Source organism: Martes martes, assembly GCF_963455335.1.
Source record: "Martes martes genome assembly, chromosome: 5".
In the NCBI taxonomy this organism is placed as follows: domain Eukaryota; kingdom Metazoa; phylum Chordata; class Mammalia; order Carnivora; family Mustelidae; genus Martes; species Martes martes.
The window spans coordinates 78,833,918-79,122,275 of NC_137892.1; the positions used below are offsets into that span (position 1 = coordinate 78,833,918).

Sequence of the window (288,358 nt, forward strand, 5' to 3'; positions counted from 1 at the left end):
CTCTGCTCGGCGGGGAGCCTGCTTCCCCCCCCCCCCGCCCCCCTCGGCCTGCCTCTCTGCCTACTTGTAATCTCTCTCTCTGTCAAATAAATAAATAAAATCTTTAAAAACAAAACAAATCTTTCCCTACCCTATACTCAGAAAGTTGATTGCTTATACTTGCTACTATTATTTGGTTTTGTTCTTGATTTAAGTCTACTCTGATGAAGTAGACTTTTTGTATACAGTGTGTGTTATGGGCTGAGCTATGTCCTCCCAAAATTCATATATTGAAGCCCTAACCCTCAGTCTCTCAGACTGTGACTGTACTTGGAGACACGGTCATGAAAGAGGTTAACTAAGGTTAAAGGGGGCATGTGGGTGAAACCCTAATTGGTCTAATTTCCATCCTTATTACAGGAAATTTGGACATACGAGGGGACCCCAGGGATGCCTGAGGAGTGCTCAGGGGAACGACCATGTGAAGACACAGCCAGAAGGCAGCCATCTGCAACCCATGAGGGAGGTCTCAAGAGAATCTAGGCCTACCCACACCTTGACCTTGGACTTCCAGACTCCAGAACTGTGAGAAAAATTTCTGTCCTTTAAACCACCCCGTCCATGGTAATTTGCTATAGCAGCAAATGGAAAACTCGTCCAATGGGAGATGGGGATTTTAGTTTGTTTTGACAAGGAAAAATCATTGGTTGCAATTCTGTTTACTGAACAGTCCCTCCTTTCCTCACTGATCTGTCATGACTCTTTGGTCCTATATCAAAGTGCCATATCATATGGGCCTATTTGTAGACACTTTATTCTATTTCTCCCACTGATCAGTCTATCCCTGTGAGAGGGCTGTGTTTTCTTAACTTGCTACAGCCTCATTGTAAGTCCTGACAGCTGGTAGGGAAAGGCCTCCCACCTTTTTCTTTAAAGGGACTTTGCTATTTTTGACCACTTACACTTTCCTATGAAGTTTAGAATCAGCTTGCCAGGTGTCACTAGAAATCACACTGGGATTTTAACTGTATCTGCATTAAAGCCAAAGAACTACAGCGTAATAATATTTTGTAATTAAAGAATGATCTCCAAGGGAAAGTACTTCCTTTTCGGATCCACGGATGGCATGGACTGCAATCCTGGTTCTGTCCACGTGATGGCACCACAAACCGAAAAATCTGATTTTCGCAGTGGGCCAGAGGCTCTCAAGACTATACATTCCATGTTCACCTTATTTAGTAAATACCAGAACGGTTTGGAGGGTAGACCTGATTTTCATATGGAACGTCCCACAGTCCATCGAGTGCTGAAGTACATTTGGCAAAAATACAGACAAGGGTATATGGTAAATAAAGACGTGAAACAGTAATGAAAAATACCCTGACAATCTGTGCTTCACAGTCCTTTTCTCTCAGAAGGCCATAAACAAATGAAAAAGTTCACTACCACCAATAAAGGAAAGGTGTGGTGTAAAATGTGCTTGGAAGGTCAGGTGGTCTTTTCTAACCAGCAAGCCTGAAGCAGGGTAGTGAACAGGTCTGCATCCATCTGGGGAGCAAAGGTCACCCCCAGGGTTATTAAAGGGGAGGATTATGTAAATCTTCATTTCTACCCCCACCCCCACCCTCCTATCAGCCCTGATCATCTTGGGAGTGAAGTCTACTTTCACTTAGGAGAAACATGCTTGTGCTTGCCCTCAGCTGTTCAAAGAATCAAAAAGCCTTTCCCTTTCCACTGAGTAATGCCAGTGAAGCCTCCTTCCTCCCTTAGGCTGGAAGCGTTTGACACAGAATGTCTCTGAAAATGCTTGTTTCATCCATACCGTGGATACCTCAACTTGGTAGTGGGCTGGAGGAAACCCTTTTCGTAAGTACCCTGGAAGAAGTACCTTTCGTAAGAACCCCTGGAAGGGGTTCATCTAACCCGGTAATGTCACTAGCATTGGCATTTAGTATCAAAAAATAGTTCAGCACATCTTGTTAACTGTGACGAAAAGATGTGTCTACTGCTCAGAAACATACCTTGGATGGTCTCCTAACATACACAAGGAACAGTTCACTAAACCCCAGTTTCCTCGTCTGTAAAGTGGGAACAGCAGTATTTCCCAGTCAGAATTGTTGCAGGATGACAGAGGCATTTCAGAAACCTATACACCTTGCCTTGCACCTTAGCGCTCAAGAAATGTTAACACTGTTGGCACTAGAGCAGGCTGAAAAGGTGTTGCTGGGTCAGCCAAGATGAAGAATAGAATCTGGGATCGGGAACTGAGCCATGTTGTAGCTCATTGGCCTCTCATCCTCCCTTCATGCTACCAATGCCCCTGCAGGGGAGGAGGCCTTGCGTTCCCTCCCCCAGCACCAGGGCAGCCAGGTGACTTCCTGAGCCTTTAAAGGACGCATTGTGGATAACCCCTTCCAAATAAGAAGTGAGAGATGACTTCGACTGTAAACCATAATTAGCGCCAGGAGCACTTTTAACACAACTAACTGTCAAAGAAGGCCGGTGTCTTTATTAACCCCTGCCCACTCAGACCAGTGCCTGCACTTCTGGAACAGCCCAGGAGATGACGGCCTTGCTCCCCAGTCCTAGTGCAACGTGAAGGGGGAAGACTTCGCCAGGGCGCGGGCTCCCTCTCCAAAGTTAAGGGCCTGACCTCCTACAAAGACCCGCTCTAGATCGATGGGCAGAGGTGAAACAGCCCTAAGCGGGACTCGGTAACAGTCACACCACGGTCTGGGACCACCTCATTTAGAAGCGGCGGGGAGCCCGAAACCGCTTAGCTCTGCAGGGCTACCTCACAGCCCCAATCAGAAGCGAGCTGGTGGGGTACAAACGCCGGGAAGCAGTGCTGGTTTGCGGCGAGGCCGACGGGAGGCAGCACCGAGGCCTCCGGACGGCAGGGTGAGGCCTCACGTTCCTGGGCAGGGGACTCCGGACACAGTCACGCCTGACTGGAGGCGTGAGGTTGCGGGGCGGTCAGGAAGGACCATGCGGGGGAGGGGCCCCGCGTTAGCAGAGCGCCCGGCTGGTCTCCCACACCTCACCGCGGGGACACCGGGCGAGCGGGGCGGGGCGAGGGCGGACTTGAGGGAGGGGCTAGGGCGGACTTGAGGGAGGGACTAGGGCCGGGCGCCAGCCTTCGGGTTTCCATCTCAAACCCAGAACCTCGGAGCATTCGAGGAGTGAATGGGGTGGCGGTCCCGGGACCGCCGCACCCCTTTGCCGGCCTGCCCGCGGCGGCGAGCCCTCCCCGAGGTCGGCCCGTCCCGGCGCCACGCCGCTCGCCAGCGGGACGCGGCCGGCCAGCTCCGACCTGGAGACGGGCGTCGCGCGCTCCGGCAGCCGGAGGGCGGGGCGTCGCCCGTGACGTCGCATCCCGTTTGTATTCTCCGCCCCTCTTTTGGCCGTATATAAGACTTGGCCGAGCGTTCGCACTCTCACAAGTGTACGCGGACGTAGGGCGCGGGTTGTTGTTGGAGGCGGGGGTTCGAGGGCAGGGGCCAGCTCGGACGTGTGTCCGCGCCTCGGAGGTGCCTGGCCGTGAGGCGACGATGGAGCTCTTGCGGACTATCACTTACCAGCCGGCCGCCAGCACCAAGATGTGCGAGCAGGCGCTGGGCAAGGCTTGTGGCGGGGACTCGAAGAAGAAGCGGCCGCAGCAGCCCCCCGAGGAGCCGCAGCCGCCGCAGCCCCAGGCGCAGGGGCAGCCGGCGGCCCCGCACCACCATCATCACCACTCGCACTCGGGGGCCGAGATCTCGCGGATTATCGTGGACCCCACGACGGGGAAGCGCTACTGCCGGGGCAAAGTGCTGGGAAAGGTGACGAGCGGCGGGCGCCCGGCTTCCTGACGGGAGGGAGGTCTGCCGGGTAGCCCCCGAGCCGGCTGGACTCTGAGTCCTAGCTTCTTGGCTTCTCAGGGTCCTCCGATCTCGGCGGGACGTGGGTGTTCACCTGCCCTGCTCTGGCTTTTGTACGCTGACAGCGCCGGATCGGCTTTACATCCTTAGCCACGGCTCCAAGTGCCTCCCGCGGCCCAAAGAAATTGATCGTGAGGCCAGAAGCGAGGGCTGTCTGCTCCAGCCCCTAGCTTCCTCCACCTGCTCCGCAGGGAATTTTCCTGACCGGTCTCTTCAGACATTATTTTTCATCTCCCTGCTCCCAGCCCCCTCCATAAAGCTCCTCTTTGTAAAGGGAGAAGGGAAACTGTTTCACTGTTTTCAGGAATGCTTTTCCTTTCTTAAAGGAGCTTTAAAAAAGTACAGAGCACATGTCTGTCCACCCTTACTTCCCCGTAATTTTGCTTCCCTAATTTTTAAAATATTTTTAAAAATATCTGCTGTCCATTTTTCTGCCACACTCAATGCTGTTTCGGCTTTGTTTCAGGGTGGCTTTGCCAAATGTTACGAGATGACAGATTTGACAAACAACAAAGTCTATGCTGCAAAAATTATTCCTCATAGCAGAGTAGCTAAACCTCATCAAAGGGAAAAGGTGTGTATGACTGTTGACTAAAGTATTTTCTTTGTGTGCAGGGATGGCCCTTCCCTGTTAAGAAAATGTCTTCTGCATGTGTAAGCAACTGGCTTACGGAAGGTGACAGGAGGCTCATCAGCCTTATCTTGCTTTTTCTTTCAGATTGACAAAGAAATAGAGCTTCACAGAATCCTCCATCATAAGCATGTAGTGCAGTTTTACCACTACTTTGAGGACAAAGAAAACATTTACATTCTCTTGGAATACTGCAGTAGAAGGGTAAGCTTTAACTCCTGTTTAAGTCCATTTATTTCCCCCAAACTGAAATGGGATTCAGATTGTGTTTTATCTGGGATTTTAGCTGTGGTGGCAATTATTATATTGCAGTGTTAACTTTCATCACTCAACCTGCAAAAGGAAAACTACTGATTTTGATAACTTTGTTTGACAGATTCTCTTTTTCCCTTCTCCTCTTCCTAGTCCATGGCTCATATCTTGAAAGCAAGGAAGGTGTTGACAGAGCCAGAAGTCCGATACTACCTCAGGCAGATTGTGTCTGGACTAAAGTACCTTCATGAACAAGAAATCTTACACAGAGATCTCAAACTAGGTAAGCCCTTTATTCCAAACACTGACTTTTGCCTTAAAGAGAGGTGTTTTCTTCTGTCTCCCTTGTTATGTATTAATGTTCTTAATTGGGATCTAGCCTATGCAATCTCCTTTTTGAATTGGTGACTTTCATAGTAAACACCTGATTGCCTGCTTCCAAAGAATGTGTGTGTATTTGGTTAGAACATATATTCAAGGGGATTCAGGTTTTGTTTTGTTTATCATCCAGGGAACTTCTTTATTAATGAAGCCATGGAATTAAAAGTCGGGGACTTCGGTTTGGCAGCCAGGCTGGAACCCTTGGAACACAGAAGGAGGTAAGAGTCAGAAAGATACATCCTGACAGGATTTTACAAAGATCAAATATGCCCTTATTTTTTTTTCCAATGTTTTGGAGAAGGTCCATTGATACTAACATCCACAAACCATGATGATGTTAATCCATGGAAAGAGTAAGTGCCCACTATGAACTAGGCAGAGTACCTTACGCCTATGAGTTGATTATGAAAGAAATCTGTCTCATATTTGCCTGACATGTTACACAAATGCTATGCTGTATTTGGTCTCAGTTGGTTAAAAACACTTTGTAGTGTAGCTGAAGAAAACTGCGAATGTATTAAAAAAATTATTAAGTCACTCGGTCAGATGTTAATTGTTGAGATGCCAAAAATTAAAAAGTCAAATTTTTCTAAATAGGAATTAAATAGGAATACAATACTTCAGAGGTTTTTATCCAGAAAACTAAGTGTAGACAGTAGGATCATTCTTAATGAGACCTTCCTGTTTTGTTTTTCCAGAACAATATGTGGTACTCCAAATTACCTCTCTCCTGAAGTCCTCAACAAGCAAGGACATGGCTGTGAATCAGACATTTGGGCCTTAGGTTGTGTAATGTAAGTAAAGGCACCAAAATTACAAAAAAACAAATTTATATTTAGAATTTAACAGTCGAAGAGAGTTGCGTTGTTACCATTCCTAAAGAAGTGTTCGTCTGCACACAGGTACACAATGTTACTAGGAAGACCCCCCTTTGAAACGACAAATTTGAAAGAAACTTACAGGTGCATAAGAGAAGCAAGGTATACAATGCCATCTTCATTGCTGGCTCCTGCTAAGCACCTAATAGCTAGCATGTTGTCCAAGAATCCAGAGGATCGTCCCAGTTTGGATGACATCATTCGACATGAATTTTTTTTGCAGGTTGGCACGTTTCTTGTGTCTTTTTATTCTGTGCAATTGATCACAGTTATTCAACCAACTGGTTACTAAAAATTTTTTCTGGTACTCCGCAGGGCTTCACTCCAGACAGACTCTCTTCTAGCTGTTGTCATACAGTTCCAGATTTCCACTTGTCAAGCCCGGCTAAGAATTTCTTTAAGAAAGCAGCTGCTGCTCTTTTTGGAGGCAAAAAAGACAAAGCAAGATATATTGACACACATAGTAAGTTATAAGACTTCTGCTTTTCTGTATCCAGTATTCTATTTAAATTTGATAACTTAGTTAAAAGAATGTTTTTATGTTAGCATAACAGTTGGTATGTTTGAATAATGTTAAGCTTTTTATAGCATGATAAATCTGCACTGCAAAATGTGATGGATAGTTTTTTTTTTTCATACACAAAGTGTGCTTCTTGCATAATTGCAGCTGATGGTAATGATAAAATGCCGGTTTTGCCTTGAATGCTCATAAGCTGGTTATTAATGCAAAAGGAGGAAATGTGGCTAGCTCTGTTCCTACCTTGTTAGCATAGACTAATGCTCTTAATTCTTGTATTTGATTTACAGATAGAGTATCTAAAGAGGATGAAGAAATTTACAAGCTTAGGCATGATTTGAAAAAGACTTCAATAACTCAGCAACCCAGCAAACACAGGACAGATGAGGTATGCTGGAAAAGAATAAAATAGATAAAAACACTTTGTATCATTTCTGCTCTTTACTAATCATCACATGGGTTATGATTATCACGATTCAAAAATGTTTAAGTTTAAAACTTAAAGCTTTTCTTCCATCCATTTAAAAGGAAAGATTTTGTTTTTCATTTCAACAATGTATGCCCTTGAATCCCTGAAACACCTTTTGTGCCCATTGCTTTTTGATCAGCTTTCCCAGCAATTGCCATAATCTCACCTTAACCTAGAATTCTCAATCTTAAATGAATCGTAGATGCTTGACTCACTGTCTTTTTTAGGAGCTCCAGCCACCTACCACTACAGTCGCCAGATCTGGAACACCTGCAGTAGAAAATAAGCAGCAGATTGGAGATGCTATTCGCATGATAGTCCGAGGGACTCTTGGCAGCTGCAGCAGTAGCAGTGAATGTAAGTAGCTGTCAATGGCATTTTACATGAAACTATAAATGCCAGTGCTTAATACTAAGTAAGTGGAGTCCATTTGTTTTGTGGCCCAATTTAACATAGAAGCAGCAAAATCAGAGGATTTGGGAAAAGGCAAGGAACAGTTTTGAGACTTCTGTCCTTTGAAGTCGTGGAGGGAAAGTTAGCAGCCACCAAAGCCTAAGGTCTTATTGTTAATTATTTTATATTTTTCCCCTGACTTTGCAGGCCTTGAGGACAGTACCATGGGCAGTGTTGCAGACACAGTAGCAAGAGTCCTTCGAGGATGTCTAGAAAACATGCCAGAAGCTGACTGCATTCCCAAAGAGCAGCTGAGCACTTCCTTTCAGTGGGTCACCAAATGGGTCGATTACTCTAACAAATACGGCTTTGGGTACCAGCTCTCAGACCACACTGTAGGTGTCCTTTTCAACAATGGTGCTCACATGAGCTTGCTTCCAGATAAAAAGTAAGTATATCCAGTTAATGAAGTCCTGTCACTTCTTTAGTCTTGCGCTAAAGAAACCTAAAAACAGTGACTAACTGCTTCTGTTTTGTTTCTTTTCTCTCCCTATGGTTCCTGTTCTTCAGAACAGTTCACTATTATGCAGAACTTGGCCAGTGCTCTGTTTTCCCTGCAACAGATGCCCCTGAACAATTCATTAGTCAAGTGACGGTGCTCAAATACTTCTCTCATTACATGGAGGAGAACCTCATGGATGTAAGTACCTCCTGGATGTGGCTTTTGGGCAGTGATATCTTAAGTGTAGTCCACAGATGAGTAGCATCTGCACAGCTCCAAAGCTTGTTAGAAGTGCAGATGCTCATGTCCTGCCCTAGCTCTACTGAGTCAGAATCTCTGGGAGGCGGGACCAGGAACCACAAGGCCATTCTGATGCCTACCCAAGTTGGATAGGCATATGGCTAGAAGAACTGGAAACTGCAAAATTTTTATGGGCACTTATTCTCCCAATTTCTTCTAGGGTGGAGATCTGCCTAGTGTTACCGATATTCGAAGACCTCGGCTCTACCTCCTTCAGTGGCTAAAATCTGATAAGGCCTTAATGATGCTCTTCAATGACGGCACCTTTCAGGTAAGTGAACCTTTCAGCAATGTGTGTATTTAGGTCACAAAAAGTGATTTTTATCCAGCCATTTAATTGTTGGGCACAGTTGTCTAATTCTTGAATATTTAGAGATGTCTAATGTCTATGTCTCCTTTTGAAAGGTGAATTTCTACCATGATCATACGAAAATAATCATCTGTAGCCAAAATGAAGAATATCTTCTCACTTACATCAACGAGGACAGGATATCTACAACGTTCAGACTGACAACTCTGCTGATGTCTGGCTGTTCGTTAGAATTAAAACATCGAATGGAATATGCTCTGAACATGCTCTTACAGAGATGTAATTGAAAGACTTCTTGAATGGACCCTATGGGACGCCTCTTTTCCACTGTGAGATCTACAGGGAAGCCAGTCAGATGGTCTACAGCATGTTGAAAAAGATGGACAGGTGGTGGTACGAAAACAATTCCTCTAGGGCCTGAAGGACTAGATGGAACCAGACCAGGCTGAGGCATACAGTTCTGAACTTTGGACGATCTGAGAGTGAACCAGAATGCAGTTTTCCTTGACGTACCTGTTTTAAAAGGTGTTTCAGACAATTTCGCAGAAAGGTGCATTGACTCTTCTCTCTGTTGAGAGCATTTCAGACAGAGGACTTGGAACTGTGAATATACTTCCCAAAGGGGAGGGAAAGGGAGGAAGCTCCCATGTTGTTTAAAGGCTGTAATTGGAGCAGCTTTTGGCTACTCAACTGTGAACTATGGCCATACGTAATTTTTTTTTTGTTAATTTTTGAAGACATTTGTGGCTGGAAAAGTGCATTCCTTGTTAATAAACTTTTTATTTATTACAGCCAAAAGAGCAGTATTTATTATCAAAATGTCTTTTTTTTTATGTTGACCATTTTAAACCGTTGGCAATAAAGAGTATGAAAAAGCAAAAACAGCAGTCTCCCGTCTTTGGTATGGTGCATCACTGAATTGCAACATTCTTTGATCACGGATTCTTGGCACTCTTTGGCATGACATTGAGTATAGAAGCATGCTAGAAAGTTAGATTTTTTAGTTGTTGTTTTGTTTCCTTTTTTTTTTTTAAATTTAGGAAGTAAATCCTTAACACCTGAAGTACAATCTTAACATTTTCGGGTAGATCTAGCTTAAGAAGAGAAGATTGTAACAAAAATACTACTCTTGTTAACAACCAAAATCTAGCACTCCTACGAAGTCCACAGCCAATTTCTCTGAAGTATTTCCTTAAAGCTCATTTAGCTTGGAGCTGAAAGCCAGAGTCATCCTGTGTAAACAGACCTCTGTTATGTGTCAGTAGGTACAGGAAGCTTATCTTAATATGAGCAAAACTCTATGCTTTATAGTACTTGCACCACCTAAATATATTACTCAGCTTAAACCTGCCTAAACACTTCCGGCGCCGCTGGCACTACTAAGAACATCATTCAGTAGTGGGAAGTACTTTGTAAATAAGTCATTTTATTTTCCTTCTGGTGGGTGCATGGTGGATGAGGAATGGTAAAGGAATCAACCTACGGTTTAAGCCCATCATTTACACCGTCAAACTCTCCAAGAGGCCAATCTGAGAATGTTTTTCAGGGGGATCTACTCTTGGGCAGGTATACAAAGCTGCTCCTTCTGTTACTCTGAACTTCCAGTGACCTGTATGAGATGCAAATACATATTTGTTCAACTGTAATCCCAGTAAGGAAAATACTGTCCTGCAAAAAGCAGCACTCTAATGAATTAGGCTCTGTGGACACTGGAATCCTGTACTAATATAGAAATGTGGGTGGTACTTTCACATTTTTCTGAAATTCTTACGAACACTGTACCTGTTCTACCTTGTTAATAATTCAGTCACATCTGGGGAATTTGTTAGGGATAGTTAACAGGTCCCAGAACAACTTGACTGGCTGGAGTTCTCTGGCTACGTACACAACTTCACCATGGTTAAAGGGCTTATACTAATAGTGAAAGAATACTAGATAACTACACTGACAGGCAGGTGTGCAAAAATAGGATCTGTTTCTATTCTTACGAGCAGAGAAAAAAAATAGGAGTTTGCAAAGAGCAAGAAATGGTCTTTCCTTGTGAGTTTCACAGTGTACATTACTTCACATTTTCATAAAGTATTTACTTATTCACTCTTGACCATCTACTGTGTGCAGATCCGGGCCTGACACTGGAGATGCAGGATGAACCCGAGCCTCTCCCTGCCCTCAAGGAAGTCCCAACACAGTGGAGGAGACAGTGCATTTACCTACTAATCTGATAAGTGTGCCATGATATTATGATAAAGGTATGTATGCACTGGGTGTTGTGGGAACCAAGAACAGGTATCCTAGGGAAGAAGCTCCAGGCATGGGGTGGACTTGGAGAATAGATCCAGAGAAGAAGATTGTCTCTTACTGAGTTTAGAAAAATGGATGGGGGGTCAAACAGAAATATGAGATAGGGAAGGGCATTCTAAGCAGTGGATATAACAGATGCAGATGTCAGAGAGTTTGCGGGAGTGTGTTTGTGGCTCTGAAGCATCACAGGTAAAGGCTGAAGAAACAGATGTGATGTGTCCCACCGTGTCATGCCAAGGCATTTAGGCTGCACTGAAGGCTATGTGTAGTTACTGAAAGATCTTAAGGAAGATAGTGACCTTCTATTTTAGTTTTACAAAATGCGTTCTAGGGGCATAGGCAAAATGGGTTGGGAAGAAGTTGGAGAAAGACAACCCAAACAGTAGAGAGATTAATGGTGGGACCCGGGTGAGAAAGGACAAACTGAAAAAGAGCATACAGAATTATGCAGGAAGTATCTCCTTTAGTCTATCTGGTTTATTTCAGTATTCCCACACCTGAATCCCAGGCCTGCCATATAGTAGTGAAATAATGAATGAATGAATGAATGAATGAAGACAGATTTGGGAGTGACTTAGCTGATCTTAACAGGATTTGGCACCTGCCTGAGTGTGCAGTCTGAGGGAGTGGGTGGGGGTTGGGATAACTGGCTGAGCAGTTAAGGGGAGGTATCATGTTGTACTATGGGGCCAGTAACTGAAATAAATTAGGAACATAAAAGGGAGAACCACATATTCAGGAAAATACAGTGAGTATAGGACATGTTCAATCAGACTTGTGTGAGGACATCAGAGGACCAGAAAACAGGGGACAGAAGCAAGATTTGAAAGTAACCAGGCTTGAAATAATATCATAGGAGTAGATGTGAGCACATAGGATGGTGAGTCTCTTTCATCCCCTCTACCTAGATTTTTTCTTTTTTCTCTTTTTCTTTTCTTTTTTTTTTTTTTAACTAAGTCCAGCTATATAAAATCTAACAGTGTTGATGAACCTTTGCAGTGAGGAAAGGAGAAGAAATTCCCAGATAAATTATACTCTCCTATACAAAAGGCCCCTGAATTCCATAAAAACGATTCCAAAATAGCAGATGTGCTTAATGAACACCGTCAAACCTCAAGAATGTTTCTCAGTTAGCCAGCCCAAATCCTGGCAGAGTATAGGCTGACACAAAAGACAATTTTTAAAGATGAACTTGTTTTGGTGCATAGTAACAGCTACCTTTAGCTAACTTCAGTGTGGCCATGACAGGAACCCAGATCCCAGGTTATCTGACATTTACTGCTTTTATATCTTAGTCCCCTCAGCCCTTCAAGAGCAATTTTTGAAAGTAACCCTACGTTTGCTAGGGAAGAAGCACACTCCAGTGGAAAAGCTTCAGAATCAGTTCTGAGTTCAAATTCCTGTTCAGCCATGTATTAACAATGCGATCCCATAAATACCTGACGTCTCTCAGCTTCTGCTTCCTCATCTGTGAGATGATCATAAAGCACTTGCATACCAAGGGTGCTCAGCAAATATTTGCTCCCTTTCTTCTTCTGTTTCCCCTGCCTCCTTCCACACCCATAACAGCAGTAACCCTGGTTACCTAGGGAAGAAACACCTGACTCATTTTCCCCCTTCCGGTCTCTCTGTGTCAGTCATGTCCAGTCAGGAATACAAAAATCATTTTAGCACTTCCAAAGAGAAGGAATTTAATGGCAGTCACTGGTTATAAAGAGGAAGGAAGAGCCTAGCGGGGGTGGGGGTGGGGGAGGGTGAGGCAGTCCAGGAAACCACTACTATTCCTGTGGCTGGGAGAACCCCAGAGGGAGAGTGGTAATAATGCACTTCAGAACTGGGGCTCTCTGGCAGAAAGCAGAGTTCCGGTTACTGCCTACCAGGGGTCTGAAATCGTGAAACAGAGGTAGTCACGACTTGAGATGACTCCCGCACAAATCTGGCTGAGAAAGAATGGGGACAAAATATCCTGGATTCTTCCTTCTTTTTGCCCTTCAGTCTCCTACTGACCAAATGAACTGGAAGCCGAGGGAAAAGGAGCCCAAGAAATGTAGTTGCAGGGGTCATTCTTATATTGTAAAACAAAGCAGGGAAAGGGCAGGGATGCATCTGAGCTTTAACAGCCCAAGAATGACCTACCTTTCTTCTTCGTTTTGCCTTCCATTAATTTCATGCCCATCTGTACCTTCTCTTTTCGTCAGTCAGTCCCAAAGTGACCAAAGTGCTAAGAGCTATGGTTCTCTAGGCAGGAGGTTGACAGGCAGTAGAAGCTTGGAGGAGGAAAAGAACAGGGTGAGGGGCGGGAATCATTTTGCTTTAGGTCTCTGTGATATGAATCATCATCAGTCCTTTTTTACATTACAGGGATTTTAATTTAATGAAGATTGGGTGACTAAAAATGAGTAAGATATATTTTTTCATAAGGTACACAAATCAATGTTGGTATTTTATAGCAATTCCATGTATGACAGAGTCAGTATATTTCTAAGTTTTGAAATAAATTCTTTCTATAAACAGAAACCTGTAGATTTGATTTTCTTTCTTCTCGACTTGCAAGGGATCTAGGCTGTATAAGCTTAGATTCATGGTCTGTTCTAGCACTTCTTTATGCCTTATTAACTTTAGTAATGGAAAGCATCTCTGTTTGAATTACCACAATTTAGTTATGTTAGAGAATTCAAATTAAAAAGTTTAACTCCCATATGCAGTGTTGAAATCTAATATCATGGTTCATCAATGTTTGGAATTCAACTGAAAAGGATATATGGATTTTGCCCCTGGGATTAGCTTTATAATACAGTTATATATAAAATGAAATTGATTTTAATGATTGAGGTACAATAACTTCACTTCCAAATTAAGATAAAAATAACAAATTAACTGAGATACCTCTGCTACAAAATACTGAATTATTAGATATTTTAACCTGACCATGTGGGTTACAACAGATTTTATCTTTTAGGCCTATAACAAATTAGTACTAGAGGAAACCAGGCAGCAGGCCTAAATGAAATAAAGTCAACAATGCCTGTCTTTTGTACTGCTTTGGAATCAATGGTAACAGAATAACCTTTTAAAGCCAGGATCATACCAAACATACCAAAATAATTTAACTGGAATATCGATTTATTACCTGATTTGTGTAGTCCTACTAAACAGAAAGAATGTTAAATTCAGGATTATGTGAAATTTCAAAGAACCTTAGAATGACATGGAAGATGTTTAAATATTTCAAGAGCTAAGGAAATGCAAAATCATAACATGGGATACAGCTGTCTGGGAGAGCCAGGGCAGACAGAGAATTAGATAACGACTTAACTAGCAGTTACTGAGAACTGGTTAACAACCAGTTCTTTGGGAGGTTGGGAGAGCCCTGATGTGTTGTGGCTGCCAGTTTCTGTGCTATAGGTATTTTCACCTTGGCTGATTTCAAGCTACCAGTGTGATGTCACTGAATGTGGAGTTGGGAGATGCGCAGTAGCACCTCATTAGAAAGTATTTCCACCATACAGAGAGAGTAGATGTACGTAACTTCAAGAAATAGATAATATTTTTAAGTAATATAGTAAAATAATTAGTGATGCATTCTGAGTATTCATTGCTTTTGTTTTTAATATAATTTAGAAGCGAGTTTATATAATTTAATTTTAATAATGGCTCTGTTTAATAACTGGTTGGCTTGGACAATTCCTAATTCCTGAAATTTTAACCATCAGTTCATGAGCTGGCATAGGCTAGCTCCAGCACAGCAGTGGTAATGACTCAAACATAGGGATATAGACTATATGGGCTCTGAGCGATGTTCTGAGTAATTTATAGGATTTGAAAAGTTCCCTCAACATCTCCAGTAGTAGTGTAGTATCCTGCTGTATATGTACAGCTGTATGTTGTAAATAATAGTTTAGCTAGCTTAGCTTACATTGTTTAGATGACATAATAGTTTCTTTAGTTGTGAAATATCTCTTAATTATAACATTTACTATTAACCCCATAGGTATTTAAGATAATAAAAATAATGGAATTAATATTTTTTGTTAAAGAATCTCTACATAGGGACGCCTGGGTGGCTCAGTTGGTTAAGCGGCTGCCTTCGGCTCAGGTCATGATCCCAGCGTCCTGGGATCGAGTCCCACTTCGGGCCCCTTGCTCGGCAGGGAGCCTGCTTCGCCCTCTGCCTCTGCCTGACACTCTGTCTGCCTGTGCTCTCTCTCTCTCTCTAATAAAATCTTTAAAAAAAAAAAAAAGAATCTCTACATAGTAGGCCTAACATAAGAACTATATGTTAGTACTACAAATATGTTAGTGTTATAATCCAAATTAAAAAGTGAAATTTTAGTAACATATGGATTTAGAATTTTAAGATGAAATCTTAGGACATTTATATTTACTAGCATAACGTGTGAGAACTTAAATATCTCAAACCTGTAAGTTTACTTTGTTCAATTTATTTTTATTTATTTGACAGAGAGAGATCACAAGTAGGCAGAGAGGCAGGCAGAGAGAGATGGGGAAGCAGGCTCCCCGCCAAGCAGAGAGCCTGATGCGGGGCTTGATTGCAGAACACCGGGATCATGACCTGAGCCGAAGGCAGAGGCTTTAACCCACTGAGCCACCCAGGTGCCCCCACTTTGTTCAATTTATAAGAATGTTTACATACTTGGGAATTCTTGATGATACATCAGACAACTGCAATATAATATTTTAAAAGGAACTCATATATATTATAATTGTAACATAAAAGACTTAAGGGAATTTAATTTTTAAATTGGATCATTTATTAATGTCTCTTTAAAATATTTTATTGAAGCATAAAAATAAGATCAAATTTTTTTTAATTTTTTGTTTACTTCACAGAGAGATCATAAGTAGACAGAGAGGCAGGCAGAGAGGGGTGGGGGAAGCAGGCTCCCTGCTGAGCAGAGAGCCTGATGTGGGGTTCGATCCCAGGACCAGGCACCCCTGGTTCGATCCAGGCACCCCTGGAATCAATTTTTAAAGCTAAACTTAAAAATGCAAAGAAATAGAAGTTTAAATACATACAATTTCAGTGTTTTTAAAACCACATACATTGGGGCACCTGGGTGGCTCAGTGGGTTAAGCCTCTGCCTTCGGCCCAGGTCATGATCCCAGGGTCCTGGGATCGAGTCCTGCATTGGGCTCTCTGCTTGGCGGGGAGCCTTCTTCCTCCTCTCCCTCTCTGCCTGCCTCTCTGCCTACTTGTGATCTCTGTCAAATAAATAAATAAAATCCTTAAAAAAAAAAACAAACACATACACTTCTGAATATAAAAGTCAACCTCAAGAAAAAAATCTCATTAGCAAACTGTTTTCCTGGGAATTTGTATTTGAGGATGAAGATCAATACTTCTAATACAAACATAGAATTCCATTCTAGAATTATGCTTTTGAGGACATGATTTGAGCCAAGAGCTAGTAGAAATGAAAAGGGAAGGTACAATCTATATAAAGGCTAAAGAAAAACTTAAGAGCCCAGATTGGAAATTGATAGAGAGGAGACCTTTGTTTGGAGTATAGAGGGTTTCAAAACATTTTCAAGGAGTTATCACATAATCATTGGGAGCTATAAAAACAAAGTTTTCCAACTTCTTTTGAAAAACTTCAAGATTAGGCAATACAGGATTTGCATTTCTGCATATCAATAAATAGCTGGAGCTGACTGGAGGCAACTAGTGGAGGCAAGCCTTCTCTATGGTCCTCACCCACCTCCTTCACCTCTTTGTTCTTGTAGACATTTGAATATGAGCCCTATTCATTGTCAGGTGAAAGTTAAAGGGGACTTACCTATTTTCAAATTCTGATTACAAAAGTTGGCTTCATTTCTACAAAGTATATTTTGGATGATGTGGGCAAAAGTATGTGTTTCACCAAAACCTGCCTTCTGAGATATTTAAGTGTTACTGGTTTTGGTGGCTGTTAAGGGTTCAAGAGAGCTAAAGCGAAGTGAAGGACTAAGTTCTGACACAGCCAAAGGAAGACCTACCACAGTCTTTATAAGCTAAGGGCTTCACCATAATATGGGACTTCTTTCCTTCATGGATTCCTCCTTGATCAACATAAGGAGATCAAAGTCATCTCACACGTAATTCATGATGAAATTTGAGATTAAGGGGAATTTGGAAAGTTTAGTAGACTAGGAATAAGAGATCATGCCTCACTTAATTGGACTGTTGGTTCAAATGCAAATTTTAGTTGCAGTGACCATAATCTAGTCCCACTGTCCTTTGTAGGTTTACTGATAGACATTACTAATTCTGAAATATCTGAACTTTGTGGGTCAGTAGGGGTAATCTGTCCATTACTTTCAGCATATTGTTAGTGAACAGTCATTAGAGGTGAAGCAACATATATGGTGAAGCTGCAGCAAGTTCTCCCTGCCACACATGGACTTGACCTCACGTATTCTCTGATGACCTATCTCCATGTTTCTACTCATTACCCTGTGGGTATGCCTGACAATTTTGCTGCAGAGAAACTAAGGATTAAACTTCAAAGGATGTTCTCAATACAGATTAGTCACAGGGAAGGGCAAGTGATGAAAGAGGCCCAAGAAAAGCACCAGGCTTTTTGGTTTTATCTAAATAATATACTTTGAGTTGCAGCAGTTACATTTTCTTCAAATTTCACTTTCCTGCCCAGACTATTAAAGAAACAGAATAACTTGTGAATTTTGTGGAATCTGATATGTTCCTCTCAGGCTTTCCCTTCCCCAGGACTACACACACACACACATGCCTTACAACTGCTCAAGTTAAAGCAATGTAGTCAACAGTAATCTTTTTTACTTTAATACAGTAATTCAGAAACACATGCATTCCTAAAAACAATGAAAACCAAGATGACCTGAACATAAATATGTGAATTAATATATTTTCAAAGTCTTCATATATGAAAAATTATTTAACACCAAAAAAAATATACAAGTTACACTTTCTGTTTAAAATATAAAACTTATGGAGCACCTGGGTGGCTCAGTTGGTTGAGAGTCTGCCTTTGGCTTAGGTCATCATCCTAGGGTCTTGGGATCAAGCCCCACATCTGGCTCCCTGCTTAGTGGGGAGTCTGCTTTTCCCTCTGCCCCTCCCCTGGTCTCATGCTCTAACATGATATGACATGACATGACAGGATATAACATAACATAAAATAAAATAAAATAAAACTTAGGACAAAAATCAGTCCTCCAAATAAGAAACATTTATGGCTAAAATGAAAACAAAAATAAACAAATTATAAAAATATATGATAAAGCAGGCACCACTTAGGATTTTAATGAGATATACCAAGCTTGACACAACTGGGCCAAATGCTTGCTGAATTATCATGAATAACATGGTGATTATTTTTATCTGCCATACAATAAAAAAATTATATTAGAATCTATTATGTTGAATATGATATTAAAAATATTTGACCATTTTTGATCTACAAAAGGCAGTTCTCTTTTTTTTTTTTTTTTTAAGATTTTATTTATTTGACAGAGAGAGACACAGGGAGAGAGGGAACACAAGCAGGGGGAGTGGAAGAGGAAGAAGTAGGCCTCCTGCCAAGCAGGAAGCCCAATATGGGGGTTGATCCCAGGATCCAGGGATCATGACCTGAGCCGAAGGCAGACTCTTAATGACTGAGCCACCCAGGTACCCTACAAAAGCTATTTCTTAACACTCAGAATAACAGAGGAAAAATGAAAATATAAGTTTTCTCCCATATTTTAGTATTATCTTTATTAATATTTCCCTGTGCATATTATTTCTCTGGTTATCTGATTTCAAGGATAATACCCAAATGTAAGAGCAATTTATTTTCTTATGACTGACAAAGGTGAAGGCAAGTCACGTAATGTTTCCCACATTTCAAGTCCTCTGTTGATTTTTTTTTGTTACAGTCCCTTCTCAACTATCTTCAAAAAAATTTCCCAATTTAAAAAAAAATTATTTATTTATTTGACAGAGATAAGACACAGCAAGAGAGGGAACAGAAGCAGGGGGAATGGGAGAGGGAGAAGCAGGCTTTCCGCCCAGCAGGGAGCCCAATGCGGGGCTGGATCTCAGAATCCTGGGATCATGACCTGAGCCGAAGGCAGATGCTTAACAACTGAGCCACCCAGGTGTCCCCAAATTTCCCAATTTTGTTCTAGGGAATGCCACTTCTTTGCTATCACACAGTTCTTTTGGTATCATAAAATATTCCCTGAAAAAAATCTTCGCTGGCAAATTGTTTTGGGAAATACTAGGTTAAATAAATTAAATAGTTTTTTTAAAGTCAAGACTTCTCTGGAACTAATATGCTATATCGACATTGTCAATCTCCAAAAGAGTAATAGCATATAAAAATTTTTCCAGGAGCACCTGGGTGACTCAGTCTGTTAAAATTTGCCTTCAGCTCAGGTCATGGCCCCAGGACCCTGTGACAGAGTACTGCACTGTGCTCTCTGCTCAGTGGGGAATCTGTTTCTCCTTCTCCCCCTCCCCCAGCTCTTGCATGCAGGCACTCTGTTGCTCTCTCTCTCTCAAATAAATAAAATATTAAAAAAATAAAAAAATAATAAAAGTATTTAAATTTTCCCCCCAAACTTACTTGCCCTGGTACACTGTTTTTTGAATTAACTTTAAGATCACAAGGAATATCCTCTGGAACATAGTTTGTCAATGTATGTAGTAATTGTCCTTGATCACCCAAATTTACTTTTAAAAGATCTTGAGTCTGTTGGGACAATCTGTAAGGAAACAAGGAATTTAACACCACTCTGACATCCTAGTTCCAGAGCCCTTAGCTACCTTTTTTATGTGTTTATTCAGTAAGAAATTCTTCCTTTTAAAAAGAGAAATTTATGGCCCTGGGATCAAGTGGATAGATAGCCAGATAGCTAGTTTAACCTTGCAAGGCAGATAGTCCATCTCCAGATAATAAAGAGGGGCATAGGATTGGCTTTTACATATTTCTATCTTTATGATGATAGAATTGAAATGCTTTGAAATAAATTTTAGTCCACTTCCACTGTGGTTTGCAAAAGACATTCTAGATTTAGACAAGAGCATGCTGGTGGTTGCTGATACTGAAGAGCAGAGCTGGAGGAGCTGTAAGGCCTCCTGTTCCCTCTGCCGCCTCCTGTGGAGAACATTCCCAACAAAGCATGTCGATGGTTCATACAGAAGGAGCAAGGTTTTTAATTAAACTCTACATTTTGAGACCATTATATAAAGGCAAGCTTTAGTGAATTTACCTTAAAGGCATCATCAGGAAAAAGGTTATATATTCACAAGTGACACAAAAACAGTTCAGTCAAAAAAAAATCAGGAAACCTGAATTGAATAACTCTTACACTTCTCCTGAAATATAATTACATATTACATAGTTCCAACTCAACTGAAGAGGGCCCTTCGGTGTTCACTACATCGTTTGGAACATGTTGTGTGAACTATTGATGAAATAGTCCAATTTGTTTCTTAATTACTGAATAGTAGTACACTGCCAAAGATATGATGTGTGTGTGTGTGAAGGGTGACCGCACAAGTCAGTTTACCTGGCGAAGTCTTGGCCATGCCTTATCCAAGTCAAAAGCATCTGGATTCAGAAGATGAAGTATATGGTTACCCTATAAAATATCCTTTAGGATCCCACAAGAATGAAGCTAAGACACATCCAGCATGACCCACTCCCATGTTACTGCACCTTTGGTTTCCATTCTTTCTTCTATGAAAGTTTAGGATTTTCCAATATCGTCACCTTATTGTTATGCCTCAGTCAACAGAGCAGCAGAAAAATGAATTTAAGCTACACAAATTTATTCGGCCCCTTTTACACATTATATATTTTCTTTTTTTTTCTTTATCTGCTCTTTAAGATCACTCTAACAATGGTGATAAAAAACATTAATGACACAGGTACCATCTGGTAAATGAAAATGAAATAAACTTATTTGGGCAGGATATGGTTTCTCTAATCACCAATCTTATACAGACTCTGAGTCATAATCGATTACTTGTCATTTCAACTTGGAGGATTATGGTTATATTAAACACTGACATGATTTCATCTTGGTTTCAAAGAGGCAGGGCCAAAAGAGAAATACAGAGTAGTCATTTCAAATAAAAGTGATTTCCCTCAATTCAGTTGGGTAAAACTGGAAAAATAATTTGACAGAAAAAAAAATAATTTGAATTGTGCTCTAAGAAGAACAGATCTCAGTCATTTAAAAATACCTAAAATATTCTGTGGAGTGTGATGAAACTCTTCTGAAGATAAGAGTTTAAATATAGCCACACTAGTTTCTTCGGTCAATATTAGCTGAAGGGCCAAGAGTAACTAAACATACCAAGATGTTATACTAATCTAGGAAAGGAAGTTATAAAATAATGTTCTTCTCAGTTCCTAAATACATTAAAAGAATGTCACCTTGAACTTAGTAACACTGTCAATTTATTGATGCATTTAGAACTGCAGTTTTATTGGTACATTTTATGGGCTCACCTATGAATTACAAATGAGAATGCACTTTCTATCAGGTATGTAACAACTGGTTTGCTTTAGTGACGTAGACATTACACTGAAATGTACTGCACAGCAATTTAAAATTATTATTAGGGCTTCCCAGATCCTAAGTGGCTTTTCTCTTTAGCGTTCATGGTGTGAAGAGTGACAGGTCACGGTTTCCTGAAGTTATCTTCTTATTTTAATGGAGAGAAGAACAAAAACAGGAAAACTGGGAGTCATAATAACAAATCATAATAACAAAAATAATATTTAAAGATTTCAAAGAATTAATAGTCAAAAGAAACATTTTTTTTAAAATATTTGAGTTTATCAGTCTTTAAAAAGAAGTTTGGTGGGGGCACCTGGATGGCTCAGTTTAATCTTCTGACTCTTGGCTTCAGCTCTGGTTCAGGTCATGATCTCAGGGTCTTGAGACCCCAGGTCCAGCTCCACATGCCTTAGCAGGGAGTCTGCTTGGGATTCTCTCTCCATCTCTCTCTGCCCCTTGGTACACTCTCTCTCAAATAAAATAAAATCTTTAAAAAAAAAATTAGAGCTATATCAACATCTACTGAAAACTTAAAAGTCTGTGACTTTTTTATACAGATATTGCCTGTCACATCACACTACTCCAAATTCTTACAAATAAGGTGTAGACTCTGGTTCTCGCTCTTCTGCTCTCTTAGTTTAGTATCCAAATGACCAAAGTAACTTATTTAAAAAATATGTATAATTTATTGCAGTTACACAGAGATAGCCTTAATTTCTCTGTGGGTTCCAGTGACTTTTTTTCAGGGAAGCATTATCAGCTCTTCAGAGACGGTATTAGGCGTATTTTTAGTATTTCTCTAGCACTGTAGCCACAGAATCAGTCTGATGGTAAAACATACCTAGTGTCCGTAGGGGAAAGTTTCTGGTCAACATGAAAGCATTTTAAGTCAATAAAGTAGGCAGATTCTCAATCTTTGGTTATATTCCAATCTCCTGGCCTAGTGAAGTTATTGTGGGTTGTTTTCTAAAGGAAGAATGAATATTTTTGAGTACTTTTGAGTTCGGATTCTCTATCTTTAAGAAAACAAATAAACAGAAGCTTTTGAGAAATGAACTGTTTCATTGACTTGTTTCTGTTTGTTCTCTTGGAGGTGGACCCTATTTATTAGGACTAAGTGAAGCACTTAAAAAGATAAGTTTTTATTCCTTAGAGGACATTTAGCAGTATATTAATTCATTGTCTTTCTGAAAACAAGAGAAAGATAGGAAAGCTAAGTGACACTACCTAATTTAGAAAAAAAAATTCTTCCTGTGAAATAGTTGATAACGTATATTATCAATCATGAAAATCCTAATTTGCGAATTTCAGGTTCTTGGAGAAAAATGCTTTTGTGTCATTTCAAGGTCGACACTGACAGACAATAGCACCTTTGTGGAAAACATTCTGCTGGTGCAGGTTCTTTCTCAGACAATCCAATCCAGTGTGAAGGTCAGTCCTTCTTATAGAAAAATGGCTTCAGAGGAATAAGCACACAATATCCAATGTGCAAGCCAGAGATGTCTCCCTGTCTTAATAGTTTCATCCCTTGTAACTGTGGCCTGTTGAAGTAGAGTCATTAATTAAGAAGACTTCAGCTGTCTGGTTGCTATACCTCAGGCTCTCTTCGGAGAGATTACACATCCTCTAGTTCCCCTGAGTGGGAGGCAAGTCAACCTGACTAATGAGGACTGTCACTGTGGGGCACCAGGCATTGGGGCCAGCCACACTGCTGTGTCACTGCTGGGTTATGGAGCAAAGTGGCACCTTCAGGGTTGAGGCAAAGCCTGCTTCATCATCTTAGGCTCTTTTTCTGAGCCCATGGTACCTATGGACAGCAAAGTAGGCAAGGTTTACATCCTCAGCTTCTACAAACCAACTGGCATGAAGTCTCAGGTGGAGAGTACAAGATAATGGTATTGTAGGCAGCAGCAGGTAGCTGGGAAATGGCAGAATCTGTAACACGGGAAACTCCATTTATTGCCTAGGCACGTCGAGGGGAAAAGAAATCATCATCATCATCATCATCATCATCATAATGAAGAGTTCAGTGTAGTAAGAATCAGCGGTGAAATCATTTCAGTTCAAAAACAACATTTCAGTGTATTCAGTATATTTCTATTTCCAGAACGTCTTTTTGAAATCATCTTTTTCACAGTAGCTTAGGGGTATTAATTCCTTAATTCTAGCTATGTCAGTGGGTGGTAAATATTACCTCTGTGGTTTTAACGATAGAGAAATTGATTGTCAGGGAAGCTAACAATGTGTTCGTCACTGCACAGTCGGTGGTAAACAGAACCTTAAGATGAAGGATGCAAATAAAATAAAGTTCAACTCTGTTCACTTCACCCCACATTTTAAAGAGGCCAGGCTACCCCAGGGTCCCCTGTGATAAGAAAAACTGAAAGATGCATCTTCCCAGCAGTTTGAGGGTTCATTTTTTTAGAGGTGTGGCCACAGCTAGAGGAGCAGCGTGGGGGTTTGGCATAAGTCACCTGAAGTCAGCAGGGCTGGCTCTGCCACTCACCAGCTGCTGGACAGAAACCAGGCCTTTCCCTGAGTCTGTGTCCTAACCTGCAAATCAAGGCTAATGTCACCCTAACTCTACCTCATGGGTATTGTGAGGATAACCCTGGATATAGGTTTGAAATGTTTTTGGAGGATGCAAAGTGCTCTACCCAAATGAAGTATTCTTACTAAGCATATGGATATTGTAAGCAAAACCACGATAAGCAGAAGCTTCCCTTATTGAGGTACTCCAGGAGGATACACTTAGCCTATCTATATGAAGCCATGAGGAACTCAGAGTTCATGCCTCCATTAGGGAAAAGGCGGCCGGGGTCTTCATTGCCTAATCCTCATTCAAGGGAAACACAAGGGTGAGCTCTGTGTTTCCAGGGTGAATCCCGGGTCCTGACTGCCGTACCTGTGGGAGGCCTCCTGACCTTGGCAGGATTCCTGGAAACTCAGAAGACTCTCTCCTTTTTGATTCTTGTGTTTCAGCTTCCAGCCATGACCAGCATGTCACTCTGATAACTGCTGAAATTGAGCAAATAAAGTTGCCTGTCCCTCTTCCAAGAGACACAACCATGCACCCGTGTGTGTGTGTGTGTGTGTGTGTGTGTGTGTGTGTGAGTGCGCATGTACATACTGTAACCATTCTCCTTGATAGCCCCTGTCACAATTTGCTTGCTTTTTGGCCTTAAATATAAAATCCTTCAAAACATACTTGTACTTTCCTCTATTACAAATCAGTGGCAATAGTCCTAGCTGTGAAAAAGAAATAATAAAGATTTCTCATGCCAGCCCCTAAAAATGTCAGAAGTATAGAACAAAACAAACAAAAAAACAATGATGAGGTTTGGGTAACAATGTCTGTTCAGTTCTGTCCTGGCACCTATGTGGCTGCTATTGTGTTGATATGTTTCCTTTGGATTACTTCCTAAACCTATGTATTAACTTTGAATATAATTACAATGTCAATTTACTCTTCTGGCCAGAGACAATTATATACTGTATTAAAGAGATAAACTCAGGTCTTGATAATCACAGTGTGACATACTACTGATAATGCACTGTGAACCCACACAGAGTAAAATCGTGAAAATCAAAAACATCAATAGGGGAGTAAGAAAGTTTTGAAAACTATTTGTCAGATGGCTCGGGTACAAAGGATACCGTCAGGGGACTAAATTCATAGTTTGTGCTTTCTTGGACTTCCCCAGCCTTGGAGGGGAGGCGGGTGAAAATGGAGTGAGATGAACAATGATGCGGGTGTTCTGGGCTCTTGCTCTTACTTGTTATTGTAGAACCTTCAATTTCCATGGATATTATTCCCTCTCCACCTGATTATGGAGTCTTGGGGGAATCTCTCACTGGTATTCTCCTAGTTTCTTCTAGCTGCTTTAGTCGCTCCAAGGTGGCCGTGCTCTTCTTTCTCTTGCACCAGGCCCACCTAACATGGGCTCCTTGGTCCCATCAGAAGCAACATCCCACTCTTGGCCTGAAACCCTCCAGAGTTGTCAGCTTGGAGCTTGAAACTTCAGTGGTGGAAGCCACTTTTATAAAGCACATGGTATACTGCTTGTGGAAGGAGGAAGAAGGCCCACCCACCCCCATTTTGTGAGTATCAAATTACTGCTGTCTTGTGAGTTTTCAGTGAAAACAACTATTTTAGGTTTTGCTCACAGTGCCTTCTCTACCTGGGACCAAGTTGTGTGTCTCTGGGTCAAGAGTGAGGACAAATCTGAGTGATGAATATCATGCTGGGACTTTTCTTTCCCATCTGATAATACGGTAAAGAATGCAGGTTCTAAAGTCAGATCACTGAGCTCTATGAAACCTAGTGAGAATTTAGGCAAGTTTCTTACTTCTCTCTGTGAGCCTTCATTTTTTTATTTTATTTTAAAAAATATTTTATTTATTTTTGAGAAAGAAAGAATGAGAGCAGGAGCGGTGGGGAGGGACAGAGGGAGAAGCAGACTCCCCACTGAGCAGGGAGCCCGATGTAGGACTCAATCCTAGGACTCTGGGATCATGACCTAAGTGGAAGGCAGCTACCCAACGACTGAGCCATCCAGGTGTCCCTCTCTGAGCCTTTATCACAGTCCCTCTAAAGTAGGCATAAAATCTGAGTCACAGGCCCATGAACCTTCTAAAGATCAGGCAAAAATAATCCATGATAGTGACTGGCATACAGCCAAGACGATAAATATCAGCTATCATTTCTCTTCAAAATATTCACACTGTGGGGCAATCTAGTTCTTAATGTGAAAAAGAAAAATGAGATAAACTAATTTCAAGTGAACACGGGAATACCTCTTTTATGGAAGTATTCTGGTATGCACGTGATGGAAATTGCTTATATCTTCACGGGGTGGGACTGGGGGGTAGTCTTCCCATCCTCTCATCTCCATGAATTAATTCACATGTTGGGCAGGTGCTGGGTCTAAGTTTTGTAACAAATTTCTATCTGAGATGACCACAGTCAATTTATTTAAGATATCTCTATAAAAGTATGTATTTATTTTTATTTTCTTAATTGTTCCAATAGTGCCAAATGTCATGATCGAGCTGCTATTTTTTCTTCCATGACTGGATTAGCTGCACTAGTGGAATGAAATGGCTATTTTTGGCACAATGTTAACCATAACCTTAGTATCTCTGTTCATGATTTTCTTTATCAAACAACAGTAATTATACAGCTGCAAGGGAAACAATGAGAAATGACTACTAAAATTCACTGAAATACTCTGAAATTCAAAGGGCTCAATAAGTAATAATGAGGCATAGTCAGTACAACACAGAGGACCCTATTTTATTTCTAAAAACAAACATTTCTGATAAACTAATTTGCATCACAGGAGACGAGAGACTACCTCATACTCCAGTCAGGTTTGATACCTGATTCTTTTCCATACAGAGGAGGAACTATGAATTGTAGTCAGAATGAGAATCTAGACACTTCCATCATCATAAAACAGGGAGCTATTTTTTATATTCTGAATTGCATCGGCTGCATCTTCTCAAGGGGAAATCTATGAAATTAAAAAAATCCCAACCTTCAAAAATTAAATTTCATCCTTTTTTCACATAGGCACTTTGAAGCATTAAGTTCAATTTCTAAAAAGTGCCTTAGTCGTGGAAGGTTTTGGTTGAAAAAATAAACGCTTGTGTTATGAAAATTGCCTCAGAGGATTTCATGGCCCTGACGTTCTTTTATTCATGAGTAATGAGTGCCAAAACTTATTTCAAAGTATAATGATGAATATGCTAATATAAATTTTGTTCTATCCACAAGCAATTGAATATCTTACAGACGAGGACTAGTTCATTATCACAATATGAATGCTGAACTGAGTGGGTTGTTAGGGCTCTTCTTGACCTCCTTTGCACAAACAAGACCACATGGAATCAAGCTGTTACAAATACATTTGTACAATGTCTATTTTCCCTCCATTTGGGTCAGCTGAAACCACTGGGTGGTTTTTGCAAATACCAAAACTCAGTATATTTTATATTTTCTCCAACTTTTGCTACAGTGAGGGTTTAGCTGCAAAACAACTACTGATATTCACTAGCTGGCAAGTACAGTTCCATGAAGAAGGAATGAAATAAAATTTTATTTATACTTAATCTTGTTAAGATTGAGACTATGTTTCTGAAAATAATTAAGAGGATAGCATAATGGACATAATACTACCAAATCAAGAACTGTACAATGAACAGGTAACATTTATTAGAAAATAAAAAAATAGGTAACATTTATTAGAATAAATAACAATGGAAATATTGTTTATATGCTACTGACAAAAATTAGACTGTTGTCAAAATAACACCACACTATTAATAAAACAACAAAGGTTTACATTATTTCATTTTTTACTGTGGATATTAGGTGCAATCCATGCTTTTAAACTATGAAGGCTTAATTTTGGGGGGCACCTGGGTGGCTCAGTCGTTAAGCGTCTGCCTTTGGCTCAGGGTTATGATCCCAGGGTCCTGGGATCAAGCCCCACATCGAGCCCTGCATCGAGCCCCACATTGGGCTTCTTGCTCAACTGGAAGCCTGCTTCGCCCTCTCCCACTCCCCCTGCTTGTGTTCCCTCTCTCACTGTGTCTCTCTGTCAAATAAATAAATAAAATCTTAAAAAAAAAAAAGACTTAATTTTTCAAATTGGCTTTTAAACACCGAGATTCAGAAATCAGCATCAATTAAATAATCAAATTGAGTGTTTAAATATCAAGCCATGGGAAATTATGCTGATTGTATTTTATTAGAGTCAACTGGCAGTTTTACAAATTTAAGGAGATCTGGGAAGTTATTATGATGTGAGCAAAGAAGATCTGTCTCTTATTTGTGGGTGGTTTTAACCAGTGATAAGGAAATGTATTTAGATTAGCTGAGTCAGGCTGTGTCTTTTGTTCTAAAACAGGTATTTATCATCTCTAAGATTAAAGACCGAAAATACCTTTCTTACACATCAAACATTTTGTTCAGATTTTATTACCACACTATTATATATCCTAATGCACGGCCTATGAGGCTCATTGTGAAGAAGTGGCCATCCTGTTTTCCACTGACTTAAAAAACAATGCCACTCTTTTCAGAAGGGAATTTTAAAGTATTAAACATAAGACAGGGATTCGAGTTTATAGCATTCATATTAGCATTTTAAAATAACTTCTTTACAATCACTAATCTTATCCACAGATGGGCTTATTTTTAGACATGATCCTCTTTGGAAGACTTAATGCTCAGTTACCTTTCTCTTTGCTGGTTGGTTTCTTGGTTAAAATACATTAGGATATATGTCTTTGTTAGGGGAAAAAAAAATCTGTTAATTAGCTCTTCTTTCTAATTGGGACAGCATTTTTGTAAATGAGACATTTTATTTAAAAAATATACTTTATATTTAGACTTCTTTTTATAAAACCTATGTTGGGGAACTTGACAGTCACCTTTGTTCTGAATTATTTTTGAAATAACTTTCATTTTACAAAATGGACTATGCTTTTAAAATTAGTGAGCACTTTCAAAGCCATGTGCTCTAGTCCACTTATGTATATAGAAGAGATTTTGTTCAGAAGTTTTGATCTGGTCTAGAAAGAAATCAGGTCTGTGTAATAATGCACATTTTAAGGTGCTACTTGATATATCTGACATGAAGAAAACTTTATTAAAAATTTTGTCTAAACGTAGAGTTGAATTTACTATGAAATTAATAAAGCCTCACTTGCAAGGGCCCCTTCCATGGCCTTGGAAGAAGCACCATATCTTTACAAGAACATACACTGATCAAGTTTGCAAAATATTTTAGCCACAAGCAATGAAAACCACTCTCTTTACACTTCTACCTCCCACACTTTCCCTCTTCTCAGGAAGCCACACTTTGGGGATGGGACACAAAGTGATGTTGAGTTGGGAATACATTTATTATAAAATGGTTTTGGGGAGTGATATTCCCCTAGCTAATATAAGCTTCAGATCAGACTTTGATTTTTTTTTTCTCTATACTGTTTGTAGATCAGTATACTAGATTTTAGTACATAATGTATCAAAATATTTGAAAGGTATTTAACAAAGTGCTTTACCTTATTCTCTGGTAATAGATAAAATGGATGAGTTAGGTTAGAACATAAAAAGGAGAATACGAAGCTGGCCAAGAAACTGATAAACTGATAAATATTAATCATCTGTGGATTTTGTCTTTATATATAACTTTGGTATTTGTTTACCCTGGAATTTTGCATTAATTTTGATTTTTAAAAGGACTGCATCAAAATATTGTTCATCTTGATTACTGAATTTTTGGGCACAACTTTAAATTTTGTGCCTGAGGTGGGTCTCTCACGTGCCCCGGCCTCGCCTCTCTGTAGCTATTGATCTCAAGACTCAGCCTTGCCTTATCCAAAATATTTAATAATAAATTGAACATAGATATATAAAACATTTTTTAAATTTCTATATTACACAAGGCTAGGTAGACAAGAGAGGTTTATAGCATCTAAATGGCTGACCAAATGTCAAAAGACAAAATGAAGCAAGATGAAAGCAAAGACATTATTAAGTAATTACATTCAAAAAGCCATTTGCCAAATTAAAGCTAGACAAAACAAAACAAACTAGTCTATTACGTACATGTAAAAAATGACCTGGGACTGCCCTGTCCATGAGCTCAATGTGAATGAGAAGGGTGATGTGTGCCTCCCATAGCTAGGCTGCTCTCAGAACCCTTCCTCACTCTTCCCCACCTCAGTTCTGGAATTCAGGAACAGCATTTCCGTGGCTGCCCTGGACCCTGGCTTCTGGTTATGTTCATCTGATGCCAGGCTCTGACTAGGAACTGGAGGCAGGAAGAGAAGAGGAGCAGGAGTATTTCTCCCCCTTCTTCCCCCCTTCCTGTATCTTGTGACTCTCCTTCCCACAGACAGCCCATGCTGGGTCTCAATTCCCAGCTTCCACTGTGTGGACATGGCTCCTGGATGTCATTTCAGTGTCTGAGGGGTGGTAACAGCTTCCTGTTTCCTGCTATCCCTTTGGTGGTCTCTGCACCCCCTGTTTGACTTCTCAACTTTTCTTTCACATGTTTAACTGATTCCTTCTATTATAGTTCCCTGTGGTTGGAAGTTGTAGACTTTCAAGCTCAAGTTACAGTAATAAAAGGATGCAGATGAAGATACCGGAGAGTCCTTCAGTGTGCAACTGCAGTGTTGCACTTAAATATGGTGTTTTAAAATGGGCATGGTATGGAGGAAAGGAGCTCGGACATCTGGGTTTGAGAGGCAGCCTGTGTATAATTCCCAGTCCTAGTACCTACTAGCTGTGATCATGCACAAGCCAATGATTTTTCCAAGCCTGAACTGACTGGCCCTTAAAATGATGATGGGGGTCATATTACGCTGTGTACTGAGAGACTCACATAAGGTATGTGATAGAGCTTTATAAAGTGCAAGGCACATGGAGCTGCCCTTGTTATGTCATCTGAGGAACCATCTACCAAACACAAGAGAAGCTTGAGAGAAGGAATGGCAGCAATCCGCATACATGGAGGGATTCTGGGTAGAAGAGAAGGCATCATTTTCTATAGTGCTCTAATAGAAAGAAGAGTGTCCAATGGATGGAAATTCCAGAGAAGCATATTTTGGCTCACCATGGAGCCGAGCTTTTCAGTAAGTAGAGCTGTTCAATAATCTAAGAGGCCGTCTTAGGAAGCAATGAGCTCCTGATCTCTGATCGTATTCCAGCAGAGTCTAGTGACTCACAAATGGGGAAAAGATAATAATTCCTTATATAATAACAGTAACAACAGTAATTGCTAACATTTATTGAGGGCTTGCTGAGTGCCAAGTTCTGTTCTAAGCATTTAACATGCATTATTCATTTAATTATCACAAAAACCAAATGGATGCAAATGAACTCCTTTACAGAATACACTGAGGGACAGACATCTATAATTTGTCCAACATTACACAACTAACAAGTGGAAGATCTATAGGTTGTGGTTCTAGGAATTTTAGTATAAACATAAGAGATGCTTAATAAATGTATTTTGGCTCAATGTATTTTCCAAAATTACATTATATGAGTGCTTTTCATTATTACTGTAGAGGCTGCCTTAGTTTGTTTCTAATAATATTTTTATTACAAAAGTAATAGCAGTTTATTATATAGACGATTTGGAAAATGCAGACAAACGCAAAGACAAAATAGAAATCACCAGCAATCACAAAATCCAAATATCAAAACTTTGTTTCAGCATGCATTTCCAGCTATTTTTCTATTCACAGTTTTTACTCTTTAACAAATATAAGTTTACATGCACATTTTAAAAAGGTTTTATGTTTTATAAAATTAAAGTATTTTATTTAGCCAATTGATGGAAAAGAACATATATTATTTCAGCCGCTATTTCCAAAAGATGAAACCAACAGTGATGTGATTTTCTTTCTTTTTTTTTTTTTTAAAGATTTTATTTATTTATTTGACAGACAGAGATCACAAGTAGGCAGAGAGGCAGGCAGAGAGAGAGGAGGAAGCAGGCTCCCTGCCGAGCAGAGAGCCCGATGCGGGGCTCGATCCCAGAACCCTGGGATCATGACCCGAGCCGAAGGCAGAGGCCTTAACCCACTGAGCCACCCAGGTGCCCCAGTGATGTGATTTTCTGCATAGCGCCAAACGACCCTCACTCAGGGTGAAATCTTTATTTAAGTGCCCTTAAGTGTCAGCCTTTCCTAATCCCTGGCTCCTCAACTCTGGCTACTAGGTTAGTTCTACTCTATGTTTCTTCAGATCACTGTATTCCGTAATACTCATCTCCTTGATGTTGGTATGCTTAATATGGGTCTTTCTCTGAATAGTGGAACTATTACTCTTGTTTCCCAAGATACTCTCCTGTATCCCAAGAGCCTAGTACAGGACCTTGCACAATATCATTTGTCAAAGGAACAAATAATATGTGAATTATGTATATTTACTCATTTATTTATTTTTAAAGGTTTATTTATTCATTCTAGAAAGAGAGAGAGCTTGAGCCAGCAGAGGGGCAGAGGGAGAGAGAGAGGAATCCTCAAGCAGACTCAACATGGGGCTCTATCCAAGGACCCTGAGACTGTGACCTGAGCCGAGATCAAGAGTCAGACGCTTAACTAACTGAGCCACCCAGGTGCTCTGATACATAAATACATATGTATTTATACAAATATATATATATGTGATATACATATATATATATATGTGTACACACACACACACACACACACACATACACACACACACACACGCAGCACATGCATTACCACTGATAGAGTTCTGAAAAATGGGAGGAGGAAGAGAACAGACCTCTGCTTCACTGGGGTCTCAGGCTATGCCAAATACCCTAAGGGAGACTTTTCTGGTCATCTGTTTAGGTGTGTTCCACAGACCTTCCAAATTAGTCTCTATGAGTTCTTGTTAAAAAGTTAGATTTCCCAGCTTTACTTCAGATACACTAAATCAGAATTTTTAAAGAGAGACCCAGGTACACTTAAATGTGTTCCCAAATACACAGAAGGTTGAGACTCTCAACCAGGTGATTCTCAAATACACAAAATTGCTGAGAACCACTATCCTTGCCCCTTTAGCCAGTAAAAAAAAAGTCCAGGAGTTCCCTCAGGAAACTTGGAATCACACTCAGAATCACCTATCCTGGGTACCTGACCCTCACTGCTCATTAGTCAGTGGATTCAGGGGAGAGATGGAAGGCAGAAGAATTTTCTCTTGAACAAATCTCAGAAGCACTCTGATATCCCTAAAATAATCTTTTAATAGCTGGGTCCATGTTTATTTAATGCATACTTCTTGATTATGTGATACCTCCTTGGCAATAACCAATGCCTTCTGATGGAAGCATTTAGCTCCGATATTTTTCCTGGGATGAAAGGGTCCAATCCATACCCTCTGCCCAGAGCTTTGATATGGAAGCCAGATAACAGAGATGCATGGTAAAGAGATATTAGCTTTCTTTTAGCCATGGCCTTAGCTCAGCTATTCAGCAGAGGGTATGTGCTGATGCTGAGTCTATGTGATAGGATACCACTAAGGGAAAGTCAAAGTCTGTGCTCTTATTTTGGCACTAAAAAAATGTATCCACAACACTGACAGTTGTTGATGGATATCATAATTTTAATAATATTGGCTTTGATAGTGAACTACATCAAATCCTAGAAAATCAAAGAAAGCTCTCATTCTAGAATAGATGCCAACTCCAGATATACATCATAACAGACCCAATTCTACAAACAAAATAGACTAAATCCCCTAGATCAATCTTAGTCTGCTTAGTTTTGTTCTGGTCACAACTGGGGAGATACAGAAGAAGACCTAGAACCTTCCCTCACAGAGCAGTAGTTGGGCAGAGTAGATATTCGCATTCAGTACAATAAGACCCCAGGTATTAAGGGTAACACTATAGATCTGGAGCCTTAGCTTACCCAATGGATGGCTTGTTACAGTAAGGTTTCTGGGTCCTACCCTCAGAGTTCCTGACACAGTGAATCTGAGATGGGGCTCAAGAATTTGTACTTCAACCAAATTTCCAGCAATTTCTGAGGCTGCTGATTCTGGATCACACTTTGATAACCACTAGGCTAAATTATGTGGGTCAATTGGTAAATGCTCTGTATATTCAAGAAAGGATTAATAAAAATCAGGGAAGTCTTTCTGACAAGAGATCTTCCCAAATGAGAAAGCTATGAATGTTCCTGCTTCAGTGTGTACTTGGCTTAACTGAGTGTCATGTGTATAAGTGAGACACGGGCTTCGATGAGCAACTTGACACCACATTCACCTAGATCAGTTACGCTCATGGATAAATAGTGCCTATTCTCTCCGTCCTCCTCTGTATGGCAGCGACTTCAGACCCTTCTTCATCACTCTGAAATATCCATTTGCCTCTCTCTGGAGGCCAAGTTTGTCTTCTCTCTTCTAGGGTGGGCGAGCACAACCACCAGGTGCCCAGATGGGGTCTAAGCAACTTATAGCACAACAGAACTCTTACCACTGAGGGTCTGGGCACTGCATTTCTATGTAAACAGCCTAAGGCCATTCTCAGGGATCACGTTATATTATTCACTCACACTAAGTTTATATCAAGCAAAGCTCTTTCTTCTTGAAAATATGTTAGGGTCTATTAAAATTATGAAGTTCTTAAGCTCAAACACTGTAGTTTATTTGATCACACACACAAAAGCACATATAAAAACTGGTGATATCAGAATATGATCTGTAGCCTAGTTTATAGTATCATACTCATGTTAATTTCCTGCTTGATATTGTACTATAGTTATGTAAGATGTTATCATTCGGGGACAATGGGGAAAAGGTACATAAGACCTCTCTGTTGCCTTTTTCCAACCTCCTGTGAGTTGATAAATATTTTTAAATAAGAAGTTTTAGCAAAATTAGTAACTTACACTATTCAAGACCATCCATCAATGCTTTGGCTTAATTTCTTTAGCCATATCTTTAATTTTTTTTTTTTTTTTTTACTATGTTCCCTTTACTCTCCAAACACGATGAATTCTGGTTTCACCACTTTGTAGTTCCATGACCGTAGGCAAGTTTAATTAACCCCTCCTGACATTAATATCTTCATTTTTACAATGATATCAGCTAGATTAGTCATTTTAAGGATTGAGTTAATACATACTTAGAAGAGTACCTGGTCCACAGCAAGTACCCTGTAAATACTGGCAATGATGACGGTGATACCAATGACGGTGAAATGGTGAACTGGTGCTCACACCGACCTCGAGACAATCCTGGTTACCTCCCACTCGGCCTCCCATACTCAATCCTCCTCACTGCCACGAAGTCAGCTTGGGGACCATCTGTAGGAAGTGCATGTAGGAAAGGATTTAACACAAGGATACAGGTGCTTGAAAGGACTGCGGAAAACAAAGGTCAGGGAAGCCTCTGCTAGTTCTTAGGTTTGCCGCTGACATTCACAGAATCAAAATGTTCAAACAACTATGGGAAATTGCCATCGATGTTCACAGCTACCTCGAGCATGCAAGTAGGAAAATGCCAAAAGTCACAAAAAGCCCTCAACTATGCTGTAGCTCACACATCGGATTACTGCTGTCAAAGGAACAATAATATGGTTTTGTGCCTCTTTTGCCTCCAAGTTCTGTGTAAGACTCTCAATGACAGAATCTTTCCCAAAATGTAACTAACAAGGATTTCATGGAAATGTTGCTCCTAGCCTTTTAGCCCCTATGATGCAGAGGAACTACAGAAGAGAACAGAGAAAGTGTTCCAATTTGACAAGAGACAAAATACATTACGTTTTTCTTGACTGCTTTCATTATTGTGCCAGCCACTTCTCTAAACCCTCCTTATATTCCTATTTTTTGAAGCTTCTTACATAAAATTTTACATTGTAGCCACTTATGAATATGGATTAACTCTCTTACCAGACATAAAACTCTAGAAGTTTAAAACAGCATCGGCCACATAAGAGATTCTCGCCACATATTTATTAAAAGAGTGCATTAATGTATCCCATTCCTATTTTTTCATCATTTATTATTTGATATGAACAGCAATTTACAATGGAGCAAACCCTAAACTCTGAGGCGCACAGAGAGAAAGAAGAATCATTCGCACAAACAAAAACTGAGTGGTCTATTTAACCTCTTCTAAAAAGCACTTAAAATATTTCAGTAAAAAGACAAGTTTTCAATAAAACTGAAACATTTAAATATTGAATTCTCTACAGAGAATGAATAGCAACCTTGTGGTGATGGCTTTCCCACAGTTTATGCCACTAAAAGAAAGGCAGCCTCTTGCCCAGACACCTGCAATGGCTTAGGAAGTATTTAGGTCCTGTGTGCCATCTCCACTTCCATGGGTGGGCAAAACTGCAGGAAAGAAAAGGAAAGTGCCGAGTGTGGATTCACTAATAGAAGAAATCTAGCACTACTACTCTGAGAGCACTGAAGACAAGTCACTGCAGCAGGGAGCTGGCCTTGTAGTTCTACTGACTTACATAATGAGACTGTATCTTAAAACAACACTGCAATCACCTTAAGGATGTAATGTTCTCCTTTTGGAATGGCCATGTTGTATACAAGAAAGAACAGTCTCTTATGGTTCAGAAGCAAGTCTGACATTTGGGAAATGCAGTAGTGCAATTAACAGCTTCTTCTCTAATAAACTTTTTTTTCCTGTGGGGCTAAAATTCTTCACTGAGGCAGCTGTTAATTTCCAAATCAAATCTGCTGGGTAGAGGGTGACTATTTATAGAGGTACTATTTGGGAAATTCTGAGAAAGACACTAGCTAGAACTGACATTCTCTGGTCATGAACTTATTCTGTTCTTTTTATTTATTTATTTTTGTCATGACCTTGGAAAAGGTCAACATAGTTAAGAGTTAATGGATGGAGTACTGGATCGCTCTATCTGTGCAACTGGATCTCTTTCAGAGGCAACTTATGCAGTGGTCCTCATTTTTCCTGATTAAAACTATAACTACAGAAATGTAGAAAAACTACTTCCGGGAGTATGTGAGGGGACAAATACATTACTAATAACTCACTATGCTGGGTGGAAGGAATGCTCCTTCAAAAGCACGATGATCCTGCTTCAACTGTGTTGGTTGAAGGTGATTATGAAGACATCACTGGTACCCCTGGGTCTTTCTTAATGCTCCCTTCTTCCTTTATTCCATATCCCTTTCCTCTCAGATGGTCAATGAAGCTTTATCCCTCTTTTATGATACTCTCACAGAAAAAGTCCGATGTCACATATTTTTACCCAAATGCATTACTTACTTAAGTCTGTCTTAGAATAGACACATATCTCTCATGTAAAAGAACTTCAGGCTTACATAGCCAACTGCTCTACTCAAACAAGCCACAATCTCAAAACCATAAATAAGAAAGAAAAAATATTTCTTTGACTTCTTCTACAATACTAAGACTAGGGTCTCTGTCACATTTATTTACACATTCTCCTCCTAAAAAAGCACAGGCTTTCCCTCTAGTCTGTGGTATCTGGGATTTTCCAAAGTTGAAATTTGAAGTCACGGGACAGAATACTGGATAGCTCTAAAGATCTTTCTGGTTTCTTCTCTACAGTTCGGAAAGGGGTCTGAGAACATACATGTCTGTGTTTTGATTTGTTTATATAATCAAAAGGCTATTGAGAGAGAAGCCATTTGGGCTTGCTCGTCTAACTAGACTGCATGACATTTCACAGAAAGTTACCGTACAAGTCTACAATGCCTTTTCTTCAATTCTGAAATTCAAAAATCCTGAAAAAGTGAAAAGATTTTTGTGACTCATTTGGTGACAAAACCTCACTTGGTCTGAATTATTTAGTAGCAACAGTTAACTTCAATTGATGTGAGTCTTTTTATAGCACTTATTCTTCTTAGGGTGAATATTAATACATCTTACTGTAGTAATATGGTAATTATAAGGCAATGCCTCAGATCTCTGATGAGTTATATGCAATATATAGTGTATGCAATGTATATCACTCAAAAATTCCACAAATTTATAAATTATAAAAATATCTGGTCTCAAAATCGTCAGACTCTCAGAATGTCAGCTGTCAGATTGCCAACCTCTGTTGATAGAAGAGTCATCTACTGAATTCTGGTTTCTTTCTCACAGAAGAATGAAAATGCTTCTAGGTTTTTTTTTTTTTCCCTTAGCTCCTTTAAAACTTTGCTGAACATAATAGATGATCAATGAATATTGTTGACTAAATAATTTATTGTTGAGTAATATAGCTAAAGGTAAAGATGAGGTAGAAATGGATACATGGAAATATGGGAACATCAAGATTTATTTTTAAGGTGAGAAAGGCACAATCAATTTTCCAGGTGAATAAAGTTTGGAGGAGGCAGAATTTTAAAAGATGGAGCTTCCAAATATAAAGTATTAAAAATACTCTTTCATAGAAAACCAAAATAGATTTTTTTCATTCTGTGCTTAATATCAGGATACCTGTTTTTCCTTAAAAACTGTGTGTCTTACAGAATAGAGAACTGGGATAACTATTAAAATTTGTTTATAAATCAGCTATCAATAATTTAAATCAGCACACCAGCTGAGTGTGATACATTCATAATTTCATTTAAGGCTCATAAAAACCATGTAAGGTAGAAGTACTGTGTTTCCCATTTTATAGATGAGGAAGTTTCTAGATAAGTCAAAAAACTTGTCCAAAGTCATTTAATAGTAAGGGTAACAGCCAGTGTTCAACCCCCAAGCAGAGTCCAGGTTAAAAAGAAAAAGTGGACAGTCCTTGAAATAACTACATGATATTGCATAATCTTTGCTAGACTCTGCTCTCTCAGGAGGGCTTAGTTGAGAATTCTCAGAAAGGCCCTTTTGGACATCAACTACGTCATCAGAGAAGCATGTAGCAGCAATGCAGAACAGAAAGTCCAGTAATCCTTAACCAATAAGGATTTATATTTCTCTATGTGGGAAAGCTCTTGAAGGTGGCAGCTTCCTTTGGCATGGACTCTTGCCCTTCTCCCGTCTCCCTTTGCCCTTTCTGCTTGGATAAAGCCATCTTGCAACCACTGAGCAAGAAGAACAAGGGTGAGAGCCATCCGCTAAAATGACTGAACCGGAAGGGAAGAAGGATCCCAGGTACTTGAGACCATGGAGCTACAAGACCCACCATGGGCTGTTGGACATGTTCTGCAAAGAAAATAAAACCTTTGCACTGCTTAAGCCATTACATGCTTGAAGCTTCTGTGGCTTGAAGCAGATGTATTCGTGGCAGATGTACAGGGGAGTTCTGTTGTGCTCAAATGAGGAAAAAGAAACGGCTCTCCTTTTCACCTAGAGGTCAAGAAGAACATGGTTCCTCATTTTCTGCTTCTGACTCTGTAGTGAGACATTCAAATCTTTTTAGTCAGGGTTAGCCTCCCACAGTTTTTAATGTTTTTTGGTTGAGGATGGCTTCATGTGTCCCATTAGAGAGGACATGCTGTAAGGTTGTGTCTAGGACCCTGATTTTCCACTTTGGTTCCCGCCATACCTTATTTGTTTATTAGGTCACCAATGTTTCTTCAAACCCATTCAAGTGGTTTAGAGCTACAGTGACTGCATTTCCTCAGCTCAAGCAGTTGATATAGTCACAAGTGTCAAGCAAATACATTCGCTGCCAAATTAGGAACATTTCATACTATTTCAATGGACATACAGGATGGTTGCATGTTTTCTCCATTAAAAAATAATTTTAATTCCACCCTGCAGAGCTAATCACTGTTAACTCTTAACATTACCTCCGAGGTACATATGGAGACAGACACAAGCATTATATCCCTACTCACCTGCTTGAAATCTTAATATACATTCAGCTTTAAAAAAAATTTTTTTTTATTTAGTTATTTCACAGACCGAGATCACAAATAAGCAGAGAGACAGGCAGAGACAGAGGGGGAAGCAGGCTCCCTGCTGAGCAGAAAGCCCAGTGTGGCCCTTGATCCCAGGATGCTGAAATCATGACCTAGGCCAAAGGCAGACACTTAACCCACTGAGCCACCCAGGTGCCCCTACATTCAGCTTTGTATCCTGCCAAGGATTCACATTATGAAGTGAACAAGTCTCTCTTCTTCCCATAGCACACAGTCTTTAAACCATGATTTGTTTTAGTGGCTGCATTATATTGTATTATATTATAAACTATATTTTATTTTTTAACATTCACTGTAGATGGATATTTTACTTAATTTGATATTTGGTCATTATAAACAACACAGTAAGGAACAACAGTTATGTGTACATTTCACGCTTTTGTTAGTTCTGAATATTTTCTTAGGACCAATTACTAGAAATGAACCTTCTGGACTAGAGTTACAGCTATGTTTACATACTACGAAATGCCCTTCAGAGAGACAGAGTGGAATTTTAATCCTGCCAGTGGTGTGTATGCAGCTTGCTGGGCTTGCAATAGCTTCAGCACTTTCATCCAACTTTGACAGGTTTAAGAAGTCTGAAGCCTATTTCATAGAAAAAAAAAGTCCTTAAATATTACATCTTTTTAGTGAGTAAGATGGAACATCTAATTCATATGTTAATTTGTGGCTATGCTTTATTGCTCTGTGAATTACATGGATATATTTTACTGGTGGATATTTTAATTACTAACATATCATTGGTATAATCTTTTTCTTCTCTGTATTTATGAAAAATTCATTCCTGGTACAGGTGCTGATATTTCCCAAAGGTGACCTACCTGTGGCCTTTCTGTGATGCTCCTATGGATACAATAAATAGAAAACCTTGTGGAATTTGCAGAAAGTATTGGCATCTGTTGTTCAATAACTTGGAGGAACTTATACTCTTGATATTAGTGTTTCTTTCCTGAGTTTTCTTCACAAATGGCCTGCGCATAGAATGGGGGTCCATATTCTTTCTTAAGTCGCGTACATACTGTGGACAGTAAACCTGAAGTCTCTATCCCTTGATGCATGCTTCATCTGTACCTGACTTGCAGCTTTGCAGTCAGTCCCTCAACGTTTCCCCAAAACCTTGACTCTGAAAGTGTATGTTACCCTGAATGTCTTATGGCACTTTTTGAAATCAAATATTTGTATCTCTTTTCTTTAGCTACTCTGAAAGTGATACCATTTACCTAAAAATGTTCACAAACAATTAGTTTTAGGTATTTCTTTAAATCTGTTTGATACCTTAATTTCTTTGAAGCTAAAGCAAAGCCTCGTGTGGGAATACAGTATTCCATATTTTTATTATAATCATCTATTATAAGTTAGAGCACACTGAATACCTTACTTTTTTTTAAACCTACCACTTGAAGCACCCCTTTATTCTCACAAAAAGATTCTACAGTTCCTAGAGAGCTTATTACAACTGGATACTTTTAAAAAAAGTAATAGCTCTCTAGAGTTTAAAAATTTTAAATGCTAAACTCACCTTTCCTGCTACTGGTTGCATATGCTCCTCATTCTCCCCAGATCAGCTCTATAGACTAAGATTCCTCATTGTGAAACCAGAAACTGATGATGTCATGTCTGAGAATTTCATTGTATAGCAATGACAATGAGGAGGAAAGGACTCCCCCCTCCCCTTGTTTGTCTCTGAATAAAACACCATACTACCTCTCAAACTTGCCTAAAATAAATACGTACTATGTCTGATTGTTACTCTACAAAGAGCACTATAAGAATACTATGTAACGTGGTGGATAACTAAGTCAGACATATTAAGTTTAGAAGTGAAAATAAAGGAAGATTTCTGCTTTTAAGCTTTGCCCAAGGTCAACTATACCAAGGAATTATTTCTGATGAATTTATGAACAATACAAATAAGATCAACGAGAGAATGTTTAATGATATTACAATGGCTTCCTTTGGTTGCATGCTCAATGTTTCCATTAACTTACAGCCCTTCATACTTAGTATCTCATTAATTTGTTCTGAGATATTCTCTTAGGACGGTCAATATTTGGAGTCAGTAATAGTTATAGTAACTAAGATTTACTGAGCTTGTGTTAAGTCCACCCATGGCCTGCACTGGCCTATACAGAATCTTAAAATAACTTAGAAAAAGCCTCTCAGGTGGTGGGCACAGGGCTTATCAAGCAATGGTACTCTTGTACAGATTTAAAAAGATACTTCCCCCAAAATAAATGCAAATAGATTAAAGACCTAATGTGAGACTTGGAACCATGAAACTCCTAAAAGAAAACATAGGCAGTAATCTCTTAGACCTTGTCCCTGGAAACATATTTATGGATATGTCTCCTGAGGCAAGGGAAACAAAATAAAAAATAAACTACTGGGACTATATAAAAATAAAAGCTTTTGCACAGTAAAGGAAACCACCAATGAAACAAAAAGGCAACCTACTAAATGGAAGAAGATATTTGCAAATGATATATCTTATAAGATGTTAAAATTAAAAAAAATATAAAGAACTTATATAATTCAACATAAAAAAAACTGCCTAAAACAATGGGCATAGGACCTGAATAGACACTTCTTCAAAGATGATCTGTATATGGTCAGCAGACACATGAAAAGATATTCAACATCACTCATCACCAGGGGAATGCAAATCAAAACTACAATGAGATATGACCTCACACCTGTCAGAATGACTAGTATCAAAAACAGAAGAAATGACAGCTGTTGGTGAGGGTGTGGAGAAAAGGGAACCCTACTGCACTGCGTGTAGGAATGTAAATTGATGCAACCACTGTGGAAAACAGTATGGAGGTTGCTCAAATAAATTGAAAATAGAAATGTCTATGACTCAGTAATTCCCTACTGGGTATTTTCCAAAGAAAATGAAAACACTAACTTGAAAAGATAATATGTACTCTTATGTTCATTGAACCATCACTTAGAGTCGCTAAGATATGGAAGTAATCCAAGTATTCATTGATAGTTGAACAGACATAGATATGCTGTGTACAGACACACAGACCTAGACACCCACACTGGAATATTACTTAGCCATCAAAAAGAATGAGATCTTGCCATTTGCAACAACATGGATGATGTAGAGAATATTGTGCTAAGTGAAATCAGTCAGTCACAGAAAGACAAAGACCACATGATTTCACTCATATGTAGAATCTAAAAACCAAAACACATACAAATAAACAAAAAATGGAAAGAGACTCATAAATATATTATGAAAACAAGCTGGTAACTGCCAGAGGGGTGGGGGGATGGGTAAGATAGGGGAGGAGGATTAAGCAGTAAGAACTTTCAGTTACAGAATAAATAAATCATGGAGATGAACAGAAAAGCACAGGGAAAACAGTAATATTGTAATGACATTGTATGTGTGTAAGTACATTTATAGTGATGAGCACGGCATCACTGGAGCCACCATGTTGTGCACCTGAAACTAATACGAAATTGTATGGCAATTATACTTTAAAATATTTTTTAAGCTTATAAACACATACATACATACATACATACATACATAAGGTCCTGTCTCATCCTCTAGGAAGACACAGTCCCATATCCAGGCTCAGGCTTAGGGAATGGCATTTGGCTAGATTTTAGTCCCTTCTTGCTTCCTCAGGAAGAAATCTTTGTTCATGGTACAACGTACACATCCATGCGTAGTGTGAAGTACTTTATGTAGATGAACTAGATTGTGGGGGCAAGAACTCCACAATTTGGGAGTTACTATTGAAAGCATAGCGAGCTTAAGTAACTCACAAGGGGAGAACGGGTGGCCAGGGACGTCCTAGCTTCCTGACACATCCCAGGTGGGCTGAGAAGTGGCCTGCAGGAGGAGAAAACTGCCTTCCATGAATTCAGAAACCCTGGGTATTTGTATGAGACGGTTAACAGAGCCCCTGAAAGTGCTTCCCAGCCTCCCAGCTCAGCCCTAGAGTTTACAACCACGGGAGGGAAGGAGAAGGGTTTGTGACAAACTAGGAAAGCAAGCCTAATAAAAGTGGTGTAACAACAGTTACCAAAAGCCTCAGCAAGAGAATGATGAGACATTTACAGATTACTCAGGGTTGTGTCACCTGGAGCCATCTTTTTCTTTAGATACATACATTGATGTACCTAGACTTGATAGCATGAAGATCTGAGGAGCATATGTTGTATTCTTGAGTCATCCACAGAGGCCAAAGTCACCCAGGATTATTTAGTGTCATCAGATAGGACTGTGAGCAAGGGACACAATGGGGAAGCAGTGCTGAGGACCATGTCGGGGATCAAAGGATGTCACCTGGGCAACCACAGTGCCCTAAGTGCTACACAGCACCAGTGGCTAGGATGCGAGTCTGTCGTAGCATGGCACAAGCATGGGGGCACCACTGGAGGGGGTGACCTGGAACACTCCAGGTGATCATGGGTTCAAAGGTCCCTGCCACAAGAGAGGCCTGTTTGGGAGTTCAGAGCTGAAGACTTTAGACGGTTTCCTACACCTCTGTTTGAACACAACACCCCATACCCCCCACCTTTTTTTTCTGGAAAGCAGAAGTGAGAGCCAAGGAGACAGGCTATCATGAAGCAGAAGGATTTGTACAAACAATAAAAAAGGAGATGAACATCTTCAGGAAGTGGGGATAACTCCAGCAAACAAGACTGTGCTCAGGAACCACACCTACTGGCTAAGGCAAAAAGCTTGTCCTGTGGGACAGTAGAAGTCAAGACTGAAGGTAGGCAGGAGTCACATTGCAGACAGGTGTGAATTCTAGGATGGGAATTCACATTTTTGAATATCTTTTATTTGTAATATACATGAGGTCATTCCATTCTTATAATAACCACTATTTTTCATGGTTTTTATTTAAACCTATAATTCCTATTTTACTGATGAGGAAAATGAATTTCAGGGAAGTTAAATAACTCACCTAAATTTAAGGGTAGATCAGCGATTTGAACCCAAATTTATCTGATCCCAAAATCTAATCACTTTTTATTATCCCATGTCGTCAGATTTTAACAAGTGGGTTCTTGAGAAACATGTTGGAATTAATGTCTGAGGAAGATTAAAATAATTCTGGTGAGTACAATGGACTGGAGCAGAGAGACCAGAGACAGGGAGCATTTTTAGGAAGTAACTGTAAGCAGAGCCTAGACTAGGTTGATGGCAAAGGAAAGATACAGAGATAAGAGAAGTTCCAAAAGAAGAGTCGGTAGGATTTGGTATCTGGCTGAAGAACAGATGAAGGAAAGGGAAGAGCCAGGTAGAGGAGTAGAAGAAACATTCAGTAGGGATTTGGGAAACTAAGCATTAAGGCTGGCTTTGTTGCTTGTAAAGTGAGTTTGGAAAAACTGAATCCCTTTGAACTGTGTGTTCTTGCCTGGATTATATATCTTTTAAGACTTTATCCAGCTCTACAATTCCATGCACCTTTGACTCAAAGATGACTCAAAGGTCACAAGACTGGCTGGCTGGAAGAACATTCTTTCATCAATAGAAAGAACATCATTTGACTGATGGATATACATTAACACGAAAGAGGATGGTTACGATTTTGGATGGAAAATACATGTTTCCAGTTTTGCTGTGACCTTCAGCCCAGATGCACCCTTGCTCTTCACTGGATTCCCCATGACAAAGATCCTTCCAACCCTCCTCCTTTACCAACCTTTCATCCTTCAGCCACAGCCCCACATTCCAATCCCTAATTGCGAGAGCCCCCCCTCCCGCCTTGTGCTGATACTGCACTGAGTCATCTCTCTTAGTTTTGCAAAGTTTCTGTAGTTACACTATAGTCTATAGCTGCCAATATATCTACTATTTCTTCCTAAAAGGAAAGACTGGGGCGCCTGGGTGGCTCAGTAGGTTAAAGCCTCTGCCTTTGGCTCAGGTCATGACCCCAGGGACCTGAGATCAAGCCCTGCATGAGGCTCTCCGCTCAGCGGGAAGTCTGCTTTCCACCTCTCTCTCTCTGCCTGCCTCTTTGCCTACTTGTGATCTCTGCCTGTCAAATAAATAAATAAATAAAATCCTAAGAGGAAAGACCAAGAAAATCTTTCACATAAATTATTTGCTGAAGAAATGCTTCCAGTCTGATATAAGAAACTGTGTATCTTGGAGTCATCCTCAGAGTAAAATTCAGAGTAGGTGTAGAGTCTACGCAGTGTTTATAATTCCCTTTAACCAAAACACAACACAAGGAAATCTAAAATAGTAAAACTGATGAATTAGGGAATCCTGTACTTTCTTGAGAAAAGTTTTTCAGAAGAGATTCTCTTAAACAGTGAGATTCTCTAAAGCATTTAAAATATGACTCCAACTGTATAAAATGTTAATAGTATGATTGTTTTTAGGTCTTCACACAGGGTGCAACATGGTGTATATATGGGAATAGAAAGGTAACCACTATAATCACATTAGCAATCTCCCTGAAACAATGCTTAGAGAAAGGAGGCTGCACCTAATGTTCCCAGATTTTTGCTGACTCAAAAGAAGAACATGAAATATGGTAATAAGCTCTTCCCCAACCTTCTAGTTTGAACAGGATTTGCAAAACAGATGAGTGTTGGTCACCAAGATGAGTCCTTAGACACCTCTTGACAAAGACATTTTCTCCAGTGATTCAGATTTCACTACAGACAAAAGAGCTTCGATTTCCACCATAATCTTGTAAAGCAGGACTGCAAGGCAGGGTTGCACCCTTCAGTGAGACGGAGTAGGCAACTGGCTTTTTGTAGGTCTTCCGGCATTCCAGGTAAGACCTCTTCCAGTCACACCTGTCAGACCTGACATTCCACCATGAGAAACTTGGATGTTAAGGAACTTTGATTCCAAGAATACTGGGTAATATGTGATCTGGATAACAAAACACAGATCTGGCATCAATTCCTGCCTCATGGAGTACCTTTGGAGTTCTAGGCCATTTGCATGATCCTTTGTGTCCCCCTTAGTTTCACAAATTTGCCTCTGATAGGACTTTCCCATAATAAAGCCCCGTAGAATTATTTAATTTTCAAAGAGAGGAATCAGTATTACTTAATTTTCATGGAATCAAAGAGTTGGCGATGAATGTCTTAAAAACTCTTTTACGCTACATAAGCAACTGATCACATAGAGACAAAAGAAATGTACTCCAGGTCACATAATGGCAAAACGAAGTCAGGTCTTCAAACTGTGATCCAACAAACGTATGAGCTCATCAGATGGGGAAGGACAGAGGTGCTCTGCAGAGAGCTCAGTCCACTGTCAACACTTAGGATGTCTTAAGTAAACACAATCAAAATAACACAAGATATGTTGAAAGGGCGGTGGGTGGAGGTGGGGGGGAGGAGAATGAAGACCAGAACTTCTGATATTGAGACACAGGGTCCCATCCCCTAAACTAAGCTCAGAAGAAGAGTTAACAGATGCAAACTTACATGCTGACATCTCACAAGATTGCTCTTCTTGGGACCCATTGTGGAAGGGGTCCTCTTGGTGGGTTTGGGTACTTTGCATATTACAGCAATTACCTTCTTTATTTAGGGATTAAAACAGATGCTTTATTCTGAATCTTTCTGGTTGAAGGGGAAATAGCAAGGTTCTAGGACACTAGTATTGTACAACTTCTTTCTCCCTAACATATCCACACTCACAATGGTCACTCTCACTCCGGTCACAGAGTTACTTTATTCTTGCCTCATGCACATGCTTTTCTTGGCAACAGAGAAAGTAGAGAAAGGAGAAGAGACTGGAAACAGAGGAAGAAGGGAGAAAGAAAGAAGAGCTGGTTCTTTCCCTGCTGTAGGCATTATCTTATTTCCTCACTGAAGTCAGCGACTGCCTGCACAGGCAGGCAATGCTGAAGGTCCCTGGCAAGTGAGGGCCCCTGAGCTCGCCAAAGTCAATCCATGAGGATACTAACCAGTTTCCCTTTCCTTGCTTTAAAGAAACCATCCCCAGGAAATCTCATTATTTCTAAGAGATTTGAAAAGCTGTTCTCCCAGATTCTGTGTTTTGTAGTGTGGCTGGGGGGAACTATATCCATAACAATCTCCCCCATTATAAATTGATTACAAGTTTCCATCCCAAATGGAATAGCCAAGTCTTTGCAAAGCTAGAAATGCCCACTTCTCTTCTCTCCCTGTTTGCCAAATGCTAGCTAGTGCCTTTGGTAGTTGCACTTGATTTAAGAACCTTACTTGAGTTCTTTTAAATCACAGGCTGTTGAAATGGTTGGACTTCTGTTCATGAGGCCATATACAATCCACACTTTAAAAAGGCTGTTCCCTGAAGTAGATAATCATCTTTCCAGTAAAACACTGTGTCAACTGCAAAGTGATGATTACCCTTGGGTGGGGCTTAGGTATTTCTAGTTGGCAGACAGTCTGTTCTCAGTCAAAATGACACTACACAAGAAACCTTATTTTCACAAGCAAATTATTTGTTCAAACCCCTTCAAGTAATTACAAACTAAAAGAAAGTAAAATGTGGCATTTTCTAATGTGGTAATCATACTGCATTTGTATTTGTTGGGCCAAACCCAGAGAGGGACATTTTTGCAATCTGACGATAATTGCAGATACTTTCATGCAAATGGCGGCTGTCTTTGAGATGTCATTAGATAAAAGACACAAAAAAGAATATATTCTGTTAAAAACAAAACAGAACAAAAAGACCTCATATGCTACCTAGTTCTGCAGATTTGAAATTCATAACTGAACTCTTAGGTTTCATGAAATAAGCACCTTCCCTTTCTTAGGTTCACACTACTTTTAATTTTTGGTATTGAATATCAAGTGCAATTAATGGCTTATATCAGACCAATGAAAAATTTAAAGAATGAGTACGTGTTAGATAAGAAACGTTTTGTTGGAATTAAAGCATAAGCCCATACAGGCTTTTTTTTTTTTTTTTTTTTGAGGGTTGTCAGGTAGAGAATAAGACATACTTGTTACTATTATGCACCTACAAGGTTTCAGTCTGGGCATATGTAATTTTTTTTTTTTTAACCAAACATATTGTTAAGGGCTCTAGACCTTATATTTATACAATAGAGTTGTATCCATGTCACATCTTTCCACCTGAAATTTCAGCACTAAGATATTTGTATCATTTTCACTGATTCATGTCCTGACCTATCTCATTACTCAGGTACAGTTTTGCAGTGACTTCCTACTCATAACTTAACAAGGCTTTGTGATTTGTAAATGTTTAAATTTCATTTGGATAGGCAAAAGCAGACTGTATCTATCTTGCTCTCTGAAGGCACAGTAATTATAATGGACTGTATTTCCTCTTAGTGCCTAAAAGATGTATGAGAAACAGCCCTCAGGTCTTTGAATGGCTGCCTGGGTCACTGACCCAGCTGTCATCCTTCTGGCTGAGTGGGCAAGATGAACTCATCCACAATGGTGTCCTCCAGAAGAAACAAATGCATAAATACACACAAAAGAATGCCCAATTTGGGGACTACTTGTCAAAGTCTTCCTCCCAGGAATTATTCCTATAAGAGTAGAAATGTTTCTATAGTTCTTAGAGAATATATTTTCTCCTCTACTGATGGCCAATGCTCATCATATAAGTCAGACTTTTAGGAAACCAAGAGGAACCTCTAATACTAATTATCTCCTCTATCTGTACACAAGGAAAAAATAGTGTTAAGAATTTCTAGTACTAGATAATCATGTTGATGGTTTAAATGGATCATATTCCAAATGAGGAATTTTGGGAAAGGGATCTTATAAACAATCTGGGCTCCCTTCATAGGAAGTTGTACAAAACTATAAAGAAATTTATTGAATACATTTTTTAGAGACCTGGAGTCTTCCAAGGACATGGCACTCTCTGCAGCTGTGCAATTTAGTGCCCTTAAATCCATCATGTTCTCTTACCCTGCATGAACAGGTCTCAAAAAAGAGTCTAATGAGGTTAGCTAAGTCATACTGATCACCTACAGGCAAACACTACTATATTATGGAAAGAGGACCTCTAAAAGTAATCATTCTGTTGTATGTCATATGTTCTTTAAAGGAAATTAAGTGTTAGGAGTAGCCAGCAGGGTTTGTATACATTTCAAACTGCCACTTGCTTAATGACAAAGAAACATAAAATCACTTAACTTTCTATGATTTTTCTCTAAGACTCGAGCGCAGGAACTGGCAAAGGAGCGGTATTTGAAAATAAAACTGAAACACAACTTCGTAAGACTCTTGATCCTGGGTTGGATTCAGGTTAGTGGTCTAATTAGAGTCAGGATGTTTATTTCTAACTTATAATTCCTTCCTTTTCATTCAGGGGAGCTCTGGGTCACTTCTACCACTCTGGCTAGCACAAAAGTAAAGAACCAAGAAATACTTTTAATTACCCATCACGAGTAAGGAATTTATTTTCTATGACTACACTACAGATAAAGTAAAACAAACAGCTTTAATAAAGAGAGCTGGCAAAATGAACTAACAAGTGATGAACAACAAAAGACAAGAGTTCGCCTTCTTTCTGCAGGTTCTTTTTCTTTTTTCCTGCAATTTCTACATCTGTATAAGTCACTCTCCTTTTGCCCTACCTCTTCACCTCTATGCCAGATTCATACATGTAACCACATCCCCAGCAGCAATGCCATTCTGGGATCTTGCTCTCTACCAGAAACACAGTGACACCAGTTCTGGGACCACTGAGTATAAGCCCAGAGGGAGTGAAAGAAGAGGACTTTGCAAGGGAAAAAGGGGAAATGGGACAAAACAAAATCATCATCTGCTTTCTGTTCTCTTTTACATAGATAGTCCATATAAGTTATCTGTCATAAAATTCTACAACTTGAGCACATTAATGTAAGTATTTATTTGTTGATGTAGTTCAAAACTTTTTCATAGTCATCATGTTGCATGAATGGAAACACAAAGACAAAGCACCATGCTGGCCTAGAAACTCATGGGCATTTTGATGATCAATCCTCTCGATCCCTATTCATAAGCCCTACGCCCATGAAATTCAAAATTTGAGGGGAGTCCAGTTCTAGGGAAGGAACCTCATAATGGAGAAGAAAGTCATTTTTTCCCTCTCATACTTCTTCTAAGTCAGGGCTTGGGCCCAACCACTTGTTCTCTTCAGACTGTTTTCAGTGGCCTGGTAAAGGGAAAGGGACTCACTGAGAAGTGCTTGAGGAGGGATCTGTAGTCAGAGCAGGGGAAAAACAAAGCCAGCAGAGCCAGAGAAAAGGGGTGGTTCTGGTCCCTGAGAGTCATGCAAGCATGAGAGCCCCGTGGAGGCTCCAGAACTTCCAGGAGGAAGTTCTTTCCCTTCTTCAGTGAGAGACACCTAAGAGTCCTCCTTTTTGCCTGGGCTCCCATTCCCTGATCGTCACCTCTGTCATCAATCCTCTCAGTCCTCTGAGCCAATCCCTAAGAATGCCACCTGCTCTAAGGATCTGTGAGAGTCAGACAGCAGAGGTTCACACTCAGGGTAGACGATCATACCATCCAGGGTAGTCATGGTTTGGCAAAGTCCAAGGTCTGGGTGCCAATCCTGGCTCTCTCTCTCTGAAACCCTCTGTGATCTGGGACCTATCACTTAGGCCCATTTCTGAGATAGAACCAACTTACAAAATTTGGGATTGTTCAGGGGATCATATCAATACAACCTGTGAGAGTACCTGGCACATAAAACCTATTCAATCAGTATCTCTTTGGAACTAAGGGATGACTGGCCAGAATCCACACTCAGCCTGCAACTAACTGGAGGGAAGAAGCCAGCTCTGGGCTTTGAGACAAGGTCAGGTGATGCGTGTCATTTTATTACATGAACTGGCTGCCGGGCAACGACTAAGGCCACCTACCAAAGGGTTAGGGAGGTAAGGGGCCACTCCAAAACTAATGGGCAGACTCTCCTTTGTGTTACATCCTCTGAATCAATGTTCCTCCTCACTACCACAAACAGTTAGATAGGGTATAGTTTATTCCATTCTGTGCTTCTTTGCAGTTCCCACTCCACATCAAGGAAAATGTGAGAATTCTGACATGCATGTCTTATTCATAGTACAACAGCATGTTTTCTAAGGGAACTGTGGCATGACATGTCTCAGAGAAATTTATAAATTCACAAAACCTGTAGTTGAAACACTGGCACGTCAACAGCCCAAATGGAAAAAGTAGGGGCCATGACCTGGATGATGGCTTGTTTGTTCTCCACCATCCGGTCTAAGCACATATCAGAGAATCCATGCTCCTCTTCAGAACAAACAGTTCTGTTGGAATGATCAATTCCTGGCAGGAGTCAGAGGGCATGCAGAGCCTTAACACTCTGGAAATAGTTCATTTAATTTAATGATTGGCACAGGTACATTTTTCCTGAAGTGGCTGAAAGTGTGTTGGTCCCTTGAATAAAACTGTGCAGTTAACATGGGATTTCAACAGTTCCTCAGTGGGTAATTATTTACATTCTTGATTTTTATGACACCTGACATCCTACTGCATTACTAGCCCACAATAAGTGTTGACCACTCTTCTTAAAAAATAAGACTCCCTTGATGTTTTCAATGACTATAGTAGATACCATTCACCTGTCTGTTCTCAAATTAGTATAAATTGCAAATATACCTATAACTGAATCAAGCAAATCAGAAAATATTTATTTAGCACTATGCATTATCTTAAGGGCTGAAAACAGGTCAGTGAACAAGACCAAATAGTCCCTTGCCTCTTGGAGCCTAAAGTCTAGTGTGGAAGACAAACAGTGAGCAAGTCATAATCACTGTGCTAAAAGCCACCAGTGCAGAAGGCAGCCTGCTCTGGGAATGTGTAGCAGAGATTTAACTGCTAGAATAAAGGAAAGGTTTCCCATAGGAAATCTGAGATCTGAAAGTGTTAGCCAGACAATGAGGAGGGGGTTACAGAGCTTGTTTGTTCCTTTTTCCTTTTCTTTCTCTTCTTTTTTTTTTTTTTTAAGATTTTATTTATTTGACAGACAAAGATCACAAGTAGGCAGAAAGGCAGGCAGAGTGAGAGGAGGAAGCAGGCTCCCCGCCAAGCAGAGAGCCTGACGCGGGGCTCGATCCCAGGACCCTGGGACCACGACCTGAGCCAAAGGCAGAGGCCTTAACCCACTGAGCCACCCAGGCACCCCTGTTTGTTTTTTCTTAAGGACTTTAATATATGTTAAGCATGAGGATGATATAATCATGTTTTCCTTTATAAATATTATCCTTCTATAATATTGAAGATGAATTATAGAGAAAGCAAGAGTGATTATAGGAAGAAAAATTGGGAGAATATTACTACAGCCAAAAAGAGAGAAGACAGTGAATGTGAATATAGATGTACACATACAGAATTTAAAGGATGTGACTTGGTGCTCAACCAGATGTAAGAAATGAAATGATCCCATGCAGGCCCTATGAGGCCAATCAGGGATGATGGCACGTGGTCTGAGCCTCCAAAATGAAGTAGCAAGTTCATGGTTATTTAGTTCTTTTATCAATGTGGTAGACAATAAAGTTCCCTAAGACAGAATTCAGAAATTCCCTTGCAATTTGGGGCAATAATGGCCTCTTTGGCTGTCTGCTTTGATATAACTGAGTTCTAAATCTGCCCCTTACTTGAAGATGAATGCAAGTTTTGATGAGTGAATAGTGTTAAGCATTAGATGTGTCAAATAGCCCATTTTAAAATTTCAATGCAGGTACAAACCATATAATTTCCAAGTTGAAGGATGTTTAAGTCAAATTTATATACATATATACATATAGCAGGGCATAGGAATGATTTATCTCTTTGACTTTTCTCAATTGCCACTTTGAGCAAATCCAAGAAGCAGGAGATTATAATGCAACGTGCCAGGCTTTGCTGTCAAACTTGGATTGAAATCCCAGTGCCACCACTCACCTTGTCAACCTGGACAAGTTAACCTCTCTATGCTTCATGTTCCTTCATCGATCCAGGTCTATCAGTATTTTGAAAGTGATACTCCACAGTCACAGTAGCCCTCCCTCCCTTCTCCCAATTCACTTCCCTTCTAGCATTGTCTATGGGTAGAAGAGAGTGCCAGGGTTAGTGTTCTCCAGTTACCCGCTTCCTGTGACTCAGAGTGAATTATCTCTTGCTTCTGATCTCTGCTTAGGGTTGCTTGTTAGCAAAAGTTTTTCCCTAAAGGTTAATACCTAAAGCAATAGGACCAGCTGCTATGGAACAGATGCTCCCGGACATATTCGTAAGGCTAATTGTTAAAGCTTGGTTTCAGGCTAAGTGTGCTTGGGGAAGTATGGAGGAGTGAAACCTGGTTTGGAGTGGGCATCACCTCATGAACTGCTGTGAGGCCCTGTACTGGGCCTGTTGGCTGACCCTGACATGCCAGAGTCCAAAGACCAAAAGCTGGGAATGCCAGTAGCTTATCCCTCTTATTTTACATCAACCTTCTCTAAATGCCATAACTAGACAGGAAAAGTGGGAAGGTTTTATCTGAGATTCTGAAAAACATGGTAGATCAGGATTAAAGGCAAGTTTCTATTAAGGGCATACACATAATTTATATCTTCAGTAATCCCACTTTCACTGCCTTCTTCCTACCTCCTGGTTGTCTAGATTAACATCAATCTCTTTCCAGTAAATTACATGAGGAATAATTAGAGAACTTCAAAAATACTTAGATTTTTCATACCTTGCAAATTAATGGTAATGATAACAAAGTTTGTCTTTTCAAAGTAATCAGACATTATGTTTTATTCACGTTTTTCAAGAAGCTGATTTCAAGTTTCAGGGCGGAAATTTTATTCTTTGTCTAGAACCTGCTACATTCTAGAAGACAAATGCAAAAGTTAATCACTTTATCATCCTTACCAAAGAAAGAGAACACAAGTACAAAAGAAAACAGTTCCATCATCTACTCATCTGAATGATTGAATTTATCAATGCCAGGAAAGAAATGCTCTCTGCAAAGGCCTCATCTCTTCCTCACATGCTTGCCTCCCAGTTTTGGGCTTTTATTAACTCTAGAATGTTTGTTCCAATTCATTATTGCTACACTGTTATAAGTTTTACATTTTCACTCTGTTTATAAAAAAAATATGTGAGTACTTTCTCTTTGCAGCTATATTTTTTAAGGTAAAGTACACAGTTCTCACATAGTGCTCACCACTAGCTCTTCATCAACTATGTCATGTGGGAGCGAGCTCTCAATTTTATTCACTTTTTAGGCTGGATTTTGGATTAGTCTTCTGGAGTCTTTAAAAGTAAAGTCCTTCCATTGCTTTTATACAGGAGGTATACCTTTAGTGGGTATAAGATTTTTAGATTTTAATCTTTTCTTTTCAAAACTCTGAGTATTCATCTATTGTTTGTATTGCGTGGGGTATTTGTTGTATCTGATGTTCGGTATGAGATGTCTCTATTTCATTTCCCCACTGATGATAGGGAGAGTCCCTTCAACACAACAATTCTTTCTTCAGATTGCGAGGTATGATTATCTCATAGTTTGTTTTTCTAAGATTTCACTTATTTGTTTGACAGAGAGAGAGTGTGCACGCGCAAACAGGGGGAATGGCAGGTGCAGAGAGAGCAAGAAGCAGAGGAAGAGCGAGAAGCCCCTCCTCAGCTGGGAGCCGGATGCAGGGTTCGATTCCAGGACCCTGGGATCATGACCAGGTCAGAAGGCATACACTTAACCAACTGAGCCACGTAGGCACCCCTCTCTCACACTTTTAAGTATTACCTTCATGCCATTTACTCTAAAATCTTTTTAGAAAAATTATTTCTATATTGTACTTTTTTGTTATCTCTATCATATTCTGATGGTCTCTTTATCTTCTTCTGAAATATGACTATTTTCAAAACAGTATTTACCAACAATTCAATTTTATGCAAATAAACTGTTGTTTTTAATATTAATTTAATTCTTCAGTAGCTGTACCCTTTAAACCTTTGCCTTAGCTCTGTCAGCCCTCAGTTTACCTAAAGTCCTTCCTTTATCATATTCCTTTTCATTGTACCATATTTTCTTAAAGATTTTTCAAAAAAAACAAGTATTTTCTATCTAAACAAATTTCTTCTGTTTCCTGGAGTGAATCTTCAGAAGTAGGCTCTTTACCTGGTCCTTCCATGCCACATTTGTATTCTTTCATGTTGCAGAAGCTCTTCAGACCTCAATGGTGGTATTTATTTATTCTTCTGCTTATCCACTCTTGAATAAGGACTAGCCTCTCTGGTCTATTTGGAAGGTGCAACAAAACAAACTCTGCCAGTGGTCCTTGGGTTTCTTCCTGGTTTTACTGAGCTTCCTCAGGGTGCTCCTTCTAGAAATTAACCTCTAATCCTGAACAAAGATTAAGGAAAAAAATTATTTTACTATTTCAAAGCTTGGTGTTGGTAGTTGGAAGGCACATGTCAGCAGGGATGAGGGCTAGAGCTGGAGGAGGACAATTTTTCTTCATCCGGTTTTCTTTCTTTGTTGGTACTGCTGCACTGTGGACCACTTTCTGTCTCTTTCAATTTGGCCTCATCTCTACTTCAGATACAAAGTGTGGTTATGTCCTTGGGCACTTCCTTCACGATGCTGTAGACTTCCAGCTGAAGTCTGTTTCACTCTGTTTCATATCAGGGATGCCTCTAGCTTTAAAAGTGTTCCTTTTAAATCAGGTCAGGGGTAACTGGCCGCAGTGACAGGATGTTCAGCCACAGGCAAGCACTGGCCTCGCTCTCCCTCCAGCAGAAGCTGTTTCTGGTTGCTCTTCACCTATACCAGTTCTGAGTAAAATGAAACTCCTCTTTCAACAGTACAGAATCACCTCTAGCCCTTTCCTCTTTAGATCAGGGGATTCCTCTTCATTTCAAAAAGTGCAGTCTCACACTGGAGTCAGCTCCTGACTCCATCGAGAAGCTGGATTTTTTGAAAACTCATACTTCCCTCAAGGTGTCTGTTAGGTAGAACTGCTGCTTTCTCTCGAAGCCCTGCTCCTGGACACTCAGCTTGCTCCTAAATCCATGGTGGGCAGAGACTCCTACTACAGTAGTGCCTGATTTTCCAGTGTATTCCAGGACTCAGCCAAGTTCTCCAAGTAAGGTTTTCTGGAATATTCTTTCAGAGCTCCCATTCCCAGGACTTCCTTTACTTACTCTCTACAATGTTTTCCCATTCCCATGGGAAAAGGACTTGTGAATCAGTCATCTTTGATACTGTTTTAAATCCACTATATCGAACCAAAATTCTGTGGTAAGGCATTGTCCTAGTTCCTTAGTTCAAATTCTGATGAAACGTTTCACTTTTAAAATTTTTCTTTGGCAGGGCACCTGGGTGGCTCAGTGGGTTAAAGCCTCTGCCTTCAGCTCAGGTCATGATCTCAGGGTCCTAGGATCAAGCCCCGCATTGGGCTCTCTGCTCGGCAGGGAGCCTGCTTCCCGCCACCCCCGCCGCCTGCCTCTCTGCCTACTTGTGATCTCTCTCTGTCAAATAAATAAATTTTTAAAAAATCTTTAAAATTTTTCTTTGGCCTCTTTCGGCTGGAAGTTTCCTTGTAGTATAATCTCAACAGGAATTATAAACATCCTTATAAATTCACACATTCTTCCAGTAAAATGTTTTAAGAAGTTTACTAGTCCAAAGAATTCAATGCTATAGTTATTAACTTTCTGTAATTTTAGAGTTGAGAAGCCATTACATAAGTAATACAAGCTTGAAGCAACTACTACGATTGTCTTGTTCTCTTTCATAGATGAGATATCTGTAATTTAGGGAGTAAGATCAGGCCATAGCACTCTTTGGTGACCTGGCCACTACTTAAGCCCAAGTGTCCTGACATATTCTCTGTTTGTTTTTCCACTATGATCTGGCCTTGATTAAGACCAAATATGCATATATTCCCTCTAGATCAAAAGGAAATTACCTATTTTGGCAATGTCTTAAATTACAAACTTACTAAATTTTTAAAAAAATTATAGTAAATTCAAAACCATCATTAAGTTACTATATCTGAAACATGATGGACTAATAAAAGGAAAAGACTAATAAGACCTAAATGGCCTTATTATGTTTATGCCTTGCTCTCTACAATGATGAACATGGATCTTCTTTACCAAAGGTGGATTTTCTGGGCAGCATTAAGGTACAGCAAATGAACCCATGCCTGAATTCTACATCTGGTGCTACTTAGCTGCCTCCCCCAAGGTTTCTTTACCAGGTGTTTCAGCATTAGAGCTGGAATCTATGGCCATGCCAAAGGCATGCTGTGCTTGCAGCCACAATATCCCATCTGCCAGTTGTCTAAATGGAGTTTTCTTTCTGCAGACATCTGCTTATCTGTCACCTGTTCTTGTGTGAAACTTCTGTGCCTGCTGTTTGTCTGTGGCTTGGCTGAGGTACCACATTGTAATCAAACCTATTTGTGGAGACAATACTCTGAAATGCTATGTTTTATAATTATCTTATTCAACCTTGCAGCATTTGGCCATCATGGATACTCTTTCTTTCTTGAAATGCAACTCCTCTGATACCCCTGACATCATTCAGGTCAGACAGGAGCACAGGATTCTGGAATCATACTTCCTGGGTTCATTTCTACATCAGTTAGCTTTTCCCACAAAAACGCTGGGTAATGAACAACCATCACTCTTGATGGATTAAAATAAGCATTTGTTTCTCATTCATCAGCTGGGATGGCTCTGCTGATCTCAGATGATTTAGTTGTATGTCCGTGCCTCTGCTGGGGGGGGGGTGGTCTGTGGATCTAGACTAGGTATGCTAGGCGAGTGTATCTCAAGCTGCTGGTCCAGCCAGCTGCAATCAGAACTCAGGTATACTCCCTGCCTAATCATACCAGGATGCAAGCTAAGTAGGCCTGCAGGCTGGGAGTGATGCCAGAAACACAAGAGAGCAAGTGGGAGCATGGTGAGCCTCCTAAGTCCTGGGTTGGGACAGGTACACTGTTATTTCTGCCCACATTCCTTTGACTATAAAGTTCAAATAGCTGAGCCCAAAGTTGAAAGGTGGGGAGGTACATTCTGCCTCCGCAGGAAGGGCTACAGAGTCAAATAGTAATGGGCATGGATACAGGGAGTCACATACAATGGGGGGCCAAGAGCTTAATCTGCCATAGAATTCCCACAGGACTGTTCTCACCTCTGTGGATGGGGCACATTACTTAACTCTAAATTTTGTCTATGTTTTAGAGATAATAATAATAATCTCTATCTTATAGCACTATTGTAATGATAGGGTAAAAAAATGCATGCAAATGGGTTAAGTTCTAGCATATAGAAAGTGCCAGTAAATATAGGAGACAGAGGTAGTGACATGATTCCTGTTTCTTTCCCACCTCCTCTGCAGCAGACTCTTGCCTGACCTGATCCTCACCTATGAATATTTCCCAAGCTCCCAGCCCTGAGGCCATTTCCCTGCTCTCCCTAAACATGTTGCCCGGGTGACCTTTTTTTTTTTTTAAGATTTTATTTATTTATTTGACATGGAGAGAGAGATCACAAGTAGACGGAGAGGCAGGCAGAGAGAGAGAGAGAGAGAGAGAGGAGGAAGCAGGCTCCCCACTGAGCAGAGAGCTAGATGCGGGGCTTGATCCCAGGACCCTGGGATCATGACCTGAGCCGAAGGCAGAGGCTTTAACCTACTGAGCCTCCCAGGTGCCCCCTGGGTGACCTCTTTTATATCTTTAGTAATCTATAGTATAAAACCATGCGGAGGGGCGACTGGGTGGCTCAGGCGCTTAAGCATCTGCCTTCGGCTTGGGTCATGATCCCAGGGTCCTAGATGGAGGCCTGCATCAGGCTCCCTGCTCAGGGGGAGTCTGCTTGTCCCTCTCCCTCTGCCCCTCTCCCCTACTCATGCTCTCTTTCTCTCTCAAATGAATAAAATCTTTTTCTTTTTCTTTTTAACTGCCGATTTTCTCAAATCTCCTACCCAAACTTTTGTATAAGGCCTCTCAGCATAGATCTCATGTCCTATCTTCCTTCTTGGTTTTACTTTTCTTATTGCTGCATTTTTCCTGGAACCCAAGTAGCACCTTGCATTCCTAGCTGTGCTTAAAGTAGATAGCACCTAATGGATGTGCCTTAAGGGGCGTAAAAGAAGTCTGAATAAAGAGCCCCCTCATTTGCCTGCCAGTGACAGAGAGAAAAACAATCCATCTTTCAATCCACCTAGGGCTTTGTTCTTTTCCACAAACTTGTCACATAACCTGATCCAATGTTAGCCTCCCAAAAATTCCTCTGAAGGAGATATTCTATCCTCACCATACACATTAAGGTTATTTGGATTAGGACTAATTAAAATTCCTCTTAAAATGCAAACATATTGAGGAGGAGGAGGAGGATCAGGGCTTCTGACAGAAGTCCATTCTACCCAGCGCCCCTCATCAATGCAGACTGGCATATCAGGTGGAGCCCGGTGGCCAGACGGGGGGACTGGAGAGCTGGACCAGGGCATGGTGACAAGAGGTGGGTGCTGAGAGCTGCACGTTGGGAGGTCTGAGGCGGTGGAAGCAGAGTGTGGAATAGGTTCTGGGGAACATGGTGGGGGAAAATGAAAAAACCATTTTCATCAAACTTGCTGAGACCTAGTTCTGCCCCTCAGTGTTTCCCAAAGAGGAGCTTGGAGGCTTCTGAATAGCTTTTAGTAATAGCCTCTGTAGCTGTTGTTTCCATAATTGGCACCAGAAGTCAAGATGGGAAGAGATAAGGGAGCTCTGTATCTCTGAGACCCAGGAAAGGAAGTTATTTAAGAAGAAGGCTAAAATTTGGGGCACCTGGGTGGCTCAGTTGGTTGAGCATCTGACTCCTGATTTCAGCTCAGTTCATGATTTCAGGGTCGTGAGATCCAACTCCATATCAGGCTCTGTGCTGAGCATAGAACCTGCTTAAGATTCTCTCTCATCGACTCTCTCTCTGCCCCTCCCCCAGCTCACACACTCTCTCTCTAAAATAAATAAAATCTTAAAAAAAAACAAATTTGAGTCTTAGATAAATATTAAGGGATTATTTAAAAAAATCACTGTTTGTGGAAACTAAGGTGAAAGCAAGTACTTGTTAAAAACTAAAATGGGAACTGGTAGAGTAAGTCCCAATTCAGGAATACTTTATGACAAAGAAAGTTCCCAGGGAGAGTTGGAGGGGTATGGAAGAGCTTCTTCCAAAGCACATCTTTGTGAATCCAAGTTTCCTTGAAACTACCCAGACATATGTTGGGGTACTCCTGCTCTTCTGGCACGGACTGATGTTGGTGGCCTCAACCAAGCACATGAACCTCACTCTGAACAGCTGCATTTTATTCTACTCACAAGTTCTTAAGGGGCATTTAGCAGACAGGTCCTGTCTACATGCTCTGTAGACTTCCATCTTATAATCTAGAACGTGTGCACTAACTGCCATGAAATCACAGTTCAGACTAAAAGCAAAGAAATTCTTCTGAAAAGTTACGTAGATACTATCTTTATGGCCTCAGGGTGGCAGAGAATGTATTTAAAATTATAGAAATCACAAACCATTAAGTGAAAAGAATGACAGATTTGACTGCATTAAAATCAGTAACATTTGTAAAATGAAAAACATAAAACAATTCCTTGGGGATTTGATGATCAGCTTTGACAGTTTTCTGTCCATATAAACCAGAGCTCTACAAAACCATCTCATTGTTTTGAATTTACAGACTAACTTGGAGTGAATTACTATATCAATAATATGGAATCTTTATAAAATGATATATGATATAGCTCTCCATTTATTTAGGTATTTATGTTTTAAAATTTTTTACATATTTCTCCATAAGCTCTGCTTCTTTTATTAGATTTACAAATCAAGGTATAAAATAGGTATAAATATACTTAGGTATAAAATAAATTTTGTTGCTACTGTAAATATTTTGTAAATATATTTTAAAATTGTTGCTGGTATATAGAAATTCAGGTATATACCCACACACACGCATACATACATACATACCTATATATATATATATTTATTTATTAAGGATTTTTAGTTCTAGCAGTTTCTCTATAGGTTCTTTTGGATTTTGATCGCATGAACCTGTTGTCTGTGAAGATAACTTTATGAATGTCCTTTCATGGGAAATAATGAAGCTTGTTTCCATTATATCCATTTTTACTATCTTCCTGAATGACAGCCCCTAACGTTGTTCACTGAAGCCACATACCAACTAAATCTTCTAAATTCCTAAGTAGAAGTGGCAAGGTACATATTTCTGACCAACATATCATCAGTAGAAATCTTACAGGGATTTTTGAGTATTTTGAAAGGGACAGATGCATTTGGTCTCCTTTCTTTTGCCCTTTGTCCTTCCCCCTTCTTCCTGCCACGAATGTGTACATGATGCCTAGCAATACAGCAGCCATCTTGAGCACATGAAGACAAAAGTCTCACACTGAGAATAACTTCCTACCACTTATGACATTTCACACCTCTGTAAAAGCCTGAGTCTGCCTACTTCTAGAAGGATTTTTTTTTTTTTTAAGATTTTATTTATTTATTTGTTAGAGAGAGAGAGAGAGAGAGCACGCACAGGCAGACAGAGTGGCAGGCAGAGGCAGACAGAGAAGCAGGCTCCCCGCCGAGCAAGGAGCCAAATGTGGGACTCAATCCCATGACGCTGGGATCATGACCTGAGCCGAAGGCAGCCGCTTAACCAACTGAGCCACCCAGGCGTCCCCTGAGTCTGCCTACTTCCAGACCACGTCTTATATAAGAAAAAGAAACCCACCTTTGGTTATGTCTCTATACAAAGCTTAAAATAAGCAGCTGAACAAATGAATTTCTTGGCTTTCATTTATCTTTCATTTATCTTATTCTATTCTGGAGTTTTGTTTTATTTCATTTCCCTCTTCCTAAACTGGCTCAATCTCAATTACTTTTTAAGATAAATAATAAATATCACATTTTGAATGTAAGTTTTTTGTCAACTTTTGAAGGCAAATAGTGTGCATAATCTCTACAATCAAGTAAATGCAGAATCTATGTATGAGTTAGTTTACTGATTAAGAATTTAAGATGGCGGAATATTTATTCAAATATTATTAAAGAGAATCCAGCGGGATTCATTTATTTTTAAGCATGAAATCAGTAAGAAAAGAGTTACAACTCTTTATTTTCTGTAACATTTATAAACAAGTCATGGGGTGCCTGGGTGGCTCCGGTCATGATTCTGAGAATGAGCCCTGCATTAGGCTCCCTGCTCAGCAGAAAGCCTCCTTTTCCCTCTCCCACTGCCCCTGTTGGTGTTCCCCCTCTCGCTGTCTCTCTCTGTCAAATAAACAAATAAAAGCTTTAAAAATCCTTGGAAGATTTTCATAAACAAATCACGTTTGCATTTGCTTGATTATTGATTTGCATTAAAAAGATAGTACAGTGTAGTGGTTACGAGCATGGGTTTTGTATTCTGTCAGCTCTGCTTCAAATCCCTGTACTGTCAGGTTCAACTGTGTGTCCTTTGACAAGTCACTTAGCCACCACTTCCATGATGATCTCAGAATCTGGCAGGGGAGAATACCAGGGACATACCAGTTATGGTCAAATATAATGAGTGATATGAATAAGGTAAAGTAGGACTGAAGATTATGATCCTAGGTTTGATCAGAGTGCTATAGAGGAAATGATGTAGGTTTTGGAGCCAAGCCAGAACTGGAACCACTACATTAAAATTATTTTACTTCTAACAATATTTGGCCTTGTTCTTTTTCTTATTCCTCTATTTCCTGTGTCCCAGTTTTATTATTTTTTAATTTAGATTCAACTGGCCAACATATAGTAGTACATCATTAGTTTCAGATGCAGTGTTCAATAATTTATCAGTTGCTTTAATACCCAGGGGTCACCACATCACGAGCCTTCCTTGATGCCCATCACTCAATTACCCCCATCCTCCCAAACTGCTGCTCCCCTCAAGCTCCCCTTGGTTTGTTTCCTAGTGTTAAGAATCTCTCATGGTTTTTCTCACTCTCTGATGACTTCCCATTCAGTTTTCCCTCCCTTCCCCTATGATCATTTGCACTATTTCTTGTATGCCACATATGAGTGAAACCAGACGATAATGGTCTCTCTCTGATTGGCTTATTCTGCTCAGCATAATACCCTCCAGTTCCACCCATGTCGATGTAAATGGTAGGTATTCATTCTTTCTGATGGCTGAGTAATATTCCATTGTATATATGGACCACATCTTTATCCATTCATCCATCCAAGGACATTTCATTTCTTCCATAGTTTGGCTATTGTGGGCATTGATGCTATGAATATTGGGGTGCAAATGCCCCTTTGTATCAAAACATTTGTATCTTTGGGGTAAATACCGAATAGTGCAATTGCTGGGTCGTAGGGTAGCTCTATTTTTCATGTCTGGAGGAAACTCCATACTATTTTCCAGAGTTGTGTCTCAATTTTAAATGCTAAATTAACATTTGAACTTTTTTGTTAAGGGTTAATCTTGGCTTGCTTGGGATAGAGTAGGTTCTTCAGGGAAAAGCAAAGAATATCCAATTGGAAGGCCTTATGTCACCACTTACTGACTTACTGACTTTGGAGTTCTGGGCAAGTTATAGGACTCTTTGAACTTCTTTTATTCATTTATGATTGGGATTCTCTAATATTTGCTGGGATTTTCTAATATTTGCTTTAACTACTTTGTAGGAGAGTCATGAGGTCCAAATAAAATAATTCACATCAAAGGTTTTTAGAGCATCATTCAAATGTTCACATTTCACATAGCACTTGGCCCTATGATAGTTTATAGGATATTCTCAATAAAAATAAGATTATTGAGTTCTGGATCCTTTCTTGTTATGTTAGAGCTAGATGTCAAAATAATAACTCACCTTAAAAGTGTGAAGTAGTATCCTAAAATGTCCATTAGGTTTGACCCCTCTGATTTATCTGTTGCTACATTATTTTTATTCTACACTGTACTTTCATGTTGCAAGGCATGGAGCATGTAATGTTAGAATAATCCCAAATTCCAGCTCTTCAAAGAAGTGAAAATGTCTTTTCCAACTCATCTCAGCTACATTTTAGTTCCTTGGGAATTAATCCTATTTCTAATGCAGGGTCAACCAACAATTAAAATATCCAGTTGGTACCTGTCTTGTCAACACCAATTAACAACCAAGCTCCACTCTGTTATTCTTAGCTTGTAAAATATTCTCAGCTCTTAGTTTTGTTGTATACCGCTTTGAGGACTCCTTTAGTAAATATAATGCATCTATTAGGGATCATCATTATTACCCCACCCAAAGTTAACCAATGCTATTTGTTCACAGTAATTATGTAGTTTCATGAAAGCTATAGTTTAAATACATGACAGAATTTCCTACCCATGAGAATTATTTGCATATGAAATTATCTTCAAAGTGAAGTATTAGTATCACTGAAGCTTCTATCCCATAAACTAGCCTGGGACTCTCTCCAGTCACTCCCTGAAGAAAATAACCTGGTATAAATCCTCAGAAAACAAGAGCAAAACACTACTCATGCATTCTTACATCTCCCATCCCTGGGAGAATTAGGAGCAGAGCATGAAAAGTTGTTGACTACGAATGACAGTTCTTCACAGAAGAAAACATGCTAAGTAGCTAATGATAAGATTTCAAGTAGATGATTCTGCACCCTGTTTTTAAACAAGTCAGATTTAATTTAAATCACTGTATTATATAATACATTAATTGTCCTACAGCTTCTTTCTTTATAATGTGTTATCTGTCTCTTTCTGCTTTTATTTTTCCAATCTCTTGTTCAAACACTCTTCCATTCACCTATTACTGCCTACAAAAGCTGCTTTCTTGCTCCGCTTTCCTTATGTTAATTCCATCAATTTCTAATCTATTTGAAATACTACTACAGATGAATTTTTCTTTTAAAAAATTCATTTTATTATGTCACTTAAGTTTAAAAATCCTCAGTGGCTGTTTCTTTCCTGGGAGGAGAGGGAATAAGGAGTCAAAGACGACTCTTTGGTTTGAGCACATAGGTGGGTCAGGGTGTCATTAACACAGAGGACCCAGAAGAAAGAAGATAGTTTTGGGACCAGAGGGAGATGCTGAAGATCACAGAATCTGAGGAACTTGTGAGACACAGAGATCAAGTAAGTGAACACTCAGACTTGATGTTCAAGAGAGAGAACTGAGCTGGAGAGAAACATTTGCGAGTCGCCATGATATTGAGAATTATAAAACCACACACAGGTAAGATTGCTTAGGGAAGTGGACAGAGTGAGAAGAAAGTCTAGGACATACCTCTGGTATTAAAAGAAAACTTCTAATATTTGAGGAGCTCACATATGGAAGAAAAATCAGTTTAGCAAAACTAGGGCCAGTGGGAAAAAGTGTGAGAATCCAATTTCATCCCATGATTCAAGAGAAATGTGCATTAACTAGATCAATGGCAGTCACTTCCCCAGCCTAGGAACCCCAGGAGCCTGGGTTGAGTCACAGTTTATCACTAGTGGTAGCGAGTGTACCTCCACGGAGTAAGAAAGATGATCACATAGCTTCTCAGCTTCTTTCAATTCTCAGAGTTTGTGATTCAAATATGTTTCATTTTTCTCTGCAGTCTGTAAACACCTTGAGCCTAAGGATTATTCCTTAGAGAAGTGCCGGGCCTGATGTGGATCTAAATAAGCATTATTTATCATTTAGACTTTGGAAAGCTCTATAAAATGACATTAGCAAATACTTCTTAACCATCCCTGTTCAAAGAATGTTGAAAACAGGGCGTAGAAATAAGAGGGAGGAATTTGCGCGGCTGGTGGATGAGAGAAGAGGAGGGGACACAGAGCTGAAGGAGAGAGAAGAGCCCTAATAGAGGGGAAAACCGTAGTCACATGCTTTAGAATAAGAACTTAGTTATCATTAAAACAGCAGTCTAATATAAGTGCTGGGAGGTAGTTTAATTGTATATAATGCCTTTGTTGTGATAGTCTGTGGGAGTGCCTAACATATGCTGCACAGACAATATACATACATACACACACACACACACACACACATTTGAGTTTTCCCTTTTCTGCCCTGCAATAGTCCCCCTATCTAAAAGATAACAGTCATATTAAAAGAAGGTATTCTATGTGATACTCTTTAAACCAAATACAAATCAAAGCACACATGCACACACACCCTAAAGCTTCAGTGAAATGCAGAAGGATGTGACATCTTACAGTTAACTGGAACTCACTGGCTGTTAGGAGTTAAAGGCATCACAGTTGGCAAGTACTTGGGAGAAGGTGGGAGCACAGTCAACAGGCAAAAATGACATCTTCGATCAACGCCTTTACTTACATGTGTGCCAAAACAAGCAGTTGGTTCTTTGTGAAAACCTCATTATTGGAAGGTGTTCTTCTAGTTGTATTAATCGAGGCATGCGTCAGCTAAGGTAATTTGCTGTTGGAAAGGTGTATTCTCCTGTTTTTCCTATGTTTAAAAGGGAGCATTAGATGGAAAGCACAATTTCCCTTGTGTTGTGGATTGTAAATGCTGCAAAATGGCTGCTTTCCTTCCCCATCATTGCTTCCTTTAAGACAATTATACTCAGTAAAGCAAACACTTATGTCCTCAATCTTTCAGTACAAAAATATTCCCTTTGAATTGGGTCATTTTGCATGTGTCTGGCAGCCATTTCCAGGACTCAGCCAGTAGCTCATTTCAAAAGCAAATGATAATTTGCAGATTCCATGCCATGGAATTGAAATTAGTCTTGTATGTCCTAATATTTTGTACTCTGTCTGCAGCTGCCAAAAATGATCTCCTTTTCTTGATACTGAGCTAAATTGGGCTAAGTCCAATTCAACAAATATATGGTAATTGTATTCTGAATGACTGTTTAGAGGAATATCACACCGTCTTTTTGGAAACCTGAGGCACTTATAGACAATGCGTCCCAACCCTTCCTTGTCCTGCAGTTGCCAAATGACTGGAAAGGAAGTAGATTTCCTACAGAAGAACAGGCAGCCTCCGTTGCATCATGAACCCTACTGTGAGCAAGCTACATTCTTGGTGGATTGCCTGTCACTTCAAAATATCTGTACTTTGTGACTGGAGGTCATGGGCAAGACTGTCAGCTGACTTTGCTTATAAATCAATTCCTTATTATGATAAGAACCTCAAAACCACTGGTGTGGTCTCAAAGAACTGGAATCTGCACCTCCCCGGACTCCCAAAAAATAAAAAAAATTAGAAGTACCTCCATATTCAACTAATTTCAGCTCTAAGAATATTATTAATAAAACAGTCCATATTAAATAGATCTTGCTTTGTGCCAGCTGCTGTTCTAAGCACATTATATGTGCAAACACTTCATCCTCACGAAGCCTAATAATACAGGTACTCTTCCAACTGTCCCCCTATTTTATATACGGGGACACTGAGCCTCTGAGAAGGTAAGGGAGTTGCTCAAGTTCATAGAGCTATTAACTTGTAGACTCAGGATTCCAACAAAGGCAGTAGAACTCTAGGATCTCAGCTCTTGACCACTTCACTGAGGTTACTGTGATTTTTCAGGGTCTGATCATCATCATTTGAGAAGTGTTTCTTTAAATCTTTCTTCAAGCATTCCTGTTATTACTGAGGCTGTTTCCCTGTGGGCATAATATCATCTCGTTACTCTGCTCTCCTTTGCCCACTCTCCTTCCTTCCATTAGGTCTACAATAAATGGTCATGTATCAAGCACTACCATGCCCACAGTTCTTCAGCAGTCATGAGACTATTTCACTTAAAGAAGGAGCAAACTTTACACACATGCTCTATGCTTCTTTCTTTGGCAATTCTAGTAAAAATCATATTTATAGCACCAGTAGGAAGTTACTTTAAGTTCGCCTTCTACTCCTATTTTTATGCTTTCTTATCCTTTCTTTCTCAACTTTGCCCACCTTCCCCATCCCCCATTTCAAGTTACTTTAACTCCTAGTTATTTGACTGAGTGTTCATCAAAAATCATGGATGGTTATTTGCAGGTGGAACAATTATAATAACTTCAATGTGTTAAGATACACACTTTCCATCTTTCCTCTTAATAATAGTTTCTAAGATCTTAAAGCTCATTTAGTCACCAAGCCAACCTGCCTATGTGTTTCTCAAAGCTATTCCGTCTAACCCCACTGCCACTTTATAAGTACAGACTTACCTGACCTCAGCAACTATGACAAACCATTAACTAGTTTCCTTACGTGTGGTTATATCACTTTCAAACCTATTTTCCACCTAGCTACTAGTGATTTCTCTAAAATACCCATCTGGGGCGCCTGGCTGGCTCAGCTGGAAGAGCACGTGACTCTTGATCTTGGAGTTGTGAGTTCAGGCCCCACGTTGGGTATAGAAATCGCTTAAGAATAAAATCTTAAAAAAAAAAAAAAACAAAAAACTCTGATTTTATCATATTATGATCCAGCACATATGGGATACAGTCCACATTCGTTTTGAGGGGGCTGCCAGCCTCATTCCCAGCCCCTCATGCCTTCCTCACTTCTCGCTTCCATCCTCTGCACTCACTGCTATCTGCTAGTTCTTGCTCTTCTCTCTGCAGGAACAACTGCCCCTCTTCTTTACCTGGCAGCTACCTGTCAACTTTGCACAGGAAGCTCTCAGAGTATTTCTTCTAGGATGCTTTGCCTCTCCCTCCTACAGATTCTCTACTGCAAACCACTCCCACTAGATTAGTTATTTCTTTCTGTTTTTCCCTCAGACATGCATTTACTACACTGACTCAAAATGATCTGTTTCTTCCTTCAGTATACCAGGTCTTCATTCACCTTACGTTCATTAGGCTGTATTCATGATCCAATGGTTAGCTCAGAGGGGATGCCATAAGTGTATGTGGAAGTGAACTGGAATTTTCCCATATGCTTCAACAAAGAAGGAGACACCACATTCCCAGCAGACATTTGATTTTTGTGGAAAGAAAAGGAAGATTGTTTCAGAATCTCATTAGACTCTAATCTATTGTGGGTTTTAAAACTTCATTTACTTTAACAAAACTTTCACAGGACTAACTCACCCAAGAGAAGGTAACAAAATGATGATGCTAGAGTCCCATTCTATTTAAATTTAAATCTCCTTTTGCCAGGAAATGTCAGTGCTGATGCTATTAGAATCAGAGGCCCCACTTTTGCAGCTCTCCTGCTGGGCTTAAGTGAGCCACAAGTAGGTCAAGTGTCTCACTTCCTGAGTCAATGGCTCTGCCTGAAATAGAATGCAGATGGATAAATCTCTTCTCTCAGACTTGCTCAGACAAAGCCAGCATTTTGATGTAAGACCAAGCACAGCTAGAAATCAACATGGATGCCAATGCACCTGTTGAGAAAAAAAATATCTGGAGCAAGGATTTATGATAGAGTGAGGATATGAACATATTCCAAGTAGTTTTCAAAGAATGCACTACAAATATTAGGAAAAAATAATTCAACTATATGTATTTGGCCCTAACAGAATAAACTTGATCCATAAATATGACTTAATTCATCTTCTACAAAAATGCTGCTACGATTCTACTGCCAAGATTTAAAATAATCTTTTATGTGAGGTTTTTTAAATGGCATGACTAAGGTGTGGGTATGAGCTAAATTTAGTTTGCAAGGAGCAAACAGAAAAAGCTGGCCTTCCATGGTCTCGTGCCTGCCTCTCTTTCACCTTTCTCCCTCACCACAGGTAGCCCTGACTTATAGATGCCAGCCACACCAACCCTTTTCTCATACCACACTTTCTTGCCTCTATGGCCCAGGTCATCCTGTTCCCCCTAGTTTGTCCTCATGTGTCTTCTGTGCTCTCACCATGCTCTATACAGCCCTATACAATTACTATACGTGCCCTGGTGGTATTTGGAGTCATTTCTGATAAGTCGCAGCTGGATGGGGAGGCCACTGGCATGGGTAGCGGTGGGGTGTGTGTGTTACTGAACAGTCTACAAGGTGCAAGTCCAATAATCATAATAATAATAATAACCTTGATAGTGCTGATGTTGAGAAACCCTAACTTGGAATGTCTGTTACATCAAACTAGATGAGTTAATGTTTGAGGAAAGAAGCAAGTCTTTCGCTAAGGAATGTGGCACATCTGGAATAATGACCCTCTGAGGAAGAATTCCTCTGCCATTCTCTCTCTCTGTTCTTGTCTCCTCTCTCTTGGAAAATAGCCCTCCAGTCTCCTGTTTAGCAGCAATACAGTGCAGAGCCTACTAGCAGATAACCACAGCTCAAAACCTACTGAGTTACTTGTTAACATGTGCAGAGAACATACTCTGCATGGACTACAGCTAACCAGACACAAGGAGTTTGTTTAGTTCTGCATATGCTGACTCTGGTTTGCAAGTCTGAAATTACTTTTTAAAAAATGGATCCCAGGTTTATATGGAAAGCACAGCATTATCAAAACTATCTAGCATAATCAGATGCTCAACTGAATGAAAAGTCACCAAGTAGAAAATTTATGAGTGTCAATACATCTTCAAATTGAAATGATCTTAAGGGATTATACAGGCCTCCCTATCTTGCATGCTTATTTGAGGATCAAAGAGGAAAATGGAAAATTTACAACAATCTTGCCAACCAATTCTGGGTTTTAAAAAGTCCTTTGAGGGTATCTAATTTTATTCTGCTGTAAAATGGCTTCTCAGTACATAAGAGAGAGGAACTGTCTCTCTAGTCCCTTCCTGGATTTCATTCTTAAGTCCTTTCAGGTCATGAGGACACCAGTGGATACCTCATAGCTCCGCATCAGCCACGCAGGAAATGGAAAATCCCACAGACATTAAAAATGCCAACGTGGGGTGGATGTGGAGGGTGGGGTTATCTGGGATTGGGAGGGGAGGGAGAGACCCAAAAACCTGAGGTGTCTTAGACTGACAAAACTGCCCATCTTGTCCTGTCTGTTTCTTTCCAGTTCTCCTTATAAAGACACATATCTCGATCTGGGCAATTCATAAAAATCATGATCTAAGGGTATATGGGAGGTTGGGACGCTCAGCCCCATTCGCAATCCAGATTTTTCTCCAGAGGGAAGAGGGGGCAGTCAATCTTTTTGCCTTCTTCAAACATCAGCTACCCAGTTAAACAAAATTGGTACATCTAAAATTTGCCAGGAGCATAAAAATTTCAAGTTCCAATTATCATAACTGGTAACAGGATAAAGGTGAAAGAAAAACTCGAAAACAATTGTGCAATCTAATTAATGTTACAACAAAGCTCTAGAAAAGAAAGTAAATGTATACAAATGAAATTACCTTAGGAACAAAAAACCAGAAATGTGGTACCTAAATTTACTTTTGCATTAAAATAAAGGACAACGGGGTCAAGTGACGTGATCCCTAAGGGAAGTGAAACTCCTGAAGCAATGTGAAGGTTCTGCACTCTTCTTTTCCTTTCTTTCCATCAGAGAAGCCGGGATTAGTTTTCCGTACTTGAGTTTTCTAGCTACTCTAGGTAAGAGTTTCCATTTAGAAATGAACTATTGTACAAGATACCTCGCTGATATTACTGTTAACAGCAGAGTGTTTTAATACTTCTAAGTAGAACAAAGCATGTCATCTTTTCCAAGAATACCTGTTAGAGGTATGTGGGCCTTGCATTTCTGCACACTTAGTGTCCTTAGGCAGGAATATGCCAGATTTGCACTCTGTTGCTGCCTTTTTTCAACATGTGTCATCTGAAGGAGGGAGTGAGTTGTGATTACACCACGTTCAGCCTCCTGGATGGCTGTGTGTTCTCAGGCCTATACGCACACAGTCAGGCTGAGGTTGCACCTTTGAGCTTTGTGAGGAAGGAGTACCCGCATAATGACACATGGTAATTTTCCTTGTCCACTAACCTGAATTCCACATAGCATACAACAAGGTACATGTTCTGTTACCAAATGTTTGATCAGGATATACTAAAGCCATCTCCTATCCGGGGATACTGCCGGGTTTTATATTGATGCTCTTTGCTTTGACAGAACGATGTGCAAGACTGGTATTGATTTTTCTCTGGGTAGTTGGTAGACTCCACACATGTGAGGAGTTTGAGTGGACTGACATCTGTTTTCTTGAGAATGTTTTTTTTTTTTCTTTAGTCTCCTTAGCATGTCATACATGAGTAGAGTGATTGTACTATTTAGTATCCAATAAGGGATGCTTTTGTCCGGAAAAAGGTTCAAGTAGAAGGGACACTTGGACCACAGACACACACTGAGACTGCCCCAGGCAAATCGAAACTGTAGGTCATCCTACATAAGGGCAAATGGGCTGGGAGCCGTGGCACAGTACTCCAGACATGTATTTTAAATGAGAGGTGTGGCCAAAGATTGCATCTTCCCCTCAACAATGGCACAGAGTTTTTTTGTTTTTGTTTTTGTTTTTTAATGAAATCTATGCCTATGAATTGTTCTGGCTGCTTGGCCTAAGCAAGAGTGAGGCCAACAAATAAATGGAACCTGTAGTATTTGTGCTTACTTACCAAAGCATGGGACATCACTGCAAGAGTAAGAAAGGTCTTTAGAGGTATTCAAGTTCAATTAGCTCCACTGAGATGAATGTAAAGACACAACAAAAGAAATATATTCTCAGTCATAGCCCAAAGAAAACATTGCCAACTCATGTTCAGTGCCAAAGTAAAAGTGAGATTATAATCTTGTCATTTTTCCCACCATCAACCATGGTATTATCAATGAATTCTCTCATTCAATTCTGTTCCTTTCCACAGGACTTGAAGATGTATCATTGATCTAAAATACCTATAAAACTTATTCTAGATCTATTATAACCTGCAATCGTAAGGCTGAAATTCTTAGCATCATGTGGACTTACTCAGAGTACCTGAAAATCCATGTGTTTTCACCTGCTTCCCCTATCTTGTTAAACTTGCTAGGTGGTTAGTTGGTATTGTTTAACTGACTTCAACATTTTAGGAATCCAGCAATTTCATTCTAACTTTAGTCAGAAGCTGTTGGCCTCAATCAATCCCCTGATGATAATCCTAACTAGCACCTGAATGCGTCATGTCATTCCAAACCAAGCTTTGGAAAGTCCGTGCTCTATTTTGAGCGATTGGTGGTTCCCACTGCCTGTTTCTAAACCGTCTGGCAGATGACAACCTTCTACATTTAATAACTTCTCATTTCCCTGCTAGATCATAGTAATTTTTAAGGTATTTCATATGGCAATTAATGAATGACAATTCTGAATGAAATTCAACCACAGGTGGCACAATAATTGTAAACATCTTATTGGAGGCGGCAATACCCCGACAGCTACCTTTATACATGCTTACACTGATACATGTTCAGGCAATTACCACAAAGGACAACTTATATTTCTGGGAGCTGGCAGTTTGCTTTTCATTTAATTATGCAATGTATACCTGATTTCAAAAATATGAAAGTGTTGACAAAATACATCCATAAATCAAGAGACTATATGTATGGGGCTGGTTAGTTTTGCAAATGGAACAAAAGCCACCGAAATGGTGAAATGGCAAGAATTTTCACTGTGACAGTGTACATAAGGTAATAGAACAACCCTTCACTCCTCATATTTTTTTGTACTTTTCATCCTGCTTTTTAGAAACTCAGAATAATTTCACATAGTTGCATGCGCTTATTTTTAGAAAGCTGAGCTGTGAAATGGTTCATGGTGTTTGTCTCTCCAAGGTGGCCAAGTGAGTCTTAAAACAGTATGTTTAAAAAAAAAAAAAGCTAACAGCATATGAACTGCAAAAAGGGATGGTGCATGGGTCAACAGATATTGTAAAGAATGTGGTCGGGCCTTGTGACCTGATGAATCAAGAGGATAAATCTGCTCAAGATCATCACCCTTCCCTCTCCCAAATGATTAGATCCATCTGGTTCTCATTATTTTTCAGGGACTTCCTGCACAGTCCATTTTCATGAGTTCTGCCTGGGGCTTCCTCCCTGTTTTCAGAGCACGTGTGCTGAGTTCTGCAGACTCACCCCTGTCTTATGTATCCTTGCATGTTTTACAAACTTAGAATGGCATTTGGGCTGCCTGGCTCCAAACCTCACTTGGTGATAATGACAACAGAGTTGCTGCTGGAGAACTATTGTGAGCTTCTTGTTTGCAATCGAGTAGGAGGTGGCACCTGCTAGGCAGGACAGCTCAGGGACAGTGAGGACAAGGAGGCACTCCCCCACATTTCTATTTCTAATGAGTCTTTCTCATGCAACAGAGTCTACCAGAGCAGAGTTCTCTGCCCCTTGTCATGCTCACCAAGTATGACATGGATGTTTGAAGAGGAGCCAACTCAGTACTGATAAATGAGAGAGAGAGAGAGAAAGAGGATAGGACAGGATAGGATAGGATACAAAGGGAAAGGAAAGGAAAAGAAAGGGGAGGGAAGGGAAGGGAAGGGAAGGAAAAGAAAGAAAAATGTATTAATTTATTTAAAAATCAATGATCTCTTTATGTAATCATATGACATCGATCACTCTGGAACTTAAAGGCTCCCACATACCAAGAATACACTGAAATATATCAGGTCCAAATAGCCAAGAGCAGACACCTTTGAGTACAGATGCCCTGTGACAACTGTAGTGTTCTGAGCTGCCTCCTAATATCATGCCCATGTCAGCGGAAGGCAGCCTGGAGACAGCGTGCAGTCTGCAGATGAGGGGGAGGCTGAAGTTGAAGACTGGGCAAACCTAAACAGGATTAAGTGAATGCAACTCTATCTTTAACTAAAAATGAAATAAAAATTAAATGAAAACGTGGAATGAAGGGGCCTCACACTGTGAGATGAGGGTGCACTAGACAGAGAGAGAGTGTCACGCCGCGTGACAGACTGGATGGGGACAAGGCAAACACCAGCCTCACGAGGGAATGAAGGAGATTTAAGGTCAAGGTGAAGAGAGACCATAATGGTATAATTTAAACTCCCTGTCTGAACAAAACCTTATGAGGCTCTCAGAATTACATGGAGTAATAAAAACATGCATGCACATATCCCAGCAGCAGTCTAGTTTATCACCCCTTTTAAATTTTATACACTGAAAGTCTTCACAGTAAGAAAATCAACCACCACATTTTCACAGGACTCACCAGAGCGATCCTTCATGGTCCGGATATGCACCCAATGGAATGTATTCTTCACACAACTCTAGTTTATGCCCCCACACGCTCTCTCCCTACCTATGGAATGCACTTGCCATGTCCATTCTTATAGATAAAGAGAACTACCCCTGTACAGTGATCTGCCAATTAAAAATTAAGGAGAGAATGATAATTAGAAACCAAGACCTGACTTGCTTTCTTTTGGCCCTGTCAACTGTGTTGGGCTGTGCCATTCGCAGTACTAATGTTTCCAGGATTCAGCAAACTGTGATATTTTTTAAGTCTATAGGACCCTGAGGAAAGAAGAACTTTCTAGTTTATTTGTTGAGATTTATGGCAGACTGAGAACAACCAAGGCCGGGTATGTTCTATGAGGTCACAGAACCACGGCTTTCTTGCTGCTACCTGTGCGAGGTTGCATCTGGAGTTTAGGTCCTGTCCCTATTTTTCTGTTTCCGCCCTTCCTTGCTTTGTTCTTTTCTTATACTTAGACACTTAGGAGAACAAGAAGATGAGGAAGAGGAAACACCTTTGATGTTTTTCCTTTGAAAATTCACATTGGTGTTAAACTCTTTACTCCACTGGGATTTGCCGGTCTATGAAACAGTGAGTTTGGAAAGGGTGATCTGCAGGGAAGCATCTGCGGGATTCTCTGGTCGTCCCTTGACAGGCCACATAATTGTGCTGCAAATCAATATGTCATGCCCCAAACGTAGGCAAGCTCACAGCATGTGATAGAAGTTACTGAAAGGAGATGCTCTCTCCAGGAAATGGAGCTGAACAAGCCCACTGAGAATGAAGAGTGGGCCTGGCAGGGAAGCTGCCTGTCTGCTGTGAGCGGTGATAACTGCAGACCGGACCCCGGCTTCCCCAGGGGGAGGGGCAGGACATTCGGACACTCGCCCCCCTGCTCCAGGCTCCTGCACTCAGAGCCTGCCTTTGGAGGGAAGGGCTGTGTGCTGGGTTCTACCATGAAGGACTTCTATTCCCTCTGTTGCTTTCAATGACTGTCATCTTTCATTTCCCCCAGGGTAGCTTCTATTGCTCTCTTAGTGTGAGCGTCTTAATTTCACACTGATTCTACACTGAAAATAGGAGATGCTCTGGTCTTTATTTGTTGGAAGAAAAAGTGTCTTTTTAATTCTCAACATTTGTTTTCCCATGGGTGGCCACAGCACTTAGAGAAAAAAGAAAGCTATAGTTGGATGGGCTAGTGGGTAGCATTGAATTAGGGGGCCAAATCATTTTAAGACACATATTCCATTACTATATTTTCTATTTTGATTTACTTATTAATATGTGGTAAATTTATTGCCTTTCCTAACTCCTGACACATGCATGACTAAAATTAGTGTGAGAAAATTAAATGCAAATGCTCTTGCAAAGGATAATCCAATTCAAGGTTATAAAATGGCTAAGAGATTAAAAAGAAGGGGCACCTGGGTGGCTCAGTTGGTTAGGTATCTGCCTTTGGCTCATGTCATGACCTGAGGTCCTGGGATTGAGCCCCACTTCGGGCTCCCTGCTCGGTGGGGAACCTGCTTCTCCCTCTCCCTCTGCTCCTGCCCCCAACTTGTGCGTGTGCTCTCTCTCTCTGCTGTCTCTCTCAAGCAAATAAATATTTAAGAAAAAGATTAAAAAGAAGAACTAAAAAATTGTGTAATTGAAGAAACTGAGGGAAGCGGCATATTTAAAGGGCTCAGTACACTTTTCAAATTATAGCCTTTGAAATGTCAAACGGAGTTGAACAGACTTGTCTCAGACATGCGTGTAATACACTTGTGCAGGGCTGGTTAGGTTTCCAGCTGGAAAAGAGCTGGTTTATGTTGCAGCTCTGAGATGAAGTCGTTGGAAGCCAATCCCATGAGCAGCAGATGCAGACAAGTTCTACCGGTATGGGCATTGTTGTGATAGCCTACATAAGGTGTATCATAACAGAGGAAGGAGCAAGTCACTGACAGCAACAAAACAAAGCCAGACCAATGCAAAAGATCATGTCGGTCCACAAGAACTTTTCACAGGGCTCATATGCCTGGATGTTCTGCATTGCCCAGTGGGGAGGGGAACTGGCAGTCTTCTTGATGTTAGTGCTGTTTGTATAAAACATGTGGTGTTACATGGAGGTAAAATATCGCAAAATGACCATCCTAAAGAGAAAGCATTCCTATAGTGGGAACCTGCTTCAGGATGGATTATAAGGGATCAAGTGTTAAAATAAGGAGTGTCCAATCCTTATTTTCTTCTTGCCAAGGAGTGGTATCAGACAGAATTGGCGTTTACATTCTGTTTCTGCCACTTACAGTGTAACCTTGAACAAAGCCCTTACCCTTCCTGAGCCTTAGTTATTCTCATCTATTAAATGAAAATAATGATGTTTCACACAGTCATTATGAATTTAGCAGTTTTGAAGCCATGATACATGCTCAATAAATAACAGTAGTTTTAAAAGAAGCTTATATTCTCAGAGTATCTGGGTGGTGCAGTCGGTTAAGTGTCAGACTCTTGGTTTCGGCTCAGGTCATGATCTCAGAGCCAGGGTTCTGTGCTCAGCACAGAGTCTGCTGGAGATTCTCTCCCTCTCCTTCTATCCCCCCAACTCGTGCTCTAATAAATAAATAAATCTTTAAAAAAATAAAAGAAGCTTATATGCTCACTTATTTCTAAGTTCTAAGAATTTGGTTCAATAGATACAACTGCATACTTGTAAGCACTGTGAGGTAGTCTCGATTCTGGAAACAAAGATGGATATGGCACAGAGTCTGCTTTTGCGAGCCTACACTTTAGTGCAATGGAAGAACAAGGCACAGGGAAAACTGATGAGTCCCAGAAGTGAAGTATAAACACAGATGGCCTGGAACCCTGACCAGGGAGCAATTCGTTCTGATGGTGGGATTTGGAGAGGATTTCACTGAGGAGGTGGCATTTTGAGTGATTCATGAATAATGGATCTGTGTTTTTCCCTAGTTCGGTTTGTCAGCTCAACTTATTCCAAATCACCTTGTCATGATAATTACGATGGCAGTGAATGGCACACCCTGGACTCAATGTCTACTTTGTGAGAGGAGACAGAGAACATATTCTTTCTCCCATGCATTTTGTCTATTTAATCATGACAACTTTTATTGATTATCTAAGAAGTAATCTAGGCTTGGATAAAGAACATGCTCTACAAAATCATTTTTGGGAATAGGAAAGAAAAGAAACAAAAAATTCTCTGATTTCCACCCAAGATATGCTGTCATCACTGATTCTATATTTCCAGTAGCTAAACACTCAAAAGCATTAATTTCAAACACTGTTTTTCATAGTAAACTAATAGAAAGGCAAGGTGGTAAGCAATATAGCTAATATTTATAGAGGGCCTATCGTGTATTAGACGCTCTTCTCTGAACTTTATATACGTTACTTAATTCTCAAAAGAGTTCTATGAACTATGTATCATCATGATGCCCATTTCATCGTTGAGGAAACTGAAGCATGAAAAGATTCATTAACTATTTCCAAGACCAGAGAACTAAGTAGAAAGAATATTAGCTCAAAAATTGGGAGATCCCTCACTTCCGATCTGTTCTAACTAACTAAATAAGAGACCTTGGACCAGTTACCTACATCTATGTGGGAAATTAATTAGGGGAATTCTCTGAGTTCTAATTGTGCTAAAACTATGTATAATCTTGGTTTCAAACCATTAGGTGTTTTAAATATTCTCAGACTCATTCATAATATTTTAATTTAAAGTAATTTAGCTTAAAGTAGTTCTTCAACTTTCTTTGCCTTCCTGTTTTGTGTAATTAAGGACATCAACTCAAAATAGTTTTATGTTAGGAAAAATTTATAAGAACTCTAGATGGGAAATGCAAGAAGGAGGAAGTGGAGAATGCACTTATTGCAAAGAATATGAGTTACACCTATTAATTTTTTTCTTGCATTTCTAATTTTTTTTTTTTTTAAGAGAGAGAGAGTGAGTGTGTGTGTGATTAGGGTGGGGAGGGACAGAGGGACAGAGAGAATCCTAAGCAGGCTCCACACTCAGAGCCTCACACAGGGCTCAATCTCACAACCCTGAGATCAGGACCTAAGCTGTAATCAAGAGCCAGATGCTTAACTGACTAAGGCACCCAGTTGCCCCTCTCTGCTCCATATTAGTTTGCCTACAGGTTCTCCTACTTCAGAGTGGCCCCTTGGATGAATTTTTATACTCCAATCTATTATCATTTAGATAAAGAATCTTAGTTAACATATAACACTACAGTCATTTTATGTATGTAGATGTACATATATGCGCACACACCATTTTTTAAATTAGGTCCGCATTTTCACTGGTTCTAAATAGACAAGTTAAAGAACTGTATTTTATACTCTGTAAGAATGAGCAATTCAGACAAAACTCTGAAGTGGACAGCTAAAAGATATATGTGTGATTAGGAAACATTAAACAAATGCCCAAATCAAAACGGTGTACCCTCTCTTCGAGCCCTTCGTGGAAGGCTTCACTTCAGCAAGCTGCAGGAAGAGCACAGGGTCACCTGAGTCTGGCTGCAGCTTTGCTAGAAGCCAGCCATCCTGCACGCTGGGCTGAGCTACACAGCCTCTGGCTTCCTTTACAAGCTGTGCTAAAAAAAAAAAAAAGGAGCCCAGAAAATTGATAGTTCAGATTCTCACTCTGTGTGACTCCTTGGAAGTCTTTTTGACTCGCTTTGTGAGATGTCAGGCCCGTCCAGGAGGCAGGATTCTCCTCAAAAGAACTTTAGAATACAGCATTGTTTGAGAACAAAGGTTGGATCTGGCCCTAAGCAAATATGTGAGATTTGGAGAGGAAATCTAAACTTGCCGAGGGGCAGGATTTCTGGCCAGCCTGCTCTGATAAGCCCTAACTTTCCTTAGGTTTACAAAGTCATCCGTCCTTCACCAAGATAATAAAGTCGATGCAAATTCTTGATATTATATGTTTGGACAAAGAGTCCCTTCCGTGGCCTACTCTTAAAATGTACTTCTCCCTTAAACAATCCAAAGTTAAGGGATGGAATCATAATCCTCACTTCTAATCACATTGCTTTCTCTCTGGTTTCCTTAAGACCATTCTCCCAATTGGTATCATTCATATTTTATATTCTCTCCTACTTTCCAGCCCATTTTGAATAGGCAGGTCAACTGTCCCTTCTCTTTGGGATTCACTCTTGTTATCCTCCCTAGCCTTTCCATTCCTGGTACATGTTAAACTTCTGTGCTTCCCAATCCAGGTTATATTCCATTCCTCATCACAATGCTGGGGAGGGATTCTGTGTTGTGCACCTACTTCTAATTGGTAGCTGCTCATAAATTTGGAGTGATGATGAATGTCATCTGTGAGACACCCATAGTCAGTCACTCCATGAACTCACAAGGCACCTGGGCCCCTCTGTGGCAGGGTGTAATTTTCCACTTCAGGTGGCAGTATATTGCATGCGCGATACCCGTGGGTTGTGGTCCATCTGTAATGGTCATGGAAGTGGGACCAACCCAACTGCAAGGCTATAGCAATTCGAGAGCCCTAGTCCCAATTAAATTTATCATGCTTTGATGAGGGAAGAGGGGTAGCCAAGTCCTTAAATCCCACTTAGTCTGACAACCCAGCTCTACGTTGTACCTCATGAGATGCTCTGAAACATTGGGCTGCTGCCATTACATCTGTTTCTCTTCTATTTCTGACACCAATGCCTGAGACCTCCTACAATCACCAGCAGCAGAAATGGCAGTCAAACTACCTAATTAGTTGTCCTCTTTCTTCCTTCCTTCCTACCTTTCTTTCTTCCCTTCCTTCCTTCCTTTTCTTTCCTTCTTTTTTCTCCTTTCCTTCTTCTCTCCTTTCCTTTCTTCCGATTAATGGAATGTGGAATACTTTTTCTTACTAATAACTCAAAGATTTATTTTAATTGATTTCAGATCAACTCATCGTAAGCTATTTTTATATTCAAAGTTGTAACATACTCTGCCTGTTTCCTATTGCTTTTTTTTTTTTAATTTATTTATTTTCAGCGTAACAGTATTCATTGTTTTTTCACCACACCCAGTACTCCATGCAATCTGTGCCCTCCCTAATACCCACCACCTGGTTCCCCCACCCTCCCACCCCGCCCCTTCAAAACCCTCAGGTTGTTTTTCAGAGTCCATAGTCTCTCATGGTTCACCTCCCCTTCCAATTTCCCTCAACTCCCTTCTCCTCTCCATCTACCCTTGTCCTCTATATTATTTGTTATGCTCCACCAATAAGTGAAACCATATGATACTTGACTTTCTCTGTTTGACTTATTTCACTCAGCATAATCTCTTCCAGTCCTGTCCATGTTGCTACAAAAGTTGGGTATTCGTCCTTTCTGATGGAGGCATAATACTCCATAGTGTATATGGACCACATCTTCCTTATCCATTCATCCGTTGAAGGGCATCTTGGTTCTTTCCACAGTTTGGCGACTGTGGCCATTGCTGTTTCCTATTGCTTTTTAAATGAACGTGACTGTTGCTTTCATGACTATCCCTAGCATTGCCTATTTCTGATACAAGGTCAGTTACGTGAAAATCTGTAGATTCCAGGATGAGTTGGTACACAAAAGCTTTGTAAGTACACTAAAGCTTTGTAAAATCCTAAGAAGTGTTAAAATAGCAGTCTGTGAGTACTCATATCTTCCCACATTTCAGGAACGCCTTTCACATTTAAAGACCTCTTAAGAGTTCTAAATTATTTAAAATTGCAATAGTAATACCTTCCTATTGCATCTGTCAAACAATGTAGGAATCCACAAAAAAGTTAACACACTCCAGTCACAAGTCCTAACTATCCATGGCCCTGAATAATCAACAGGAAAAATTTTATGTTTTTTTTATAATTTTCCCTAAAGATATATTATATTACTAATTATATTAAGTGTATAATCACAAATATAGGGAGTTTGTTTTTGTTTGAATTTTGGTTTTGTCTTTATAAACGTGGAATTATACTATGTGTGTGTGCATGTGTGTAATTTAACCAACCATTTCCCTCTTCATGGACATTAGATGGATTTAATGTGGAGGGGAGGTTATCTGCTTTTTTAACTACAGGTCATTCTGCAGTAAGCATCCACCTATACGTGGTCAGTTTTAAAAATCTTTTCTTGCCTGGTTTCCAGATTTGGGTGATAGACTTAAGAAACTGGCCTTTAAAAAACCCTTTTATTTGTTCCTTACATAAAAAATTAAAGAATGCCAAATCTCTGTGACTTTCTTAGGAGAAAACTGTAGCAAAGAAGAGCATGACTTCAAATCTTAGAGTTTTATTTGGATATACAACTTTTGTGTTAGGAAAAATTACTAGAGACTCCTATTTTCCACACCCCATCTTCAAAAAAATGTTAAATCTCCTGAAAATAAAAGGAATAGATTTTGGAGATGATAATAAATTATATGTCCAAACCTTGAACACAAAGACAGATGTTAACTAGAGAGGAATAAACACATTAATGCAAGAGGCCTAAAACTGTCTAAAAGCAGGTATCAAAGATTTACTCAACCTGAAAATATATGCCTAATTAAATTTTGCTGTATTCAGTCTTGCTTATTGTATCCCGCATGAGAGACTGCTGTGTTTGAGAACCCTTAAGAGTCCAGGGGACCCAATAGCAGAGACAGTAACTATTTCAGTCCTCTAAATTTAACTTGCCCAAATCAACCAAATGTCTACTTCCCCCAGCTCTCCTGCAGTCAATGATTAGGTGAACAACCTGTCATTTAATCATTAATACCTAATTAATACCTAATGGACGATCAGACTTACTCCTTAGGTACTGAATAGCTCAGCCTAGAAAGAAGAGTGCCTTTGACCTAAATAGCAGCATAATTATCCCTAATTATCTGTTTAGACACAGACTGGCCTAATGTGAAGTCCTTGCATACTCTAACTTAAAATCTTAGATCCGTGCTAGGGCTGAACACATAAGAGTTCTAATCCTAAGCATACATCAGAGTGGTACTGAACTAATTCTCACAACATACTGATTGAGGCAGTTGCTTAATCACGTACATTTTACAGGTGATGAAGTTGAGACTCAGAGAAATTAAATAACTTGCCTTAAATCACATAGTTTGGTCATTGTGGCAGAGCTAAGTATTAAGCCCCAGTTCCAGCTCTTTCTACTAAAATTACTAGGTGCAGGAGAACGACTGGTAGCCGCTGTAAGAAATAAACCCACAAACATGACAGCTCACACACAACCACAGTTCATTTCACGGGCACCAAGAGTCCAAGGCAGATGTTTCTGGTCTGTGGGCAGCTTCCTCAACAAGATCACTACAGGACCTAAGCTCCTTCCATCTGGTGGTTTTGCCAATCCCTAATAACTCATTTTTTTACCAGAAGAAGGAAAAAAGTAGCACAGGGAAGGGAAACATAAATTCTAGGAATAAGCCTAGAAGTGGCACAGACTGCCACAGTGCTCAGCTTCCCTGGAGAGGAGGCTGGGAAATGCAGTCTAGCTGTGCATCTAGATAGAAGCAAAAGCAAATTTTGATGAACAACCAAGTATTCTCTGCCACAACCTCATTTTTCGTCCAGAAGGAACTGGCAAAATATCTATGCCATGGGGTGCCTGGAAACAAAGACAGAGAAAATAGAGCCATGCCCTTCAGGAATTCATAATTTAAGTTGGCAACAAGGAAATTAATCTATAATGAAAAATAACAGGACAAGTTGGCATAAGAGTGGCCAACTGTGTTACAGGAATTTAGAGACAGGCAATGTGATTACGGGCAGTATTATAAAGGATCTGAGTTATGTCTTGAAGAGAAAGAGCAAGGAACTTTTGGTTCCTGAGGAGAAAAACCAAAAAATTCTTAAAGTGAAAAAACAGTCTATATTTGGACTGGAGGCCTCAACTCTAAACTTCAACTACTTCCCAGTTTGGCCTTGGGCAGGTATCTATGTCCTGCAAGTAGATGTCATATTCTCCTGACTGACCTTAGCCATATCATATTGTATTACTCATATTCTCATGGCAGTTGAACAGATTGAGAAGGGCAACTGAACAAAATTAGGAATATGGAGGGAATTTTGTATGGATATTTTTGCTTAATGGCTTGTTTTAGATCATCTATAGGATAGTGTATCACAGATACACTCTGAATCATACTCCACTCTCCCTGATCTAGAGTCATCATGACGACTTAAACAAAACCATGCAATTTTACTGTGGACAGAAATAGTTTTACCATTTTCTAAAATTGTCTATTTTTGCTCCAACATATAAAGCTCTTCTAAGACAACATCTATTTGCCTCTTTTTGTCCTATGAAATGAGAATGATGCAAAGGCCATCAAATGCACAAATCTCCTAAAGGCTTTTTCACTGGTGACTCAGAATCCCTACATGTGTTAGCAAATGGTGGGGGGAGGAATATCCTCTTCACCAAGAAAAGCCATAAAGCCTTTATTCCACATAGGAGGAAGTCCACTGATACAGCACACATTGCCGTCCGATATCCCATACACAGAATAAGGAAGCTAAGGGTGGTTATCTATTAGATATGCCATTGGATCAGAAGAGAAGAAAAAGATTTAAAAGATGGACAGTAGAGAATGGATGAAGTTCTGAGCAATTTGGAAGATGCTTCCGTGATTCCTGATGAGATGTAGATAAGAGAGCCCACTTCAGTTACTGAGGTTCTACATCTGAGCTTTTGATTTGATCATGTCCTACTTCAGGGCCTGCTAAAAAAGGAGGGCCATCTCCCTAACATCGGTTCTTGAGTTCTCTCTACTCTGCTTGGCAGTTAATTACTACCAAAGCAGCAATTCCAACCAATACCCTTTATTCTAGTGGGAGCTGACCTGTGTCAGACATCAGAGGGAAGACTGAGGGCCGTATATGTGAATAAAAACGGTTGTTGAAGGAACCCACATCGTGGCTCTTTTAATTTCTGTCAGCAAGCTCTCCATGGTTTTCTCTAAAAGCAATGATTCAACCATGTATTTGCCCTGAGTCTCTGCTTGCGCCAAAACGCCAAAACAATGACTTCAAACTGAGTGAGACTTTGAATAGAGAAGCTAGCTTCAGGGCAAAGCAAAAAGGCTACGTAAAAATGGATACCAAGCTGGGTCCTTGTGTCTCAAATCACAGCCATCTCTGATGACATTCACTCATTTAACGAATATTAACAGAGCTCCTGCTATGGGTCTGTCATGGCAGTTTTAACTTGTGGCAAACAATGTGGTACAAATGGAAGTCTCAGCACTCATGGAACACAAGGTTTTGTGGGAATGAAAGGCAAAAATCAGTTAACAAACAGAACACATAGTTAACTTGTGGTAAGTGCAGCGAAGAGAAACAATAGAGTACAGGTCCTTCTGGGGTTGGGCAGGTACCTACACAGAGGATAATAAGGAGGTGAGAAGATGGTTGGTGAGGAGATGGTATTTAAAGTGGGATCCTGAAGGAGGGAAAGGAGAAAAGGTATTCACCATCTAAAGAGCTAGGGTGGAGAGGAAGGGACAATTTAGGGACAGATGAGATTAAATATATTGAACTACCAGTAAGGGAGACAAGCTGCTGGAACAATATCTTTGATGGCCAGTTTTATGTGTCACTAGCTAGGGCTACAATCCCTAGTCATTCAAACACTAACATCAGTAATTCTGTGAAGGTATTTTGTAGATGCAATTACTGTTCACAATTACTTGACTTTAGGTAAAGGAGATTATCCTACATCATCTTGGTGGGCCTGATTCAGTCAAGTGGAAGGCCTTAAGAACAGAACTGAGGCTTCCCAGAAGAAAAATTCTCTTATGGAGTGCTGTGGCAGCTGGTACCTGAAACTTCCAGTCTGCCCTTCCTCCCCACATTTCTGACTTGCCTTGCCATCCCCCACCACTACCTAATCCAATTCTTGGCAATAAATCCCTTAACATCTATCTCCTCTTGGCTTTGTTTCTCCAGCTGAGTCCTAACTCACACGGGGTCTTGCAGACCTCATAGAGGGCCAGCCAGGCATGACTCCTTTAGTTTCTGGGCAGCCTGGAAGTCCAGGGGATTCCAGGAAAAGGACAAGGTGGACAGATGTATGCAAGGGTGTCATGGGACATGGTAGCAGTGCTTAGCAATGAGGTGGAGACGTTATTTCACTGTTTTCACAAATTGTGTAACTGAATGGGAGCATGCTGGCTGAATATTAGCTGAAGTTCCAGAAAGGGGGCAGAGCATAGGTGAAAACCCTGAGGCCAGAAAGTATTTGGAATCTTCAAGTAAAAGGAGAACAGAGAAGCCGGAAATAGCCAGCAAGAGGGAGAGCAGGATAAAGGGTCAGGTAGTGCAGGTACGGTTAAGTACAGGTTTTATTTAAAAGCTCACTGAAGCATTTCAAATAGGTGAGAAACTGCTCAGTGGAGAACGGATTAGCCTGGGGGTACGGTGAAGCCAAACACAAGGGTGTACAGTTTACCCCTGAGCAGCATGGGAGTTTGGTGCAGTCAAAAATCTGTCTGTAAATTCTGACTCCCCCAAAACTTATACTAACAGCCTAGTGTTCATTGGAAGCTTTACCAATAACATAAACACTTGATTAAAACATTTTGTATGATATATGTATTATACACTATACTGTCATGACAGAGTAAACAAAATGTTATTAGGAAAATCTAAGAGAAGAGAAAATACGTTTACAGTATTATACTGTAAGAAATCTGGGTATAGTCAGCGCACCAGGCGGCAGTGGTGCAGGTCTGTCTCTTGCTTCGATACTGTTTGGAAGGAATAGACGCCCGGGCGCCCCTTCCTCTGGCCTCCCACACCCCGCAACCTCTTTTCCGGTCGCAGCCTTCCGAACCACGGTCTGCCTCCCGGGGCAGCCAATACCGCGGGGTGAACGTAGCCCCTGCAGTGCCCCCGGCGCCCCAGCAGGAGCTCCCACGGTCGCCTGATCCCACCTGAGGGGAGGCCGCGTGGACGCCTGGCCCTGTGCGCCCCCCGCACTGACCTCTCTCCAGGCAGCGGCTCGGCGGGAAGCACGTGGCGCCGTCCATGCCACTCCCGCCAGCGGGTGGAGGAGAAGATCCCAGGCCTCGGCGTCGCCTGAAGACGCCAACCAGGCGGCCGGCGGCGCCCCTTCCGGGACGTGAGTGCAGGGGCCGCTCCGACGCAAGCGGTTGAACACTGGACGTCGACGCAGCGCGCAGGTGCCGCCGGTTGAGAAGATGGCCGCCGCCTGCCCGACCCCGGGGGCGGCCCCCAGGCTGGGCCGGCAGGCGTCTCTTCACGCGGCTCCCCCTCGGGCGTCACTAGGAGTCTTGCTCTGAGGGGCCCCGTGGCGCTGGCCTGAAGTCAGGGTTTCTGTCCGAGCCTCTTCCTGCGGCCACGGGCCCTCTGTTCAGCCACCCTGAACACTATAGACCAAGCCGTAGGCCAAATGTAATCCATAAAGCGTTTGCAGAGAAAAACATCCGTGTTTAATTGGGCCCAGAGTTCAGAGCCCTGTTGTTCAAGGCTCAAGCATATGTTTTGGCCGAGGCAAGAGATAATGATGTCTTGGACAAACGTGACAACAGTAGGGAGGCAGAGAAATGGGCGGTAAATTTTGAAAATGATAATGTGAATGCCTGCTGATCAAATAAAAGGAGGGGGACTAAGGGATGAGGCTGATGGCCCCCAATTTACAGTAGGTGATAAAGAGATGAATATCTGAGCCCATCACGGGAGGCTTTTTCCACCACTGTTGATAATCCACCAGGCAGGGTGAGGAGTTGGGATGTTTAGTTTTGGGGGTGTGGCAAAGCTGGCTCTAGGACAGTGACACCACACATCTGGGGATTATGGGGCAGAGATTTCACCCTCATTTCGTATTTCCACTGATTCTTGTCCACACCCAATCTTTGTTTCCCTAACCCATTTCCTCCTGCCTTGCATGTAAGTTGCTTGTTTCCCATTGAGATTTCCATGTTGTTGTGAAGGAGTGTGTTGTATATTTGATTGCTTGCGTGTTTCATGCTATGGAATTTGTGAAACACTAAGGTGGTTCTTATACAACTGTAGAAATATTGGGCCAGGCCCAAGAAATGTGTTCTGTTCATCTCCATAGGGTTTGTCTTTGTGCAAAATGAGCAAGGGACTCTTTGATGTCATCCAAAAGAATGTGCTGGGGTTTTAAAGATACCTTAACTAATCCTCCAAAAGGATTAGATATACATGGTTAACTGACTGGGACCTGCTTTAAAAAGTATCACGGAGGCCAACCCTGCAGCTTCTGAAAGGGTCTTGTGGCTACTATGTCTTACACTCAAATATTAAGTATTATGAGGTGACTCCTGTCCCTCCAAAAAGAAATGTTGGAGTTATAACCCTCAGTCAGTACCTCAGAATGTGACCTTATTTGGAGGTAAGGTCTTTATGGGGGGGGGTGACTAAGTTAAAAGACTGTCATTAAGGAGGACCCTAATATAATGTAACTAAAGTCCTTATAAAAGGTGGAAATTTGAACACAGCCACACATAGAGAGATGATGTGGAACAGCAGAGAAAAGACTGCCATCTACAAGCCAAGGAGAGAGGCCTAGAACACATCCTTCCATCGTAGCCCTCACAAGGAAACGACCCTGGGGGCACCTGGATTTTGAGCTTCTGGTCTAGAGCTGTTAATACAATAAACTTCTGTTGATTAAGCCACTCAGTTTGTAGTATTTTATTACAGCAGCCCTAGCAAGCTGATACCTTATCTATATACTGAAACTTCTAAATTATAGACCAACCCTTGTGTAAACTAAATTCAGCCTCTTTAAGCTAGGATATCTAGATCATGACTAGTTTGGGAAATAAGTGAATTGGCGAAGTGCCATTTTGCTGAATGCAATGAACCTAGATAAATAACTCACTGATTCTGATAAAACATTCACGTGTTCATGGCTATTTGACATTTATTTGAGAACCGTGTTAAATATAGATAATGGCTATCAATCAGATCAGTATAAGCCTTTCCTATTGTTTTGAGGATCTTGCTTTATTTAACGTGAAATTATTATATAATCATTCTATAGGACTAAGTATATTTCTAGATTTTCTGTATTGTCATACAGATCAAATATGGTAGCAATGCTATACTGTTTTGCTGTTACCTTGCAATGTATGATATTTGGCAAGATGAGTTTTTTCTCATTATTTGATACAGCATAGTGTAGTAGCTAAGAGCTCAGTCTCTGTGTATCATGATTCCTTTACTGATAAACTGTGTTATGTAGGCAAGTTCCTTAATGTCTTGGTGTCTTGGCCTACTTTCAGTGTTGCTATGAAGAAAAGGAAAGAAATGTGAAGTACTTAGAACAATGCCTCGTGCATATTAAACACCCAGTAAATGTTGTCTATCGTTGTTGCTATGAGGCAGGCATTATTCTAAGGTCTTTGCAACTCTAATGGATGGTACAAATCAAAGACCCATTTACGGTGAGGTAGCTGAAGCCACAGAGACCCAGCAACAAGTAGAGGATCCAGGATTCAAACCTCGGCAGTTCCAAAGGCCACTCTCCTCACTGAAATATAATAAGTTCTCTGGGTGGGAAGTCTCACAAAATCCAGCTTTTTTTTTTAAAATCATATTCGTGCATGTTTACTTTCCCATATTAATTGAAGATTATTTTCTAGAGTGCTAAAATGTGCTGGTTGAATTGGGATATAATTTCACATTAGATAGTAATTTTACATTTGCCTTATTATAAGTGAGGTTGAGCATATGTTTTGTGTTTTGTATGTTTTGTGTTTTGTTGGATACATGTTTTTCTTTTTCTGTGAGCTCTCTAATGTTCAATTTTGCTCATTTTGCTATTCATTTGTTAATTTTTTTTTTTTTTTTGTCCCAAGATTACCATTAGCTTTGGACACACTCCATTTAGGCTTCCATCATTCCACCCATCATCTTCATTTAGCTAGAATCAATGGTTATTTCCTAGGCCTTGTCTTATTTGACCCATCAGTGACACCAGACACACTCTCTCCTACTAGAAAGGTATTCTTCTCTTGATTTCTGACTTAGTATACTCTCCTGTTCAACCTGCCATCTCTCTGCTCCCTACTAGTCAGCTTCCTTTCTCCTGTCTTACACATCTCCCCAACCTCTAAATGTTGTATCCTGGGACTCAGTCCAGTTATTACACAACCATGCACCCCACCTCCCCCCACAAAGCGTTCTGCCAGTCTCATGGCCTTAAATAGGCTGATCACTCTCCAATGTAGACCTTCTGCCCTGAACTCCACCTCCAGGTGTCTCGGTGCCCACTGTCTCCTTATAGATGGCCAGTAGCCATCTCAAAATTAACTTGTCTAGAATCCATCCTCCCCCTACACCTGTGTCTCCCACGTTCTGTTACATCCTTGTAATAGTGGGGTCAAAGCGTTTTAGATTCATGTGTGACTCACCTCTTTCTCTCACAGTCTAATCTGTTGAGTCTTTCTTCAAATTCTATCCAAAATCTGTTTTTTTAAAAAAGATTTTATTTATTTATTTGACAGAGAAAGATCACAAGTAGGCAGAGAGGCAGGCAGAGAGAGAGAGAGAGAAGCAGGCTCCCCGCTGAGCAAAGAGCCTGATGCAAGGCTCGATCCCAGGACCTGAGATCATGACCTGAGCCAAAGGCAGAGGCTTAACCCACTGAGCCACCCAGGTGCCCCTAAAATCTTATCTTTTTTGTTTATCATCTCTTTCTGGGGGTATTATCTTATCTGGTCCCCTGGCTTCCACCATTGCTGCCTTTACAGTTTATTCCAACACAGGAACCAGGGGCGTCCTTCTAAAGTAGAAGTCCACTTCTGTCACTCCTCTGCTCAGAGCACTGTGGTTGCTTCCTATCTTATTTAAAATGGAAGCCAAACTGCTTACAGTGGCTACAGCCTATAGAGGATGTCTTCCCCAGGCCGTTACCCAGGCCCCATCTCACCCGCTTGCATTACGTTCCCTTCTCTCTGGCCACAGAACCTCTGCATGGTCACTCCAATAGCCTGAGTTCAGTTTGTCTCAAGGGCATTTGGTTTGCTGTTTTTCTTCAATGTCATTATCCCTCCCCTTTTTCACACATCTCCTGGACTGTCCTTCTATCAGTAAAGCCTTCCAGACTACCTTATTTATAATACCACATACTCACATGCCTCTATCCCCTCTGATCTGGTAATCTCTATTCCCTTTCTCTATTTCTTTCCAGAGCTCCTATCACTATCTGATGTGCTATATACTTGACATGTTGATTCATTTATTGTCCCCATGTACCCACTGAAATACAAAGTCCACGATAGTGCGAGGGAGTTCTCATCTTGTTCATTGCCGCATTTCCAGTGCTTTCGAACAGTGATTGGCTCCAAGTAGCTACTCGTGTGTTTGTTGAGTAAGCCACTGTGGGCACTAAGTTACATCTTCATTTTCAGGGAAGGAGACTGGGACTCAGAGAGCTTACATAACTTTCCTTTGTAGCTACTAACGAAGTTCAGAATCTACACTCAGACGCAGCAGACTCCCAAGTGTTCCTTCTTTGTTTGGCACAGCGTTGCCTCCCAGAAAGAGAGCTTTTTATTTACATTTTAATTTTGAGGAGATAGCTGAAGTACAGGATAAATCTTCAGAGAATCTGGGTTCTGGTCCTCACTCAGCCATTAAATAATGGTGCGAACATGGGGAAGCAACTTGTTTTTTGGTTCTCAGTGATCACTTTAGTAATCTGAAGAGAAGTCGCTACAGTCTTTAAAGCTTCTTCCAGTGAGCGATCTACAACCCATTAGTTTACACAGTCTGCCCAACGCTATTTTGGTTCTTATGGAAAGAGCTACAGAGAGATCATAGGTTAATTTTCTTTTCTTTTGCTTTAAGCCCTTTTGCTATGGGAGATGTTAGCATACCATAAATGTTTGATTGTTTTTCTCTGAAGCAAGAGGAACAACTGAGATAGAACTTAAAATAAATAACTTGCTCCGTATCCTTGCCAATGTCTGATGGATCCCCCGCCCTACCGCCTCTCTCTTTAAGTGAAACAAGACATAATTTCGTATCACTGGTCTGAACAAAATTGCCATATGTTTTAGAAAATCTGAAAACAACGTATTCTGCCTTGTCAAAAGGAAGCTTTTTTTAAACTGGTTTAAAATGGAGGCATAAGCACGGTGCAAGAATTATAACTCGAAGAGCTTCCCTAAAGAACGCGGTGAAAGGTCAGAGAAAAACCTGGAAGGTGGACGCGTGCAGCAGCAGGTTAGCTGATCTCTTAGCAGCTATTTTCCTTGCTCTGTCCCTAGGTCTCCACTGCTGGTCAGAAACAAAGAGATGTTCACAGAAAAATCTCAGGACTGACAAGCCGGTTCCTGCCACAGTTGGATAGTGGCATTTGGAATTGGAATACATTATGTGAGTTATAAAGGAAATAAATCTCATTTGTGGTCTCTCTAAGTCCTTTAATTAGGAAAAGACAAAGAAAAAAAGCACAACAAACTGTCTGAGGCCCCAAGAACTGTAGTTGGCAGGAAATAATTATTGTTCTTGGAGCCAGTGTAAAAGCCCAGGGCCAGGTTCAGAGCCAGTTTTAAGATTTGACATACATAGCCTTACGTGGCATCAAAAGATCCTGCTGCAATTTTCACATTTTATCTCAGAAGAGTGGTTTATTGTTTATTCTTTTCTGTTGTCAAGGGGACCAGATTGGCAGACCCATTCCTTGCCATGGTTTTTGTCATGTCTTTTGTGAGATTTATTCAGGATGGGACTTCAGTTCCAGAAAAATCTCTGGATGAACCTGCAGAGAAAATCATCTCACTTGTCCACTACCATAACCAAGTGTGTTACGGAGATCCCTACCACTTCAAATTAGGCTATCATTCCTATGCACACACTGAAGTCGTGAGTGCTATCAATGCCAAAGGCTGAGTACCAGTGAAGTAGTTTCATGGATAACCGGTTAATTACTTTTATTTGTTCTCTAGGACCTGGATGCAAACTTCGGTATGCATTAGAATCATTAGTGGACTTATTTATTTATCCCCCCCCTCCCGGCTTTATTGAGATGTAATTGACATAGACCATTGTGTAAGGGTAAGGTATATACTGTGATGATTTGATATACATATGTATTATGAAATGATAACCACAGTAAGCATGGTTAACACATCCATCACCTCACATAGCTACCTTGTGTGTGTGTATGGTGAAAACATTGAAGCTTTACTCTCTTAGCAACTTTCAGGTACACAATATTGTTAAGCATAGCAACTATGCTATACCTTAGATCCCTGGAACGTATTTATCTTATAATTAAGGCTGTAGCCTTCTAACAACATCTCCCCAAAGGAAAATTTGCATTCCTACACATGCCTCCAGGGTGTGATTTATTGTGTTTGGTGTAGGCCAGGGGATCTGCATTTAGGCCAACAACTGAGTCACCAGTGATCAAACTAGATGCCTTATTCTCCCCCACTCTAGGTTAAGGGTAGTGGTGGGAATGACTGCAAGAAAGTAGTCCCTCTTGGGTCTTCCCAAAGTTCAGTCCAAACAGCCTCCAGAGTGGTTCTCCCTGACCTCTCTTTTTCTCTTGGGAGGTATGTCTACCCTTTGGGTCCTTCAAGTTTTCATCTCTGTCTCTTTCCCTATGCCTAACACTCCATGCAGAGTAAGGCAGACTCTCCCGATCCTCCTTCCTTGCACCATCAAAACAAGCCAACATATTCTTTCCATTATGCAACTTTTATTGAAAATCCTTATGAATAACAAACCGGACATAAATGTAGGGAAATAAAAAACATCCTGAATTTTATCAAAGTCTTTCTAGTCGTGGCTTGAAGTCTGCTTCTCATATGAAGGAATGGAAGAAACTTAGGGTTTTAAACTTTAATTCTTATTCCTGAGACTAGAAATCCCCAAGTTTCCCTTTCTTCCTGCCCCTACTTCTTGCTCCAACTTTGGTAAAGCCCCAAGATCTCCAGTGTTTCATGGATCTCTGCCAATGGATTCCAGCTTCACTTTGTTTCAACGGTTTTTGTAGTAAAACAAATACAAGCTAACTTTCGTGTACCGAAGACACCAATTTCCTCAGTCTGAAGGGACTTTAAATATTGGAAAAATGAGAACTATTAGGAAGAGGTAACTCCTCGCAGAAATTGGCCATCACTGGTCATTGGCACTTTTTATGGTCCTGAGCAGAGAGCCTATGGGACCAGTCCCTCACCTCCCTCACAAATTCCTATAAGTACCTCATTTTTAAAATTTAACTTTTTGGGATGCCTGGGTGGCTCAGTTGGTTAAGCAGCTGCCTTCGGCTCAGGTCATGATCCCAGCGTCCTGGGATCGAGTCCCACATCGGGCTCCTTGCTCGGCGGGGAGCCTGCTTCTCCCTCTGCCTGCCACTCTGTCTGCTTGTGCTCACTCTCACTCCTCTCTCTCTCTCTCTGACAAATAAATAAATAAATAAATCTTTAAAAAAAAAAAAAAAAAAGTTTAAAATTTAACTTTTTATTTCAAAATTCAAACACACCCAGGGGGTTTAAACTGCCAGTAGCTTATTATGCCATATTGCAAGCACCTTCCTTCTTTTCTTCCCTTCACCCACAATTTTATTTTATTTCATTTTTTATATTCACATTGTTTAAGTTCCAGAGAAACAGTCGAACAGAACAGAAAGGGCTCCTCACTTAAGGGAAAATTAAAAAAAAAACATGACTTAAATAAAAAATTTTAAAATGTTTAAATAAAATATAAAATAATGACTTGTGATTGAAAAAACAAAACATGAAGAGTGGAGGGTGGTTGATTTAAAATATGTGAAAAACTCCGTGTTAATCAGGGCACTACTAGAGAAGGGGGACCTGGGAAAAGTTAGAAAATAAAACAGGTCACCTGTGAGGTAAAATCATGGACTGAGGACTCGTGGGAGTGGGAGGGGAGGGTCGGCAGACAGGAGAAAAGGTATGCAATGGAGCTCACCTTTGGTGGGGCTTGGTTGGTAATGTTGCTTAGATTCCTGGTAATAATCTTATTTCCTCTGTTTGTGCCTCTGATAATGACCTCATTCGCTTTGTAGATAAGCATGAAGCCTATAAAATGATCAGCTCTTGAGTGTAGATTCCCAGTTCCATGGCCCCACCTGAGGGCAACCACCGGGCTCTGCCTGGGGTCCACTCTCCCTCAGCTGTTTTACTCTCTCCAGAGGGTTAAATGTGTCAGTTGTAGGGTTCGCCTCTATCAGGATTCACTGTCCTTTACCCACAGATGGTTAGTGTCTAAAAAATGTTATTTCATATATTGTGCTTATTTAAAAAAATTTTTTTTCAGGTGGGAGAGTAAATCTGGTCCAACTCGGCCATACCTGAAAATGAGTCCTCATACTCTGTATTATGAGCCATAGACATGCTTCATCAGGGCCACACACAACTGATTCCATGTGAGGTTGTCCCCGAGCCTAAGGTAGCCACCTATGGGCTGGCCAGGGAACAGTGATTAACGTTTCCAAATTCTTTGTCCCCAGGAGAGGACAGTGATGATGAAACATCCCAAATGACAGAGCTAGCAGAGGGATCGGTAGACACAGGTGCTGCAAGAACCTAAAAGCCAAGAGGCACAAAGAAAGTGGCAGCCAGAAACCCTGTTTACTAGAAGCCTCGGGGAAGATGGGAGGAAAGAGTTGGCGGGGGGAGCCTAAGTAGAAAGAGGGACAGAAAACAAATGAGAGAAGAGTCATGGGGAAGGCAGACTAGAGTACTGAGTTCTAAATGATTTTCCCATTTACTATAAAACGTGGCTATACTGATTATGAGAGTGTCCAATACTTCCTTACTTTCTTCTGAATCTTTCTAGTAACGTTCATCACTTGAGGTAAGCTGACCCCAGTTCTTTTTCCAAAAGGGCTTAAGACTCATCTGTTGGATCTTTGGTAATGGCAGTTGGCTGAAACATGAGGCAGGGTACCAAGTATGTATACATACTGGTTACCTATTGTGAAATTGTGCAATGAGACCCATGTAATAGTAGATATAAATAAGTACCTATTTCATAATATTGTCTATATCACCTCTCCATTATTACAAATCAGAAATAACTCTCCCCCAAAAAGAAAGAATGCAATTTCAGAACAAATAAAAGGATAAAATACTTAAAGCTCATTTATACTTCAGATGACAGATCAGGTGTCCCCTCCTTCGAAACGTGTCATTGGCCCCCACCCCTAGGTCAGATATCCTGTTATACACTCTCAGAGCACTCTGTAGTTTACCTTCATGTGCTTGTCTCAGTTTATAATCATATCTTGTGACTATGCAATTAATACATTTCTCCCCAACTAGATTATAAGCAATAAAGGGTAGGGACTCTTTAACATTTATTGAATTAATGAATGGTTCCTCAATGACATGAGAAAACAGAATTCATGCGACAAAAACTTAGTTTTTACCAAAATCCATTTTGATTTTATCCTGGAGATGCCCAACTTTATTTCTCAGGCTCCCATATAGATGTGGCCATGTGAAAGAATGCAAGTGATATGGGTTGTTTCCAGGCGTAATCTATTGAAGCCTCCCACTTGCACTCTCTTCCAAGTATTTTCTCCTTTTGAATGATTTGGGTGGTGTCCCCTGACTTACTCCACTACTCTCCTTCCCACATGATGAAGATGATGGGACCACAATATAGAAATGAGCCTGGGTATCCAAGTCACCACATGGAACGGAGTCACTGCATTGTAAGAAACACCAGCTTCAGACTATTTCATAAATGAGAAACAAATTTTATTGTGTTTGAACCAATATACATGTGTGGATCTATTCATTATTACAACCTAATCTACCTTATTAGAATCCATGTGTATGAAGGTATTAGGAGCTATGAGGATGGAAAACGCATCAAACATGGAGAACAGGAATGCCCTTGCATTAAAAAAACATTTGGAATTAGAAATTAGAGATGCCAAGTTTCAAACAATGGCCAGAAAGCAAGTTGTAGACTCTCCATTTTCCAAGGGCTCTACATCATTTGGCAGGCTGCTGGTGACTGACTCTAATGATTTCTTGATCTCCTGTACAGCTCCATTATTCTATCTCTATCTACCAGTGTTACTTACAGGAAAATAATTCATCTTTGTTTGTAAAGTGATGCATTGTCATAGCATCTGAGAAATATGGCATCAGACTCTCTGGAATAATTGAGCATTTATTATCCTATTAAATGAAGTTCTAGACTCCATGCCAGCAGAGCTCTGGTAAGGCTGACTTCATAAAAATAAAAGACAAGAGATAAAAACACCCACATATATCCCTCAAATATGTTTTCAACCTAGCTTTGATAAAATTTCTATGGTTGAACAACATAGGAAAGATATGTTCAATCTATCTGTACCCAAAGGATACTTCATCTTTATTTGATGTAACTATAGAGAAAAATAAATTAGCATGCTCTGTGGTGGGAAGCAGAAGGCAGGTTCAGCCATTATTTATTCTTAGCATGTAAATGATGAAATTCCCATGTATATGGTCTTTCAAAAAAATACACAACAGCAAAAAGAGCTTTCTAACTCAAAACTCTTGGAATATCTATCCTTCACATTTGTTACCTTACATAAATGTAATTTAATTTGCCTATCCATTTTTCAGACCATAAAAACTTTTGATAGGGGAAATAATTTTTTTTTAAGTGTGTGTTTTATATCCACAAATATCTGTAGTACAGTCAACAAATATCTCTAAGCACATCATACTATCAACCCCACCTGTAAATATAGGACATTGTTCCTGCCTTCACATAGTTTACAATCCTGTTTCAGAAATGAGTTAAGAGTCTAAGAAGGAACAAACAATGTTAAAGTTGCAAATCAGAATTAAGTATCAAGGGGCACCTGGGTGGCTCAGTGGGTTAAAGCCTCTGCCTTCAGCTCAGGTCATGATCCCAGGGTCCTGGAATCGAGCCCCGCATCGGGCTCTCTGCTCAGCAGAGAGCCTGTTTCCCCCCCCTCTCTGCCTGCTTCTCTGCCTACTTGTGATCTCTGTCTGTCAAATAAATAAATAAAATCTAAAAAAATAAAAATAAAAAAAAAGAATTAAGTATCAAAAGAGTTATATAAGAATTCAAAGGAAGGAGAGATCATTTCTGGCCCAACTGAAAAATTAGTTGGAAAGAGAACTTCATAAAGGAGTTGGGATTTGAGATGGACTTTGACTTTGGATAGACTATTTTATTGGTTAATGAAGTTTCACTGCACGTAACAGAAAATCTAAATAAAGCAGCTTAAACAGGATAGTTTTTTTCCCCCCTCCCCACATGGAACATTATGGAGATAGGTAATCCAGGGCTGGCCCAGTAGTCCAAGAATGTCAGGACCAAGATTGATACTCTTGACCTGCCCTTCATAGTCACACTACTGCAACTCTAGCCATCTCTTCTACAGAAATGGATGGAGGGGGTCAATGGGTACAAACTTCCAATTATAAAAAAGGAATTGAGATGTAATGTATAGCATGGTGACTATGGTTAACAATACCATATTGTGTATCTGAGAGTTGCTAAGAGAGTAGGTCTTAAGAGTTCTCGTCACAGGAAAAAAATATCTGTAAATACATATGGTGATAAATGTTAACTAGACCTATTGTGATCATTTCACAGTATATACAAATAATGAATCGTTGTTTCACACCTGAAACTAATATAATGCTGCGTGTCAATTACACCTCAATTTTTTTAAGACAATTTGGCTTTTCTATTATTTGCTATTTTCTAGATGTCTAATTATTGCCCCACTTAACTTGTTAAAGAAAGATAGGACATTTAGTTAAACAACAACAACAACAAAAAACAAAAAAACCCCCTCTGCTATCTGAAATAATTTGCAGTTTCTCCAGTTAGGGTACCTTCTGATCTCAGCAGAAAGCAAATATGTGTGGCTGGGATATTGAGGGAGATGAATGACTACTTAATATATTTTAATGGCTCTCTGGTTGGCAACATCACATAGATGCTTTCAAAACTAGAGCATTGGCAGGCATGGAGAATAGGAGCTCTAGGTCATGGCAAATCAAAGTCAGAGCTGAATTTCTTTGATTCGTAGTCTTTTGACACGTTTGGAGAAGTTACTGCAGCAACCGATTACATCACTTGAAGTTCAGAAGAGCATTGGAAGATGTCAGAGGAAATGAGTAATTCTTACCTAGGGATGTCAAGCAGGTAGCCAACGCCTTTTACCAGAAAGTGACAGTGGTAACTACGTCACCTATTATTTCTGTCTTTTATTAAGAAAACATATATGGTTATAGCATTTGCTTTCAATGAACATGCATAAGGCAACCCATAAGAATAATATTTTAAGTTCTCCTATGAACTCTTTGAAAGCATACTTTAACTCAAATCTGGACATTCTTCCTATTTAAAAAAAAATGGCAACCAATCTTTTTTGTTTTTGGATCTGTAGTGATTTACCTTTTCTTTTTAATTTTAAAGATTTTATTTAGAGATTTAAAGATTTAAAGATTTTATTTATTTATTTGAGAAAGAGAGAACATGGGTGAGAGGGAGAGGGGGAGAGAATCTGAAGCAGACTCCACACTGAGCAGAGAGCCTGTCGTGGGGCTCGATCCCACAACCACGAGATTGCAACCTGAGCTGAAACCAAGTCTTTCATTAAATCAACTGAGCCACCCAGGTGCCCCGTGATTTACCTTTCAGAAACCAGTTTGACTACCAATCCATATGCTATAAGTTTAATGTGTCAGACAGTTATTTAAGGGATGGAAATAATTATGCAAACATTCTTAGAAAGACAAGGTGAATTAGGATAACTTTCATAAAATTATAGTCATCGATTTTCACCAAAATATATTTAAGGTAACTAAAGATGTAATATTTATAAGGCTGTCCTAAAAGTCTTAAATACAGAGTTACTCAAGGTGATACATATGTATGTGTAACCATTATACATACATACACATTTATATACTTAACACATTTAGAAAAGAAAATTTGTTTTAAAAATAGATTGCCTTTATCTCTGTGACTATGTTTTTCTTAAATTCACATAGGTTCAAAGCCAATGAGGCTTTTTTTAATCTCTCATTTTGTTATGCAATTGTACTTTGTTTTTAAAATTTTAAAATCCATCACTCACAGGTTGATCTCAAATGGAAAATAGAAATTCAGCTTCCTTGGAAAAGTTGGAACGCTGCAGAGAGCAGGATATTTCTGGAGGCCACTAAGCAATTGCTTCATTAGCACCTCAAGCAGAACATCAGTAACTCTGGTCACTAATTGCATGTTTTGTCATGCCCAATTTTCGTCCCAGGGAGGAAAATTTTAAACTCCTGTATATTTTTTAAGAAATTAAGTCCCGGCTTGTCCTAGTTTCCAGGACCAGGACCATGATTTGTTATGTCTAGAGCTATTTGTAGCCCTCTGCAGTATGTCAGCATTGCCTCTGTGGAAAAATAAGGACACCTGTTGAAAAATACCCTTCCAGATCTTCATTTAGGCCAACTAGTAAATACAGAAAGGGGGAAAAATAGTCTCCAGGTTCTAAGTCTATGAACAATGTGTATTATGTTTTTTCCTCCAGCAAAGCCATTTTTCTCCACCTCCTGCTGCCAACCTGCCACCTCAAAGATGGGGTTAGGTCTCCCTTCCACATGTGTTCCACCTAACCTGTGCTGGTCTGACGTGGTCTTCTTAATCCGGGCTGGAATTGTCTGCTAACCTGCCTCCGCATATGCCTGGCACTTAGTACAATTCAGTGATTGATCTTTCAGTTACTGTATTTCATTTGTTCTGATATGTACATTTTTACACCATTGATATGTCTTATAATCAATGTTGTCCTATCATAATTGTTGATCTGAGGACATGACTGTCATTGAAACAGTTATTTATGCTGAGCAGTGGAATATAACCTGATTTTAGGGAAGCATTTATTCATTATTTGAGGAAAATCCACAATTCTCTATGTTCTTGCAAAGCCCTCCTTTTATGGTTTCACTCCTCCCATGGTTGGTCCACCCATAGCAGCATGGTCATCACCTGGGCCCTTGTTAGAAATGCACCCTCTTGGGCTCCACGCCTGACCTACTAAATCAGAATATTCATTTGAAAGAGATCTGACTGCATAGGCTCCTTAAAGTTTGAAAAGCATCCCTTTATGGGACCTAAGAAAGGATGATGCTTGCAAGCAATTGGAGCTTTGTGACATTTTTGTCACGGTCATATGCAAAAGAGAATTCTCTCTTTCACAAGCCAAGAGCTGTGGCTGAAGGCACGGATAGGACCTGAGGCCCCAGCATACCAAAAAGAAAAAGAACAAACTAGGGCTGTATGAGAGATTCATGTGGGCAACACGTCTGCTCTTAATGCAACGCCAGCACGTTAGCTGGAAGTCGTTTTTCTTTTTCAGTGATATTTAAATTAATGTTGTGTCTTCCAACCCCCATGACTGCATGCATTCAGGGACACATGGCATTTCTTTCCTCTGTAAGGTCAGCAGGGAACAGGGACAGGGGCCTGACCTAGCACCTGGATTTATCCTTAGAATCCAGGGCAGCATCAGCAAACACACAAGCATATTTCTAGGAGGGAGAGGGATTTACACTTCTTCTTCTTCTTCTTCTTCTTCTTCTTCTTCTTCTTCTTCTTCTTCTTCTTCTTCTTTTTAAGATTTTATTTATTTATTTGACAGGCAGAGATCACAAGTAGGCAGAGAGGCAGGCAGAGAGAGGGGGGAAGTAGGCTCACTGCTGAGCAGAGAGCCCGATGTGGGGCTCGACCCAGAACCCTGGGATCATGACCTGAGCTGAAGGCAGAGGCTTTAACCCACTGAGCCACCCAGGCGCCCCGGGATTTACACTTCTTGACACTTTTTCTTCCTTTGAAACAAAGATGGTAAACATTCTTGAGATTTATTGTTCTGAATCATGAAGTCCTGTGAACCAAGTGAGGATGATAATTTGTAGGTGTGAAATATAAACTGGAATCAGGAGAAACAATAAATAAAATAAGATTTATACAGGGGTGCCAGGGCTGCTCAATCGGTTAAGCATCTGCCTTCTTCTGCTCAGGTCATGATCCCAGGGTCCTGGGATCAAGACCTGCAATCAGGCTCTTATCTCAGCATGGAGTCTCCTTGTCGTCTCCTTTGTCCTCCCTACCACTCATGCTTTCTTTCTCTCTCTCTCATATAAATAAATAAAAAATGTTTAAAGATATGATTTTTATAGGCTCAGCATATAACTTAAACAGAATATCAGATGGGGAGTGCAGAAACCGTTTCAATTCCAGGCCCAGGATCGTTATGCAAATGCCTCTATCTGTCTGCGCTCAGCTTCCTTGTCCATCCAAGAGCCTGGACCACATGAACTCCTTTCAGGTTAAGACCCCAGGATATTTCTTTTTTCTGGCCTTCTAAAGACCCTATGGTCCATTCTCCTCTTTTTTTTTTTTTTTTTTTAATGTTTGCTTGTATACTAAATGTGAATTTTAAGTAAGTTAAAAAGATAACACATGCAAGAGTAAGGATCATGTTTTTGTCTACAGTATGTTCATTAACACGGACAAGCATGCCAGGCATCTAACTGAACATTATATATATAATTGAGTTGAAAAACTTGAAGACCTACATAGAAAATATGGCCATCTTTTGCTGTTCCTAATAGTTTTAATCCTAGCATATTATTTAGACTTAAGAATTTCTTTTTTTTTTTTTTAAGATTTTATTTACTTATTTGACAGACAGATCACAAGTAGGCAGAGAGGCAGGCAGAGAGAGAGGAGGAAGCAGGCTCCCTGCTGAGAAGAGAGCCCGATGTGGGGCTCCATCCCAGGACCCTGGGATCACAATCCGAGCTGAAGACAGAGGCTTAACCCACTGAGCCACCCAGTTGCCCCTAGATTTAAGAATTTCTGATTCTGACACTGAAGATGTTCTCCATCTTTACACTTTTAAGATACCTTCTTTTCCCCCTCTCTTTTAACTCTTTACAGACTGTGGCAAATAATGACAACTTTATCTCAAGACTTTTCAAAAGATAACATAGTCCACTTATGCTCATAAAGATGAAGGATAGCTGGGAAAAGGATTGAAAAAATTAACAGACTTGAGCTTAAGTTTCAATCAAATGAACACGGTGATACTCCACAAAAGAACAGCTGTACAGGTACTGGTCAGAACTTGAATTCATAGCTCTGCTTTACTCGCTACTTAATAATGTTTTCTGATCATTTAAAGAAATGACTTAAGTTTCATCTGTTCTGCGAATAAAATGTTTTTTGGTACCTTGGCTGGGCTAGAACTGATATGAACGGGAGTGAAAAACATCCAGCTGAAATGAAACAGACAGCAGGAAGAATCTCTTTTGACGCCCAAATTTGGCTTTGGTTCCATGCTCCCATTTCTGGTTTTGATTAGAGTCCAAAGGTGCCACTTTATTCTTTTCCAGATGTGATTGCCATACATGTGTTTGGAGTGCTCAAATGAAGTCTAAAGTAAAGGGTGTTCCAGGATTGGGTTAAAAGCCCCCATCTTAGCTGATTTTTGTCCTCACCTTCTTAGAAATTGGTTATTGAAACTCTGGTTTGACATTACCTATTATTCATAATTTAATATATGTAGAATACCATCTGTTTCCAAACAAATACAAATTAATATTCATTTTGGTCTTCATAAAAAGAGTAAGATTTTTGGAATAGGTGAATCCTCAGAAAACACTGAAGGGGTACATAGTAATTAGAGTATTTCATCTTTTTTTTTTTTTCTTCATGCTACTTGTTCATCTGGATTTTTTTTTCTCACCTTACTGTTTTATATGAAAAAAATTTTTATTGGCTTCTTACTTTAGTTTTTTCCTTTACTGGGTTTATATTTCTTATTTCTTTCTTGACTGGATTATCCAAATTTCTGTTGCATGGACCTGAATGCAAAGAATCATTGTTACATTAGCTATCTTCTTTCGGAAAAGTCCCTTCTTGAAGCATACTTCAGATACAAACTCTGCTAAAATTTTCAAAGACATCTGCAGAGGGGTTAGAAAGGCCAGAGTAGCAACACGAGAAAGAATCTTAAAGATCAAATCATCCAGAAGTTGCAAAATGGGACCCTTAGGCCTACACGTTAGTTTGCTTACCAGTTTTACTGAAATATAATTCACATATCTTAAAATCCACTTGACACATTATTTTTTTCAATGGATTTAGTTTTGACATGTATAAAAATCAAAATTTTTGCTTTATCTAGGAAAACTAAAGCACTTAGGGACACAGGATCCAAATATGCATAAGGACAAAATTGGTTGGAGTGGAGCGTGTTGTTTTCTTCAGATGGGTCATGAATTCTGCACTTTGACAGTTTCCCCTCTACCTTACTGTCTTATACTTAGCAGATTTCATTTGTTGAGACACCATCAGGATCCTGTAGGCATTATGTCTGTGATATCTGGTTTAATCCAATTACCGTTCAGTAAATCAATACACTTAAGCCCAGAGGAGTGAAAAGAGTTGCCCATGTAAATTAAAACAATTTATCCACCAGGCACCGACCATATGTTACCTTAGAAATATTTCGTAAAGCAGACTTCAGTTGTAATTCTTAGTGACACAAACAGAATTCATATAACAATGTTTCTATGTCACTAAACTGCTTCATGAATGACTAATATATTTCGATCTGCAGTTTCTTAAAAAACACTGCCCCTAATGATGTCTTGCATTTGAATTCATTGTAAGGGATCCTAAAACATTCTGATAAACTTCAGTTTTAACGATGAATTCAGGGTCAAAGGTAGGTGGTAAATGAGTAATAATAAGAACAATAATAAGAACAATAAAGGCCAATATTTATTTAGTATCTACTCTGTGTAAAACAGCACTATGAGGTGCATGCAAGAGAAAGGACTTGAAAAGAGTGACAAGATGGAACAAAAAGTCACCCTACCATCACTGAGTAATTTTATTTTAGGGTGTTGACCAAAAAGAGATATTCATTTGTTTTGAATTAACATGAAAATTAAAGACCCTAGAACTGTGCTGTCCACTATCTTAGCCCCTTGACAGATGGAGCTATTCAAATTTCTAGTTAAAGTAATCGAAATAAAAAAATTAAAAAAATTCATTTTCTTTGTCGCAATGGCCACATCTCAAATACAAGGCATGTGCTGCTAGTGGCTACCATATGGACAATCAAGATGTAGAACTTTTCCATTATCACAGAGAGTTCTTTTGGGCAGCACTACTTTTGAATAATATAGTATCTTTTGAGGCATTTGAGTTCATGTTTGAACAAAAACTGAAACTGCCACGTGCCAAACGCATACAAATCAACCCACGTATATTTTATAGCTCTTTATAAAATGCAAGAAGGAGTAGTGGTTATCAGCCAGCCAACATTCACTTCCTTTAGAGAAGTTTAGAAGTTAGCTAATGTGCACTAAATGAGTTGGGTGTGGAGTTACCTTAAATTGGTTTTCGTTAAGCTGATATTTCAAACTTCAATTGTTTGAAATGATTGGCTAGCATTAATGTCAAGTGATTCTCATTTCATGAATAAATGAGGAGTAATTAGGGCAAAGGCAAGTGTAGATAACATTTAAAGGATTTACCGGAAAGCTTAAGTAAATATATAAGCTGCAAGACAATGCAAGCCTCTGTATCCACCCAAACAATGAATTTCTTGCAGCAGTTTCGAAAGCAAAGGAAAATGTGGCGGGTAGACAGACTCCAGTCTTAATGTGATTTTCAAATCCCCCTTGGCCTGTTAGAGAACACACTAGCTGGTGCTAAAGACAGAAATTGAATAAAGGATTTTATAAGTACTAGAATTGATCTACCCAAGGCAAATGACACGAGATAACTGACCCAATCGCCTTCTTGTCCCTACTCTGTTATCCTGATTTGGAGAGGATGGGCTAGAAACAATTTAGTTCTGCAGAGTTTCTCTGGTTCAGACTTCAGATGCAAAGCCCTCTGTCTCTTCATCTTTATCCAAACCCCGCTGGAACCAAGCCCCCAGACCAATGCTTTTCTGCTTTTCTGACTATAACTCACAGTAAAAAGGACATTTTATACTGAGATCCTGCAAACACACCTGAAGTAGAAGTTTCCCAAATAATACTTCTTCTTGCTACTGGATGCCCTCTAATATTTTCTGTTTATTCTAGTCTATGTCATTGTTTTGAAATGCTGATAGGACCCACTAAATTGCTTTTATGACCTACTAATGGGTTGTAAGCTGCAGTTTGAAAAATATTGCTCTGGGCAATACTAGAATCATCTTTATCCATTCCTGAATATGAAACCTCCTTGAAAATTGGCTAAAATATGCATAAACATGATAGCTCATGCAGATACGTTGATCTTTCTGAAACATGGATGGAAATACTTTCCGGCTTCTGCACTTTTGACCTGAGCTGCTCTGATGATTTGTTGGGACTGATGTTTCCACTTGCCAGAAGTTCAAAAGCGCTTCTCAAATCGGGCTAGTTAATGTTTCCACTTGCCAGAAGCAAGTTCAAAGGCCTTTCTCAAACTAGCTCATTATGACTTGGAAGATAAATGGGTTCACCTTTTGTAGAGAGCTTTTACCATGAATTATTTTTCCTGCTTTTTATAATCTCTTTCAGCACAAATGTGGTAAACTTGTAAAAACAAAAGCTGACTCCCTAGAGGCAAGAAAAACATATCCGTTGGAAAGATTCTATAGAATCTGATGCAAGGAAAGGGTCCTATCTGAATGATTCAAGAGCTTAAAAACCTTTTTGTAACAATTTATATTCAGATCTCAGTTAAGAAAATGAGAAGCCAATAATACTCTACATTAGGGAGAAGGCAATATTGAAAAGATTATTTCATTAACCTCCACTGAATAGGGTGATGTGGTTTTCTAGTTAACTGAATTTGTATTGTTTCAAAAGGTTGTCTTGGTTTGCACTCTATTGGGAATATATGGCCAAGAGAGCCAGATATAAGGATCATGGAGATTATTTCATTGGAGGGCAAACTAATATGTCTATGGCTCCCCCAAATATCTAATCAATTCAGGACAAAGAATAAGAAAGGTATATCTCACTTAAAAAAATTCAAATGTAAGAATTGCCTGAGTTTTTCAGCAAATACGCAATGCATACCTACTTCATTCCAAGCGCATTGCTGAGTGCTTTTTATATTGATGGTGGTGACCATGCAAGTGAAGATAGATACAACTAACAGGTATTAAACTTCCCTAGGTCCTAGGCCATAAACACATGCAAATATTAAATAAGTTAAATCTTAGGAAGGGCTGCAATTATTATCCCATCTTACTGATGAGGAAATTGAAGCACAGTAAGGTTCTGTAACTTGTCAAAGTTACACAGTAGTAATAAAAAAACTGGAATTAGACCCAAATTTCTGACTTTAGAGACCAACCTTCTCACTAGCACACTACATATTATCTACTTAATCCTTATAATAGTCCTCTAAGATAAAGGCAAAAGGCTAAAAGGCTATGCTTATCATTCTACGTGGAAGGAAACTGAGGCTTAGAGAGGAAATGGGCCTGGAATGTTGTTATAAAACTCCTAAGTATGGGGAGCCTGTGTACCTCAGTCTGTTAGGTCTCTGACTTTGGCTCAGGTCATGATCTCGGGGTCCCGAGATTGGGCCCAAAGTAGGGCTCCATGGTCAGCAGGAAGTCTGCTTGTCCCTCTGCCACTGCCCCTCCCCCTGCTCATGCTCTCTCTGTCTCTCAAATAAATTCATAAAATCTTAAAAGACAAACAAACAAACAAACAAATAAAAAAACAAAACAAAGCTCCTAAGTAGGTTAGCTGGAATTTAAACCAAGGTCTTCTGACATTAATCCTCCTCATTGTCACATAAATACACCCCGGTGTGTATGTGTATACATATGTGTGCATATATATATTTATAGTATATATATGTAGTGTGTATATATGTATTTATTCAGTGGCAGAACACAAAATAAACCTAAAGACACCCAAATAATTGGACAAATGTAATGTTTCCCTCTATAACTGACAAACTTGGTAATTCTGTTTTTGTATCTTTTGCCTAGGGTTTCGTTTCATTCTTTTATTACTGAGGTAGGGCTTTTTAGAGTCACAAAAACTAACACTTCTCTGCTTTTTATCTTAATATCTTATAACCAAAATTCTGACACACTGTTTATCATACCTAGGCTATGGAAATCAAATACATTTTTAAATATTTTTGAGGAACAAAATAAAGAACAGAGTTGTCTTTATGACGGTTCTTTCGAAATTCAGTTCTCAGTGAGGCTACTCTGATTTAAATGATCCTCTATCTACAATTCAGAATAATAAAAGCAAACATTTGTTTTTCATCTTTTATACCCTGCATGTACCTGACACCCATGACATTGAATATACTGCTCTTCACTTAGAACTATTTGTCCTAAGGGAGCAGCTGTGGCCAAATCCAACATACAGATCTGAATGCACTCCAGTCAAGTAATAAGGAATATTTTGTTTCTAGAAGTTTACTGTGAAATGGAATGAACTTGTATAAAAGGACTAAGAACACAAAGGTAAAGATAACCCCCTTTCTCACCCTTAAATATTTTCTGAAGGAAAAGGTTATCTCTAGTCAAGGCAATTTTCCTCCTTTCACTTTATCGCCAATTTTTAAAAAAATTTTTTATTAACATATAATGTATTATTAGCCCCAGGGATACAGGTCTGTGAATTGCCAGGTTTACACACTTCACAGCACTCACCATAGTACATACCTTCCCCAGTGTCCATAACCCAACCACCCTCTCCCTACTCCCTCCACCAACCCTCAGTTTGTTTTGTGAGATTAAGAGTCTCTTATGGTTTGTCTCCCTCCTGATCCCATCTTGTTTCATTTTTTCTGTATCGCCAAATTTTTGTCTTCAGTCTTTGTCTTAGATTTTTCTTAAACTCCCTTGCTTCACATTGCCTTAAACTTGAACTGCAATAGCAATTGGGCTTGCAGAAATGACTGGTATACTGAAAAGAAGCCCACGAAAGTTCACACTGCTTGTCTGAGGGCCAAATGCAAACATTTTTGCTGAGAAGTTCTTTCTACATTTGGTGAGGATAAAGGGAAAAATGATGTGCCATGATTCGTGATTTGTTTTTCTGCTTAGGAATGTTCGGCAAATGAAAGTTCTACTAACTCCCTGCTTACCACCTCCCCTTACGGTCAGTGTCCTTTAGGGAGAGGCCAGAGGAAAGTCTGATCTCTTGGTCATCTTTTATCTGCCTGCAACACCACTTTTCCTTTGCTGAAAGTTCAACTCTGTAAAGTAACCACGGGTCCTTCCTCAGTTCAAAAAGGTTTGAAGCAGGTCCAATTCTCCTTGTGGTGGAGCTGTGTCCAGAGCAGGAACACAGGGAAGATTGCTAACTCAGTAGCTGGCAAGTCTAGATTGCTCCCCACTATGAATTAGACTGACTCTCTAGTTGGGAACACAGGGGTAGTTTGGATATCCCATTCAAAAAAGGAGCTGAACTCACAAGGAAGTCAAGCCATTTGTAAAACTAGATTGATTAATCTGGTATTGGTCAAAAAAACCACCTTTCACCCTCTCGCCCTTCCTTCCTTCAAGTCAATATCAGAAGCAGGGCAGAATATAACTAAGGAGAGAAACTGGTCAATATAAAGTCAAGAAGACAAGATCAATAGAATATTAGACACTCATTTTATAATAGAGCTTTGACATTATCTTTTAGGAGTTTTGGTTAACCTTTTAGCATTTTAACTTCATAAGCACAATCATAGCAATGCTCTTCTGAGTTGAAATAACTAGGTTGTTTTCTTTCCCCAGAAATACAGCAAATAAAATACTGGCAAATCAGAAACATATGTCAATACAGCTGGTCATCTTTTAAATAATTAAATGCAAACCTGTTGAATAAATATTAAAAGTTCAGTGATGTGACACCAAGCTACCCTAGACTTAAATGAAGTTAGAGACTAGTGTACATAATAAAATGTGTCAGTATTTGTCAAAACAAACAAGGGGAAAGTTAAAATACCATATAACCCCCCAAATGTATTATCCTCTAAAATAAAATAACTTCTCTTTTTACTCTGTAGCCTGTAGAGGAATGAAATGTGCAAAAAAGGGCTATCTAATATCAATAGTAAGTGAAAAAATTTGCACAACAGTATGCATAGTGTTAGTTTATGTCTTTAAGGCAGTATATATGCTTGAAAAACTATCAACTGTGCCTAGGATTCTTCACTACACATGTCTCCCTTCACATCCTCTTGGCTTCACCCCATCTCTTGCTCTAGGAACTGCTGGAGGGATGTCCTCAGAAGCAGTTTATAAGGCTCCTTATAGGGTGATCCTGAGAGATCCAGCAATCAGCAGCATGTAGCTGCCCTCAGCTAGATAATACCCTTGTGTTAGAAATCCCTCCTTTCCAGCTTCGCTCCCTTATCCTCATTCCTGTCCCATGGATTGCAGTCTTCAATAAAATAGAATGCATGAGCCTCTAAGACACACACACACACACACACACACAGCTTTAACAGTGGCCCTCTAGGCATGCTGAATCAGGCTTGCATACCTGGAATAAACCCCACGTGGTTGTGGCACATAATTCTTTTTATACATTGTTAGATTTGACTTCCTAGTATGCATTGTTGAGGATTTTTGCACTTATGTTCATGAAAAATATTGGCCTGTGGTTTCCCTTTTTTGATGTCTTTGTCTGGTTTAGGTTATTAGGATAATTGGCCTTAGAATGAAAAATATTCCTTCTACTTCTATCTTTTGGAAACATTGTAAAGAACTGGTATAATTTCTTCCTTGAATGTTTGATATAATTCACCAGTGAACCAATTTGGGCTGGTACTTTCTATTCTTTGAAGGTCATTAATTATTGATTCAGTTTCTTTAATGGATATGGGCCTATTCAAATTGTCTATTTCTTCTTCTGTGAGTTTGCGTAGATTGTGTCTTTTAAGGAATCGGTCCATCTTGTCTAGCTTATTAGATTTGTGGGCATAGAGTTATTCATAATGTTCCTTTTAATCCTTTTCCTGTCCATGGGATCCATAGCAATGGCCCCTCTTTCATTTCTTTTGTTAGCAATTTGTGTCATCTTTTTTTTTTTTTAAGCTTGACTAGCAGCTTACCAGTTGTACTGGTCTTCTCAAAGAACCAGTTTCTGGTTTTGATTTTTCTCAATTGATTTCCTGTTTTAAATTTAATTAGAGATGTCTGCTCTAATTTTTCTTATTCTTTTCTTTTGCTACTTTGGGATTAATTTGCTCTTCCCTTTCTAGTTTCCAAGGATGGAAACCTGGTTTATTGGTTTTAGATCTTTCTTCTTTTGTAATATGCATTCTATACATTGCTATGAATTTCCCTCCATGCACTGTTTTTGCTGTCACACAAATTTTGATAAGTGTTATGTTCATTTTAATTTAGCAAAAAATATTTTAAAATTTCTCTTGCAATTTCTCCTTTGACCTGTGTGTTATTTAAAAGCGTGTTGTTTAATTTCCAAATATTTTATATTCTTCCAGCTGTCTTTCTGTTATTGATCTAGTTTAATTCTAATAGAGTCTGAAAGCAGACATTATATAATTTCCAATATTTCAGATTTGTTAAGGTATGTTTTATGACCCAAATTGTGGTCTATCTTGGCCAAAGTTTCCTGTGAGTATGAGAAGAATGTGTGTTCTGCTGTTGTTATATGAAATAATCAATAGATGTCAATTATATCTAGTCTACAGTTGGTGGTGTTGAGTTCAACTGTGTCTTCATTGATAATTCTGTCTCCTAGATCTGTCCATTGTTAATAGAGAGGTCTTAATGTATCCAATTATGGTAGTAGATTCGTTTATTTTATTTTCTACTTCTATTAGTTTTTGCCCAACATATTTTGAGCCTGCTGATAAGTCTGTTTTTAGGTATAGACACATCAAGAATCATTATGTCTTCTTAGGGAATTAAGATAATCATCATGTATGCTCTCTTTATCCCTGATAATTTCATGCAGAGCAGACTTCAGAGAAAAGGACGTTAACATAGCTACTCCTGGTTTATTCTGATTAGTGTTACCGTGTTATATCTATCTCCATCCATTTACCTTTAATCTAATGTATCCTTATATTTAAAGTGGGCTTCTTGCAGTCAACATATAGGTGGGTATGGTGTTTTGATCCATTCGTACAATATCTATCTTTTAATCAGTGTACTTAGATGTTTAAAGTGATTATTGATATAGTTGGATAAACAGCATATTTATTACTCTTTTCTATTTGTTGCTCTTATTCTTTTTTCCTATTTTTGTTTTCTACTCTTCTGCCTTTTGTGATTTTGACTGAGTATTTTATGATTCCATTTCTTGTCTCAGTGAAACAATTATATTTCTTTCTTTTACTTTTGCTTAGTGACCTAGAATTTCAGTACATATTCACATCTAATTCAAGTCCACTTTCAAACAACACTGTACCACTTCATGGATAGTGCAACTATGTTACAATAACAAAATAATCCTATTTCCTCCTTTCCCTCCCTTGTAACATGGCTGTCATTCATTTCACTTATACATAAACAAACAAATATATATACAAGTAAGCATACTTAACTGAATACAGTGGTGCTCTTATTATTAAAAAAATGAGGGGCACCTGGGTGGCTCAGTGGGTTAAATCCTCTGCCTTCGGCTCATGATCCCAGGGTCCTGGGATCGAGCCCCACATCTGGCTTTCTGCTCAGAGGGGAGCCTGCTTCCTCCTCTCTCTACCTGCTTCTCTGCCTACTTGTGATCTCTGTCTGTCAAATGAATAAATAAAATCTTTAAAAAAATGATTAAATCAATTAAGAATAAGAAAAATTAAAAAATATAAATATTAAAAAAATTAAATTAAAAATTAAAATTAAATTAAAAAATTAAATTAAAAATATAATAAAGAGTAAGAAAAATAAAACTTCTGTTTCAGTTTCACTTATTCTTTCTCTGATGCTCTTCCTTCCTTCATGTAGTTCTGAGTTTCTGACCCAGCTCATTTTCCTTTTCTCTGAAGAACTTCTTTTATTATTTCTTGCAAGACAGGTCTACTAGCAACTAATTATCTCACCTTCTTAATAAGGTTTTCTTTATTTATTATAGAGAGAGTGTGCATGTGAGTGGGGGGGTTGGGGAGAGACAGAGGGAGAGGGAGAGAGAGAATCTCACGCAGACTCCCCACTGAGCACAGAGACCAGTACTGGGCTCAATCTCATGACCCAGAGATCACAGTCTGTTTGGAAAACTTAAAAATAATAAAAGAAATCATTGTTTTCCATTCTGGAATGTAAAGAACATGGAAGTCATCATTCTTTTCAAACAAATAAAAATCTGAATGAACTGAAAAACCAACTACTCTTTTTACACCTGTCAGAGAAGTAAGGTTACAGGAGAAACAGCTGCCCACAAAATTGTAAAGTCAGATGAGTACAGATAATTACAACTTATTGGAGCAGAAACCTATGAGCAGAAGCCTCCACTGGAAACCAATACCAGGATAGAAAAAACCAAACTGTAGTTGATCTATAGATGAAAGCTCCGTGTGGACAATTCTGAGAGTTAAGAACTCCAGTAGAACCCCATTACATACTTATAGTGAAGCAAAGATAAAAATTAAATCTGACTTCTCCTCAGAAACCCTGCAAGCAAGAAAGGAGTAGAATGAAAAATTGAAGGTATTGAGAAGCAAAAAGGAACACCAGTGTGGGATTCTGTACACTGTGAAATTATCGTTCAGAAGTGAAGGAGAAATACAGACTCTCTGAGCTAACTTGTGGCACATGGGTGGTGCAGTTGGTTAAGTAACCAACTATTGATTTCTGATCAGGTCATGATCTCAGGGTCCTGAGATCGAGCCCCTCCTTTGGCCCAGAGCTCAGCGGGGAGTCTGCTTGGGATTTTCTTTCTCCCTCTGTCCCTTCCCCCATTTGTGTACTCTCTGTCTCTGTCTCTCTCTCTAAAATAAAATAAATTTAAAAAAAAGATTGTTTCCCCCTGTTCATCTCACATACCTCTAGAAAAAAGTCTTCTGGCTGCCTGGACTATATCCATACAAGTGTACTGGGGCCATCTCTCAGGTCAAAATGAGTCACTAAGTATCTGATAAAAGTTTCCTTCTAAGTTAAGCATCAGTAACACATGGAAAAATCCTCCCTGCTATCAGCTCAGGGGAGGGAAAGCACCCACCACCCTATGTGCTAATAAAAGAAAATAAAGGTGTTTATTGTTTTGAAAGTCTCTTACAGTCCAGTCAATGACCTACACTGATTTTCCACCCAGGGGTAATCTGTTCCTTGAGTCTAGATAGCTAAATAAGTGAAAAGGCTCCATACATTCCAGAAATTGTCATCATCATCTTTGACTTGGTAAACTGCTAAATGCCATTTTTAAAACCTGAAATGTGCTAACCATTAAGTGACACTCAGGTGTTAGTTCCATTTTATAAACAATACTTCTTTTTAACATAATTACTCAAGTTTCAAGTTGTCAGATTAAACAAACAAAAATACAGGATTACCCAGTTAAATCCGAATTCCAGTGAAACAATAAATACTTTTTTAGTATATGTTCCAATGTAGTATTCAGGACAAACTTATACTTAAAAAAAATATCTCTCTCTCTCTCTATATATATATATATATATATTTTTTTTTGTTTGTTTGTTTGTTTCTCTGAAATTCTAATTTAACCGGATGTCCTGTATTTAATCTTGCAACCCTACTCAAATTACACATATGATAGGTAAACGTTTGGGGAATTGATGCTTTTTGTTTTGTTTAGATGAAGAGTTTGATTCTATTTGTGTTAAGATTTTTGATGAAAGCGTCAGCTAAATTACGTGGAGGCCACAGAAATGAGTCAGAATTCTAGCAGGAAGAATTTTGCTTTGGTTTAAGGAAAGCCATTTTGACTCAGCACATACTCAGTTTTGGATACCTTAAAATAGACATTTTTTCTCAATATAACTTTTTCAAGCTCCAAGATCCTCTGAGATATAACTGAGTATAAACTCTAAGCTACCTTAGGTATAAAGACCAAGATGTTTTGAACAATGAAGAAAAGTAGACTGAACCTTTCTGAAAACTTAGACTGTTGGCGCAGATAATTTACTTGTTACATCTCAGAGGAGCAAATCGTTGAAGGAACAGAAAGCACCGTCTAGCAGAAATTTTTGTTTGTAGATGTAGACTCTAAGAGAAGCGTTCGAGAGAGACGTTCTTAGTATTTAAAAAAATACTTTTGAATTTAGGTTTTCATCTGAAAGTTTTCCATTTCAGAGTAGATCTGCTGCCAGATGGCAGGATTTTATCTTTGGTACCTCTGAATTGTCCCCAGCACCTTGCAAAGCAGGGGCTCAGTACATACTTTTCAACCCAGAGATTAAAAACCAAAGTTTGTATGGAAGGAAGCATTTGCTCTTGACCACAATGTCCCGCTGTGGGCCATCATAGCAGATCTTCCAACAAAAAAGACGGAGAGTTTGCTTTCCTGTTCCTAGCGACTAAGGAACTGTCAGATCATCTCTGTGCTGCTTCTGCTGGTGTGTCCCAAGTTTTATTTTCTTCTCAGTGATGTCACCTCAACGGTCTTGTTTTTCTGGTTCTTCTCTGAACACTTTGATATCCTCCTGTCTTCCTCTAGCTGCTGCCAGCACCCATTATGTTCCCTTTGCCTTACTGATTTATCACACCCATTTCCTGCATGTGTTCCCAGAGTACATTCGCTCCATGAGAGGGATTTCCTTGTAGACGGTTCTGCCCAGAATATGTGATGCAATGCAGACAACAGAGAGAGAATCTGTTCAACTGGACACATATCTTTTTCCCCCTGAACCTTCAACTAAACATTTATCACCAAGCTGTGTTTCTTAACATGCTCGACACACTTTGTCAGTAACTGCACTGTCAAAGTAAGACAGGCTTTCTTGAATCTTATGCTTACAAAAGAGTACTTTGTCAGTTCATTTTTAAAAAGATTTTATTTATTTATTTATTTATTTGAGGAGGGGGGAGTACAAGCAGGGGGAGGGGCAGAGAGGCAGGGGGAAGCAGGCTCTCTGCTGAGCAGGGAGCCCCATGCAGGGCTTGATCCAGGACCCTGAGATCATGACCTGAGCCAAGTGGAAAGCAGATACCTAACCAAATGAGCCACCCAGGTGCCCCTGTCAGTTCATTTTTTAAGAGACACTTCCTTTGTTTCTTTCTCCTACCATCTCTCTACTTAAAGCACCAGATGTAATCCCACCTCCCAATTAAAAAAATTATTTACATTTTGGAATATGTAAGGCAAATGCACATTATAAAATGCAAAAGGTGCAGATGATTTGGACAGAAAGTAAGTATCCCACCCTCCTTTCTAGCCACTATGCAACTCACCTGGCAAACACTGTTAGTATGAGAATTTCTCTGTGGATGACGTACACTTACACAAGTATATATATTAATTGGAAAAGGTTGTGGACTTTATTATTCTTTTTTTAAGAGAGAGAGTGTGTGTGCACGTGTGCAAGTAGAGGTAGGGGCAGAGGGAGAGGGAGAGAAAGAACCTTAAGCAGTCTTCACATCCAGCAGCAGCCCACATTGGTGCTTGATGTCATGACCCGGAGATTACAACCTGAGCTGAAATTAAGAGTCAGACGCTTAAGCAACTGAGCTACCCAGGTGCCCCCAAAGGTGGTGGACTTTAAACACTGTTCTGTTATTTGCTTTATTTAAAAAATAATATTTATTAGGTATATAATCTCCTTTTGTACATATGGAGCTTTCTCTTTTTTAATGTGATTGTATAATATCCTATTTTATAGTTATATAATGATTTATTTTTATCAGGCATTTATGATAGAGATTTAGAATATTTCCCCAACTTTTGCTACTATATACATTATTGCAGTAAATATCCTTAAACATACAGTATTTCACACATACCCAATATCTATAGGATGCATTTCCAGATATTACATTTTTGGGTCACAATCACAAGATGGACTAGACTGCTTTCGTTACTACCATGAAAGAATATTCTTGAATACATTTGTTGTTATTGTTAATACCCAGAATACATGTTCTTTATAGTTTTCCTTCCCATCAGGTTCACCTTACTTTGGCTATTATTTATACTCCAAATGCCTGTAGAATTAAGTTTTAAATATTCTGAGAAAGCTTGCCATTCAAAAGAAACCTAAGGTGAATCTATATGGAAATGTCAAGAGTGACACATACTTTCCTTTAAATTTTGATAGGCTGGAGTTTAAGAATTGAGAATTTTATGTAAAGGATTTCCTTTAAATGGAGCATGCTATGTAAACTATTCATCTTCAAATGGACCCTTCTAGAGATCACTTGGAAGACATTTTGGACTCTGAATACAGAGCACCTGAAATCTATAGATCACATTTTGTACAAATCAATTCTAACGCTGCCTCAGATAACCTAGTCACATAAATTTTTGAAGTAATCTTAAATCTGTCCTCCTTATCCACTGAAGCCATTAGCAGGAGAAATTTTCATTCCTTGGTTTTCTTTTTGCCTAAGATGAACGAATGGCCCCATCCATTGAGGCTTTTGAAAGTGCTGCAGAAAATCTTCCCCATTGTTTCCAGAAGACAGCCCAGACCCTTAAGGTACAGCTTGGACTTCCGTTACTCAGATAAATTTACCCAGTGCTGACTATCAGCAATACCACAGTACTGGCAACATTTCACATGAATGATCTTATTTAACTGGTATTGTATTAATCCAGACTAAATATTATTTCTCTCTTTTCATGCACAGGGAATGGAAATAGGCCACGTTTTTGTACCAACCATGCTTAAGTCTTTTTTTCCCCCCTAATCTTTGATTTATAATCCTTCAATTGAGGTAGATACTGGGAGTTCAGACCTTCTTAACATTTCCTGAAGTATGGGTATCACATAATTAAAACAGCAGCAGGCTGAAAGTGTGAGTGGCTTCACATCAAAGCTCTGTTAGTTGCAGTTATGGGCGTTTCGTGATCTTTGCTTATCACCTGGAGATAGAATTATGGTGAACTTATAATAAGACTTCTCTTTCATGGGCAATCCAAATTGGCTTGAGTTTGGTGTCTTCCAGAAAGTGAAAGCCTGAAAAGCACCCTGTTTGTTCTCATCCATAATGAAAGAGAATATTGAGCCACGCTCAATCATGCTGTCTTCCTATAAGAAGTTTTGGGGAAATAGGAATGCAGTCTTCAAGAGACTCCGATGGAAGTGGCAATACATGCACATGAGAAGATACAGCTGGGCTTCTCAAGTGACACCCAGACACATCCCTTTACTCTTCCACTTAGAAATCCTCATCTCAATTTGCAAAATGACTGTGATTAGAACGGACACCTTCATGTGCATGCATGGTTTTAGCTGAGGGAAGATACTTCACTGATGTTACCTAGTACCTGAGTCATCATCACCATCCATCACACAGCCTTCCTCAGTTTACCCACAAGCATTGGCTGTAGAGTGTCCCCTTACTCACTGGCATAATTCCAGCTTATTTAAAATATGCTTGTGCCCAAATACAGTACTGACTTGTTAGGATGGTTTGGAAAATTAAATGGCATAGGAAGTGCTAAAACTCTTGGATTTGGAGTGCTGGCCAAGAAAAATGTAATGCTTGTCACTAGTGTAGGCTGCATAAATAATTCTGAAGTTTCTTATAGTCCAATTTAAGAAGTATGAAGAGGGGTGCCTGGGTGGCTCAGTGGGTTAAAGCCTCTGCCTTCAGCTCAGGTCATGATCCCAGGGTCCAGGGATCAAGCCCTGCATCGGGCTCTCTGCTCAGCAGGGAGCCTGCTTCCTTCCCTCTCTCTGCCTGCCTCTCTGCCTACTTGTGATCTCTCTGTCAAATAAATAAATAAAATCTTAAAAAAACTAAAAATAGGAGTCAAGATGGTGGAGAAGTAGCAGGCTGAGACGACATCAGGTAGCAGGAGATCAGCTAGATAGCTTATCAAACCATTGCAAACACCTACAAATCCAACAGGAGATCGAAGAGAAGAAGAACAGCAATTCTAGAATCAGAAAATCAACCACTTTCTGAAAGGTAGGACTGGCGGAGAAGTGAATCCAAAGCGACGGGAAGATAGACTGTGGGGGGAGGGGCCGGCTCCCTGCAAGTGGTGGAGCAACGGAGCACAAAATCAGGACTTTTAAAAGTCTGCTCCACTGAGGGACATCGCTCCAGAGGCTAAACCGGAGTGAAGCCCACGCGGGGTCAGCGTGGCCCCAGGTCCCACAGGGTCACAGAAGGATCAGGGGTGTCTGAGTGATGCAGAGCTCCCAGGTATTAGAGCGGGGAAGCCGGCTAGAGACAGAGCCAAGGAGTGAGCTCTCAGCTCGGGGTTACCTTGAACCAGTCGCAGGCTGGGTGAGCTCAGAGCACGGCCAGAGGCCAGGGAGACGGGAGTGATTGGGCTCTTTTCTCTGAGGGCACACTGGGGAGTGGGGCCCCGAGCTCTCGGCTCCCCTGGGCCAGAGACTGGGAGGCCACCATTTTCATTCCTGTCCTCTGGAACTCTACGGAAAGCGTTCAGGGGACAAAAGCTCCCGAAAGCGAACCTGAGCAGATTATTTAGCCCGGCCCCTGGTAAGGGTGGTGCAATTCTGCCTTGGGCAAAGACACTTGAGAATCACTACAACAGGCCCCTCCCCCAGAAGATCAACAAGAAATCCAGCCAAGACCAAGTTCGCCTACCAAGGAGAGCAGCAGAATTCCAAAGGAAGAGAAAGCAAATCACGGAACTCATGGCTTTCTCCCCATGATTCTTTAGTCTTGCAGTTAACTTAATTTTGTTTTCTTCTGCTAAATTTTTTTTAACTTTTACCCTTTTCTTTTTTAATGTTTTTTAACTAGTTTATCTAATATATATATATATATTTTTTTCTTTTTAATATTTTTTCTTTGTTTTCTTTTTTTAATGGTTTTTTTTTTCTTTTTTCTGAACTTCTTTTTATCCCCTTTCTCCCCTCCATGATTTGGGGTCTCTTCTGATTTGGTTAAAGTGCATTTTCCTGGGCTCTTTGCCACCCTTTTACTATTTTATTTGCTACTTCACATACTCTTATCTGGAAAAAATGACAAGGTGGAAAACTCACCACTAAAAAAAGAACAAGAGGCAGTACTAAAGGCTAGGGACCTAATCAATACAGACATTGGTAATATGTCAGATCTAGAGTTCAGAATGACGATTCTCAAGGTTCTAGCTGGGCTCAAAAAAGGCATGGAAGATATTAGAGAAACCCTCTCTGGAGAGATAAAAGCCCTTTCTGGAGAAATAAAAGAACTAAAATCTAACCAAGTTGAAATAAAAAAAGCTATTAATGAGGTGCAATCAAAAATGGAGGCTCTTACTGCTAGGATAAATGAGGCAGAAGAAAGAATTAGTGATATAGAAGACCAAATGACAGAAAATAAAGCTGAGTAAAAGAGGGACAAACAGCTACTGGACCATGAGGGGAGAATTCGAGAGAAAAGTGACACCATAAGACGAAACAACATTAGAATAATTGGGATTCCAGAAGAAGAAGAAAGAGAGAGGGGAGCAGAAGGTATATTGGAGAGAATTATTGGGGAGAATTTCCCTAATATGGCAAAGGGAACAAGCATCAAAATCCAGGAGGTGCAGAGAACCCCCCTCAAAATCAACAAGAACAGGTGCACACCACATCACCTAATATTAAAATTTACAAATCTTAGTGACAAAGAGAAAATCCTGAAAGCAGCCCAGGAAAAGAAGTCTGTAACATACAATGGTAAAAATATTAGATTGGCAGCAGACTTATCCACAGAAACCTGGCAGGCCAGAAAGAACTGGCATGATATATTCAGAGTACTAAACGAGAAAAACATGCAGCCAGGAATACTATATTCGGCTAGGCCATCATTGAAAATAGAAGGAGAGATAAAAAGCTTCCAGGACAAACAAAAACGGAAAGAATATGCAAACACCAAACCAGCTCTACAGGAAATATTGAAAGGGGTCCTCTAAGCAAAGAGAAACCCTAAAAGTAGTAGATCAGAAAATAAACAGAGACAATATACAGTAACAGTCACCTTACAGGCAATACAATGGCACTAAATTCATATCTCTCAATAGTTACCCTGAATGTTAATGGGCTAAATGCCCCAATCAAAAGACACAGGTTATCAGAATGGATAAAAAAACAAAACCCATCAATATGTTGCCTACAAGAAACTCATTCTAGACCCAAAGACACCTCCAGATTTAAAGTGAGGGGGTGGAAAACAATTTACCGTGCTAATGGACATCAGAAGAAAGCTGGGGTGGCAATCCTTAGATCAGATCAATTAGATTTTAAGCCAAAGACTATAATAAGAGATGAGGAAGGACACTATATCATACTCAAAGGGTCTATCCAACAAGAAGATCTAACAATTTTAAATATCTATGCCCCTAACATGGGAGCAGTCAATTATATAAACCAATTAATAACAAAATCAAAGAAACACATCAACAATAATACAATAATAGCATGGGACTTTAACACTCCCCTCACTGAAATGCACAGATCATCTAAGCAAAAGATCAACAAGGAAATAAAGGCCTTAAATGACACACTGGACCAGATGGACATCACAGATATATTCAGAACATTCCACCCCAAAGCAACAGAATACACATTCTTCTCTAGTGCACATGGAACATTCTCCGGAATAGATCACACCTGGGTCATAAATCAGATCTCAACCAGTATCAAAAGATTGGGATCATTCCCTGCATATTTTCAGACCACAATGCTCTGAAGCTAGAACTCAATCACAAGAGGAAATTTGGAAAGAGCCCAAATACATGGAGACTAAACAGCATCCTTCTAAAGAATGAATGGGTCAACCAGGAAATTAAAGAAGAATTGGAAAAAATTCATGGAAACAAATGATAATAAAAACACAACGATTCAAAATCTGTGGGACACAGCAAAGGCAGTCCTGAGAGGAAAATATATAGGGGTACAAGCCTTTCTCAAGAAACAAGAAATGTCTCAAATACACAACCTAACCCTACATGAACAGACATTTCTGCAAAGAAGACATCCAGATGGCCAACAGACACATGAAAAGGTGCTCCACATCACTCGGCATCAGGGAAATACAAATCAAAACCACAGTGAGATACCACCTCACACCAGTCAGAATGGCTAAAATTAACAAGTCAGGAAATGACAGATGCTGGTGAGGATGTGGAGAAAGGGGAACCCTCCTACACTGTTGGTGGGAATGCAAGCTGGTGCAACCACTCTGGAAAACAGCATGGAGGTTCCTCAAAAAGTTGAAAATAGAGCTACCCTATGACCCAGCAATTGCACTACTGGGTATTTACCCTAAGGATACAAACGTAGTGATCTGAAGGGGCACATGCACCTGAATGTTTATAGCAGCAATGTCCACAATAGCCAAACTATGGAAAGAACCTAGATGTCCATCAACAGATGAATGGATAAAGAAGAAGTGGTATATATATACAATGGAATACTATGCAGCCATCAAAAGAAATGAAATCTTGCCATTTGCGACGACGTGGATGGAACTAGAGGGCATGATGCTTAGTGAAATAAGTCAATCGAAGAAAGACAACTATCATATGATCTCCCTGATATGAGGAAGTGGAGATGCAACATGGGGGGTTAGGGGGGTAGGAGAAGAATAAATGAAACAAGATGGGATCGGGAGGGAGACAAACCATAAGTGACTCTGAATCTCACAAAACAAACTGAGGGTTGCTGGGGGGAGGGGGATCGGGAGAGGGGGGTGGGGTTATGGACATTGGGGAGGGTATGTGCTATGGTGATTGCTGTGAAGTGTGTAAACCTGGCAATTCACAGACCTGTACCGCTGGGGATAAAAATACATTATATGTTTATAAAATGAAATAATAATAAATAAAAAAATTTTTTTAAAATGAACAAAAAAAAACCTGAAAAAAAAAAGTCAAAAGTATGAAGAAACAGGTGAAAATAACTGTCATAATATATTATTTAATCTGATATACCTAAAACATTGTCAACTTAACATTTGACCAATATACAATTTATTAATGAAATATTTTACATTCTTTTTTTTTCATACTCGGCCTTTGGAATCTGGTGGGTATTTTACATTTACAGTATTACAACATTTACAGATTAGTTTGAATGGATGACATTTCTAGTGGTCAGTAGTCACCTGTTGTTAGGATGGTGAACAGTGTAGTCTTAGAACAATGACAAACATTCCATAAACATTAGCCATGTTAGCTCTTACTAATATCATTTTTCTCTGTGATACTTTTTGACTCCACTCTGCATCTATTTACTTTTTCTTAGTATTATAGCTACTGTTTGTCTTATCCTTCTAGAAAGAATGTTCATTGAATGGGATTTCTGTTTTCTGCAGACATTCATCTAAAGACATCCATTGAGAATCCATGTTCCAGGCATTATGAGGTCTATTTTCCAGGTTTGTATTTCCCAGAATACGTGACAATGTCTTCCTAATCGTAGGCACCCAATATGTATCTGGCACATGAACTGCCTAGTTTTGTGTATGCACACACATTCCTGACTAGTGTTTCTCAAAAAAGAGTATGGTTTTCATAGATTTAGACTTATGTTTTCATATATAAGCAATGGTATTGAACAGTGATGGTATTTGCTTTGATTATGAGGATTTACTTTATTATGCAATCATAGAGTGATTACTCCACTGATGGATTCTTCTAGGATCTGCATTGCCAGGGAGAGACACAAACTTGGTACTAGTTTATAACTCTGTGTTGGAAGTAAACAAAACCAGACATCTTTATGTAGTGTTTTAAGTGAGTAACCAAAGTAACTTAATATAAAAGTTCTATACAAACCATAAAGGCTACAAAATATTAGTTGCTGCTAATGTAGTTATTAATGATTTTTAGTAGCTTTTGTCCTCTGTTACATACACTATTGGCCCAAGACAAGCTCTTTGTGAGAAAATAAAACAAATCTGTGATCAAACAAGTATAAAAAATTCTATGTACCATACACCACAGTTGGATAGTAATAATGCACATTAGGATATTTTAAACCCTTTTAAATTCAGTAATAGAGAAATCTACTTGACTTTGCTATATAACCAATGAAAATAATTTTTCAAGGTGACATCCATAACTTCTACAGAACTGAGATACCGGCACACCTTGGTGGTATAACTTGGTGGCGTAAAGCATCTGATTCTTGGTTTGGGCTGAGGTCATTATCTCAGGGTCCTGGGATCAAGCCCCAAGTTGGGCTCCGTGTTCAGTGCAGAATCTGCTAGGGATTCTCTCTCTCCCTCTGGTCCTTCCCCCCAACCCAAATAAGTTAATCTTTAAACACACACACACACACACACACACACACCTGGTACACCATGGAATACAAAACTGGCAAATTCTGGACTAATATAACAGCTGTATGCAGTCAAAAGATCTGGATTTTAAGTTTGGCTCCCCACTACCTACAGCTGAATTCTACTCAAGTCTTATCTCTCTGAAACTCAGTTCCTTCCTTTGAAAAAAAAAAAAAATATATATATATGTATATATATATATATATACATATATATATATGTGATTTTCAACCTGATTATAAATCCTCATCACCTGCGAAATATTTCAGCTAGACGTGGCTGAGCCCCATCCCCAAAGACTCTGACTCTGTAGGTTTGGGATGTGACCTCAGTGTCTGTTGTGTGTATGTGTATAAACAAATGCGTATGTATGCACTGGGTTCTAAAACAAAATGTATTGCTTATAATGGACTGCTTGGAAGATGTTAAGGTGAAAATAGTCTGTACATTTGGGGCAGACATAGGAGGGAAAATAAAGTCATGAAAGTGGGGAAGCTAAGTTTTGTATAAAAAAGAGGTGTTTGCACAGTGAATATCAGAAGGTGTTGTGGAGTCAGCTGAAATTCTGTGGTAAAGGATTCAAAGTATGTCAAACTGACCCACTGATCAATTATTATGTAGTTGGGAATGTTCTATCAATCTTAGTTTCAGGCTGTCTCTGTCTCAATGGGAAATAATTCTCTATAAACTGGTTAGTTTCTGATAAGACTCTACCTTATTCATGTTCTCTTAGAAATAAAGGAGAAAAATCAACCCACCATCCCTAATAAGAAATGTTTGCAACTTCCTCTATTAATCATATAGCAGTTAATTTGTTAGAGCTGTTAACAGAGAATCTTAAATTCCATATAAAATCAATCATTATTACAGGGTTTTAGTTTTGGCATAAAGAAATAAATGGAATTTGGAAATGTGATCCATTTTTACTTTATTCTATTAACTTACCAAAATAGGTTTACTCACTTTTCCCTTACCTCGTCAGACCCATCTCAATACATCTTAACTGAACCAATGAGTAAGTATACTCTTCCTGCATCATGGGACTTTTTGTTATTTTGACAAAAGTCAGGTTGAAACAATGGGTCCTGAACTACACCCATAAAGCCAATGGTTTAAACAAAGATACTATCATGAAGTGTTTTCCAAATTGTTACACCACAACCCCGCAACCCAGCTGAACCTTCTACAGAAATCCCCTAGGATTGGACTTGGCTCCCTCCACCTGCATTTTCTGCGTTGGACACATGGAGGAAGAAAAACATTTGAGCAAAAATCTGAGGAAGATTTCAGGGTGCTTAACAAGAGGTGTTGAACAGGATTGCAGAAATCACACCTCAGAAACAACATGCTAAATGTGTTTTCAACATCAATGACAAATAGCAATTTGGTTATTGTGCTTGTTATTTAGATTGCTTCTGACTCACCTTTTGGATAGTCCAAGTCTTCATTGGTAGGATTTTAAGGTTTAAATTATTGAATGCTGGTTTTAACTGTTTGCTTCTATTCACACATCAAAGTCTCAAGGAGAAAGAAAACAAAGTTTGTTTTTTTTTTTTTTTAACTCAAATATACTGACTTCTTTGTGATTTTACAACTGTGCAAAAGAACCAAAATGCTTTATACATCTTTCTTTTCTATACCTTTTTCATGGATTTTCACAATGCTCAATATCTCAAAAATAGTAGGTATTTTTCAATAAGGCACAATCACTATCTAGAATTTCTTTATGTGATACCATTTTTGCATATAGGCATATGCAAGATAAAAAAGAATTTGTATGGATCATCTTCCAATCATAAAAAGAAGACAAGAAAGAAAAGAAGTACTATATCTCCTTATGATTAAGATATTTCTCATCATAATAAAAATGCTCAAGGAATTTGAAAATTCTTTCCACTTACTGTGGGGACCTTTAATATGCCTTTTTCTTCTAAAAAGCAATTTATTCAAGAGACAAGACCTATAACTAAAAACTAAGATTGAAAAACAGATAGCAGAAACAGTGTGCAGAAAATGTGGCTATTGGGTTTTATCAGATGTCAATATTAAAATAACTATGATTCTTAAGTTCAAAAACTAAATATAAGCCCAAAGAAATCATGCAGAGAACTGGAGTATGAGAAAGGAATCAAAAGAAAATTATAGAGGGGTGCCTGGGTGGCTCAGTGGGTTAAACCGCTGCCTTCGGCTCAGGTCATGATCTCAGGTCCTGGGATTGAGCCCCACATCGGGCTCTTTGCTCAGCAGCGAGTCTGCTTCTCTCTCTCTCTGCCTGCCTCTCTGCCTACTTGTGATCTTTCTCTGTCAAATAAATAAATAAAATCTTTAAAAAAAAAAAAAGAAAATTATAGAGCTATAAATAATAATCGATATTAAGAACTCATTAGATAATTGTGGTGAGTTGAATGGTGGTCCCCAAAAAGATAGGTCCATATTCTAACCTCCAGAAACTGTGAATGTTACCTTACTTGGGAAGATGGTGTTTGCAGACATAAGAAAGTTATGGATGTCTAGAGGAGATCATCCTGAATTATTTGGGTGGGCTCTAAATCCAATGACCAGTGTCCCTTAGGACACATAGACGAGAGACGTACAAGAGAGGAGAAGGCCATGTGAAGGGGAGGCAGATATTGGACTGAAGCAGCCTAACACCAAGGAACAGCTGGGACCATGAAAAAATGGGAGAGGCAAGGGAGAACTTTTTCATAGAGTCTTCTGAGGGAGGAACAGTTCTGCTAATACCTTAATTTCATACTGCTTCCAGAAAAAATGTTGTTGTTTTAAGCCATCAGGTTGTGGTATCTTGTTATGATATCACCCAGAAATTAATGAGTGGTTTAGCATTGATTAGGCACAGGTGAAGGGAAGATTTTTTAGCTAGAATATTGGTCAGTAGAAAATATCAACAGATATTTTAATATATAAAATATAAAAAAGAGCTTAAAAGACATAGGGAACACTGTAAATATTACCTATATGTATATATAGGAAGAGAAAAGAAAAAGAGAAAAAAATTAAGGCAGAAACAATATTTAAAGAGATAATGGCTGAGAGTTTTTATTTTTATTTTTTTTAAAGATTTTATTTTATTTATTTGACAGAGAGAGAGATTACAAGTAGCAGAGAGGCAGGCAGAGAGAGAGGGGGAAGGAGGGTCCCTGCTGAGCAGAGAGCCTGATGTGGGGCTCGATCCCAGGACCCTGGGATCATGACCTGAGCCAAAGGCAGAGGCTTAACCTACTGAGCCACCCAGGTGCCCCAAGACTGAGAGTTTTTAAAAACTAGTAAAAGACAAATCCAGGATTCAAGAAGTTTTATAAGACCCAAACAGGGAAAAAATAAAATAAAATATAATACCTACACACATTTTGACCACAGTGATGAAAAACAAAAATAAAAAGAACTCTTAAAAGGAACCACAGATAAATGATATATCACTTTCACAGGAATTATCAAGTATGTAAATATAGGTATTTCATTTTCTTCTATTAATAAATTAGTTAAACATTCTTTTAGTGATTCATTGATAAAGGATGGGAATAAAAATATTTACTTTATAATCTAAAATGATTGATGATATAGTATAATATATAAATATATTAATTTAATACATCTTAATATGTATTATATACTACATATACTTGATAATCCAATATACTTGACAGTACAAAAGAAGACAAAACTACAAATACCAAACAAGTAATAAGATCTAAATATATCATTAATTACATTGAATATAATAGACAAATACACTGATTAAAATTATCATCACTTTTTTAAAAAAGACTATTTATTTATTTGGCAGAGAGAGACACAGCGGGAGAGGGAACACAAGCAAGGGAAGTGGGAGAGGGAGAAGCAGGCTTCCCACCAAGCAGGGAGCCTGATATGGGACTCAACTGCGGGACCCTGGGATCATGACCTGAGCCAAAGGCAGACGCTTAACAACTGAGCCACCCAAGCGCCCCAGTTTAAATTTCCAAAAAAAAATCACATACATTTTTAAAGAGAAACACTTTAAACATAAAGATATAAGAAAGGTAATAGAAAAAGCAGCATAAAAGATACGTAATGAAAACAGAAACCAAAAAAGAGATGGTATAGTTACATTAATATTAGACAAAATAAAAGCAGTGATAGATGTAAAGGAGAGTTCATGAAGGATCAATCCACCAGGATGATACAATATATAATTTAAACTGTATATGTTTCTAATAAAATAGTCTCAAGATATATAAAGCAGAAAATGATGGAACTAAGTGCAAAAGTAAGCAAGGCTACAAATACAGTCAGATTTTTAAAAAATGCCTCTCAGTGAGTGACAGAGCAAGCTGTGGGAACATCAGTGAGCACCTAGAATATGTGAAAAATATTACAGCAGGTGAGTCAGTGGACTTACCCAGAACTCAGCATGCAGCATCTGCAGGACACACATTCTATTCAAGAATACATGAAGCATCTACAAAAATTGAAAACATGCTGGGCTAGAAATCAAGTCTCAGTAAATTACAAAGGATTGAAGTCATACAGAGTAGGCTCTAAGGTATAATAAAGCTAGAAATAAGTCACACAATAGCTAGACTGTCTCCCAGTTTGGAGGAAAGTAAGCAGTGTTTTACTAAATAAGTCCTTGGTCAAAGAACAAAATCTACAGGGAAAAGGGGTAAATATTTTGAGCTGAATGACAGTGAAAATGGAACATCAAAAATTGTAAGATAATGCTAAATAGTGCTCCTAGAGGAAAATACATAGCCTTAAATGTATATATTGAAAAATAAAAGTTAAAACACTCAAAATGATCTAAATCTACAACTCAATTGGATGGGAAAAACACCATCAACTGAAACCCAGAGAAAGTAGAAGGAAGTAAATAATAAGCATAAAAACAGAAATGAACAGAAAACAATAAAAAATAGTGAAAACCAATTAAAAACAAAAGTTGGTTCTTTGAAAAGATAAAATCTTAAACTGGCAAGATTGTTAAGTAAATAAGAAAGAAAGACAGAAAAATACCACAGGGAATGTAGCACAGATATAAAATGTTAATAAAGGATGCTATGAATAGCTTTAACAAAAACTTGAAAATTAGGTGAAATTGACATATTCCTTAATAAACAGATTACAGAGCTGAAAAAAGGAAGATTGAAATAGTCTTATATTTATTAAATATATTAATCTATACTTTAAAAGCTCTCCAAAAGAAAACTCCAGACTTGAATGGCTTTGCCAATGAATTCTTTTCAACATTTAAGGAAGAAGGAATATCTCATACAAACTCTTTCTGGGAAAGTAAAGAAGGAAACTCTTAAACTTGTTTTATAACATTTTATAACAGAAATGAAGAATTCCTAACAAAATAATAGTGACTCAAATACAATAATGTATGTGTGACCAAGTTGGATTCTTCTTGATATAAGAAAATTTATTTTAAAGTTCAAAAACCAATTAATATAATTTACCATGTCAAGAAAACAAGGACAAAAGTGACATGGTCATCTGAATATATACCAAAAAAAAAAAAAAAGGTGATAAAATCCAACAGCCATCTATGTTAAAAACAAAAGAAAACAAAACTCTTAACCACACGCGAAATAAAACAAAACTTCCTTAGCCTGGTTAAAAAAAAAAAAATCAGAAATCTTGCAGCAAAGAGCATCCTTGGTGTTGAATTATTAAAGTACTAAAGACTTTTACCTTATGACAGGGGACAAGACAAGGTACAGATTATTATCACTTCTATTCAGCACTGTGTTAGCAATCCTAGCTCGTATAATAAAGTTAGAAAAATAAATAAAAAAGTAGACACATGAAGAAGGACAAAAATAAAAACTGCTGCTAGTCATTCTCCATAATTCTTTTAGACACTCTATTAAACAATTAAAATATGTGAATTAAGCAATTTTTTATAAAGATTTTATTTATTTATTTGACAGACAGAGATCACAAGCAGGCAGAGAGAGAGGAGAAAGCAGGCTCCCCACAGAGCAGAGAGCCCAATGTGGGGCTTGATCCCAGAACCCTGGGATTATGACCTGAGCTGAAGGCAGAGGCTTTAACCCACTGAGCCACCCAGGCGCCCCAAGCTGTTTTTGGATACAAAATTAGTGTACAAGTATCAACTAAGTTTCAATACTCCAGTAAGAAGTAGAAAATTAAAAACAAAATTTGATTATAACTTCAAAAATACCTAATACCTAGGAATGAATGAAAATCATGTAAGAACTTAACACGTACACATAAAACTATAAAACCTTATTAAGAGAAATTAAAGAAGAACTAAATAAAGGAAAGGATTGTCATGTTTATGGATTAGAAAAGTTTTTATTGTTAGCATGTTGATTTTTCCCAAATTGATCTATTGAATAAATGCACTCACAAAACAAATTTAAAAATAAAAAAAATGCATGCACTCATAAATACAAGGCCAGCAGACTTTTTGGGGGCATAAAATTTGGTAGTTGATTCTAAAACTTATATAGAAAAGCAAAAGACCAAAAAAGCCAAGACTATCTTGAAGGAAAAGAACAAAGTTGTATGACTTACACTACCAGATGTCAAAACTTATTATAAAGCTACAGTAACTGTTACAATATGGAATTGGAAGAAGATTGACAAATAAACCAATGGGATAAAACAGAGTCCCAAAACAGACCAACATCTAAAGGGAGACTTGATTCATGGCAAAGGTAGAATTGCAAAGTGAGAATGTAGTAGTGAGATGCATACTGGACCAATTGATTTACTGTGTGAAATACATATCCCTTGACCCCTACCTTACACCATACAAAAAATTAACTCTAGGTTGGTTGTAGATCTAAATGTGAAAGATGAAACAAGAAAGTCTCTAAATAGTCAAATATAGACTACCCACCCTTATGGCCTTATACTAGGCAAAGATGTTTTAAAAAGAGAATTGTAAACCCTATATAGATAGGGTCTGAAAATTGGTGTAAGAACTTACATTTGTCAAAATACAGCACTAAGAAAGTAAAAACACAAGTTATTGAGTGTGGGCAGATATCTGCAATCTACAATACAAAAACAATAGGTTGAATAAAAAAGATTCAACAACATTAGTTATTTGGGAATGTATATTAGAGCCTCACTGAGATACATCTACCTAATACCAGAAATTGCTACCAGTTGACAACCACTGGTTTTGATGACATGGAATTTGGGTTTTAAAATTTACCAGCTGTTTGACTTTGGACAAAGATTTCTTCATCTGGAAATAAAGGATAACAATATATGCTCAAACTGTTTCATCTCTATACTTCAGAAGTTAAGTCCTATTTTTTCAGATGTTTCTAAATGAAACAAACAAACAAACAAACAAAAAAAACTCCACCCTAAATTTTAGGCAATTGACAAAGGGATGTCACATTTGGAAAATATATTTTAGACCTTGTGATCAGGTTGTGACTTTAACTGAATCAATACACACCCAAACAATATACATTACATTCATGGGCTAATGTAAAAATATATTTAAAAAATTATCATTTTAGTGTTTGACTAGCTAATCTTAGCTTTGGTATATTCTCTCTCTTTTTTTAAAAGATTTTTCTTTATTTATTCGACAGACAGAGATCACAAGTAGGCAGAGAGGCTGGCAGAGAGAGAGGGGGTGGGAAGCAGGCTCCCTGCTGTGCAGAGAGCCTGATGCAGGGCTCGATCCCAGGACCCTGAGATCATGACCAGAGCTGAAGGCAGAGGCTTAACCCACTGAGCCACCCTGACACCCTTGGTATGTTATTCTTAAAAAAAAAAAAACACTTGAACCAGAGGTCTTCCTATGTTGCTTTTGTTCCTTTTTTGGGATATTTTGGTTAATATCTACTATTTCTCCAGTGTTTATTTATAAATGTATACATGCAAATATCTAGTGGAATACTGAACTTATAGATATTCTTGTGTTTGATTACACAGAAATTGTATTTCTGACTTTGAAAGCCCTAACTCTACTATTATTAAAGCTTTCGCAAATTTGAAAACAATTTTTATTTTAAAATTACAAAGTCTCAAAAATCTCATTCTTCTTTCATTTTTATCATTTCATAAAACTCTGCAACTCTTGGTTTTGATTTTGATTTCTCACCTCCTGAATGCCTAGGGGCAAAATGTAATTTTCCACTATTTTCCTAAGATTGTAGAGGTCTGGGAGTAGGAGCATATGGTTATGAGGAAAAATAGCACCGATTACTGGAAAATCCTTGGAAACTGCCAAGATTCCTAATGTCCTGAGACTTCATTTTTCCTTTTCAGTGAAAGTTGTCTGGTGATGTAAACAACTGGATTCCCATTTGGAGCTGGTTTTGTAACAGAGAGAAAACAGGCTTTGACATTAGTTAGGTAGGCGACCTTAGTTTTGAACACAAACTTTCTATTTAGCACTTGTGTGATGTTAGGAAAGTACTTAATTTCTCTAAACATCCATTTGCCCATCAGGTGAATCGGGAAATTATATACTGTTTATCTTTTTTGGAGTTAGAATAACTCATGGGAAATACACAGAGCTGTACCTGATACATGTAAACAGGGAGTAAGTAGAGACTCTCCTTTACCCCTTCCTTTTCTCTTGGATAATCCTTGCAGTTCTAGAAGGTGTTTTGCACCCTCACTCTACTCTGCCTCCTGGATGGTCACTCCTGAGACTCTTTCTTTTCATTAGCTGCCTTGGGAGTTGCTTTCCCTATAGATTTATTTATTATTTCATTTTTGAGTGAGAGAAAGATGGAGAGAGAGAGAGAGAGAGAGAGAGAGAGAGAGAGCATCCGAAGTGGGGGCGGGGAGGGGGAGAGGAGCAGAGGGAGACAGAGAATCCCAAGTAGGTTCCATGCCCCGTGAAGAGCCAAGTGGAGCCAATCCCATGACCCTAGGACCATGACCTGAGCCAAAATCAAGAGTCGGGTATTTTACTGACTGAGCCTCCTAGGCGCCCCTTCCTTGTAGCTTTTAAAAATTATTAACTAAGATTAAAAGAATCAATCATCTGGTTTTTTCATCCTGCATGTACTTATGTCATGTTCCTTTAAGAAATACCTTTATATCCCTTTAATGTGTATATTCCTTTAATCCCACTTCAGTTTCCCTACTTTCTCTAATGGTTAACATGCTCTTCCCTAGGATTTGTCTGCTCAGACACTGAGGAGTTATTTTCACCAGGATGAGTTCTGCTGTTTCCTATGTTTCCTTCTACACGAAGCACAGTGGAAAGAAATGCAAAGCCCCCAGGGGACTTTGTGAGACACTCTGGCCCCTAGGACAACACAGCCACTTGAAAAAAGCCTTGATGCCTGCTGAAGGGACTGAAATCCTTAGACTCGTGGTTCTAAGTTATATTTCTCCCATATCATCCTTTTTAGCCACACAAGTTGGGGGACAGAGAAGAATGTATTGGTTGTACAATGAGACATCCAACCAAAAACATTCCAGGTGATTCAATAAATAGTATATGACAAAAAGTCTTAAGATAACTCTGCATTTTACAGCTGCTCTCCATGGTGTTTTCAAGAGAAGAATATAGAAGAGAACATTCTTTGCCTAATTACAATTTGCCTGGAGCTTGATGTTATCGCTGTGGGTGTCTGCAACAACGGGTCCACCCCTCGTTTGCTGCCAGCCCCTGGCACACTCTGCCGTGTAAGCCCAAGCTCCTTCTGAGGACACACAAGTAAAGCAGGGCCTTGAGGAGCATGTGCACTGATTTACGAAATCCATGGAAATATATAGTTTCAAGTCAAAATGTATTTTGCTTAAATACTTGAGGTTAGTTATTTTCAAATAAGCAAAATGGAAAAGACAATGGCTATACTTCTTTATGTCAGAAAAGAAAAACAAAAGAGCTAAAAATATAAGTTTTAGGAATTGGGATTCATTTTTCCAAAGTATCTGACTCTGTTTAATTGTCAAAGAAAAATTTCACTTAAGTCAAGTTGCCCAAGTCTGACAGAAATCTTTAAAAGCTGTTTTTTTTTAAGTTTTTTTTTAAAGATTTTATTTATTTATTTGACAGATAGAGATCACAAGCAGGCAGAGAGGCAGGCAGAGAGAAAGAGGGGGAAGCAGGCTCCCTGCTAAGCAGAGAGCCCGATGCGGGGCTCAATCCCGGGACCCTGGGATCATGACCTGAGCCGAAGGCAGAGGCTTAACCCACTGAGCCATCCAGGCACCCCTAAAAGCTGTTTTGAGATAAACTTTAAATTGAAGAAATTTCAGAATCAATCTTATTAAACGTATTCAAGGAAGTATGGAACGAGGGTTTTTTCCTTTTGGTATAAAACAGTGTTTTGCTGACTAAAGACGTATGGTACTTCCTGAAATACTTCAAAGTTATCTTGCTTTTCTCTTCGCACTCAATCATGCTTCCTCCATATTATACACATTATTGATATGATAATATATCTCCGTATTATCTATATTATTCTCAAATTCTTTTAGATAAATGTCTTTCTCAGCCGCCTCTGTGACTTGTAGAACTGGACTGAGCCCAAGAGCTTCTTCAAATGAGGTGGCCATGACTGAAGGAAAAAACTGGTCCTCCAATCTCAGAGGGAAGCATAGAAGGAGGCAGTGCGTAATCAGAAGGTAGAGCTCTACCTGGTTTGGCTGACCACTCCTCCTCCAGCTTCTGTTTAGAAAGGAACGGAGAAATGGGAGGATTACGTTCGGAAAGACAGCCAGGCACCAGGACAGGCTTTTGAGTCAGCACAAAGCCCTGAATGGCCACATCTATATGCACTCAGCCCCTCAGGAAGTTCTGCTCTGCTCACTAACACATCTGTTGTGTGTGGGCACTTGTATTGCCCAAGTTATAGTTTCTACTTGAGGTAGTATTCCACCTGAGTCACTGTCTATCCTACCAAGAAGTAATTTTTGAATTAATGCCAATAATCTTCCAGAAGGCTGCCACCCAACCATTACAAGGAAAATTTGATTATTGTTGGTTTTCTTTTTTTTTTTCTTTAACTTGAGTACCAATGGCATACTGACTCTTACATGCAACCCAAAGTACACTCTGCATTAGTGATGACTAATTTTTCATAAGAGTAAGCAGATTTCAGATCTTATTCTATTGTGCAGAGAGGTTACCAAGAATCCAGTGGAAAATGTTGGCTAGTTTGAAGATCAATACAAAGGAGGATTAATTGTTTTTAAAAACTCCCTCCCTTAAATGTATTATATTATCAGCAAACCATTCCAACAAGTTGTTAGAAAGAGATAAAGGACAGAAAAAGAAGAATATTAATATAGGATTCGTCTGAGTCCAAAAATCAAGGTGCAGAAGACCTTCTAATCTTCAAGGGGTGCCGTGACACATCATTGTGTCATGGAGTAATGTGAGGAATAGGGCAGCTTCCCTGTTATTTACCTTGCATCAAACTTAAAAATTTCCCAGTTTGTCAGATCCTACTGTGCATTATATGTTCTTCTGATTATTTTGGTTATACCTTCCTTCCTTTCAAGAAGCCTTCATTTGAAGCAAATGAATTTGCTTATTTTGGTGGAGTGGGGAATGGTAACCCATGGTGGCTGGATTTTGTCTTCCTCTTCAAGTATTTATTTGTGAATTTATGTTTGACTTTACTTGCAGCTGTATTCCTAGGATAACCCCAGTGTCAGAAGGAGAATGAGTGGTGCTCAGTTGCTATTTCCAGAACTTGAAGTAAGTGTTTTTCTTTTAGCTATGTGCCTATTCTCCATGCAAACTGTAATGCACAAAAGGTGAAGGAGGGAGGCTTTTAAACTTTCACATCAGGTCTTAGAAAAAGCACTTTGTTAAACTGCATTTCATGACCTGACAATAATAGGACAAATAGCATGACTCCAAATATAGCTTCCATCAAAATTCTGACCTGACAAGAAGATTCCTGTCTGTAACTGATGACCCACTTGGAGACAGAGAATCAATCAAGAACTGAATGGAGTTGCTCTTTAGAATCTGCTGTTCAGCATTTGGCCAGTTTATATCTTTAGCAATTATGAACCTGTCAGTATATCAGCCTTGGTGTGGCGCCTTTAAAAGTACAGAGAATAATTGCTATGTCACCACAAGTCATTCCCAATCCAATCCTGATGCTACTTCAGTAGATACAGGATGGGACTCAGGAGCTTCAATTTTAAAGACATCCATAAGTGATTCCGGTGGTTATCAACCAGTTTTAATTTTGGTTCCATTACTTGGATGCGTGATTCCTGGCACATCTTTTAATTTCTATGTACTCTAATTTTTTTATCTGGTTTACATAGACTAATAAAGATTAAACGAGAATTTTTTATATTAAAATATGCACATATAATTTAAAGGTGGTTTTAAACAATCATTTGGTTCTTGATTTTATTTCTATCCTTCATAGTGACAGTTATACTCAGGTTTACAGAAGGAGTGTGGTTAGTTATCTTCAGAACTAGGAAAGTAATGAACTATTTCCCATCCACAATGCAGTGGAGTGGAAAGCTTCCCCAGGGATTTCCATCTTATTCTAACTTTTGGTGTTTCATGATGCATAAGTCTGAACAGTTCACTAGAGTACTGTGCTTAAGCACACAGACTAAACTCATGGTGTCTGGGGATTTGTTCATAACCCACCACTCCATGTATTGACTTTCTCAAAATTATTTAGCCACTGCAAGTGCTGAACAGGTATTCTATATGTATCATTGTATCCATAGAAATCTCTAGGCAGCCAGGTCTACTGGTTTTGTTATAAGTCAGTGTATTATAATATCAGTTACATTTATTAATTCCCAATAAGACTTACTATTTATTGGTTGCTATGACAGATAAGCTCCTTCTTAGTATTTTCGATCATTTAATATGGTTACTGAGGTCCTGATAGAATTTGAGAGTACTAGTTTTTTTCTCTTTGGTCCCTGCCTAAGCCCCATCTATCCATTCTTCAGTTCTCTGCCCTGCTCTGGAGGCTAACCACTATGGACTGGATCTCCCTGGTTCCCGTGCTCTCTGCTGCTCTTTGGGTTTGGCCAGTGGGAAGTGTCAGCGGGAAATCAGAGTGTTTTCTAGAGCCAGAGCTCTTACCATGCAGCTCCACCATCTTCCCCTCTCCCGTCCCATCTCCCACAGCATTTGTTAACCTTTCCCTCCTCTTCTTGCTTTAGATCTAGGGCTTCCTGTTGGAGCTAGTTACTGGGATATTCATCATGTGTCACTAGCTCCCCAACCATACTGACAACTCTGTATATGTTCCCTTCACTGATTTGTTTGGCTAAATCTTTTAGAGTGTGCTGTCAGTTTCCTTCTGAGACTGATGAACAACAAACATTGCCCTTTATTCCAAGTTCTAGCTTTGCATTCTCGTGGGCACAAGGAGGAGGAGATGCTGAGCACATTTCCCCTTCCTAACATTGTCTAAGCGAGTGAGTGGTAGCAACGACAATAGCTTGGAGCACTTTGCCTTAAGAGCCCCTGGAAATGCTTCTTTTAAACTGGAAGCACACAAAGAATTTGGAAGTGCCTTGGAGGGTGTTTGGGTGGGATAAGTGGAGAAAGATGGTTAAATGGATGCTTTAGCTCACTTATATTTTCCATGACACTTGTTTCTTGTGACTTGGCCATCACCAAACATGAAAAAAACTGCAAAGATCCGTTTAATGCCATTATGCAGGCATATGTTAACTAGGTCTTGGTTCAGGGAAATATCTGGTCTGTTCCTCTCCTAAATAGCTTTTGTGTCATCTTCTAGATATGCCTATGCTTATAATGTTATGTCAGTGTATTGTTTTAGCATCTTTAAACAATTATTTTTATATACTAATAAAGAACTTTTTTTCTGCTATGGAATTTAGGAGTGAGCTCTTTGTCATGTATATTCTAAAATACTTCAGGCCAATAATTATGGTTAGTCTATTTAATATGCACTTAAACACATAGAATAACATAATCTTTATGGATGTTTGATTCCTTTCTAAGTATAAATGAGATCTTGAGCTACGTTAGTTAATCCATATGCAAATGTATGCTTCAGCTCCAAGTGTGGATTTGGGGGCATATTCTATTCCAAACCCAGGGTGAACATCTGCCCAGGAAATTTGCAAGTATGAGCATTTCAGCTACAAAGAGGAACAGGAACAACCCAAATAGACAGTTGAGGGGAAAAAATGTTTTTAAGGAACTATAATATAAACAAAGAGGACATAAGATATTTGAGGGAAAAGAGGTGAATTTAACGTTAATGAGATTAACTAGGAATGCTTATGGACAGACTTGACTGTTGTTCTCTACAGTTTGCAAATGCAGAAGCAGCCAGCTCTAACAGAGACATGAGTAATGGGTGTGTAACAGTTACTACTTCTTTCTTTAGAGTACACACATAGGTGCCTCAAAGAGACAGCAACCAGCAACTCCAAAAAAATCGATACTGTATTCTTCAGTCAACAGAAAGCCATAAACTGTCTTGGAGCAAGGGAGCAATATGACCTATGCTGTATTTTATTAAAAATTACTTGGCATGGTGAGGAGCATTTGCGGAATTGTAGGCGTTCTGGATGTGGAGATGGAGTAGGGAACAGCTGCAGGGATCCAGGCATGAGGTCATGAGTGCTGGGATGAGGCAGTGTGGACAGAACCAGCAGCACAGACGCGAAGGGAGGATCATGTAGGAGGAGAATTAACCAAATCTGAAGCCACATGTGGGGACTTGGGGCTGTGGAGAGAAAGAAGCCAAAATATTTCTAGGATCTTTTAGTTTCTAATGTTAGGATGATGGACACTGAAGAAAGGGGGAATTCTGATGAGGAGGTGGGGAGATTGGGAGCTGGTAAAGATGTTTCAATTAGCTGAATAGGAGAGGGGGCAGCACATGTTGAATATAAAACAGCTGGAAATCCAGCTGAGGAATTTGAAAGGGGTTTGGAGGTAGAGATGTCAACCTGAGAATCATATGCCTCGAGGTGACACTTTAAGCTCTAAGTGCTATTGAAATCACCACAGAACAGGGCATGATGTAGGAAAAGAAACAAGGTAAGGGTAGGGGTAAAAAAAAAAAAAAGCTTTTGGAGAAATCTTATCATTTGAGGACTTGAGAAGGAGGTGGTGCAAAGAGCTTTCCATTTTAAGATTTAGAAGTGTTTCCTCATGCATTTCCTAATTTGATGAACAAGATAACCTTGAGAGAGCAAATGCTATTAACCCTGAGGAAAGAATGCCAGGCGCTGGAAGTGGTAGGCCTAGGGTTGTTCAGTAAATAGTAGGCAGAATCCAAACAAAAACCCAAGTCTCTCATCTCTTCAACCCAGCAATGACCACACTGCCTTCATCTTCAAAAGCCAGCTTTTCAAATGTCATGGCCTAGAGCCCTGGAAGGGGGCTGGGGAAATGTCCTAGAGCCCTCTGGGGAACCTGCAAAGCTCCCTCAAGAAGCCCTCTCTGATTGGAGGAGGACAATGGAGGGAGGGGAAGAGGAGACAGAGCTTAGTGTTATTTATGGAGACTAACTCTGATGACACACCAAACTTTATCCTAATATTTCACTAGTACCAGAAGTTCAACCAAAATCAAGATCAAATAGTCCTTGATGTCATTGATCTTTTTTTAAGACTTATTTCGCCTTCTCAGTAAAACTGACATTCTGTGAAAACTTCTCTCCTGTTACCTAAGGAACGGTATTCACTGGCCAATAAGAAACAGGGCTGGGTGGTGGTGGTGGATCTTCTGGACCATTTGTGCCTCTTACAGTACTGTCCCATTCTGAAATAATATATGTGAGGTAGCTTTAAGTCTGAGTGACAGGATATATCATTCTAGGAGGGCACAGCAGAACCTCCTAAAAGCTGGAAAGAGTTTCTTTGTCTTTTCAGCAACTAACTTACCAAATAGCCGCTTCAATTTGAAGCAGAAAGAATTTTTGAATATAAACATCATGCATCCCCAAAAGATTTTCAGTAGAATAACTAAACACAAACACACATAGAATCCTTTAGGTCCCGTCCCTGGAAAGCATAAAATGCATTTTGAGTTTTGCCTAGTTTGTCGCATTTTCTTTATTTTGTATCTTACGTAGTCTTAGAATTTAGCTTATTCATATTTCTGTGAATAAAAGGAAACTTCTTGAACTTCTACCTTAATTTAGAAATCATCATGGAGAGCAAGTTTGATGTCCATGGAGTTGGAGACCTGAAATATATTCTAATATGTTTAAAAATCAACAAGTCTCTTCCCTGTAGTCATTGAAAACTATACAAGACTCACTCCTAGGTTGAAACAGCCAGTTAATTATGTAGGAGACCCCATGAAGCAACTGCTGTGTGAATTCAGGCCTGAATTCAGTTTTCTAAGGCCTGCAAAGCCCTGGATAGAAACAAAGGGCAGGAACATTTACCAAGAGTCACGTCCTGGCTTTGGGGCTTGAAATATAGGATTAAATTGATGATCCCATGAACATTAGAAAGCAGACTATCACCGGAATTTTACACACAGAGATACCGATAATCAGGGAAATGAAGGGACAAGTCCAGCTCTAAGAAGGGGGCCTGGAACTGGATCCTTGATCAAATTTACTGGAGAGCCTGTTGCACCAGATTGCCTCCAAACAAAACCTGAGACTGGTGAACTCATGGGGAAAGCATTTTGTTCTTGATTATCCTCTGGATGTGATTCTATCCCGGGTGTGTCCAAAGAAGCAGAAGAACTAGGAGGTATGTATCACAAGGGGCTTATTATGGGATTTGGGGTTGTGCAGTTGAAGGAGTTGATTTCCCAGTCTATGTGAAGCTGTGTCTGCTGCTAAAGCCTGAAGACCAGAGCCGAAGCAGCAGAGGAAGGCAGATGGACTTGGAGCTGGGGAAGCAAGGTCAAGATGGAACCTGGAAGGCTGAGCGCCAGCGCACAAGGATGGTCTGGAACCTTTGTTAGACCAGCTTCACTTCCAAATGTGATGATGGGGGTGTGCTGCCAAAGCTGGCTGCCCTTTATCACAGAGCTATGTGTACCTGACTTGAAAGCAGGAAATTTGGCAGGAGCTGTAGGAGCTGTGAACCCAGCTGTTGTGTCTCCAAACCAGAAAAGCCAGCAAGAAGCAACACTAGAATGTTGTTCACAGACTTCTTAAGGATAAACCCACCTTGCTGCTCCTTCACCTGACCTTCCAAATCTCCCTCCAAAGGCTTTCTATGGCCCATGCTGACATGTAGCATATGGGCTTCTGGGAAATGAAGATAAACCAGGCTGGGTCTTTTGTGGCATGTCTTGCCCCTTCTCTGGAATGCCATTTGCTTGTTATTCACAAACTCATTTTAAAATGCAAGAAAGAGTAGAATTATTGCATGTGAAGTAAATAATTTGCAACTATTTGGTAATTCAGCTATTTTATTATTTTTATTGTTAAAATATGGTGTTTCATAGCTGATCTAGCCTTCACACCTCTCTGAATCTGCCCACTGTCATCAACACTCTGAATAGGCCTGTCTTATTATTCAGGTCACCCTGCCTAACAAAGGCATCTTTCCCCTCTCAATACCAGTGTTATGCATTTAGTTTTATAGCACAATGCAAAACAATCATAGAAAAAAAAACCTGGAAGTGCATAAAATATCTCAGAAATTCCAGTGGCAAAGATTTTATTCAGTTAATCTTCTTTGGATTCAGTTAACTATTATAATTATAGCACTAGCCGAATTACTGCCTTCTGTTTATGTCTTCTGCTACATCTTTATTCTTTTATCTACTTGTTTTTGGTGTGTGTGACCGCATCTTTGACTTTTTAAAAGGAAGATGTACCAAATTAGGTTAATCAGAGGCCTTTGTTCATAAAGTGCTATCATCATTTGTCCAGACTGACTTTCTTTGATTTTACTCATTTAGTTTGTTAATTATCTAATAAAATAATTAATAGCCACCAATCCACCACTTAAACCAGAAATGAAAATATTGTCAATAATGTACTTTACCTATGTTCTTCTCTATTTCATCCTCTTGTGTTTCCATTACACATAGCGACTGCTCTGAATTTTGTATGTGATGTTGCCTTACAAAAGGTATGTGTGTATGTATGTATTCTTGCATTTAACATTAATTTCATTTTTTTAATGAAGAATTTTTAACTTAAATAAAATTACACCTATCAACCTTTCTTTCTATGGTTATTATTTTTTATTTATTTAAAAAAAGTCATTTCCTACTCCACAGATATCAATTTTCACCCCCAAAATTAATGTTCTGCATTTGAAATTCATAATGCATCAGGAAATCACTTTTATGGATTACGTTATAAAAATAAAGATAACACGAGAGACACTAAGTTCTGGCAAGGATGAGTTGTAAAGAGTTGATAGGAATGTAATCAACACACTGCTGATGGCAATGTAAATTGGTTTAACTACTATGGGAAACAGTATAGAAGTTCATCAAAGAATTAAAAATAGATCTACCATATGATCCAGCAATTCGACTTCTGTGTATAAACTCAAAGGAAATGAAAACAGGATTTCAATGAGTTGTATACACTTCCGTGTTCCTCGAAGCATTATTCACAATAGCTAAGATATGGAAACAACCCAAGTGTCCACCAGTGGATGAATGGATAAAAAGATGGGGTATATATGCAGAAAGGAATATTCAGCCCAAAGAAAGGAAGATAGCCTCCTTTTTGAGAAAACATGGATGAAGCATGAGCACATTATGCTAAGTGAGATAAACTGTCAGACAGAGAAAAGACAAGTACTATATGATATTACTTACATGTGGAATCTAAAAAAGTTAAACCAATAAAAAAAAAAGAGAGAGATAAAATGGTGGCTACTGAGGGATGGGGATGAGGGCATGAGTGATGATTTCTAAGCATACAAACTTGAAACAAGTAGTAAACAAGTCATGGAGAACTAATGCAGGGTAAAATGAATATAGACAATAATATTGTAGCAAAATTATGCAATGTGATGAACACTGCTACATCAGCAATTATACTACAATGTATAAATGTATCAAAGTAAAAAAGTATTTTTCAGCTTCATTTGTTTTTTACTTTACTTTTTTAAAGATTTATTTATCCATTTGAGAGAGAAAAGCAGACTCCCCGCTGAGCAGGGAGCATTTTGCAGGGCTTGATCACATGACCCTGAGATCATAACCTAAGCTGAAACCAAGAGTCCAAAACTCAACTGACTGAGCCACCCAGCTGCCCCTCAGCTTCACTGATTACATAGTTTCTCCTTTCCCTACTAATATATTAAGTCATATTTTTCATTTCTGAGTTATATATATGCACGGATCTTTGGGTATCTGTCCCATTGCACTGCTCAGTTTGTCTACACCGGTACGAGTCACAAAGTCTAATCACTCAGTTTCATAAGTTTTGAAAAACTGAAATAGAATTTGTTCCTCCTCCTCCATTTTCTCCTTTAAGAGTGTCTAAGCTAATTTGAGCCTTTTGTATTTCAGTACAGATGAATCAGTTTTTCAAGTTCCACTCCCCCCCAAAAAGTGATTTTTTTTTTCTAGATCACATTGATTCTCATGTCAATTTGGAGATCTTTAAAATCTTGATGCACTTGAGTTTTTTTTAATCCATGAATGGGAGCTACTACTTCACTTGCTTAGGTCTTTTTAATAATGTTCAGGAAAAGAATTATAATTTTCTGCATATAGGTATTTCATATCTTCTGTTCAACATTAAGTATTTATAATTTTAGATAGTGATATTTGTTTTATGAATCATGCTTTTAAAATTACATGTTCAGGTTGTTTGTTACTGGTACCCAGGAATGCAACTGACCTGAAGTTTCAAAAACTCGTTCTATGTCTTCTTTTCTTACTAAATTCTCATTATTTATAGTATTCATATTGTTCTATTAATTTACCTATGGATTTACACACAGAAAATTATAGCATTTACTTCTCTGGCCTTATTGGATTGGTTAGAACTTCCTGTGAGATGTTGACTGTAACTGGTAATAGTTGCCATTCTCTTTTTTATTACTGATTATAAAGGAAGTGCCTCTGATGTTTCCTTATATAGAGTGAGGTTTATTCTAAGTTTTCTGCAGATACATACTATCAGTTTAACAAAATTCTCTTAGCTTACTAACTTCTTTTTGAATTAAGAATAGGTATTGAATTTTTTAAAGTTCCTTTTTGCTCCATTTATTTAAAGGAACATATTTTTTCCTTTACTTTTTCAATAGCTTGAATAATATTTATAGATTTTCTAAAAACCACCTTTTTTACGCATAACATAGTTTTAACCTATATATCAAGTATTTTCCTTTTATGTGCTGTTGAATTCCATTTGTAAATATTTTGTTTAGGATTTTTGCTCCTCTATGAATGAGAAACTAGGTACTGTAATTTTCTTTCTCAAGAAACCTTAACTTTTTGTACCAAGATTAAACTGACCTTGTGCAATCAGCCAGGGATTCTTTTCTCATTCTTTGTTCTCCAGAAAATTTACTCAAACATAGAGTATGTTCTTTAAACATTTGGTGGAACTTACCTATAAAACTTTTGGAGCCTTATTTTTCTATCTGTAAGTATGTTTCATTACTGGTTCAACTTTTTAATAGTTGTAGGAATATTTACATTTTTATTTCTTCTTTTTTCCCCTTTTTTCAGTTTTTTTCATTATTTAAAAATTTAAATTCAATTAATTAACATATATTGTATTATTGGTTTCAGAGGTAGAGGTCAGTGACTTATCAGTCTCATATAACATATAGTGTTTGGTACATCACGTGCCCGCCTTAATGTCCATCACCCAGTTACCCCATCCTCCCACCCCTCTTGCCTCCAACAACCTTCAGTATGTTTCCTATGATTAAGAGTCTCTTATAGTTTGTCTCCCTCTCTGGTTTCGTCTTACTTTTTCCTCTCTTTCCCTATAGCCCTCAGTTTTTTTTTTCTTTTTTCTTTTCTTAAATTCCACAGATCAGGGAGATCATATGATAATTGTCTTTCTCTGACTGACTTATTTTGTTTAGCATAATCCCTTTAGTTCCTTCCACATTGTTGCAAATGGCAAAATTTCATTTTTTGATAGCTGCATAGTATTCCGTTGTATATATATGTGTGTATATATACATATATATGTATATATGTATATATACCATATCTCTTTATCCATTCATCTGTTGATGGACATCTGGGTTCTTTCCATAGTTTGGCTATTGTAGGCACTGCTGCTATAAATATTGGGGTGCAGGTGTCCCTTTGGGTCATAACATTTTATCTTTGGGGAAAACACCCAGTAGTGCAATTGCTGGGTTGAAGAGTAACTCCATTTTCAACTTTTTCAGGAACCTCCATGCTGTTTTCCAGAGTGTCTGTGCCAGCTTGTATTCCCACCAACAGTGTAGGAGGGTTCCCCTTTCTCTTCATCCTTGCCAACATCTGTTGTTTCCTGACTTGTTAATTTTAGCCATTTGGATGTCTTCTTTGAAGAAATGTCTATACGTTTCTTTTGCCCATTTCTTGATTGGATTTTTGTTCTTTGGTTGCTGAGTTTGGTAAGTTCTTTATAGATTTTGGATACTAGCCCCTTACCTGATATGTCATTTGAGAATATCTTCTCCCATTCTGTCAGTTGTCTTTTGGTTTTGTTGATGGTTTCCTTTGCTGTGCAAAAGCTTTTGATCTTGATGAAGTCCCAAGAGTTCATTTTTGCCCTTGTTTCCCTTGCCTTTGACAACATTTCTAGGAAGAAGTTGCTGCAGCTGAGGTTGAAGAGGTTGCTGCCTATGTTCTCCTCAAGGATTTTGATGGATTGCTGTCTCAATTGAGGTCTTTTATCTGTTTCGAGTCTATTTTTGTGTGTGGTGTAAGGAAATGGTCCAGTTATTTCTTCTTGAAATTCTCTTGACAAGTTGTAATTTTTCTAGATTTTTTTGTCTTGGTTAAATTTTATAACTTACTGGCATGAAATTGTTGATGATCTCATATATTTAAAATCTTGCCCCATCTTTTGTCATATCTCCTTTACTATCCAGTATGTTATTTATTTATGACTTTTTTTTCTCCCTTTCTCCTTTCTGGTCAATCTCACAGAAAGTTTACTTAGAATAGAACTTAGCTTTCTTGTTGCTTCATATTGTACCTTATATTCTATTTCAATGATAACTGCTCATATCTATATTATATCTTCTTGCTGTTCTTGGGTATATGTTCTTGGAAAAAACTCATGACTTTTCACTCTTTTTTCTTTTGTATTATAATCATTCAAAGCTAAAGAGATCTCAAAATGCTGCTTTTTTGGTTTCCTACAAGTCTTAACAAGTAGACTTTGGTTGCCCTTCAGATTTAGACTTTCTGTGTTTTTGTTAACACCCACTAACATTCCTTCTTTGACCTGTGCATTAAATAGAAATGTGTTTTCCAATTTCTCAATATTCTTCATTTGCCTTTCTGTTATTACTTCTTAATTGCCCTTCATCAGAGAGCTGTTCTGTGGGATACCTATTCTTTGAAATGTGTTAAGACTTGCTTTATGGCCTTGTTCACAGTAAAAAAAAATATTCTGCATGTCCTTGAGCAGGACAAGTATTTTCTAACTCTTGGATGCTGTTCTGTACAGTTATTAGATCAAGCTTGTCAGATGTGTTCTATTTTTTATTTTTATTGATTTTTTTCCCTGCTTGCTACCAATAATAATTGAGAGAGCTGTTTTGCAATTTCTCATTATGTTGATTGAGTTGTCGAAATTTAAGTGGTTTGAACAGTTTTTACTGTCTACAATTTAAGGCTATTTTGTGACAGCTGTCTTGTTTAGACTGGTCATAGTTTCCCAGTGAATTAAGCCTTTTATCATGTATAGTCATTCTCTAGATCCCAAAGATTCTCTTCATTCTTAAAAGATATTTGGTCTATGAATAATATACCTACTCGAGCTTACTTTTGTTTATTATTGGCTTAATGTATCTTTCTTTCTTTTTTTATTTGACAGAGAGAGAGATCACAAGTAGGCAGAGAGGCAGGGGGGGCTGGGGGGTGGGGTGGATGCAAGCTCTCTGCTGAGCAGAGAGCCCTATGTGGGGCTCCATCCCAGGACCCCAGTATCATGACCTGAGCTGAAGGCAGAGGCTTTAATCCACTGAGCCACCCAGGCATCCCTTAATGTATCTTTCTTATCTTTACACTTTGTCCTGGTAGTTTTCTTACTCTTTAGGAACATTTCCTATAAATAACACCTAACTGGATTAAAAATAACCCTATTTAATAATCTTTTACTTGGTGAGTTTATGTTTTTATATATGCTATGTTTATATATGTTGTATTTATAGAGATGGTTATATCATTGGTCATTTTTTATTTATAATTATTGCAATTATTGGAAAACCCGAATTTTTTAATGCCATCTTACATTTCAATTTTTGTTTGTTTTGCTTTTCCTAGGTTCCTATCTCCTTTGAAGCATTCATTTTTAAAATTAGATACTTCAGAGGGGCACCTGGGTGGCTCAGTGGATTGGGCTGCTGCCTTCGGCTCGGGTCATGGTCTCAGGGTCCTGGGATGGAGCTCCACATCGGGCTCTCTGCTCAGTGGGGAGCCCGCTTCCCCCTCTCTCTCTGCCTGACTCTCTGCCTGCTTGTGATCTCTCTTTCTGTCAAATAAATAAATAAAATCTTTAAAAAAAATTAGATACTTCAGTTTCATATTTTACTCTAAAAACTTTCTTCAAATGTTGATAATTCTCATTTTACCTCTCCATTTTTAAAATTCCAACCTTTCTATTTTCATTTCTAAAAGTCCATATGAGTGTTTTGTGTGTGTTCATTTGGAAGGTTTCCTGTTATTTACTCATTTTTGTAACTGTATCTTTTATTTCTTCTACTGTAGGATATACAGCCATTCTATATGCTGTGTCTGACAATTGTAGTATTTGCAGTCCTTGCAGGCTGGACATAGAAGCTGTATCTTCCTTTTGCTGACTCTCCCTCCTTGGGGCTTGCCTTCCTGTGTTTCTGATAATCTTGGTCAACCTCTGGATCTTATTCTGAGGTAGTTCTTAAGAATACTTAAGGGGGGTTTGTTTCCTTCTTTGCAGGTAGCTAGTATGTATCCCTCTAGTAAATTCCAGTTTAGATCAGGAGTGCTAGATTCTAATTCTCCAACTCCTAGCTCTTGCAAGGTTCATTATCAGATAGTAGTGTTGTGATAGTGGTCCACCCCAGGGCAACACCAATCTCTGAGATTCCTGGTGCTCCCGTTACCATGGCTCCCAGCTGTTCCAACTTCCCCTTGCTGTGACTTCAGCATCCTATGCTCGCTACTTAGCTTTGGGTCTCCTATCTTTGGTTTTTAGATGCTCTACTTCAGGTTAACTTCCTCCAAAGTCTTGGTTCCTCGCATCCAGGAGCAGGCATTGAGTACTCTGGACCCCACTCACAGTAGTTTGTTCATTCCAGGCAGAGGAGGGTTTTCTGGAGACATCTCTTATATTGTGAGACAGCAATGATTGCCGAAAGTCTATCCTACTCACAATCTAGTTGTTGCAAAAGCAGCATCCCTTGGAACACCTACTCACTCATGATACTGAAAGCAGAAGTGTCTGGGGAAGTCTCCATTTCTGTGAGTCCTTACCCTTCAGAAGAGAAGCCATTGAACACAATGCCCCCCTTTTCTTGAGACGAGGAATCAGGCAAACACTAGAGTCCCATAAGCAAACAAATCCAAGCCAATCTCTGAAGAGGAAGTTAGAGGCACAAGGAATCAGAAGCCATATGGAATGGATAGCATACATGGCATCAGAAATCTCTAGGACTCAGAGATGACAGTGCCAGGGACATAGAGAATATATCCAACAACTGAGGGCAATTATATCAGGGGAATAAACTGAGAGCCTCTGCTGGGATGGTTCTGTAATGTATTTTGGTCATGGTTTCTGAGTGTGTAGCTTCTAACTGGGTTCTCCTCTAGACTCTCTAAGAAATCCTTATGCAACCTAACACTCTTTCATAAATGTCATTCTTAGGGCTGGTTTCTGTTTTTTACAACTAAGGCCCTTTCAGATACAATAATGTAATACCTGTTTAGACCCTCTGCTCCAGCAATGATACAACAAAGTAATGGCTAAGTTCACACCGGGCATTTCCTTCACCTTGAAGCCATCTGGACCTTTTTCTTAAAGATAAAGAATGAGGGCAGGCCTGGCCAAAGGAAATAGAAAGTGCCATTCAGAGGGAGGAAAATCCATCAATAATGACCTTCTCTTTTCCTCCTTTATCTCAAGAATACACTATGATAATTATGATATTTAAAAGTCTTCTGTGAGGGCACCTGTGTGGGCCAGTCAGTTAAGGGTCCAACTCTTGGTTTCTGCTCAGGTCATGATCTAGCCTCTCACTGGCTCCATGCTCAGTGGGGTGTCTGCTTGAAGATTCTCTCCCTCTGCCCCTCCCCGCCACTTACTCTCTCTCTCCCTCAAATAAATAAATATACTTTTAAAAATTAAAAAAAATAAGAGTTTTCTATGATAATTATCTTAATGGAGTGAAAGAGTAATTGTACAGAATAGCAGTAGGCCCTGTACCTAGTTGACACCAGGAAGCTGAAAATTAATTTCAATAATATGGTATAAATTTCCACCTTAATGCCTAATGACAAAACATTAACCCCTTGTAACAATAAACATTTGGGATCAGTCAAATATTCAGTTTTTAAATAACTATTTGAGAATCAGAAAACATTCAACTAGTTATTTTCAAAATTGTTTTGATTATATTATATGTGCTTTTTCCTTTGTTTTATATTATTATATATAATATTTTATATTGTTTGTATTATTATATTATTATTTTTCTTTACAAACTTGAAAGGGTCCTAGAAAGTATTTGATCAACCCCATCCCTACTGTGGACTCAGAAAGGTCAAATGACTGGCTCCAATGTCAACATTCGGAGCCTCAAAGTATTATGAGCAATCCCACCTAATTTATTGCCTTCTAACTAAAAAAACCAGCATGTTTATATTTATTTTGTTTCCATTTCTCAAATGAACTGTTCCCATTTAAAAACAAATAATATAAATTAGTAATTTAAAAAATCATCCTGATATTGTTTCAGGAAACATGAGAACAAGGGAAGAGTTGTACAGAGGCTGATCAGTTCTCTTATACTTTCATTCATCTTGCCTAATAATCTTCTTAATTGTGGAAAATACTTTAAATGATTTTAATTTATATTGTTCCTCAGAGTACCACCTTATTGCTTCTGCAGTCTCTCCTTTCTCAGAAGCCATTGAACATCAGGCTTGTTGGGTCACACACACAGTTAGAAAAGTGATGTTCATTTGCTCATAATACCTGTGTTCCAGCCAATCTCACAGAATTGAGACAAAGCTAAAAAAAAAAATTGTTCTCTAAAATTTCAAAAAATCCAGTGGTACATAGTTCAGTAAACATTTCATTTGATAGTCTAAAGCACTGAAAGTTTTACTGAGGAGCTTTACAAAATTTTATAAAAGACAAGAGTTATGGGGGCGCCTGGGTGGCTCAGTGGATTAAAGCCTCTGCCTTCAGCTCAGGTCATGATCCCAGAGTCCTGGGATCGAGCCCTACATCGGGCTCTCTGCTCAGCAGGGAGCCTGCTTTCTCCTCTCTTTCTGCCTGTTTCTCTGTCTACTTGTGATCTCCGTCTGTCAAATAAATAAATAAAATCTTAAAAAAAAAAAAAGACAAGAGTTATGGATTATTGAGTGACCTCTATCTGTTTTGGGTACAGTGAATACAAGTGTAATATAACAAGATATTGTAATTCTGAACATTTTCTATTTTACCTGAAAGAATTAGTTAAGTAAAATAATACTGCACATGAAACTATAGCAAGACATGTTTAATTCTGTGAAGAAAATTATGTTTTAAGGCTATTTTGCTTATTAGTTGCTTAAGGGTGACACTTCCAATTTTAATTGCATTTTAAATATATTTTAAAACTTCAACAAAATGACTTAATAAATTCTAATTCTTGTTGTATACCTGGAAATAAAATTATTTTATAAATTATTTTTTAAAATACGGACCACTTTCTCTTAGAGTTATCTATTATGCAGATAACTAAGTAATATATTCTGAAAATTTAATTTCGAACAGAATTATGTGAATCAGGTTTTATTCTCTCCTTTATAGTTCTCTCCCTTTAAAAATTTTTTTATTTTATTTTATTTTTTTAGTTCTCCCCCTTTTTTGAGCCTCTTACTAAATTTGGACAAAAGTTTTGATCGGCTGTTAAGCTCTCTTTAAAAGCTATTTCTTAAAAGATTTATTTGAGAGAGACAGAACAAGTGCATGAGGATGGGAAGTGGTGTGGGTGGTGGGGGTGATGGGGGAGGTGAGAGAGATAGGGGTAGGTGGGGGAGATGGGAGAGGTGGGGGAGGTGAGGGACCTGAGCAGAAAGAGAAGACTCCCTGATGAGGGGCTCGATCACAGGACCCTGAGATCATGACCTCTGCCAAAGGCAGTTGCTTAACTGATTGAGCCACCCAGGCATCCCACCTTTAACAACTATTTTTCAGTAAGGTTACTATACTGAGAGTAAGCAGGAATTATCCAAACCCGCAAATACAATATACATAACTAAACTTCCAAATTTTCAAATGTCATAAGATTTCTTGTTTTCCACTCTTGGGTTTTTCATCAATATAGAATTAAATGTCTATACTGCCTAGAGTAATTTGTACTTTCAATGCCATTCTGATCAAAATTCCACAGGCATTTTTCAAAGAGCTGGAGCAAACAATCCTAAAATTTGTATGGAATCAAAAGAGAACCCGAGTTGCTAAGGAAATGTTGAAAAAGAAAAACAAAACTGGGGGCATCATGTTGCCCAATTTGAAGCTTTACTACAAAGTTGTGATCACCAAGACAGCATGGTACTGGCATAAAAACAGACACATAGACCAATGGAACAGAGTAGAGAGCCCAGATATGGACCCTCAACTCTATGGTCAAATAATCTTCAACAAAGCAGGAAAAAATATACAGTGGAAAAAAGACAGTGTCTTCAATAAATGGTGCTGGGAAAATTGGACAGCTATGTGTAGAAGAATGAAACTTGACCATTCTCTTACACCATACACAAAGATAAACTCAAAATGGATAAAAGACTGCAACGTGAGGCAGGAATCCATCAGAATCCTAGAGGAGAACAGGCAGTAGTCTCTTCGACATCGGCCACAGCAACTTCTTTTGAGATATGTCTCCAAAGGCAAAGGAAACAAAAGCAAAAATGAATTTTGCGGACTTCATCAAGATCAAAAGCTTCTGCACAGCAAAGGAAACAGTCAACAAAACAAAGAGGCATGTAATGGAAGAAGATATTTGCAAATGACACTACAGACAAAGGGCTGATATCCAGGATCTATAAAGAACTCCTCAAACTCAACACACACAAAACAGATAATCATGTCAAAAAATGGGCAGAAGACATGAACAGACACAATGAAGACATACATATTGGTTAACAGACACATGAAAAAATGTTCATCATTACTAGCCATCAGGGAGATTCAAATCAAAACCACATTGAGATACCACTTTATGCCAGTTAGAATGGCCAAAATTAGCAAGACAGGAAACAACATGTGTTGGAGAGGATGTGGAGAAAGGGGAACCCTCTTACACTGTTGGTGGGAATGCAAGTTGGTGCAGCCACTTTGGAGAACAGTGTGGAGATTCCTTAAGAAATTAAAAATAGAGCTTCCCTATGACCCTGCAATTGCACTACTGGGTATTTACCCCAAAGATACAGATGTAGTGAAAAGAGGGGCCATCTGTACCCCAATGTTCATAGCACCAATGGCCACAGTCACCAAACTGTGGAAAGAACCAAGATGCCCTTCAACGGAGGAATGAATAAGAAAGATGTGGTCCATATATACAATGGAGTATTATGCCTCCATCAGAAAGGATGAATACCCAACTTTTGTATCAACATGGATGGGACTGGAAGAGATTATGCTGAGTGAAATAAGTCAAGCAGAGAGAGTCAATTATCATATGGTTTGGCTTTTTTGTGGAGCATAAGAAATAACATGGAGGACAAGGGGAAATGGAGAGGAGAAGGGAGTTGGGGGAAATTGGAGGGGAAGACGAACCATGAGAGACTGTGGACTCTGAAGAACAATCTGAGGGTTTTGGAGGGGCAGGGGGTGGGAAGTTGGGTGAGCCTGGTGGTAGGTATTATGGAGGGCACGTATTGCATGAAGCCTGGGTATGGTGCATAAACAATGAATTCTGGAACACTGAAAAGAAATTAGAAAGATAAATAAAAATTAAAAAAAAATTAGAATTATTTTCTTATGTTACAGTATCAGTTTTCTTGGACTTCTTTCACAGAAATAATATTGTTTTTAGGTTTTGAGGCTTCCATTATTTTCCAGCAATTTGATAAGGAACAATGCTTCACATGAGATCAGTGGAGTTTGTTTTTTAAAAAATGAAAATATCTTTATATATAATTATAAAAAAATTTATTGTGGGAAGTTTTGGAAGCAGAAGGCAGGTTTAAAGAATAATATAAAATCTCTAGTTTTGCCACTCAAAAATTAAAATAACCATAGTTCATGCTTGTTTTCTTTCTAATATTTATGTTATATATGAAAAGAATATATGTATGTTCCTATATATCCTTTAATACTATTATGGTCATATGAGTATATGTAAATATACATATATACCTTTCCATCTATGCTACTAGGATTGCATATATGTTTCTGAAATTTTTGCACTTAACCTATACTTTTGGCATTCATATTATTAAATATTTTATTAAAGCAGGATTTCAGGGGTTGCAATGAATTCTGGACTATCGTTATTTCACAATTTATTTGGTCATTTTCTTATTGCTGGACATTTATGTCTTCAATTTGTGACTCTTTGAAGTCATACTGTGATGGATAACTTTGCCTACTCTTAAAATTTCCCGAACAAGGAATCAGTGAAGCAAAGCGTATGAATCATTTAAAGACTATTGATATATTGCTAAATTGCTATTGAGAAAGGTTTACCTTGTAACGTAGCATGTTGTTATTAGGGTAGCTCCCATGACACGCTAGGCAGGTGAGACGCTGGACCGAAACATCACAAACATGCCTCCTTACTGTTGATGAATTATTCTTTTTGGTCTTGATATGTCCCATGAATGGGCTGGTTCATCCCCAAGTAGAGGCAAGAGCTTTCAATACCTAGCTTGCAGAAAGAATAAAAACACTTATTTAGGGAGAAAAAGATTCCATTTCAACCACAATAAATGTTATATGAATATGTGGCATTGTAAGTCTTCCTACTTTTCTTGTTGGTATTTCAGTGTGTGCTTCTCAGCAGAGTAAAGACTTCACAAAACTTAATTTTCTCTATTTAGTTGTGGGAGTGACAGTAACACACAATGCTGAAGATCAACTAAAAGCATGAAATTATGTCCAGATTCCAAGTTGTGGCTTCTGAAATCTTATTTTGCTAGGCCCACAGAGAGGGTTAATTACTAATAAGTAAATATGTTGGCAATAAATAATGAGAAACACATGCAACATAGCAACAAAGGGAACATAGATTTTTTTAGTGGGCTGTTTTCAATAAAATCTTACAATCTTGTTCTGTATGTTTTCGATAAGTTTTGCCTAAGATGAAAACATGTATTCAGCACTACTGACATCAGACTTTTGAAACACAGCTGCAGGCATGGTATTGTTTATAATTTCAATGAAACCTAAAATACATTTCCTTTCTGTTAAGGAAGATGGTGAGTGACAAGGGTAGGTTGGGATTTCACTCTCCGGTTGCCCAGATTTCTCTGGGTTCTCTCAAGATTGCCAGATAAACTGCGAGTGTGTGTGAGTGTATGTGTGTGAGGAAGGGAAACAGGAATTCCTTTCGGAAGAGTGACAATCAGTCTTGGCCTAACACTAGTTCAGAGCAGATGTTCCTAGCAGAAACCGGTGGAAGAAGATTATCAACACTGTCTGGTTGCCAGAAATCAGGCTCGCATTTCTTTCTGCCTTATTTTCAAAACGCAGATCCTGTTTAAGAAGAAAAGGAACAATACCCCGACTCCCAACTTCTCTCAACTCCTCTTCCTCCCACCCTATCACTTAGTGAAGAGAAACATAAGCCACCTTATTTTTATTATGCCTGAAATTTTCATTTAGGTGAACTGAGTCTACTTTAAATCTACTATAATATCTTCACAACCACAGTGAATTTTGGAAATCTAATCAAAACTCTGAAAGGTAAGGGATGCCACAAAATTCCTTCAGATTTCCATACTACGACTAGATATTTAGTCCCAATCTAACTGACATGAAAATTCCTTATAATAACAGTTCTTTATGGTTGGCCTCCTCATGGTTAATTTTGGTTTTATATTATACACATGTAGATCTTAAAATTAACAATATGCTGGTGTGGGCATGGGTTTCACTCTGTGATGAGTCCTTCCTTTTGAAAGATGTATTTTTTTAAAAATTTTTAATTTTTTTTTTATAAACATATAATGTATTTTTATCCCCAGGGGTACAGGTCTGTGAATCGCCAGGTTTACACACTTCACAGCACTCACCATAGCACATACCCTCCCCAATGTCCATAACCCCCCCCCATCCCCCCTCCCCCCAGCAACCCTCAGTTTGTTTTGTGAGATTGAGTCACTTATGGTTTATCTCCCTCCCGATCCCATCTTGTTTCATTTATTCTTCTCCTACCCCCCAACCCCCCATGTTGCATCTCCACTTCCTCATATCAGGGAGATCATGTGATAGTTGTCTGAAAGATGTATTTTTCTAATAAACCATCTCCTTACCTCCACAATCCTGGAATTGAAGTTACTTTGCTGTAAGAATGGATAACTTTATGCAGACTACATACTTTGGTTTTTATGACTTTATGGAAAAAAAATCATTAAAATTCATTTTCTGTTGCATGTATTTTTGATCTATGGAAGGATTTAATCTACATATCTACAGCTCCAGTAATCACATACCTCCTTTTCTACACAGGGGAGGAGCAAGGACCTTGAAATTACAGTGCAGTTTACTAAAACAAATATGCATTTTGTTTTTCTATTGTTAAATCACCTCATTGTTTGAAAATTTAGACTGTCATTTTATATCCTACTATAAAAAGTTGCAAGAAAATGTTTTGCTTCCCTTTTTAGCCACGAGGAAAATGATGGTATTCTCGGTAGAATAACAGTAGTTTTACAGAAGAGCTCAGCACAGAATTCTAATGCTCACTAACTTCTTTTTCATAGCCTTTTTTTTTTTTTTGCAACTCTCACTATATTGTGAACACATTTATACTCATTTTGGCAAATATGCTTCAGCTGTATTTCTGTCCATCCTGAGGAATTAAGTTAAAGTTTTAGGATTCTCAAAGAAGGAAAAGTAGGAGTTGTCTTTAGGATAATATGTGAAAAGGATTATTTATTAAAAAAGCAAAAACAAAAACAAAAAAATCCACCCAACTTGACAGCATTCTGGCCTTAACATTATGTAGCATTTTGAGGCATTGGACTTCATCAAAGTTAGAAGCATGTTGTTTTCTGATGTTCTTAAGAGAGATGTGAGAGTATGACAGTTTCAGAAATGGAAATGGGCTGTCTCTTTCTCAGATTTTCCATGTGTTGCTCCCACCGATGAGCCAACAACAATGTCTGCTGATTTCCCAATGGAGGAATAATGAGAGGTAGCACAACATGTGTGTAAGATAGTGGTGAATATTCTATGGCTTATAAACCTTGACACCACAGTCATATGCTTCAGAGCAAAGAAGACTTTCTCTTCTGTGCATTTGGATTATTGTGCACCATATACTGTCAATCTAAATAAAACACCTTTCAAACCTTAGTGAGAAATAAAGCCAGACTTTCAGTAAGAAATGGTCTCTATCTGTGTTTTCCCCAGGTCTTGACTCTAGGTTGATCTTGATCTTTACTTGAATATGAATCAATGAAAGAATCAACCAATCAAATAACAATCAACCATGGCTACACTAATCACTTTCTTTTTGTTTCTTTGGCTAGTTGACTAAAAAGGAGAAAATGCAGTGTTTAGATGATGAGAAATTAGTTTAAGAAAGGATAGAAAATGTATGAAATATGTTTTAAGGTGATAATTACATACAGTTAAGCTACCTTTGGAAATTGCCATAAATTAATCATAGAGAAGTTATAAGTATTAAAATCACATTAAATGAAGAAAGGTGCTTAAAAGTATGAAGCAAGAGGGAACAAGAGGGGAAGATTGCTATTCTTCATGTGTTCAGGGGTTAGAATGGCTAACTGAATGCCTCACAATATTAACGTTATTTATTTCAAAAATGATTTTCTTGGGGCGCCTGGGTGGCTCAGTGGGTTAGGGCCTCTGCTTTCGGCTCAGGTCATGATCCCAGGGTCCTTGGATCGAGTCCCACATCAGGCTCTCTGCTCAGCAGCGAGCCTGCTTCCCTTCCTCTCTCTCTGCCTGCCTCTCTGCCTACCTGTGATCTCTGTCTGTCAAATTAAATAAAATCTTAAAAAAAAAATGATTTTTTCACAGCATGTACACTTGAGTTTGTGTAAATGAAATGTGTGCATAGTTTCTTTTTAATTATATCAGCATATCTTTCAGCACTGTTTCTCAACTCCTCCAGCTCTGAATTCAGAACCATGCATTCTGGATTGTAGCTTACCTCTAATTATTTCATTTGGTTAATTTTCTTTTTTCATCTAGATTATAAATTTCTTTTAAGAAAAGTCTGTGTCCTATGTTTCTGTATCACCCAATGTTGGGCCCTCAGTAGGTAGTTTCTGCCCCCAAAATGCTGTTTTATGGGCAGATTAACCCTCAAATATTTGGTGGCATTCAAAAGATCTACTATTAAAGAAGGAAACAGGGGCACCTGGGTGGCTAAGTTGGTTAGGCAACTGCCTTTGGCTCGGGTCATGATCCCAGGGTCCTGGGATTGAGTTCTACATTGGTCTCCCTACTCACTGGGGAGCCTGCTTCTCCCTCTGACCTCTCCACTCTTATGCTCGTGCTCTCTCTCTCTCTCTCTCAAATAAATAAATAAATAAAATCTTTAAAAAAAAATAAGGAAATACATTTTATTTGTCTTTTAGATAACTTCTGCTTTATCGGGATTCCATATTCTATTATTCCCTTTTCTCTCTCTTTCCTGTCGTCCCGCACTCTTCAAATCCCATAATCCCAGTTTTAGAGATTCATTCACTCAACAGATAAGTGGCTTCCAAGTGTTTGGAACTGTACAAAGCAATGGATGGAGAGACACAGTTAATTGCTTTTTATTCTTTCCAATGCATGTAATTGTTAAACAAAGGTCAGAGAAGTGTCTTTTTGCTTCTTATTTTAGACCTGCAGTATTCACGGAAAATGAATTAAAGCTTCTGTGAGATTCCATCGATATGCACCTAAATGCCTATGGGAAAATCAGAGGTCGTCATTGCACCTTTGATCACTGTGTGGGTGGGTAGAGACGGGAGGGTGGAAGTTGTTATGAGACATCCGGATCCACAAGGATGGAGAGTTGCCAAAAGCTTAACTGGGTTCCCGCAGAGGCCAAGGTGAGCAGGAAACAGGTTGCAGGAGTGACGCAGGGGAAGCCTGGTGGAGCTGCTAAACTCCCTCACTTGACACAGAGCTGCAGAATTAATGGCCAACACCATCAAGAGAGAGTTTTAATGACCTTGAGAGGCCCTCATAAGGTTAATGGGCTTCTCCTTTCCAGATTGGAACTGCCCTTAGTGGATAGAGTTGCCACCCACCCTAACAGGCTAAGGGTAGTAGAGTGTTGGTCCAGGAGAGTTTGAAGTTAAGCCAACAAAACTTCTGTTTTTTCTAATGACTGGCATTTTCTGCTATGAGGTGTGATTTTGGACATGCAAATACTTTGCAAATGAACAGATTTCACTATCAGGCTGCCCCATAAACAGATATTTTTCAATTCCATTGCTTAGAATTTTAAGGGGACATGCAATATTTATCTGTGTGTGACTCACCAGATTTGCTTTCTTTGGACTGGGAGAACCTAGAATTGAGAGGAAATGGAGAGAAAGGAGAAGGGAGGGGAGGGCAGGGGGTGGGGTGGGAGTAAAAAATGGACAGGAAGGGTAGCTGGAGAGATGTAAAGAAGACCAAGTGTGACAGTACAAGTTTAGTAAGAAAATCCATGTCAAGAACAATTTAATGGGATGCTGCCTGAGATAGAAGTGGCATTTTGACTTCCCTGGGCATCTATAAAATGTGAAATAGATGATTTTGTTATTAAGAATACTGTGATTTCAAGATTCCTTTAAAGTTAAAAGTCTTGGAGGGCGCCTTGGTGACTCAGGTGGTTAAGCATCTGCCTTTGGCTCTGGTCATGATCTCAGGGCCCTGGGATCTGTGTGGATTTCAAACTCTCATGGAAAGCCAGAGACATTGCCAAGGGAAAACATCTTCCCTGAACACAGCACCGACCAATATGCTCAAGCAAACACTGTGGTTAGCATGGTTTAATTCAAACGACACACATCTTTGCCAAATCTTGGCCAGAAACCAATATCCATGCTTTAATCTTTGCATTTAAAAAACATGTAACGCTAATTGACATTGATGTCTACTGAGGGTTTATTTCACTTGAGAATCTCAGATCATGGGATTTTTTTTATTACGTTACATTTACTTTAGTGACTTCAATAAATAAAATGAAGGATGAGAGAACTTATGGGATTGCTAAGCTTTCATTTACCTTCATTCATTCATTCACTCATTTAGTCATTCATTGAGTATCTTAATTCACTGTATGAGATGTTGAAAACTCAGTAAGGGGCCAATCTAGGCAGACTGCATAAAGTCTGAAGTGTGTAGGATACACTGCATTTAATCAAATCATCACTAACTTGGGAAGCATCTACTGAAGAATCTTGGCCTCTATTTGGAGCATGGGTGATTCTTACATTTCTATGCCTGCACTTTTTCAGAAGATGGCAAGTTTTGCTTAAGAACTATTTCATTTCTATTTTTCAGAAATTGACTTATTTGTAAATAGGCAGAAGAACCTCTCTTGGTACTTAAAATAGTACCATTTACTGATATGTTTTGAATAGGAGACAGTAGCCTGCCTATATCAATAACTCTGATACTGTAAAACAACTTGAATAAAACTACCCAAATCAGTTCAACTTGGGGCATGAATTTTCCCCCCCTCGGGACAGTCAAAGTCTACAATTCTGTGAATATGTCAGAATATTCTGAATGCCCTAATTACCACACAGCAACCCATACATTGATTGGGTCGTGTCATCATACGACTCTCCCCAATTTCAGTTTTGAAAACTTGGGCTACTTATAAAAAATTTCCAGACCTGAATAGAAACATCTCTTGCTGAAGTAGGTGGACTCTAAAGCAAAGAGTTCTAGATATGAGAAATTATGTTCCTTTAAAAAAAAACTCTGTGATCACTTCTCCCTTTATATGACTTTCTAATGTCATTTATTCTTCCATTCCCTTTTGTTCTTTCTTGGTGCTGTGTGACTAATGCAATTCAGATGGGCTTGTAGCCATGGAAACTATAGAAGCCAGAAATATAAGTCTATTCACTTGGGGGCATCTTTCCCATCAGCCATACCTGTCAGTTTCTTGGTTACTGATATGCTGAAATATACTTTATTAGAAATTTAAAATGGAAATCGTGATTATTTTTATTTTTATCAACTTCCTGCTTCATTTTTTAAAATGGAAAATAGTGGTGTTTTATGAATTATTAATGTCCCATGTTGCCTTGGGGTTCCTAAGGAGAAGGTGTCATATTCAGAGATAAATTCAGGTGGTGATATTCATGAAAATATTGAAAAACTGCACAAACCATATCCAATCAGAAAGCATTTGTTGAAACATTTGCTCCTGGGATACAGAGCTGACTTGAGAATATTTCATTCAATAAACACTCTATGTAAATTAAAGCACTTTGAAAAACATTCATGTGCAGGTGATCATTATCTTTAATGGCATTTGATAAAAAGAAATTCGCTACCAATCACTTTAAGAAAATGTTTTATCCTTCATGGAAACAAAAGGTGTACATATCAGATAGGAACTATTCTGTTCTTACTCCATTTTAATTAGTTTCTCCTCCCATCTTGGCCAATGACTTGGCTGCCTTTCTAAATGAACGTCGTTGTTCATTTCCGTGAAAATTTTGTTTGGTTTTCTGGTCCTTTTTTTTTTTTTTCTTTTTACTTTAATCTACAATTCCTTTCATTTGCTTTGATTTCTAGTTCACAGACTTACAGAATATTGGAACTGGAAGGTTCTCATAAAGGATCCAATTCAACACATGCATTTTACAGAGGAGACAAAGAGCTCCAGCCTCAAATGTAACAGCCTCCTCCGCATTTCCTCTTTGATCACAGGCAAGTCAAACGTCTTATGTCCCAGAATGAACTCTTATATTCCCCCAAACCTGCTCCTCCCACACTGTTTCCAATCAAATAAATGTCATGAACATATACTCAATTGCTCAGGCCAAAAATCCTGAGGCTGTTCATGACTCTTGTTTTTCCCTCTAAGTCTGACATCAAATCCATCAGCTGGGCTAAATTCCTGTCTCAGCTCCAAACATGGATGCCATCTTTAAAGACACCATCCCTGATTCCCAACCCCCAAGCCAATCTATGTCTTCATTAGCTCCTGCTTTTCTCTGTGGAGCTCTTCACCATCTGGAATTAGCACTGGGTATTGATTGGCTGAATCAGGATCACCACACTGTAATGTAAACTCCTTGAGGGCAGTGACTTTGCATGCCCTGTTGATCGCTGTATCCCTAACTGCAGAAGAGTGCTGATGCCCAGAATATGCTCAATAAATTATACATGAAAGATCAAACAACTGCATTAGTTGAATCACTGAGCAGCTATGTTGTATGACTATTTCACAGCAAATCTGGAAAGAGGACCTGAAGATTCTTTTCATTCTAATGCTTTCCTCACTATAATAAGCTGCCCCTCATTGTTTTGTTTTGTTCCTGCTTCTTTAATATTTTGCTCACAGTACATTTTGCTGTCAAATATAAACAGTAACCATGCATTTACAGAGTTAATGACTTTATGGAATGTTGCGGATTGTTCTTTTTGAATGCCACCTTAACTTCATAAGATCAAATGATACATTTTCCTCTTCATTGCAACCCTACATGACATCCCCTTTCCCTACAATATAAAACCTTTACAGTAGAAATAGTTCTGATACTGCAAACCAGTGTTATTTGTTCTGTATCCAGTCCACTGATGGATTTTTGGATGGAACTATAAGACGTTGCAAAAGAAAGGCTGTGTACTATCTGAGGCTTGGAGTTCTCTTCCATGTTTCTTCAAATTACTAGCAGAATTCAGTTCCTCATGTCACGGAACTGAGGTCCTTGTTGTCTTGCTAGCTGTTTCCTAGGGACCGCTTCCAGCTCTCAGGGACCACTTCTCTCTCCTCAGGCAGCTTACGGCATAGCTGTTTGGGAACTTGAAGCCACCAGAAGCACATCCTTTGACTTCTGCATCCAGCCAGAGAAATGCTCTTTTTGTAAGAGTTCGAGTGATTAGGTCAGGCCCACCTTAGATATTTTCCCTTTTGTCATATAACATAACAACCATGGGAGTGATGTCTCATTATATTTGTAAGTCATGCCCACATTCAAGATAATTATACAAAGCATGTACACCAGGGGTGGGACTCTTGGGCACCATCTTAGAATTCTACCTCAGACTGTATAATTTCCAGTAAGAGTCAGAATTGCTAGGGCTATAGACCGAAATAATAAATAAACACAATCAAACCTTTCCAAACTGGGTTGTTTCTCTTTCCCTCAGCATCTTTACTGAGATGCCATGTGAGAGGCTACTTGACATTAACAAGAATATTCCATGCACCCATTCGTTTGGAAAATTTGTAAGCTGGTAGTTTGTCTTTAGTTACATGATCTCTCAGAGCCCTTAATAATCATGTGGAATCTCTAACAAGAAACATTTCCTAAACGTATCTGACCAAGGGAAAGAGTTTCTTGCCAAAGCGTGGCTGATAGTTGTGATGGTTGTTTACTGTCAGGATTCTTCCTGACTAACCAAGTCTCCTTTCAGATTGGTGGGTGCCTGCTATCCCACTGTCCCAGAGTTGTCGTTCTCAACACCGTGTTCATACTGGAATCACCTAGGAGCTTTTAGAAATGACTAATGCCTACATCCCAACTCTAGATATTGGATGTATACATAAACTGAGGCACACACTTTAGTAATGTTTAGTAATGTTTTAATGCTTCCGGTGTTTAAGAATAATGGCCACATCGACACTTATCTAGGATTTTCTGTATATTAGCCATTACGCCTCATGGATTAATGGCTTTTTATTTAATCTTCCCTCAAATCCTATGAGTTCAGGATCGTCAGATCTATTTTACAGAAGAGAAGACCGAAGATCTGGGGAGTTAAGTAACTTGTCTCAGGTCTCAACAGGGTCAAAATGGGTGTGAACCTAGTTTAGCCTCCCTCCCAAACTCCTGCATTTATTTAATAATTCTGCTACACTACTTAGTAAATTGAGCTTTTGTCAAAAGAAGGTAATATAAAATCTGCAACAATCTTACAAGAGCTCCTCTCTCTCTGGACCTGTCGTTACATAATGACAGAGGAAGAAAAGCACCCTGACAGAATTTTGGCAATATGGTTCAGTGCAGCAAGAAATCCCAGCCTCAGTGAATGGAGAGCGTATAGCTAAGGCAGGATAAAGAGCCAAGAATGGGCAGGAACTGAACTTGCCCAGGATACATTTCCAGCTGGTTAAAGCCCGTTTCCTTTGACCACCCTGCTGAGCCAGAAAGCAGTCACTTTCTAAGCAAATTATATTAGTGCCTGCCAGGGAAAGCCAGCTAGTCCAGCAACTGTAAAAGGCACATCTGATCATTTCTGCCCATTCTGATGGAGATGTGGTTTAACTACTGGGCTCCAAGATACAGTAATATCAAGGGATCAAGGACAATTTCATTCATATTTATTGTGTTTTTTTTCACATGCCTTTTAGGAGACTTAGAACCTGCCCACATCACCAGCTTCAGGAAGCCAAGGCTGAGAGATTAATATTCATGCTTTGAAAGCACCTTTCTTTCAGACATCCTTTCGTGGACTTGCACACATCTCACCTCATTAACACATGCTATTTCTAGAAGATGGAGAGCCCTCAGACCTCCTAATAGGCAATGATAATAAAATCACAGAAGGTATTTGAGGATGATGGACCATCATGATGAGCAGAGAAAAAGCAGTCCTAATTCCATTTTCATTGTTTGCAATAGTTCACTGTGTTCCCTTGAGCAAATATGTAGAACTTAATTGCAGTTGTCTTCTACTTTGAAGAAATGTGGTGGAAAAGGTGGTCTCAATCTTAATCTTGGCTAAATTGAAAAAAGAAAAAAAATGGTGTTTGTGACCCAATTCAGATTCATAGACATTAGGGGTTTTTGAGGTTAAAGATTGTATCGGAACTGAGCTCCTATTCTCACAAAACTCAAAATCTAGGTAAAAACCAGGTAAATAAGTAGAGTTATCTGGGAGAATTTAATAAACTCTTATAAAAAAGGCAGATACAGAGTCCTCTGGGGAGTTGGTGGAGTTGATATTAAGGCTTTAAATTCTAAGCTCCACATCCACTTGAATGAGTAATTAACTTAATCTCAGATCAGCCCTCAAGTTTTATCAAATCAATAGGCTGTATTAAAATAAACATTTAGGAATGTAGTGAAGATAAACTAAAAGTAAGCTAATGAATGTGATAAGTGCTTTGGGAAGTAAGAAGCTCTTAAGTGCTGTGTGTTGCTGCAATTATTGATTCTTGGACCACAAGGGGAGGGATTCTGGGATGCTTCTGAAAAGAAGGGATAACACCCCACCGATTATTCTTCCAGTTTGTCTGAAAGTCAAATGCAATTGGGTGTTCTGTGTTTTATTTGGCAACACCACTTAGAGTTTACTTGGAATCCAGGATTGGGCAAGTCACCCAGCAAGAGTGAGCCAGGCTGGGTGCACTGGGGATTAGCTTGCTGTTCTTACCTTCCTACTTCTTCATACTTCTCACCCCCCAATCAGGTTAGTTTCTTTTTGAACAGCCAATATTGCTGACTCACGCTGGGCTTGCACTCCATTATTCTGAGCCAATCACAGGGCCAAAGTAGGCAAGAATGTATTTCATCAGTCTCAGAGAGGAGAGCTCAAAATGCCCTTGGAAAGTAGCCAGCACAGCTACCTGGGTCACCAAAACGTGTTACATTCCTAAGGAATTACTACAGCTCACTATGATTTCCATGTGAACTTGGGAAAGTCCCTCTGAAGGAATCCGACACTTTTAAACCAAACACAGGCTGGGTAAACTAGCTGTTACCCTATCTGTTACCTTATCTGAATTATTTACAAGCACATTTTGTTTCCGCCTGAAGCCTGTGATCCTGTTTGCTGTGTATTTTCCCTCCCTGAATGAAAGTACCAGTCACATCAGAAGGTTGGTCTTTTTGAGTGTGTGAGTTTTGTTTTAGTTGTGTTCGATTTGACTCTCCAAAGGAGAGCATGGTGTCAGTAACTGTTGGTTTTGTGGGAAGACCATGAGAAACAGAGAGGTTACCTCCTGTCTCTGTTGGAGTGGAGGGACTTCTGCTCAGGGAGCCATCTGTGGGACTCGTGCGCCTGGGAGGCCAGATTTGGGGGCTGATTATGAATGGCTAGGATACTGTTTTTATTTAGTTCAATTGATACAGAGCAATAAAAATAGCACTCCTAAAAATTCTTTTATGCATACTGTCAGTGTAAGAAAATGACAATTAACCCCATGAAAAATTTTATTATGTTTTTAACCTTGAGGCAACACTGAGAGAGGTCCGGACAGAGCATAAGGATGAAAGGCTTCCACCCTTTCCCCAGAGCCAACCCTGGATGCCCCCAGAGGGAGGAAATCAAGTGACAACAATACGTTCGCAGCCCTCCCTCACCAATGGCATTCCAGATCTCCTAACTCTGCCTCACAACACCACTTCCCCAAATATTTGCTGCAATCAAAAGGGAGGACCTTGCCTGGAAGAGACTTTATACGACACAGCCATAAAAATCACTTGTGTCAGAACTCTGGGAAGTTTCTAAGGGAATTTTATTTGCTGAACACTGTAACAATGCCCTCAGAACTAAGTGCTTTCTGCCAGACATCTGCCATGGCAGGAAAAACATATTTCAAAAGTAAGCAGGGTATGTGCCTCCCCTATCAAGAACAGAAGTCTGAGTGGTGTACGCTGGTTGCAACCTTGATGGTGAGAGCAGTTATAGGAAGAACAACTTTGTCTATAAAATGGCTCAGATCAAAACCTTGTAGGTCAAGAACATTGTTAATGTTTAAGTTCTGCAGTTTTCCTTTTCAGGTCACCCAGACTTAGGATTTTAAGGGCAGAGCCATGGGGTGACTTAAATAGTGAAAATCCAGGTTTCACTAACGTGCACAACATAGTGGGCTTATGACCACATATAGCTGTGGATTTATGTATTTTAGGTGGTAGCTTGGTTTTAAATCGCTTAATCTAATGTACTAGATCAAAGTAAAGGAAAGCCTTATTTTCCAAATTCCTTTCAGATTGTTTTTGTACATGTGTGAGCACATACACGTGCATGAATGCACGCGTGCGCGCGCGCACACACACACACACACAAACACACACCCTTTTCTAAAAACAAAGTGCTAATCAACAAAGGAAGCTTTGAAAATGGAAACAAGTCTCCAGGGTTCTCCATTACTAGTTTGTTTTAACTTTGTTCCCTTAATACTTCATTAAAAATAGGAACATTAAGGTCTAACAATAATAATGTAGCTTTATCACTGGAAAAAAGTAAGAATCATAATTAGTCACACCAAAGGGGGGTAGCCACCCTGTCTCAGTAAATACAGGACTGAATAGATTCCTAAGTATTCTTTGTCCAAAGACCCTAGAAAACTCAGTGTTTTCAGATACCTGCTGTAAAGGGGTTCTCAAGCTTCCCATCTCAAGCTTCTTCCCTGGGACGGAAGATAGCATAGACAAAAATAATCAAACATAAGTCAAAGTGGCAAGGATGGGCCCAAGCGACCCATTACTCACAGGAGGTATGGGGACACAATATATTTAGAGACTGGAGAAAATGTTTATTTTAATTAAAAAAAATCAGATCTAAAATTAAATATCATTATTATAGTTGATATAGAACAATGAGTCCAGCCTGGATTACACTTTTCTTTATAACAAACCAGTTATAACATAAAATTTTGAAAATTTTATTATGGAGAAAGAGGCTCACAAGGCAAAATCCTGAGAGCCCACGGAAGTCATTCAGCAGATCCCAGAAGGCACCTCTGATTAGGAATCAGTGAAGGCCTACTGAGGCTGAGAGGAAGAAGACCATTTAGGGGAGAGAATCAGGAAAGACTCAAAAAAGTAAGTGATGTGTGAATCAGTCTGTGAAGGAGGGGAGACTCTTTCTTGTGAGGAGGGGGAAAAAGATATTCCTGGTAGAAGAATGCCATAGGCAAAGACTCTGAAGTATTGCATGGATTAACAGTTTCTTAGAAAAGAGAGTACGTTTGTTTTAATTCACTTTGAGTACAATCATAAAGGACACTACAAAATGGTGTGTATGTGTAGGTTTGTTTGCTTACGATGATGCTTAAAATTTTTATATCTTTCTTGAGGCCCATGGGAGGCTCAATTGGTTAAGCTTCTGACTCATGATTTCAGCTCTTGTGATCTCAGGGTCCTGGGATTGAGCCCCACCTAGGGCTTTGGGCTCCTTTCTGAGTGCAGGGTCTATTTGAGATTCTTTCTCTCTCTCCCTCTGCCCCTCCTCATATTTTTTTTCTCTCTCTAAATAAACAAAATCTTAAAATTTTGTTCTCGCTCATACACGTTTTGTACACATTCTCGCTCGTGTTCTTTTTCTCTCTCTAAAGAAACAAAATCTTGGGGCACCTGGGTGGCTCAGTGGGTTAAGACTCTGCCTTTGGCTCAGGTCATGATCTCAGGGTCCTGGCATCGAGCCCCGCGTCAGGCTCTCTGCTCAGCAGGGAGCCTGCTTCCTCCTCCATCTCTCTCTGCCTGCCTCTCTGCCTACTTGTAACCTCTGTCTGTCAAATAAATAAATAAAATCTTAAAAAAAAATAAAGAAACAAAATCTTAAAACTTTTTCCTATATCTTTCTCAGTTCTATCCTACATAATATATCATGCTTAGTGCAAAATTATTGTATCAGGGTCACTGAAAAAAATTCAAACATATTAAACAAGTATCTCCTTTAAAATAGCTGACTAAAAATATAAAACAAATCAATGTGTTAATAAAAGGATTATCCCCCCCCATCTTTTGTCTTTTCTTTCTATTTACCTCATTTCCACAGAACTCAAGTAGTTGATAGGACTTTGAAAGTTTTCTTTTCATAGAAGTGAAACCTCAAAATTTAAGGATAATTTTTAAAAGGTGAGTGGCAGGAAATGAATTGTGGGACTTTCCAACATAAGTTGATGCTCTTCTGGAACTTGCTTAAACATTTCATTATATTTTACAAAAATCTTGAACTGGGCATTTAGCCAAAAATGTATTCCCCTTTAACTTTTTTTTATTTTTTAAGATTTTATTTATTTATTTGACAGATGGAGATCACAAGTAGGCAGAGAGGCAGGCAGAGAGAGAGGGGGAAGCAGGCTCCCTGCTGAGCAGAGAGCCCGATGTGGGGCTCGATCCCAGGACCCTGAGACCATGACCTGAGCCAAAGGCAGAGGCTTAACCCACTGAGCCTCCCAGGCGCCCCCCCCCCTTTATCTTTTGAATGAAGTACATCTCAATAGAAATTTAATGTGCATGTTTTAGGCTCATTAGCACCTTTTCCTCAGCCATATCTATTGGCTCTCTTGGATGCTGGATGATCAACAAATGGTATATCCCGCCCTATGTTTTTTTCTGATAGCTGAGATACCTCCATGCCTCAACAGAGAAGTCTTCGTAAGCTGGACTTCAAAGAACTTTATCCCTCCTTGTCCACGCCCTACTCAATTTGTCAGTTCAGCTAGATACCCATATTGCGGATGAACTGCTGTGGGTCAGGAGCGGAAAAGAAGAGAAATAAAGGACAGTGGCTAATAATTCTCCTAGAGGCAAACAGATCCAAATTAGTACTCCAGTTTCTGGTCTACTCTTGAGAAGGAACAAAGGAGCAGGAGGGAGAGACACAGAATGTCTTCCAAACACCAAATAACATAAGAGTTACTTATCATGAACCTTCTCTGAGTCAATCACTGTGCTTAGTTTTACATGAATCTCATTTAAATTCTCACAACAAACCTGCAGAATAGATATTATCTCTCTTTTTTTGTATATATGTATTTTGTATGTATGTATTTTGAGAGAGAAAGAGAGAGAGAGAGAGAACAAAAGAACATGCACGAATGGCGGGGAGGGGCGGAGAGAGAGGGGGAGAGGGACTCTCACATGAGCTGTATGCTCAGTATGGAACCTGATGGGGGACTCCATCTCATGACCCTGAGATCATGACCTGAGCAGAAATCAAGAGTTGGACGGACATTTAACGGATTGAGCACCCAGGCAGTCCCCTCCTTTTTTGATAGAAGAATCTAAGTATTTAAATTATTGCCATATAAATGTCACAGGAAAAAAAAAAAAAACATATTACAGAAGTTCAGAAGGAAGGAAAAATCACTGGAGCAGAGTTGCCCAGGATAGTCTTATGGCAGAGCTTGAAATATGTGTATGATTTGGACTAGCAGAAGGCAAGGAAAGGAAGTTTCATAAAAGAGGAGTTAAAGAGATCAAAAAGAACTTTCCAGCCCTGGTGACCAGGCATTTGCCTTTATACAGAAGAAATAAAAGATAAATGTGATAAGAAAATTTGGGGACACATTAAGAGGAGGACATAGGTCAGGTTTTTGCAAGTCAAGTCTGAAGCAGGGATTTGGGTCCATGTGTTTATTATGACAGGCGTGCTGTCTGGAGAAAGGGAGCAAGGTCAGTAGGACTCAGCAAGGAAAGGCACTTAGCATGAAAGTGGCTTTGGCTGGAATCTGGCTAAGGCTGGATGCCACACTGAGCACAGTGAGAACACGTCCTGAGTAGAACCACAAATCTGGTCCTGCCTTGAAGCAAATGGCAGCAGCCTTTGTCCCCCTGCACCTTTGTTTGTGGGATGTCTTGAGAAGTGGGGCACTCACTTCTGGGGCTCTCACTTATCTGAAAGCAATCTTCCAGAGAAGGTAATAGTGGGCAATGGTCAGTAGGTGACACTCTCCACAGCCAAGGAAGTGTAGGCAGCCTCAGACAGGGGATCGGGGTGTGGGGTGCTCCTCAGCGATGTCCATGCTGGAGGGACTCCACTGCCCTTCTGAGGAGTTAGGAGTTTTCCTCATTGAGCACTTGTGGGCTATTAAAGGGGACTAAGGAAAGGATTTCAAGGTCATAACTTCTCTGGGGTGAATAATATGGAATGTTGGGAAAAATGGACTCAAAGGGTGAGGGACTAAAAGGACAAAGACCCTTTGATAGACAATAATAATGACATACACACTGATCATTTCATGTGACACACACTGCAGTAAGTGCGTTGTGTGGATTATCTCGGTTCCCAGTATAGTCTCTCAAATCTCGTGTTGTTATATATGGGGAACTGAAGTTCTAAAAGGTTTATTAACCTGCTCAAGTCCATGGCTGATAAGTGGTAGAGCCAGAGTGACTAGCCATCACCTCACATGGCTTCCTGGTAGGTAAAATTTGATAACTGTGTGTGAGGAGGGAGGCTGTGAGGAGGGAGTCTGTTTGTACGAGTTTCCGATTGTCACTGCGGCAAATTGCCACAGGCATGGTGTCTTCAAACAACAGAAATGTGTTCTCTCATAGTTCTGGAGGCCAGAGATTGGAAGTCAGTATGAGTAAGCTAAAGTCAGAGTGGAGCTGGGAGCCATTGTGCAGCCTACCATACTATGGAGAAACATCAAAGTTTTTGAAGCCTTGTGATTAGGAGAATTGTGGTGTTAATGGGAGGGAAAAAAAATGAGGCCAGACCAGTGAGTGGATTAGAGACAGAGATGGGGGCGTCTGGTTTAGCGAGTACTGAGTCTGAAGTGTTAGCAGAATACGCACATGGACAAAGCCACAGGTCGCTAGAAGGCTGGGACTGGAGCTCAGAGGAAGTCAGAGATCCAGGCTTAGCACGGTGAGAAGGAAGGATGGGTAAGGCAGCACTAGAGCTGGGCCTCCCTCTCCTTGCATACCCTGCCGGCCGGCCTGCTTTTCCTCACATCCAGGTGCAGGCTGGTACTGAGTCAGAGTTACATTCCAGGGGTCTCTATACTTTCCGGCAATCTCTTACTTATTCCATCTTGATTCTCAGCTTCTGCTATTCTCCCCACAAACCTATGGCTCCTCTGGCATTTAGATTTCAATCTAATTCCGACTTTTCCTCTCTCCATCCACTGGGTGCCCTACTCTGTCATGTCCAATCTTTTGTTGTTCTATTCTTCTTTACATAATGACTGTCTAATTATGGGCTTTATTTTTTTTAGCTGGATGTCTTAATAGGATCCTTTTTTTTTTTTTTTAAAGATTTTATTTATTTATTTGACAGACAGAGATCACAAGCAGGCAGAGAGGCAGGCAGAGAGAGGGGGGAAGCAGGCTCCCCGCTGAGCAGAGAGCCCGATGCGGGGCTCGATCCCAGGACCCTGGGATCATGACCTGGGCCGAAGGCAGAGGCTTTAACCCACTGAGCCACCCAGGCACCCTGTCTTAACAGCATCTTATCATTTATGTTCTATAGTTCTTTTCACTTTCTGTAACAAAGTTAGAACATGGGTTCATCTACTTCTCACCCCTCATTGTTCTTTCAGACAAGTGAAGTACAAGTATCACCTAAAAGCTCTTCATTTGAGATCCATAAGCCCTATTTATAGCTTTATTTCCAATAGCCTCATTTCCAAAAGCCTCCTCAGTTGTATATATGTCTCCAGGATTTGCCTCCAACTTCCTCTAGGACTTCAGTTGAGAAATCCCGCTTATCTGTTCTATCCAAGCCACATGGTGACTTCTTCTGATTTTTTGATTAACTTCACGGCTTTCCCTCTTTATTCCTTTCAAAACATTTCTCATCCATTACCTCTCTACTCCCCATTCTTGCCAGCACAGATTCTAGTCTTTTAGGTATTTCCTCTTGCCTATTCAAAACCTCTGATCATACTTGGATCTCTAGTCAGCTGGAAAAACACGGTATGAATTATATTCATTCCTTCAGTGGTTCAGCTCTGTGGTCAGTACCATGGGATACAATATGAACCTCATAAAGTCCTTGAATTTAGCAAGTTCATGTCAAGTAAAGAAGATAAGTACACATGGAACTATCCTGTTCACAGAGTTATGTTGAGTGCCAGAAGGTAGGAGTAAGTGGTAAGGAATATCAAAGGGTAAAGAAATTACTTTCAAGGAGACATCAAGGAAGGCTCAAGTGAGAAGAAGGTTTTTGAGTTAGGTAGGATATCATCATGGAAAGAGAGGGACAATGATAACCCAAACTGAGAAAGTATCATGGGGAAAATTAGAAAGGCAAGAAATGTGCAGGAAACCATTATTTTAGTTTTGCTGGAATCCATGTGTATTAATCAGCTTGGGTTACCACAACTAATTATCAAAAAAATGGGTGGCTTAAAAGCCAGAAATTTATTTTCCCATAGTTCTGGAGGCTGGGAAGTTCAAGATCAAGGTACCAGTTGATTCAGTTCCTGATGAGGTTTCTCTTTCTGACTTGTGGAGGGATGCCTTCTCATGTCTTCACAGTGCCGGGAGAGGGAGTGCTCTCTTTCTTTCTTTTTAGGAAGTCACTGGTCCCATCAAAAGGGCCTCACCTTCATGAACTCCTCTAACCCTAATGACCTCCCAAAGGCTTCTTCTCCAAATACCACCACACTAGTAGTTACAGCTTCAACACACACATTTTGGGTGGGGTTGGGGGGACACAATTGAGGCCATAGCACCATGGAACAAAAAGAAAATAAATTGGGAAAGTATGAGAGGTAGTTTGGGGTTAAACTATGAAAAGTATTAAAGCTAAGGCTAAAAAATCTTTATTTCACTTGATAAGAAATGTGGAAACATGGACGATTTTTGAGCAGGAGAATGTCATTATGCAGTACAAAACTAATTCAGTAAGCATTTACTATGTACCTGCTATGTTGAAAACAATGTCCCTAATGTGTGTGGCTGTAACTCTATGACATGGTATTTGACTTTAATAAGTTCAGTTTAGTGGAAAGACAAGATTGTATGTGTGTGTGTGTGTGTGTGTGTGTGTGTGTGTGGTCTATCTATCTGTATGTATTATATATATATAATCATTACGTCAGTGTATACTATTGATGAAAAAGTTACTAATGAAGTACAGCTTCACCCTACAGAAGTCAACAATGCTGGAGAAGAGCTGTATTTGGGAGAGTAATGTGGCAACAACTGTTAGAAAGTTATGGAAGGGCCGAAGAACAGAGGTAGAAAGCACACTTTGGCTTTTAGCAAACAGTAGTTTAGGCAAGGAGGTAACAAGTCTTGAAATAGAGGGGTAACTCTTGCACACAGCTGTGAGAGACAATGAAGTGGCACAGCTCGTATGATTTGGGAATTGCCTAAATTGGAGCGAAGGGGCAAAGCTGATGGAGTTTATGAGATTACTCTGAGGTCTTTCCTTTGGCTGTCTAGTTAAAGAACAGTGTCACTAATAGCAATGAGAAAGGTGAAAGCTTGTGTTTAGATAACAAATTGGATTTGGATTTGAACTTGTTGAGTCCATAGTGACACAAGAGATCTAGATGGGAGTGTTGAAATGCAGTACTGAAACTGAGGTTATGAAACGAGACTAGAGGTGCAGATTTTGGAGGTATCAGCTAGAAAGGATTGCATCAGCCTTGGGAGAAGAGGTGATTGTGGAGAAATAAGAGGAGCCAAGGGCCAAGGAAAACACCTACACTTACTGACCTGAAAGAAAGCCAGAAAGAAGTTGGGCAAAAGGCAGCCAGGGAGATCCATAGTAGATCCTACAGAGTAATCAAGGAGAGGGGAGTTCTAACAGAAGGAGCTTAACAGAGAAAGAGAGTCATCGAAGAGGCTGTGGGTGGAACAGAGGTCACTGCCTCTGCTTACTTTGTGCTTACTGATTACCTTTGAAACAATAATTCCAGTCAGTTTTGAGATTAAGCTGCATTTTGACAAATGCCAATAGGGGGAGGAATTAAATAAGACAATTTTCAAGATTTCGACAGTGGGAAGGGATGGGTGACAAGAGACTGAAGCATGGTTTACCTGAGAACAATAACAGTAACAGTGATGATAAACTTAGGACATAGCAGACATTCTTGTAAGGGTGTTATGTGCATTTACTCACTTAAGTCTCATAATTCTATGAGGTAGATTATTTTTGTTGCCTCCACATTACTTATCATGCAATTGAGGATCAGCAAAGTCAAGTCATTTGTCCAAGATTAACATACCTAGTGACTGACAGAGCTGCGACTCACATCCAGATAAAAGTGACTCTACAATTCTTGCTCCTAACCCCTGGGTGAACTGTCCAGCATGTCAGTAGATTTAGGAAAAGAGAGATAAGAACTAAAAGAGAGAAGACAGAGAGGTGATCAATTGAAATTGCTTTTCAATTTCCACTTCCAGTTTTATCGAGAAACATGCAAAACATGCAGACCTAGTCCACTGCTTATTTAGTAATTAGCTCTTTCCCCCTCTACTACCTAGAAATCTTTCTTGTCACCTGTGGGTTAGCTCACTGACTCTCCAGAAAAAAAAAAAAAATCTTTATTTTCTAAATAAAGCCACTGAAAAGCTTTATTTTCTAAAAAGCAACAAATCCAAGGCGCCTGCATGGCTCAGTGGGTTAAAGCCTCTGCCTTCGGCCCAGGTCATGATCCCAGGGTCCTGGGATCAAGCCCTGCATGGGGCTCTCTGCTCAGCAGGGAGCCTGCTTTCTCCTCTCTCTCTGCCTGCCTCTCTGCCTACTTGTGATCTCTGTCAAATAAATAAATAAAATCTTTAAAAAAAATAAAAAAGCAACAAATCCACACTTTTTACCCCATGTAATAAATACTACATACTATTTTTTTTTTTTTTTTGAGAGACAGAGAGAGAGTGCATACATGGGGGGTGTGGGGAGACAGGTAGAGAGAGGGAGAGAAAGAATCTCAAGCAGGTTTCGTCACCAGCAGAGCCTGACATGACTCCATCTCATGACACTGAGATCATAACCTGGGCCGAAATGAAGACTGAGATACTTAACTGTGAGCCAACCAGGCACCCCAGTACCACATAATACTAACATATCAATATACCTAAAAAGTAATATAAACACCCTCTTTAAAAACCTGAAACGTTTCCTCATTGCTGTGAGATTTCTGCTTATATTCCTCAGCATGTTATTCCAAGCTCTCTAAAGTTTGATTCAAATCTTTTATTCCTTCTATTTACTACTTCCCCACATTCTAAACCATCCAGAATATAAATTGTTTCTGAAAGATAGGCTGTTTTTTTTTTTTTTTCTTTCTTCTTTGGGTCTCTGATCTTCTCATTCCCTTAGTTTTGGAAGCCAATTCCATCACGTTCATTCATTGAAATATTAACTACCCTTCTGTTCCAAAGACAAATGTAACCTCTTTCAGAAGCTTGACTATCCTGGTAAGAAAACCACCATTTTCCTGAACTCAAAATATCATGGGCAAAATGAAGATCTTATCCCCAGAGAACTTTCATGCATCTGCCTTTACATTTACTGAATAAGCTTGCGTCAAGGAGTCACAAAGAAAGTGACATGGAGTAACTTATTCAAATGCTCTTACCTTTATATATTCCAAAGTATTTTGAGGGTATATTGTAGGCCTAATTCATTATTGAATTCCCAATAGAACTTGCCACAGTGATTTGTCCTTAGCCTATTCCGTAAGGATTCATTGAATGAACCAGTGAATGATGCTTGTAGATGTAGAGTCACGATGATAAAAATGACATGATCAATAGACAGTTGATTCTCTTTTGGTGTGCAGAGAAATCCCCCACCCCAAATTTTATCAGTGTAATATTTACCTCTGCAACACCTAGTAGATTTTCCTGAGCTTTGGCACTTGTTTGCAGATAAGAAGTAATGAGTTATATCACCATTTATATGATACTAAAGACATAAGTCTTTTGGCTTAAGATTCTGATAAGAAGAAGAAAAAAAAAAACTAGAGAAAATTTGAACCCTTAACTCATAAAAGGACATAATGTCTTTTTTTGTCAAGGCTAGTACATTTTGTAAATTCAGAAATAGTTATTTTTTACTTATAATTTTATGAACTGTAACATATTGAAAATGAATCCGAAAGAAAATACGATAGTTACAATTGAATTTTTATCTCCCAAGGCCTTTTATTTCCAAAAGTGAGTAATGTTGATACCTAACACAAATTAAATTGGACTTTGCTAATTTCATCCCACAAAAGTATGCCAAATGATTTAATTTTGAGTCAAAATTATTATGTAATTATATTCACTGTTCAAAATGCATATGGGTAAGTTATATAAATTCCATGATGGTTAATTTGTTTCCATTAAATTATTTTTTCCATGGTCTCCTTAGAGGAAATGAATTCAAACTGTTAAACTAATTACAATCAAACATCAACTAACTGGAACCTAAAATTGAATAATATTTGCTGCAATCAGCTTTTATGAGAAAGAAGCAAATACTAAGACCATAGGTTAGAAATAATTTATCCTCCCTGCCCATGCAAATTCCATGGTGTGTCTTGGGCCCCATACCAACTCATTCTTTATTGCTGTAATTCCTTCATCTTCAATTTTGTTTATTCAATAACAAATATTTATTGAAGGCACTCCAGGCCATGTACTATAAATCCATGTTGAAAAATTAATATTTGTAATAAACACTCACGGACCCTGCAAGGACTTCAAATAAACATTGAATTATATTCAGTGTACTGTATTTAGAAAGGCAAGGATATGAATTGTAGCAACTATTAGAATGCACCACTCAGGTCTCCTGCTGCATGAAGTGTAATTTTCTAACGGGCCTAGCTGCTGCCACTCTGGATCCCCCACCTTGTCTGTGTGAAAGCCATGCTTTCCATGAGCTGCTCCCAGCCAATGACTAAGCATGGCAAGAGTATCAGTGCAGGCTCATTCCTATGGACTGTAGGACTCTGACGGGCATCTTTGGCTCAGATTTCCCTACTGGTCTTTCTATAGAATGATACCCTTCTAACGTACTCTTCCTTCCTTTCCTTTCTCCTATCCAGGTAAGCCATCATGGCAGTCTGCAGGCCGTCCCTTTTTCTTGCTCTCTCCTTTCTATTTTCCACAGCCTTTTCCAAAAATCTCGTGCATATCTCTACCAACTTGGTGTTCATATCACTGGAAATCTAAACTAACACATGCATTGACATGTACTGAGGCTCCAAAAGCTTTGCCACCCAAAGTACAACAGAACTTTGACTTCACCTGAGCCCCACTGATGGTGTCAGGTAATCCCTAGGCATTATTAAGTTTCAGAAGCACTGGTCTAAGGTAATGGGCCATGTAAATGAATCTGGTTATAATACCAACATTACACAGGAGTAAATAAAATCAGAACATGCATATCATCTGCTTCATTGGTGTTTGTAACAGTAGACTTAAATAATGGCAGAGAGACCACGGTGCATTTTCTTTTTTTTTTTTTTTTTAAGATTTTATTTATTTATTTGACAGACAGAGATTACAAGTAGGCAGAGAGGCAGGCAGAGAGAGAGGAGGAAGCAGGCTCCATGCTGAGCAGAGAGCCCGATGCGGGGCTCGATCCCAGGACCCTGGGATCATGACCTGAGCCGAAGGCAGAGGCTTTAACCCACTGAGCCACCCAGGCGCCCCCCCCCCTTTTTTTTTTTTTTTTGCATTTTCTTGATTCAGTGAGGGGAATCCATAACCCTCGATCTTCAGTTCTCTGAGGCCATATGCACAGCTTCACTCTATCTTGGTTCTATTTGTAGGCTCATCAGATAGGTAATAATCACCTCCAGGTCCACTTTCAGCTGATCTTAGGCTGCTCTCCAGTATAGTATTTCTGAGATTACTGAATTTTCTTTATATTCAGACTAAACTGTAGTAGAGACTACTGAATGTCTACAGCAACATTTTACTCCTCCTTCTCCCTAAGAACAAAATCTCAATTTTTGTGGCTCACACCACCACCAGCTAAGAAAATGCCACAAACAAACAAACAACATCTATAATCTGCCATTGTCCTGACCGCTAGTGTTGAATGTAAGTGGACAAGTCCTATGGGATTGCCAAGAAGCATTTCTAAAAGGGAGGAGCAAACACATTTTCTTGTCTTCCTTCTTCCTGCCATCTGAAATGAGGATAAGATAGCTAAATTTCCAAAAGCCATCTTGGATTATGAGACAATGCATCAAGAAGCAACAAAATAGGAGGAACCTGACTTCCACATGACCTTGGAACTTCCTGTCAGCCCTGGACTACCTCCCTAGGAGTTCTTGAATGTGAGATTTAAATTAAAAAATTCTATTGTTCTTAAACCCCTATTATTTTGGGTTTCTCTATAACATGCAGCTAATCCTAACATAAATCATACCACTACTAATGCGCATGTATAGTGACGGAATAGGCATTTTACATTTTGCATTAGGAAAATATAAATGGAAATTTTGTTAAGGGAAGACAGGAAAACAAGAGGCAGTGCTTATGGAATTTAGTAGTGTTTTTCTATAATGTTTGTCTTGCTTTAAGGAAAATAAGCATGTGGTAATTAGTAGTTAGGGCTATAAAACATCCAGCATTATAAACGGGAATATTCTCTTATTTAAGTGTGTGTGTGTGTGTGTGTGTGTATGTGTGTGTGCTATATTGAAAAATAACTCATGGTAAAAGGAAAACAGTGATTTATATTCATTCGTTAATTTGTTCATTAATTTATTCATTAAAAACACTTATAAAGTGCCTATTTTGTATTGGTCACTATATAAGGCATTGTAAATCCAAAGAAAAGATGAAGTCTTTATGTTTAGGAGCTAATAACCTAGTGAAGACAAACACACCCAGATTACTAATATTTTGTAAAAAATGCAAAGACATTAAATGCAAGGACAGGATGCATAGCCTTAGATGGTATGTGAAGGAACACGGGAGTTATCCTGGTAGACAGAATAGGCCAAGGGGACAGTATCAGTAAGGGACAGAAGTCCTATGTGAAGGGAACTACAGTAATTTTATGTCACAGATGAAGCTGAAGGGGTCAGCGGAACTAAGTGCTTTAGATGTCATCTACAGAAGGTGGACTTCTAATTGCAGGGAATCAGGAGCTACTGAGAGGTTTTAAAGGAGGGAACTGACACTCTCAGATATATGTTTTATTTAAAACATTCTGTGGCCACATGGAAGTTATGGGTTTGAGGAAGACAGCACTGGAAGCAAAGAGATCAGTTAAGAGGCCATTTGAGTAGTCTAGTCAAATACGACGATGGCCTACATCCAGACAGTGGTGAAAAGGGAGCACAGGTCAAAGACATACAGACCAAATGAAATCATCAGGAGTCAGTAACTGATGTGCTGCGAGAGGGGAGGCATGAGGAAGAGTTAAGAATGATTCCATGAACTCTAGGTGGAGGGATGGCTGGAGGATGGGGCCATTGACTACTGTCCTAGAAAAATGAAGCCCCAAATATTTGTATGCAACCCAGAATTTGCACCTGAGCCCAGGCTCTGGGGCCAGATTTTTGCAGATTAAAATCCTGAGTCTACTCATTTTGACTATAGGCAAGGTATTTAAGCTTTTGGGTTTTTTTTTTCCCATTTATAAAATGTCTGTTGTAAAATACACTGTGTATGAGGATTGAATTAATATATGTACAAGTACTTAGAATAATACCTGGTGTAAAGTGCTCTGTAAATACTGGTCATGCTTATTATTACCACAGTTACAATCTCACGCATCCAGAGTGAACAGGTTACCCAGGAACCAAAGAGAAGCTGTTTGAGAATAAAATTCCAGGAAAAGTCAACATTTAAGTTGTTTCAAGGAAGAACAGCCCAGGAAAGATTTGATGCTGAGAAATATTAGAGAAATAGAAGAAAAGCCAAAGGGGTTTCACTAAAAAGAACCTAAATAAGTAGAAAGCTCTAAGAAGAAAGCAATCGACAATATCCAAGATAGCACAGAGGCCAGTAAGGTAGCAAGACAAAAAAGCTGATTGTATTGTACAAATAGGAGATACTCAATAGACTTAATGCAAGTTTGATGGAGTGGCAGAGCTGAAACTAGGTGGCAGAGAGAATAAACGGATTAAAAAATGAAAGTAGCAAAACAGATTAATCTTCTGAGAAGCTAAAAAGGGTGGGAAGTAGAGTAACTGAATAAGCAGGATTTGAGGTCAAGGGAGGACAGTTTTAGAGATTGAAGAGAAATAGGAATCATGGGGAGCAAATGATCAGTGGCAGGAGGGTGGGAGAAACAGAATTAGTAAAACGTGGAGAGGGATCGGCTTTGCATAAGAGATTCTTCATAGTCTTACGATTAAGGACAGAAAAAAAGAAGGGAGTGGTCATTGATGTTTATAGGTATGAGAGAAGGGAAACAAAGTTGAAGGAGGTCATGTCTAATGGCTACAATTCTTTTGAACTGATTTAGAATATAACTTTACTGGCTGGCCATGGATATTCCCATTGCTGTAGCATTTAAGAAACCCTAACAGAGAAGTTAACATGTGTTAGATGCCATTGGAAATGCCAGCTGTTGCTGAGGTAATTGCTTACTCTTAAGGAAACTTCCAGTCTAGTTGGTGCCAAGATCTGCCAATGGAAGATCTGGCAATGGAAGGCGGAACATGACCGCTGTCAAGTAAGTCTAGCAGGCAATAAGGACTCCTGGGATTCTGCGGTAAGGAAAATCAGTGTGGACTTCCTTCTGAAGACTTCTGTTGGGACTTTAAAAAAAAAAAAAAACTGGTAGTCTTCAGGTGAGCAGAAAAGAGGTGAGCTTGGGACAGACAATAAAAACCAAGGTAAGAGGGAGATGAAGCATATTGAGTAGGATGTTACTGGATTAAGTGAAAACAGTAGTGAAGGCATGAAACCAGAGAATTCTGCAAGAAGACAACACCTCAGAGCGATTCAGAGGAGATGGATGTTGGGATGAATATTTCTGAATATTTCAGTCTGATCAGAAAGGGGCCCTCAAAAATGGTGTTATCTGAAGGTTTTGATCTAGTACTCAGTCACTTTAAAGGAAGTGACCAATCCCTGGAGAGTGACTGATGAAACAGGATATGGTCACTTGGGCTTGAGGTCCCTTTGTGTCAGAAAGTCTGGAAAAGGATTGCATTCCTGCTTCTCATCAACCCAGCCATATTGACTGAGCAAATTCCTGAATGGAGCTGGGTTCTGTACCACCAAACAATCTAGCTCCATGTACACAGTCCTTTGTATGCCACACTGTGCCCTCCTGCCACAATCATCCACACAGATATGAATGCAAGACAAATTAGGGTGCTCATGAACCATCAGGGCTCCTCAAATCAGCGGTCAGGTTTTTTGCCCATGGATATGTGGGGTTTTGTTATTTTTCTATCAAAGGAATTTCAAATGACTATTTCCATTCTTAAAGCCACAGTTACAAATAATGACCAAGAGAAGAAAATCCATCTGAGCAAACAGTACAACCTCTATCCCTGTGTCAAGCCTCAGGCCAAGTGTAAAGCTGTCATAAGCTCTCAGAGTGTCTGAGGCAATGTGATAGTCTGGAAGGACAGGCAGTTGGGTGAGGAGCTGAGCACTTGTGGTTTCTCTGTAGAATGATGGCTTCTGAGACAGATGCTTCGGATGGGAGTGAACAAGTAGGTGGGAGAGGGGACTTATATCCTACAAAAATTATTAATATTGCAGCAGTGAGACATCTGGGCAGGGGAGGCAGGCAGTCCCCTTATTTTCCATTATTATGTGGGTTTCAGACTTTACTCTGTGCAAACTAAATGGGCAGTATCAGGGAAAAGCTGCCAGGACATGAGGTCTTTTAAAAGCTCTTTCTTTTGAGACAATTATTGACATTGGTTTTAAATGCAAAATGCCTGATTGGAATTCTAGTCAGAGGCAGTGTTCATAACATTAGGGCGTATGGCCCCTTGTGCACATGTGGAGAGTGAGGTTACTCTGAAAAGAGATACGATTTTCCCATCCAAGATGGCTCATTTATTTTGATAGCTGCAAATGCACAAAGGAGAACGGGCCTAGCCTTCGGTTGCAGGTGTTGCTCAGCGAGTGCAGATTGGCGGGGGCTGGATGGTGGAAAACCTGTAGACTTCCTCTCCAAATAGAAGCTGGGAAATCATCCAACACGTCCCACTTTCCTGAGAGGAAGCAAGATGTGGGGACAGGAAGGCTGTGTCAATAAAGCGGTCCAGCAAAGCCCGCTGTGATTGTTTTTGCATCATAAATATTCTACAGCCAAGCTTATGAAATTTTGATTCTGAACAATTGTAATTTGCTGACATTCTTCAACAAAATTGAGAGGAACAGAGTTTGTGGTCCTTTGCCGTGAAATCTTCTGTAAAACAACACAGAAAGGAAACTTCAGAACGGGAGCCACCCTTGTCCAACCAAGAGCGCTAATTAGGGCATGGAAGATGGGGCTTCCGATTCACAACCTGCCCAGAAAGGGGAGGATGTACGCTTCTCAGGAGGGGTTTCCTGCGGGGACCTGGAGCCTCGGCTTCCGGGATCTTACTGACCTTGACTTCAGACACAATCCCATCTACGGTTCCAGAACAGCTTCCCCAAATTCCTCCACGATGCTTCCAAAAGATTCTAAGATAGTGTTCCTTCACCCTCATCATCACCTGTCCCCCAAGCGCACAATCTCTCTTTTCTGACGTTCAATTCTTTCGGGTGATGACTCAGAGAATTCAGCGTGGTCCTTCCTAGCTGCATCAGCCCCCTTGCTTCCTCTGATTGTAATGGCCTCAAACATCCTTCACCTCGTCATTCCTCCCTAGCAGCAGCTGCTTCTGGTGACAGCAGTCAAAGTGGGATGGGGAGAAGCATTCGGCCTCCCACTCCTCTTGCTACTTAACCATGCCTAAGTCTAGGACAGTTTCAAGAAGGCTCTTGGGCGGAGGACTCAGATCTACCACAATGTTTATGAATCACTGGAAAAACCCCTGAATCAAAATAGTTCGGTCTCTGCAGCAGGTTAGTTTCCCATTTTAAGGATCATGGATTTGTGTCATGTTGCACCACGAAGGAAACTTCAGGTCCCAGCAGAATTATGGAAAGATGCTCTAGGAGGTCCGCCATGTTACACCAAGCCGTTGAAGGAACATATTAGATGGAAAAGTGAGCACACAACAGGTCTAAGGGCTCTAGGCCAGGCTCTCTCCTTGAGCAAGACCAGCAGCTTATAGAATTGCCACAGATTTTGTCCTTTCCCAGTCCTTCAACTATTCAATAAACCCTTATCACACATGGATGACCCACCAGGCATGGCTCTAAGTCACGGAGATGAAAGATACAACATTGCAAGACAAAAAAGTCAGAGAAGAGGTTATATCCTCAATCGACACTTACTTATAGAACTTTGATGGTCCCTGTTTTCCAAGGACAGCCTGCTTTTACGCCTGCCATCTCACATAATTATTACTATTTCGTCCTTCTACTCAGAAATTTTTCTGTGGTTCGTAATGCATATGGTCAAATTAACTTATAAGCCTGGAGCTCTGTGAGGCACTGTGCGTGCAAGGAGAGCTGGTCTTCAGGAAACTCACAGTTCAGCAAGGTAAACGAGCAAAAACAATTGTCATTCAGTAAGGGCTAGAGCAGAAATAAGTACAAGTTGCTTAGATATTTAAAAAATAGTAGCAGCTGACTGAAAGAGAAGGGGAAGAAGCTGGAGAGGTGGGTGACAACAGGTGAGAATTAATCACTACTTTTTCTGACTAGAAGAGACAGAAGAAATAGTGTGTGTCTGAAACTAAAAGGCTATGAAAGAAAAGGCCTTGTATGGGAAGTGTTTACAGTACAAGGTCCAAATAACTTGATTATAACAAGAAATGAGGGTTTGCTTAAAGTATACAGCTGATGTAAGTGTATTTTAGTAAATACTTTTCACTATTTCCTGTCGTTTTTCACACTCTGGACCCTAATGATGCTGTACGTGGTGTACCCACACAACACACCACACACACTCCCACACACATGTGAAACAGAACACCTTTATCTATATGCTCCGTATTTATCTGGATTCCACTCTTCAGCTGGGTGATCGTCTAAGGTAAAGGATGCTTTGTGTAAGAGAGACCCAGAGAGGGCAAACTTCTCCCTGAGTGCTTTGCCAACTTTGGCATTTATTTTGATTTTCGATTTTTCCCTTCCCTTCTTCTCCCTGACTTTGTACTTGTCTCTGTGAGAGAATTCTAGGTTCTCCTCTTTTTAGAAATAGCTAAACCACCTCCCATTGCTGATCGAGGGGGGCCCTGTATTGCTTTCTGGGCAAAAGAATGTGATGAAACCCACAGGCAACACTTCCAGGCCCATCGTCTAAAATCTTTCCCCTCATAAGTCATGTGCTACTAGCTGGACATTCACTTGGAGTCGATCTCCCCACGTCTCCCTCCTTGATATGAGAGGAAACAGCAATCTGTGTTATGCTGTTGAGGTTTAGGGGGTGCGTGCTACAGCAAACAGTATTCATTACTTTAAAAAATATACCTTTGCTTCCTCCTCACTTTTTCCACTGAAGTTCTGCCAAGTCTGAAAAGGTACCTGGGGATCATTAGACAGGAATTATTCTAATTGTTCTCCCATGCACTCTTGTCTGACTCTGGAACTGGACTAAGTCAATGAAGAAGACCTAGGTTTTTGTTTTGCTTTCTGTTTTAATCTATAACATCAGTTGTGACTTCTTGGAAGATTAAAAGCCTGGGCCTGGGAGACCCCTCAACTTACCTGATATTTCCACCACCCCAATTCTTCCTCAACATGTATCAGAGAAATGAAACACATGGTGTGAAAATATTACCTTCCACTCCTATATTGTTTAATTTTTATGAGCACCATTAATGGAAAGAGCAATGAAGTGGGATCTGCTTCTTGGCATCTCTCACTGATTGGATGCAGGTGGGGGCTCCCTAAAGCTCTCCAGTTGGGCTCGAAGGGACTGCTCCAGCTCACTACCCACCCTCCTTCATGAAATTATGCACACTCCTTCTGAAGATGTCTCTGTTTGAGGGCATGACTAACATTTTCCAGGGTTATCAGAAAAAGCTTCATGGCACATGCGGCATTTCAGCTGGTTTCACTTGAGAAGGCTTTGTCGGGTGGAGGGGGAGATGAAGAGGGCGTGCTAGGTACGTGATAGGATAATTTGAAAGGAAAAAGTTGGAAACAAGCTTGTGGCATGCAGAGAACTATAAGGAAGGCAGAATTGTTGGAGCAAGGCATTTGTGCAGATGGAAGAAGTGGGTGGGTCTAGATTGAGAAGGCTTTAGGAAGCAGCCTAAGGAATCCCAGCTTTATTTGGAGGGTAGGTAGCTGTCCTACAGGACAGCTGTCATGAGGAATGCATGATCTTGTTTATAGTCTCGTGGCTCACCTCATTTTATCATTTAAACTGTGTGTGTCTAGGGCTTTCCAGGGTCCCTTTGAAGCTTCCTTAGCTATGATTTCATGTTTGGTGAGTCAGAGGGAGCAAGTAGGATCAGGAAGTGTGGAACAATGGGACTGGGAATAACCATTCTCCCAGGTTGCAGGCAGCTGATAAGGTCAGAGGGTGGGGTCTCCCTCACCATCCTGCACCGGCAGGGCTGGGGGTGAGCCTGGCTCTTCTAAGAAAGAGCAGCAGTGGTGGAAGGGCTCAGACACAGGCACGCCTTTGCCAACCTCCTTAATACGGTAATCTGAACCTGCGGCTATTCAAATGCCACAGACGTGGTGGGGGCTCCACGTATGTTTGTTGTTGACAACTGCCCTGACTTACCTCAGCATCCTATGACATAAGAATTCCTATGACCTCGGAATAAGAACAAGATGTACTCTTCCAACTAGGAGTCCCCTGACTAAAATATATCACCACAATATGTATGCATGTGTAATTTTAGAGGAATAACAGGCATTTTCTAGTCAAATAATCCACTTCAGCCTACAAATTTTAGAAACACATATTAATGGCTTGAGAGAAACAGACCTAGAAGGAAGCTCAGAGTTTATCTATTTTTAGATGAGTGATACTAAGGCTCAGAGATATTTTCCAGGTACTAAAGCTCTAATAGGATTTTAATATAAATGAAGATCATTTCAGTAACTTTATATCTACTTCCGATAAAATAAAAGATTCCTATAACGAAGCAGCAATGATTGCACTTTTTAGAATATTCTCAGCCAGGACCTTAGGGTCCTTCTTGGTCCATTATCATTTTCCTCAGTTAAGAAGTTCTCCACTGTGCTGAAGCTCGAAGGAAGCAAGACATTTTCTCTTCTGAGCAAAACATAGCACATGGTACGTGTTCAAAAATTCTTGTTAAAAAAAAAAAATTCTTGGGGCGCCTGGGTGGCTCAGTGGGTTAAAGCCACTGCCTTCAGCTCAGGTCATGATCCCAGGGTCCTGGGATCGAGCCCCATATCGGGCTCTCTGCTCAGCAGGGAGCCTGTTTCCTCCTCTCTCTCTCTGCCTGCTTCTCTGCCTACTTGTGATCTGTCTGTCAAATAAATAAATAAAATCTTTAAAAAAAAAAAAAAAAAAAAAAATTCTTGTTAAATGAGATTTAGCCACAACTTCTCCAATTCTTGCTCAATTCTAATATGTCTATTATCTAAACATTAGAGATATTTTTGAGGCACAAAACTGAAGGAAATAAAAAATCATGTCTACATTATTAAATACTACTTGAAAACAATCTTTTAACATTTTCTGGAAGCTAATACCCTAGTGGATTTTTCAGATAGAAACTTCTGGTCTATGCTGACTCTTGGGTGCTTGGTCAGGCATATGGGATGACTGGTAGTCCTCTGCATTGACAGGAAATATTAGGATGACCAGAAAAAAAAAATACTGCACCTGGCTTTGCTCTTTATCCTGAATATTCAGATCCTTTTATGCTGAAACTGAGTTGGGAACTATTCTCTTAAACAAACTTGGCCTCTTGACCTTCTAGAGAATGAAAGAATCATATCCCTGAAGCCAGTCTAAAGCCGCTGAGCCAGTGAATCCCTAACAGGTAGGGCCAGTCGATGAAGAATAGACACTACTTCAGGGCTGTGTTGAGTAAGGTTGAGTATAATTTGAAAAACTGTGTTAAATAAAATAGAAAACCTATTCCATCTATTGTTTTCTGCAATACAAACTACAGAAAAGTCAGGCTTAAAAGAATCTTGGCTGGTTGAGGAAGCAAAGGATAGTCTAGAGATGGGGGTGAGGGAGTTCGAGATAGTATTTAAACCTGCTCATGTCCAAGATTGGAACCAGTTTTAGACAGAGCCCATGGGGCAGATCCAAACTGTCAATCTTATGCTAAGTCTGAAATGTCTTCTTAGTACTATCAGCTCCTGCTAACTGCTATTTATAACAAGTTCAGCTAGAGAATGTGATCCATCTTCTAGGATAAGATCAGAATGGCTCGGAAACGGCTGTCACATTGTTGACTTTCTCATGACCTTCTCTCCCATGTCACCCAGCAGGTGCTTTCAAAAGAGTTCACCCTGGGGAGGGGGAGGGCAATCCCTCCAAACAAGAGCAACAACGGTTGGAGATGATTTTCTCGGTTGATAACCCTGGAACAGAACCTCACGGAAGGAATCGGAATAAACACCTTCTCATTCAGGAAATAATGCACGTCACATGCAGAGCACAACCTTTTTCTCCATTCCTCTTCAAGAACAAAGCTAACCTTTTGCAAATTTTCCAGATCCTCAGGGTTTTACTCCTATAACTGAAGCAGAGTAGGAGCAAAGCTTTAGCTCAGCCACATCTGTCACAATAACCTTTACAATTACATGTACTATAGGAAATAATTGGAAAGGTGTGCTCAGCCCTTATAGGACAGCAGAAGAGAAAGCAGAGAGCAAGGCATTTTTCTGTAACCAAACTTGAAGACCAATGTTAGGCAGAGATGGTTAGAGGTGGGGGAAGAATGACTTTTTGTTTTTGTTTTTTGTAATTCCGATGTTTAAGTAAAGGAGATTCAAAGTGTTTCCCTTCTGATTAGTGCTCCTGCAACCCCACTGAGTCACTTCTGATAATCGTGTCACTTTTTTTTTCAGGAAATAAAGTAATATCTTGACAAATTACAAAGCTGGTTGTAAACAAACACTCACTAAATAGCATAATGCTATCAGGCTCCACCTGTAGTTTACAGAATGTTCTGAATTTTACTTAGGGGTAGGGCCTACATTTCCTTTTTGGTGGAAACGGTAGTATAAGAATAACGTCAGTTATTGTTTATGAAGTTCACACTTTGAGCCAGCCACGATGTTAAGCACTTTATATTACCTCATTAATGTCTCATAACAAATCTATGAGGAAGGAAATATCATTCCTTCCTCGCCAAGAAGGAAAGAAGCTTAGAGAAGTGATAGAACTTGCTCAGTTATCACATAGCTGTCAAGTGTCTTGGGCTGATGGTGTGGAAGGTGGATTGTGGGAGAGGCAGGACTCAAAGACAAGCATACTGCACTTGATTTTCAACTGCTGACCTTCCTCCTCCTTCTTTTCTTTTCTTTTTTTTTTTAAGACTTTATTTATTTATTTGACAGAGAGAGATCTGGAGAGCCCAAGCTGGGGGAGTGGCAGAAGGAGAGAGAGAAGCAGGCTCCCGACTGAGCAGGGAGCCGGATATGGGGCTTGATCCCAGGACCCTGAGATCATGACCTGAGCTGAAGGCAGATGCTTAACTGACTGGGACACCCAGGAGCCCTGACTTTTCTCCTTCTTGAATCCCAGGGAGATACAAACCTTTAAGCTTTTATCAGCTTAGTGTGAATGAGTTTTAAATTCTTTCCCAAAGACTATGAAAAGCAAAAAGGATCCCTAGGAGATCAAGAGAGCAGGTAGGACATGTGTATAGGGAAAATATGGCCCGAGTTGAGAATTAGAGTGATGACAAAAAACAGGTGCATGGTGTGGGGGGTTCACAAAGACAAGTTGCTAGCTTTATAACCTAACTCAAGGCCAATTCTTAGTGGATGCCTTTCTGGATTTATCTTTTGATTTATTTACAAGAACTCTAAATAAACCAAATAAATAAAATTTCTATAACATGTGTAAAGTTATATCCAATTTATATGTTCTGAGAAATAATCTGTTTTATAGTCTAAAAACAAATACCTATTTGAAGAGTATATAGTAAGCATAAGCTGCTGAGGCTCTGTGCTAAGAACTAGTTTGATTACCTGTGTTGAGAGGAACTTGTTTCCAGAATTCTAGCCTGCAAATGTTGCAGTCAGTGGAATCTGATACAGCTTTAGGTAGCACAGGAACAGATACTAAAATCAATCAATCAATCAATCAGTCATTAAGTGATATATTTTACTGCTGCTTTTAGTTTGTTACTATGGCAAGGAATCCATATGTATCAAATTTTCTTTAAAAAAAATTATGTTCAACTCCAAGTCAGCATTAACTGAAAATGTTAAATGAATTACAGGATAGGCTCTTTGTCCCTATGGACTCATGGCAGGTAATGGGAGGATCACATGCACAGAGCTCATAAAAAGTGCTCAGTAAATCCTGTTGAAGTAAACATGACTTATAAGGACATATGCAGAAAATTAGCTTCTGAATCCTTAAAAATTATTGTTAATGAAGTTTTCATCTTAGGAGAACTAATCCTTATTTTAAATGAGTCAGATTTATAGTATCAAACATATATATATATATATATATATATATATACTACATATAGAATAGTAGCCTTCAGAGTCCACCAGACTCTTCTTTCTTGCATATATTATGTGATCCTTCCATGCCTCAGTTTCCTTATTTCTGGAAGTATTTTTTTAAATCATAGAACTGAAGAAAGAACTGAAGCCAAACCATGAGAGACTGTGGACTGAGAAACAAACTGAGGGTTTTGGAGGGGAGGGGGATGGGGGGTTAGGTGAGCCTGGTGGTGGTTATTAAGGAGGGCATGTATTGCATGGAGCACTGGGTGTGGTGCATAAGCAATGAATTTTGGAACACACACACACACACACACAAATTAAATTAAATTAAATTAAATAAAAAAAAAGAATTGAAGACTTTGACATAAATGAATAAAACTCAGAGCAAAGTGCCTCTCAGAAAGTTAGTTCTATTTTCTCTCCACCTTAGAGTATAGGTAAGAAAGGATTATTTTAAGGACTGAAAAAATGATTGAAGGGAATATAAATGGCTTCCTTTCTCACTGGTAATTAAAAACTTATAAATGCAGGCAACTTTACAGGGATAAAATATCCTACTAAATCTCAGTGCTCTGTGCATAGGCTGAAAAATATTTTTCATAGCTATAATTATTATATATATAATACATTTTTAATTTTTTATGCATAATATGAGCTTCTATATATTTCCATATCACTTCCTAGTCATACTTCTCTAGCATTTCACAGCCCAGGAGAAGAACTGACTGCTTCTCTGATCATAGTGAACTCAATACATGCTTCTGTATTATCACGTCAAGTCCTAAGGAATCTGCATGTTGAATGTCTACCCTGAGAAGCTCAGAAGGTAGGGAGATGCCTGATTCCTTCTTCTATCTGCAGTGAGTAGCATATTATTAAGCCCAGCATGGATACTCAGTAGGAATTCCTTGATTAAAAAAAAATAGAACAAAACAAAAAAACATTTCCAAGGGAGCATGCCAGGATAAGCTAACATCTTTTAACCTCTAACATATTTTATATATCAATATCAAGTTGTCTCAATGGCCTCTTTTAAAAACATATGCCCTCCTCAGTGTTGTGCTAATTCTTGATTGTCAGTAAATTCTAATATGCTCAATTTATTTCTTCAATCTTCATTCTACCACGACAATTTGCTCTTTAAATTAACAGGGTTCAATTTTGACCATCATCACTACATTTTAATAACAAATAGGACAATGTCTGTGATATTTTTGAGCCTATATTGTCATGTTCCCTGAAGTAAAAAAGAAAAAAAAAAAAGAGCTTAGGAAGTATAGGTAGAACTAAGGTAGAAAATGTTAAGAGGAAAATTAAGACAAAAGTACAAAAAAAAAAAAACAACAAAAAAAACAGGACCTTCATTCCAACTTAGAAAGTATTCCTACATGATGAGGAAATGTGTTCTCTTTTGACTTACACAGTTTTGTCCATGTTTTCACACAAATTTGAATTTTCCTGAAGACAATTAAGCTATTGTCTATCTACCTAGACCTACTTTAAAAAATATCTATACTTAAAACAGAGACAAGTGAAAAGCTGCTCTGAAAAGATGCAAACCAGTGGCAGATTTTTGTGCTTTTAACTTGTGAATTTTCAAATGTATAAAATGAAGTCAAGTCTTCACTAAAATGAAAAAAAATATCATGTGGTCATCAGAAGGCAATGTTATTGTCCTAGAAACACTTCCTTTTTAACTTGTGAAACTGGCAAGCCTAACATGCCAAAGACTAAGTCCTAAATCTGAAGATTGACAGTTTGCAAAGCCATGCAGTATATTTTTAGCACAAGGTCATCTACTTCCCAGATGACATCAACAAGAGGTTTGCATATTTCAGCTGAGACTGACAAAGATGAATTTATGTCACAAGAGAGAGGACAAGCACAAGGAAGTTCGAGGAAATGCATGCCTACAAACAGAATCGTTAGGAAAGGACTGCCGAGAAGTCCCAGGGCTCAGCCCAGAGGAGATGGCCACGTGCAGCCTGGGCTGTGAACGTTTCATTTATTCCCGGTAACACAGCTGACGATATACAGGAAATCATTTTAAAAATTAGCAATAAAAATTAGTCCTTCAATTGTTTCCACTGGAGTTGTGTGTTGAAAAGGTTGCTGGTTTTCACAACTCAAGTGTTTGTACTTCTTTACTATGTATTGACTAACCATGAATGCCAGGAACAAATTTAGGGTAGTTTTCAGGATGTAACACAGACATGGTTAAGGGACATTTTAGAGAACTAAGAAGCGAGCTGGAAAAGCAGAAGAATTTTATCGTATCGCTGTACAATAGCATGTTCCAATAGCTTGACAGAGTTTATCCGCATTTGACAGTTTTTTCTTTCGTTTCTTTACTTGTTTGGTGTTTGGTCCTCATTGATTATTTAATCCTACAAGATTATTTTTTAGTTTCATTTAAAGGGATACCTTAGATACTTGAAATTATATTTGACCCTCTACATATAGGAAAAGTATAAATGACAAGAATACAAATATTGCAGTGTTTTTATTTAGTTCATCTTGTCTACCTTAGTACTACTGATGTTTGGGTCTGGATAACGTTCTGTGATGGGAGGCTGTGCCATGCACTGTAGGATGCTTAACAGCATCCCTGGCTTCCACCAACTAGATGCCGGGACCAACCCCGTTCACCTCCCCAAGTTGTGATGATAAAAAATGTTCCCAGGTGGGAAGCCTCGGTGGCTTAGTCAGTTAAGTGTTGGACTATTGATTGTGGCTCAGGTCATGATCTTAGGGTCATGAGATCGAACCCTGCAATGGGCTCCCCACTCAGCAGGGAATCAGCTTAAGTTTCTCTCTCTCCTTCTCCCTCTGCCCCTCCTTACCACACTTGCTTTCTCTCTCTCTCCCTCTTTCTCAATCTCAAATAAATAAATACATAAATAAATCTTTTAAAAAAATGTCCCCAGGTGTTCTCAAATGTCCCCTGGGAGCTGAAATAGCCTCCAGATGAGAGCCACTGATTTAGATCAGATCATTATAATGATCGTATTAATAGAAATTTATAGAGAGAGACATAAAATTAAAAATAACTATCAGAACTTCACTAAAGCAAAGTAAAAAAGTCCTATGGGTTATTTCCTGTCATGGGCATTATGTTCAGCCCAATTTCTAGAATTAGACCGTAACAATGAATATTCATATGAGCGCCTCTGAAGTCCTAGCCATACCCTGCATTGTCCGAGAATGAGGAAATTTTCTACTGAATTCCGCATATACCAGCAGTGTCTTAGAGATCATTTAGTTCCATCTCCTAGTTGACAGACAGAAGAATGAAACATGCAGCTGTTTGGTTCATTGCTTAAGTTCACTTGGACCAGATCACAGCCCACAGCTTTAGGTTCCCAAATCATTAATCTTTCAAATACGCACTAGACTAGAATGATTTTGATCACTAAGAAATTAAAAAGATTTCTATTCAATTAGAATGTTCCCTTGAAATTTTCAATTAATTATTCTTCCAGTAGTGGAACCAAACCATGGTTACTCTCAAACTGAACAGGTTCTGATCTCTTCTGGGTGGTGAAAAGTACTTTGGAACCTAAACCCTTTTAGATCAGGTAGTCATGGAAGGACTTTGTGAGGAGGAGACACTTAAACCAACATGGTTTGACTCAGGAAGCAATCAGTGCTTGTGGAAAGGTGGCCTATGAAAGCTGAAAGCACAGGGACCCACAGCAAAAGCCACCACCCAGATGCAGAACAAGCTTGGTCAGAGTAAGCGGTTAGAGTGTGCTGGGAAACCTGTGCGGGATTTTGAGCAACAGCAAATACATGAGCAGATATTATGAAGCATTTTTTTAAAGATTTATTTATTTATTTTAGAGACAGAGTGAGAGAGAACATGGGGAGGGAAAGAGAGAGAGAAACTCCAGCAGTATCCCCACCAAGCACGGAGCCTGACGGTGGGGCTCGACCTTACCGGAAATCAAGAGTCGGACACTTAACCGACTGAGCCACTCAAGAGCCTCTTAAAAAGCATTTTTTGAGCAATATTTTGTGACTGTTATCTTTTCTCCCCAATTTCCATAAACAATTAGGCAAAGCTGGTGAAATTTTGAGGCTTGTAAAATGGCAAAGTGATTTGGTGACCTCTGATGTTTCTTCTTTTATCCACGTGACAGAAGTCCTCTAATCAGTCTTGGAGGGGCAGCTGTATAAGGTTCTGAGGCCCAGTCCCCATGGTATCTGCTGCCCAGGGTGGCCACAGCAAACTTCACAGGATCCCCAACCCTCACCGGCAGATTTGCTCCTGGCCACGGTGAGAGGTCTGGCACCTGTACCCTAGCACACTTGGGGGTTGTGGCCACTCTGAAGGACCTGCGGGGTTTTAGCACCTTCCCTCTGCACCAAGCAGAAGATGAGCCAAGCAACCAGGGGCTTCTCCATCATTTCTCAAAAGAAACAGAAGCTGGAGCCAATGCAGCTTGTCAAGAGTGGACCCCAAGTGCTTGAGAACCGAAGTCACTTTGAACTGGGTTCTTTCCTGGACTCCAAGAAAAACCTGATGTTGGCACAATGTCAAGTGTTTTGTAAAAACCAAAACCAATAAACAACTGAAAGAGAAGATCTAGGAACTTGAAATTGAAAGCTGGTCTCCTGTCCAGTTTCTTGGATCCAGTGACATTTTTTCCACACAACTTAATACATTCAGTTATCTGCGAGCCACTGTGAAATCTCATTACAGAAAGGGACAGTACAGTGAGTTACAGATACAGTATCAAGTCTGTAGTTCCAGCACAGAATACACAGAGTAGAAATAAGCTTTACTGTAAAGAATGTCTGTGGGGCACCTGGGTGGCTCAGTGGGTTAAAGCCTCTGCCTTCGGCCCTGGTCATGGTCCCAGGGTCCTGGGATTGAGCCCCGCATCAGGCTCTCTGCTCTACAGGGAGCCTGCTTCCCTTCCTCTCTCTGCCTACTTGTGATCTCCATCTGTCAAATAAATTAAAAAAAAAAAAAAATCTAAAAAAAAAAAAAAAAAGAATGTCTGTGGATGAGCAGACTGCCAATACAACCTAATAACTTCTTCCTATTCAGAACCAGAACTGATGGATTGGGAGAAGGCCTGATCTACTGCTCTGTGACAGGTGGGTATGTGTGTGTCCGGGAAAAGGTGGGAGGAGGGTATTGTTCCTGCCCACGCAAGAAAGGGCTTGCGAAAGCCTCACTGTGCAATTTGCCTTAGGTGACGCTTCCCAAGGCATGGTTCTGTTTACTCTTGTGGGCAAAATGGATGTTGTTTTGAAATGCCAATTGTTGATGTAAAATCACATTCAAATCTCTTTCCTATAACAGGAGGTGTCACTCTGCTTTCTAGATGATACAGAAATAATCTCAATTATAGGTCCAGCTATGTCCCTACTCTTGCCCCCTCCTCCTAAATACTCACATTTGAGATTGAGGTTATAAAACAGACTGGATTCTCTGGGAGTTTAGAAGTGGTTAAAATGACAGGTTATGAATACAGTGTAAAGTGTATTATTGTAAACAAAAGTAATTCTGGCTAGGTTCTATGTCCCTTCAAAGACCCTTCTAACACAAACACTGACTTATTCTCCCAGAAAGTTATGATTTTGCCAGTTGTTTTACCCAAACATTGGGATTTTCGTGTTTTAATCCTCCATTGGTTTGAGGGTATGTGGTAAATAAAGAATAAAAAGTATTATTTAACCCTAAACGATATGACGCTATACAAACACTTGCTGTATCTAAGAACATTAAGTTTTATATCTCTGAAGACAAGAAAAGCTGCCAGGTTAATTTTTTTGGAACAGACTTATTTTTTCATGAATTTACCTTCAGAAAAGAAAAAGTGAGTTAGATATTTCTAGATTGATTTTGACTCTTATAAAATGACTAAAATGGACTTTATGGGATGTCTCTTCAAATGTCTTGAAAGGTAATTAATTGCTTTTATAGGAATATTCCTAATTTTCCTACCTGAAGTTTGACACAGTTATCTCTGAAGCAATGTAAGGATAAAATATGTCAGCATGTACTTATTTTTGATTAAGTGGCTTTGAAATAATCACTGATCTGTTACGCATGCAAAGGATTTTATGCAAGAAAAATAATTAGCCTGTTTTATAATCCCATATCTAACACAGACACAGGAAAAGTCATTATCACCTCCCTTTAGTACCAGCCACAGCTGACACTTGTGTGACTGCACTTGTGTGCATATGAAATTCTGCAAGCGCACTTGTGAGCATGTGTACCCTGAAGACCCATGGGAAGGAACTTAAGAATCTGTAAGGAAAAGCACATGCTCCTAAGGGCCTGATGGCTCATTGGTTCCCATCCTTTCTCAGAAGCCCTCTAAGATGCCATTCATTCACCCAGAAAGTTTGCCGCCCCCATACCACCCTACACACACCAGGGACATCTGGCTCTAAGCAATAGCTTTTGGAATAGACACAAGCACACCAACCCCTAAGGGTTTTTCCACCTCCATATCCCTTGGGGCTTTTTGTTTGTGGTCTGACCATTACGAAGGCTTCCCAGAGCCATCTTATGGACAGGAAGTAGCAGAACCTGATGATCTATGCTTGTCTCAGCTGCTAGGAAAGGGACTGCTGTCATTGGGGATCAGAAAAAGCCATCACTCCTATTTTTCTCCCAGTTATTTTTCTTCCAAACAGAAATAGCTATCACCTTTCTCATCACAGAATGTATTTCTGTTATAAAAGTCAAGAAAAAATAAAAATTCATAATCCCAGTACCTAATAACAGCCATGTTCTCACACATATAACATTTTGTTATATATAACATTTTAAATCCTTTTCTATGCAATTACATCACATTTATATAATTTAAAATCTCTAATGGCAATAGACTTATTTCTGTTTAATAATTTCTAACATTTGATGTTATATTATGAACATCTTTATATGTCAAGATAAACCGATGTGCATTGAGCATTTACTTGGCTGCAAACTATCCTTTCCAGGCATTGATTTAAGAAGTTTTATTGTTGGGCATTCAGTTGACTATTTCTATTTTGTTATAAATAACCTTGGAATGAAAGTCCTGAAAGGTCCATCTTTTCAACTGTCTGATTATCTCCTTTGGATACATTCCTGGAAGTGAGACTCTCTGGTTAATATACACTATTTTTAAGGGCTTTGAATGCACACTACAAAATTGCCCTCGAGAAAGGATATATCAGTTTATTCTCCCACCAATCGTGAACAAGTGTGGGAGGCTTCCTTTTCAATTCAGCCTTCATCATGTCATGCATTTATTTCTGTTGGCTCATGACAGAATATAAAGTCTACGGAGTTAGGGTAGATTTGAAAAAGGAAAAAGAGTCTCATGGAACTTGAGACTGTTCTGTGGCCCTCTGTGAATCACAAATGTGAACCTTCCTCCTTCCTGCCTCTGCCTCTGCGGGGAGCAGGCAGGATTCCAGGCCAGGAGTGGCAAGCAAATGCCGCATGGCCAGTGTTTACAGCATGGAAAAGGCTTCGGTTAGGGTTTGATGTGGATCCAAGAGGAAGGAGAGGAGTCCCATGGTGTTTGTGAAACTCAGCATGAAAAAATTATCCCCTCCTGCAAAGTGGGTTTCAACACCCAAAAGCTGTATGAGAGGACCAGGGGCACAGAGAATCTCTTCCTCTGCCTCATGCTTTAAGGAACAGGGAGAAGCACTCTCTGATATTCTACAGAATGGGGAAATAAATAAACAGGAAATGGATTCTTTATTTTGTTGACATTCCTTGTCAATACTCTTTGAAAAAAATATGTATAAATTCAAAAGGCTTAATTAAAAAAAGAAATGGAAATGGATTACATGGTTGGCAAGAATACATTTCTGATAGAATGACAAAATCTGGGAGCTGTTAGCAGAAGCATTTACTTGAAAATCTTTCATTCTTTGAGAATCCTGATGACTATGCATCAAATCGAATAGTGGGTTAGTCATTTTAATATTTTAGTTTTGATAGAGTAAGCACCATGGTTTGAACTATTCTATAATACCACGTTGCTGGGCTGGAAATCAGTTAGAAGTAAGCTTGTCAAAAGACACTGTTTCCACATTCTCTTTCTTGCCTTTCTAGAAATCCCTTTATATAATAGGATATCTCATTTCTGACCTCGGCCAGCTAGAATGACCTGTTATATTTGGGTCTTATTCTAAGTGTGATGAGAAGCGATCAGAAGGTTGTAGGCAGGGGAGTGACGTCATGCATTTCCTCAAGTATGTCTGTACTGTCTCTTTCTTCAGGACTTGTAGAAATACTGAGTGTCTCCCATCCTTATCAACCCGGTATGCATGAGGCAGCCAAACTCTCAGAACTTCCTGTGGGAGCTTGCTTGATACTAGCAAAGTATACATATAGTGGCCCAAATTGATCAAATGGGTTATAGTCATTGCGTTATGTCTCCATTTACAAAAGTAATATCCACCAAATAGACCCTCCAATTATAGACCTTTTCTGAGGTATCCCAGTCGGGCTCTGCCAATTTGTCATTCAGCGGCCACTATCCGCCCTCCTGCCTTTTCCTATTGTTCACTTCTGTGACGTTCTCCTTTTATTTCTTCCTGCCTTCATGGTTTACTACCACATCCTGAAGCTCAAATTCCTATCATTTCTTGAGCCTTTCTATATTATTTCAGATGAGTCGCTTGGCTCCATTTTTTTTGGACCCACTCTGAGACATGAGCTATACGTCATTATGGTGGAAATGTGCAACCATAAATTTTTTCTCTTGGGGACCAAATGACAGATTTATTCTTGGTAATGATTTTACCCTTTGTACTCCTCTTTATTATTTTTGGAGTGCGAGGCAAGGTGAGAGTAGTTGTGTTTGACCAGCTGAATAATGATAAAATGAAAATGATTTAAGGACCAATAAAAAAATTGGGGTAAGGAATTTTAGATCTAAAATAAATGATACTTTTTCTACAATTCATTGTTTTCTCTTTAGATATTAAACATCCTACTTCAGTTAAATACGCAATGATGATAATAGGCTGATGGAATTTGAACAGCTCCAAAAGTGAGTTGTCTTGTGTCTATCCAAATGACAAGGAGAAAATATTAGTTAATCCTTCCAGCTCAGAACAAGTTCCATTTATACGAACCTCTCCCAATGATACATAATGTTTCCTCACCAAAAAAATGACACAAAAAGCAATATGTCTGTGTCTCTGGGACCAGGTGTTTGAAGATCTAACCTACATTAGCAATAGGAAGACAGCAGATGGTCTCTTTTTTAGGTCTAGACACCATCCTCAGATAGTTAAGTACAAACTTTTAAAATGGTTGAGCTCTACTAATACACACCTTCAGGAAAAGAAGGAAGAGAAAGTAGGGCTAAAGGGAGGAAGAAAACACTTGATGGATGTGTGTCTCTTACTTTTACAAGTCTGGAGGTATGAAGTCAAACCAAGTGGTTTGAATAGAGACTGCATTTGTAAGGTTTATTCAGCAGAATTTAGAAAGAACTCTCATGGTGGACGGCACAGGCTCTGCAGTCAGAGTGCCTCAATTTGAACATGAAGTCAGCCATATACTAGCTGAGGGATCTTGGGGAAATTATTTAACATTTCCATGCTTCAGTTTTCTCTCCTGTATAATGGAGATCCCAATAAGACCAACTTCTCAGGGTTGTGATAAATACGTGGTGTAGAGATGCATGTAAAGGGCTCAGAACAGTGCGGGGCACAGACTGAATGGCCGGTGATGGCATCATTACCATCACCAGATTTGACCTGAAGAAGAATAAGCCAGTTTTAACTGGGAGAGGCCCAAGATATTGAAAGGAAAAATAATTTTTGTCAGGTTCCAATAGCAAAATTCTTCTTGTGGGATTCCTGAAGAAGGAAAGGTAATGAAATCATTTTATTATTATTTTTTTAAATCTTGTTCACGGCTTTTTTTTTTTTTTAAGATTTTATTTATTTATTTGACAGACAGAGATTACAAGTACGCAGAGAGGCAGGCAGAGAGAGAGAAGAGGAAGAAGCAGGCTCCCTGCTGAACAGAGAGCCCCATGCGGGGCTCGATCCCAGGACCCTGGATCATGACCTGAGCCGAAGGCAGAGGCTTTAACCCACTGAGCCACCCAGGTGCCCCATGTTCACGTTTTTTTATAATAAATTGTATTTTTTTTAATCACCAGAGTAAGATCGACTTTTATTCTTTTGCTGTAGAGTTTTATGAATGTTAATACACGTACAGATTTATGGGACCACTGCCACAGTCACAAGAGAGGACTGTTCTATCACCACACAAATTTCTCCCCATGCTGCTCCTTTGCAACAACCTCCCCAGCCCTAACTGCTTTCTATGACCGTAGTTTTCACTTGAGAAAGTTGCGTAAACAGATTCCTATTGACATGTTTTGAGATGAGCAACTTTCCTTCAGCATAATGACTCTGAGATTCATCTGTGATGTTGCAGGCAGCAGCATTTTGTTCCTTTTCATTGCTGAGTGTTCCATTTACCACAGTTTGTTTATCCACTCAGCTGTCCCAGGATATTTGCGGAGAGCTTTTAGAAACATTTGTGCACAAGTGTGTGTGTGAATGTCAGTTTTCCTTTTCCTTGAGATAAAACTTTTTGCTTCATTTCCGTTACGTTGCTTGTTTGTGACTTACATACTTCAGCTGGAGGAATAGAAGGCTCAGGAGTCAGAGAAGTGAACTAAGTCAGCAAGTGGATTTCAGCTGTATTAGTGACAACCCAGTAGAGATTCTAACAACATTAAAAAGATCTCTTAAATTCATGGGCATTTTAACCAGGAACGTTCAATAAAAACGTTCGCTTAACTGGTATTATTTTTTCCTTAACTTCAGGAAGAGTATATGTGGTTTTTTTTTTTTTTAAAGATTTTTATTTATTTATTTGATAGAGGTTACAAGTAGGCAGAGAGGCAGGCAGAGAGAGAGGAGGAAGCAGGTTCCCCGCTGAGCAGAGAGCCTGATGCGGGGCTTGATCCCAGGACCCTGAGATCATGACCTGAGCCGAAAGCAGAGGCTTCAACCTACTGAGCCACCCAGGCGCCCCAGGAAGAGTATATGTTTATTGGCCATTTGGGGCTATTCTCTGCTTGCCTTTTCTATTTCAAGCAGAATTTTTATCTAGAATTTCCAAAGATGTAATACTGTTCTGAAATTCTGATTTAGTAATGCAACTGTTTTCTAAGTTTGATAAGGCTGTTTTCCTTTCCCACTTCTGAAAGCAAGACTAAAGACTATTTTTAATGGTTTCACCAGGACCATCAAAATAACCTTGCACAAAAACAACTTTTGACTAAGGTAACTGCTCGTCTCTTTGCTGAGAGTTGAGAAATAAAGCAAAGTTGTCCACGTGTTAGGAAACTAAAATTAAATATGACAAGAAGTCCAAATATTAGTGTTTTTTCCTGTTAGGCTAAATAAAGCTTCTGCTAATTCTTCAATGTTTCCTATAACACGTTAGAACCAGAGCAAAATGGTTAAAACTCTTTCCTCTCGTAGGCTGGCAGCTGAGTTTCCATCATTTACTGTGCTATAAAAGAAAACTTATCATAAATTGTTTTGGTGTCCTGGAACATTTTCACTGGCAAATGAAGTTGACAGTTAATGGAGTCTCATGCAAAACAACAACAGCACTCTTAACCCTTGTATGTCTAAAAACACTAGGAAACACTGCTTTGCAACTGAAAATAAGAACTAGATCGTTCTCACTAGAAGGAAGGGAGGGGTTGGTCTTCTTTAGAAGATCTATAATAACTCCTGTCTATGATAGGATCTGAGCAGAATTTACCAGATAATGTTTATTTGGGGAAGACAGGATAAAAAACAAAATCATACTATTTCACAGGTTGAGGTTCTGTCAGAACTACCATACCATCATGGGAATTTCGTTTTGTGTGGCTGAATTCCCATGTGGGGGTTATGTCTCAGTTGTAAGATTTTCTTCATGTAAAGGAAGCCTTACAGAAAATTGTAAGCACAGAAGAAAAGAGGCAGAGAAAAGGGAAGAAGTTTTAGTAATCCTTTAAGATCTCCTTCTCTATACCAAAATCCTGGAAAAACTGGTAAAAGGAGGTTGCTTTGTGAGCAGCAAACCTCATAAGAAACATTGATTGCCTTTGAGGATATTTTCATCAAGCTGTGGCACACTAGTAAGTTCTTTTTCTCCAAGTCAGAGGCATCACTCAATGGTTATCACATTGAAATTGTACAATTACAGCACCTATTTTATCTGTCTTCAGTGATTTAATTGAGTGAATTCTTTGAATATTTCATTGATGACCATCATTTATAAGAACTCAAAACTTTGTATGTCTCCAAATTTAAAAATACAGAAATATATTGAGAGTCTGATGTGAAACACAAATAATCCTTAAAGAATTTTCAAAATTCTTTATTTTTATTTTGAATTTATTTATAAATTCAAAATTTTCAAAATTTTCAAAATTTCCATTTTCAAAATGAAAAGCTTTTGTGTGTTGAAGGAAACCATCAACAAAATGAACAATCAATCTACGTATGGAATGAGAGAAGATCTTTGCAAAGATATATCTGATGATTCAAGAGGTGAATAACCAAAAGATATAAAGAACCCATACAACTCAACACCAGAAGAGCAAATAATTCCATAAAAGTGGGCAGAGGAACTGAATAGACATTTTTCCAAAGAAAACGTGTGGATGGGCAGTGGACACATGAAAAGATACTCAATACCACAAATCATCAGGGAAATTCAAATCAAAACCACAGTGAGATATCACCTTACATCTGTCAGAATAGCTGGTATCAAAAAGACAAGAAATAACAAGTGTTGGAGTGGATGTGGAGAAAAAGGAAATCCTCATACAAGCAAACTGTTACAGTCACTGTGGAAAATGGTACAGAGGCTCCCCCAAAAGTTAAAAGTAGAAATATCATATGATTCAGTAACTCCACCACTGGATATTTACCTAAAGAAAATGAAAACACTAATTTAAAAAGGTATATGTACCCCTCTGCTTATTGCAATATTATTTACAACAGCCAAGATATGGGAGCAAACTAAATGTCCATCAATGGATGAATGGAGAAACAATGGAGTATTACTGAGCCACCAAAAAGAATGAGGTCTTGCCATATGCAACAACATGGATGGACCTAGAGGGTATTATGCTAAGTGAAATAAGACAGAGAAAGACAAATGCTGTATGATTTCACTCATATGTGGTATCAGAAAAACAAAAGAAAGCAAAGAGAAAACAGAAAAAGACTTGTAAATACAGAGAACAAACTGGTGGTTGCCAGAGGAGAGGGAGGTGAGGGGACTGGCAAAATGGGTATAGAGAAGTCAAAGTATGGGCTTCCAGTGATGACATGAGTAAGTCACAGGGATGAAAGATATGGTATAGGGAATATTGTCAGTGGTATTTTAATAGTGATGTATGTTAGCTACACTTGTGGTGAAAATAGCATAATATAAAGAGCTGTCAAAGCCCTATGTTGTACACTTGAAACTAATGTAACATTATGGGTCAACTATACTTCAATTAAGAAAAAAACAAAAGCAAAGCTGTGTTGAAAGAGAAGACTGGCTTGGGCCATAGCTACCCACCCCTCCCCCTCAAGTGATAGGATCTATAGTGATATACTTGAAAAGGCCAGATTCCAGATTATTGTTTTCTGGATACTTATGCAGATAAGTCCTGCTTTTGTTGAAGGCTATGGTCAAGTTTTAGAATTTCTCTTTCTCTCTTTTTTGGACTGCCACACTTGGATTAGAGACAGCTCTGGACATAAACTCAACCTTTGGCAGATACACTCACTTTTTCATAAAAAAGTCTATGTTCCATGAAGTATCACTTACCAAGGAGAAGCATGTGTTGGCCTAATATTTCTTACACCAAAAAATCTTTACATCTTCTCTGGCCAGACCCATTCAAGGGAAAGTGTCTATGGCCTGTAACACTTTATGATGTGCTCAAGATGAGGAGAAATAGGAAACTTCTCTATTCTAGTAAGGTGAGTGATCCTCTGTTTGGGATTTTGAGCATGATACCTTTTTGTGTAAGGTCCTGAAATTCCCAAATGAGTATAGAAAGACTGCCTAGGTCATTAGGTAACAAGGTGATGGTAAGCAGATACTATATGGGAGGGGTTTGATATGACCTGCTCGACTTGGGATTTATTACAGACAGAGACGTGGCTATAGGTCAGGGATTGAAAATCAGCAGTTTTGAATTCAGGCAGGACCTCAGGAGGGTTTTCTTCAGGGCCAGCCAGGACTTAAGAAATGCTATAAGGAAGCCCTGGTCCTTTTTATCTTGATCCACTTAGATGTGTTCTCTTAGTTATTTCTCTGACTTCCGCTGCTGCTGGTCTTAAAAGATGGAGAGCAGTTAATGCAGATCTGAGTTTTCTAAGAGGAATGGGATAGTCCCACTCCCACAGGTTTCCTCGGTCTCTAAGAGGAAGATTATATTCTCCGGAAGGACTTTAGCCTTGGATTTTAGGGTTGCTAACTCCCAGGGTAAGAAGTATGAGAGGTCAAAGGAGAATTCTCCTCAGCCGTGGTCTCAATCTCCAATGCCAGGTTCTGAACTACACAGCTCTGGCTCAAGTCCAGAGCATAAGGATCCTAAACAAACACTTCCACAGCTAGGTGTAATTGTCTCACTTATTAATAAAGATGCAAGTGACTGACTTCCCTCATCAGTATCCCTTACTTTCTATTCATATCTGCCCCACTCATTGCTGCTCATATTTCAGTTTGAGCTCAAGAAAATTCTCATTAATTTCCACCACAAAAACTAGAAATTAAGTATTTTCCCTATCAAAAAAATATAACTTAATGTTCTTTGTTTCTGCCACTTTTCCACGCTGCCTGCATCCACCGCAGACAGTAAATTCTATATGACTAAATAAATGGAGTTGGAGATGAGGTGAAAAGATTGCCAGTTGAGAAAACTCTTCAAAATTCCTATTAGGGTTGACTGTACACAGTGAATAATTATAGCTTTTCTCTATATAGATCTGAAGTAGAAAGATTTTTCAAGGATTTCTTTTCCAGTGTATAGATTATTCAAGTGGCTTTTCTACACTCTTCCTATTGGATTTTTTTTTTAATAAGGTGAAAGTAATCAAGTAGCAAAGGATTCATTCATTTTTCTGCCAGCAGCACTGCATAAAGTTTTCATAGGTAACAGCAAAGCTAATAACAAAATTCAGATCTTGTATTACTTGGGAGATTTCTTCTATTTATCAATGTATTAGTTCCACCTAGAGATCAGTGGAATGCCAATATGGCAGTATAAAAATGTACATACACAGAAAAAAATTTTGATGATGCTTAATTGAAAGAAAGGGGAAAGAAGGGAAGATGATGACTTGTGCCTGCATGTGGATCTGAGATAAACCAGCAAGATACGTGACAAGGTGACTATATTTAGAGCAAGATAATCTGGGCCTGAGTCTCACCTCTTCCAATTACTAACAATTTAATCATGGGCAAAAGAAGACATTTAAATTCTCTAAACCGAATTTTGCTCATAGTAAAATGGAGCCTCAACTCTAGCCATGTGACCAGATTATTGTGGGGGGAAAAAAGATGGGATAAAATAAAAGAATGCATTATTAAAACTCAGAGGCAAAAGAAAGTTAAGCAGCATAACTGTAGTACCACAGCAGAAACTGATGTATTGTATTCAGAAGAAACAGGAAAGACAGAGAGGTGAAGAATCAACATCCCTTGTCTCTTTTTATTTATTTGATTTTTTGAAGTTTTTAAAAAAATTCCAGTTAGTTAACATACGTAATATTAGTTGCAGGTGTACAATGTACTGAGTGATTGAACACTTACACGCAACACCCAATGCTCATCACAGTGCACTCCCTAATCCCCATCACCCTAATCACTCTATCTTCCCACCCACCTCCCCTCTGGTAACCATCAGTGGTTCTCTATAGCTAAGAGTCAGTTTCTTGGTTTGTCTCTCTTTTTTCCCCCTTTGCTCATTTCTTTCTTGAATTCCACATATGAGTGAAATTATATGGTATTCGTCTTTCTCTGACTTATTTTGCTTAGCATAATACTCCATCCACATTGTTGCAAGTGGCGAGATTTCATTTTTTCTGATGGCTGAGTAATATTCCACTGTATGTATATACCACATCTTCTTTATCCATTCAACATGAATGGACATTTGAGTTGTTTCCATAATATGGCTGTGGTATAAACACTGGAGTGCATGTACCTTGTCTATTTTTAAATGCTCATCAGCCCCATATTATAAGATCAGAATTCAACTACACCAAAATCAACTGCTAGACCACTGGTTCTGCTTCTAACATTCCCATTAATATACTGCATAAATTTTTCCAAGTTATTTGACATTCCTGGGATTATAAGGACTGATTAATCTATAGCCTCGACGTTTCCTAACTTCCAGCCTCACCTGTAGTCAGTGGGTAGAATGCTATCAACCATACAGAGCTAGGATCCAATCTCAGGTTGGGTTCCCTGAGAAAGGAGATGCTACAGCAGGACCTGAGTCTAAGTAGTTTATTTAGCAGGTGATTCCAAAAAGCACAGATAGGGGGATAGAGCAATGAGAAATGAGGGAAGGGCAAGAAGTCAATATAGGGTGCATTATCTAGCAGGTTAACACTGCAGACAGCTCAGGTTCAAGCCCTTGGGGGAATCTCTGGAAGACTGTATAGAATTTATGTCAGAGTTGTCCCATCTAAGCAGAGAGGAAAGTGGGTCATTTTCCCCTCCTATTCCCTTCCTTCACTGGCTGAGCAGTGTTCTTGAGACAGCAACTCCCCAGCACCTGTGATTTGCTGTGCATACCAGCCAAACACATCAGAGAAATCTGGCAGTGACCGGTCACGAGTGCCCGCACAAAGGAGTCATCAACATGCATGAGGAGGGTGAGTGCTGAGGAGACACGGGTGGGGTTATGACAGCAAATGCTATGATACTGTGAAAGGGAGATGTGCTGTTCAATTCCCCTTCAGAATAGAATAGCTGCTTCCTTCAGGAATGGTGAGCTGAAGGACACCTGTGCTTAGTGGCTTCTGGACCCCCTTCGAGTTTCGAGGTGAGGGAGCACTCTTTTTGTGGCAACTCCACCTCATGATTGAGCCAGGTGGTGGTTCAAGGGCCTGTCCATTCTGCCCAAACTAGGACTTAGCTAGTGAGTAATCTCTGCTCCACAAACCCTCATGGTAGAGGCTTTCTTAGGTTCATTCTAGACTGACAGCTCCTTCCAACCCTTTCCTTTCTCAGATGTTACTCCCCAGTAAACCTTTCGTTTTCTTAACTTCATCCCTAATTCTAAAGAGAGGTTTGGAAAGTATTAACTGAAACCAAAGAAAAATCTACCATACATAAGTCAACGGGAAAGCTGGACTGAAAAGATCCTTTCCCTACCTAGTAGGGCTAGACAAGAGAAAACACTCCCCCAAGCATGTCATCAGGAATCAACTAGACAAAAATACAGTCAATGGAAACAAGATAAGAAAAAAACTTGGATGCCTGAAAGAAATGAAGGTTTGGTTAGACACTGAAGAAATCCTTGTGTGGGTGGGGGGGATCATGGAAATTCCTTCTCTAGGCAAGTTTTTAAGAGGACAGATTATCTATTCCAATGAAGTTCATGACATTTTCAAAATCCTTACCACAGATATTATTTTTATTTTCTTTAAAAGTTTTATAGATGACTTTGTATCTTTTTTTAAAAATTTAAATTCAATTAGCCAGCATGACTATAGCTTTTAAAAATAGCAGAAGCATTCAGGACTCAGTGGCAACAAATCCAATAACTTGATACACATGAAATCATCATAATAGTGAGAAAGGCTTGAACAAGAATCTGTTATTTAGATTTAGCTATTTATCCATTCACCAAATATATGTTTGAACCCTCCTATTTTGCAGGAACAGTTCTAGATATTAAGATATATCAGTGAATGAAACACATCCTAATATCCTGCCATTGTGGACATGATATACTGGAGAGAAAAAAAAGATGATAAATATTATAGTAAAATAAGTGTCTTAAAAGGTGCTACATGATATGTAAAAATAAAAAGAACAGGGAAATCCAGAGTTTCAGGTAGGATATAGTTCCAATTAAAATTAGGTAAATGGGGTAGGTTTTATTGAGGTGACATTTGTTCAAAGTCTAGATTGAAGTGAGGCAATCAGCTATATGAATAGTTGGGAGACAGAGAATTCCAGGCCCAGGGAATAGGCAGTGACCTCAGGTTCTAATTCAAATTGTTCTACCTTTAAAACCCATCCTCTTCTCGTTGGTTCTGGCTATAATATTCTAAAAATGATGCCACTTTCAATCTTCTAGAGACTACTTCTTTCTCTTATAACCATCAACCAGATGCAATTTGATGAGATAACTGTCTGGCTGCAAACTATACTCATATTTACATTTTCTTTGCTCTATCTGAATATTTATAAAGACAAGGTGACATATTGGAAAACAGAGCCTGAGGGGTACCACCCACACTCACACTGCATTTGTGGTATGACTTGTTGGGTGTTTATTCCTAGAACACTCATTAAATGTTAAGTGGTAAGCAGGACTTAGAAAGTCTCTAAAATCCAAACAACTTAAATGAGAGTCATTTTCTCTTCACCAATTGGAAGACAATGAAGAGACAAGTTCAACTAATTTGCTCTCAGGCCAGTCCTCTTGTGAGCATCCCAGTCCAGGCTGAACATTTGAAGTGACATATTTCATCATTGCTCACAGTGAATCAATCTTTATTTTTTATGTAGAAACCAATTCTGGTGACTTTTACCTGAAACCGGCAACATTTCACCTTGCTTGCTAAAAATTGTTCAAAAGATACACACTATTCAGGACAATTGGAAATACCCTGCTTGCACCTCCCCATAGAAAGCCCACTTTCTGAATATCTTTGACCTTTTAACTATCTCTCTTCCTTCCCCCCAACCAATGACTAGAATGCAGTATCTCCTAAAGGACATCAGAATTAGAAATTAGACCATGGCAATCAGATTGAAGGTGTCGGTAGCCCCTTGCAATGAGAATAAAGCTAACAAGCACCCAATAATGATATGTAACTTATATAATAAGGACAACGGATTTTTTAATGAGATTCTTTTTATGTGCAATGTGAAATATTTGGAGTTCCTTGAAAGGTAGGTAGTGCATACTTTGAAATTGCATTATGTAATTTGTGGAACAAAATTAAAACATCTTGCATTTCCAGCACATTTTTCCCAAGGATGACCCAATGTGCTGAAGATATGAATTCACTGATTTTCCTACTGTCCTTTTAGTAGCTTAGAATCAGGTATTATTTTCCTGATTTCAGAGACAAGGACCCTGTGTCAACCTTCACCTCAACCATCACATATGTTGCTTTCCTTGGTTTAAGTAGCCATTTGTCTCCTTCACCTTCCAGCAATGTAATTTATTTTGCCTTCGCACACACACAGACATGTACATTTTTTTCCCCTGAGTGCAAAACAAAGATTTGCCGTGGACGTCACTCTTGTGCTGAAACCTAAAACAGTCTTGTAAAAATGAATCGAGGCCATTTTTACCCTTAGCTTTGTAAAAAAATAAAAATTGATAATATCCAGTATTGAGAATGGTATAGGGAAATGGGTCCTCTGAGGCATTGCTGATGCTGAAATGAAGTGCTACAAAATGTCTGCAAGGTTAGCTGGAAGTTTCTATTAAGTAAATAAATTATATAATTTTCTTTGGGAAATCTACTTATAGAAATTAAAATCCTAGGATTCATACAAAACACATTTATTTTAGGATGCTTTATAAGGGCCCAAATCAAGCAAATGAACCAAGAAAAGCGTAGGAAAATGCAGTTTCTCATCAATGAATGAATGAATGAAAATTTTCTAATTCATTCTTTCTGTGGAAAATCAGGTAAACATAAAAAAAAAAAAAACAAATTACTTTTTCAAGCATTACCTGGAAAGATGATTATATAAACTAAATGAAAAGATCAAATGGATGGTAAAATATATAACATGATCAAGTTTTTAGGTAGGAAAAAGCAATACTCAGATGTGAGAAAAAATATATTTGTCTACATATTAAAAGCGTGGAGAAAAATACAGCGGGATAAACCCTAAATTGTTCATAGTGAGAAGCTCTATGTATCCCTGTGTTGGTAACTAAGGACAGGAGGAGTGGAAAGAAGGTGCCAGGGAGATTAGGGATTTTAGTTTGTTCAACTTCTTTGCTTCAGCATGAAGTCTGAAATAAATACACCCCCCCAAAAAAAAATTTTTTTAAGGAAGACATGACACAGAATGGTGAAATAGAATGAGAGGGATTTGGGAATCAGCCATATTGAATTTTCCTATGTAATGTAAGACACACCATTAACTGTTCTGATGATGTGTTCCTTCATATAAAACGGAGATAATACTTAACTTTCTTTGTAAAGCACAAGGCACACTACTGGAAAACAATAAGAACAGTACAGATGCTACTCCCAGGGTCACAATGTGCATCAGAAAGCAGAGAAGAGAGAGACAGGGAAGGGGTAGAAATTCTTTGTGTCAGACAACAGAAATTGTTTAGTTGGGCGAATTTCGCTGTTAACCAGCTGCTGGGTAAATTATTGCTGGAAGGAATATATTCATGCCCTCGTATGTTCTGCCTTTGTGTCTTACAGATTTAATCTCAAAATTTATCAGCCTCAAGATAAAACCCAGGGCAATGTAAAACCAAAGTTTTGGAGAAGAGAATGCATGGTGGCATCACCACAGAAGTGGGAGGAAGCAATCTAGTATAGTTAGCCCGTTCAGGTCAAGATTAGTAGAAGGTAACATGACAAGGATTGCCTACAACCACAGGAAGCTAGAAGAGACAAGGAAGGCCTTTGGAGAGAAGCTGGCCCTTGCCAGCTCTTGATTTCGGACACTTAGCCTCCAGAATGTGAAAGAATACATTTCCATTGTTCTAAGTCACCCTGTTTTGGGTACTTTGTTAAGGAAGCCCTAGGAAATGAAGAGATTTTGCTAGGAAATCCAGGGATCCCCAAATTCTTCATATAAGGTCTTAGTCCATTTGGGCATTACAGGATTATAACAGAACACTATAGTCTGGTTGGTTTATAAACAACAAATTTATTTCTTATAATTTTGAAAGCTGGGAATCCAAGATCAAAGTGCTAGTATAGTCAATGTCTGGTGAGACCTCACTTCTGGGTTCACAGAGAGCTGTCTCTGGCAGTGTCTTCACAAGACAGAAAAGGAAAGGAAGTTCCCTGGGATTTCTTTTAAAAGAGCATGAATTCCATTTAAGAGGGCTCCGTCCTCATCACCTAATCTCCTCCCAAAGATCCTACCTCCCAACATCATCACACTGGGATTTAGGATTTAACATATGATTTCTGAAGGGACAAAAACATTCAATCTATAACATATGCCCTCTTCTTTTAGGGTAAAACTATAGGATTCATGATTGTAGAGACTGGTTATTGGCTTAAGAAAAAGATCAAGATTTCTCTCTCTTACAGACAGCATGTACATCATTATTCTAAAAGCCCCTGCACAGAGAAGGTAGGAGAGAGGCACTATCATATATTTAAATCCCTATCTCATCGGTGCTAAACTGTGGATTTCTGGCAGGGAATCATTTTCAGTGCATTAACTTCTACATTTGTATTTTTAAATATTGGAGATAACAAGATAAACTTTCAGTAAGGATCCGGTAATTTTCCCTAATTGAATCTGGTGTCTTATCCAATTCTGTTAACCTTCTTCTGGGTGAGCCATGGAAGTTGCTTGTCTGATGTGGTTCTATGATGGAATGTATCTGGCTCATTTTAGGTCCCCCTCACTATTTGCAGATAGCTTTTACTTTTTAGTTCAGCACACACCCAAAGTACTTTTTGTAGTCTTTATGGAGCCTATGCTTGTCTTCAACAAATTCTGCAAAATATTGCATCCTTCCGTACTTGCTTGAGAATGACATTTTTATCCTTCCTTGAATGTCACAGTAGCATAAATATGATGTTTTCTTGGCCTGCTGTGCTCTTACTCACTAGTTGCACTTACAGTCTGCTCCTTGGCACACAGAATGTACTAGGTAGCATGAGGATATTTCCCGTCCAACCCCATTAAACATCTTTTATCATCCTCAGCTCAGCTTGCACCTACTGCACTTAAAGCAAAAGACAATCTGGCTTTAGTTAACCTGTCTTGCCATTCTCCACTGTAACAAAGAAATAGAATAACCATTCTCATCAAATTGTCAGATATTTTGACTGACCTTTATACTAGACAGAGGCTATTTCTGCCTAATTTTGCCATTGGGTTAATGTTTTGAATTCTCTTAATTTACTATGAAATATTTTTCCAGTTAAGAGGCAAATTCTTATTTACTCCAACAGAAGTACCTGTAGAAACAAGCTTACTGTGTGATCGACTGATCGCAGAGTGAAACATAACAAAAATCCTACTCTCAACAGTGTTATCAGTCACACTAAATCATAGGGGAAAATGCCTTGGTATTCACATCCTAAATCTGGAAAAAATTTTCCAATGGCAAATTTCCATTTTCCCATTTACTGTATAGAACTCTGTTAGCATGCCCTTTTGCCAAATAAAATGGAACTATTATTACAAAGTATTTTTAATAAAAGAGACTTGGTGTTTAGTTGGGGGAACAACACTAAAATGCCTCTAAAAAGCAGAGCTACCTAATGAAATAAATTTGACATCTGTCTTTAGAGTTTATAATATAACCATAATACCTAAACGTTCAAAGCAATATTGAATGACAGTGGTCAAGGATAAGAATTAACTAGGAAAGACTTCCTTAAACAGACTGAATTCAGATTTGAAGGAAGTAATAAAGTAGACTGGCAGGGAAGAGATGAGAAGTCTAGGAAAGAACAGACTAGGATTTTCAACTTAAATCTGAGACATTCATAACTCTGCTCCTTGGTCAATCATAATATATCTTCACCCAGCTTCCTTGCTGAAAAAATAGATATCCTGGAGTTTATGACTTCTATAATTTAAAACCGCTAATATTCTATGGAGATGGATAAAAAAAACAAAAGTAGCAAAAACTGATTTTGCTGGAGTTGAAATTACCATGGATTCTAAACTCTTTTTTTTTTTTAAAGATTTTATTTATTTATTTGACAGACAGAGATCACAAGTAGGTAGAGCAACAGGCAGAGAGAGAGAGGGGAGCAGACTCCCCGCTGAGCAGAGAGCCCGATGCGGGGCTCAATCCCAGGACACTGAGATCATGACCTGAGCCAAAGGCAGAGGCTTAACCCACTGAGCCACCCAGTTGCCCCAGATTCTAAACTCCTAAAGGTAGAGGGAAGGATATATATTTTTATTGGTGGCATATAAATATTGTATAAGATTTTATTTATTTATTTGTCAGAGAGAGAGCACAAGCAGGGGAACAGCGGGCAGAGGGAGAAGAAGCAGGCTCCCCACTGAGCAGGGAGCCCCATGTGGGGCTGGATCCCAGGACCATGGTACCACGACCCGAGCCGAAGGCAAACGCTTAACCGACTGAGCCACACAGGCATCCCTAAATATTGTATTTTAAAAGTATTATAACCATTTTACTGTGTCACTTTAGCTAAGCTGTAACCACCCTGCCCATCATTTCTTCCCTTGTATAGTTCTTATCATTTTTACCTAAAAAAGAGAGAAGGTTTACTTTTCCTTCCAACTCTATTAGAAAAAAAGAAAAAGACTATAAAATAGAGGGTCGTAGAAGATCGTCATTCTAGCTTTGGCTGCCTTCCTTTACTCTTAATCCCAATGACCTCCCTCATAGAACATTCGATGGAAATAGCTCCTATGCAGAAAATGAACTTGTGATGAAAGACCTGGGTTCCTAGAGATGGTCTTTTGCCACATTTACCTGTAGGATGTTAAGTATGTCATTGAAATTCTTTGACCTTCAGTTTCCTCATCAGTGAATGGATGATAATAATCCATACTCCACAGGGTAGTTGTGGAAGTTAGTAAGATACCATAGATAAAACAAGAAACAGATGTTAAACTCAAAGTAGATGCTTTCTCTGTGATGACTGGATCTCTGTCCTAGAGGTCACATGCATGTGCATGCATTTTCTGCTAGGAACAAATGTAGCAGAAGATAATATGAATTTCAGAGCAAGCAGTGCCAAGTCACTGGTATATTTCCAGTGTCTAAATAGAAATGCTAAGAGCTACCTTTGGCAGAGATTATGAGAAGTTATTTGCAAATTCTTTTGTGGAATAAGAGTTTGTCGTTATGATTTTACCGTGAAGTCTCCCACTCTGCTCTCCCTAGACACAAAAATCTGAGACAGTGTTGTTCTCTGGGCCCCCTACAGGCAACTGTACCCTAACTGATTCAGTGTATCAAAACATTGGCATTTGAATTCATCAATTCTCTTTTTATCTTCCCCTGACCTCAAAGGGGGACTAGATCACTGGAATGCACTGGAATGATCCTTCTCTAGAAGTACAACATGATCACAACATCTGAGGACTGCCCACGTTAGAGTTCTCAGGGCTCTAAGCTCTGTTTTCCCTGAAGTTCTCATGAAAATCCCCTGAAACCCTAGGGTTTCCCACTTCCTCTGGGGGGTCTTGTTCATGACTTTCTGCACTGCCTGACTCTCCCTACTTTCTACCCCCATCCACTCTGTGTTCTTGTCACCAGGTGCTAATAACATCAGTATTAGCACAGTAATTACTCCTAATGAAGGGGGACAAGGGAGGGGTTCATGTTAATCAACCATGTGCTAGGAACCACATCAGGTGTCCACTTATGTCCTTTAATTTGATGAGTTTAGATATTCTTAGACTTTCTAGAAATATGGCTTTATGTCCAAGAGTGACTGTAAAATATACTTTTGGATTATGTGGGGTTGATTGTGGTGGAGAGAACCTGTATGCCTCTTCACATCTCATCCTAGCTTGGGAAGATGCTGACTCCACCCAGGGGTGGGTTAGTGCTGAGTAAAATAGTGTGTCCTCAAAATGTGGGTGGAATCTCAAAGTCTTTTTTTTTTTTTAAAGATTTTATTTATTTTAGAGAGAGAGAGAGAGTAAGCAAGTGTGAGAGAGAGAGAGCACGAGCAGGGGGAGAAGGAGAAGTGGACTCTCCGCTGAACAAGGAGCCCGATGTGGGGCTCAATCCCAGGACCCTGAGATCATGACCTGAGCTGAAGGCAGACACTTAACTGACTGAGCCACCCAGATGCCCCAGAATCTCAAAGTCTTTAAAAATCCCTGCCACTGAATTTATCCATAGCTCATCACGGCTGTCGCCTGACATTAAAGGTGAAAAGGAAGGGAAGATGCCTGGTGGAGGCAGGTAAGGGGAAAACAATGTTAAATATGGCTTTAATATTGCATTGTAATGCTTGCTCATAATTGGTTGATGTCCTACCTCTGAAAGAAGTCTCTCCATATCTGATTTCTAAATGCTGAATTGGTCCATCTAATCCTGATGCTTTTTGACTTTCTGTGTAAACCCCACTGACTTCAGCTTCCCTGCTGCACCAGTCTATTGGAGCACAGTAATGACTGCTAGTGGAGAAGGGCTTAAGAGACAACAATCACAACAAGAAAAGAATCACCACCAGCTGATACATGTTTTGAGGGCTTCCACACATTCTGCACAGATCACCTCATTTATCTTTCCTGCATCCCTAATGACTGGGAGGGAACTGCAATAATATAGTTCTATTTTTTTTCAATTAAAATATTTTTTCTTTTCAAATTTTTATTTAAATTCCAGTTATTTAACATACAATGCAATACTAGTTTCAGGAATAGAATTCAGTGGTTCATCACTTATATCACCCATCACAACAAGTGCTCTTCACAAGTGCCCTCCTTAATCCCCATCACCCATCTAGCACATTCCCCACCCAACACCCTTCATCAACCCTCAGTTTGTTCTCTGTCCTTGAGAGTCTCTTATAGCTTGTTTTCTTCTCTCTTCTCCCCCCTTCCCATATGTTCATCCATTTTCTGAGCAAAATCATGTATTTGCCTTTCTTTGACTGACTTATTTCACTTAGCATAATATCCTCTAGTTCCATCTATGTTGTTGCAAATGTCAAGATTTCATTTGTTCAATGGCCAGATAATATTCCAGTATATAGATACACAGATATAGATGTAGACAGATAGATAGATAGATAGATACAGATATAGATCTATCCCACCTCTTCTTTTTTTTTTTTTATTTCACTCATATGTGGAATTTTTTATTTAAAATCAAGTAATTAACATATAGTGAGGTATTAGTTTCACAGGTATAGTTTAGCAATTCATCAGTCTTATATAATACCCAGTGCTCATTACATCACGTGTCCTCCTTAATGTCCATTACCCAGTTACCCTAGCCCAGACACTGCTCCCCTTCCTTCCCTTACAATCCTCCACTTTGTTTATTTTTTTTTAAATTTTTTATTTCTTTTCAGCGTAACAGTATTCATTGTTTTTGCACCACACCCAGTGCGCCATGCAATCCGTGCCCTCCCTAATACCCACCACCTGGTTCCCCCAACCTCCCACCCCCCGCCCCTTCAAAACCCTCAGGTTGTTTTTCAGAGTCCATAGTCTCTCATGGTTCACCTCCCCTTCCAATTTCCCTCAACTCCCTTCTCCTCTCCATCTCCCCTTGTCCTCCATGTTATTTGATATGCTCCACAAATAAGTGAAACCATATGATAATTGACTCTCTCTTGGATCAACCAGGAGATCAAGGAAGAACTTAAACAATTCACGGAAACCAATGAGAATGAAGACACTTCGGTCCAAAACCTATGGGATACAGCAAAGGCGGTCCGAAGGGGGAAATACATAGCCATCCAAGCCTCCCTCAAAAAAAAAATGGAAAAATCCAGAATACACCAGCTGTCTCTACACCTTAAAGAACTGGAGAATCAACAACAAATCAAACCAACTCCACACGTAAGAAGGGAAATAATCAAGATTAGAGCAGAGATCAATGAGGTAGAAACCAGAGATACAGTAGAACGTATCAATGAAACTAGAAGCTGCTTTTTTGAAAGAATCAATAAGATCGATAAGCCATTGGCCACACTAATCCAAAAGAAAAGAGAGAAAGCTCAAATTAATAAAATTATAAATGAAAAGGGAGAGATCACAACTAACATCAAGGAAGTAGAAACAATAATCAGAAGTTATTATCAACAGTTATATGCCAATAAGCTAAGCAACCTAGATGAAATGGATGCATTCCTAGAAAACTATAACCTCCCAAAATTGAACCAGGAAGAAATTGACAACCTGAATAGACTAATATCTAGTAACGAGATTGAAGCATTGATCAAAAACCTCCCAAAAAACAAGAGCCCAGGACCTGACGGATTCCCTGGGGAATTCTACCAAACTTTCAAAGAAGAAATAACACCTATTCTCCTGAAGCTGTTTCAAAAAATTGAATCAGAAGGAAAACTTCCAGACTCTTTTTATGAAGCCAGCATTACCCTGATCCCCAAACCAGACAAAGATCCTACCAAAAAGGAGAATTTCAGACCAATATCACTGATGAATATGGATGCTAAGATTCTCAACAAGATCCTAGGAAACAGGATCCAACAGTACATTAAAAAGATTATCCACCATGACCAGGTGGGATTCATCCCTGGGTTACAAAGATGGTTCAACATTTGCAAAACAATCAATGTGATAGAACAAATCAATAAGAGAAGAGAGAAGAACCACATGGTCCTCTCAATTGATGCAGAAAAAGCATTTGACAAAATCCAGCATCTGTTCCTGATTAAAATGCTTCAAAGTATAGGAATAGAGGGAACATTCCTGAACTTCATAAAATCTATCTATGAAAGACCCACAGCAAATATCATCCTCAATGGGAAAAAGCTTGCAACCTTCCCGTTGAGATCAGGAACACGACAAGGATGCCCACTCTCACCACTCTTGTTCAACATAGTATTAGAAGTTCTAGCAACAGCAATCAGACAACAAAGAGAAATAAAAGGTATCCAAATTGGCAAGGAAGAAGTCAAACTCTCTCTCTTTGCAGATGACATGATTCTTTATATGGAAAACCCAAAAGACTCCACCCCCAAACTACTAGAACTCATACAGCAATTCAGTAACGTGGCAGGATACAAAGTCAATGTACAGAAATCAGTGGCTTTCTTATACACTAAAAGTGAAAATACAGACAGGGAAATTAGAGAATCAATTCCATTTACTATAGCACCAAGAACCATAAGATACCTGGGAATAAACCTAACCAAAGAGGTAAAGGATCTGTACTCAAGGAACTATAGAACACTCATGAAAGAAATTGAAGAAGACACAAAAAGATGGAAGACCATTCCATGCTCTTGGATCGGAATAATAAACATTGTTAAAATGTCTATACAGCCTAGAGCAATCTATACTTTTAATGCCATTCCGATCAAAATTCCACCGGTATTTTTCAAAGAGCTGAAGCAAATAATCCTAAAATTTGTATGGAATCAGAAGAGACCTCGAATTGCTAAGGAAATGTTGAAAAACAAAAATAAAACTGGCTGTATCACGTTACCTGATTTCAAGCTTTACTACAAAGCTGTGATCACCAAGACAGCATGGTACTGGCATAAAAACAGACACAGAGACCAGTGGAACAGAGTAGCCCAGATATGGACCCTCAACTCTATGGTCAAATAATTTTTGACAAGACAGGAAAAAATACCCAGTGGAAAAAAGACAGTCTCTTCAATAAATGGTGCTGGGAAAACTGGACAGCTATATGTAGAAGAATGAAACTCAACCATTCTCTTACACCATACACAAAGATAAACTCAAAATGGGTAAAAGACCTCAACATGAGATAGGAATCCATCAGAATCCTAGAGGAGAACATAGGCAGTAACCTCTTCGATATTACCCACAGCAACTTCTTTCAAGATATGTCTCCAAAGGCAAAGGAAACAAAAGTGAAAATGAACTTTTGGGACTTCATCAAGATCAAAAGCTTCTGCACAGCAGAAGAAACAGTCAACACAACAAAGAGGCAACCCACGGAATGGGAGAAGATATTTGCAAATGACAATACAGACAAAAGGTTGATATCCAGGATCTATAAAGAACTCCTCAAACTCAACCCACACAAAACAGATAATCATATCAAAAAATGGGCAGAAGATATGAACAGACACTTCTCCAATGAAGACATACAAATGGCTACCAAACACATGAAAAAATGTTCATCATCACTAGCCATCAGGGAGATTCAAATTAAAACCACATTGAGATACCACCTTACACCAGTTAGAATGGCCAAGATTATCAAGACAGGAAACGTGTGTTGGAGAGGATGTGGAGAAAGGGGAACCCTCTTACACTGTTGGTGGGAATGCAAACTGGTGCAGCCACTTTGGAGAACAGTGTGGAGATTCCTCAAGAAATTAAAAATAGAGCTTCCCTATGACCCTGCAATTGCACTACTGGGTATTTACCCCAAAGATACAGATGTAGTGAATAGAAGGGCCATCTGTACCCCAATGTTTATAGTAGCAATCGCCACGGTCGCCAAATTGTGGAAAGAACCAAGATGCCCTTCAATGGACGAATGGATAAGGAAGATGTGGTCCATATACACTATGGAGTATTATGCCTCCATCAGAAAGGATGAATACCCAACTTTTGTAGCAACATGGACAGGACTGGAGGAGATTATGCTGAGTGAAATAAGTCAAGCAGAGAGAGTCAATTATCTCACCTCTTCTTTATCCATTCATCAGTTGATAGACATTTGGACTCTTTTCATAGTTTGGCTGTTGCTGATAATGCTACTATAAACATTGGGGGTGCATGCAGCCCTTCAAATCTATTTTTTTTTTTAATCCTTTCGGTAAATACCTAGTAGTTCAATTGCTGGATCACAGGGAAGTTCTAATTTTAACTTTCTCATGAACCTCCATACTGTTTTCCACAGTGGCTGCTCCAGCTTGCATTTCCAGCAACAATGCAAGAGGATTCCCCTTGGGATGCAGTCACAATGCAGAGTCTGTGACTTCTTCAAACTCTATCAACCTTGGGAATAGAATCCACAGGTTCTGCTTATTGTTGGTGTGTATTAAAGTGCCATCTGATGACTTAATGAAGACAGCAAGCACTAATATTTGAGCAGGAGGAAAACTGAGGTAACCCTGCTTCCACCCTGCTCTATGAACAGCCTTCAGTCACTTACTAACATAACAAAACCCAGCTTGACCCTGGTGGCAAAGAACCTGATTATGCCAGGCTGGAAAGGATCAGTGGCTGTAATCACATTGAAATAACTCAATTGGGCAAAGAAGGGAAAAGCCTGTAACATTTCACAAACAAATTGCAAATGTAATTAATGATGATGACCTGAGAAGTGATCGATGATTTTCAAAGAAAGACTGAACAGGAGCTGATCAATATATTGATGTCACGGAGACAAAAAAAAAGTACTCAAAATATTTCTAGAATGCTATGATTTGATCTAAATCATTAGTCACAGGGAACTCTTAGGTTCCCCCAAGTTCTGAATTCAGGCATCCCTACTGCTCCAAAGGTTAGATTTAAAGAGTGTGGTTAAAAGTGTGGAAACATTCCAAATAATTGGAGCTTACCCCTTTAATACCCAAATGGTTATTTACTATTTGAGGGTAAAAATTCTCCAAAACATGCACTAGAAAGAGGACACAAAGCAGAATCTTACATTTTCTGGATGAAGTTCTGCCACTGTTACGAATGCTCATGACTCCAGCACTGGTAGACACTAATGTTTGAGGGGTTACTGAGGTGTGTAGGCCACCTCCGCTTCTCTGAAATATCCCAGAATGGAGTGTTTTTAAGTTATTAGGCGAACTTCTTAAATTTCTCCTGCTTCCTCCTGTGCCATCATGCTGTACACAGTCGGCTTATTACTGTCATGACCTACACCTGATCTGTCCATTCCCCCCATGCTACCCGCCACTACTTCTTGAAAAAGTCCACGAGCTTCAGAGCACAAAAACGGGGTAATGGATGAAGATGAGCTCTGATGATCAGATTGCTTAATATGGTTGAGCACATTCCTCTTTTACTCCAAGGATGCTATTATTAAGTCTGATGTGAAACTCCCTTTTGATACATACCACTGTCCTCTGATTAGATTCACAAATCTCTTGGTGCTTCCATTTCCCCATTTAAAATGAGAATACGTATATCTGCTATGAGGATTGAGTAGAGAAACACACGTAAAGCACTGGATACTGGTCCTGGCCCACAGGATGCCTTTCTAAATGAATTGTTTTCATTGACAGTGTTATTGCCTAGATTGTGTTGAATTCAAGAAGCTGTAGAAATTATAGCAGAAGAAGGCGCTGTTTTCCCCTGTGGTCCAGTACTCCATCAGCCACCACAGGAAGTGGTGAGATGAGGCATACCTGAAACACTAGTGTAATGAAAGGAACACTAGACGCAGTCAGAAATCTGGGTGCAAAACTACACCTAGGTATAGTTTTACTATGTGCCAGGCACTGGTCTAAGTATCTAGCATACACTAATTAGCTCAAGTTGTCACAACAACCAGGAAGGCAGATGCTGTCATTAACCCACCTTACTCATGGAGAAACTGATGCAAAAAAATTTAAGTAACTTGCCCCAAATCACATATTGGACAAGCCATGGATCTGAACCCAGAGAGACAACTATAAGTCTGGGCTTCACAGACTCTCAGCCCTCTTAGCTTCAGTTTTCTCAAAGGTAAAATGAGAATACTAGCCCTATGCTGGAACCGGCAGAGGCTATAGCAAAGTCAAGTATGGTTGTCATTAAGCTGCTTGGCCGAAGTTTCGCTCTGTAGAGTGAAAGAGGATGGCCAAAGTTTCATCACCAAAGATGTGATAGGAAGATTATTCTAGGTCCAGAGGCCTAGGGCAACAAATTTTAGCAAACCTTAATATGCTTGCTGTAAAAAAAAAGGGGGGGGGACAAGTTATCATATTTTGAAAGAATTATTTGATTATTTAAAATCTTTTACTTTGTCAGTTAAGGATAATACCTTTCATGGTGTATAAAGAAGTTCTTCTCACATGAGTTAAAAAATGACTATAGAAGCACATGTTTCAGTCAGCATGTAAAAGTGTGTGCTGTTGGGGCACCTGGGTGGCTCAGTGGGTTAAGCCTCTGCCTTCAGCTTGGGTCATGATCTCAGGGTCCTTGGATCAAGCCCCGCATTGGGCTCTCTGCTCAGCAGGGAGTCTGCTTCCCCCTGCCTCTCTGCCTACTTGTGATCTCTCTCCCTCTCTCTCTCTGTCAAATAAAGAAATTTTTTTTTTAAAAAAGTGTGTCTTGTCCTCTAAATGGTAAACTGATATATTGGGGTGAGTTTATTTTGCTTTCCAGGTCAGTGTAATTGCCTATTGATTCTTAGGAAGGGAGAAAAAAAAGTGCCATTCAGAACCTTTGCTCTTTAATTTCTGAACAGAATTACAGCCTTGACGGAAAAATGACATTGTTCAATAGCACCTCTGAGAGCAAGGGCCAAGCCTTTTCCTAATTACTTGTGCATAACTGATGCTCAGTAAACATTTCTTGATTTTAAGGCTTTACCCTGTATAAATAATTCCTGCTTTGTTAGACAAATTCATGTTGCATTACTGATCAAGCACCGGATAGAGGATAGGCAAAAATACAACAACTGTAAACCTTTGCATCATTCAAAATTACAAAAGTTTGTGTTCTAAGACTAATGGGCATCAGCATACCACAGTTTCTAAAATTATATAAGAAATCTCAATATACTGTGAAGTGAATACACAGAACCCTACTGAGTTTGAAATTGCTCCTACCTCAAAAATGAAGATTAACTAAAGACACAGTTTCCTTGCCTTCTTGGAACTTACAGAGGCACTGAACTTTATTTTGAACAGACAAGTTTTCTTAATAAGAGAGGGAGAGAGAAAATGAGAGAGAGACTGGAAGAAAAAAGGGAGGAAGAAACAAAGAGAAAGCAATCATCTAGGGATGTCATAAAGAAATTTTTATGCCCCAGGCATAAGTGGCAAATGGCCTTGTATGAAGGAAAGAGTCTGACAAAACCCCCGCTAACCTCAGAACCATATGACACTTGGGATTCATGCTTCTCAAAACCTGTCTAACATCCCATGGAAACCATATTAAAGATGTTGGTCTTGAAAAAATTAGGTAATTGTTCATTCGATTCTCTATCTCCTTCCTATTATTTTCATTTGATTCATGTCTATTTCTATAGAATTTCCAGGAAGCACTTTACTCATAATTTTAAGGATTGTATGAAAGAAAAATGTAAACATGAACTAAACATACCCTGTGGCCAAATCACTGAACAATGTAGTTACTGTAACTCCTACGAGCATAGTATTTAAAATCAGAGTAGTCACAGAACTCTATGTACTTCAGATCTCTAAATAGAAAGTTAGCTTCATTTTGGAATACAACCTCTGATGGACCATTTTTTAAAAAGAAGATTTATGCATCTCATTAGAAATTTTCAGATATGTCTATGAAAGCTTTTTTCCTGCTAACTATGAGGCACTTATGGGTGCAAGAAATGTGTTGTTACAGCTTCAGTAGGTCTTTATCATCAGATGAATTTGTCAGGCCCACAACTACCCGGGTGCATAGCAAGTTTCAGATGTGGTCTCTGAACCAGTCTGTTTGGGATTCTTTGTTAGTGGGGCTGCAACAAGATAAGCAGAAGCTTGGCCAGGATGTAAGACAACTGTACCAGGAAGCTGGCATTTTTCTTAAAATGGTGTAGCTCCTCCCATAAAGGAAGAGGCACGTCAGTTTACATTGTGGGGCAAGTTCTCTTGTGCCCTTAGGGACCAGTGACTGTCTATGGACTGGCTACTTTGAGTGGCAGTGCTCTAGCAGTCGATTTTTAAGTACAAGACACTCTAGTGTGAAGCTTGAACTCTTGGGTTCTAGAGGCAGGCAAACTGGAATTTGAATCCTGGCCTCGCAACTCAGTATCCAAGGACCCCGCGTGAACCGCTCAAGGTTTGCAATCCAATTTCTGTACCTGTGAAACTGGGAGAGATGTGTCTCATACACATTAGGGTGAAGCTTAGACGAACTAATCAAACATGCTTAGCACAAAATCTGCCTATAGGAAGAGATCAGCTTAAAATATGCTTAGAGGTGTCACTTCCACATAACTGAGGAAATGAAAACTTTGCTGTCCTCCGTACGACCGTGACTGACAACCAAAACCACCTGAAATAGTCAGACCAGTTAGGATAAAAACTTCCTTCAGCAGTGAAACACAATAGTGGTTGAGAGCCTGAAAGGCTCACCTGGCATAGAAATACTCCCTGCTCCCCAAAGAAGGAAATGCATGCCTATTTCAGAGATAGCAGGCATGGGAAATAAACAGGATAGAGGAAAGGGCTTAACATGCGATGTCAGAACATCTGGGGATAAACCCTAACTTTTAGAAGTGGCTTTAACTTGAGGCAAACAAGTTCTTAAATGAGAAAATAAGACATTTATACGCACGCAGATAGACACCGCATAGTTCTTGGTGCAGAGAAAGTGCTCAAGTTATTTTGTCTAGTTAGCCATTACTAAGTGCGCAATATAGTTGACTTGGTTTTGTGCAGAAATATATTTCTTATTCTGGAATCTGGTGATTCAAATATTTTAGTCAATATTTGCATTTATCTTCTTGTTTTCCACCACTGACTTACTAGGCTTACCAAGTCATTAACGAAAAAGGGAATCTTCCCCAAGTCCTGTCATATCTAAAATACTCTTACAGTTGCATCAAGATTCTGTAAATCATCGACAAGTCCAATTAATACCAAATCATGACACCACCATTTTGATAGCATTTAATTACTTGGTTGGCATGATTTCAAGCAAAGATGGTAAAAATAAAATCTGAATAGGAGAGTTAGCATTAACTTGGGGTTTCCTCATCTCTGTTTATCTATCTACCAAGCTCATAAACCAGGTGCTGAGTAGACAAGGAGGGGGAGGAAGACCCTCATTAATCTCTATTCCCCAAGCCCAGTTTTATGGAAAACTATGAAACAGCAATTAATTATCAAGCTCTGCTCACTAACACCTTTGCTGAGGAGTATGCATGGGAAAAGACGCATGGAAATGAATCAATCATGTCTATTAGTGTAGACACATCTCCTCAAAGAGTGTAGTAAGATCATCTGTGTAAGCTCTGGCTGCCCAGTATGCACATACATTGTTCACGCCCTGAGGCCATGTCATGTCTGTGCTGATGGTGCTCAGCTAACCCAAACTTACTCAGTTCCTTCTCATGTTTTTTCTCTACCGTAATTACCTCCTAACTACTTCGTCCTGCCTCCAAGATAATCTCTCCTCAATTTATCCTCCCTAAGGCTGTGGGAATTAATTTTCCAAACTGCCAATCTGATCATGTCATTTCCCATTAGAATCTTTCAATGGCTACCCATTACCCTCAGGATAAAATCCAAACTCCTTAGCCTTATCAGGTCCCTGCTGATTTCCCCCAGCCTCAGCTCATATTACTTACTCCCTCACTTAGTCTAACTACAGTATTTGCAACTCCTTCCCTGTTCCAAACTCTCCTCAGTGCCTTAGCCATGTTCCTCGTCAGCCAAAATTATCCTCTCCTTTCTCCACATTATTATCAGACAAATTCTTACTTCACAGTTACCACATAGCAGAGGGCTTCCCTAGTGGCCTTCTCAAGCTTTCCAAGGGTTTCAGCAGTGCCAGCTCTTACCTCTCAGTTAACTTGCAAATCCAGTAACGAAATGATCAGTGTTCATCTCTGAACCTCCCATTGAACTATAAGATCCCCAAAGGCAGGTAGGGTCTTCCTCTGTGACTCTCTATTTTCAATGTCTATTACAGACTTGGCACATAGCAGGCTTTTAATCGATTATGAATTAACAAATACTCAAAGTACAGAGCTGAAGTTGCCCAACAGCATATCTGAAAAGTACCCAAGCAAATTATAAAATATTCTCTCTGGAATTCCTCACAACCAAAGCCTAAAATAGCCAATATTTATTCATCTTCAGTTCCAAGTAGTGTTCATGCTGAGGGGGCAGGGTGGACAGACACAGCACTCAGCATCAGTTCTGGGCAGCTTCTCTACTAGGTTCTTATCCTGTAGCTTAAATTGTCTTCAGATCAACTTGGTTTCCTGGCTGTACTGTTTTACACAAGGAAGTAGACACACATCAAGTGTGGGCACAACCCATACATGGTCCACTCTACCATATAGCTTTTTACATTCAAGAAAAGATTGCATTCTTTTTCAAAGGTCATAATAATAGAAATTATGTTCTAGTTTCCATGCACTTAAAGTTATCCATTTAGTAGCATTAGGTTTTTTTTGAATGACTTAGATGGGGATGTGTAATTTAAACTGTTGGCTTAATAGTGTCAGTGTTGCAGTGGTCTCAGCTCCACCTGGAGGCTAATAGCTGGCCTATGTAGTTAATTGAAGAGTGCAGTTTGCTGTCCCCACCGAAGGCATGACCACGGTCACACGGAAAGCACTTATCCAAGCTGCCTCTGACAAGTCTTCACAGCCACACACAGATCTAGGCAGATCCAAAACAAATATACAGAAACTGCAACTTAGCTGGAGTCTGGACACCGAAAGGGAAGAAGGAGGGGCCAGTCCTTTGTACTAAGGGCAGTCACGTGCTGGAACTCCCGAGCAGCACCGGGTTACGTGACCCTGGAAGTCCGCGGTTGAATACACACAAGTGCTTGATCAACTGTGAGTCATTATGTGGTATTTGAATGTGTCCCTGAGATGCTGGATCTGTATTCTCGTCTAAGAATCTGTGGCATTAATGATCAGATATTTGGAATGCAGACGATCTGGGGACTCGTGAACATTTTCCAGATGAAGAATGAAGCAAATGGTGTGATTTATTCCCTCTTAACTTTTCAAATTATAGAGGACTCACATTTCCCTCCCAACTTGATCAAGGCAAGGCTAATTTTACATTTCCTGCTCTTGTGTCTCCAAGGATTAAGAGTGCGGAGCATGCATCAAAGATTAAGCTAATTATTTTCTAGACAACATGAGGAAAAAACAAGCAAAGTTCTTGGTTTTATATCTGAGAATATTCTGCGAGTCTTTACTTCTCAAAATAAATGGCTTCTCCTCCTGAGGCAAATGCTGTTTCTGGTTTACTTGTTTGTCTTCACCTCCCCTCCTCATCCCTGTAGCTACAAGGAAAACTTCTCTCCTTGGTATAAATAAGAGATATGGCTCCCTAGGAAGTCTGGTAAGAGATTACAGATAAAGAAATGCAAACAGTTACACTTCTCTAAAATGGAAACTTAGGCTTCCCTGGAAAATGGTTTCAGCATTTGGTAGGTGAGCTACTTGCTGATTGCTCATTATCATTTAGTGGAAAACAACAGCTGTCATGGTAGAGCCAGGAGGAAATCTCTTTGGCTGCTTTTAAATTTCCCTATTTCTGCCTCATGTTTACTGACAAGTTAGGTCTTTTAGATGATGGGTATTTCTGGGAGTCAGAAGATATTTGTCCTTTAACAAGTTTAAGTGTTAAGGACTTTTCTGGTCAAGTTCTGGAAGAGCCCTGTCTCCCACCACACATCCGTCAGCCCATCCTCAAAGGGGAGAGAACGGTGATGCCTGGCCAGGTGCCTTTACACCAGACCCTGGCTTCCTGAGGTAAATCAGGGAGAAAATGACCCCTTTTCTCAAGTTACAAAAGAATAGGACATGGCTGTCTAGGTTGTCAGGTATAAAACAAAACAAAACTGTGATACTAGCTCCATAGGCCACTTCTCTTTCTTTAGACCCAACGAAGCAGAGGAAGAGGGCCACACAGCCACACATCAGGATATGGCACATAGGAATTCCAATGCTGAGAGGCCAAAGCACACCTAGGATCATTACTAGGCATGGACATAGGAAGAGCTGCAATCTTTTTATTAATTATTTATAACCGTGTTGTGGAAGAAGTGTTCCTGTACCACCTACATCAGAACCACTTGAGAAAGGTTTTAAAAATACCTCTTCCTGAATCAGAGTTTCTGGGATGAGGCCAGGGATCTGCATTTTTCATGACCACTCAAGAGAGTCTTAGGAACATGCGTGTTCCAAAACCCCTACTTATACACCAATACCATTACATTTTTAGTTATGTAAATTAAGCTGCTATAATTTCTCTCTGAGGGAAATATTTTTTTAGCATGCGGGTGTGAAACAATGAGAGCACATTTACCTAATTCTCAAAATACCGGTTTGTAGTCTTTGAGGCATGTAGGCAGTTTTGTGTTGAAACTTTTTTTTAAAAATTTTTGATAGATTCTAAGTTCATTCATTTGTTTAGGGAGAACCTGACAGCACTGAATTGACCTAGAGCTAACCAACTCAGAAAATTTAAATATCAAATTTACTAGACTTGGTTATCAGCTACCAAATGAATCTTCAGGATGGTCTCTATCTATAAATGAAGCTGATCATTGGCTTCTTGACTGCCTTGACTCAATAGGACTTGAATAATAGCATTTGGACTGACTGATTATACAGACACCTACCATAGAAAATGATGGATCAGCATTTCATTTAAATATGAGCTCTTTCTTTGATATTTACATTTATGTTTCACTTTTTATTTTTTTTTCCTGGATCTTAAGAATGGTGGGCAAGCAGACAACTCCTAGTGAATATGGGAAACTAAATATCTTGTTCCTAATTCAGGCCAACTTGTAAATTTTCATCCAAAAGGTCACATATTGCTTAAGGACTACTAATTTAATCTTTTACAAATCAAGATAATCAATTCATCTGGGGGACACAAGTCTGCAGAAGTTTTATTGGCTAATATCATCACTAAACTTTGTGTAACAGGAAGGCACATTCTGGGGCAGGCAGACTGCTTACTTCCTTTGCTTAATATTCTTTAAAAATGAACTTCTTGTTCCACAAATAGTTCCACAAGAAGTTTTTTGATAGGTAAACATTATAAACCAAAGAAGATAATGGAATAAAGCCACATGACATGATCAGAACCAGCTGACAAGAAGAACTATAGTCTCCAGAAACCTACTACTTGTTCTACAAGATACTAACAATGGGACTGGTTAGTTTTTGCTGACTTCAGTTGGCATCATATACAGTTGAAGTACAAAACACTGCAACAGTACCAATCAGATTTTAGGAAGAAGCAGAAGATATCAGGAGAGGCCACTCTTTTTTTTTTAAAGTTAATATAACAAATATGTTGAAAAACTGTCCCGTGATGATAAATTATATCATATGAAAGGGCATTACATATTATAATGAATATATACCTTAGGTATACATACCTAAAGTAAGAAAAATTCCCTTGTTAAATATGCATACACTATAGTTATATACGTCAAATTGAAGTTGATACAGTATAGAAGAACTTCCTCATAGGACATTAATAGGATTACCCAAATTTGATACCCAGAACATGACAACTCTGAGATTATGGCTTTGAGTGAAAAAAAATTCCTGCATCAATTTAATGTAGATCTTAAAAAATTTATTACAATTGTGATGGTTCTGATGACCAGTAGGTGAGGAAGTTTCCTTCCTTAGTGAAATAAAGGCTACTCCACTGTAGGTAATGACCTATGAGGGCAGAATGAATCCTGAGAGGGAAATAACAGGCACTTGGATTATATAGCAGTTAAAAATAAGCTATATGTCCTACAAGAATTCTCCCCTCCTCTCAGTTTTCCTACTTAAGCCCAGAAAAAAGGGGGCTTTCTCCCTTGGAGAAATAATGAGAGCATTAGCCTTTCTCTCCATACTTCTCCTATGTGAGAAATGGTCTATGTGACTGGTGACATGAAGAGAAGGAACCTAGCATATGTGGCTAAGCTCCTTCTGGAGTCTTTTCAAAAGTGGCCTTTCCCTACAATGCTCTTAATTGCCTCCTGTATACACAGTGGGCAGCTTTTAATGTTTGGGAAAGAATTAGCAAGCCTGTTTGACCAACGATCCCATACCTTGTTCTTATTCAGCAATCAACAGTATTAATAGTAGAAGTGATTTTAAAAAAATCTACCTGACTTTCTCTCTTACAATGATTCAGAATTTGGGAGAGACAGATGAAGATATATCCACCCTCATGCCAAAATCCAACATTACTGAGTTCTAGAAATTCTAGATACTTTCATTCAGCTACTCTAAGTCAGCTTTTTCCTATTCCACGTGTCTTGGCCTCTTGGTTCCTTAACTGTGTTCTCTCATCTTTTTGTTTATACTCTCTTCAGAAGCTCCTATAGCTAAATTATACTTAAACTCTTATTTCTCTTAAACTCCTGAAACAACTGTCCATACAAACTTTGCCTATTTTGCTTATTTGAGTAACAGACTCCTGGTTTACTGAACAAAGTATTTTTTTTTTTTTTTTTTTAGCTTCCTTTCCCCGGTAAGGGTTTCCTCTCATCACTGGATCCTAGAACTATTCAATCATTTCTTGATGATAACACTTTACTTTTAAGAATTATTATTAAAAAGAAATCCTTTAGGTTAAAACTTACAGTTATACCTACATTCAGTAACATAATATATTATTATTGTTATGAAGAGAACTAATCCAGAAGTAATACAAGAAAATTGGTCTTTGGGGTGCCTGCATAGCTCAGTTGGTTGAGTGCCTGACTCTTGGCTTCTGCTCAGGTCATGATCTCATGGGTCCTGAGATGGAGCCTCAAGCTCTGAGGCAGTTCTTTTCTTTTGGTTAAGGCACCTGGTTTGTAGTACTTTGTTATGGCATCCTTAGCAAGCTAATACACATGGACTTGAAATGTCTTCATTGGATGGTTAGTGAATAATAGTTATGTTTTTTATTATATCCCATTTAGTGAAAGAATTTATTGTCTTATAACATTAGTAAACTTTTGATAAATCATGGGATCCTAGAAACAGAAAAGACATGGGAAGAATTTCTCTTTTATCCTACATGTATATACCAATTCACTCAAATCCATCAATTGAAAATGCTGTTTACCTGTAGCATTTTTTTTTTTTTTTACAGATATAGACTGAGTGGCCAGTACCTCCCAGGTATGTATGTATGTATGTATACATACATACATACATATATATGTGTGTGTGTGTGTGTGTGTATATATAAATGTGTATATATATATACACACACACACACACATATATATATATATACTAGGCACTGGGGATAGAACCAGAAATAGGACAGATACTGTGTGTTTTCATGAAACATATGGTCTAATGAAGGAATCAAACCATGAATATGCAGATACAAAAATAAATATATCATCCCAATTGTGATAAATAATAAGAAAAAATATTTAGTGTGCTATGATACAATATAACAGGAACATAATTAGACTTATGGGTCATGTGTAATGTCCTTGAGGTTGTGACAATGAACTTGAAAAAGTTCATTAGGACTCAGCCAGGTAAAGGGTGTCATTCCAGGAAATGAAAAATCTTTATTCTTTATAAGGTTTAAACCAATGAGAAGTTTGGGTGAAATATTTATTTATTTATTTATTTTTAAGAGATGTTCTGAATGTTAAAGTAAGAAAAGTTTGAAAAGGGACAAGAAGCAGGAGTAGCAAGTTAGCATGCTGCCAAGTTGTCCAAACAAAGATGAAGTCTAGGACAAGCATGGTGGTGGTGGTAACATAAAGAAATGGAAGGATTCCAGATACATTTCTGAGATAGAATCACCATGAAGAGAAATAAGAGTCCCAATTCGGTTGACTGCTGTTCACAAGGAGAGGAGCAAATGGACCTGAGAATTAATTAAAAGGTAAAACCAGCAGGGAATGTTACTGCACAGATATGCTAAATCTGAAGGAAGGATGAACCAGCTGTCTAGCTTGGGAAGCTGGGTGGCAGGTTAAAAAAAAAGGGGGGGGGGCAAATAGGGAAGAAAAGAGTTTAGGATGAGATTTTGAGTCTGAGGTTTCAGATGGGATAGGACTAAAAACAGATTCTAAGACTTCTAAGATTGGTGTTTCTCTTCCAAAGAGTTCCTTGAAAAGACCCACTTGCCCATTAAGATACAGTAAGGATGCGTAGTGATTAAGAAAACAGAATTTCTTTATCTTTTTTTTTTTCCCACATATTCCTATGACATCAGATACAATTCTTACATCTTTGGCACTTCTGTACAAGGTTTAGGGAGTTCACTGTAAATGACTCATCAACAAAGCTGATATGTAACATAAGCTGTCCTTATTTGTGAAAGGGACAATTGTAGAGGAAAATAGCATTGTTTTTCAGTATATTCTTTTCCCAGCAAGAACACTGTTTGGGTATCCTACCACTTAATCCAGTCAGGAAACAAAGATCCTTTCTCCCTCCAACAAATAGTTCATATCTTGAGTTTACTCCTGGGTGCAAAAGAGCTTTGTTTTCATAAGAAGATTCTGGAGTATGGACCACAACTCAAAGACAGATGATCTATAGACCACACAGATGTACAGAATTTTGTTTTTAGATCAAAAAAGGAGAACTGGTGCAGACCTTATGATGGGCAAACAAAATTGAAAAGCAAATAAAAAATGATATAATTCCAAGGATCCTTATTTCAATGCAATTACTGACCAAAATATTCAGAATGTTTCTAGAAAAATAGATAATACAATTTTAAATTAAATACAGACTGTTTCTAGAAAAATATAGATTACAACTTAAATGGAATATTTTGTGACTTACATACAAAGCATGTGCTTTTATAAGGCTTGGAAATTTGGAAAAACCCCCACCCTATCCAAAATTGATTTACATATAAAAATGTTAAAATTGGGATACTCTTCAGCCATAAAAAAATAATGAAATCTTGCTATTTGTGACAACATGAATGGAAATTGAGGGCATAATGCTGAGTGAAAGAAGCAAGTCAGAAAAAGACAAATACCACATGATCTCACTTATATGTGAAATCTAAAAAAAGAAAAAAAAAACAAACAAAAAAACCCCCCAAGCTCATAGATACAGAGATCAGATTGGTTGTTGTCAGAAAAGGAGGGAGTGGGAGGGGGTAAAATGGGTGAAAGATGTCAAAAGGTACAAAATTCCACTTATAAAATATGTCATGGAAATGTGATAACTCTAGTTACTAATACTCTTGCATATTTGAAAGCTGCTAAGAGAGTAAATCTTAAAATTCTTTATCACAAGAAAAAAATTCTTCATAACTCTGTATGGCGATGGATATTAACTAGCTTTATTGTGATGCTCATTTTACAATGTATTCAAATATTGAATCAGTATGTTGTATACCTGAAACTAACATAATGATATATATATTATATGTATATATATGTATATATATAATATATATGTAAACTATACATTAATAAAAAGTATATTGCACAATGGAAAATGAAATGCAAGACTTAAGCAAATCCAATATAATCAGTACTTCTTAGGAAATAACTAAAATGCATCTTAAAGATTTATGTATATATACTTTTTTCTTTGCAATAACCTCATATATTCATGATGTGTTGGTTATAGAATGACCTAATAAATTTTTTTGAGAACACAATTTATTTGAAAAGTAGTTCTATGTTAGGGGTAAAACTTCTTTCATGATGGTATCAATTTTAAGTTATACATCAAGTATTCTCCATGATTTTAGGAGCACCTGGATGGCTCAGTTGGTTAAGCATCTGACTCTTGATTTCAGATCAGGTCATGATCTCAGGGTCATGGGATTAAGCCCCACATTGGGCTACAGCTTCAGCGTGGAGTCTGCTTCAGGTTTTCTCTCTCTCCCACTACTTCTGCTTCTCTCCCTGCTTTCTTAATTAATTAATTAAAGTCAATCTTTAAAAAAAAAGTATTCTCTGTGATTTTAATTCTGAGTTTATTATTAACTGAATACTCATGTATAATATAAATATAATATATAATATAAATACAATATAAATATAATATATACCACACAGTATAAGAGAAGGAAGTACAAAACTATATATTTTAGATTAAGCATACTGGATATAATTCTAGAGTCAAAATATGGATTATTTTATGAATTAAAATATAAATATTTCATTTTATCTTGATAATAATTCTATAATACCATACCTATAAATGCCAGCCTCATTTGACCCAGAGTATCTTACAGAAAGAATAAGATTAAAGGCATAAGAAGTTTCTTTTTGAATCATAAACTAGAACCTTTTGAAAATCTCCAAAGTGCAGGAAAGGATTTGGCTTTAGTAAATTCATTAAAAATCTAAGCATTAACATCAACAGAAAGGCAGACAACTGCAAGAGTAAGTAAAACAAAAACAATAAAATAAAATAGGGATTTGTGATTCCAGAGTTAGAAAACAAAATACTAAGTATGTCACAGACTTACTCTGTTTTAAATCTCTGTCACATTAAATGGGTTTACATAATATAAAAGATGCCCTGGATTTGTCAAAACAGGGGGTTACTGAAATTATTTTTTATTCCACCAATGTCCAAGGAGGTGAATTAAGATTCATTCTGAGTCACTACTGACCAGAATTCGTTAATGGGAAACTGCACGGTAAGAAAAATGTCTACTGTCTATGTATTCCCAAGAGTAGTATTCAGACAACAGACATGAGTAACAGCATTGGCCACTCTTAACTGTGGCTTTAGTGAGAAAGCCCCAGAACACCTTCACCACACTTCTGTCTTTGATAGGTGACTGCCAAGAAGAAACTTGCATTGCATCAAAGAGACCGTTCACAAAGGACATAGCACCAAGGTCATTACATGGTTGTGGTACCCAAGGCCATTTTTTTTTTTTTGGTTTCTAGCTATACTTCTGGTGAACTACATTCATCGTCAGAACGTTTCATTGTTATTATTTGATTTTCTTATTATTGTTTTATTTTGTATGTTTATCTGCTTGTTATTTTAGGCAAGGTTGGAATGCCTTTTCCTGGAAAGGCAAAAATATTTGCAAGAACATAACATCTGGCCATTTCTTTTGGGGAGAGGGAGTTTAATACTCATTTAGGGGCTACTGGCTCACATTTAATCTAGTAATTTTCTTCTTAATACAGTAGTAATCCCCTTTCCTTGCCTAATGAATGATGACTAAGTCTCCTGTTTTTGCTTCCACATTAAAATCAGCCACTGAATCAGGGATTTTCCTAAGACAGACAATACTTTCAGTTCATGTGGGCAGCACCTTTCATACTTTCAATTGTATCAGGTTTGGTGACTTTTTATATATATATTTTTAATTTAGCTTAGCTTTATACCTAGCATTTCTTTTTCTCTACCTTTCATTTGGTTTTCTTATCAGAATTAGTCTATATACAAAGACCAATCCTACCATTTGGTCTGTTCAATAATGGTCTAGTAAAAGCTACAAAATGCTATGAATTCCTCCACTGTAAAATAATGATCCTTGTATTTGGTAGTGCTAAAAGGTTACCATGGGTGTGGGGTATCCATTTTTAAAATCTAAATACCCTGGAATTTTAAAGAAGGAAAAACTAAATGTCAATTTATCAAAATACCTGTTGGGGAACTTTCTTTAAAGCAAGAAGTTATGATATTTAAGAACAAAATCTAATCTTAAATAAATTATTTTTTCTAATAAATAATAATATTTATGCATTTTATTAAATAAGAGGCCAGATGAAATGTGATATGGTTGACAATACTGGTCTCTTTGGTGGGAAAGTACCTTGATTTTTACCTTTTCTGAATTTATCTTGCATGTGAGCTCATATGTATTATTTATATAATAAAATAGTTTTTATTCCCTTCCTTTCCTGTATAATCATCTCTATTTTTATTGAGCCTCAATAAATGCACCTATTTTATTTGGCACCTTCCTGTTTTGTCTTTTGTTGGTGCACATGCATGTACACATGCACAGGGGTGCATGTGCACACTGCACAGTTGCAACCACATGGCCTGAGCATGGAGGAGGGAAGCAGCACCATCAAGAAGCTTCTGAAACACTGACAACATTGCATTTTGCCAAACCTGCCTCTTGAACTTATGGACTGAATGTATGATTAGAAATTCCTTCTGCTAATTAAAGGGGAATTTGAATCAAAGGAGAAAGGTATAAGGGAAACTTCATATTATTATTTGGAGTGTAGGACTAGTGGTCAAGAGTACCCCAATGGTTCAGTTGTTCAAGCCAGGAAAATCAGTGCTGTGGTAAGGTGAAAATTTGAGGCATCCAATTTTTAGAGGCATCTGTATTTTACACTTAACTTTTATCTAAAAATAGGGAAAGAAGCAGAGGAGATGTTATCTTTGAATTGAAAAATGGTTTAATGAAACAGACTTGGTATTTCCAACCTAACATTCTTTTTCCTTGGGGTGCTGAACTCAAATATACATCACATGCTAATAAATATCCCTCAGACAGACACCCTAAAACTCCCCTTCCTCAGGCAAGTAACAGATTTTAAGAGAGAACAAACACTGTAATGCACCAGACTCCACAGATGGTAGCAGCTGATCACAGGAAGACAAAGAACTTGTTCAGAAAGGACTGCTAGAGATGCCCCCTGGGCTGGAATTCTAGCACCGTCTTTTGTCTCACACACAAGATAAAAAGCAAGGAGGCACTTTGACCACTTCCCAGTATAGAGTTCTGGAAACTCCAGGTTTGCCTAGGGGTTTCCAAATTCTGCCTAAACAAAGCATTGGCAATTTCATAGCCTGCTCCCTTCTACATCTGTCTCTTTGTCTTGGGTTTGAAACCTTCACTCTGGAGACACCATTATTTGTTGTCTATCTTGTGAATTTCATGTGTTAACAAGAGAACTCTTGTAAGAGGAGAACAAATATCAAGAATGGTTTGGGGCCTTGGATTTTCTAGCCTATCCGAAACAGGTCTTATGGGGGTTTAAAGCAGCCAGAAGTCAACTTTTGATAAAGTGTAGTAGTACTTTTTAGCCCGAAAGTAGTTTTAAGGAACAAAGTGTGCTATAAACTCTTGGTGTATAACCTAGTTTTCTGTGGTAAAAAGTAAAGTAAAAATTATAGTAATTAAGAGTTCAATTATTTACACAAACACTTTGCTTGTCTCCGGAAATGCTTGGGTGATGAATGGTCTCAGGAAGATTCTGGTTCAGGAATCCCTCTGCTGCTTTAGATAAAGGGGGATGAAATTTCTCCCCTATGTGGAACTTGCACTAAGTGGGACTTTCATCAGGAGCAGGAAGATGGGGATGACTGGCGGGGGCTGGGGTGGGGGGAGTATCCTTTACTTAGCTCCTAAGAAGAGACAGACCCTGGGGAGGGGCAGGCTGTTGCTTTGTGTGAATGATTCTCTCATGGGGCACTGGCCATCCAGCCAGAGAATCCTCCAGTAACCATTTAGTTTACTAACCAAACTTTAGTTTATTTCAGAATCACCTGAAGAGTTTTTAGAAGATGAAGACTTGCAGACCATCCTTTCCCAAAGAATCTAATTCTGTCATTCTGGTCAGGGACTTAGAAACCTATGTTTTAAGCAAGCGTGACTTTAGCATAGACAGTAGGCAGACCACATTTTGATGGTTAAGTCATCAGATTCCAGCCAGGAGGTAGCTTCATGATAACCCAAGGAAAACCTGAGAAAGGCATTGATGGGAAAACAGGGACTAACCTATGTTTAAGAAGGGCAAATAATGCTCGAAATGGATAAAAGACCTCAACATGAGACAGGAATCCATCAGAATCCTAGAGGAGAACATAGGCAGTAACCTCTTCGATATCACCCACAGCACCTTCTTTCAAGATATGTCTCCAAAGGCAAAGGAAACAAAAGTGAAAGTGAACTTTTGGGACTTCATCAAGATCAAAAGCTTCTGCACAGCAAAGGAAACAGTCAACAAAACAAAGAGGCAACCCACGGAATGGGAGAAGATATTTGCAAATGACAATACAGACAAAAGGTTGATATCTAGGATCTATAAAGAACTCCTCAAACTCAACCCACACAAAACAGATAATCATATCAAAAAATGGGCAGAAGATATGAACAGACATTTCTCCAATGAAGACATACAAATGGCTACCAGACACATGAAAAAATGTTTATCATCACTAGCCATCAGGGAGATTCAAATTAAAACCACATTGAGATACCACCTTACACCAGTTAGAATGGCCAAAATTAGCAAGACAGGAAACGTGTGTTGGAGAGGATGTGGAGAAAGGGGAACCCTCTTACACTGTTGGTGGGAATGCAAGTTGGTGCAGCCACTTTGGAGAACAGTGTGGAGATTCCTCAAGAAATTAAAAATAGAGCTTCCCTATGACCCTGCAATTGCACTACTGGGTATTTACCCCAAAGATACAGATGTAGTGAATAGAAGAGCCATCTGTACCCCAATGTTTATAGCAGCAATGGCCACGGTCGCCAAACTGTGGAAAGAACCAAGATGCCCTTCAATGGACGAATGGATAAGGAAGATGTGGTCCATATACACTATGGAGTATTATGCCTCCTCCATCAGAAAGGATGAATACCCAACTTTTGTAGCAACATGGACAGGACTGGAAGAGATTATGCTGAGTGAAATAAGTCAAGCAGAGAGAGTCAATTATCATATGGTTTCACTTATTTGTGGAGCATAACAAATAACATGGGGACATGGGGAGATGGAGAGGAGAAGGGAGTTGAGGGAAATTGGAAGGGGAGGTGAACCATGAGAGACTATGGACTCTGAAAAACAAACTGAGGGTTTTGAAGGGGCGGGGGGTGGGAGGTTGGGGGAACCAGGTGGTGGGTATTAGGGAGGCACGTATTGCATGGAGTAGTGGGTGTGTTGCAAAAACAGTGAATACCGTTATGCTGAAAATTAAAAAAAAAAAAAAAAGAAGGGCAAATAATGGAGAAATTAAATGTAAATAAAATACAGATTATTTGGGAGGTCTATTGTCATGCTTTTCTGCCCTTCAATGTCAGGGGCTGTATTAGTTTAGTGAGTTTGCCATATCAAGTAACACAGGTTGGGTGGTTTCAATAACAGGAATTTACTGTCTCTCAGTTCTGGAGGCTAGACTTCTGAGATCAAGATGTTGGCAGGGTTGGTTCATTCTGAGGACACTTGGGGGGAATGCTATGCCTCTCTCCTAGCTTCTGGTGGCCTCAGGCACCCTGGCTTGTAGAGGATGTCTCTCCATGTTTTCACAGAGTCTACTCCCAATCAGGTCACAGTCACAGGTACTGGGAGTTAATATTGTGACATATTTTTGGAGGATCCAGTTCAGCCCATAGCAACAGGACAGAGATTTTCATTTTACTTTATGCTAATTCAAGTGCTGAAGGTAGGAAAGAGATGCGATTCAAAAGGAAGAATGTGAACAGAAATGTCCCATCCTATATTTAAAAACTCCTAGGTAGTTAAAGGGCATGACCTCCTTACAAGAGGCTCCATGCGAAAGCAAATTCTTCCAAAGTAGTAATTAGGGCTTTCTCACTGGAAAAAGAAGCTAATACCTGTTCCCCCCCACATAAGAGTCTTCAACCTATTTGCTTTGGCCTTGAAGTGGAGAGCCAGAAACTGAGCAAGAAAAGCATTAAGAAAGAATTGATGCTATCTTAAAAAAACTACAGACTGAAAACTTAAGTTGAATCGACTTCAGGAGCTTCATGACTGAAAGGCGTTCTGCGAGTACTGGCTATGAAATTTGGAGGGCCAGTACAACATGAAAAGGAGAGGTCCATTATTAAAACTCTCTTAATAATTTCAAGACGGCGCCAAGTACCGCGCAATTGTAAACAGAACTCTCTGAGCGAGTGCGCATGTCACACATCCATGGAGCCCACCCTTCTTCCTGCTCTGGGGAGAGGTGTATGGGGGAGCAGGAGGGTAGAGCCTGAAAGGGCCTTAGTCCAGAACAGCAGAAAGGTTTCAAGGACTGGGCCAACTTTGATGGCTCACAGTGGCTACCTGAAGAATTTTCTTTGAACGCCTAAAAAGCTGAAAAATGTACCATAATTGATTACTAGTATTTACCATGAGCATGGGATCTGGTTTACCATCCCTAGAAGTGATATCTGATGGTAGGAAATATTTTTTAAATCTACCCTTTTGCAGTTCATCTCTCATCCTTCCTGCTCATCCAACCCCCAAATGACCATTGACCTCTTTTCCATCACTATAGATTAATTTTGCCTGATTCAGAATTTCATTTAATGCAATCAGCAATCTGTACTGCTTTATGTTTGGCTTCTTTTGCTTAACATAATGACTAACATTCATCCACACTGTGACATGAATTAGCAGTTCATTTTACCTTACTACTTAAGAGAATTTATCGTAAGACCACAGCATAATTTATTTATCATACACCAGTTGGTATTCATTTAGGTTGTTTCCATGGGGTTATTATGGATAAAGCTGGAACAAACAGTTATGCACACATCTTTTTATCAATTTCTTTCTATTTTGTTTCCAGTTCTTCTGGGTAAATACCAAAGAACAGAATTTCTGGGTAAGTACATATTTTAATTTGTAAGAAATAGTGGTTGCACTATTTTACACTCCCACCAACAATGTGTACAAATTCTAGTTGCTCCACATCCTTGGCAACAATGGATATTGATGGTCTTTTTAATATTAGTCCTTCTAGTGGGTGCGTACTGATATGTCAGTGTAGTTCAAATTTGCATCCCTGATGACTAATAATGTTGAGAATTTTTTTCTTGTGCTTATTGACCATTCAGTATAAAGTGCCTATTCAAGTCTTTTATCCAATTTTTTTTTTCTAGTTATACCTTTCATTTTTTTTTTTAAATTTTTTATTTATTTTCAGCGTAACAGTATTCATTGTTTTTTCACCACACCCAGTGCTCCATGCAATCTGTGCCCTCCCTAATACCCACCACCTGGTTCCCCCACCCTCCCACCCCGCCCCTTCAAAACCCTCAGGTTGTTTTTCAGAGTCCTTAGTCTCTCATGGTTCACCTCCCCTTCCAATTTCCCTCAACTCCCTTCTCCTCTCCATCTACCCTTGTCCTCTATATTATTTGATATGCTCCACCAATAAGTGAAACCATATGATACTTGACTTTCTCTGTTTGACTTATTTCACTCAGCATAATCTCTTCCAGTCCTGTCCATGTTGCTACAAAAGTTGGGTATTCGTCCTTTCTGATGGAGGCATAATACTCCATAGTGTATATGGACCACATCTTCCTTATCCATTCATCCGTTGAAGGGCATCTTCGTTCTTTCCACGGTTTGGCGACCGTGGCCATTGCTGCTATAAACATTGGGGTACAGATGGCCCTTCTTTTCACTACATCTGTATCTTTGGGGTAAATACCCAGCAGTGCAATTGCAGGGTCATAGGGAAGATCTATTTTTAATTTCCTGAGGAATCTCCACACTGTTCTCCAAAGTGGCTGCACCAGTTTGCATTCCCACCAACAGTGTAAGAGGGTTCCCCTTTCTCCACATCCTCTCCAACACACGTTGTTTCCTGTCTTGCTAATTTTGGCCATTCTAACTGGTGTAAGGTGGTATCTCAATGTGGTTTTGATTTGAATCTCCCTGATGGCTAGTGATGATGAACATTTTTTCATGTGTCTGGTAGCCATTTGTATGTCTTCATTGGAGAAGTGTCTGTTCATATCTTCTGCCCATTTTTTAATATGATTATCTGTTTTGTGTGTGTTGAGTTTGAGGAGTTCTTTATAGATCCTGGATATCAACCTTTTATCTGTACTGTCATTTGCAAATATCTTCTCCCATTCCGTGGGTTGCCTCTTTGTTTTGATGACTGTTTCTTTTGCTGTGCAGAAGCTTTTGATCTTGATGAAGTCCCAGAAGTTCATCTTTGCCTTTGTTTCCTTCACCTTTGGAGACATATCTTGAAAGAAGTTGCTGTGGCTGATATCAAAGAGGTTACTCCCTATGTTCTCCTCTAGGATTCTGATGGATTCCTGTCTCACGTTGAGGTCTTTTATCCATTTCGAGTTTATCTTTGTGTACGGTGTAAGAGAATGGTCAAGTTTCATTCTTCTACATATAGCTGTCCAGTTTTCCCAGCACCATTTATTGAAGAGACTGTCTTTTTTCCACTGGATATTTTTTCCTGTTTTGTCAAAGATTATTTGACCATAGAGTTGAGGGTCCATATCTGGGCTCTCTACTCTGTTCCACTGGTCCATGTGTCTGTTTTTATGCCAGTACCATGCTGTCTTGGTGATCACAGCTTTGTAGTAAAGCTTGAAATCAGGTAACGTGATGCCACCAGTTTTATTTTTGTTTTTCAACATTTCCTTAGCAATTCGGGGTCTCTTCTGATTCCATACAAATTTTAGTATTATTTGCTCCAGCTCTTTGAAAAATACTGGTGGAATTTTGATTGGAATGGCATTAAAAGTATAGATTGCTCTGGGCAGTATAGACATTTTAACGATGTTTATTCTTCCCATCCAAGAGCATGGAATGGTCTTCCATCTTTTTGTGTCTTCTTCAATTTCTTTTAGGAGTGTTCTGTAGTTCCTCGAGTACAGATCTTTAACCTCTTTGGTTAGGTTTATTCCGAGGTATCTTATGGTTTTTGGTGCTATAGTAAATGGAATCGATTCTCTATCCAATTTTTGAAAAATATATGCTTTTATTTTTTAGAGGAGGTTTTAGGCTCACCACAAAACAGAGCAGAAAGTCCCCACATACCACCTCTTCCTACACACAGCCTTCCTCACCACCACCATCCCATACCAGTGTGGAACACTTGTTACAATGAAGGATTGTGATATTATACTGTGTTGTGATTGTGATATTATCAACTAAAGTCCATAGTTTTCATTAGGTTTCACTCTTAATGATCATACTAAACAGTCCCACTGTCTTAAAAATGACCAGGGCTCCATCTATTCAACCTCTTCACACGAACACCTGACAACCACTCAACGTTTTACTTTCTCCCTATTTTTGCCCTTGTCAGAGTGCCATACAGTTCCAATCATACAGGAAGTCTATAGCCATTTCAGACTTATTTCTTTCACTTAATAATATGCATTTAAGTTTCCTCCATGTCTTTTCAGGACTTGACAACTGATTTCTTTTTAAAGCTAAACAATATTCCACTGCATCGATGGAATGCAGGTTGTTTATCCATTCACCTACTGAAGAACATCTTGGTTGCTTCCACATTTTGATAATTATGAAAAAGTTGCTATAAACAGCCAAATTTTTGTGTGTGAAGAAGTTCTCAATTCACTGGATTTTTGTCTGTTTAAAAAATTGGGTTGTCTTTTTACTCAGTTTTACCAAGAAAAAAAAAATTAACTCGAGTGTTTCTTTCTGTTTAATATTGGTAAGAAAAACAGTGATTACTAAAAATAAACTTTAATGAATAATTTAAACCTAAAAAATGCTCTGAAGTATCAAATAATTTCTTTTTAATTTAAATTCAATTAGCCAACATACAGTACATCATTACTTTCAGATGCAGTGTTCAGTAATCATCAGTTGCATATAACACCCAGTGCTCATCCCATGCCCTCCTTAATGCCCATCACCCAATTACCCCATCCTTCCATCCACTTCACCTCTAGCAATCCTCAGTTTGTTTCCTATAGTTAATAGTCCCTCATGGTTTTTCTCCTTCTCTGATGACTTCCCATCCAGTTTTCCCTTCATTCCCTTATCATCCTCTGTGCTATTTCTTATATTCCACATATAAGTGAAACCATATGAAAATTGTCTTTCTCTGATTGACTTATCACACTCAGCATAATACCCTCCAGTTCCACTCATATCAATGTAAATGGTAAGTATCCATCCTTTCTAATGGCTGAGTCATATTCTTTTGTATATATACATATCACATCTTCTTTATCCATTTATCTCTCAAGGGACATCTCAGCTCTTTCCACAGTTTGGCTATTGTGGACATTCCTGCTATGAACATTGGGGTGCAGGTGCCCCTTTGGATCACTACATCTGTATCTTTGGGGTAAATGCCTAGTATCAAATAATTTCTAATTACAACTAAGAAATTAATGACAGCTAGGTGTGTATTATAGTAAAAGGATCCTTTCAGACTCTGGTGGAATGTGATAAATCTTCTTTTCATATTGTATAACCTAAAGAATAATTGCTACTTACTGGCTTTTGTAGCCTCAGTATAGAATTTTAAAAATGTAAAAGCTCATACTCTCCTGATGAAATTGTTGCTGCACCATTGGGACCAACGAATTGAAATAGACACTGGACTGGGCATGGGAGATTTCTAGAGGACCTGCTATACCCTAGTTGTTACCCCCCAGATGCTGGACTGCTTGCTCGTCTATTATTTGACCATGTATGTGTAGATAATATTATAAGTCATATATAATCTAATAAACTTGTAATAAATTTTCCTGCATAAGAAATATTTAAGCCTACTGACTTAAAATAGCCATGACTATCTATTTAACTCATATGCCCAAGGATCAGTAATTTGGACTAGGTTCAGCTGGGCTGTTCTTCTGCTCTCATCCAGGCTTACTCCTCCATCTTTGGTCAACTGCCAGTTCAGACTGGCCTGAGACAGCATGGCTTAGGAGAGTTCATCTCTGTTCCACTTGGTTTCTCATCTTTCACCAGTATTTTGGGCTTGTTCTTATGACTTCAGAGCATGTTTCTGAGAAAGAGAGACCAGATATGCACAAGCCCTGTTTAGGCCTAGGTATGTAATTTGCATAATGTCATTTATACTGCATCTTATTGGTGAAGTCCTGTCCCAAGACCCATTCAAATTCAAGGAGTTAAAAAAAGAGTCTTTACCTCTTGATGTGAAAAAATAAGTCATATTGCCAAGGGGTGTGAGTATAGAGAAGAAAGTGATTGTGACCATTTTTGCCAACCATCTACTCTAATGGAGAATTTCCTCAGGAGAAGATCCAGGAGAGGCCCTGACTTAGCTAAGGTTCTAGAAGGGCATTAGAGGAGCCTGAAGTAGTAACTATTTACCAATTTCAATGGAAATATTTCTGTATTTGGACAAGCAGTGCAGATACATGGGTAAGCCTAAGTCAAACATCAGCCCTGGAAATAACATTCAATGTTATGTTTTCAAATGTAAAAAGATAATCAAGCGATTACCTCAACTATTCCTACTTTCTTGATTAGTCACACCCAGAGAAATCTTAACAGTTGGTCCAGTGATGCCCCAATTATCTAACTTCATTCACGGAGCCTAGGAGAAAACCAGTAACCCCTTTAGTATTGTTAAAATGAAACTATTAACATAGCTAATATTATTTCAGGAAATGAAATATTGAATCTAGTTATTATAATCTGCCTGTAACTGGCAATATGGATCATGAGTGAGAACTATATAGTTTAGTTGCCTTTGTTTACTTATTACTTAGTGGAAATATAAATACTTAAACCATGATCCAACTCATGATTCTGTTACCTTTAGAAAACAAAAAAGCATGTGTTCTCAGATCAAAAAATATTCTTTAGCCTTTTAACTATGCTGGAGCTTTGACTCCAAAATATTTTTCTTTCAGTAAGTAATATAGTAATTGAGTCCTTTCAAATTCCTGTTGAAATGTGACCAATCTTCTTTTGAAATGTGACCAATCTTCTTTCCATATGATGTAGCCTAAAGTACAATTTCTACACATTGGCCTTTATAGACCCAATATAGAATTTTTAAAATGTAAAAGCTCACATTCTCCTCCAAATGACAGCATCATTAAGACAACTTCACCTCTCCCCAGGTTACCTGTACTGGGGTTCTCTGTCAGTCACAATGCTAGATCTATGTATGGATTAAGAATACGTCAATAATTACATGGTAATAGAGGTCTATCAGTAAGTTTCTCCACTAGTCACTGAACCATAATTTATTCATAGGAATAAACCCCCGAAGTAAAGAAATCATGACTCTCCAGTCTTTGAATCTTAATTTCTGTCATTGATCACTTCCCTCCTAGCACAATGTGATGCATATGGGAGTGGCAAAGCAGTAATCGACAGACTAGTCATATATACAGCAAGCACCAAAATAGAAACCTGGCCCACCTGCACAATAAAACACCCTTATTAGATTCCATTTCTCTCAGCTATTCCTTAATTGGAAATCAGCAGATGAAGACAGTCATATGGAAGAAGAGGCTGAGGGCCAAAGGCTGTTTTTACCTTGTGAATTGCATTAAGCAGATTAACCTAAGATAACTATTAGCTTAGGGCCAGAGAAGCAGGGTCTGAAAATGATATTCAAAAGAGTTTAAAAGAAATTAGGCTGTAGGCAAGACACCTCCACACATGTCCTTTGCCACCTGTGAACAGCAAAAGCAAGAGAAATTATGGAAATCTGACCCACCACCTGAGCATTTCAGGAAGGCCTCACTGGTCAGTGATACTCCCTGTGGTAAGTACAGGAAGATGAGTGAAAATATTCTAAGGTGACTGCAGTTTTTGACCTCTCCACAGGCCACAGTGTTTCTCAGAGGAAAAACTCATGGTCAGTGAGGCTCTCATGAGAGAGAATCAAGTGGAGCCACCTGTCCTGCCCCATTGTCACAGTGACCTCACTTGCTGAGATGTGGCCAAGATGAGGCAAGCACTCAGAATGCGGCCCTGGGTTCAAGTGTGAGGTCTCTGTAAGTCAAGGACTTGGAAGGACTTTTCTAGTCTCTCAACTTTTTTCCCAGGTGAAAATAGCAACTGGAATATTCCACTCTCATTAAGAATACTGACTTGCTTTCTTGTTTTAATCACAGGACTGTGCAATGATCTTACAGGAACTTGGAATACAGGGAGTGGCTATTGATTATCACATCTTACAAAAATTCCAGCAAAAATGTGTAGAGTCCCTATAGTTGGGGTGGAAATAAAATTAGTTTAGTCCCTATAGCTGGGATGGAAACCATCTTTTGAGTACCCATTATGTGTGTCTTCAGATACTTTATCTTATTTAATATAGTCACTAGAGACTGAGGAAAATGGTACTATTGTCCCAGTGTTGAAGAAGTGAAGCTCAGGTTAAGTCATTTGTTTTGACCACATAGCTGGTAAGTAGGAGGATGAAGATAGCATCCAGGTCTGCTTGTTTCTACATCCAGTCACTATCCATGACTCCTCACTGTTTACTGCAGGACAACCTAAAGGTAAGGATAGGTGACTCTGGATTAATTCCATCCCACAAAGGTGCCTCCTTCAGATTTTCTACCTGAAGCCTACCAAAAGCCAGTTTCAAAAGATCCTGTAAGCAACCAGAATTTTCATTCATTGCTGGCAGGAATGTAAAATGGTACTGCCATGTTGAAGACAAATTGGCAGTTTCTTACAAAATGGAACATACTCCTACCATATGATCCCGCAGTTGCACTTTTTGCTGTGTACGCAAATAATTTGAAAACTTAGGTCCACGCAAGAAGCTGCACATGAACGTTAATAGCCGTTTTATTCACACTTGCCAAAATGTAGAAAACAACCAAGGCGTCCTTCAGCAGGCGAAGAAGTAAAACATGGTACATCCAAACAATGACGTGTGATTCAATAATAAAAATAAATGAGCTCTCAAGCAATGAAAAGATATGAAGGAACCTAAGTGCTGATTTCTAAGGGAAAGATGACAGCCTGAAAGGGCATGTACTGTACAATTCCGACTCTATGACATTCTGGGAGCCAGCCAGTGAGAGGATCAGTGGTTGCCCAGGTTTGGCATGTGGTGGGGTGTGGCATGGGAGGGATGAACTGGTGGAATACTGGAGCTTTCTAGGTCATTGAAGTTATTCAGTATGCTCCTGCAATGGTAAATTCATGATATTATATAGTGTCAATTTCAATAAATGGATGGCCAGAAGAGTGAACGCTAATGTAAAATATGGACTTAAGTTAATAATATTGTAACAGTATCGGTTCATCAACTGAAACAAATGTACCCACTGGATGTAAAATGTAAAATCAGAGGGGAAACTGGGAGGATGGACTGTTGTAGCAGCAGAGCTGGGGAGGTATATGGGGTGGTATATGGAAACTATGCACTCTCCACTGAAATTTGTCGTAAACTTAAGACTGCTCAAAAAATAATTATAAAAAAAGCATCTTTGAACTACAAAATATTTCTTAAAGGACTTTTGTGTGTTAGAAATCATTTGGTTTTTAAAGATTTTATTTATTTGAGAGAGGGGGAGTCAGCACAAGTGGGGGGAGGGGCAGAGGGAGACGCAGACCCCACGCCGAGCAGGGAGCCTGACATGGGGCTCAATCCCAGGACCCTGAGATGATGGCCTCAGCCAAAGGCAGATGCTAAACCCACTGAGCCACCCAGGCGCCCCTAGAAACTGTTGTTAATCGCAGACTCCTGATTATGTCACTGTTGCCAATTACTTTAGATATGATTGGGAAGATAATGTGCATCCATCAAACTGTTAAGTAACAATCCAAGGATTCACATAGTTGCACAGATGAATGGAATAGACTTAAAATGCTGTGAACTTTCAGAGAAGAAAAAAAAAATCAGCATATGTTTAAGAAGGTGAATTTAAATCTTCACTTAGCATTGACTTTAGAAAAACAGGAGAACTCATAAGTCTGGTTGTGGTGAAGATCAAGGGACAAAGGATGATCACTGTAGGAGGTAGGAGAACCCTCAAGAAATGGAGATTCCTAGGATCTGAGGCAGAGGGAATTTCAAGAGGAAATTTTAAAGGTGCCAGTGGGAAGTGGTATTTTGGGACATGGATGTCTTCCCATCACTGCATTTCTGAGCCCTACCTGACTCTCTCTGAAGCTCCTTCTCTCATTCTGATTTGTTTCTGGACAAAGTCTCCAGGTAAGGAAATTAAAAATCAAAACCTTAATAGTCATTGTTTACAGGAACACCAAACATATTCACTAATAAGAATGTTACAATACCACAGCTAAGGGAAGGAGGCGTGAAGGGAGTCTTGCATGCACTTGTGTTTTGGTGTGCCCCTTCCCATCATTAATTAAAAGCCAAGAGAGGCTGTCGTCCAAGTCCAAGAGAGACTGAGTAAACACTTGAATGAGACTCTAGGTTGAACTGTTTACCTGCTCTCTCCAACAAAAAAACAATCACAAACAGGTTCTTTTTAATTCTAGTCTAGACGAGGTTTTGCAATGTAGCAGGTTCCTAATTGCAATAATAAGTGCCTGAGAATAATTAAGCAGACACCACCAAACATTTCTATAAGGTGAATCCATTGTCCTATTAATAAACAGCCTTGAGGTTACCTCTTTCTGGAAAAACCTCTTTGGCTGGTTTCATCCTACACAAGGCTCAAGCTACGTTTGTTCCCACACACCCTGGGTGCCTGAGCCACAAATGGTCCTTCCCGTCTGTGAAAGCCCACATAAGTGGGCTTTGCAGCTGGTCACTGTGGTGACGGTGTCCTATCACTAATTAAAGGCAGTAGCTGTGAATTCAGTGTGAGAGCCATAGCACCCATTACTTGTGAACAGATGACCTGGATTTGCCTTCTGGAAATCTTCTTTTCTCCCCGGTTTAGCTACTTGCAAATTGGCTCCCTAAATATCCTTTCTCAGGGGAGGCACTTTCTTTTTAATCCTTAGATCAAAGCCCAAACCTGAAAGATGCCTTTGAAAAAAAAAATCAGTAATTTCATATCCCCAACTCTCACTTCATTTACAGTGACCCCCCAATAGCTCTTCAGCTGCTCATTGTCTTTCAACTCTGCCTCTTATAGGGCTGGGGTGCATTTATGATCTCAGGAAGGCTTCCTTTAGACCGGTCTTCTTGCACCTCTCACCCTCCCATCACACTTTAGAATGGCAAAACTCGCTGTCAGTCAAAGCACTCCCCGTTCCCAGGGTAGCTGAGTCAGTGCAGCCCCGAGAGGAAGCTTGAAGGAGGCTGTTAAAATCTATTCATAGATGAAAGCGGTTCCTGCCACAGTGAGAGGTTGCTAATGACGCATGTATACACCAGGAGTGACAAAGGAGGAGGAGGAGGAAGCTTGAGCTGGAAGAAGGACAAGAGAAAGGGGACCGGACATAGGATCCGAGAAGCACAGCAAAGCTTGGTGGGGACGACATCACCCCTGGAAAGAACGGAATTCCAAGAACCCTGTTGTGGAATGCATCTTCAGAGCTAGCTTCCCTGACATATATTCCATGTCAAGATTCTCATGTGGAGGAGTGACCACCATACCTGTGGACAAACACTGCTCAGCTCTGTGACCCTCACGGGATTTCTGACAAGCTACTAAGAGCCCCTGCCAGGGCATGGAGAAGAAAGGAAAGGGACTAGTATGGAAGTTGGAGAGGGGGGAGACAGTCATTCATTCATCAGACTCTGATCCAGGTCTGAAGAGCTAAAAAGTAAAGTTTAGGTTCTGAAAGAGATTGTAGCATATTAAACTTCAGAGAGTCATCCAAGATTTTTTAAAAAAATACCATAATAATGTTCCTGCTGGTATAGAAAATAGGAATCAAAACTTGTGTTTGCCACCTAAGACTAACATATCCTGGGTAAGGCAATATGCAGTAGAAGAGTCTATGGAGCTCATTGAAATGCAGAGTCTCCATTATTCAACCCACTGTCAACGTGGAGAACCAACCATGGCCATGTTAGTTACTGGTGTGTAACAAATGCCAGGAGTCTCCTGCCCCTTATCACAATCTCTGCAACTACTAGAAGCACTGGTGTAGGCCTAAGAGAGAAGTAACAGCCAAGGGGGTGAGTTTGCTACACAGAAAAGTACTGTTTTCTCAAAAGTGAAAGATGATGAGTTTCCTTTCCTGGGATCCTTACTGCATACCAGGAAGAAATACCAAGGACGCAGGAAGGCAAAGAAGCAGAAACACCAATGACCTCAATTAAGTTGGGTTTTAGTCATAGCTTTGTCATGATTTAGAGGACTCATCATTTTCCTTATCTGGGAATAAGATTCAATAACCTAAAATATCTCTCCCCTAATCGAATGTTATGATTTTAGAATGTTAAGATTCTTAATTCCCACATTAAAAACTCTTTGATACACTTGTAAAAGGTCACTTTTCAGTGATACTGACTGCCTCTTCTCTGACTCCCATCATAGTCCTGACTCCCCCTCCCACCCCATACCTTTTTTCCTAACATATCAGGGTTCCTACAGGGAACAATTCTCTCTTAACATGAGCTTTTCTACAAACTTCAAGAAGGAATATAGTGTGGAAGAGTGGGAAAAGTTATAGAGGAAGAATGGGGATTCTGTCCTTCTAACTTCTGCTGTGATTTTGAGAAAGTCAGGTCACCTCACTGGGCCTCCGTTTCCCCATTTGTGACCCCCCCCCATCCTGTACACACATCCAACTGTCCTGGAAACCTTCCAGGTGTGGGAATTATTTGCTATAAATACTTTGTCTATCTTGACAAGTATAGGGCTCATAAATATAGCACAGATTTTATTTAAATATTCTCAAGCCCCAAACTGACTGAATTAGAATTTCAGGGCTAGGATATAGGCGACACATTTTAAACAAGCCCAGTCAATAAATTTGATGCACCTCATAGACTAAAAAATGCTGCAAGTAGGTATTTATATCCATTGATCATGTGGGCAGCAATGAACAATGACTTCTGAATCTTCTCTCTTATGGCACTCACAGAAAATGGCACTTGTTATATGACTTGCTGGGGCCAACAGAGGAAGTTTCTTTTATCTAGAAACTGTATGGTGTGAAGGTGTGGGGGGTGGCTGCCATACTCAAGGCCCTGCCCATCTGCAAGACTGAGGGATGACCATTTCGAACCAGCCTTCACTCCTCTGTGGGGTGGGCAGAGGTGTCTAAGTTGGGCAGCTCTCATGTCTGATGGGCAGTGGAGCCAGAAGACAATGCAGAGAGAATGGGACATGGGGAAACATGAAATGTTTCACCCTGACACGACTCGAGGAGACCACAGTTGGGAGGCCCAAGTGGTGGATCTACTTCCTCAAAGATCCTGCATCCAGACCCAGAGAGCTGGGTGGAAAGAATGAAAGAATGAGTGGGCTGGGCAAAGACTAGTGTTTGTTAAGAATAACTCTAAAGGTTTTGCCAACTTTATAAATCTGCTTATTTCTGGCCCCAGCTATAAGCCCATTTTCTACAAGGACCCTGTGCCAGTGAGCTGAAAAACAGCTTCCTCCAACCCACAACACCTACCCCGCGCCAAGCACCATATTCAGAAACAAAGCAGGATATATACACAGGGCCAGGAAATATTCCCACGTGCCTCTACATTGCCTGGGGTTTTCTACAAGCCTTATGTTGGCCCAAAGCCCTGCTTTTCAGCAATGGTGCTTTCTCTCTTTCCTTCCCATGACCCTCTTGTCCAATCATAAGCTTAGCCAATTCACCTAAAGCAGTAGTATCCAAGGGACAGCCCCACACAGGAGCACAACATGCATGAATATCTGAGAAATAAGTTTGAACACATCTGTACTCCTCTGAGCAAGGCACAGACTTAGGATACCGGATGCTAGAAAATGTTCTGCTCCAAGAAATGATGCTTGCTACATGGCTAATAAAAAGTATCATCTGTGTGCACTGAAGAGCCCTTTTTAATCCTTAATTATTATCATTAAACCAAGTGTAAGTGCTCTGGAATTTCATACTGGGGCGGGGCTCTGTGCTCTAGTACTTCAGTTTCCCCCAGAAGGCTGGCTGAGGGCAATAGGGAGCAGGCTCTCAGAAATTTGGATGTAACCTTAGACCACTCCCTTGAGTAGCATTATTTGGAATTACTTTAGGGACAACTGGTTGATGTGGAAACTATGTAAATTCTGTGGTTACAGGCCTTGGTATTCTCTTGGCTACATTGTTTCAGCTAGGTGCCTTGTTGATGGAGGTTTCCATAGTCATCTTTCCAAAACCAGTGGAGGGAATTCCCCCAAATTTCCTAACATACTCAACATCCCTTGAAGGCACAAAAACAAAAAAAACAAAAAACAAAAAAAACAAAAAAAAAAAACAAAACCAAAAAAACCAAAACAACTCTTGAAATAGATTCTTCAATTCACTGTATAACCACTTCACTCATGTTAATAAACTCAACCCAGGGCTATTTACATTGCTTAGGACGCCATTCTGCTTCAAGTTCATGTTTGTGCCAAATGTGCCCATTCACTGCTTATACCAAGCTCCTGCTATATGCTTAAGTCTGTGCTAGTACTGTGGGAGTTAAAGAAAAATTGTGAGAGTCCCTACCATGGAAAAGCTTATGGCTGAAGAACAAAACAAGTACTGTCTGGAGTGGTAGAGAAAATGGGTCAGAATCACCAAACTCATGTCAGATTTGGGCTCAAATTCCTGTTTGCCCACTTTTGGGATGCCTGAACCTGGGTCCCAAATGTAACCCCCAAGTCTCCCATTTTTCTGTTGCAAACTAAGGATAACGAACAATACTCTGAGAGGTAGGTATGAGAATTAAGCAAGGTAATGCTTGTAAGGCATTTAGTACAGACCTGACTCCACAGTGAGGATTCATTAAATGGAAGGGAAGATGGTGACAATGATGAAACTATAGTAAAAAATAGACTACATATCTAATTAAAACAAAAATTACAAAATGTGGACTGTAAGTCTGATGGGAGTTTGGAAAAGAGAGGACCCATTAGGGTTGAAATAATCAAAAAGGTTTTATGGTAAAGAAGGATCAAACTTGAGTCTGGAAGCATATGGGAAATTCAGATGGAGAAGGTGGAAAGAGCTGACATTCCAGCTGTGGAAAATGACGATTGCTAGTAGACATCTGAGCAGTCAGCATGCCATGTTGAAGCATTCCATTCAAGGCTTCCAACTGTAGTATCTTACTTTATTGTATGATTAAAACAAACCAAGGAGCTTGCATGAATCTGCCGCTGAAGAGGTATGCATGCTTAATTTCCTAGTGACCTCTCTTAGTTGTTTGATTCTATTAATTTCAAGAGGCAACACCCTCAGATTTTGCAAACTGTATGCTTTAAAATAAAAAGTTACAGATGAATTGGTAACTTTAAAATAGGAAGATTATTAGAATGGGGAAGATTATATGGGCAAATCCAGTGTGATTACAAGTGTTCTTAAATATGGAAGAAGGAGGCTGAAGAGAAAGTCAGAGTGATGTGACGTGATGTGAGAAGGACTCAGTCCACCATGGCTGACTTCAAAGATGGAGGAAGGGAGCCATGAGTCAAGTAGTGTGAATAGCTTCTAGAAGCTAGAAAAGAGAAGAAAATGGATTCTCTGAGTCTTCAGAAGGCTGACAATGTCTTGATGTTAGCCTACTGAGATCCTATTGGACAAATAACCTTCAGAACTATAAAATAATGGATTTGGGTTTGTTTTTTTTTTTAAAGCCATTCAAGGTTTGATAATTTGTTATAGCAGGGATAGAAAACGATCACATCTGGAAGTTTACTGATGCAGATAATCCAAACCTTCATCATGAGTTTAAATCACCAAGAGCTCTCTCTCATACTAAGAGGTTTTATGTTTTACACTATCTTATTCTTGCTTTATTGATATAACAACAGCCAGGGAAAAGGCAATACTGTCTTTAATTTTCTATAAAGGAAGTTACCATCTAGAATTTTCCATGCAGCTAAAAAGCCTTTCAACATTGAGGGTGATGCAAGCACATTTCTGGCAAATACTGGTAAATTCTGGCAAATACTGTTCACAGACCCTCTAAAATTCTATGAGAATTACTAATAGGTATACTTTTGAAAGAAGGAAATTGAACCTCCAAACCTAAACAATAATGGTAAGTTTTTAAAAAATGGTAAGCATGTGAATAAATCAAAATAATCATTAACTGTAAAACTCCAAAAGCAGCTACAATTAATGTGGAAGGTATAACAATAAAGTAACACAACAATGGCGGATGGCAATTTTGTGCAATTTAGAAGATGAATGGTTAGATTTAAAGCTTTCTAAAACTCAATCCATTGTTTGGAAGGAGGGTAGAAATGTTGAATAATTTGAGACTTTAAGTCAAATACATGTATTAAAATGTGAATATAATATTTAAAGAAATAAAAATGAATGTCTCTGTCCCAAAGCAGTAGAGGAGAGAAAAGGAATTAAAAACCACCATCAATACAATAACAAAACATGATCAAAACAATAAAAGCAAAAGGAAGAGAAGAACAAAAAAAGATAAAAGGGGGGGGAGGGAAATATGGTAGGCCCCTCTTATCCACAGTCCCACTTTTCCACAGTTTCAATTACACCCAATATGTCAACCTTAGTCAGGAAGCAGATGATCCTCCTTCTAACAGATCACCAGGAGGTCAATGGCAGCCTCTCTCTGTCACAACAGCCATGTCATTCATCTCATGTCATCTTATCATGTAGGCATTTTATCATCTCACATCATCACAAGAAGGGTGAGTAAAATCCAACAAGATATTTTGAGAGAGAGAAAGACCACATTAACTTTTATTATAGTATATTGTGATAAATGTTCTATTTTATTAATTCTTATTAATCTCTTAGTTAGATATTGTGCTCATATATAAATTAAAATTTTTTAAAAGTTTTTTTTTTTAAGATTTTATTTATTTATTTGATAGTGAGAGAGAGAATGACAGGGGAGAAGGTCAGAGGGAGAAACAGACTCCTCATGGAGCTGGGAGCCCGATGCAGGACTGGATCCCAGGACTCCGGTATCATGACCTGAGCCGAAGGCAGTCACCCAACCAACTGAGCCACCCAGGTGCCCCTAAATTAAATTTTATCATAGGTATGTATATATAGTAAAAAAAATATATAGGTTTGGTACTCTCCATGGTTTCAGGCCTTCTCTGGGGGCGGGGGGTCTTGGAACTTTGCCCTGCAGATAAAGGGGGGACTATTATACAAACCAGTTGTTTGTACAGAATGTCCCTCAATTTGTGTTGTCTATTTTTTTTCATAATTGATTCAGGTTATACATTTAAAAAAATATTTTCAAGTGATACTGAGTCTCACTTATATCATATTAGGAAATAGGTAAGATTAATTTTTTTCTGTTATTGGTGACATTGGCTGAAGTAGCAATCTCGAACTTTTTACACTATAAATTACTAATTTTTCTCTTTGGAGTAAATAAATAATTAAGGGATAATACTTAGTTACCATATAAATATACTACTGATTTTTTTTAATACACTGATTATTAAGCTTTCATTTATTACTCATCCATGGGCAGTCCTTGCCTGAACCAATTATTACTATTAATTTGCAAAGTGGTGATTTGATAATTAAGTCACTTTTCCTCCATTATTAGTTGTCAATCTCTGTAATGTAGAGCTTTCCCTTCTCTTCCATGAATGTACTCATTTCATCATCTTTAGTTTCATTCACTGATTCTTATTTTATTCAATGAGTTATATTTTTTATTATCATTATTTATTGGTTAGTGGGACAGAAAACCTCCCATAAATCTCTTCAGCCACCATCCAGTTTGGGCAATGTGTATGCCACACACACTAAGGGGGATACCCCATTCATTTTGATGTTAGAAGGAACATATCAAAAGACACAAGTGGCAACAAGCATCTCCTCCCAAACATTTCCCATTCTTTTCCCCGTAGATAAGATAACTTCCAAAATCTGGTTACTCATCTACAGTAGATTTGGCTAGCAAAGATGTGATTTCTCTTTGGGGAATTCCTTGGCTAGGATGAGCCTTTATTTTTTTGCTTATTTCCAGCCTTGTTTTCACAGAAGTAATTATCAGGATTGAGTTCAGTTTCAAAGCATCATTTGCACCAGCAAAGTATGTGCCACAGTAGCCCTACACACCTCAGTTTCTGTTGGTGCCTCTTCCTCCTCACCACCTCTCACCTCCAACTCTCATTCATCAGACCAGTCATTCTAATCTGATATCCCTAAAGCCCCTGGGCAACTGTGGATAGGAAAAATGTGTACCTTTATTTTCATTAAAGTCTAAAATAAAATTAACATTACCTTTAGATATGAATGTAGTATGAATATAACATAGTTGCTGTTAGTACCTGCAAATTTTCACCAATAAAAATCATCTACAACTGTAACATGATAGGAAAAAATAGATCTTTCAATTTTTTCTGGCATTCACCCCTGCTTCAAATGTGTGGTAGCTATTAGACCTACCAATAGATCTTGTTACTTTTCTTTTTTTTAAAGATTTTATTTATTTATTTGACAGAGAGAGAGAGAGATCACAAGTAGGCAGAGAGGCAGGCAGAAGGAGAGGGGGAAGCAGGCTCCCCACTCAGCAGAGAGCCCCATGCAGTGAGCCCGATGTGGGGCTGGATCCCAGCACCCTGAGACCATGACCTGAGCCGAAGGCAGAGGCTTAACCCAATGAGCAACCCAGGCGCCCCTAGATCTTGTTACTTTATGTGTAGAAAAGAAGGTCATGTATTACTGTATCTTATTTAGAAATTCTCTGTAACTAAAGTTCTGTATAATTGGCTTCCTTTCTAATCCTATGTATATTATATATTTAAGAACATTACTCTGAGAGGAGGTCCAGAGGTTCCTCAGACTACAATGGATTTATGGCACAAAAAGTTTGAGAACACTTACATTAGAACCTCTCATTAGCCTCTTTTGTCCAAGCTGCTACATCAAAAACAGGGATTCTTTCTTTTCCTTATCCCTTAGTAAAACACAGTCAAAGCTTCAGTGGTCTAAATCCACATTCATAGAGACTGACTAGTAAAAGAAAGAAGGAAATTGTTCTCTGATTAGGTTGGGATATCTACCATGACTTGTTCATAGTTTTATTATATATTTTATATCAAAATATGCTAATTACCTGATTCCTAAGCATAATCAGTCCAATGTTTTCTTCTTTTCTGTCAAATGGAGATAGCCATTTTGTGTCATAGCCATATTGTGTCAGAAAATTCAAAATACACAATCTAAAACCTACTCTGTGTTCTCATCTTATCCAAGGTGGCTCAGTCAGTTAAACAACTGACTTTTGGTTTCGGCTCAGGTCATGATCTCAGGGTCTTGAGATCCAGTCCCACATCAGGCTTCATGCTGGGCCTGGAGTCTGCTTAAGGTCTTATCTCCCACTGCCCCTCTCCTCCTCCTCCACCACTCCCTCTCCCTCTCTCTCTCTTTCAAAACAAACAAACAAACAAAGAAACAAAAAACAAAAACAAAAACCTCAAAAAGAACCCTCCAAAAGAATCTTATGTCCATGTTGCAAAACACTTAGAACATGGGCTTTGGGTTAGACAGATGAGGATTTGAATCTTCAAATCACTACTTATTATTTCTGGAGAGTTGGGAAAATTATTCTTCAACTCTACTAACCCTCAGTTTTCTCATCCTTAAAACAATGCTGATTAAAAACTACATGACAATATTGCTGGGTCAATTGAAGATTATGTTTGTAAAATACCCAGAGTATTTCTTGGTTCATACGTTGTAACTGTGTAGTGTATTCACCCAAAATGTGCATTTAAACTATACAGACACACACCAAATAAGTCAAACACATCTGTGAGGGAATGAGCTGACAGTGGGGAAGATCACAACCAAGCAACACTGTGATGTCATCCTCCCAATTTTGTTTACTCTATTCCTCTGGTGAGATTCATGTCCTACTCATGGAATGATATGTGGGCATTTTTACATCTTTTTGGGGTTGGTTTCAACACGGTGAGTGATTAAGTTTATTTATCTTGTCAGGAGAAATAAAGTTGTAAATGTGTTTCTACTTTGCCACCTCACCAGCCCCATCACTTTGATAGAGTGCTGAAAGCTTCTTCTGAAATAATTTACTTGGTTTTAGGCAGATTAATAGATACCGGAAACATGCTCATTTCCATTTCAAGTTCAGAGGAAATTGTGTCTCTGCTTTGATCCTTTTCAGATTTCATAGATGGAGACAGTTTGTAGGCTGGTCTTTTCACGGTGCTGACGAGGAGGCTAGGACCACGTCAAGCACAGCTTAATGAGCTTCACATCTGTTGTCAGAACCAATACATTCAGTTCAGTAAGACATGAAACCTGGTGGCCTGCCTAACGACCAAAAAAAGAAAACCCTCTTTAGATCTGTGTTTCATGAAATAGATATGAAGGAGTAATTAATTTTACAAGGAGTCCCCAAGTGAACAATGCCCATTAGTTTAACAGAAATGATGTCTGCCAGGGATAGACATCAGTAACCTTAACATTTTTAAAGTGGGAGGTGTCTGACATAGTATAGAACCACTGCAAATGTTCCTCTTTTACAAAAGGAAGGGAAGGAATTATTTGATCAATAAAGAAGAAACCTAGTCTTCCCCCCACTTTATACTTTTCCCCAAAGTTATTTTCCAACTGGGATCGGTTGTAAACACCATATTAAATTTCTGCTCAAGGACAATTATCAGACACTATTGTCTTTCACTGAGTTCTCAGGAATGAAAGAGCCAGACGCTCTGAGCTTCTGGTCCTTTTCCAGTTGGGGTAGAAGACAAATGCAGGTATAAGGCAAATGCAAAACAAACAAACAAACAAACAAACAAAAAACCAGAAAAGAAAAAAGGGGGGGGTAGAAGGCAAATACCTTCACTCTATTGATATTTGAAGTCAGCACCTGATATTTCTTTTTTTTTTTTTTAAAGATTTTATTTATTTATTTGTCAGAGAGAGAGAGAAAGAGAGTGAGCACAGGCAGACAGAGTGGCAGAGGGAGAAGCAGGCTCCCTGCGGAGCAAGGAGCCCGATGTGGGACTCGATTCCAGGACGCTGGGATCATGACCTGAGCCGAAGGCAGCCGCCTAACCAACCGAGCCACCCAGGCGTCCCAGCACCTGATATTTCTTAATGAAAAATGACAATAAACCTTGTAATAAATACTGCCATAGGTAAAGGGGGAGGTTGCAGAATTATTTTGAGAGAGACCTCTGCTTAAGACAAAAAGGCAAACAGATACTTCAAGTTCCTTTTTCTTTCGAGCATCTTTGATTTAGTAAATAAAAGCCAGCCAACAGTGGTGAGGCTTACTACATACAGCGAAGGTGTTCCCACCATCTTGGTACACTTTGAGATAGCCAGCTAAGTATTGCCCAGTAGTCGCTGCAGTGAGAATAAACCACCTGCGGGGGCATTACTTTGCGGTCCTCTTCAAGGGATCTGGGGCACCACAGTACCAGCTCTCCAACTTTTCTTTTCTTTCTCAATTATTTCAGTTCAGTTCATGAAAGTCACACATGCACGCAACCTGCAGCAACGGGCCACCCTTGGCTACTGCAGCCCTGCACTGGCAGGGGAGAGACAGCCCTTGATCATGGTTTTCCACATGCTCTTCAGGAGCCTGAAGGAGAGGGAAATCAAGTTGAAGAGTTAAGTGAGACCACTGACTTCAAGGAGAGAGACTGACAGGAACTCAGCAGAGTGATAAGAAGCTAGATCTGGGCACATGACAAGCACACATGCTGTCTTTGATTCTTAGTGGGAGGGACTGGTGTTTGGATGAAGACTCAAGATTGATCTACTGCAAATGACCCATAAAACCTCTCGCATTTATTGAATTTCCAATGTCATTCAGAGCTGAATTCTGATAACAAAACACTTTTTCAAAAAGATACGTGCACCCCTATGTTTACTGCAGCATTATTTACAACAGCCAAGATATAGAGGCAACCTCAGTGTCACATGAAAGACAAATGGATAAAGATGTGTTTTATATACATATATATACACATATATACACATACATGTACATATATGTGTATATATACATATATGTATATATGTACATATATGTGTATATGTCTGTATATATGTATATATGTATATATATGTATATATATGTACATATGTGTGTGTGTGTGTGTGTGTATGTGTATTCCATATATATACCATGGGATATTATTCAGCCACAAAAACAATGAGCTCTTGCCATTTGCAACAACATGAATGGAACTTGAGTATAATGCTAAGTGAAAACATAAGGCAGAAAACCACAAAAACAGCATAGAATTTCATGTACATGTGGAATTAAAAAAAAACAAACAAGCAAGCAAACAAATGAACAAAAAAAGAAACAGAAAAATAAAGAGAACAAACAGGTGGTTGCCAAAGAGAGAGGGAGGTCAGGGCCTAGGCAAAATTCTTGAAGGGAATTAATAGATACTTAATTTCTACTATAAAATAAGTAAGTCATGGAGATGAAAAGTCCAATACAGGAAATGCAGTCAATAATATTGTAATGACTTTGTCTGGTGACATGATAACTATGCTTATCACGGTGATCATTTTGTAATGTATGGAATTGTCAAATCACCATGTCATACACTAATACCATGCTGTATCAACTATGCTTCAATAATAACTTTTTAAAAGAATAATATAAAATATATCAAAGTTAGAGAAGGTTATTGTTTCTAAATATAAGAACACTTCCTTCTGGAAAATATTCTAATACTATTTCTTTCTAAGTACTGTGTTTGCGCATGTGTGTGCACACACATGCACATGCACACACGTATTTTTCCAATGGAGGCTAGCAAAGCTATAGCCTGGAACTTGACATGATGTCCTGAACCAGCTGATTTCTGGGGTGCATTGCAAAATGAAGATACAGACCCCCTTGGGGTGCCTGGGTGGCTCAGTCAGTTGAGCATCTGACTCTTGGTTTTGGCTCAGGTCATGATCTCAGGGTCATGAGACGGAGCCCTGCATTGGGCTCCACCCCCAGCGGGGAGTCTACTTGAGATTCTCTCTCTCCCTATGTCCCTCTTGCCCTTCATGCTCTCTCTTTAAAATAAAAAACTAAATCTTAAAAAAAAAAAGAAACAGAAACACAAGGCCCCTTGCTTAGAAATACTTAAGAATGGAAATATCAAGACAGTAAAGCATTAAACCAAGTGCAGGTCCAAATAAATAAATAAATAAATAAACCAAGTGCGGGTCCTTCTAAACGTGGGGTACCCTCTAAGCTTTTAATAGCCCAGAGAATAATTTTCACTATGACAGATTTTTCTCTCCATTTAGTATAGATGATCTTCCAATTTAGGGATGGGCTCACTAATTATTGGATAACTTAATAAAAGCTTTGAGGCCTAAATGCAGGGCAGGTTGTGACCTCACTTTTGTACCCTCATCAGAAGCTTATTCATGTTTCTTGTTGCCTTATTGTTATCTTTGGTTGTCCCTTTGGTTTCTGTCCCCTTCTCTCCCTTCCACATATCTCACATGATGAGAAAGCATGGTCTCATGTTTTTGTGCCCTTGTGAAAGCATTGGTCTTTATTTTGTTTTGTTTTTAAAGGAGTTGAGTCAATAAAAAAAATAAACTTTGTATAATGTTGCACAGACAGGGGTTTGGCACGCATCACTCACTTTTGCTTTAGTCACTTTAAAGAATTTAGACAAAAACAACACTTTATGAATACTAAGGGTGCCTTTATAAAAGTTAAGAGGGACTTTTTACTCGGATGGAGATAGACAGTCTAATGGCTTGGATGACTGTTTGTTTAAATCTGTACTCATGTTATCAATGACATGGCATCGGGTTTCATTCAGGAATGGAGGCTGTGCCTCCAGAACTCCTGAGAAGCAGGTAAGCTGAGTGCAGCCTCTTGGGTCATTGTCAGGCTGTCACTGTATCTGTTTGCTCAGAGGTCCCCTCTAAGCTGCAGTTCCTGACGGCAGGTGTGTGGAGGGCTGTGAAGAAAACTCTGCTCTCTCCATGGTGTATCACTTTCCTGGGGGATTGTACCTATTTAACAGATCCAGGATGCCCCTGTAGGGGTTTATGGAGGGCCAGGCCCACAACTCCTTCTCAGCCCCCAACCAAGAGGTATGCAGAATACAAAGATCTTTGTGTATATAAGACCATTCGGTATCAAATATTTGTGTGGTTTAAGATCGTGAGCACTGGTGGTTTAAGAAAATAGGCCAATAGGTTTTTTTGTTTTTTTTTTTTTTTTAATTTCAGGGGATATAAGTAAGAATTTACTTCAAACATTTACTCTCTGGGATTGCATTACTATAATGTTTGTGTCTTGAGGCAAGAAGAGGAGAGACACCCTCCCTCCCTTGCAAAAAGGGACTACTCTTTCCTTCAAGCCCTAGTGGTCCCAGGTGACAGGCACGCCTTGAGGAGCAAGAATTCATGATTTCCCTGTCTGTTCACTGCTGTAGCATCATGTCCTAATACAAAATACTCTCATTTTATTTGATTTCCTCATCCAACAAAGAAAATACTACTACTTGTCTTGCATAAATGATGGGACATATATGAAAGTAATAAGCCATATCTATGTAATAAATACAAGATAATTGTACTTTGGTGTATACAGCTAAATATGACATTGATAACAACATCAGGTACATATCCTGATGAGAAGATGAATGTCAAAAAAAATGTGTTCTTTGCCAAATTTGGCCTGGGACCTCTGGTATCTACTGGTCAACCAGGTTGCCCAAAGAGCTGAAAAGGCTAGATGCATCACTGTTCACATGCTTAAAATTGCCATTCCTGTTATCTTCAGAATGTGAAACAGAATTAGACCACGTAAGGTTCATAGTCCAGACTGAACGACTTCCACCTTCAGTATTCACCACAGAACATAATATTTCATTCTCTTAAAAAAGCCTCCATTTTAAGGCAGTTTTTCTTGAATTACAAAACAGTAAGTGTTGCATAAATATCAAAAGCACTGTACAAATAGACCACAAATCTAAAGCTATCCAGAAAGAGAACAGAGTTTATACATGATCTAGGCACTGACTTTGAAGTGGCGTCACAAAGCTACTTTATATATACTGAGTTGCAAGTGTAACTTTGGCGTGTTCCCCGGATTTCAATTTATCACTCATGTGTCAAAACACATGCTATTCAAAGTTGCTTTGAAATTTTCAAAAGTGGCAATTATTTGAAGTAATGGTGATGGAATATTTGCACCCAAATGCTTTATGCTAATTCCTGCAGCACCCTTCTTGACGATATAGTTTAAACATTCTTTGTTGTTAACAGGGAGTCATACAACTCTTTACATTTCCACTAATTTGATGTGTTATATTTGATCTGCAATGATGTTGAAGATTTTCACTCCCTGGCCAAGCTCATGAGTGAACATGCCAAAAAAAAAAAAAAATCCACTCAAGGCTGAGAAAAGACATACCTGTTATATCGAGAGAGAGGTAAAATATCAAGCAATCATTGAATGACAATGGGTGACTGAGTGAAAACTGCTTATGGTCATATGAGATGTAGAGTGAAATAAGGTGCATGTTTGGGGCTTCCTGAAACTGTGGAAGCAGATCAAGGTGGTTGTGAATGTCAGGTAGCTGTCAGCTGCCTGCCTGCCTTGGTCTGCGGCTCCGCTTTAGGCAGGGAAGGTTTATTCTCAATCTTCTCATTCCTGGTTTTCTCCTTTGACTCTCCCAGGACTGGTACGCCATAGGGTGATACATGTACCTCTTGTGAACAGAGAACAGGGCGTAGGCGTTCTTTCCAGGCATATCTGGGGAGGGTCAACACACGCTGTTAGCAGTGTTAACCCGAAATCATCGGTTCACGTGTGTCAGTGCACACGTGTGAAAGTAGAAACAACAACCTGGAAAGAATAGTCTTTGGTGGATAAATTCCTTGGCTATTTTTTAAAATGGAAGAAAGGAAAAAGCAACCAGTATTTCTTAATAGTTTTCTTAGGATTTTCAAATTCCCCCATTGCCATCTCTCTCATTTATCAGGCCCCAATTTAGAGTGTAAGCTGTTGGTTGCTGGGGTTCAGATCTTTCATTAATGAACTTGTGAAACTGACCAGTGGAAACTATTCACCTTGGGACAAAGTGACCTCCAGGAGTGAGGTGATCCTAAGGTAAAATGGATTGAGGACAGTAGTAACGTGGGCCTGATAACGAAGACCAGAGCGTGGTTTATGCATGTGTGTGTACATGCATCTGTGTGCATGTGTGTGGGCATGTGTGTGTGCGCGTGCGTACATGCGTAGCTACAGAGAAGGAAGCGGGAGACCCTTGAGGCATCTATAGCAATGTTTTGCACCCCTGTTCCAAACCTTAGTACAGAGCTGAACAAGAGACCCTCTTTGTTTCTGCATGAAACACGGGCTGTATTTAGCCCCTTGAGAACGTCCACATTCTTAGCCTGGATCGCAACCAAAGGGCTTCACAGGATCATCAGCAGCCAAAGCTTGTGGCGTAGAGAGCCAGAGGTGGTGAACATGATGACCAGCGCAGAATGGGATGGCACTGAAGGGGCCCAAAGTAATGGGGGACTGACAGGATGGTCCAGGCTACATAGCCACTAACAGGCCTGGTAGTCAGCCATGTGAGAGCATTCCCAGAAACACCGAGATATCTGAACGCTTTGAGGCAGGTCGAAGTCACATGGGAATGAATGGGAAGGTTTATTTGTTAGTGTCAGAGCATTTCTAACCTCCATGCTTGTGGAAGCTGAAGAAGCATGGATCATACCCATCCTGTTATGCAGAAATGTGGATTCTTTCAGGATCCCTATGACCCTCCTTTGGTAAATGAGGCACTTGCAGGAATTACTTTTACACTTTCAGGCTCTTTAGTGGGAATTATTTAGCATAAGGAAGGACATTGTCCCATAGGTTTCTTTCCTACTTTGTTTATTCTGTTTTCTCACACCAACTTCTATTGTCCTATGTGTCTAAAGAGCAACACAAAATGACCTCAGACACCCTTATCCATTATGTGAAATTCAAGTTTCTAACAATCACTGATCTGTCTTTCAACCACAAGTTTCACATTAAAATGTCCTCAGAATACAACTCTGATGAGACTCGCTTTCAGGTGAAAAATTCTCAACCTGCTGAGAGGAGCTTTGAGATTTTTTTGTGATAAAACTATAGCCAAAAAAAGAGATTTTTATCTATATTTGGGGGGAACAATAAAGAGATATCCATTCCCAAGAATTGGGAGTAGGGGACCAAGGCTGCCTTTGAGACATTAAACTAGTAAAGCCCACCCATTCTATATAGTCAACCATTGATGAGAATCAACCAAGAACTTGTCTGTAATCAGGTATCTCTACATCTAATTGGAATGGTGAGGAAATATCTCTGGGACCGAGGGTTATAAAAGGAATGTGGTTCAGTAAACAATGACCTAAACAATTATATCACACCGAATGTGGGAATATACAGTGAATGGCTATCTAGTTTACTGAACGTTTAGTTGGCAGTGGGCTGAGATCTCTTTTAATGTTCCCGGCATCTGTGATAGGTAGGCCTTATCATACCCATCTTGCTGATGAAGAAACAGAGGCTTTAAAAACTCCATCAAGTTAATTTTTGTAAGTGGCAAAGCCAGAATATTTATTCAGGTCTGATTTCAAAGAACAAGAGTTCAGAGTATCAGAATCCCCTAAACAAAATTTCTGAGTCACCCCCATTATGATTCAATTGGCCTTATAGTACAGAGGGCATGAAAGATGAAGAAATTTTTGCCTCTTTCAAGTTCAGTAAGAACCTGGTGGAACAAAGAAACAGTCTAATGATCGAAGAATGTGGAGGTTTAGACAAAACTGAAACTCTATAAAACCATGATAAATGAGTCTGTGTGCAAAGCTTCATTCAATTTGAATGAGAACTATTTCTCTGTGGAGGAAGAGGAAGATCAAAATGTTGTTTCGGAAACTTCCTCTGAAGGCCATGCATTCCAAGTTCAGGATGGCACTCCTGGGACCTTTAACTTTTAGACTGCACCGCTGAGGCATAAAGTTGTTTGTTATGTGCTATGCTTGGTATAAGTTTGTCTCACTATTTCTCTACTAAGAAATTTTTAAAATGTGTTCTGTTATTGTAGCACTTTTTACAAAGGAAACCATACTTGAACAGTTCCAAACTGTATAAACTCTATGAATCTTCTCCTCTCAGTGGGCTTTTTATTTCTGTTTGGAATCTCATATCTTCTACAGTCCTCTGCTCTACCAGTTGAGCTACTGAAGGGAGTGGGGAGAATCTCAGATCTTGAAGTATCCTATAAATAAAGATTAAATTCCACCCTTTTCTTGGAAGAAAAAAAAAAAGACATTCTTTTGCTCATTCAGATATGGGAACCATGAACCCACGGATTGAAGAAAAATAAGCCATGCCCGTTCAAGTATTTATTTACATGACTAGGACCCTTTCTAACCAGCGAGAATTCTACCCTTCCAATAGAAGGGGCCATTTATGAGATAAAAAATTACGATACCCTGATGCAACTTAACACTTGTTCTCTTATGTATTTCCTTTTTTCTGGTCCTAATTCACCAAGCCTTCTGAAAATGTGGCTCTCCATGTAGCTTGTTGTCCAAGAAAGAATATACTGACTTGCCCCTCTGGACATTTTAGCCCTTTCATCGAATCTTAATACAGCAATCTCTATGAGTGTGATTGTTGTGAATCTCCAGTGTCCACACAGTGTGTGTGTGAGAAGATCAGCCTGCAAGCTAGAGGGCTATGCACTGGACCTCAGTGCTTCCAAGAAAGCAAATGCCATCCTGAATGGGTGTCTCAGCACAGCATTCTCCTGGTGATGCACACCTCTGCTCTCAGAGGACACAAGTCTTCTTTCCAAATTCCCAGCAACTGTTGGGGTTAGAATTTGGTAAGGAGAAAGGAATCCTGGATGGGGAGACATACGGTTATAGACAAATTCTTAGTGAATTGTCACAGATGGTCAAGCACACAAAGTATGTATACTTTGGCAGTTTAGGTCTGAAATGATAATATTCTTTCTATCATTATTTTCTCTATTATTAAGTTATTGATCATTGGGTATCTCACCAATACCTCATACATTAAAAAAAAAAAAGGTTTCATTAATGATATAATATCTGCCCTGATACTAAAAGATGAAATCCCACCAACCTGAGCTTTGTGGAAGTTTTAATAATATTAAATTTTCATTTAAAGATAGGTCAGAAGGCTAAGTATTAGAAACTATAGTTATGAGTAGCAGTTATGAGAGAGATGATGTGGACCTTTGTTGCTTATCTTTGGTGAAGTCACATAGGTGTTTTGGTGTTGGCAACAACAAAGAAAACATCTCAAAACCATGTTAAGTATTTTTAAGGATGGAAACCACCATATCCTCGAAATAAGGAAAATGTTTGAAAAGCAAAGAAGAAACCAGTGACATAATATTTTCAACAGGTGGCTTCAACTACAAAGACTCAGAGTAAGCAGTGTGCACAGGCAGATTTTTCTTTTGAAGCACCTGCTGGGAAGTCATTTTTCAGCTCCACATGGAGGCAGGCCAGGCTTTGGCCCATGATCTTCCCTTCTGGCTCTTTTAAGGAGCCGAAGCCCTTGATCATGAAGCTGGTGGGGATGAAGGATCAAGACAGGAAGGTAGCGGGAAGCTGAGCCTTGACAACTGTCATCAGGAACTAGAGGGGATACCAAGCACCAAATCACCTGAGATTTTTCCACTGGAATGAAGATTTGGAAGGATTGAAAGCGTTTTTACTGTGTGCATACTTTCTGCATAATTTGTAAGGTTAAGTTCATGTAGGTGGCCAACTTTTTAAAATACAGTTCCAGAAAGAGAAGCTACGATGCACATTATTTACAAAGCAATCAAGTAACATATGCAGACTCACATTTTACAGTTGATCATTTCTTTCCGTACTAGAGGGTCCTTGTGTTATAAGGCTAAAGATTTAACTTTAAGTTTTCCTGATGGGTTATATCCTAGTAGCATCACAAAATCCAAAAAGCATGATATCAAAAAGAGTTGGCAAACAACGGCTGAGGAGACTAAATCTGACCTGTGACCTATTCTTGTAAATAAAGTTTTATTGGAACACAGCCATGCCCATTTATTCAGTATTGTCTATGGCTACTTTTGTGCTATAATGGCAGTTGCACAATATGGCAGAGACCACATGACGCATAAATCCTTAAATGTTTACTATTTGTCCCTTCACAAAAGATGTTTGTCAAGTCCTTATTTAAGGAAACCTTTCTAAAAACGGGGGTATGAAATATTCCTTTTCCACAAAATTCCACAACTCTTTCTTACCAGCTTTACCATAAAACTGTAAATAGAGCAACAAGATATTTTTGTTGAATTCTAGGAAGTTCAAATAAATGCGAGACAAATGGGAGGAACCATTTTAAAACCATAGTGACCAGTTTGGTTCTTTCAATTAATTAATTAATTTCATGGTAACTGAAAAGTTTGAAGGATTAAAAAATGCTTCACACTCTTTTTAAAGGACACGTTTTGAACTCTCTGTTTTATATCCAGTGTCTGTAATCCCCAAGAAAAGGCTGGGAAATTATTATAGCAAGAGAACATTTAGGGAATAAATAGAAACTGTCTGACTGAGATATCTGTACCCCTAAATCCACTGCAGCATTATTCATGACCGTCAACATAGAAGAACAATCTAAGTGTCCATCACTGAGGATGCATGGATAAAGAAGATGTGGCCTACATATAATGGAATATTATTCAACCTTAAAAAAGAAGGAATTCCTCTCATTTCCAACATTGAAGAACCATGTTCATTCCGAGGGCTATGTGAGTGAGATAAGCCAGATCCAAAAAATCTCACCTCACAGAAACAGAGTAGAAAAACGGAAGTGGTTGTCAGGGGCTGGGTGGGGGGGGCGGGCAGAAATAAGGAAAGGTTGGTAAGAGGCTACAAACTTTCAGTTTTAAGATGAACAGTTGAGCCTGAGGAACTAACAAAAAGCATGGAAACTATTGTTGATAACACTGTATTGTACAACTGAAATAAGCTAAGAGAGTAGAGAGTAGGTTCTCACACACACACAAAAAAGGTAAGCATATCAGGTGATGGATCTGCTCATTAACTCGATGGGGGGGAATCCTTTTACAATGCACATGTACATTGAATTATCACACTGCACACCTCAAATATCAATTTGTCAATTATACCTCAATAAATCCTGGGGGAGGGGAAATTGTTTAAATGGTTTCAGAGACATAAGATTTGAATTCCTATTCCATGCATGCAGGTACTTCATCTTCAGAAGAATTTAAAAATTAGATTTTTTTCCCCTAAGTAATTTGGACCCTTCTGTTCCTGATTTAGACTTTAAGTGACATGACTGAAATAATAAGAGATTAAAAGATCCTTTTAGAACATGCAGAGTTACAGTTGTTCAACGAAGGTACACTGAGCACAGACAGAGGAGCAGGCCCTGAGCTGGGACCTTGAGCTGTTGCATTAGAGTGGAGGGCATTCTCCCCCACCCCCCGACTCCCCCACGAGGGAGGAGTGGGAATGCACCTGCCCCATCTGAATGGGATATGGCAGGTCTCAGTCATGGTTTCCAGAGCGAAGGTCTGTCTATACGCACTCCCCTGCTTGTGAGCTCAGACAGCTACCACCCAGAACAATTTAAGTTTGTTAATGTTTACCAACTTCTTTATTATCCTCAGATTAAAAAGGGCACATCAGGAAGAAGTAGCCATGCTGGAATTTGGGGGCCGTTCAAAAATCCAGCCCAGCGAGTCTCCTGGTTTGTTTTCAACATTTATTTAACCTCCTTCTGCTATCAAGAAACCCGAGAGCCCTCTGAGGAAGTTTACACTGAAGGAAATGGAGAAAATGTACATTGTTTCTGAATTGTTTTGTTAAGGCTTCTGGATGGCAAGAGTGTGTGTTTTAGGAGTGTGAGTTTGCCCAGCTTGTAAGGATGTGGTAGGTTTAAGTTTTTGTGCCAGTCATGATTGGGTATCAGGCCGTGCCTCCTTAGAAAAGCAAATATTGTTAGAGTCCTTGAAATAATCTGAAGTCTGTCCTTGAAATAGCTAGAAATGAACTTGGCTTCTGTTCACATAGGCCAGTGAAGACAACATGCCAGAGGGAAATGTTTGCGTCCACCCCGAAGTGGCCAGCTGTCCCTGTGTGCCAAAGAGTGGGGGGCACAGAATTGCCGGATCTGTGGGAATAAGCAAACGGTGCTGTTTTCTCCACAGAGCAAACTCATTTCCCTGCGCTTTCTATTGACAAAGTGCGCTGTATTTGCGAAGGGGTTTGTATGCAAAAGAAGCATCTAAGCTAGGGCACTGGCAAATATTTACCCCAGCAAATCCCAGGAGCTACCCAACCCAGCGTGCTTTTTACAGAACCAGGTGATAACACATTTCAAAGTGCTAGTTTGAGAGGCAAGTGTTTACTGGCATAAAAATGTTCTTTAATTAGTATTTATCTCAGAGTGGGGTGACATAAGTTGCTAATTATGCTGATACAAGGACAGATTGAGATATTCTTATATGGGAGGGAGCAAAGGGCAACAGGTATGCCTTTTGAACTTGAAGTGTATATATTTAAATTAGCTTGATTTGACCCCAAATTAGTTTGGACGCAGTCTGGCCTTTTAGTTAACTAACCTGCAGCTAAAATAGCCTTCTGGGCAGTTAAGGAGATGGTGCTAGCTTTGGTCTTAAACATTAAGAATTTCAACTTGTATACAGCATAGTTAATTCAATATACCATCTCTGTGCTTCATTAAGGTTATTTTTACCCATACATTGATGAGTGGGAACTTTACACATCTCTCAGGAGCTATCTCTATAAGTGCTAAAAATAAGAATTTTTTTAAATTAAAAAAATTTAATGGAGAAATATCTTTCATTTCCACTTAAGTTCTAATAAAATATTTCATTAGAAATCTTTCTATATTAAATGATTTAAAATATATGTACTGCTTATAGCAGGGTCTGGTGCATATTGAGAACTCAATTAGCTACATATGTGTATTTTTCAAATTTTTACAAAGATGATTATGATGTGGTTTTTAAAAAAAGGAGAGTCTAGACTACATAGTTCATTTCTCCCGTGGCCAATAATCATAGTTAATGCTTGCATATCATTTGATATATATTAGTTCCAAAACAATGTGTAATTCATTTAATTCTCATGCAACTCTGTGAGATAAGAACTAGTAATAGACCCATTTGGTCTATTGAGGAGAGTGAGGCACAGAGTGTTGAGTAACTTGCCTGAACTCATGGAGTGAATAAGTGTCCCAACAGAGATAGGAATCTTGAGTGTCTGGGTCCAGAGTCTGTGCCCTTGACCACTATGCCTTCCTGTCAGTCAAGAAGTCAGATTATTCAGGAGCGAGAATAAAGCAATGCCCCATAAACGCTCTCTTCTCCAGGACTAACACTTCTCACATGCTTTGTTATCCATGTTTGGGATATCCTTTGTTATCTCCATGCTTTGTTATCATTGGGCTAGGTGCTCACTGTGATGAACCCAACACAAAATCATTCCATTTGAATCAACAGGATACTGCAAATTTAATGTCATATTCATATTTGACAAGATAATCAAAAGAGAGCATAATAGAGTTAACTTATTGAAATATTTTATGAACCAGGACTCCTTACCCTTTCCAGCATGCTAGATCGTGCCCGTATGATAAGAGTGTTCAGTAGCTGGGGAGATAGTTTTCAGATGATGATTTTTAACCTCACAAGAAATACATCAGAGTTGACACCCATTGAGAGGGAAACTTACCTGCCTCAGTTCACTTTCAAACTGCATAATTTAACCATTGCCATATTTCTGGAGTCTTCTCATCAAAGTAAGAATATTTTATCTATTCATTTCTTTCCTATTAAGAGGACATTTTGGTTTTTAGCTTCTAGCAACTTGGGTGCTTAAAAACCTGTAGAATGTCAATTTATGATTTTGAAATACTTAAGGATTTCTGTCTGCTATGTTTGTACTTCCTTTTTTTTTCCTCTGCCAACTTCAGAACAGAGTATATGCCCCTAAAGCAAAATTCATTCAGATGATTTTTATGATACAGGAATAAAACCACTGTTTAAGACAAAGATAAAAGCTTTCATATTATTTGGTTATTTCTATTCGTAGTGTAGTTCAACCATAAGATTTACTTAGAAATCACCTCAGGCCCAAGTCTACTTGTAATAGAATGAGATATGTGTTAGCCATACAAAATCAGGGTAAAGATTGGTGTCGTCTAATTCGTCATCTTCTGTATTATATTGGTAGGTTCTAAGAAGGGTAATGAACTGTTTCGTAGGCTGTAGGAAAGGATTATTTTACATTTCTTTAAAGATTTATTAATTTGAGAGAGAGTGTGTGTGCAAGTGAGCAGGGGGGAGGAGCAGAGGGAGAGGAACAGAGAAACTTTAAGTTGGTTCCACTCTGAGTGCAGAGCCTGACTAGGGGCTCAATCTTACAACCTTGAGATCACTACCTAAACTAAAACCAAGAATCCAACATTCCACTGACTGGCATAAACATAATGCCTCTTATTAAAAGACTAGCCACAAGTAATACATTCCGTGTTACTTAATGGACTGGCTTCAATAAAAATCTCAGCTATTGGGTGCCTGGGTGGCTCAGTTGGTTAAGCAACTGCCTTCGGCTCGGGTCATGATCCTGGAGTCCCGGGGTCGAGTCCCACATCAAGCTCCCAGCTCCATGGGGTGTCTGTTTCTCCCGCTGACCTCTCTCCTCTCATGCTCTCTCTCTCATTCTCTCTCTCTCTCAAATAAATAAATAAAATCTTTAAAAAAAAATCTCAGCTATTTACTATTTTTGTTTTGTTTTGTTTTTTGTTTTTAGGCATGAAGCATTGTGAGAAACACAATCCTCCATTAGAAGAATGATTGTACTTTATGGCATTCAACCAGATATTGAAAGGTGTTTTTTTTTTTTTCATTGGAATGTATTTTATTCATTTGGGTTTTGATTTGTTTTATAATGTTTTGTTGAGGGTTTTTTTTGTTGTTTTTTCTTTTTTGTTTGTTTTTAAAGATTTTATTTATCTGAGACAGAGAAAGCATCAGAGAGCACAAGCAGGGGGAGCAGTAGAGGGAAAGGGGGGAACAGACTCCCCTGCTAAGCAGGGAACATGAGGTGGGGCTCCATCCCAGGATCCTGGGATCATGACCTGAGCCCAAGGCAGACTCTTAATTGACTGAGCCACCCAGGCACCCCTTATTGAGTTTGGGTTTGTTTGTTTTTTTTTACAATTATATTTTTTTCAATTCTAAAAGTTCTATTTGCTTTTTTTTTCTTTTTTAACTTTGCCTGCTCATTTTCCCACCCAGGTTTTTTTAAAACTATAATTGACATATAACATTGTGTTAACTTAAGGTCTAAAACATAATGATCTATGTATATACTGTGGAATGATTACCACAGCAGGTTCCCTTAAGATCCATCACCTCTCCGAGTTATACTTTTTTTTTCTTGTAATGAGAAATTTCAAGATCTACTCTCTTAGCAACATTTAAACATGTGATACAATTTTTTTCTATATTGTTAAATATAGTAATCATGCTACATGTTACAGCTTCAGAATTTATCTTAGTGTACCCAGAAGTTTGTACTTTTGACCATCTTAACCCATTTCCCCCACCCCCATCCCCTGCCTTTGGCAACTACCATATAGTTTTCACAGTACTTATGTAATGTTTTACAGCACTGTAGTAAGCAGTGGCAAAGTATTGAAAAAAGTAATAACCACAATATTATTATAAGTCAGAATATTATAACTCAGATGACCATACAAATACGATTGAGCCCTTAGCATGAACTGACTGATCATAAGCAGGGAACCAATCGCTAGTTTGTCTAAACTGAGTGATAAATTTAGTTTTAAAAGACAATGTCAGAGGATGTCTTAATAGCTGTTACTTACTGAGCACCCTTGTCTTTTATCAACACCTCTCCTTGCAGCCACCAAACCACCAGCCCATCTGCCATGGATTATTACAATTGCTTCCTAAGACATCACTAGCAGCCAGAGTTATCCTAATAAAACACAATCAGCTCATGGTAATTTCCAGGTACTCCTCAGCTCCCTGAAATAAAGGACAAAGCCCTTGCCACGTCCCATGGGCCCCCTGTGATGCGCACCTCCCTCCCTCGTGTCTCTGAGATACCACTCCTCCAACGCTCCGCCCTCACAGATTCCAGACACATGGCCTGAGGTGGAACACGGCCTTTGCTGAGCTAACTACTGGGATACCCTTTCCCCACAAATTTACACGACTCACTGTCATTCACAGGGCTTTACTCAAATGTCACCTTCTCAGGAATGCTTTTTCCAGTTATCCCATAGAACGCTATAGACTCCCACTTCCCATGTACCTGCATGCTTTAAATTTTTCTCTTAATACTTACCGTGATCTAATAATATGCTTTGTATTTTCAGGGACCCTCCACAAGGTCAGGCATATTTCTCAGTATTGTTTACTGCTCTCTCCCCAACAGTAGGCACAGAGGAGGCACTCAGTAACCATCTGTCCAGTGAACGAATGCCTTCTCCATGTTTGGAAATGTGCCAAGCCCCTTACAGGGAATGTCTCATTTAATCTCACTACAGTCCTAAGAGGTTGGAGTTCTAGGGGAGGTAACATGAACTGACATGTCTTATGAGGATCACACTGAGTACTGGTGACAAGGTGGCAGCTGTTGTAGGATCCAGGGTGAAGGGGTTGGTGGTCTGGAGCAGCAAGGTTGCAGTAGGGTGGTGAGCCCTGGTCAGATCTCAGGAAAACTCTTAATAGATGAAGACATCGAACTAGAGAAATCAGAGATCTTGTTCAAGGTTACCTAGTCATCATGTGGCTGGCACTGGGTTTAGGTTAAGACGAGCTGACACTTATCCACTGGGCTCTGCTGTTGCTTACACCACAGACCCTAGAAGACTACAAGGCTTCAGGGTGAATCCTTCCTGTGGCCAACAGTTTTTTTAAACACTTAGTTCTCAATGACAGGGGGTCAATATCTCTATGTCCAGAATTCAGCATCTCTCATACAGTCAGATAGTAGACACTGGCTAAAATGTAGCTAACCGAGGATTAACCATTTTGTGTGGTATAACCAAGGTTGTTTATGTTTTGCATGTCTGAAAAGAATTTGTTAGATGATGGTTTTATTATGTTCAGTTGTTTTGTTTTTTGGGTTTTGTTGTTGTTGTTGTTATTGAAAACATAAATGAGAATTTTAAGGTCTATGTCCCAGTCTCTGTCTAAGGAATATTTTTAAAAGAAAAAAAAAAAAAGAGGAGGAAGGGAGAATGACAAAAGAAGAATCAGAGAAAACAGATACTATCTTGATTACAGAATGAACTCCATAAATCATTTCCTTAAATTAAGATCTATAAAATTCTCAAGAATTTTTGGATTCAGCTTGTAATTTATTTGATAACCTGGGCCAATCCTATGAGTTGCCCTGGCAACCAATTTTGGTAGCATAAAGAAGTGCTAGCTGTTAATTGGTATTCGGCGTTAGTAGCTGGTGTCTCTGCTTCTGTCTCCATGGTAACGGACCTGTCATTTTTTTTCCGTCTCTAGCATGGTGGGGAGATGTCATATGTGTGTTCCTTAATGCACATGTCCATAGGCTCTGTCACAGTGTTTAACTGCATAACTATGAATGTGATCACTCTTGAGCTATTAGCACTACTGGTAAAAAAAAAAATAGTTGCTCCACTGAAGTAAATTTCATCCTTCCTCTCCATGCACTACATATCACAAGCTTCCGTTTTGGGGTATGTGTGCATTAGTGTTTGTACGGTTGTCTGTATAGGGAAAATTCTGCATAACTTTGCACTTGTGTATGGAATATGGATGTTTTCACTATGCAAAATAGGGCAAAATGTATAAATCAGGAGTGGATTCTCAAGAGTGTTTATCTGAGGCTTAAGGTAATATATATTGACTTGAGGGATAAACGTCGGTTTAGAGAAATGTGGCCCAATGTTTTCTGTACTGAGAAAGTATTCTCACACTTTGGTTAGATGATGCAGAAATGCCTCATATATCTGATTTCTAGCAGGCTCTGATTGAATAAAATATAGGGTTCCTCCCCATTTGTTACCTTTCCTCTCCCCACTGTTTCCTACTTAGAACTGAACTGCCATTAGATCATTTTATCTTCAATTTGCACTGTTTTTTTCTCTTTTTAGTCCCTGAAGTAGAATTATTTTCTAATCGCAAATGGTCAGCTAATCTGTCACAGTCTGTCTCATCATTAGAAATACACCAATATCATGATGAACTCAAAGAAAATGGTTTGAGCCATGTATGGCAATTAATCCTCTTAGGGAGGTAGCAGACATACTAGAAACCAAACCAAATGTAGATTCATTCAACACTGGTTACAAACTCTCAGGTTCCCATTTATTACCCTTATGGCCCTTGGAGAAAGCAAAAATATCAGCAAAATATTAAAAACAAATATAAAACTTCTCTTCCTTAATTTTGCTTATCTGTAAATTAGGCCCACTCTCACCCAGTGATATGCTCATCAATATTTATCAACCAGCTTTCTAGGGCAAGGATGACTAATTCAGAGAATTTATCAATTTCTGTGGTGTACATGCTCCCACCATGGCTGATTTCAAGCTTCCACCATGGTATCATTGAATATGGAATGGGAAAGAGATGCTGACAGAGATGCTAGCCAATGTCACTCACAAGCCAGTGTACACTGGCTCTAGAGCTGGACAGTGTTTTTTTATGAGCCTTAAACTACTGTCCTGGGGAAAAAACTGAGTACCTAACAGGTTCCAAAGACTAATTCTTTCTCTTCTCAACCAAGTATTTTCCCTGTTTATTTATTTACTTATTTTTTGTGCTTAAAAAAAATTAATCAGCATCATTAATTATCCATTTCTTTTAACGGGTCTGCTGTCGGCCACCACGTGTACCTAATATTTGTGGAAAGTGAATTTGCATGTGTGGTGGTTTTAACAAGTGCCCACAGATTCTTTGTCACTCCTCACTTAAAAATGTGGTGCCTAATTCACCTCCCCTTGAGTGCAGGTTGTATGTAATGACTCTAAAATGTGGTGGATGTGATGGCATATAGCTTCCGAGACTAGGTCACAAAGGACATTGTAGTTTCCCCTTGCTCTTTCCTTTGAAACTCTTACTTTGGGAGAAGGCAGCAGTTTTGCCATGAGAACACTCCACAGCCCAATGGCTGTGCTCTGTTTAGAGATCTATGACGCTAGAAACTGAGGCTTCCAGTCAACAGCCGTATCACAGTGAGCCATCTTGGAAGTTGATTTTGCAGTCCCAGGCAAGTCTTCAGGTAACTAAAGTTCTTACTGACATGCTGACTGTAAACTCACGACAAGTTCCAGGCCAGAATCACCTAAGCTGCTTCCTAATTCCTGACCAACAGAAACTGTGAGGTAATAACAGCTTGTTGTTTTCAAGCCACTGCATTTTGGAGTAATCTGTTACACAACAATAGTTCACTAATGTGGCATAATTCATATTTGTCCAAAAGCCTAAGACTTAAGTTCATGAGCATGAGATTTTAATTATAAAGTGTAGCAAGCATGCAGGAAAACACTTCAATATTCCTAAGAGCTGACAGAGTTTATAATGCCATGGCGGAGGGATGGGCTATTTAGATTCACTATTAATGACTTATTTATTGGGTATGAGTGGCTCATCATCGTTAGGGAGTTTATGTGATACATGGGTATTTAAAGTTGGTTTTCTGTTAATGAGCCACTTGATCACCTGTGATCTGGGAAGTCTGAGGGAAGAAGCACTTAGGTTTAACCTGTAGGTCAACTTGGTTAGATTCCCGGAAGTGTATGAGGTTAATTAATGGGTGAAATCAGTCCAGATTCCTGGAAGCTCAGATACCAAACTTGAGGGTTATTCCTGAGGCAGCTAGAGGGTCACTGGGATAAGAAATGAATGGCATATATTTCTTTTAAGAAAGTATCTCCTTTTATGCTTTTTGATCAATATTTAAATGTAAATATCCTTGAAGTGCTATATTTTACTGAAAGCTTTAAGTGGAATTTTATAGTAAGGCCTAGTAAAGAGGTTATAAAAATACAACTCTTTTAACAATGAAGAATATTTGACCTATTTTTACGTTGAGTTTCATACTTTAGACAGGTTATATAATTTCCATATATTTTACAGTTGACTCTTGAACGATAAGGGCTTGAAATTCATAGGTCCCCTTATACATGAAGTTTTTTGTTTGTTTGATAAATACAGTATAGGTACTATAAATGTGTTTTATATTTCTGGATGATTTTCTTAACCTTTTTTACTCTTAAGCTTATTATAAGAATACAGTATACAGTACATAAAACATAGAAAATATGTTGATAGACTATCTTATCACTAAGGCTTCTGGTCAAAGTTAGGCTATTAGTAGGTAAGCTTTCAGGGAGTCAAAAGTTACACAAGGATTTTTGACTACACGTGGGTCAGCACCCCAATTCCTGCATTGCTGAAGGGTCAACTGTACTTTCTTATAGTCCAAGGCGAATGGCACGTATTCACGTAGCTCCTGAGTACAAAGAGTACCACTTCAGACTCTTGTATTTTAACTTAGGACTGCTGAAGTGACAGAGAAGTGGCTCTAATGACCCAATAGAAGGACATTTTGGAGGAAAAAGTCCCAAGTGAGTCTTAATTAATTCAATGGATCACTAAGCAAAGTACGCTAAAGAAATGTTAATTGTATTTAATGAATACATCCCGAGTGAATAGAAGTGTGCAGATGCACCTGCTAGGGATTTATCTGTATTTGAGGGTAAAAGGAAAAAGAAAGAGAGGTATTTTACATTTTTTTCATAAAGTCTTCTGCAAGGTGTTTGGTTCAAAGATGCTGTTCAAATTCCAACTCAAGGTAAGATGAATTCAGACGCATCTGAATTCAGACCCATCTGAACTAAAAAAATTACAAAGCAAATCTATTTCCAAATTGTTCATAATGGACTTTATTCCATTTTATTCCCACTTTCTTAGGAATTTTTTTTTAATTTTTTAAATTTTTTAATAAACATATAATGTATTATTACCCCCAGGGGTAGAGGTCTGTGAATTGCCAGGTTTACACACTTCACAGCACTCACCATAGCACACACCCTCCCCAATGTCCATAACCCCACCACCCTCTCCCTCCCCCACTCCCCCCAGCCACCCTCAGTTTGTTTTGTGACATTAAGAGTCTCTTATGGTTTGTCTCCCTCCTGATCCCATCTTGTTTCATTTATTCTTTTCCTACCCCCCAAGCCCCCCACGTTGCATCTCCACTTTCTTAAGGAATTTTCTTAACCAGTCAAACAGACGTCAGTGGGTTGTGTGACAACCTATATTTAAAGAGGACCTTTCTAAAGCCTGCAGCAAAGTATTCTCTTTTTTTCATATTTCTGCTTGTTTTAATCATTGCTACTCAAGAGAAACAGCTGGTCCTGTTCTCATACACTTCTTAAATACTAAAAAGACATGAGCAACAGTTATTTTAATTCAAGCATTTGTTTTATCAAGGGCTGGGTAGAGGCCTGCTGAAGAATTAATGTCACTAATACAGAATTCCTTAATTCCTGTGATTGTAATTTTTCAATAAAATAGCCAGTTAGAGAAATTAGGTGATAGTCAGGAAGCCAAAAATTGCAAGGAGAAACAGTGAGATGACTTCTACAGTATTGAGCTATTGACAATGACAAGGATAGGACTAGCTAACAATCCCTAATTCTGTGCCACCTGCCTTTTCTAAACAGGACAGAGTTTCTATAAACAATGGAGCACCGAATAGTCAACATTCACCTGGAGATGATATTATGGCTGTGTGAAACTACACCAACAAATTGTCTTTTTCCACAAATTCACTATTGCTTTCATCTAGAATAGTCTGGACACACCATTTCTTTCTTTTTTTTTTTTTTAAGATTTTATTTATTCATTTGTCAGAGAGAGAGACAGAGACCACAAGCAGGCAGAGTGGCAGGCAGAAGCAGAGAGAGAAGCAGGCTCCCCACTGAGCAAGGAGCCCGATGCGGAACTCAATCTCAGGACCCTGGGATCATGACCTGAGCCGAAGGCAGTGGCTTAACCGACTGAGCCACCCAGGCGTCCTTGGACACACCATTTCTGGAGCTGGCCTGACTTCTCAAGCCTGCCAGTTGCATTTGCATGGAAGTTCATCCTTCATAAGACTCTCACACTTCTAATACCCTTTGACTATCTCTATTAACTAGAAAGTCCTCCTTACATTAACATGTAAGTCCTCTTTCTTGATACTTCATCATTTCCTTATACATGCATCTATTTTAGTGAGGTCAATCAAAAACTAGTTAAAAAGGAAGAAAAGTCTAAATAAGATGAAAAAGTTTTAAATGGTCAGTTTGTGCATAAAACTGTGATCAAATAAAGTTTGAAAACACAGTTAATATTAAGGGAAAATAGTCATCTCTGAATCCAAGGGTGTTTTCCACGAGCCATTTTAATGTGTAGAAATAAACACTCTAATTTGAGTTGTAAATTTTTTTCACATACTCATGATTAGGATACCTAAAGTCATTAAATATCATGGCTGCAAGAACATTGACTCACCCTATGAATATCTTTTTAAGTACCCAGTTATATGTGCTAAAGTGGTCATTGTTGTGGAAATACAAAGGTGAATGGACACGGTTCTTGACCTCAAGGAGATCACAGGTTAACCAGCACAACTCCCGTTTGTGGGCTGACTCCCTTTTGCTGACAAATACAAAAATTTTATTTCTTAATTTTCCCTTTTATAGTAATCTTTTGAAAATCATTTCCATGTTATTTAACCTCTTGCTCTGTTTATACTGTGGAGATACACAAGATATTCATATACATGTTCAGCATACATTTAATGAGTGCCCACCAAGTATGAGGCACTAGGCTCTATACTTGTTTTGTGATGTAAGATATAGTCACAGTCTTCCAGAACTGTCAGTATCAAAGGGAAGACAGGCATGGACCTAGGAAACTAGTTAGATAGTACTAATGCTATGAAAAACAGGTGTAAACAAAGTACAGTTACAGAAAGAAAGATGAACCATTAGCTTATTTATCAGGATTTGGCTGGGGTTTTCCATAGGAGTTGAATCACTATTGAGAAGTGAACCAAAGACACAGAAGGCTCCGGGGAGAGATGTTATTTGAGTTGGGACTTGAAAGATGAATAACAATTTGTCAAAATGTCAACAGGGGAAAGGATATTTTAGGCAGAGGTAAAAGAAAGTACAAGTCAAATAGTTAGGAACCACTCAGTGAGCTGGAGAACAGAAGATATTCAGCATGATTGGACTGTGAAATTGTGTCTCTGGGTCATAGAGAGACTCTATAGGGGAAAGAAGATTGGTGAGATATGGGGCTCAAAAGATACGTGAAAACGAGATTATGAAGACATGTAAACCAGACTGTATAATGTCTATTCAAGATTTTCAGGAGTAGAGTGACATGATTCTATTTGTTTTTATGGGCAGATACCATGTTTGGGTAGGAGGTGAGCAGTGTGGCAGATGGCACCACACTGTAACCATGCTTTCTGGACGGCCACTTCGTTCATTACTATATTACTGATACTTTGATTCTCTAGTAGAGGTGGCAGAATGCATGGTCACCAAGTTGATAGATTACAGATATATGCAGAGAGATTCTTGTCTAGATATGAATTCCTAATTAATTTAGAAGACTGTCTTGCCCAGTCTGGGTCAGTCACTTGGGGTCAGGAAGCATGGTCATGCAGTAGAGGAGATGGTGATTAGGCTTCTACTTCTGCAGCCCAACAGTAAGACTCAGACAAGTGAGAGGAAGGAACATTATTGCAATTTAGGAAGACAACTAAGTAGGTTTTCAGTAGGGAGTACAGACAATAAATTCAGTTTGGAGCACATTGTCCAAGCTCTTTATGGTTATAGTTTAACCTGGGTTTGGCGTCAGATGCAATCAGAAAAGACAGGCACAGACTGCCTTCAAATATTTGAAGATGCCTTGGTGATAGTGTTCAGGTCTCCATCTAAAGTGAAAGATAACATCTTTTGGGAACATGGATATAGATGGTTTGCATGAAGTTTTTATTCCATGGTTTGAAAAAGTAATCAGTCTTATCTTTCTGCTTCTCCCGGAGAATAAGGGAGTATTCTGCCTTCCTAAAAATATAACTAAAACCAACAGCTTAGAACAGCTACTGGGGAATAAATTTACTCATTAACTGCTAGTATTTTACTACATCTTGTTAATGTCTATACAGATATGCAGAATTTATGCAGATAAGAGAAGTTTAATCAGACTGGAGTTTATTAAAACTCTATAGATCTAGATTCCCAGATCTGTGTTTCTCAGCTAGATGTATTGTTTCTTTAACCCTCTTACCTTGCTGAGTAATTCCAGTAGTGAGTTTTTCACACATGGTTTATATTATTTGTGGATTGTAGGATGTGGATTATTAATATATTTTTTAATTCTAGGTTTGTTTTTCTCATTGACTCAGAGCAGTTTTGGTTTACACCCATCCCATCCCTTCATGTGCGTCTGGGGGATATATTTTGAAAAATAGGCTAAATAAAGACAGTTAAAAAGATGAATAGCTATTTTACCACATCCCCAAAAAAGCTATAAAACACTTTTCAAAGGAAAAAATGTAAAAAGTGTTGTATTATTAGAGCCTTGGGAGAATCTCCTTAAGCTTTCAGACCTCAGTTTCTTCATATGAAAAATTATACACAAAATATACAGTTCTAGGAACTCTCAACACAGGTCTAATTTGGGACATTTTGGACAAGCTAGTCTTTTTGATGTATAAAAAGCATGCATGGATTATCCCCAGTGTAGAGGCTGTTAAAGGATTAAATGCTTGCATCTGAAGCTATTGGTGCTTGGTATATTCTAGGATGATGCTCAAATCTCACAAATGGAGACTCAGTTTATACCCTAAATTATAAACTCTATAGAGGCACAAGGCAGAGACTAAAAAGCAAATGATGCAGTGACTGTGGGATAACACTCATCTTCCAAAGAAAATACAACAGCCATAGAGAAGAATATTAAAGCCTTGGAGCACCTACTGGACAAATTCAAAAAATCTAGATTCATAATTTCCTGAAAACCCTGTAGGAAGACTTATGGCACTACCAACTGGCCAATACTCAAGACACTTCAAGACTATATTTAGACAAAGGCATAATCCAAGTGGGAGACTGAGGAAATGAGAACCCTGAGGCAGGAAGCAGGTATTCCAGTGCAGATCCCATATTCCAACTAAAACATGGGTCTTCAGTTAGACTGGAATGGGTCAGGCAGATATCAACTGTACTTTATTAGTATCATAACCCAATGTAAAACTTTATAGTTCATTGTCTGTAAGCATATAGAGTAACTTGTGTAGTGATTCCATTGGAGGATATGGATTCACCCATTCTCCACAAGTCCAAGTGCTTTCCTCAAGAATTCAGAGATTAATTCTTAAGGATTATGAAAGAGGATTGAGTAAGGAGACTGACTTATCCTTTGCCTGTATTCTTGCACATAGCGTGGGCAGTAACAACAATCTTCAGTGCCTAGGAGAGTGCCTGGCATGTGTTTGGTGCTCAAGGGAACAGATATGTTCAATCCCCCTGGGCCACTTTTTTCTAAATTCAAGAATGAATTTTATGCTGTTGCCAGGCTGAGAAGGGCCCATCTATCAGCTGCACATGAATACTCAACCAGGTGCAATGACCTGAGGGTTGATGCAGAGTGCTACTCTAGGATGGGCATTTCAACCTCTAGATGGTCAGGGATTATTGTTTTGAAGCATGGTAATGGTTAAAGAAGGGACTGGATTATCTATAGGAGCTGAAAAACAGCAGTCTCCCACGAAACCAAAGGTTAGCTTAGTTAAGTTCTGAGGGATAAATCTGGAGATGCCTGAAAATTGGACAGTAGAGAAAAGAAAGGTCAATCTGGAGTTAATGGGAAAGTATGGTGCTCACAGAGCCAGAAAAGGTGTGGCTTGGGCACCATGGAAGTTGACAGGTAGCTCTTGCTGAGAATACTGTAGGTACCAGTAAGATTGAGCAAACCAGGAAAGACAGAATGAACAAAGGATCTTCTCTGATGAGAAGATATAGTAGATAGCTGGAGATGGGAGGGGGCCAAGAATCAAGGAGGGTCTGAGGAAGAGTAAGCTGTGCCTTGAAGGCCAATCAAGTTATGCTAACAATAACATAGAGGCAGTTTGCTATAAACAGCATTCAGGAGTTAACAGTAACTCAAAATCTATAGTAGACACGCAATCAACACCTTATACATATTTATCTCATTTAATCCTTAAAACAGCTGGAAATGTAAGTATACTATTCCCATAACAGATGAGGCAACTTGAGGGTATCAGCTCCCTAACAAGTGTCATGAAGAAAAAATAACACAGAAAAAATAGACAAATTATAGCTCTTTGAATCATGTTTGTCAGGGTGTCAATCAGGGTTCTTCCACGAACCAGAAGATACCCTCAAATGGAGACAGTGCAGAGAATTTAAAAAAGGGAATATTCACAGAGATATGGAGAGACCCCCAAGAAACCAACAGAGCTAGCAACAGGATGGAACATTTATACCCAGAGCATTTGTCACCTAAAGAAATGAGAGGAAAGTGTGGTTCTTGGCATGGAGATGTCCTTCTGGGAAGAGGGCTGTCTCACAGGTGCTGTGGCCTTTCGGAGCTCAAAGTAGCCAATCCGCAATGACGAGGAGGAAAATCTGAGGACTGAAAGACCTTTTCCTAACTTTTGTCCCTCCCCTTGTCTCTTGTTAATACCTTTACCACCACTCCCATATGTGAAGGCCCCTGGAAACCAGAGGGCAAGGAAGGCTGCTGAAGGAACATAGGCATTCTCCCTCCCAGGGCAGGGAGGGTTTTGCAGGGAAAAGTCAGAGAGCCAAACGAGTGAGAAATTTTCTGCTGATAACATAGGTCATTGGTTCAAAAACTTCTTTAGGCATACAAATAATCTGAGTTTTTAAAAAAATATCTGGGCCTGCTTACCACCCTTTCCAAAACTGAATCATTAGGTCTGGAGTAGGACTCATGAGTCTGCTTCTTCAACAGAGCAAGATATTCAGCAAATATTCATTCCATCATATTATGATAAATACCTCCTTAAATAAATAAAGAGGGTCCTGTCTTTGAGAGCCTACTTTCATGTCAAGGCATTATCTTCAGGGAATTCCTGGAAAGGAGAGCGGCATCCTATAGCACCAGGGTTAGTCTGCCTTTCTGTCTGTTTAACTATGAACAAAGGCTTTGAGGTTAGTAACAACCGAGTCTGAATTCTTACTCTGTCACCTAAAAAAATGTGACCTTGTCCTTCCTAAGCCTGTTTTCTTACTGCAGAAGTAGAATGACAGGACCTAGTTTACAGGGTTGCTGTGAGGACTATATGTAATGAAAGGAAAAACAATAAAATAATGCCTTAAGCACAAAGTAAATATACAATAAATGCTTTGTTATTATTATCATAAACTGTTACCATTTTGTGGTGTTTTGTCATCATCCATGCTCTAGTATTAGATGTGGTCTACAGAGTCAAAGCTGCGATAGGGAACAGACAAGCTAGCTCAGTAAAGAAGACTGCAAGCACTTTCCTCATGTTTAATAATGTAAATAATGACTTAGTCTTTGTACCTTGAGGCTTCAGATGTAAACATGGGAGAGAAATGGCAAGATGAACAAGAGGGAGGAGACCTAGATTACTTTTCTTTACCTATTATCTATTCAAAGCCATTGAACAACATTCCCAGCAGGCTTCTGGTAAGTTGGGGAATGATGAAAAGACTAATCAAGAAAAAAAAAAAAAGACTTTAAATTTGTTTTTGAAATATATTTTATTACAGTTGGCTTTCTAATTGATGGGATGCTAAGAACTAGAATCTGCGTTTATGTCTGGAAAAGAATCAAAAATGTTTCTTCTTTAGTCAGTAAACAGTGAATCCTTTTGTCTTGTTTGAGTTCAGGTGGCCCATGTAGTGGGAGTCTTTAAATCTTTCCCAGCAACTCCCCAGTGCCCCCAAGTTTAGTCTTAGGTACTTCTGGAATATCCCCTGCGAAGCAGTCATTGAAGCCCTTCCAGCTGTGATGCTGTAGGACACAAAAATCCTAGCTTTGAGTTGAGTCCATGTTTTTTCATTTTTGTTTTTGTTTTTGTTTTGGCTAAAACAACTGAGAATGGTGGTTTTCCATTTTGTCTACAAATCAGAATTATCTTGGAGTTTTTAAAAAGAATCAATGCCCCAAATTCACCCATAGATATTTTGAATTTATTGTTCTAGGGTGAGCCCCAGGTATTGGAATGTTTCAAGTCCACGTTCTTAGGACGACCTCCAGCCCCAAAGGCAGTAGCTCATGGGTCACAACACTAAGAAGGGGGAGAGTACAGAATGAAGGGCTCCCTGATTGGAAGAGGGCTTTTTCTTCCCCTAGAAATAGAGAGTAGAACAGAATAGCTTGAGATGGGCAGTGGACCAGGTAGGGAGGGAATCTACCAGATTCATCCCCCAAATAAAGACAGTGAAAACACAATTATCAAAGATTTGTCACATTTTCACAGATCAAAGGGAAAAAACACAGTGTTCACAAGCTACTGTGAATAAACTAAAGAGGAAAAGAAAAATGGGATGTCAAGGTGAATTATTTTGTCCTTCTGCCATGATTTAAAGCAATGATTCTAAACGGAAAGTGATTTTTGTCTCTGAGGGGACA

General features: G+C 39.2%; 1 protein-coding gene and 1 long non-coding RNA gene across 3 annotated transcripts; one reads left to right on the plus strand and one right to left on the minus strand.

Annotated features, from left to right (window-relative positions):
- The first annotated feature begins 3,422 nt into the window (after positions 1-3,422).
- PLK2 (polo like kinase 2) lies at positions 3,423-9,409 on the plus strand. The gene is made up of 14 exons (XM_080803991.1): positions 3,423-3,800; positions 4,366-4,473; positions 4,618-4,734; positions 4,936-5,065; positions 5,294-5,381; positions 5,862-5,957; positions 6,066-6,264; positions 6,357-6,504; positions 6,849-6,946; positions 7,255-7,384; positions 7,628-7,868; positions 7,991-8,120; positions 8,383-8,493; positions 8,628-9,409. The coding sequence occupies exons 1-14, from the start codon at positions 3,531-3,533 to the stop codon at positions 8,817-8,819; spliced, it is 2,058 nt and encodes a 685-aa protein (XP_080660117.1). The 5' UTR covers positions 3,423-3,530; the 3' UTR covers positions 8,820-9,409.
- A 3,560-nt stretch (positions 9,410-12,969) lies between these two features.
- On the minus strand, positions 12,970-226,876 carry LOC308343089. Of its 2 annotated transcripts, XR_013966846.1 has the most exons (5): positions 226,759-226,876; positions 155,058-155,234; positions 129,512-129,571; positions 126,537-126,630; positions 12,970-13,100 (listed from the first exon to the last, which is right to left on the minus strand). It is a non-coding gene; the product is annotated as an uncharacterized lncRNA (long non-coding RNA). The 2 variants fall into 2 exon arrangements; XR_013966847.1 differs by lacking the exons at positions 12,970-13,100; positions 126,537-126,630; positions 129,512-129,571 and adding an exon at positions 139,529-139,775.
- Between the last annotated feature and the right edge of the window lie 61,482 nt (positions 226,877-288,358).

Bases quoted from the DNA above. Each gene is read 5' to 3' on its own strand.
- PLK2 (XM_080803991.1), top strand. From the start codon at position 3,531: ATGGAGCTCTTGCGGACTATCACTTACCAGCCGGCCGCCAGCACCAAG. The intron at 7,385-7,627 runs GTAAGTAGCTGT...CTGACTTTGCAG, and splicing joins CTGCAGCAGTAGCAGTGAAT to GCCTTGAGGACAGTACCATG. The intron at 8,121-8,382 runs GTAAGTACCTCC...AATTTCTTCTAG, and splicing joins TGGAGGAGAACCTCATGGAT to GGTGGAGATCTGCCTAGTGT.